The following is a 278452-nucleotide window of genomic DNA, read 5'->3' on the forward strand; positions in this document are numbered from 1 at the left end:
CATCCGGGTTTTTAACTCCTACTACTCCTCTCCAAGTCTCCCAAGCCCTGACGAAGACATGCATTAGGCTTAATTTTGCTGGTATATCGGCTACCTTAGGATTTCCAGCCCCATCGGGGAAATGAGCCTGTTGTAAAGTAACTATATGTGACCTCACTCTGGTCATAGATGTTTAACTGTCTCCATGGCCATGAGCATTGAAGAGCTGTAGAAACCCCATGTACCATTTATGTTTTAAAGGTTTGAAGAAGGCATCTTTTTTTTTAAAAAATGAATTTATTACTTTATTTTAGGAGGTACCGGGGATTGAACCCAGGACCTCATACATGGGAAGCATGTGCTCAACCACTGAGCTACACCCACTCCCCTGTAAAAGGCATCTTTGACACCCATGTCAAAATGTTCCAGTATAGGGGAGCGGATGTGGCTCAAGCAATTGGGCACCCACCTACCACGTAGGAGGTCCTGGGTTTGGTTCCTGGTGCTTCCGAAAGGCAGGAGTTGAGGCAACAAGATGACACAAGGAAGAGGCACAACAAGGAAACACAATGAGAGACATAACAAGCAGGAAGCAGAGGTGGCTTAAACAACCTGCCATGTGGGAGGTCCCAGGTTCTATTTCCAGTGCCTCCTAAAAAGAAGATGAACAAAGAGAGCAGACAATGAATGGATACAGAGAGCAGACAGCACAAACAACAAGCAGGGGGAGAAAAAAATCTAAAAAAAGAGAATGTTCCAATATATAAACTATGTTTGGATAAAAGGCCAATATGTCAAGGGGGAAATATTAAAACAAAATAGAGGGAAGCCAGATGTCAATCTATCAACCTACTGTTTTCAGGATGAACAGGCACGAGGCGTAATTGTAGCTAGATTTAGCAATAGTTCTCTTAGCTCCTTCAGGTGGGTCTGCTGAACGTGAAGCAGCTTTATGCAATTTAACTGCCACAGTTGAGGAACTTGCCAACTCCACTGCTGCTGCACTTGAGGCCATTCGAGTTTCTATGGACTCTTTGGCAAATGTCGCGGACACCTGGATAGCCTTAGACCATCTTTCAGCAGAACAAGGAGGAGTATGCGCTGCAGCAAACATCTCCTGCTGCACTTGGGCAAATACCCCCTGCCAGATTGAGCTAAATATGCAAAAGCTGTGCAGCCAGGCCACTGGGTACATACGACCACTAACCCATCCACACAAACCTTGTGGGAGTCGAGGTATCTTGGCCCTTACCCATTTAAAGTCCAATAACAGCCATAGCAGTGCTTCTTATGCTCAGACCCTTAGTTCTAAACTTTTTTTGCCAAATTTGTATCCCGGAGACCTCTACTCTCAGAGAACAGGGGTATCAGCCTGTGCCTGAACAACCAGGTGCTCCTCTGCCCAGGACCAGGATGCTCCAGCTGCATGCCAAGGTTCTCTGAATTCCAGCCTATTCCCCGAGTCAGCAGGAGGCGGCTAGGGCCATCTTTGCCCCCGATCCGTCAAGATGGAGGAACGTGCCAGCTAAAGAGGGGGGACCGAAACCACCACATACCAGTTGCCTTGAAACCGCCGCTTACTAACCCACTGTTCAAAGTAGCCACTCCCTTACTAGTTTGTAGAAGTTTCTAGAAGTCTCTACTTCCCCATTTTTCAAATGTCCACCTCCTCATGTTTATTCACAGGAGGCTGGGTGTCTCATGAGATAAGTTACTGTGTCTTCTCCCCCTTGTAGCTCCTGCTAAAGCCGGCCCTGACCGGCTCTAGTCACGGAGCCTGCTGGGCCTCCACCTTAAGACCAAGCACACCTTGCGACAGCATGCTCTGGTTAACCCCGCCTTTCCCAAACCCGATTGGCCCAAGTCATCTCACCCATCCTTAGCCACTTCTTCAAGCCCACCTTCCCCAGAGGGTATAAAACCCCAGTGCCCATTTCGTTTGGGGAGACCGACCTGAGGCTTGTCTCCAGTCTCCTTACTGGTCGACTATGCAATAAACTCTCTTTTCTCAAAATCCTGGAGACTCAGTATTGGATTCTGCTTGTATCAGGCAAACGGGCCCTCTTGGTGGTAACAATTTGAATTCAAGTCTCTTAGGTCTACGTGTAGGACTTGCTGGGTGAGGGGCGAGGGGATGGGGCCTCCTGGACCAGGGCAGGGTCCCTAGGAAGGAAAGAAAAGGAGAGGGGTAAGGGGGGCCTAGTGTGCAGGACGGTGATCTCTGGGTACAGAGACTGGCAGACCCAGACAGAGAAGCCCCGGCCCCTGGACACATACCCTGGAGTCTGAGGACCCACCCCCGTCCCTCCCAGTCACCTCCCTGACCACGTCAACCCTACAGTTGTTTGCACGCGGCCTGCACTTTCCACCCTAAATGACCTTCAGCCTGTTCCTGTCCCCAGGGTGGGCAAACATTGCAAGCAGCAAATAGCAAACACCCCAGGGCCCTCCCTGCACGCTGACCCGGGAGCGGGGACAGGGCTCAGGGACCTCTCCTGCTCCCCCTGGCCCACCTGGCCCCTGATCCTGCTCCAACTTTCCTCTTGCCCTCCAGGATTTGGGGAGGGGAGGAGGGGTGGGGTGGAAGTTGTCCTGGCTCAACTGGGGAGTTGGAAAGGACCTGGTTCAAATCCACCACTTGCTGGCTAGGGAGATATGTTAGAAAGTAGCTTCACCACCACACCCGCAGCCTCCGTTTCCTCATCTATAAAATGGGAATGATAAGGATACCCATCTTGTGGGACTGTTGTGACACCGGATGAGTCAACATGGCCCTGCCATGGGGCCTGGGCACAGTGTGTGCTGGAGGCTTCTGCTAAACAAACAGCAGCTGACGTTGACCGAGAGCCCTCGCGTGTCTGGAGCAGCTCAAATGGGGCCACGCTGTTTCCAGAGCAATCCACTGAGGTACGTAGCGTATGACTCCCATTCTTGGATGAAGAAGCAGGCCCCGGGAGGGTAAGCAACTTGTACCAGGTCACACAGCTGGAAAGAGGCAGACCAAGGTTCTGTGTCTCTCAACACCAAACAGGGTGGTTATTTTGCTGATGATTATTAGCACGGGACTGTGGGGAACATTTACAGAGCACACACTGGGGCCAGTGGGGTGGATAAAGTTCTCCTGGAAGCTTCAGGGTCAGAACCATCCTGTATAATTACTTAGGTTGTGGCCAAGGTAGTGTTGCCAGATTTAGCACATAAAATTACAGGATTTCTGGTGATATTTGATTTTCAGATAAGCCATGAATAGTTTTCGGTATCATATCCCAAATATTGCGTGGGACAGACTCAAACTAAAAATATTCTTCCTTGTTTATCTGAAACCCAAAGGCCCCTGGGTATCCTGTATTTTTTCTGGCAACCCTAGACCAGGGAATCCAGCCCATGGGCCCCCGGGCAAGCTGCATGCTTGGGCCCTCAGGGAGAAATGGGGTTGATTTATTTGTCCTGTCTGATACTGATGACCCCCTGCCTCGTGCTTCTGGGCTTCTGGGGCTCTCCCCCTGAGGGCCTCACCTGGCCTCCCCCTGCTAGGCAGGCAATTCTGCACACAGGTTTTAGGGATGGAAATTTTCTGGCTCAGGGAGGAAGTGCCTTGACCTGGTAAGCAGTGCAGGCCTGGGGGATGTGATGGCAGGTGGGGCTGAGGCCGGAGCTGGGGAGGAAAGGGCTGCAAATCAAAACGGAAGGGATCCTTGGGGGTGATCAGGCCTCAGGCTGAAGAAACCGGCTGGAGACGCAAAACCGTGCTGCTCTCCACCTTCTGCCTGGGCTTGCCGCGGCCAAGGGGTCTTAGAGTCAAAACCGATTATGGTGACAAACTGCAACAATCACGCGATCCCTGAAACTCCAGGCGCCACGTTAAGAGATTCCCTGGTATCATGCCATGCATTCAAGGTCCCAAAGGGCGGATCATGGCCCCCACTTTATGGAGGGGGAAACCGAGGTCTGGGGAGAGAGGCCATCACGTGGCTCAGTGATGGAGTCAGGAGAGCCTCGTCTCCCCATCAGGCCAGGGTCTGGGGGTGGGCAGCGGGGGCAGACATGGCCTTTGTCACTGTCACCTGGGTCCCTCTCTGTGAAGTCCCTGCCAAAGGGTGTGAGGAGGCGGCTGGGGGAGGGCCCTGCTCAGGGCACCCTCCCCTCCTCCAGGCGGAGAGCTGAGCGCCCACACCGAGAAACGGAGCCCCCAGCCATGTCGCCCCGGGCCCTGCCCGTCCTCTGCTTCTGCCTTCTGGTCCTGGCCTGCACGGCGGGTGAGGGGGTGGGGGCCGTGGGGGGTCCTAGCGGCGGGTGCGAGCGTGATGGTCCCTAACCCCCACGTTGGTGGAAGTGGAGGGGCCTGCGGGTGGCGCAGGCGTGCGTGTGCTTCTGGGAGTGCAGGTGTCCGGGGCTGTGTGTGAAGCGAGGACGTGGGGTGCGTGTAAGTCTCGGGGTGCCGTGTGTGTGCTTGGGTGTGAAGAAGCAGAAGGGGGATGACTGGTCTGTACTGTGTCTGGCACACACGTGTGCCTGTGAGTGTGTGCCCGTGTGTCTCTAGGGGGTACAGGTACGCGGAAGATTTGAGCGTTTCTGCTTGGTGGACACACATGTGAGGGTGAGTGGGGACACGTGTACATGCCCGTGTCCCGCCTGTGCTTATTTATAATTGTGTTTAACCCTTCTCTACTGCCTGCAACATGCTGAGGGCCTTGTCTGTATCAGCTCTGAATTCTCTCAACAGCCCTAGAGGGCAGATCCTGCTACTATTCCATTCTGCAGAGCAGGAAACTGAGTCTTGGAGAGGGTGGGAGAGGGAGGTTGGGGAGCAAAATCAGGCGGTGAAAGAAGGCAGCAGGAGGTGGCCGGGGGCAGGTTACGGACCAGGGACAAACAATAGGCGGGCAGGGATGACAGGCGCTGGGGGGGGCGGGTTGCCCGATGGCCAAGAAGGGGGCAAGTGGTCCAAGGGAGAGCGGAGGCAAAGGCAGGCGGTGAGAGCTCTGCCAAGGGGTGGTGGGGAGGGAGGCACGGGGGGAGGGGCTCTGAGGCTCTGGCCCACCCCAGTGCACCAGGAAGACGCGCCTGCAGGAACCCGGACCCCGTCAGGGGAGGAGACGAGTCGCTGGAGTTTGGTGCAGAGCAAGGTGAAGGAGCTGGTGCAGCCGCTGGTGACCAGGACCAGAGAGAGGTGGCAAAGTTTCTGGTGGGTGTGCAGCGGTGCATGGGCTGAGGGGGATGGGCAGGGGCCTGGACTCCTGGTCTGAGGGAGGAGGGGCTGGGCCTGGACCTCTGGGTCTGAGGGAGGAGGGGCTCGGCCTGGACTCCTGGTCTGAGGGAGGAGGAGCTGGGGCCTGGACTCCTGGTCTGAGGGAGGAGGAGCTGGGCCTGGACTCCTGGGTCTGAGGGAGGAGGGGCTGGGGCCTGGACTCCTGGTCTGAGGGAGGAGGAGCTGGGCCTGGACCCCTGGTCTGAGGGAGGAGAAGGCTGGGGGCTGGACCCCTGGGTCTGAGGGAGGAGGAGCTGCGGCCTGGACCCCTGTGTCTGAGGGAGGAGGGGCCTGGGGCCTGGACTCCTGGTCTGAGGGAGGGGGCTGGCCTGGACCCCTGGGTCTGAGGGAGGGGTTGGGCCTGGACCCCTGGGTCTGAGGGAGGAGGGGCTGGGCCTGGACTCCAGAGGCTGAGGGAGGGAGGAGTGAAAGGGCAGAACTCTGGGGAGCAGCAGGGGTGTGGACAGGTGGCAGCACCTCCCCCACAGGAGCCCGGGGGCCTTCCGAGGCTTTGTGCAGACCTACTACGATGACCACCTGAGGAACCTGGGCTCCCGCACCCAGGCCTGGCTCCGCACCTCCAAGGACAGTCTCCTGAGCAAGGCGCAGGGCCTGTGCCCCCGGCTCCTCTGCAGGGACCAGGACAGGGACAAGGCTGACTGACCGGACCAGGCTTAATGTGTCCCTGGAAGACCCCTGCCCTCCCCCTCCCGCCTCCCCAGTGTCCACAATAAAGAAACTCGGATCCTAGGTGTCCTTATCTGAATCCCTCCTCCTCTGGCCAGAGATAACCCGGTCCCACCTCCCAATTAGCGAGTTAACGAGTTACCGAGTAGAGAAGTAGCACCCAGCGGGGAGGGCCAGAGGTCAGGGTGGGGATGGCTTCAGGGGGCCAGGAAGGGAGCAACCCCAGTCCTGGGACCTGGCCTTGAGGGCTTGGAGGACTGGGGGCCTTTGTGGTGCCCCACTTTGGGGGAAGGGTGGAGGAGCTGGAGAGCCGGGAGCAGGACGGGGAGCAGGTCCCCACAGCGGCCCCTCCCCCAGGACCCTGCGCCTCGCTTTCCCAGACCCCACGCCTCGTGGGCACCAGCCTCTCCTGCCCATTTCCTCCTGCCTGCCTGCCTCGGGGTGAATCTTGAGTGGGGGCTCCCCGTGGCCTGACCTCAGGGGATGTCACTGCCCTTTCTGCCCCCACCCCGCCCCCGCAGGCTGCCCCGTTGGCCAGGACTTTGGCCTGGGCCGCGAGGAGGGGGCGGCAGCGGGGGAGGTGGGCGGCGAGAGCTATAAAGCCCTTCTGGGCGGCTGGGAGCCCATGAGGACCGCCTGCCGGAGTCGGTAAGAGGCCAGGCCACGGAGGGAGCTGTCAGCGCCAGGGGCAAAGACGGTGAAGGTGGCGGGATGGCAGCCAGGGTGGGAATGACCGAATTCAGAACCGCGGGCCCCCTGCCCCTGGTGGGGCTCGCTGCACCTCTCCGCTGTGGAGGAGCACCCCCTTAGTTCCTGAGGGCGCCTCCCTCAGAGGCTTGGGGTGGGGATCAAGTGCGCTGGTTGAAATGTCACCCTTTCCTGAGACTTTCCCAGGACTTTTCCCAAACACCCTGGCCCTTTGCCCCTGGAGAAGACGCGCCCCGGTGTGAAATGCTCCGCATTTTACCTCTTTTCTATTGTCTTTCTCTTGTCAGCTGCACAGGGTAGTGCCCAGAACTGTGCTTGGCATGCAGTAGGTGCTCAGTAAATGCTTCTGGCATGAATATTGGGATGAAAATCTTTCAGTCAGGAGTAGAATCCCAGAAGGCTAGGAAGTGAGGACCAAGGAGGAGGAAATCCAGAAATCCAGACGGGGTGCCGGATCCCAGGCCCCTCACCCCAAGGTGGGTGGGACCCCGGGAATAGATGCCTCCAGAGAGCATGTGAGGGGAGACAGACACGCCCCCCACCCACCAGCCAGTGTTCCAGGTCTCCCAACGCCATGAGCGCCCGACCCCTCGTTGCTGTGTTTCTTGCCCTCCTGCTGCTGGGATTGGGTGAGTGGGGTCTGCAGGGGGTTGGGGTGGATCTTTGAGGAGGGGGCCGAGCTCCAAGGAGCTTCCCAGCTGGGTCCTAGGCAGACCAGCCCCCACCCTCTGGCCTTCCCGGCTTCACCATGCTGCAAGCCCGTCAGCTCCCCTAATACACGGCACTCCCCCTTGCAGAGGTCCGGGGGATCGAGGAAGAGGAGGCCACCAGCGCCCCCCTGCTCGCCCAGGTGCAGGAATCACTCTACAGTTACTGGGATACAGCCAAGGCGGCCGCCAGGAGCTTGTACGAGAAGACATACCTGCCCAGCATGGATGAGAAACTCAGGTACCACCCACCCGCTCGGGCGCCAGGGGCCCGGCCCCCCGTTCCTAATGCACCCAGGATCCCGGAGGCCTGGCCCCAGGCCCCTCCTCCCTCAGACCCTCTGTCCTTTCTCCCCAGGAGCATGTACAGCCAGGGCTCGGCAGCCATTACCACTTACGCAGGGATCGCCACTGACCAGCTCCTCACCATGCTGAAGGGAGAACACTAACAGCGCACCCCCTGTCGTGGGCAGGGGAGAGCCCAGGCCCCTTGACCTGCCCCGGGTCCCCGACTGCCCCCTACTTCCCAGCAGCTCTCAGCATCCTGCTCCCAACTTTAGCCTGCATTCTTATCAATAATAATAATAATAATAATAATAATAATCCAAGTTTATTCTCGATGTGGTTGCTTTCCTGAGGCCTCAGGATACCCCAGGGTAGGGGTATTGCTTCAGTTCAGCCAACAATAATTGGGCACCTGCTGTATGTATTTAGCCCTACCTTGGTCAGTGGGAATAAGAGATCAATAATAACAGTAAATAACCATAGCAATAATTAAAGCCTGTCCGGTGCTAAGGTGCAGTGTTCTCATCTGTGAAATGACAGACAGCTAACCTGCAGTGGCTTCTGGCAGTGTCCTGTGCCATCTCAGTGAGCTGTCCAACCACCCTGTGACAGAGCAGGGATTGATGTGAGAAGTCACCATTGAGCTTAGCAAGTCAGTGCCGAGGCTGGTTGGCACCCAGGAAGATGGACTACACAGCTGGTGCTCTTTGGCAATTCCTATATATCAACCACCGTGCATTTACTGAGAGCCTGCCAGGTCCTGGGGACACAGTGGTCCGACCCCCAGAGAGCCATGGTCAGGTCCTGGCCCAATTCTGCACAGTTTATTTGATTACAGCTTTGCAGTACGTTTTGTTAGTTGCTCTTCCCCTTGCAAGGGATAATAATAACCTTTCCTGAGCTCCTACTCGGGGTCAGGCGCTCTGTTCTATCCTGAGGCCATGGAACAGAGACCCTTGGCCCTTGGCCCCTGGGAGCTGTGGGGAGAGGCAGAGGATGAGCAAAAGGCCATTGAAATGGAGAAGGCAATTTCAGAGAGAGACAAAGGAAAGAGGAGCAGAGGGCTAGTGCAAGCCCGAGGTCTGGGCACAGCCACCGCCCAAGGCAGTGGGGCTGGGGCCAGGGGAGGGCCAGAGGACAGGGCTGGGGTGGTCAGACAGGGGCCTCGCTGTGCAGCAGCTGCAGTGTGGAGAGCAGGGAGGGGAGGGAGGTGCTCCCCAGGTCTGGAAGGGGTGGTGAGTGGGTGGTGGACAGGATCCGGGAAGGGAAGAATTGTGGGCAAAAAGACCAGAGCGGGGAAGTAGATGTGGCTCAAGCGACTGGGCTCCTGTCTACCATATAGGGGGTCCCGGGTTCTGTTCCCAGGGCCTCCTGGTGAAGGCGGGCTGGTCCGCGCTGTGGCGAGTTGGCCTACCCGCAAGCTAGCGCCACAAGATGACCCGACAGAAGAAAAAAAAAAGACCGGAGTGAATTCAAGGTGGTGGTGGGGGGACATGTAAGAGAATCCTGTATTGGATGCATGACTGTTCTGTAAACCCAAAACTTCTCTAAAAACAAAACCAAAAAAAGACAGAGGGTAAATTAAATAAGTGAAACTTAAAAAAAAAAAAAAAAAGACCAGGGTATGAAATTAAGAGCAGGCGCTCCTCAGTGGGAAGGAGGGCAGTGCTGGTCCCCAGGGGGAGGGAGCTAGGGGTCTGCACTTCCAGGTCCTGGGGGTGGAGGGGGTGGGGGCCTGGACTCCTGAGGGAGTAGAGAGAGGCGCTGGTCTCTCAGGTCCCATGGGGGGGTGGGGGTGGGATATTTCTCCTACTGTGTTTGGCATTCACCTCTGGCCAGTCTTTCTGCCCTCTTGAGGCAATTTTCCCATGTCCTGAGGCTGGGCAGCTGTGAGTCCAGTTGAAAACAGGGGCCCTGGGGAGGGGCTGCGGGCAATGCCCCCAAGTCCCTGGGGCCTGGGAAGAGCTGAGGCTGCCAAACTCAGGGGGTGACAGGGAGGGGGGGGACCCTGGAAGAACAATCCCTGCTCTGTGCACTTGTTCCCCACGGACTCACGCCAAAGCAAACTACTGCCCAGGCCAGTTCTGCTTCCAACCAATCCTGGTGCCCCTCCCAGACTCCTCCTTCCTTTCTCAGACCCCCACCCCAGTCCCAATCCCTTCAGGATCCTGGAGTCCAATCCCCAGTCCCACTCCCTCAGGACCCAGAAGTCTGGGTCTCCAGCCTCTTCCTCCCTTAGACTTGAAATCACAGCCCCTGTTGGTGTTGGGCGCCCCCTAGTGGAAGGAAAGCACGGGTCTGGCCTGTGTTTCACTTGCTTTCATCAGGAATGAAGAGTTTCTAATTGGGTCACTGAACAGACAGAGGAGAGAGGGCTTTGACAGGAGGGAAGGAGGCTCCAAAGGGGTTTCCAAGGGGAACTTACCATGCTCCAAGAGGACAGGACTCTGCAGTAAGAGAGTCTGAGGACAGATTGGACATTTTGCATCTGGAGTCAAGAGCAAAAATGGAGTTAAAGGGAGGCTGGAGAAGCTTACGCTTCAATGCCCCTCACTTGCCTGGACTTTCCTTGGTCCTCTACCTAAATTTGGCACCTGCAATTCTGTATTTTTTTTTTTTTAAGAGAAGCTCAAAACACAGCCCAAACTGCCCCTGTCTGGGGGCTCTTGGTGTTGGCTCACAGAGTTGAGTGAGTCCCTCATCTTGTGCTCAGAGAGCTTCATCCTTTTCTTCAGTAATTCCATTCCCCCTTCCTCACCACTCTCCACTCCACCCTTCACCCCCAGCCTCCCCGCAGTGCTGGAGACAGTAGTGATCATTACAGTGCTGGCTCTGCCGGTTAGTGAGGGACACACCTCTCCCTGAGAGTATGAAGACACGAAGTGGACTGAGATGGGGTGGGGGAGGCCAGGGATCTGGGGGTACTGAGAGGGAACACCTAACCCAGTTGGAGGAGTAGGAAAGGCTTCCTGGAAGAGGGGCTTTCACTATAGAGGTGAGGCCTACAGGAAAGTAAATAAATAAATTAGGATATCCCGATGCAAAGGCTGCTCTCCTTTCCAGGTAATAAATAAAGCCTGTAGTAACAGCTCACCGATCTTGACCACTCACTGAGCAAGAGGCCCTGGGCCAGGTCCTTCACACTCACCCTTTTGCTGGGTCTTCCCAATAACCTTTCGGGGGTAAGAATAGCGGGTACTATTACAATTCCTATTTCACTGAAGGGGAAGAAATTGAAGCTCAAAGAGGCATGTCACTTTTCCAGGATCATTTAGCCGATCACTAGCTTTACCAGGTTTGAACCCAGATCAGACTTCCACCCAATCCACTGGTTAAGCTGTAACAGCCACTGAGCATCTCCTGCCCTCCCTGGGCCTCCATACATCCTCCCCAGGTCAGGGCTTGGAACTGTAGGAAAATACAAAAAAAAAAAAATCATGGAGTTTTCAGAGCCCCTGAAGTCGAGTCCAGGGTTGTGGGGCTCGCAAGAGAGCAGAGATCACTGCGGGGGTCCGCAGGTGCGCTAAATTAGCAGGCCCTAAGGATTCGGGGAGGACCGGACAGGGTCTATATTGGAGGTATAGTGACCGTGAGAACCCTGAAATAGGAACTCTGAATACAGGGAAAGCCTATAACCTAACAGGACCTGTCGGAGGAGAAGTTCGCATTAGGAAGAGGGGTCAAGAGCTGAGGAAACAGGCCAGAAGACTAAATCCGGGGAAGGTGTCCAAAGAAGTTCCTTTAACGCGGAAGGAAGGCCGTGGGCCGAGCGAGGCATTTTGAAGGGTTATGGTGGCCGGTAAAGCTCAAGAAACATGGAACGGAAAGGACTCAAAGAAACGGTGGGATGAAGCGAATAAGATGGTCTGGAAGGCTCATATAACTCGAAAAAGCGATTTACTAGAACAGAACCTGCGAAAAGCGCATTTATTGGCCAACAGAGTCTGGGATTTAGGAGCATGTACTGTATCTATGACTGAAAACATGGGGGCGGGGGAAGGAGTATGGTGGCCGGGTTGGTCCTGTCACACCCGGAAGTAGCTCTCCCTAGAGGCGTGACTGAGGCGCTCTTGAAGGGTACGGTGGCCCGGTGGGTTGGATAAAGTATGAAATCTCGCGCGACCGCTCTGGCGCCTTCGAGGACGGGGAGGGGCTGGCGGCGGGGGCGGGGACCCGGAGCGGGAAGATGGCGGCGGCGCAGGAGGTGGACGGGGCCGGCAGCGCCGTGGTGGCGGCCGGAGGAGGCGGCTCCGGTCAGGTACGGAGGCCGAGAGGGGCCTGAGGGGTTCTTCCCCACCCGGGGGGCCTCCCACGGGGCGTGTCCTACCCCTTTTCGCTTAATCCCGTGCATTGGGGAGGCCTTGCCCAAAGGGACCTTGAATCCTGGGCCCAGGCGGGGTAAGGCGGCCCGGGAGGCCGGACAGTGCTGGGACGGGGCCTTGTTATGCGCCGGGCCCCCTGCACGCTCACGTTGGGTGGCCACCCGGCTCATTGCTCGAGCCGGAGAAAGAGTGGCGCGAAGCGGCGCAGACTTGGACCCAAGCGCCCTGCGTCCTCGACTCCGCGATTCCAGGCTCTAGGACCGTTCCTAGCAGTGATTAACTGGGAGTTTTCTAGCTCTGGGGAAATCAGCTAGTCATAGTGGGTAGAGGCACGGGCCGTGGAGGCCGACAGACCCATTTTACAGATGGGGATCCAAGGGGCAGCGAGACTAAGTCGCTTGCTAGAAGGTCACCCAGGTTAGGGTTGGGGATATGTTCCATGTAGAAATTGACAGTCATGACCCAGTATGGTCAAGACTGGGGCGGGTGTGCTTTTAGCTTATGGGGGAGTTAGTCGGGGTGCTGGTAGTTTTTAATCCATTGCCTCCTCAACTAAACTGAGGCGGCAGAGCATCCCAGTTCAGGCAGCCACTGTTCAGGCATTTGAGGAATCTATGAAGGAGTGACAGCAAGGTGCTGTCGACCCACCCACTGGGAAGTCACTCCATGTGGGATGCAGCACAGGGGGGAGGAAAATGAAGTTGATTCTGTGACCTTGGGCAGGTTCCTTTCCCTCTTTGGGCCTTCATTTCCCCCATTATCGATGGAAGGGTTGGACAGGAGGGCCAGCCTGTGATAGGGGACAAAGATGGCTTCAGTCATGTCCCTGCTGTCAGTGGAATGGGTGTAGGAGACAGATATGTAAAAGCTTATCATCCTGAGTGACTAGGGTGGTGACAAATGTTTGTGCCAGGCACTGAGGGAGCCCAGAGGAGGGGCAAATAATCTCACCTGGGGAGAACACCCGGCTGAGACTTGTGAGATGGAGCCCAGCACACCTATTCTGAGTCTTTTCAGCATTCCCAATCAGGGCCTGGCACAGGGCCCTCAGGAAGTATTTGTTGGGTTAGTGCTGGAGTGAATACTAATTCCCGTCTTCATGGGCTTCCCAGTCTTGCTAAAAGGAGGCCCTTCTCCCTCTGAGTTTCTCTTGACTTTTGGGGTGGGAGGGCTGTCAGAGAGTCGGGCTCAGGTTGCCCTGACTGCCTTGAGCTTCCAGACGCATTTGTCTCCTTCACTACTATTTAAGACCTTCCAAAACCTCTGACTTTGCCTTCAGGATAAAGTACAAATTCTTTAGCTTGGCGCCCCGGGCCTTGTATGATCTGACTTTTTTTCAGAGTGGACCAGGGTTTTTCATGCACAGCAGCTCTGTGATGTTTTGCGTTGGATAACTCTTTGTTGTAGGGACTGTCCTGTGCATGGTAGGGTATTTGGCAGCATCTCTGGACTCTCTACACTAGATGCCAAAAGCACAACCCCCACCCTCAATGGTGACCATCAGGAATGTCTCTTGACACTGCCAAATGTCCCCTTGGGGGCAAAATACCCCTGGGCCAGAGGTTTGGCCACTCTGAACGCTTTCATTTCCACATGTGTACCTTGGTATCTTTTTCCTTGTAGCCTTTGTACATGCTTCTTCCCTCTTTACCTGGCTAATCCTTACTAGTTTGGCCGAGCTCAGGTATCCCCTTCCCCAAGAAGCCCTCCCTGACCCCTCGGTTCCCCTCTATCAGCCCTGCCTACTCTGGGTGGTACCGTCTGGGGACCCCATGCGGGTTGGTGCTGTCTTGGTCACTTCTGTGTCCCGAGCACCAGCCCTAATGTTGGACTTGGCATAGAGTAGGCACTCCTGTTTGTGGAATGAATGAATCTTGAAACAGGTGGAATTTCCTGGTGCCCATAGAGGATCTAGACAGATGTGGCTTCCCCCATCCTTTATGGCCTCAGGTGCTTCCTGGGTTCCTCAGAGGATGTTCCTGGGGATTGTCTGTGAGATGGAACCTGTGCATCCCAGAGCAGGAACTGTGTGTGTTAGTTGCTAGTGTGATCACAGCCACCACGCCCTCTCCCATTCCTAGCACAGAGCGGGTGGGCCCTCAGTCCAGTCTTGGGCCCCAGTCGCCTGCTCCTCCCTTAGCCAGGGGCTCAGGATGGGGCCCACACGGCTGTCATTCCGTCTTTCAGCTATTAGTGGGTTTGGTGCCTCCACTACATGCTAGGCCCTGTGCTACTGCTAGGGTCAGCTGGGAATAAAAGAAAGGCCCTGCCTTCTTGCGGCTCAAGTTTTTGAGGGTGGAGGTGGAGGGCGAAGGACACGGACTGCCAGTGAACAAGGTAAATAAGGAAAATATATAGTGGGTCAGGTGGTGCTAAGTGCCATGGAGAAAAATAAAACTGGGGAGGGGATGGTAGGCTTGCCATTTAAACAGGGTGGTTTGGGAAAGTCTCCCTGAGGAGGCATTGGAACAGAAACCTGAAGGGGATGAGGGAGGGAGCCATGCATACATGTGGAGAAAGAGTGTACCAAGTAAAGGGAATGGCATGTGCAAAGGCCCTGAGGTGGAAGGTGCTTGGTATGATGAAGGCACAGCAAGGAGGCCAGCATGGCTGGAGCAGAGCAGTGAGGGCGGAGAGGTGGCAGGGGCCAGGTCCTGCAGGGTCTTGGGAGCCATGACAGAGTTGCCCCCTTGTCGAGGTATAATTTAGAAATCTTTCACATGTGGTAAGTGTAGAGTCAGTGATTTTTAGTGCACTTATGAGGCTGTGTAGTTTTAACCATCCCCGCAATCCCATTTTTGAACACTTTCATCACCTCACAAAGTTGCCTTGTTCCCTTTGCAGTCAGTCCACTTTCTTTTGCCCTGCCTGAGCCACCACTGTCTGCTTTCTGTCTCTAGTTTTGCCTTTTCTAAAAATTGTGCACAAATAGAATTGCACAGCATGCAGTCTTTTGTGTCTGGCCTAATGGTTTTAGGCTCATCCCTGTCATTACGTGGGTCTGTGGTTGTCCTTTTCATTGCTGAGTAGTAGCCTGTTGCGTGGGTACATCAGTGTGTTCATTCATTCATTCAGTCATTCATTCGCTGAAGGACATTGGGGTTGTTTCTATTTAGGGTCATTATGAGAAATCCTGCTCTGAACATTTGTATACAAGCTTTTGTGTGGATGGGTGTTTTCATTTCTCTTTTATAGATACCTAGGAGTAGCATTGCTGGTTTGTGTGGTAGGTGCTTGCCTAGCATGCAAAGGAACTGTCACGTTTAATGTTCCCACTGGTAGTCGTATAAGGGTTCCGTTTTCCTGTGTTCTCTCCAACACTTATTATTTTCTTTCATTTTTTTATTATGGCCATTCTAGTGCGTGTGAGATGGCATCTCACTGCAGTGTTAAATTGCATTTCCTTGGGAGGGTTCCCAGCCAGACCATTCACCATGATGGGTAAAGAATGGACCTGGGAGTCAGCCAGATGCAGGCTCAGCCCTGGCCTGCCCTCGCACCCACAGCGTGGGCCAGCCAGGACAGGTGACGTCACGGCTCAGCGCTGCTGAATCCCTGATTTGCCCCCGCCTGGCCCCTGCCCACACTCCTTCCTTCTTCCTTGGCTTTCACACAGATGTCTCTGTCCCGGCCTGTGGGTCTCACCTGAATGCCTTTGGGGAGGCTTCCCTGACCCCCCAGCCCATCACTTCCCCGTCCTGGTTGCTTTCGGGGCACCTTTTCCGTTTCCCAGTTTTTTGTTTTTTGTTTTTAAAGATTTATTTATTTATTTAATTTCCCCCCCTCCCCTGGTTGTCTGTTCTTGGTGTCTATTTGCTGCGTCTTGTTTCTTTGTCCGCTTCTGTTGTCGTCAGCGGCACGGGAAGTGTGGGCGGCGCCATTCCTGGGCAGGCTGCTCTTTCTTTTCACGCTGGGCGGCTTTCCTCACGGGCGCACTCCTTGCGCGTGGGGCTCCCCCACGCGGGGGACACCCTTGCGTGGCGCAGCACTCCTTGCGCGCATCAGCGCTGCGCATGGCCAGCTCCACACGGGTCAAGGAGGCCCGGGGTTTGAACCGCGGACCTCCCATATGGTAGACGGACGCCCTAACCACTGGGCCAATGTCCGTTTCCCCGTTTCCCAGTTTTAATGATCTTGTTTGCCTCTTGGATGGGGGATTGATTCCCATCAGACTGTGAGCTCGGGGAGGGCAGGCCCAGAGCTGTGGGGACACCACTATCCCACCACCCGGCACACGGTAGGGGAATAGTCTTTCCAGGACACAAATGAAAGATTTGATGGCCAAAATGTACCAGCCTGGTGACAGCCTGGGCCAGGGGCTATAGGAAAGTGACAAGTCCAAAGTCCCCAGCCAGGAAGCAGGGGCCAGGACCGCAGCAACCTAAGACCGGTGGGCCCCAGACACCCTCCCACTTTACTGCGGTGCTGTCCTGCACTCTGGGAGATGATGAGAAGAGCCTTCTCTTCCTGCTGAAGAGAACAGGAGGAGGCAAGGGACATGCTTTGCTGACAGCGGGCCTCAAGCACGGCAGTCCAGTCTGGCTGCAGAAGCCCCTGTCCCTGCTCCCCGGGGTGTCTGTGGTGTGGTGGGATGGATGGACAGGAGACCTGAAGATGAGTGGGTGGGGTGTGGCAGAGGGTGGATGGGGGCTGCGGGAGCCCTCAGGAGGGGTGTGGTTGGGTGGCCTACGAGATAGAAGCACGTGGTCGCAGAGCAGTGGGTCGCCACTGCTTTTCTCCCTCTGCAGGTGTCGACTGAACCCCTGCCTGGGCCTGTGCTCTGAAAGGCTGAGGGATGAGGGGACAGAAGGTGGAGGAAGGTAGAGGAGGGTGGAGGAAGGTGGGGCCCGGGACGTCAGAGGGCATGGAGAGGGGTGGGAAGAGTTTCCCCACTTCAGATGACGTGAAGGTTGACTCAGAGGTTCTGAGTTCCAGTTCTCCCTCTGGAAGTCTCTGTCTGAACCCCCGGCCTGCCCCCTACCCTGTCGTCCTGCTGCCCTTGTCCTTCCTGAGCCATCCAGGCAGGTGGTCTGCTGCACCTCCGCTTCCTTGCTGCTGAAGGGAGATGTCCCCGGTCCTGGCCTCCTCGGGTGGCGTGTGCTGGGCGCAGCGAGTGCTGCTGCTGGCATCAGGTGGGGTCAGGTGCGGCTCCCAGTGGCATGGCTCAGACCCTGGTTGTCCCTCTGTCAGACTCACCTGCTGGAGCAGGAGCTCTTGAGGGCAGGGTCGCCCCGTGCAGGGCCTGCCTCAGAGGAACTGTTTACCCAGGAAGGACCCTGAGCTGTGCGGAGTCTGGCAGCTGCCCCGAAGCCCCTTCTGCATGGTCCCCAGCAGTTGCCTCCTTCATCTGGGCACCAGCCCCAGGGAGCTGTGGGCAGTTCCTCGAATCGAACTGTTCATCTGTGCCTCTCACCTTCGTTTCTGCACCTGTTATTCCCTCTACCTGGAGTGCTCTGCTCCCCTCACAGCCCCTGGCACTGGCCAACTTGTTATATTTAAATATTTTAGGTCTCAGCACCAATGCCCCCTCCTCCTGGAAGCCCTCCCTGACCCTCGCTCAAGCTGGACCAGCTGCACCTCTGGGCCCCCCATCCCAGCCTGCCTTGGGCTATCACTTTCAGAGATGGGTTTCTGTCCCCTGCTGGACCGTAAACCACAGGAGGAGAGGGCCGGGCTGTCTTGGTCACCTCTGGACCCTAACACAGAAGAGGTGCTCAGGCTGCGCGTCCCCCTCTGAAGAAGGCCTGCTACCCTTCCCAGGTGCCTGTTTCCACCCACTCTCCAGATGCTGCTCAGGCCCTTCCTCGTGCCCGCCGAGCCAGGCCTGCAGGCAGCCATGCCTGCCGCTGCCCCGTGCTGCCGTCGTGTCCTCCTGCCTTACCCCGGCCTCTGTCGCCCACAGGTGACCAGCAATGGCAGCATTGGGGGGGACCCGCCGCCAGAGACCCAGCCCCAGAACCCACCACCCCAGCCAGCACCCAACGCCTGGCAGGTCATCAAGGGCGTGCTCTTCAGGTGAGCAGACGGTGCTTCTGTGTGGCTCCTTAGAAACATCCAGATAAGAAAAGTGCATGGAAGAAAGTGAACGTCCCTGCAGAGTGGATTCCTGGGCCCTTCCTGCATGGTGGGCTGGAGGGCAGGGGTGGGTCCCTGGGCCGGGCTTGGTGCCTGCCTGCTTAGACTTGGTGACAGTCCCCTTCCCTGCTCTGGGCCTTTGTCCATCTGCAAAATGGACACTTTCTTTCTTTTCTTTCCTTTTTGGAGAGTCATTTTAGCAGAGTAGTTGAGAGAGCAGGCCCTGCAGTTAGGCAGGCAGTTCCTCACCTCGTCAGCTATGAGGAAGGGCATGGCAGAGAAGGGCAAAACAGGCACCCCATGGCAGGAGTGTCCTGACATGGCCATCCCCAGCTGCAGGGGAGGCTGGGAAGGGCAGTCTTCATTCTGGGAGACCGAGCACCCTACTGCCAAACAGGGGTTCTCTTTTGAGAAAGAAGGGGGCAGTGGTTTTGAGGAGACAGCTATCCATCTCTTCTGTAATATCTGATTAGATTTTTCCCCTAAACTTGTAAATTACATGTGCTTGTTGTACAAAATGAAATAAACACTGCAGAAGCATATAAAGACCCAGGAAGGCCCGGTGGTACACACCTGTGTAATTGGCTGTAAGCGGGATTAGGTAAAGATGCAAGTGCTCAGAGTGGTTCAGAACAGAGGCACGGGCGAGGCCACCTGCCTGTCGAAAAGATGCATCAGCAAACGCAGATTGGGCAGTGGGTGTCACCAAAAATGGCATGTAGGAACCCAAGACTGCTCTGAAGTCCCTGTCCCGCTGAGCTGTGTGACTTGGGTAGGTGATCGCTCCTCTCCTGCCTCCGTTTCCACCTCAGAGATCCAAATCCTGACGAGCTCACGGGGCCCCTGACAGGATTCCGTGAGCCGTTGGGTCAGCTGTGGGTCACAAGACATGGCACAGGCTCAGCCAGCGTGGGCTGTGATTGTTACTAGACTCCTTTTGCTGTCCAATGGAAAAAACAAAACAACGGTAGAAACAGAAAGAGAAACAACTGCAAAGTAGCCCTCAATCCACAAGTCACTGCTCATCTTCTGATGCAGCCAGTCACCGCCTGCCTTGTTGTGGGAGAGCAGAGCAGCATGCAGGACACTGAGAAGCTGCAAGGAACCCCCTCCCCTCACCCCCGCGTCTCTGTTCAGCCCAGAAGCTCGGGGGTCCTTCCTGACATGTTTACCTCCAGCTCCAGCAGCCCTGGCTCCCCCGTCGCTCCCTGTCCCAGTTCTGCCCCCCTCCCCCACGTCCAATAGCAACTTAGAATTTTCTTATCTATCAGCTCCCTTTTTTTTCATGCTTCAAGCAGCTGTGAATAGAGAAGATTTTTATCCTTCCCTTCACTATTACATAAGAGGGAGTGTATCTTACACACCCTCTGCACCTTGGTTTTTTTCGTGAACAGCGTAGCTTGGAATGCACTCCAGGTTGGTGCCTAAGAGAGCCTCCTGAAGATAGACAGACATGTGATGCAGTCACGACATGGGCTCTTTTCCTTCCTTACAGCAGCCTGTGCCAAACACCGGTGCAGGCGGGTGCTCAGCGAGCATCTTGTCTGGAATTCTTGACATGGGACTTAGGGCTTGTCTCTGGGGGCCCATGGACTCCACGAAGCTGCAAACAGATTGTGCAAGAGTAGCCTATTTGGGGGGGGGGTTGTTGATAGGGAGTGGTGTCCGTGGCTCTCGGGCACATCGTGGTTACCTGGGGTGGGGGGGTGGGCAAGGCGAGAACTGGGCAGATAAGGGATGAGGTGGGAGGGAGAATTTTCATTATATGTCTTTTCATATAGTTTTTAAACTTTGGAGCCTCACAGATGTAGAATATCTGTTCTGGGTGGGGGAAGAATTGCTGTCTGTTTTATTTGCTTACCCCAGTAAGTGGAAAGGCATTAGGTAAAGTCCTGTCCCCGGCAGCCCCAGTGTTCTAGAGCAGGACTCCCTGGTCCGGGCTGTGTGGATGGACAGGAGGGTCCAGGAGCCCCTGAGAGGCCACACAGGTACATGCAGATGTTTTTCAGGGGACTGAGGGGGATCTAGAACCTTAAAAAGCGGATCCAGTCCCCCTTGTTTTACACACGGGGACCCAGACACCCAGAGGGGTGGGACCCCTCTGCCCTCCCCACACTAAGCCGGAGGCAGAGCTGCTCCCAGACTTCCCCTTGGCATATTTACTAAAATGAGAGCCTCTCTTGGAGGTGGAGGGGTCCCCAGAGATTGCTGGTTCCAGACCTTCCCTGCCTGTGCACATGAGGGAGTTCTTGGGGAGGCAGCAGCTGGCTCGGCCAGGCTGTGGCCCCTGAGACACCCCAGGCCTCCAGGGCCCCATGGCTTCTGCAGGCAGAGGCAAGTCCCCATGCCTCGTCCTGCCCACTGGCACAGTTTGGACCTTAGCAGGGAGGCACCCCGTGCACACTAGAATTCCCTCACAGTATTTTTTCTGTTGCTGGGTTTTTTGTATGTCCTTTTCCTTTGACAACCAAACGAGTAGCTAGCACTTCGGAAGCACTTCCTGTATGTGCACCTGGCTGTGTTCTAGGTACTTTACATCTATTGATGCATTTATGCACAGCCCAATGAGTAGGTATTCCTCTTATCCCCTTATCCCCGTTTTAACAGATGAGGAAAGCAGAGCCTGGAGAGGTTAAGACTCTTGCCCATGGTTACACAGTCAGTAAGCAGCAGAGCTGGACTCCGGATCCAGGTAGTAGAGTTGAGAGGCTGGGCTCTTAACATCTCTGCTGTGTTGCTTGTCATACCTATAATTAATAAGTACTTGCATGATCTGTTAATTACACTGCTGTGTGTGTCTGAGAGACCTAAATGAACACATACAAATGTATCTCTCTCTCAGTACCCATCTGATGTAAGCAGACCAGGATCCTGCAATCTTGTGCAATCCATTCTCTTCCTGCTTTTTGTTCTACCATCACTAGGTTGTGCCCCTTTATCCTCACGGCCCTAAATGACTGTTGAAGATCCAGCCAACACATCGACATTCCAGGCAGCAGGAGGGAGGAAGAAATCAAGAAGGGATGCTCCTTCTCATTAAGGATACTTCCCAAAAGCCCACCTAATACTTTTTTTTTTTTTTTTAACATTTCATTAGCCAGAACTTCACATATATCCACTCCAAACTGTAAAAGAGGCTAAAGAATTATAGTCTTTATTTTGGATGGCTAAGGAACCAGCTAAAATTAAGATTTCTTATTGAAGGAGAAGGGGAAGATGGATATTGGGAAACAACTAGCTGTTGCCACAGTTTTGTTTTGGGTATTTTGTTTGCTCCTGGAAGATTTTCAAATAAGGAAAGTGTAAGAAGAAGGGCTGGTGTAGCTCAATAGTTGACATCCTGAGTTTACTCCCTGGTTCCTCCAAAAAAAAAAAAGAAAGACAATACCCAACCCTTTGGGGAGCATGTGTAGCTCAATGGTTGAGCACCTGCCTTCTTCACACCTACGGTATCTACTAAACAGAAAGTGTTAGGAGGAAAGCCAAAACCCCCGGAAGGCAACTTCATTGCCATATTGGTGGTACTCCGTTCATGTGTGTGCGAGCTTAGTGTGCAGGTTTTAATTGCACAATGTTTCTGTTTTGAGTTTGTTCTGCTTACCTCCATTCCTTCCCCTACTCCCCCAACCCAAAGGAATCTGTTTTAAAGTCTGATGTGTACCGTTACATACCCTTCTGTGTTTATGTCTTAATACATACACGTATGCATGTATTATGTAGGTTTGTTCTTTGACATAGCTTATTACACAAAAATGGAATCATACTCTAACACTTCCCTTCATCTTGCCTTTTTTTTTTTTTGTTGAGCCGCAATCCTGACAATATCTCCAGATCAACCATACCTCTAATTTCTGTAATGTTATGTTTATTCAATTCTGTGAACTGAGAAAATGATCCCAAAAGATGGGTTTTACCTAAGATACTGTCAGTTTGCTCCTGTTTGTGCTTTTCCTCTGACATTAGTTTGAGTATGATATTTCTGAAGCTCTCTTGATAAAAAGTGTGAGGTTTTAAAACTCAAATCCTTTAGTGTTCTGTGGTTCTACACTTCTCTGATTTCGGTTCCGGTATCCATTGTTTTAACTGACTCTCACTCATAGCGCCACCTCCGTTTTTGCCGCCAGCCAGGTGCATGTTCAACCCAGGATCTCCTTGTACCACATTCACAGCGTGAGCTCCCTACCCAGAATACCTTATTTGCAGCCCGGGGGGAGGGCTGGTCCTTGGGGGTCCTTGTGCCCTGGATGAGGAACCCTTTGGGGTCTTAGCTTTTGTAGGGTGCTCTCCGGTTACCTTTTACATCCTCTGGCATAATAAGAAGGTTCTGGTGCTCCTTTACCTCTTTGGGTTCCAATTTTCCCTTCATTTTATACCTGGTAAATCTACAGTCTTGTTCATTCTCTTGTGCTTTTAAGAGTATTTATGTATTTATGTATGTGTACATGTGTGCCATACACACGCATACATCCAGAATGTGTGTATTAAGCGTGCATACTGTATATTATGTAACATACACGCAACACACATCTATGCAGACATGACTTTGTACATGTGTGATGTTTCTGTGTCACCTTGATAAAGTTAGATGTAAGAGAGCACATGAGACTGGAGAGCGAGGTATACTCTTAATCAAAATACAAAAGTAGATATAAATAGGGTGTATGGCTGTATCTTAATACATCAGGTAATCTCATCAAGCTTTTCCAGTTGTTTCCAGTGGGAGGGTTGGTCTGAATGGCCTGGCACACTCTTACCAAAAATGGGAACCAGCCTATTGCTCAGCATCTGCTTTCCTGGTTTTTATGTTGCCTTTTTAAAATGTTGCTCTTTCTGAGGTTCTGTGCCTCGAAAGTGCTGGAATTCCATACTCATAGGCTTCTCCTACTTTAAGATTCCAGGGGCCTGGGACTTTTAGGTTCTAGGGTCTGAGGTTTCGAGGGTCTAAGTCCCCCCTGTTCCTGTGGCCACCAGGAGCTCCTGGAGGACTCCATGGAGGGACAGAAAGACTGGGGACTCACTACCTGCCCCACTTTCCCATTCAGGATCTTCATCATCTGGGCCATCAGCAGCTGGTTCCGCCGAGGGCCGGCCCCTCAGGACCAGGCGGGCCCCGGAGGAGCCCCGCGCGTCGCCAGCCGCAACCTGTTCCCCAAAGACACTTTAATGGTAACCGCTGGCCGGGAGGCAGCCTCGAGGGATGGCAGCGGGCGGGCCGGGCGGTCAGCCTAGACCAGGTTCCTGGAACTGTTGGGCCTGTGAACACAGGCTGGGGCTGAGGGCCTCTGGGCCACCCATAACGACAAAGTAAAGTCTCTGAGTTTTGTGACGGTGCTGTCTTTTGGGAAGAGGGACATTGAAGGGTCCATTCAGCTGTTTAAAACTATGTATTCTATTTCAAAAATGTGTTCAAGGGAGCAGCTGTAGCTCAAGTGGTTGAGTGCCTGCTTCCCATGTATAAGGTCTTGGGTTTGATCCCTGGGACCTCCTGAAAACAAACAAAAAAATGAAAAATGCAACTCTCACTGGGGAGCGGATGTAGCTCAGTGATGGAGCCCCAGCTTCCCATGTATGAGGTCCTGGATTTAATCCCTGGTAAAAGTGTGTTCAAGCTTTAAAAAAGTTGCAAAAGGAGGCATGCAGTGGGGGGAGAAGGGAAAGGAGCAGGATGGAGGGAAGAAGGGAGAGGCTGTGACGGCGGGGTGTGAGGGGGAGGAGTGCTGCCACAGCGGGGGCAGTTGTGAGCAGGGTTTCCGGAGCTTCCACAGCCAGTGTTCAGACCAGGTCCAGTAGGCTTCTCCACTGTCGGCGTTTCTCTGCAGCCCTGGGCTCGTGCTTGGCCAGCACCCTGCGCAGTGTGTCAGCACGGGGCCTCTGTGCTACTGTTCTTTCCCGGGGGTCCTGCCAGGCTCTGGACAGACGCCGCTGGGGGGCTGAGGCCGTGCTTCCCACCTCCCCTTCTAAGTAGACGCCTAACGCTCTTTGCAGCTCTCAACTGCGCTACTTTATCGGTCTGCCTGCAGCACTCTGCCCGGGACAGCCATGAGAGGCTGAGAAGGGAGAAGATAATTCAGGAGGTGTTGCTCCTTTCTTCCTCCACATTCTGCCTGGCTAGCTGACCTGGCCTCTGTTGCCCTTTGTGCCTAGACTTCTCAAGACCAGGATGGTCGTGGAAGTTTAAGAAAGGGGAAGCTTTATTCTATCATCTGATATTCTTCTCTCCTTTAACCTCACCCCACCCCCCCAAAAAAAAAAGAAAAGAAAGGAAACAAAGCCCTGTTGACATTAGGGCACTGACCGTAGCCACAGCTCTCCGTCACCTCTTTCCCCGTCATCCTTCAGAGGCTCTTAGGCGCAGCCCTGAGCTCCCCCGTCCCCTCCCGACAGAACCTGCACGTGTACATCTCGGAGCACGAGCACTTTACAGACTTCAACGCCACGTCAGCACTCTTCTGGGAGCAGCACGACCTCGTGTACGGCGACTGGACGAGCGGCGAGAACGCAGACGGCTGCTACGAGCACTTTGCTGAGCTCGACATCCCGCAGGTGGGGCACTGGGGGCCTCTCCTCCAGCCCATTCCCGGGCCTGGGAACCTGGAGTCCAGGCTCCAGGCCACACCGCCCCCTTGAGGGCGACGTGGGTGGGCGTTGGCATTGGCCTGGGGTCCTCCCACCTTTCTTCAAGTTTCTGTAATCCTGGGGTGTAACCCAGAAAGATGAGGCATTGTCTTTGTGGGGGCCAGTCGTCACCAGCTGGTCAGCTGGCTCCATTTCAAGGTAGTTTTAGTTAGTGCTGACAGAGTGCTTACTATGCGCAGAGCCTGCCTGGCTGCTCGGGGACTCCTCTGGTGACCCTGTGATCTAGGAACTGTGGTTATCTCCATTGGACAGGTGAGGAAACAGAGTTACAGAGAGGTTAAGTGACTTACTCAAGGTCACACAGCTGGTGAGCGAGGTGCGCCCACAGTGGCTCTGGCCAGCGGCAGCCCCAGGTTCCAATCCTGGCTCTTCCATGGTCTTTTATGACAGCAGACACGAGCCTTTGTCCCTTCGTCTGTAAAATGGGGGGTTTAGCGGGCTCAGGTGACAGGTGGGGTGAGGGCTGCCATGAGCCCGTGTGGGTGACTGCACCCGGCCCCATGCCGTGCACATGGGGGATAGTGTACAGGTGCGAGCACTCGAGGTCCAGGAGTCAGAGGCCAGGAAGCTCCCTCTCCCCTGGAGAGAGGGAGATCAGGGTGAGATGCCAGTGCTCAGAGGGCTGGGCTGTCACTGGCCTGGAATGGGGTCCCTGGGCCACCCAGACCCCTCCTGGAAGGCAGCTCTGACTCTGCAGGCCCACGGGCCGCAGGGGCGGGTGCCTTTCCCCAGCCTGTCCCTTCAGCTGAGTCAGCCGGGGCTTCCTCCCCAACTGCGCCCTGCAGGTAGGTTGTAAAATCTTAGTGGCTCCTGACCAGTAGTAAAAAATGAAAGAAGCAAAACAGAAAACAGAGTGCATTGTGTGTAGAAGGATTGCGTTGTGAAGCGCTGAACTGTTAGTTCTGTGTGTGTGATCCTGTGGGCAGTGATGGAAAACGGGTTTCCGCCTGTGGCTCTGAGCAAGAGAGCTGGAGCAACTTTGCTCTGGTGGAGCTTCCTCCACCGAGATGCAAGGCAAGGCAAGGCCGGGAGGAAGAGGTCGTCAAGGGGCCTGCCGCAGGCCTGTGACCGCTGTCCTCTGCCTTCAGAGCCGAGCCGCCGCACGGGGTGAGGCAGGAGAGGCCCGGACAGGAGGGCCTGCAGCAGAGCCCAGAGGCGGCTGCTGGGTCTGGGGCCACGCTGGGCATTAGGGACGCTGTGTCGGTGAGGGAGGCCAGCCCCCGCCTTTGGGGGCTTGTAGTTGAGCGCCACCCACCCAGGCCATCCGCACCGCCCCACACCCTGTCCCGCAGGCCGGAGCATTGCTTTCTCTGTCCCCCGCGGTCCCTGATGCCAGGCGGAGGTCAGAGCATGTAAACGGCCCCAGGAGCGCCGAGGGCCAACCTCCAGCTCTGACCTGCCGCCTTCTTGCCGAGTTCCCTGAAGGGCATCTGCTCCCCTTTGGGACCTCAGTCCCATCAGAGAAGTGGCTTGGAACAGAGACCCCTTTCCACCCTAAATGCTACGCCCAGGCCTTCTCCTTGCCTGGCAGCCAGAGGGGTCTTTCTGAAGCCCATGGAAGGTTCTCTCCTGCTGATCCCCCTCCCTGCTCCAAAAGGGACTGTCTTCCCTTCACTGACAGGGACCCTGGGCCCAGATTGGGGAGGGTGCTCACCCCAGAATACAGGCTATGGAGGGGTCAGAAAGAGGATCCTGGCTGAACTTTCTTTCTGAGCTCCTTAAAGGCCCTGGCTCATCTCCCCAGTGTCACTCCTCTAGGTTCCACCTTCCTCCCACCCCAGCCCTCAGCCTCCTCAGAGCTGTTGTGTTCTCTGTTACTGAAATCCTCTTTCACCTGCCCAGCTTCCAGGCTGGGTCAGGTGCCCCTTCTGGGCTCCCCATGCAGCCCGCCCACTCTTGTCTGCCCTGTCTGGGGATGGCTCTGTCTCCCCCACTGGGCTGGGAGTCCCCCAGGGCGGGTCCAGGGCCGTCTCAGTCACTGCTGTGTCCCTAGCACTGCCTGGCTTGTTGAGTGAGTGAACGAGCTGGGCCCAGGGCAGCTGCCCCCCACTCCTTTCTTCCCAGCAGGCCTTCCTCAGCTCCCTCTGGGTGGGTCCTGTCCGCTCTGTCTTGGTCTTGGTCTTGGTCCGTTTGGGTGGCTGGAGGCAGGGCATGAGCACCATCTTTTGGTGGCAGGTGGAATAGCTGTGCTGAGAGGTGACTCTGGCAGAGCCTTTGAGCCCAGGCCCCCACCCTGAGATCCAAGGAACACTGAGGGGCTGGCAAGCGCTGAGGGGCTGGCAAGCCGAGTGGGGAGAGCTGTCCCAAGGGCTTGGGCCTAACCCGCCTCCCAGACTGGGAGCGGGTAGGAGTGGACTTCGGAGGCAGGCAAGTGAGGAGCACACGGTGTGGTGGGGGAGCCAGAGAGGGCGCAGATCTGCTCTTCGCCACCTTTTGTGCCCTCGGGCAAGGCACTGTCCCCCGGGAGCTTCAGTTGCTTTTTCTATATCAGGTGGGAGTGAGAACAGCACCTACCTGCCCGCTGGTCTCTTGCAGAGTGTCCAGCAGAACGGCTCCATCTACATCCACGTCTACTTCACCAAGAGTGGCTTCCACCCAGACCCCCGGCAGAAGGCCCTGTACCGCCGGCTCGCCACCGTCCACATGTCCCGGAGTAAGTACCCCCCACCTGTGCTGCGGATGCTGGGGCTGGCGGACGGGCTCACGCTCACCTGCCTGTCGTGCACTCTGTGGCCGCCATGTGCGCACCCACTGGGTGGTGCACCAGGGGCGCAGCTTGAGACCCTAGAAGGGGCTTGGCAAGAAAGGTGAAGAGGACCTTCAGAAGGGGAGGAGACAGCGCAGAAAAGGGGCTGGGCAGGGCCAGCTTGTGCCCGGTTCAGGGCCTGATCAAAGTAGACGCTCAAAAGCCATTTGCAAAAGACCTGAGGATTGGGGGGACGGATTGAGGGGACCTCCGAGAGGGGGCTGTGGGCTCTGTAACCGCGTCTGGGTGAATCCGGCCCATGTGACCGCACCCTCCCTCGGCATGTGTCCCCCCGGGGTGCCCATGAGCCCCTGTGTTTTGTGGCCTGGGGTTGGCTCCCCGGTGGCCTTTTGAAGGTGTCTCTGTGGCCATGCCGGGATCGTCGGGCCCTGGGGCACACACCCTCTGAGCAGGGTGGTGAGGGCTGTGTAAGGGGCTGAGAATCCCGGTGGGCTGCAGGCAGCCCTGGCACTGGCCGGAGCCCTGCGTCAGGGCTTGTGGGTGGCTTCTGACATAGCATCGTATGGAAAGGTGCCCAGGGCAGCTTGATAAATCTTTTATATTTTTATTACATGTATATGGCTTAAATTTAAATAATTTAAAAAAAATGAAACCCAGCAGTCTCTCGTCTACCTCTTTCCACCCCCAGTTCCTAATCCCCATAAAACAGCCACTTCCAGACTCCCTTAGCTGTTTCCTTACTCAGTGTCTACAGCTCTGAGGAGTGAGGCTGTGCTGCCGCTGCTTGGGCTTTCAGTTTTAGACATTACTTACTGACTTCCTACTCTGGAAGAGGAAATCCCAATACAGAAGTCAAATTTAAATTAAGAAGCAGTGTTTAAATTGAGTACATGAATGGTATTCACATCCAAACCACAAAGTGAGTTTAGTTCTTTTTCTCTTCTCACTCAATTGTTTGTTTTTCCTGAGGTTAACGATTGTCTTCTTTTTGCGAGCTTGGCTTTTAGTGTCTTTTGCCTGGAGACCAGGGCATCCTAATCACTCTCCTTACCTGCTTTTCCGCAGGCCTGGGAAATGGCTCCCCTAGAAAGCCCCCCATTCCCCAAATAGGGATTTTGTATACTCAGATTATTCCAAACAAATCCTGTGGATTTGGTTAAGGTCTGGCTGTGGCGTGTGGCACGGAATCCTCCTCTTGAGCGTCAGGTCCTTCCTGCAGCTTTGGGTGTCAGTATATCCTAGAGGCTGATGACTTGTTTTGTTATCGTCTGCACTGGATGAAACAAAAAGTTGGTGACGGTAGGTTGTGTTTGGAAAGTCAACCTAAGCAGGTCAACCTAAGCCCTGTCCTAGGTGAGTATGTTAGGGCGATTGTGCCCGTAGGCGGATCCTGCCTGGCTGGCTCTGGGTCCCCAGGTGTGCGGAGGTGCTTTCCAGGGAGTGGTGGCCTAGGGGTGGGATCGGCCGGACTGTCCCGGCGAATGTGTGCCTGCTGTGGCATTTATTGGGTTGGTCAATGTGCTGAGTGTGTTGAGTGGATGGTCCTCTCGTTCACTCTGGATCAACATCCGTGTTTGCTGTGGCTTTGCCTTTGGTGAGTGTGGCTCCTGTCACAGGGTGGTGGGGTTGTGGTCAAGGTCAATGCAGCAAAGGTGGGTGTGGCCTCCATGAAGAGAATCTGGAGCCCATGGACCTGAAGAGCCCACTGGGATCATCCAGGCCCCCTTCCCTGGCTGCAAAGCAGGGATCTCTTGCCATGGATACTAGGAGGGGCTCCAGCTTGGCCACCTGCTGACCCCAAGGTGAAGAACAGGCGTGTGGGATTGGAAAAGCTCCCTTTTGCCCCAACATCCTTCCCTCCGCTTTCCAGGACTCCATGCTCTAGCAACAGTGTCATCCTGTAGCAATGTAATGTGAGTCAAAGGAACAACTTTGAATTTTCCAGTAGTCATGTTGTAGCAGTTTGATATAGTTATAAATTCCAAAAATAAATATTGGATTATGTTTGTAATCTGGTCTGTACCTGGGTGTGATTGAGTTGATTGGGGCTTTGATTGGGCCACCTTATTAGGGCGTTGAGTCCCCACCCTTTGGTGGGTGGGGACTCATAGATAAAAGGCATGGCAAAGGACAGAGTTGAAGGTTGGAGTTTTGATGTTGGAGTTTGATGCTGAAGTCTTAAGCTGGAGCCCTGGGGAAAGAGACAGAGCCGTTCAGAGGCAAAGCCTAGGGAGTCTCATAATCAATCACTGACCTTGTGGAGGAAACAGAGGAGCTGAGCCCAGAGGAACCCAGGAAGCCTGAGCCCTTGCAGACGTTGGCAGCCATCTTGCTCCAAATAGACTTTGGTGAGGGAAGTAACTTATGCTTTATGGCCTGGTATCTGTACCCCAAATAAATACCCTTTATAATGGCCAGCAGATTTCTGGTATTTTGCATCAGCCCTTTGACTGACTAAAACACGCATTAAAAAAGAATACAAGGAAATAAATTAATTTTCATACTAGGTTTTGTTGAGTTCAACGTATTACCATTTCAACCTGTAATCATAATAAAAATTATTAGATATTTTACTTTTTTCCCCCCCTGCATTGAGTCTTTGAAACCCACCATGTGCTTTACCTAAACTCCTGGCACATCTCAATTTGGACCACGTGGCTCCAGTGCAACCATGCCCGACGGTGCGGCTCTCGAGGCTTTGACTTTTTCCTCCCCAAGGGAGCCAGATCCTTCTTATATGATAATCCCAGAAAGTTGAGGGCCTGAGCCAAAGCCTTCACCCCTGGCCCTCCCCCTCCACCAGCCCAGCGCTGCCCTCTGGGGCCCCTCTACCAGCTGCTCCTCCCTTCCCTGGGTAGCCCCTCTCAGGAGTGGAGTGGCAGCACAGCCTGTCCCCCTGGAATGTATTCTCCAGGAGGCCCACCCTGGGTCCTCCTCGCTGTCCACAGACTTGGGGACAGGTCTCTAATGAGCTGGTGATGCTAGAAAAGAAGGGGTGCTATTAGTGTTGATGAGAGCAGCAGGCCCGGGGCCAAAGCCGTTCTCCTGGAAACCCAGAGGTGATTCCCAGAAGTGGTTTTGGAAGTGAACTTGTAAACTGACTGACTTTGAGCTAATCATGTAATCCACATGACAATGCCTTGTCAGACTCCAGGAACCTGCAGCCCTACCCAGCTGGTGTGCGGAAGGCTCCATGGAGCCCACTGGGAGTGTCCCCAGCCTCTGCCGCAGTTATTTGACAGAGGCTTCCTTACCTCTGGTGCTGCTTTTGAAAAACGCGGACCAAGAAGTTGCATAGAGGGAAATAACTTAGATTTATTAAGCACATCAAAAAGAAACAAAACAGAACAAGCAAAGCACCACCAGATCCATCTTAGACTAATCCCAAAGGAAGAAGTCTATCCTTTGATTTTAATCTTAGACAGAAATAACTTGCGGCGGCGGACTTGGCCCAGTGATTAGGGCGTCCGTCTACCACATGGGAGGTCTGCGGTTCAAACCCCGGGCCTCCTTGACCCGTGTAGAGCTGGCCCGTGCGCGGTGCTGATGCGTGCAAGGAGTGCCATGCCACGCGGCGGTGTCCCCGTGTCGGGGAGCTCCACGTGCAAGGAACGCACCCCGTAAGGAGAGCTGCCCAGCACGAAAGAAAGTGCAGCCTGCCCAGGAATGGTGCCACACACACGGAGAAGTGACACAACAAGATGACGCAACAAAAACAGATTCCTGTGCTGCTGACAAGAACAGAAGTCGCAAAGAAGAACACGCAGCAAATAGACACAGAGAACAGACAGTCGGGGTGGGGGGAAGGGGAGAGAAATAAATAAATAAATCTTTTAAGAAAAGAAAAGAAAGTGAGCTTGTACCTAGAGTCCAGCAGCCCCCAAGCCTGCCTCTCAGTGGGTGGGATCTCGGCCCACTGGTTTGAGTGAGTGTGGTATGTGCTCTGCCCGGCCAAGTTCTGTGTAGAAGAGAGCCACTTCAGGGCAGTTCCACCGAGAAGGAGTAGAATTTTTATCCCCACCCTCCAGAGGAGGGACTGAGGCTCAGGAAAGTGCTGTCACTTACCTGGTGTCCCTCAGTTCGTAGGAGACAGAGCCAGATCTGAGCCCAGGGCCCCTCAACCTCCCTTCCCACTTCTCCATCTCTCCCTGACTGTCGAGGGCAGGTTGAAGAAGTCCCAGGAGGGAAGCGGATGTGGCTCAAGTGATAGGGCTTCTGCCTACTGTATGGGAAGACCTGGGTTCAATCCCTGGGGCCTCCTGGTGAAAAAGAAGAGAAAGTGCCTGCGGGGCGAGCCAGTGCCTGCACAGCGAGAGTTCCCGTGCGACGAGCCAGTGCCCACACAAGCGAGTCATACAGCAAGATGACGATGCAACAAAAGAGAGTTGAAGGGGAGAGTCAAGGTAAAGCGCAGCAGAAAACAGGAACTGAGGTGGTGCAGCTAACAGGGAACCTCTCTCCACATCAGAGGTCCTCAGGATCGAGTCCTGGTGAATCGTAGAGGAGAAAAAATGAGAAGACCAAAAAGAGAACTAGATACAGAAGATCACACAGTGAATGGATACAGACAGCAAAAACAGAAGGGCAGGGGGCAGGGAAGGGAAGGGGAGAAAATAAAATAAAAAATAAATAAATAGAAAAGAAGTCCCAGGAAAGGCGGGCTGAGTTTGATCTCCACTTAAGGGAGAGCTGGTCTGCAGGCCACAGTGGGGGTGGCGAGATCATAGTGTAAGCAAGCGCAGGCCCCCTTCCTTGGGTGTCTCGCCAAGTTTCAGGGCAGGGCGATGGGGAGCTGGTGGCCAGCCTGGCCCAGGGGTTGACCCAGGCCCGGCCTCTGCAAGAGGAAGTGGGGTTGACTCTTGGCTGGGGATTCACAGCCCTGAAGCACTTGTCACATTAGTGGCTCTCTGCCTCTTCTGGAACTGTCCGCAGTCCACATGCTTAGGTTCATTTAGTCTCTTGTTGTCACTGGGGATACGTCAGTGTCTAAGATGGGCCTGGGCCTTTCCCCAGGGGGCTCGCTATCTGCTTGAGGAGACAGATGGCAAACAAGCAAACCAGTGGACCAGGGAATCTGGGGTAGTGGCGCGCGTCATGAAGAGAGGAGATGACTGGCAACCTTCAGTAGGGTGGTGAGAGGCACCCCGCAGCAGAAGGGCCATTTAATCAGGCATTTGAAGGAGGAGAAAGAGCCACCCTGGAGAGTGTGGGGGGAGCATTCCAGGGAGATGGGCAGCACACCTAAAGGCCCAAGGTTGGCAGATCTGAGGAAGTGAGAGGAGTGAGCTGGAAAAGGTGGTGTGGGGGGTGGAAAGTTGGGGGGCCGCACTGTGTAGGTGTTCCTCTGGGCAGAGGGAACTGCCTGGGGTTCTGAAGCAGACGCTGTGATCGACAGGCAGCCTGTGGATGAGGTCGTAGGGGCAGGAGTGCCTGGGCAGCCTGTGGGGCAGCTGTTGCGGTCATCCACGGGAGAGGCCGTGGTGGAGGGAGCCTCCACGGATTGGGCTGACAGGCTGGACATAGCAGATTTCTCTGCCAGGGTTGGTTTGGTGGATGGTGGAGCCGATGGAAATATGGGGGAACACGGGCAGATCAGATCGGGGAAGGGAAGTCGGACCTTCAGTTGGTGTTACTATCACCTGAGTAGAAGAGGGAAAGCAGGAGACAGAGAGCAGCTGGGGTGAACTGAGGCCTGGTGTGCGGATGCCGCCCATGCCAGCAGGCCTGCCCCTTCCTCTCCTCCCACTCCTGACAGTGATCAACAAATACAAGCGCAGGCGGTTTCAGAAAACCAAGAACCTGTTGACAGGAGAGACGGAGGCCGACCCGGAAATGATCAAGGTAGACATGTGCAGGGCTGGTGGCTGGGGGGCGCCTCCTCGGGTTCCACTGCTGAGCTGGTGTGGGCTGGGCAAGCAGCCTTCTTCCCTGGCCTCGGTCTTCTCGTCTGGGAACCAGGTGTAGAAGTCAGAGATCCCCAGGGAGCAGGGAGGATTCTGAGCGAAGCAGCAGCAGCTGGGGCACAGAGCAGGCGCGTGGTCCCAAGGCTCTAGCAGGAGCGAGAATTACTGTTGCTTCAGTAGCGGGGGTGCTGAGGGGGCCGGGGTGCTGACCTGGGGTGGGCACGCAAGCTTTCCTCCCCCAGAGGCGGGCCTGGGTGGGCTGCGCGGGGCTTGCACCCCAGCAGGAGCTTTCTGCGTCGGAGCCGCACGAGGTGGGGCTGGCTGCCGGGCACGTGCTGGGCCTTGCTCTCCTCTGCGGTTGGGGTGAGCCTCTTGGGCGGCCGGGAGCGTCCAGGGAGGGGGCGTCTGCCCAGGCCTCGGCGTGGGGCGTCACGTGGGCGCGCTGTCGCTGTGGCGCTTGCCGTCTTTGTTGTGGCGGCGGTTCCGTGAGCCCTTGGGGGAGCCGGCAGAGGTCAGCGCCCGCCTGGCATCTCCGCAGGCCCCTGAGGCCCCTGCCCCGTCTCCCTGCAGAGGGCCGAGGACTACGGGCCCGTGGAGGTGATCTCCCACTGGCACCCCAACATCACCATCAACATCGTGGACGACCACACGCCGTGGGTGAAGGGCAGCGTACCCCCTCCCCTGGACCAGTGTAAGCCTCCAGCTCCACGGACCCCCTGGAGGCCCCAGAGCATGCTCGGGGCCTGTGAGCCCCCGGCCTCCTTGGCCTTCTGACAGCCCGTTTCCTTGTCTCCGCCTGTCTCCGTCCCCCTGAGACATCTGACTGGGACCCCTGCCAGGTCCCCCTGCCCTGACCCCACCAAGACTCTCAACGTCTCTTCCCTCCCACACCCTGTGGCGTCCCAGTACTGACTCCCGTGGGCCAGGGCTAGTCTGCAGACACGTGTCATTCAGCCCACAAGCTGTTCTCAAACAGTGTGTGTTGGACTTTTTTTTCTTTAGGGAGGTAGCAGGGATTGAACCTGCGACCTCATATATGCAAAGCAGGTGCTCTTCCACTGAGCACGCCACACTCCCAGTGGACTCCACCAAAATGAAATTGTTCTAATTTTTTTTTTTAGGAGGTACCAGGGATTGAATCCAGGACCTCGTACATGGGAGGCAGGCACCCAACCACAGACCTACACCCACTCCCAGTGGACAACTTTTGAGACGGGCAATATCACTTAATAACCCTGGTTTCTGGCTTCCTTTATACAGCCTGGATACGTGGGAACCCTGCGCCCCCTTCCCACAGGGCAGCCCTGGGCTGGAGCTGAGCCCCTTCCAGTTGGGCTTGCCCGGCGCTTTCTATCTGCGCCCTCCACTGAGCTCAGGGACCCTTCAGCTCCTCACATACGGGCCCAAGAATGGTCCCTCGTCCTCCAGCCCGGCCAGGGGTGGCCGCCAGGTCTCTGTAGATGTCCGAATGTGCCGCTTTTGTTCTCGGGGGCCTGCGGAGCCTCGCACCTAGGCTCAGCAGCGCCCTGTCCCTCCGTGCCTGCAGATGTGAAGTTCGACGCCGTGAGCGGTGACTACTACCCCATCATCTACTTCAACGACTACTGGAACCTGCAGAAGGACTACTACCCCATCAACGAGAGCCTGGCCAGCCTGCCGCTGCGCGTCTCCTTCTGCCCGCTCTCCCTGTGGCGCTGGCAGCTCTATGCCGCCCAGAGCACCAAGTCACCCTGGAACTTCCTGGGTGATGAGCTGTACGAGCAGTCGGATGAGGAGCAGGACTCGGTGAAGGTGAGCGCTGCTCTGGCAGGGCCGGAGGCCGCGGCGCCACAGCCCCTTCCCGGGCTGCCCACGGTTTCACGGCCTTCCTTGCCCTGCCAAGCACACAGGAAAGGGGCACTCAGCCCTCCACCGCGGCTTACTCTGGGCTCCTTTCTCCGAGGCTTCTGTTCTCCTCGCCGCGGCTTTTCTGTCTGCGTGCCCAGTCCCTCCGGGTCAGGCCCTGCCCCTCCCACTCCTGCCCTGCACCGCCTTCCTGACTTTGGCCTCTGCCTTGATGTTCCTGCTCACTCTTGGAGTGTCTTCAGACATCTTCTGGTCTCTGCCTCTCTCTGCCTGTGTCTGTGACATTGTCTTTGGGGCTGGGTTTCTGTTCCTTGTTCCCTTCTGACTGCTGCCCATTGTCCCTTCTCTGTTTCTTCTCCCCCACCTCTGTCTCCGCATCATCTCTCTCCGTCTCCCCCCACCCCCGTCTCCGCATCGTTCCTCTCCATCTCCCCCCGCCTCTGAGTCCGCATCGACCCCACTTCCGTCTCCACATTGTCTCTGTCTCCTCTGTCTCTGCATGCCTCTCTGTCCACCACCCCTCTGTCCCCCTTCTTCCTCTGACGGCTTGCCTCCTGCTGGCACTCCCCCTCTCTGGGCAGCCCTGAGCTCAGGTCTGTGGGCAGTGCCAGCAGGTCCTTCCCTGGGGCCAGCCGATGAAGGTGCTGCCTCATCAGCCCCTGGGCAGGGGCAGATGGGCAGGTGCTGACAGGATGCTCCTCTACCCTCGCCCACCAGGTGGCTCTTCTGGAGACCAACCCCTACCTGTTGGCGCTCACCATCCTCGTGTCCATCGTCCACAGCGTCTTTGAGTTCCTGGCCTTCAAAAACGGTAGGGGCGGGTTCCCGGGGCCTGCAGGATGCCATGGGGGGGCAGGGAACCAAGAGCACCTGGCGGGAGGGTAGGACCTCCCCCCGCTCCTTCCCTCTCACCCTATACATCCTCCCCCTGCCTCTAGAGGCCTCGTGAGCTGGGGAGGGGCCGAGGCCCCAGACTCCCACCCCAGAAACTCCCACCCACAGGAGGGAGAGGCAGGGCCTAGGGCGCACCACCAGGAAGTGGTGCTGGGGAACTCCTGGGCAGGAGCAGGGAAGCCCCAGAGCTGCTCCCGCTGCCCTGCCTGGCAGGCCGCCTGGCAGGGACGCCCCTCGGGGGGGAGCGCCTCGAGCGGGAAGGCGAAGGCCCTGGCCCCAGAAAGCCCCTCGGCTCCAAAGGTCACCAGTACCAGTGGCCAGTTCCTGTGTTAGGCGTGTCTGAGCCCCCCAAGAAGCCTGCTAGCCACGCCCAGAGAGGGGCACTCTGGCACAGGCACAGCTCCGAAGGGGCCAGGCGGGCCTGGGGTTCAGGCGGCCACTCCGGAGCGCCCACCTAGAAGCTGTGGGCCTGTGGGCCATTTCCTGCCCGAGAGTATCCCAGCACGAAGGGGGCCCAGCTGCTATGCTGCCTCAGGAAGTGGCAGTAGGAAGAGTGCCCCCGCCATTGCCGCAGCACCCTCATGACTTAGCGAGCGCCCCCTCTAGGATACAGCCTGAGCTGGCAGCACCTGGCGCATGCCGAGCATGCACTGGGCACGTGCCAGACCCTCCCATTGGTGCCAGGAGGTGGACTTGGCTAGGTCCACTTTGTTCCAGATGAGAAATGAAGGCCCCGGGAGGTGCAGGTCTCTTGTCTAAGGTCCCATGGTGAGGAGACGGGGCTGGAGTGCAAGTTGTGCTGCCTCCCGCTCCGAGGAACTTGTGTCCATCCATCCACCCCACCAGAACTGCAACCCCAGTCCCATTCTTGCCGGTTGGGATTGGGGGCGTTCTGTAGGTGCCCCCTTCAGAGCTCCCCAGGGAGGCGCTGGTCTGACAGACAGGAGTTGTAGCCACTGAGAGTGCCAGAGCCGGCGTGGAGGGCCCGCTTCACATGCTGCGCCCCAGAGCTCGGGCCCTGCCCTGCCGTGGCCACGGGCCCGCCGGCCTGTCAGGCCTCGTGGCTGTGGCCAGCTCTTGGGACTGCCACCAGGAGTTACTCCTGCAACAAATGGTGAAACACCCGGCCCAGCTGGGGTAGAGACAGTAGCTGTGGCTCTGCTTTCCCCATTGGGCAGGCGGGGAAACTAAGGCCTGGTGAGGGGTGTTGCCGGCCTGGGTCCACAGGTGGGGTCCTGGAGTAGCACTGAAGGGAGCCCCACTGGACACCCAAGCCCCGGCCTGTGGCCGCCCCGAGGGCACCTGTCACCTGCGCCACTTCCTTCGTGGTTTGGGGGTGGCCTTCCCGCCCAGGGGAGGCGGGATGGCCTCACTGTGCGCAGGCCAGGTCTGCTGCCGCGCAGCCCTGCCTGCCATCCCGCCCTGCCTGCCCTCAGCCCCTGGTAGGCAGCGGGTGCCCAGTGCATGGCGACAAGCGCCTCCACCACCGCTGTCCATGAAGGGACCCGTTGAATGGGGTCCTCCCTGTGGAAGACCCAGTCCTGCCCTGGGCTCCGAAGAGGCTGCGCAGCCTTGGGGGAGCCCTGAGTGAGCTGCAGGAGGGCCCTTGGGGGCTCCTCACCCCCTGACTCCGCCCCCCCCCCCCACAGATATCCAGTTCTGGAACAGCCGGCAGTCCCTGGAGGGCCTGTCCGTGCGCTCGGTCTTCTTCGGCGTCTTCCAGTCCCTCGTGGTCCTCCTGTACATCCTGGACAACGAGACCAATTTTGTGGTCCAGGTCAGCATCTTCATCGGGGTCCTCATCGACCTCTGGAAGATCACCAAGGTCATGGATGTCCGGGTAAGCTGGGCTGTGGGCGGGTGGGGGGTGTCGGCTGGCCCAGCCTAGACCTGGAGCTGGCCCCTGGGGGTTTCCCAGTGCCTGCCACACTCCCAGGACCGAGGGGATTTTCGCATCAGGGGATTTTTTGGGTCACGTGGGGCAGGGGAACTGGGAACAGTGGGGAAGGGCAGGGGCCGGCACTGGAGTGGGGAGTGGGAGCCGGTGTGGCTGCCGACCGTGGCCTTCCTCCTGTGCAGCTGGACCGGGAGCACAAGGTGGCCGGAGTCTTCCCCCGCCCAACCTTCAAAGACAAGTCCACATACGTCGAGTCCTCGACCAAAGTGTATGACGACGTGAGTGCCCCCCCAGTGAGCCCTGATGGGGGCTGTCTCCAGCCACCCCCACGCTCCCAAGGGGCCGGTGCCCACACCTATGGTCGGTGCCACACCCTCCTGTGGTCCACGCCCGCCATATGCACTTCCTGCCCGAATCCAGAGTTCCCAGGGCCACCTGGAAATTCCCCTGGGCGGGCCTGCTCCACCAGGTGGGGGCGGGCGAGGGTGGGGAGCAGGGGTGCCAGCACGCGGCCCAAGGAGTGCGTCCCAGCCCACCCTGCGGCCCCACAGATGGCGTTCCGGTACCTGTCTTGGATCCTCTTCCCTCTGCTGGGCTGTTACGCTGTCTACAGCCTCCTGTACCTGGAGCACAAGGGCTGGTACTCCTGGGTGCTCAGCATGCTCTACGGCTTCCTGCTGACCTTCGGTGAGCAGCCCTCGCCGCACTCGGTGCCTCTTCGTAGAGGCAGGCCTGGGCCGGCAGTGCCTGATGACGTGGCAGGGACCAAGGGGCCCAGCCCTGCCCGCCCCTGTGACAGAGACAGACCCGTTCCCGGGCAGGGAGGACCCAGATTGGGTGGCCCAGCCCGGGGCTGTGGAGGGCTTCCTGGAGGGGGAGGGGCAGTTCGTCTCAGGTGCTGTCCTGAGGGATGCTTTCCTTCCCGGGGGGACCCCAGAGAGTAAACAAGCAGGAGAGTAAGCAGCCAGGCCGTGATGGGTGCTGTGAGGGCACAAAGGGGAGGGTGCACATTAGGGGGTCTGAGACTCCTCTGAGAAGATGGTGACACAGGCCTGAGAGATGCCAAGGAGGGAGCTCTGCGAGGAGCTGGGACTGCTGGTGCGGCAAGCGCAGAGGCCCTTGGGTGGGCGGTGGGTGACAGGGCGAGGGCCAGCGTAGCTGGTGGGAATGAGGTCCGAGAGGACCAAGCCCTCAGCCGCAGGTGCCGTGGCTCACGTGTCCCCGCCTCCACCGCAGGTTTCATCACAATGACGCCCCAGCTCTTCATCAACTACAAGCTCAAGTCCGTGGCCCACCTGCCCTGGCGCATGCTCACCTACAAGGCCCTGAACACCTTCATTGACGACCTGTTTGCCTTTGTCATCAAGATGCCTGTCATGTACCGCATCGGCTGCTTGCGGGACGGTGAGGCCAGGCGGGTGGGCAGGCGGGCGGGCTGGGGAGCCCCCGGCAGGAGGGCAGGAGCCACCACCAGTGGGGACACAGGCAGGCCTCGGGGCCCTGGTGGGAGGGAGGGGCCGGCAGGTGCGCGGTGGGGGCCAGGCCCAGCAGATGCCCTGTTGGCTCTGCCGCAGCCTGAGGGGGGCCGTCCCTGTCCTTCATCCTGCCCCCCCCACCTCCAGATGTGGTTTTCTTCATTTACCTCTATCAACGGTGGATCTACCGCGTCGACCCCACACGGGTGAATGAGTTTGGCATGAGCGGAGAAGACCCCACGGCACCTGCCCCCGTGGCCGAGGCCCCGACAGCAGCAGGGGCCCTGACACCTGCACCTGCCGCCGCCGCCGCCAGCGCCGCCGCCACCGGGGCAGAGGCCCCCACGCCCCTGCCTGCCAAGCCCACCCAGGGGGCCAGCTGTGCAGACGAGCCCCAAGAAGCCCCTCCAAAGCCAGCAGAGGACAAGAAAAAGGATTAGCTGCTCCTCGTCCTCCTCGTCTGCTCCGGCTCCGGGCGACACCCCCCACCTCCCCTCCCTGTCGCCCTTTCCCTGGACAGATCAGGCCGGGGCGGCAGGAGGCCTTCCTCAGGCCAGGGCCCAGCACTGGGTGTCAGGGGACTGGGCCAGCCGGGGCACGTGGTTCGTGGAGGCGCCGTCTGTCTGTCTGTTCCTCTGTGTTTCTAGCCACCTCTCCCCGCCAGCCCAGCACCATCGAGAATCATGGTGAAGCTGACGCGGCGCTGCCGGGGTGGGGGTGAGCCAGGCAGGGGAGGGTCGGGGCGCCCTCTGGGACACCCGCGACCATCCATCATCTTGCTCCTCGTCCCCTGCCTGCCCCCTCCTCCCAGACCGCCGCCCTTTAACACAGTCTGGATTTAATAAATTCATATGGGTGTTTAACTTAAACTCAGCAACCGCCTCCTCCTTGTGCCTTCCTTTCTCTGCCACTCCAGGAGCAACGCGGCTTCACCTGGGTTGGGGGCCTCGCTCAGGTTTGGGAGGTCCTGTGGGGCACAGGACACAGCAGTGGCAGGGACGTGGCTCTCAGCCTGCATTCTAGGCCAGGACCCTTTCACCCTTGGGACCCTCCCAGCAGCCTTCTGCTGCCCTGGAACTTCTACCCACAGGCCTGCAGGGCAGCAGGTGCTGAGCCGCACATGGGTCTGTGCCATGTCCTGGCCTCAGGTGCCAGGCAGTGACAAACAGAAACCTGCTGGGTAGAGGGAAGCGGATGTGACTCAACTGATAGAGCATCCACCACCATATAGGAGGTCCAGGGTTCAGTACCAAGGGCCCCCTGGCCCATGTGATGAGCTGGCCCACACACAGTGCTGCCGTGCGCAAGGAATGCCATGTCATACAGGGGTGTCCCCCGTGTAGGGATGTCCCATACGCAAGGAGTGCGCCCTGCAAGGAGAGCTTCCCTGTGCGATAAAAGCGTGGCCCGCCCAGGAGTGGTGCGGCACACATGGAGAGCTGATGTAGCAAGGTGACGCAACAAAAAGAGACAGATTCTCGGTGCCACCTGATAAAGATGCAAGTGGACACAAACACAGTGAATGAACACAGAGAGCAGGCAACAAGGGGGAAGGGGAGAGATAAATTTTAAAAATCTTAAAAAAAAATGAGAAGGCAAAGGAACCTCCATATTATTAAAAAAAAAAAAAGAAACCTGCTGGGTAGAGACCACCCAGCGGACCCCAGCCAGGCCCCCATTCAGCCCTGCAGGACCCTGGACATGTGACCTCACTGCTCTGGGCCTGGCTCACCAGCACACACCTCCCGGGGTTGTAGTGGGTACATGGGTGAGTCTTCGCCACTCTCTAAGTTTTGGGGTGTCCTTAGCACCCTGAGGTCTCTGTGCCCTGAGGATCCAGCCACGTTTGGGCATGTCACGTGCACTTCCCAGCAAGCGAAGTGCTGGGCTTGTCGGCCCACTTCACAGGTGAGGAGGCAGGCCTCTGGGCTCCCTGTCCTCCGAGGGCGCGAGCCCCCATGTTTGCAGACTTTTCTGGAGGGGGTTTCTCATCACTGTACCAGAAGAGGAGGCCCCGGGGCTCCGCCTGCTGCAGGCCCCGCAGAGCCCTGTGGAGAGGCCCTGAGGTCCCGGGGAGGCGCCGACACCCTCAGAGCCCCTCGTGCACGCAGACATGGCACCGTGACCTCTGCCTGTCCCTTAGTCTCCAGGTCCCTGCCCTGTCACCTCCTCTGCTCTGCCCCATTGCCCTTGGGAGAAAGCTCAGGTTCCTCTATGGCTCGTCTCCTGGACCCCTGGGGCCTGAGGGAGGGCAGCCAGGGGTCCCCGACACAGTGTGCTCCCTGCCTTTACCCAGAGCCCTCGAGGGGGTGCAGGCTCTCAGGCCAGGGCAGCTGACTGGTCCTTCCAGTACCTCTCAGAAGTCTCCACTTCTTTCCTTCTCAGCACATGGTCCAGTCTCCTCCTTGCCTTCAGCCCCTGCCCCCCGCCCCCAGCATCCTCCCTGCTCAGCTCTCTTCCCCTTCTCCACTTCGCCTTCTTATCCAGCAGCCACACGGAACTTTCCAAAGCACAAACCTGCCCCTGCCCTCCCCTGCTCAGAACCTGCCTCGGCTCCCCCAGTGCCCTTGGGAGAAGAACCAGGCTCTGAGGTGAGTGTGGCCTTGAAGGGCAGGGGGTTTCTTATCCCCCGCAGCCTCCCTTGCTTCAGCCTGCCAGGATCTCTTACGTCTAGGCTCCAGGCCCTGTGCACAGCTGCTCTGCCGGCCTCACTCCCTGCTGCCTCCAGGTTGCCAAGCCAATGTCCCCTCCTCCAGGGACCCCTTCCTGCCCCCCAGCCTGGGTCAGGTGCCACATTTAGTCTCCGTCAGCTCCCTGGGCTCCCCCATATGAGCCCACTTGCTCGGGGTCATCACTGGAGACAAGTCTATCTTCTCTGGACTGAGTTCCTGAGGGCAGTTCCTAAGCCGTTGGGCCCTGCTGTGTCCCCAGCCGTCCGGGAATGTCTGCTGAGGACACACTGAACAGTCCTGAAGGTCACTTGCACAGATTCGTGGGCCCTCATTTAGACAGACCTGTGGAAAGGCTGACGTCACCAAGTGCTCCTGCATCCCTTTCATGGGCCGGCCCTGGGCTGGGGGTTTCTGTGACCACAGCAGCGACTGAGACAGCTCCAGGCCGGCCCTCACGGGCTCCCAGCTCAGCAGAAATCGAGAGGTGAGGATTTCTGACATGCTCTTGCAGTTATTCACTCAACAAACATTGGTGAGGCTCCACATTTGCAAGGGGAGAAGGGGAAATCGGGTGGGCTCCTGGTCCACAACAACAGGAGGCCCTATTCACCAGCCCCCTAGCATGAGCCACGTGCAGTCTAAGGGCACTCAGCCAATTTAATATTACTCACTGTCTAAAAGAGCTGTTTACAGGGTCACCTGTTATTATTGCTGTTCAATCCACACACCCATCCCAGAAAGTGGATAATAGTATTAGACCTATTTGACAGATGAGGAAACTGAGACTCAGGGAGATGAAATCACTCGCCTGAGGTCACAGCTGGGGAGTGGATGATGTGGGAATTGATCCCAGGCAGGCTGATTCTGGACCCTCAAATCACAACCTCTCTTGCAAGCATGTGCAGACTGTAGCCTGCAGGCCAAACGCAGCCCACTCTCTCTTTTTGTATGGTGTTTTACTTTTTTTTTTTTAGGACGTACAGGGGATTGAACCCGTGACTTCATATATGCGAAGCAGACACTGAAACACTGAGCTACACCTGCTCCACTTCATATTTTTAAATGGAAAAAAAAAAATCAACGGACTGTTTCATGGCACATGAAAATGATATGAAAATCAAATTTCAGTAAACTTAAATAATATTTTATCAGAACAAAGCCATGTTCTCCGTTACCTGGTGCCTATAACTGCTTTTGCACTAAGACCGAGCTGAAAGTTGAGACCACCTGGCACTCAAAGCTTCCAGCCTAAAATATTTACTGTCTGCCCTTTACTATATATGCCCTTTGCAGAAAAAGTTTACTGGTCCCCGCTTTTTTTTTTTTTAAGATTTATTTTTTATTTATTTCTCTCCCCTTCCCCCCCCCATTATCTGCTCTGTGTCCATTTGCTGTGTGTTCTTCTGCGTCTGCTTGCATTATCAGGCGGCACCAGGAAACTGTGTCTCTCTTTTTTTGTCATCTTGCTGTGTCAGCTCTCCAAGTGTACGGCACCACTCCTGAGCAGGCTGCGTTTTTTTCACGTGGGGCGGCTCTTCCTTGCGGGGCACACTCCTTGCGCATGGGGCACCCCTACATGGGGGCACCCCTGCGTGGCACAGCACTCCTTGCGCGCATCAGCACTGCACATGGGCCAGCTTACCACACGGGTCAGGAGGCCCTGGGGATTGAACCCTGGACCCTCCATATGGTAGGCGGGCACTCTATCAGTTGAGCCACATCTGCTTCTCTGGTCCCCACTTTATAGCACTGATTCTCCAACTTGAGCCTGCATCACCATCACCTGAAGGGTTGCACATGGGAGAACCACACCCGGAGCCCACCGCCACGAGCAGGTGCCCCACCTGGCTTGGTGAGTGCTGTGCCCTAACAGCCAGTGCAGCCTCTGGCTCCCAGCAGGTGCTCAACAGGCGTATGCGCAGTGACATCGAGACTTTGCGCCTGGGAGAGAAGAGGTCCGTTTCAGTTTTGCACAGGCAGACAGGGGCAAACCTTGGCTGGTGGTCTGAGGGTGCCCCGCATCCAAGTTGGAGCCTAATAGTCACTCCCCCAAGTCGTTCCCAGGGGCAGAGCTGCCTTAGGTATATGATAGGGCCAAACCCCTCTGCTAGTGAGCGATTGAGTCGAAGGGTCTCCGTGCTTTCAGGAAACGAAGGGGCTGTAGGGAAGAACAAAAGTAAAACATTCAGCCTTCATTTCAGAAGCATTCATTGGGCACCTGCTGTATTCCAGGTACTGTTCTTATAGCTGGGGATACAGCCAGCAACAAAACAGAACTCCTGAAGCTGACAGTCTAGTCAATACTTTAAACGTGCATTAAGCATCTGCCCCCTCAATTGGAAGTTGAAGAAACGGAGGCGCAGAGACCGTGGAGAGCTGGTGAAGTTCAGTGTCTTTAGCAGCAGCGGAGCCCTGACGACCTCCCGATCCTGCCGCTTCCCTTCCGGCCCGAGAAGCAGCAGGTTCAAGTGCCCCGCCCCGGGAGACCGGGAGCGGGCGTGGGCTGCTTCCCGGCCGGCTCCGCGGGGAGAGGGGGCGGCACGACGACCCCGGGAGCGAGCCGCCCGCGGCCGCGTCTGCGCCAGCCTCCCCTTCCCGGCCGGCCCCGCCCCTGCGGTCACGTGGCGCGTGGGGGTTTTCCCGTTCCCCCGGCGTGACATCACGGCGCGGCGCGGGCCAATGGGCGCGCAGGCCGCCGGCGCCGGGGAATTCCGCCGCCCCGCCCCCGCCCGCCGCCCGCCCGGTTCGGCCCGGCGCCCCCCGCAGCCCCGGGCGCCGCGCGTCCTGCCGGCCCGCGGCCCCAGCCCCTGCGCCGCTCGCCCGCGCCGCGATCGCCCGCCGGCGCGAGCCGCCTCGCCGCCCCGCGTGCGCGCTCCGGGCCGCGCCGGCCTCCGGGCCGCCCGTCCCCGCCGGCCGGGCCATGCCGAGCCGCCGCGCCGCCAGACCCGCCGCCGCGCCCGAGCTGGGGGCCTTGGGTAAGCGGGAGCGGGGCTCCGGGGAGGCGTCTGGAGTGGGGCCGGGGGTGCGGGGACTCGGGGGCTCCCGGGCTAGAGTCTGGGGGCTTCCTCCAGGAGTCTAGGGGCTCCGCGGGCAAGCGGGAGGGCTCCGGGGGCGCTGCGTTAGCGGGAGGGAAGGGAGGGGGCAGAGGGTGATGGAGAGGGGTCAGGCCCCAGGTGGGAGGGAGGCGTCCCTCGCCGGGGGCGGGGCCTCGGCCGCGGGGGCGGGGCCTCGGCCGCGGGGGCGGGGCCTCGGCCGCGGGGGGGCGGGGCCAGGGTCCGCGGGGAGGGGGCGGGCCGGCTCCGCGAGGGAGAGAAGCGGCGGCCAGACCCCGAGGAGGAGGAGGGGGAACTGCCCCGCTGGGGTCAGGGGCTGGGGCCTGACTCCGCGAGGGAGAGAAGCGGGTGGGACCCCTCCGGCTGGGCTGGGGGCCAGGCCTGGCTCCCGGGAGGAGGGCTGCCTCAGGAGGGGAGCGGCGGGGTCGGGCTCGGAGGGGAGAAGGGGGCGGGCTTGCCCCTGAGCCAGCGAGGGGTCGGGTCGGGCCGTGAGAGAAGGAAGAGGGTTGGGGGGGGTCCTCCAGGCTCGGCCTGCCAGAGCGAAGGAGCGGGGCCCGCGGGTGGCGAGGGGTGGGGTCTGACCCCGACGGAAAGTGGAGGCCAGGCCCGGCCCAAGAGTGAAAGGAGGAAGCAAGGCCCGAGCCTGCGGGGCGGGGCCCGACCAGGGGGCGGGGCCGGGCGAGGGGCGGGGCCTGGGAGGCCACCAGAGGCGGCCGTCGGGGGTCTCCTGAGCCCTGTCTCCCTTCCTGCAGGGCCTGCGGATCTCTCCTCGCTCTCGCTGGCTGTTTCCAGGACCACGGGTGAGCATCCCCCCACGGCCCTGCCCTCCTGCGCACAGGAAAGGGGTGGGCCCTCTGGAGGGGGTGGGCATGCCTCTGTCTAGGGGCGCTCGCCGAGGGCTGTGTCCTTCCCTGCCCTGTGAGATGGGGCCTCAGACACCCCTACCTCTCGGGTGTTTAGGAGCCGGACAGGTAAAACTAACCCCCTGTTCACGTCTAAGAGGAACCCCCTGCCGAGATACACCACGGGGTTTACATGCTGGTGCCACCAGGCCTTCAGTGTCGGCAATCATTTCTCCTCTCCCAGCCTCTGTTTTCCTCATTTGTAAAATGGGCATAGTATCAGTGCCTCCCTTCTGGGGGGGTTGATAGGATTCAATGAGTCGATACAGGTAAACCTTCAAAGCAGTGTCTGGTACTTTGTAAAGACTCAAAGGCTGCTAACTCTTGCTGGTGGTAATGATTAGATAGCTTATAACAATGGTTCTTAACTTTCCCAGGCATCAGAATCAGGCGGATTCTGATGAAACAAGATTGCTGGGCCCCACCCCCAGAGTGGGTTGATATCTGAGAATTTACATTTTCTAGCAAGTTCCCAAGAGATTCTGAGAACCACTGGTTTTTAAGGTCCTTCAGCGTGCTTCTTCCCAAGGAAATGCAGAATCTTGGCTGACTTGCAGTGTCCTTTGTCTTATAGATTTCTTGGGATTGGGGGAGATAGGAAGTGAGCCCCATCACTGAATATTCAGTGGCTCCAAGTTTGCTGGGCCTGAGCCTCTCTCCTGCAGTAGAATCTTTGGATAGATCCCAGGAGTGCTAGCTGGGCATGGAGGAGGCACTGCAGGTTTTCCAATAGGCCTCCTAATTTGGGGAAGCAGATGGCATTGTCTGAGCGCTGGTTCTGGGCAAGAAAAGGTTGAGATTTTTCTTGCCAGAGACCTGGATCTTTGGTCTTGATGTCATCTATTCAGTGAACTTTTTTTTTTTTAAGGAGGCACTGGGGATTGAACCCAGGACCTCGTACATGGGAAGCAGGTGCTCAACCACTGAGCACTTCAATAAACATTAAAAAAAAATTTTTTTTTAAGATTTTTTTTTTTATTTCTCTCCCCTGCCCCCATTGTCTGCTCTCTCTGTCCTTTCGCTGTGTGTTCTCTGTCTGCTTGCATTATCCAGCAGAACTGGAAACCTGCATCTCTTTTTTTTGTTGTATCATCTTGTTTACGTCAGCTCTCTGTGTCTGCGGCGCCACTCCTGGGTGGGCTGCACTTTTTTCACATGGGGTGGCTCTCCTTACAGGGTGCGCCCCTTGTGTGTGGGGCATCCCTACGTGGGGGACACCCCTGCGTGGCACGGCACTCCTTGCACGTGGGCCAGCTCACCACATGGGTCAGGAGGCCCTGGGGATCGAACCCTGGACCTTCCATATGGTAGACGGATGCTCTATCAGTAGAACCACATCTGCTTCCCAATAAACATTTATTGAGCTCCTGTTTTGTGCCCAGCCCTTTGCTGGTCAGTGCTGGGGACACAACTGTGTCCGAGATAGCCGCAGCCCTGACCTCATGGGGTTCCGAGCCAAGACGAGGTCAACAACTAATTCAGGGTGGGATTATATTAGGTGATAAGGGCTAGGAAGGAATCTTAGGGTCACTGATATGGAATAACAGAGTGGGGAGTGGGAGGAACTGAAGTCCTGGTGGAAGAAGGGAGAGTGAAACTGATTATAGAAGGAAGCTTTCATTTTGGTGGGCCCTGGGGATACAGCAGGGATGGGACAGACATGTTCCTTACCCTGTGGTGCTCACAGTCTACAGGAGACAGATATGTCACTGAAGCACAAGGTAGTGTCAAATCCTAATCAAGTGTCAATTATAAAAATATAAAACAAAGACACCTAACTGCCAGTGACTGGGGTGAGGAGCCTGAGGATTGTTTTAGATAAAGTGGTCAGGTAAGACCTCTCAAGGAGGCGACTTTGGAGCAGGGACTTGAGGGGGAAGGGACCATCCAAAGAACTGAGGGAAGAGCATTCAGGCAGAGACCAGCCTGTGCAAAGGCCCTGTGGCAGGAAAGACAAGGCCGGTTCTCTGCCCTCACATCTGCTCACATGTGGCCCATCCTGGTTAGCCCTGAATCATGGCAGACTGTGTGGGAGGTTGAGGGGATGTTATTTGACCTAAACCCCTGAATAAGAAGAGGGAGTTCCCAACATTTCCAGGCTGAAATAGGACGTTAGATCGTAATATTAGCTAAGCTTTGTGGAGGGCCTCACCTGGCCAGACCCTGTGCTTAGCAGTTTACCCATGTGATGCCAAATCTTCACCCTTAACCCTGAGATGGGAGCTATTATCATCCTCATTTTGTAGAGCAGAAAGCTCCGCGAGGTTAAGCCAAGGCCACAGTGAGTGGCAGAGCTGGGATTCAAACCAACATGGGTGGACTCCACAGCCCATGCTCTGGAACCACGCGTCCCAACCTCCCCATTTTACAGTCAGAAACCGAGGCCTAGAGGGAAAGGATTTACCCCAGGCAGTGTCTCACCACCTCATCCAACAGGAGCCAGCATTTATTAGCACCTACTGTATGGCGCAGGCCTAAGTGCTTCCCGTGAATTATTGGCTCGTTTACTCTTCACAACAGGCAGGCACTATTTTCTACTTATCCTGCCCACTTTATGGATGAAGAAACCAAGGCACAAAGACATTAAGCAACAGGCTCAGGGCCACACAGCTAGTGATTTGAATCCATGCTGACCAAAGCTCCAGCCCCTGCTTCCTAGGACTGGGTCTCCCCTGCAACCTGGGGGCACCCCAAGGGCCCAAATGAAGCCTAACTTGTCTTTGGGTCCCCAGGTCACCCAGGAGACACCTAATTGAAATGACTTGAAGTTGGCCCTGCCAGTGACCTAAAGCACATCCCTCCCTCTCTCCCAGCCTCAGTGTCCCCTATCTGCCAAGTGTGGGTATCTTCTCCAGCCTGCTGACTTCACAGATCACAGGAGATAAGGGGTGCAGAAAACAGGGTGCAAAGGTCTGCCTGCCAGGAGCCGCTCCCCGAGAGCAGAGGAGGACAAAAGGTCTGCCAGCAGGCAGGTCAGGGCCAGTGAATCCCCGGCCCGAGGCCCGAGGCCCGAGGCCCGCTTGCTCCCTCTGGGCTGCCCCTGGGCCTGTCTGGGGAATGACAGGAGGTTAGTTCCAGGGCCCCTTCCAGGGCTGCACTTGCCTGAGGACGTGACGAGGGCCACTCTGTGGACCCAGCGTTACTGTCACTCCTCCCTGAGGAGGTAGGGACTTAGCCGGGATGGTGGGTAGGTACTGCCAGGGCCTGGATGCAGAGTGGGCAGCCACCTGGAGGCAGAGGATGGGCCAGTGAGCCCCTGGGGTTTCAGGGCGGACTTCGTGGAAGGAATGCCCCACCTTTTTTTAGAATCTTAAGTGTCCATTTTTTCTCCAAGGAAAAAGCCCTTTGCATCTCCTTCAATTCATAACCCTTGGTCTAAAAGTTTTTGCTTTGGGTGGGGCATTTGGCCCTGGTACCCCAACATAGGGGGCTAGCCCAGGAGGGGGCGGGAGTGGGGTGTCAGAGCCCAGTGTTTCCCAGTGGGGAGAGGGAGCAGGGTGGGGGGGGAGTTACAGGAGGGGATGGGGTTGGTGGATCCGTCTTCAAAGATGAAAAGTTTGGACCAGTTTCTGCACCTCACCTTTCTCTCTTTCTTCCTTCCACAGATGAATTGGGTGAGTATCAAGAGGCAGGTTTGGGGGGAGGCCTGAGGGGTCCAGGTGCTCACAGAGGGGGTCTCGGCCTTCCTAGTTCAGTGGGGGAGGGGAGCCACGGTGTGGGGGGGGCTCCTAATGAAGTCGTGCTGCAGCGTCCTTGGCACAACCCTTAGCAAGCGCTCGGTCAGCGGTAGCTGCCTTCACAGGCACGATTTCTACTGCTGTCGTTCGTTCATCCAGTGACTTTTATTGAGTACCTACTGTGTATCTGGGGATTTGGCCATGGAGAAAACAAAGTTCCTGCCCTCGTGGAGCTGACATTCTAGTAGGGGAGACAGGAGGAGAACAAATAAACGAGCAAGATCATCTTATGGAGCTAAGGACTCTGAAGGGGAAAAAACAGGAAGAGGACGAGATGCCTGGGGAGGTGCGGTAGAGAGAGCCTTTCTGAAGAGGCGACTGGCGCTGAGACCTGAAGGATGGGAGGGGGGGGGGGCGGGGCAGGGGGGAGGAAGAGCACGAACAAGGTCTCCAAGAGGGCCGTGCTTGGCGGGTCCAATCAGCAAGGAAGAGTCCAGAGTGAGGTGGCCGGGGGTGGGGAGGGCCAGCCCTTAGTGGGGGCCAGTCCACGCAAGGCTCTGTGGAGAGTGGGGGCGTGGTTTAAATAGAGAGGGTGTTGGCTTGGACTCCAAGGGAGATGGGAGCCACAGGAGGCTTCGGAGCAGAGCAGCGGTGACCTCTGAGAGAGGCTCTAACCAGAGTCCTCTGGCTGCACCCGAGGGCGGGAAGAGGGGTCAATGAGGAGCCGCTGCGTGGTCCCCGCGGGAGACGGTGGAGCTGGACCAGGGCCACCATCGGAATGCAAATAGGTTTTTCAGACGGAGTCAGAAGGACTTTGTGAATTGGGTATAGCAGATGTGGGTCATGAGCAGTTTAAAAGGATGTCCCTCCCTCCAGCCCGCGCAGGGGGTGGATGGTGGCAGTGTTTCTGGAGACGGGGACGGCTGGGGCAGAACAGGTGTTCTTATTATTTAACAGGGGCAAGATGGAGGCAGGGGGACCAGCTAGTTGACTCTCACCTTCAACCAGGTGAGAGGTGACCAAGTGGGTGGATGTGGGGCGGGGGGGTGCAGGAGAAGGAGGGGCCAGGCTGCGCCCAGGTCGGCAGCACCTGGCGGACGCTGGAGGTGTGTGGAGAACAAGGGCAGGGGCTTTGTTGGGTTTGCAGTGGCCCCGCACACAGTAGGTTCTCAGGAAATGTATCTTGAAGGAATGAATGGGATGGAAGCGTGGCGGGGGTGGGGGAGGCGCGGGTCCTGGGCGGGGTGGGGGCCGCGGAGCCTTGTGATCTCCGCCCAGCGTCACCGCCGCGTTCTGCTTCTCCCGCAGAGATTATCGACGAATACATCAAGGAGAATGGCTTCGGCCTGGAGGGGGCGCAGCCGGGCCCCGGCGAGGGGCTGCCGCGCCTGGTGTCCCGCGGGGCGGCCTCGCTGAGCACCGTCACGCTGGGCCCCCCGCCGCCCGCGCCCGCGCCCGCGCCGCCGCCCTGGGGCTGCGCGCTGGGCCGCCTGGTGGCGCCCGCCCCGGGCCCCGGGCCGCGGCCGCACCTGGTCATCAGCGAGCAGCCCAAGCAGCGCGGCATGCGCTTCCGCTACGAGTGCGAGGGCCGCTCGGCCGGCAGCATCCTGGGCGAGAGCAGCACCGAGGCCAGCAAGACGCTGCCCGCCATCGAGGTGGGGCCCGGGGCGCGGGCTGCGGGCGGGCTGCGGGCCGGGCCGCCTCGCCCGGGATTGCTGCGCGCGCGTCCCTTCGCCTCGCGCGATCGCGGTTGCTCTTGTGGGGCTCGGTAACACCCATCGCCTGGCCCCGAATTCAGAGGGTCAGAGGGTGCTCAGAGGAAGGTCCCCTAACCTGCGGTGGGCAGCAGGTATCAAAATTATTATCCCGAGCCGATGTGCCTCAAGCAGTTGGGTTCCCGCCTCCCACAGGGGAGGTCCCCAGGTTAGTCCTTGTGCCTCCCGAAAAAGCAACTATGAACAACAGGCAAACAAACGGAAAAACCAACACAGGGAAGTCATGTGGCTCAGTGGCTGAGCACCCGCTTCCCACATACGAGGTCCCTGGTTCAATCCCTGCCCCTGCTACATCAAGGAAAAAAAAAAAAAAAAATATATATATATATATATATATATATATATATATATAAAATCAATCGTCTGTAAAGGCAGTGTAGCCTTCTGGTGGGAGGGGAGACCGGTGTTGGAATCCCTGCTGTGCCACCCTCTGGCTGGATAATTTGGGGCAGGTTGTTGGGTCCCTCTGGTCAAAGTTTACTTCTTGACAAAATGGAGATTATAATCACCCACTTTGGGGTTGTTGGGATGATTAACTGGGTTAATTATACACCTTGAGGGCCTTTCATATAGTCAGTGCTCAGGAGATAAGCCACTAAGATTGTCACCACTGGACCTGCAGATACCACTTCTCGGAGCTTCCTTTGCAGGTACACGTATATCTGAGCAAAAAGAGGGATGTCATCTATTGCCACCTCATTTGTATAGCAAAGAATGGGAAAGTTCAGTGTTTATCACAGGGGGATGGTGACATAAGCTACGAATATCTACACATAAGATCTCAACGCAGCTGTAATAAATATATCTGTGTATGCGTGTCGATAAATAGAAATACATGCAAGTCCATGCAGAGAAATTTTAAAATGAAGATGCTAGGTGTGGATGTGGAACTATCTCAAGATATATTAATAAGCCAAAAAAAGTTCAGATGTTACACTACCTTTTGTTTTATAAAAGAGGGACAAATAAGAATATGTATTTGTATTCGCTTGTATGTGCATTTAGAACTCTAAAAGGACCAGCAAAGGCAATTAAAAGACATGACTTTCCTGAGAGTGCTGGGTGGATAAAGTACAGATAAGACTTTTGACTCTATACCTTTTTTTTTTTTTAACTTTTGACTCATGTGATATGGTTCAAAACAAAAAAAATTTTTTTTTAGTTACCGGGGCCAGGGATTGAACCCAGGACCTCGTTTATGTGGGAAGCCGACACTCAACCACTGAGCCATAGAGCTCACCTGAGTTGGTTTTTTTTCATTTGTTTTGCTTGTTTTTTTTTTTTTTTTTTCAGGAAGCACTAGGAACTGAACCCAGGACCTCCTGGGAGGTGGGAGTTCAACTGCCTGAGCCATATCTGCCATCCACGCCCTCAAAACTTTTTAAAAATACGAAAAGGCATGTTAAATTAACAAAGCTGAAGTTAAGTTAAAATTAACAAATGTCCTCCATGTCTACCCCCCTAACCTTCAGGGTCCCTTGCCTGAAGGAACTGTGGATATACCTGTATCTTATTTATCTTTTCAGGTGTACTTTATGCAGGCAAGTTTATACACACATATGTATTACAATCCCCCCTCTTTTTTCTTTTTTTTTTTTTTTACATAAGGAACAGTGTAACATATACTGTTCTGCTGGTTTGCACTTTACTTTTTTTTTCCACTTAAAGATATATCTTGGAGTCCAGCTCACATCATTGTGGCTAGAGCTGCCTCTACTCTTTTTTTTTCAATTTATCTCCCCCTCCCCCCGTTGCCTGCTCTCCACGTCCATTTGCTGTGTATTCTTCTGCGTCTGCCCACATTGTCAGGCAGCACCGGGAAACTGCGTCTCTTTTTTGTTGTGTCATCCTGCTATGTCAGCCCTCCGTGTGTGTGGCGCCACTCCTGGGTGGGCTATGCTTTTTTCACACGAGGCGGCTCTCCTTACGGGGCGCACTCCTTGCATGTGGGGCTCCCCTACGTGGGGGACGCCCCTGCGTGGCACGGCGCTCCTTGCTTGCGCACATTAGCACTGCGTGTGGCCAGCTCACCACACGGGCCGGGAGGTCCTGGGTGTCGAGCCCTGGGCCCTCCACATGGTAGGCAAATGCGCTATCAGTTGAGCCATGTCTGTTTCCCTGCCTCTACTCTTTTCCATTGGATTCCATTGCCTGGACACATGATAATTTATTGTGCGGGTCTCCTCTTGATGGGCACTTAGGTTTTCCCTCGTCCCTTCCTATTACAATGACCCGGTTTATCTATGATTTCCTTCCTTCATGTCTCTCCAGTAGCTTCCAGAAGTGGAATTACAGGTCAAGGGTAGTTTGATGTGTTTTGCCAAATTGCCCTCCACGGTGGCTGTGCAAGTTGCTGTTTGTCCCGGCAGAGTCTGGGAGGCCTGTTTCTTTGTGCCTCCCCAACGCGAGCCTGCAGAAGCTTCTGGCGCTCTGCCCAGATGGTTCTTGAGTTCTGTCCCAATCATTCCATTAATCCCTGGTCCCTGGCCTGGCTCCCTCCCAGTCTTTTTTTTTTTTTTTTTTTTTTAAAGATTTATTTATTTATTTAATTTCCCCCCCTCCCCTGGTTGTCTGTTCTTGGTGTCTGTTTGCTGCGTCTTGTTTCTTTGTCCGCTTCTGTTGTCGTCAGCGGCACGGGAAGTGTGGGCGGCGCCATTCCTGGGCAGGCTGCTCTTTCTTTTCACGCTGGGCGGCTTTCCTCACGGGTGCACTCCTTGCGCGTGGGGCTCCCCCACGCGGGGGACACCCTTGCGTGGCGCGGCACTCCTTGCGCGCATCAGCACTGCGCATGGCCAGTCCCACACGGGTCAAGGAGGTCCGGGTTTTGAACCGCGGACCTCCCATATGGTAGACGGACGCCCTAACCACTGAGCCAAAGTCCGTTTCCCTCCCTCCCAGTCTTTAGCCTCCTCCCCCGTCTCCAGCTTCCAGGCTCCTCCAAATGTCCCTCCACAGGGCTGCCAGAGTGGAGTCTGCTCCTCTCCCTGCCCGGATCCCTTCCATGGCTCCCCAGTGCCCTCAGGAGGGAAGCCCAAAGCCCCTCATCATCTGGCTCCTGCCGCCCTCCCCATCCCCTCCTAACCCCCCTGGCACTGCACCTGACAGGTGTGCTTCCCTTCTGCAGCCTGGGCGCCTCCTTCTCACTTTAGGGTCCCAGCCCACCTCAGGGAGCCTTCCCCAGGTCCCGGCTGCATCCACGGGAGGGCGCGTGGATGCCTCTCCCTCTCCCTCACCACCCCTGGGATTTGTATTCAGGTTTACGTGGGTGATTAGCAGAGCAGCCCTCTGTTCCCCACCCACCCAGGAGGAAGCAGTCAACAGAGTGGCTGTAAGTTTGAGCTTTGGGGTCAGGAAGACTTGGGTTTGAGTAACTGATCGGACACACTGTGTGAACTGGGGCATGTCCAGGGCTTCTCTCACCCTCAGTTTCCTCACCTGTAAAATGGGGATGAAGCTCCTGCCCCCGGCAATGCAGGGAGATGGCAGAGAGGCCGTGCCCAGCCCTGCGCCCAGCCTTGTTCTCCACCCAGGTGGAGGAGGTTATCCTTGTCATTTGATTTGGCTCCAGACCTTGTGGCCCAAAGCAGCATGCAGTCAACAGGGCACAAGTATGATTTGCTTTGAAATGTTTATTCCCAATTACTGATTTTCTTTTTTTTTTTAAGAGTGGAGTAGTTGCGGTACATCAGGGGACAATTCTGTAACCCCTTATTTATCTTTAAGCATTTTGTCTGTTTCTTAAATTCGAGAGAGAAATTTTTCAACTTAGTGTCCCAAACTTTTCTTTCCCTTAAATGGACTTTACTTTTTAGAGCAGTTGTAGGTGTACAGAAAAATTATACAAAAAGTACGGAGTTCCTACATCCCTTCCCACACATATAGTTTTCCCTATTATTACCATTTTGCATCAGTGTGGTACATTTGTTACATTTGATGAACTTATATTATTAGAATTATATTATTATTAATTAAGCCCATAGTTTACATCCAGCTTTTCCTCTTGAATGATTTTTTTTTTAAAGATTTATTTTTTAATTTATTTCTCTCCCCTTCCCTGCCTTCTCTCTCCCCCAGTTGTCTGCTTTCTGTGTCCATTCACTGTGTATTCTGTGTCCGCTTATATTCTTGTCAACAGCACCGGGAATCTATGTCTCTCTCTTTTTTTTTTTTTGTCTTTATTCATTTTTAAAATATTACATTAAAAAAATATGAGGTCCCCATATATCCCCCATCCCCCTCACCCCACTCCTCCCCCCATAGCAACAACCTCCTCCATCATCATGAAGAGACATTCATTGCATTTAATGAATACATCTCTGAGCACCGCTGCACCTCACGGTCAATGGTCCACATCACAGCCCACACTCTCCCACGTTCCATCCAGTGGGCCATGGGAGGACATACAGTGTCTGGTAACGGTCCCTGCAGCACCACCCAGGACAGCTCCAAGTCCCGAAAATGCCTCCACATCTCATCTCTTCCTCCCATTCTCCACACCCAGCAGCCACCATGGCCACTTTCTCCATACCAATGCCACATTTTCTTTGATTACTAATCACAATAGTTCGTGAATAGAATATCAGTAAGTCCACTCTAATCCATATTCTATTCCTCCATCCTGTGGACCCTGGAATGGTTGTGTCCACTCCTCATCTATATCAAGAGGGGGCTTAGATTCCACATGGATGCTGGATGCAATCCTCCTGCTTTCAGTTGCAGGCACTCTTGGCTCCACTATGTCTCTTTTTTGTTGCGTCATCTTGCTGTGTCAGCTCTCCGTGTGTGCGGTGCCACTCCTGGACAGGCTGAACTTTTTTCACACTGGGTGCCTCTCCTTATGGGGCGCACTCCTTTGCATGGGGCTCCCCTCTGTGGGGGACACCCCTGCGTAGCACGGCACTCCTTGTGCACATCAGCTCTGTGCATGGGCCAGCTCACCACACTGGTCAGGAGGCTCTGGGTTTGAACCGCGAACCTCCCATGTGGTAGGTGGACACTCTATGCGTTGAGCCAAATTTACTTCCTTTGAATGATTTTAAACCTACACAAAATTGACAGGAACAGTGCAGTGAATACCCACACACCTTCAATTTTTTTTTTCTTGTTTATTGGAGGAGTTGTGGGTTTATAGAACAACCATATATACAATACAGGATTCCATATACCACCCCACCATCACTGCCACCTTGCATTGGTGTGGAGCAGTTGTAATAATTGATAATAGCACATTTTTATAATTGTACTATTAATTAAAGTCCACGGTTTAACTTAGGGTTCACTGTGTAGTGTAGTTCCATGGATTTAAATTTTTTTATTCTGTTACCTTATATACAATCTAACATTTTCCCTTTAAATCATATTCACATCTGTATTTCCATGCTGTTGAGTTCACAGTGTTGTGCTAACCAATGGTGGTGATGATGGTAGCCTGTACACCTTTTGCCATATCTTTTTTTTCTTTTTAAAGATTTATTTATTTAATTTAATTTATCTCTCTCCCCTTCCCCCCGCCTCAGTTGTCTGCTCTCTGTGTCCATTCACTGTGTGTGTTCTTCTGTGTCCGCTTGTATTCTTCTCGGTGGCACCAGGAATCTGTGTCTCTTTTTGTTGCGTCATCTTGATGTATCAGCTCTCTGGGTGTGTGGCACCATTCCTGGGCAGGCTGTGCTTTTTTTGCATGGGGCGGTTCTCCTTACAGGTGCACTCCTTGCATGTGAGGCTCCCCTATATAGGGGACACCCCTGCGTGGCAGGGCCCTCCTTGCGTGCATCAGCACTGTGCGTGGGCTAGCTCACCACATGGGTCAGGAGGCCCTGGGTTTGAACCCTGGACCTCCTATATGGTATGTGGACGCCCTATCAGTTGAGCCACATCTGCTTCCCTGCCATATCTTCTTTTCAGACTCTCTGTTATATAGACAGCTCTCAAGGGAGACTCGAAAGCAGGGTGGAGTGTCTCTTGAGTACAAGGACATTTTCCTGCAATGCAGGACCAACATAAGCCCAAAACCATTGTCGAGAAACTGAACATTCATCCAAGGATACTGTCTGACATTACGCCTCTGGTTCTAATTACACTAATTGTCCCCCAAATGTCCTTTGTAGCTGTGTTTTGGTGGTGTTGCTACTGTTTCCTTGTTGAATCCCAGTTCCAGGGCATGGGTTGCATTTGGTTGTCTTGTCAGGGCTCTTTCGGTCTCCTTGAACCTCGGTGGATCCTCGGGCTGTCTCTGGGTTTCCCGACATGACGTTTGTGAAGATGTTACGTAGAATGTCCCACATTCTGGCTTTGTCGGCTGCTTGAAGAGTCGGCCAGCTATGCATTTTGGCAGGAAAACCACAGCAGTGAAGCTGGGCCTTCTCAGGGCCTCACGTCCAGGGACACATGACAACAGTCCATCCCAATATGGGTGATGCTGAGTCAGATCCCGTGGTTAAACTGGGAACCACGAGGTCTCTCCGTTTGTAGGGGTGATACTTGGAGACTGTGTGTTTTCCCAACGTTTCATTTCTAAGTATTTACAGGCAGTTATTCTGGCTCGGTGTTGGTTTTGATTCTCAAGAGTTAGGACAGTAAATGTCCAGCAGTAGGAGACGACCTGTCTTCAAATCTGGATTCAGGATTTCTTTCGGTTGAGGAAATGGAGGCTCAGAGAGGCTAAGTGACTTGCTCAGGGGCACACAGCAAGTTTAGTGGAGTAATAACTGCCTTTACTGAGTGTTCTTATGTGCCACGTGCTTCGCATGCTTAATTATACCTATTTTATAGATGAGGCCGGTAAGACCAGAGAGGTTTTCATAGGTGGCCAATGGCAGAAGCTGGATTTGGTACCAGGCCTGGCTGACTTCAAGGCCAAACCTCTAATCCACGATCCCATTGGGCGCCTCACATATCAAAAGTTCTCAGCCCGGGAGTCCAAATAAATCATAAGACTGTTGACTCAGAGCTTTCCAAATTCTCCTGATAATAGAAATGGATGCTGGTTAAATGGATGGTTTTAACCCTGCCTGAGCCCATGGAATTTATAGATGATATTAAAATCAATAATTAAACCATTAAATTAAAATCAATAATGCCCTAACAAAAAGGAGGAATGAAAAGAAATTAATGCATCAGTTAAGCTCATTTCAGTACATAAATGCTTGGGCACAGCCCCATGGTGGGCAACGAAAGAGGGAGCTGCTTGCGACCATCCCTCGTTAGTGGCAGCCTGCCCCAGCCGTGTGAACTGGGTGTTTTAAGTGCCACACGCAGGCTTGCCGTTGGTGATGGAATTTTCCTACATGGTGCACTCCTGGTCCAAGCAAAGTCCAGTCTTCCCTCAGTGAACGTGGTGGTTGCATTCCTTGCAAATTCAGTGCATATTAAAATTATGGAGAAAAATGCTACACAGGGAAAACGGAGCTAGTTCTGGGCTCCGATCATTTTAAGCAGGTTTGTCCCTCGGGACACCCGCGGAACGTCCCCGCCCCCGGCCACCCAAACCAGCCCCCAGTACCTCAAACGCCCCCTAGAGGGCAGTGCTTCCCCACCAGACTCACGGGTTAACTGCCGGGTTTTCCTCCGCCGTGACATACAAATTTTCTAAAAAGAATCTAATAATCTGGAATAACATAATAATTTTTAAGTGTGGAATCTGAAATTTTCCCGACTTTTTAGTGTGAGAAATTTTAGACCTACCGAAGTTAAAAGAATATAGTTCAGTGAGAACTCCTAGCCCCTTCACCTAGATTCACCCTTTGCCGTTTTGCCACATTTGTTTTTTACTCTCTGTATGGACACACAAACACACATCACACAAATACACACATGCCAAAAACACACATCACACACTCAAACATACAAATACATACCTCCTACAAATACACACATCACGCAAATATACACACCAACACACAAACATATGCAAGCACAGAAAAATAAATACATCATGCAGACATACACACACAAATGCAAACTTTTACTTTGCTAAACCATTTGAAAATGAATTGTAGATACCAGGTTACTTTATCCCAAAACACGTCAGCATCCATCTCCTGAAAATAACTCCTACGCAGCTACGGCACTATTATCAGCCCTAAGAACATTAACAATAATCTGGTAATAGCATCTAATAGGTAGTCGATATTTAAATTTCCCAGTTGTCCCCAGAAAGTGTTTTTTCATTGTTTCTTCCCCCTTACTCTAGGACGCAATCAAGGACTGTGGATTGCTTTTGGTTGTCCTCTCTAGTTCTGTCCTTTGACTTTTAAAAATTCACTTATAATTGTATGTAGACAAATGCACGAATCCTGAGTGGACAGCTCGATGAATCTGTACACATGCGTCCCCTGTGTAACCAGCACCCAGATCGAAATCCATCATGTGTTCTCCTTTAATCTGGAACACAGGGCCCATCTTCTTCTAAGTCTCCTGACAGGGTCGAAGGACCCTCAGTGGGGTCTGCCGGATTCTTCCTCACGGCAGGATTCAGGAGATGCGCTTTTGGCGGGAAGGAGGGCCCGCGCCCTTGACCCCGCCCCTGGCCCTCTGCCTTGGATCACTTGGTTAAGGTGGTGTCCACCAGGGCCCCTCACTGCAAAGGTGATGCTTGGAGCCTCCGTGTGCTTCCGAGTTTTTAAAAAGTCTGAGTGGCCAAAGAAAGCACGTCCGGGGGACAGAATGGCTCCCGGGCCACAGGTCAGAAGCCTCCGGAAGAGGCTTAGGACCTCAGAGGGGTCTTGAATGAAGCCCCTTCCATGATGTGGTGGAGGACGGGGGAGAGGGGTGGGTGCCGGCGGCGTCTGCGTGGGGGCCCCAGAAAGCACCTGTCTCCCCGCAGCTCCGGGACTGCGGCGGGCTGCGGGAGGTGGAGGTGACGGCGTGCCTGGTGTGGAAGGACTGGCCTCACCGCGTCCACCCCCACAGCCTCGTGGGCAAAGACTGCACCGACGGCGTCTGCAGGGTGCGCCTGCGGCCCCACGTCAGCCCCCGCCACAGGTACCCGACCCTGGCCCCCGACCCCTGACCCTTGGGCATGGTGGCTCTGAGGGGTCGAGGACCACCCAGGGACACCTCAGGGCAGGCTGTGTGGGGGGGTTCCTGGACGGGGAAACCGAGACCTGGGGTCGGGAGGATCTTACATAGGCTTAGAATCAGGAGCTGCCCGGAGCTGGGAATCCTGCCACACTCACGTTATCCTGGTTCCCATTTGGCAGAGGAGGAAACCGAGGCTCAGAGAGACTGAAGAGCCCAGAGAGCCAGTGGCAGAACTGGGATTTGGCCCCAGATCTGCCTTAACTGCAAAGTCCATCCTCATCCACTCGCTTTAAAATTTATCTATTTTTAATAAATAATACATGCATAGATACAGAAATCAAAAGGTCCAGAAAGCAGGTACAGTAGAAAATAAGATTCCTTCTGCCTCGGGTCCTCCAGCCACCAGGGTCCCTTCCTGGGGGCAACTGGAAATACGCAGTGTTGTGTGTGTGTGTGTGTGTGTTCTCTGCTTATAAATGGGAGCAAAACAGTACACATTTTGCATTTTCTTCTTTCTTTATTTCTTTCTCCCCACCCCCTCATTGTTTGCATTTGCTGTGTGCTGGTTTTTTTTTTTAATTAAAATTATTTATTTTTACAAATTACATTCAAAAAATACAAGGTCCCAATCAACCCCACCGCCCCCAGCCCCCACTCCCCCCACCGCGACACTCCCCCCCACCATCACGGCACATCCATTGCACCCAGTAAGTACATCTCTGAACATCACTGCACCCCGTAGTCAGTGGTCCACATCATAGCCCACACTCTCCCACGTTCCATCCAGTGGGCCCTGGGGGGATCTCCAATGTCCTGTAATTATACGTGAAGCCCCACCCAGGACAACTCCACGTCCCGAAAACGCCTCCACATCTCATCTCTTCCTCCCATTCCCCAAACCCAGCAGCCACCATGGCTACCCTTCCCACACCCATTCCACATTTTCTCTGTGGACATTGGATTGGTTGTGTCCATTGCACACCTATGTCAAGTGGGGGCTTAGATTCCACATGGATACTGGATGCACTCCTCCTGCTTTCAGTTGTAGGCACTCTAGGCTCCATGGTGTGGTGGTTGACATTCTTCAACTCCATGTTAGCTGAGTGGGGTCAGTCCAATAGATCAAAGTAGGAGCTGAAGTCTGTGGGACCTCTGATATGGGAGGGAGGCACCTAATCACCTGCGCCACCTCCGCTCCTTCTGAATCTTCTTTTTACATCAGAGTATATCTGGAGTACGTTTAGAGCTGCCGATCCTTTTTCTTGGCTGGATAGTATTCTAATGCATGGACGTGTACAGCTAATTGAACAAGTCCCCTATCGTTCAGCACCTGCGATGGTTCCAGTTTTTTTGTGGTTTTATTGCTAACTATGCTGCAACGAACAGCTTTACACATATATCGTTCTCCTGTAGGAGAAATCCCTAGAAATGAAACGGCTGGGTCAAAATATATCCATTTGTAATTTGGAGGGGAACACATAAACTCTGTGAGAAGAGGGATTTTGTAGCTTCTGTTCCCGGCTGTATCCCCAGCGCCTAGCACTGTAAGCCCAGCATGCAGTAGGTGCTCAGGGAATATTTGTCGAATGAACAAGTACACATTGTCCTCCAAAGCAGCTGTAGCCATTTCCAGTCCCACCAGCAATGGATGAAAGCGCCTGTTTCTCCACAACTCACGAAAATAGTGTGTTGTCAAAACTTTCTCATCTTTGCAGTTCTGAAGCCTGGGGAAAAAAAAGCATCCTGGTGGTGTTTCAGTTTGTAGGTTATTATTATTACTGTTGTTATGATTATTATTATAAACAAGGCCGGCCAGTGTTTCCTTGTGGTCGTGACAAGGTGCAGTCTCTCTCAGGTTCTCTCAAGACCCCTTGACGCACCGGAGGGGTTTGGGCCCCAGACCTATCCCGATGCTGCGCCCCCGGTGCTGGCTGCACCTGGGTGAGGCATGCGGCCCAGGCCCTCACGAGTGTCCCCCCACCGCCCTGCCCCTCAGCTTTAACAACCTGGGCATCCAGTGTGTGAGGAAGAAGGAGATAGAAGCTGCCATTGAGCGGAAGATTCAGCTGGGCATCGACCCCTACAATGGTGAGCCCCGGGCCTGACCCCGTCCTTCGGAACCCCTCACCCTCTGCCGCCCCCTTGCCCGCTCCAGGCCCCGTCATCTCCTCCAGCCCCATCCCTTCCCTGTACCCCCCACCCCAGGGCCTCTGCACTCCCTCAGCCTTCCTGCCTCTGCTCCCACAGCTGGATCCCTGAAGAACCATCAGGAGGTGGATATGAACGTTGTGAGGATCTGCTTCCAGGCCTCGTATCGGGACCAGCAGGGACAGATGCGCCGGATGGACCCTGTGCTGTCTGAGCCAGTCTATGACAAAAGTGAGTTGAGGGTGCTGTGTCCATTAGGATTGCCTTTGGTGGCCTAAACGAACAGGGGGCTAGTTTTATGTATCTCATGTATTGAGTCTGCCTATGATTTAGCTGCTCAGCAATATCAGGTCACTGGTTCAGCGACTCTGTGATTCTCTTGGTCTTTCCCTCATGGTCGTGAGGTGGCTGCCATAGCTACAGATATCACGCCTGTATTCCAGGCATGAGATGGGCAGGGTCACTCTGTATGGGTTGTGCATGTTTCACACTGCCTATTTCAAGGGATTGGCATTTAATACATAGTTTATGGAAATGGGGCCTCCTAGATGGATATTAATTCAATCAGGGCTTTTATGTGTGCAAGTGACAGAATCCCAACTCAAATGAGCTTGGGGGAAGGGGAGGAATTTATTTGTTCAGTAACTAAAAAAGTCCAGAGGTAGCACAATGCCAGTGATAACATTAGGATGCGTCTCCTTCCTTCTCTCAGCTGCTCTTTTTCCATGTTAAAGTCATTCTTGGGAGGGCGCTGCCATGCAGGGGCAAAATGGTCATGTGCAGCTCTAGGCTTATATCCTTCCAGCTCGGCACCTCCCCTACCCCAGAGGAGCCTCTCTTAGCTTCTCTTATCCAGTATTTTGCCCAGAGTGTCAGGGTCGTCTCTCATTGGCTTGGTTTGAGTCATGTGCTCCTCTCTGACCAATCAGCTGTGGCCAGAGGGCAAGGATGCTCTGATTGGGCCAGGTCTGGGTCATGTGATCTCTGCAGTTGGCTCAGCCCTACCCAAGCTGGGACAAAGTGGGGGCTTGTCCCTCCAAGGCAAATTGGGGTGCTGAGAACAGAAGGACCAGGGCTGTTGGAGGGGCAAAACCTCAGGGGCCCACTCTAGATTTCAGCCGTTAACCCTCCCTCGGGAGCCTTCTCTGACCCCTGACCCTGCTCACTCCCTTTAGGCCCGGCACTCCCCGGACCTCAGCTCGGAGGACTCTTTTTTTCTTTTTTAAGTACTTTATTTATTTCTCTCCCCCACCCCTTTGTTGTTTGCGTTCACTGTCAGCTCTCTGTGTCTGTTTGTTGTCTGCTCGTCTTCTTGTTAGGAGGCACCAGAAACTGAGCCTGGGACCTCCTGTGTGGTAGGTGGGTGCCAACTGCTTGAGCCATATCTGCTTCCCTCGGAGGACTCTTTCTTTTTTTAAGATTTAGTTATTTATCTCCCCCCCCCCCCCATTGTCTCTGTGGTCATCTGCTGTGTGTTCTTCTGTGTCTGCTTGTCTTCTCTGTAGGTGGCACTGGGAACTGATCCTGGGACCTTCCAGAGAGGGAGAGAGGTGATCATTCTCTTGTTCCACCTCAGCTTCTTGATCCTCTGTGTCTCTTCTTGTCTCTCCTCTGTGTCTCTTTTTGTTTTGCCATCTTGCTGTGCCAGCTCTCCTCTCAGGCCATCTTGCCGTGCGGGCCAGCTCGCCTTCACCAGGAGGCCCCGGGAATTGAACCCTGGACCTCCCATATGGTACACGGGAGCGCAATCACTTGAGCCGCATCCGCTTCCTGTGGAGGACTCTTGATTGTCCATCGGCCCCTCCCATCTGAGCCTCCTCTTTCTCCACCTGGACCATGGGCCCCAGGAGAGTCAAGCACGCTGCCTTCTCCATTTCCCACCTCTCCATGACCCGGGGTGGGCACTCCTTGGTTGTCCAGAAATTATTTGAAGAATGAATTCTCAGTTGTTCTTACCTGCGTCTTCCTCTTGCTTCATCCCAGAGTCCACAAACACATCAGAGCTGCGGATTTGCCGAATCAACAAGGAGAGCGGGCCGTGCACAGGCGGCGAGGAGCTTTACCTGCTGTGCGACAAGGTGCAGAAAGGTGAGGGCCAGGGGCGGGGAGCCTGGGTGGCATGGGGTCTGGTGGCGGAGAAGGGTGGCCAGGGTCCGGGAGAACGAGAGCTGGTAAGCTGGGTAGCGGAGAGGACCGAGCCAGCACTCTGGCTTTGGAGCCAGCTGAGTGGCTTGTTCCCTCGCCTGCTCGCTGGTTTGGGGACAGAGATTCTCATGGTGGACACGAAGCCATCCAGGCCGCCACAGAGTCCACTGTCCCGGAGACTCTGCTGTTACCAGCAGAACTGAATAAGTACACACTCAATTAAAAAATATAAAAGCTACGAATGAAGAAAGAGAGGAATGGGGGAAGGGGGTCGTCACTCCTTCACACGGCTGCTCAAATGTCCCTTCTTCAAATAAAGCCCGAAGGAAAGGCCCTTCCCCCTGGGATGCGCAGGCCTGGGAGCCTGCCCTTTACTGTCTGGAGCTTTTTTGCATCCTTAGCATTTTCTGCCACGTGACTATTTTGCAAGTAATATCAGTCACATCTATAATAAAAAGCTAACGTTCTCTCTTGCGCAGCCACGGGGTATCTGGACTATGCCCCAGGGCTGGGAGTGGTCGTGTCCACTCCTCTCTTTAATCCCACCGTAATCAATAAAGGCCAGTTTCTGCGTGTTAAAAAAAAAAAAGCTAACATTTATCTCCCCCTCACTAGGTGCTAGATCTCAATGCAGGCTCTGTTGTAAACCCTTTGCACACATCATTTATCAGAATTGCCTCACACTTCCATGAGATCAGTCCCATTGTTATCCCCATTTCACTGATGAGAAACAAAGGCACAGAAAGGTTAAGTAACTTGTCAGGGTCACACAGCTAGTCAGAGACCAGATCCGAACCCAGGCAACCTGTGATCTTAACCATTCCTCCTGGTGTGGAGAAAAAAGTAAATATAGACTTGAAGAAAAAAATTACACGGGCTGGTGACAAAGTCATATTTGTTTTCAGCCTTGATGTCATTTTTTCTCAAAAGAGGGGAAACCATCCTGAGGCACGGTTGGAAAGAAGCAACTTGCCTGAGCTGTGTTTGCTGATGGCGGTGATAATAAATAGTCCTAGTGAGGACAGGTTCCGCTCACGGAGGGTCACGGGGATTACCTCATTTAATCCCCACCCCCTGCCTTCACGCAGAGAAACGCGCGTGGTCCAGAGCTGGGGCTCTGCTTAGCGGCGAGGGCCGTCTCCTCACGGGGCGCCCTGCTCCCGCCCTCGTCCCCCGCGTCCTGCAGTCCATCCCCCACGTGGCAGAAGGGTTCTTCTTTAGTTCGGCAAGCTACGTTGGCTGCTCGCACATTCTGTGCTGGACCCCGGTCCAGGCACTGGGGACATGGCAAGGAGCAAGACACATGAAGCCCCGGCCCACGGGGCTTGCTTTCTAGTTGGGGAGACCGACGGTAAGCGAGAAGCTCAGGTGAAGTACACGGTACACCCGTTGGTAGCTGGTAAAGTTGAGAAAGGGCCAGAGAGGAATGGCTGGAAATGCTGCTGGATTCGAGGGACACAGTGTCACCTCGGGAGGTCAGGGAGGAACCCTCTCGGGATGACACTGGAGCAGATGCCTGAAGGGTGGGAGTGGTCATCTGGGGGAGTGTTCCAGGTAGACGGAGTGGCAAGTGCAAAGGCCCTGCGGTGGGAACAAGTCTGACTGTTGTGGGAATAGCAGGTCTGATGGGGCAGGAGGGCAGTGGGAGGGAGGGTGGGAGAACCTGCCATAGCCTCGGGGGTACCCCCAGGCCCTTTCTCAGGATGTTTCATTGCAGTTAGGTCTGTCTTCCCAGGGGACTGTGAACATTTTGTTAAACTTTATTTTGTACATTTAATGATTAAAAATAGAAACAAAAAATAAACAGAAAACATAGTTGAATAAAAACATCCATTTCTCAATTAAATGTACTGGATACATATAAATTTTTTTGAATCATACTATGTTACACGATATATTTGGTTCAATAGTAATGTAGTCATACAGTATTTCTCCTTTTGTACCTGGCTTGCTTCACTCAACATAATGTCCTCCAGGTTCATCCATGTTGTCATATGTTTTATGACTTCATTTCTTTTTACAGCTGCATAATATTCCATCATGTGAATACACTACAGTTTCTTTATCCATTCATCATGGGTTGTTTCCAGCTTTTGGCAATTGTGACTATTCCGCTATGAACATCAGTGTGCAGATGTCTGTTCATGTCACTGCTCTCAGTTCTTCTGGGTATATACCCAGTAGTGGTATTGCGGGGTCACGTGGCAAGTCTATATTCAACTTCTTTAGGAATTGCCAAACAGTCCTCCTCAGTGGCTGTACCATTCTGCATTCCTATCAACAGTGAATAAGTGTTCCTATCTCTCCACATCCTCCCCAACACTTGTAGTTCTCTCTCTTTTTTTTTTTTTTTTATTATTATTATTTTTTTATTTTTTAATTATCTCTCTCTTTTTAATAGTGGCCATTCTGACAGGTGTGAAGTGATATCTCATTGTAGTTTTGATTTGCATTTCCCTAAGCATTAGAGATGTTGAGCATTTCTTCATGTGTTTTTTTTTGCCATTTGTATTGAAGATGTTTCCCTATATTCTAATAGTTTTATGGTCCTGGCTTTTATATTTTATATTTTAATATATATATTTATATGTATTTTATATATCTTTGATCCATTTTCAGTTGATTTTTATATAGGAAGTGAGATAGGGGTCCTCTTTCATTCTTTTGGTTATAGATACCCAGTTGTCCGAGCACCATTTGTTGAAGAGACTGTTTTGTCCTGTTACCATTAACTTGGTAGGTTTGTCAAAAACCAGTTGATTGTATAGGTGAAGGTTTATTTCTGGATTCTCAATTCTATTCCCCTTATTGATGTGTCCATCTATATGCCAGTACCATGCTGTTTTGACCTCTGTAGCTTTGTAATATGTTTCAAAGTCATGCAGTGAAATTCCTCCCATGTCACTCTTCTTTTATAGAATGCTTTTGGCTATTCAGGTGCACTTTCCCTTCCAAATGAATTTGGAATTTTCTAATTCAGTAAAGTAAGCTGTTGGGGTTTTGATTAGTACTGCATTGAATCTATAATCAGTTTGAGTAAGACTGACACCTTCATGATACTCATTCTTCCAATCCTTGAACACAGAATATCTTTCCATTTGTTTAGGTCTTTCTAAATTTCTTTTAGCATTGTTTTGTAGTTTTCTGCATATAGATCATGTACTTACTTGGTTAAATTAATTCCTAGGTATTTGAATCTTTTTGTTGCTATTGTAAATAGAACTTTCCCCCTGATTTCTTTCTCTGATTGTTCAGTACTAGTGTACAAAAACATTACTGATTTTTGCATATTGATCTTGATTCCTGCCACTTTGCTGAACTCATTTATTAGCTCAAGTAGCTTTGGTGTGGATACTTCAGAATTCTCTAAGCACAGGATCATGTCACCCAGAAACAGTGAAAGTTTTACTCCCTCTTTTCCTGTTTGGATGCCTTTACTTATTTATTTTTCTGTCTAATTGCCCTAGCTAGAACTTCTAGCACAATACTAAATAACAGTGGTGACAGTGGGCATCCTTGTCTTGGTCCCAATCTTAGAGGGAAAGCTTTCAACCTCTCCCCATTGAGTAAGATGTTGGCTGTGGGTTTTTCATATATGCCTGTTATCATATTAAGGAATTGTCCTCCTCTTCTTGTCTTTTGCAGTGTTTTTATCAAGAAAGGATGCTGGATTTTGTCAAATCCCTTTTCCATGTTGATTGAGATGATCATGTGTTTTTTCCCCTTCAATTTGTTAATGTGGTGTGTTACATTGACTGATTTTCTTATGTTGAACCAGACTTGCATACCAGGAATAAATCCCACTTGGTCATGATGTGTAAGTCTTTTAATATGCTGTTGGATTTAATTTGCAAGTATTTTGTTTAGAATTTTTGCATCTATGTTCCTTAGAGAGATTGGTCTGTAATTTTCTTATGGTATTTTTATCTGGTTTTGGTGATGCTGGCTTCATAAAATGTGTTGGGTAGTTTTCCCTTTTCTTCAGGTTTTTGAAAGAGTTTAAAGAGGATTGATGTTAATTTTTTTTTAAATGCTTGGTAGAATTCACCTGTAAGCCATGTGGTCCTGGACTTTTCTTTGCTGGGAGATTTTAGATGACAGATTCAATTTCTTTAAATGTGATTGGTTTGTTCTTGTATTTCTTTTAGCGTCAGTGTAGGCTGTTTGTGCATTTCTAGGAATTTGTCCATTTCATCTAGGTTGTCTAGTTTGTTGGCACACAGTTTCTCATAATATCCTCATTATTTTTTTTAAAAAGATTTTTATTTATTTATCTCCCCTCCCCCCATTGCTGTTTGCTTGTTGTCTGCTTGTCTCCCTTTGCTGGGTCATTTTGCTGTGCCAGCTCTCCGCGGGCATGGGCTGTCAGCTCTCTGCAGGCATGGGCCAGCTTGCCTTCACAAGGAGGCCCTGGGAAGCAAACCCAGGGCCTCCTATATGGTAGATGGAAGCCCAATTGGTTAAGCCATATCCGCTTACCATAATATCCTCTTATGATTCTTTTTATTTCTGTGGGGTCAGTTGTAACTTCCCCCCTTTCATTTCTGATTATATTTATTTGCATCTTCTCTCTTTTTTTCTTCATTAGTCTAGAAAGGGGTTTGCCAGTTTTATCGATCTTCTCAAAGAACCAGCTTTTGATTTTGTTGATGTTCTCAATTGTTTTTTTGTTTTCAATTTCATTTATTTTTGCTCTAATCTTTATTATTTCTTTCCTTCTGCTTGCTTTGGGATTGGTTTGCTGTTCTTTTTCTAGTTTCTGTAGTTATTCAGTTAAATTTTTGAGTTTAGCTTTCTTCTTTTTTAATATAGGCATTTAGGGCTATAAATTTCCCTCTCAAGACTGCCTTTGCTGTATCCCATATGTTTTGATAAGTTGTATCTCGTTTTCATTTGTCTCAGTATATTTGCTGATTTCACTTGTGATTTCTTCTTTGACTCACTGATTATTTAGGAGTGTGTTGTTTGCCTCCACACATTTGTGAGTTTACTTTTTTCCTGTTATTATATTATTGATTTCCAGTTTCATTCCATTATGATCTCAGAAGGTGCTTTGTATAATTTCAGCCTTTTTTTTTTTTTTTTTTAAAGATTTATTTATTTATTTAATTTTCCCCCCTCCCCTGGTTGTCTGTTCTTGGTGTCTATTTGCTGCGTCTTGTTTCTTTGTCCGCTTCTGTTGTCGTCAGCGGCTCGGGAAGTGTGGGCGGCGCCATTCCTGGGCAGGCTGCACTTTCTTTTCACGCTGGGCGGCTTTCCTCACGGGCGCACTCCTTGCGTGTGGGGCTCCCCCACGCGGGGGACACCCTTGCGTGGCAAGGCACTCCTTGCGTGCATCAGCGCTGCACATGGCCAGCTCCACACGGGTCAAGGAGGCCCGGGGTTTGAACCGCGGACCTCCCATATGGTAGACGGACGCCCTAACCACTGGGCCAAAGTCCGTTTCCCAATTTCAGCCTTTTTATATTTATTGAGAGCTGCATTGCGCCCTAACATGTCTATCCTGGAGAAAGATCCATGGGCACTTGAGAAGAGTGTATAACCCACTGAGTTTGGATACAGCATTTGTGTATGTCTGTTAGGTCTAACTTGTTTATGTATTATTCAAGTTCTCTGTTTCCTTGTTGATCTTTTGTCTAGTTGTTCTCTCTAATGATATGAGTGGGGTGTTGAAGTCTCCAATGGTTACTGTAGAGATGTCTATTTCTCTCTTCAGTATTGCCAGAGTTTGTCTCATGTATTTTGGGGTACCCTAGTTAGATGCATAGATATTTATGACTGTTATATCTTCCTGGCTCATTTTCCCTTTTATTAAAATATAATGGCCTTCTATATCTCTTACAACTTTTTTGCACTTAAAGTCTGTTTTGTCTGATATTATTATAACTACCCCTGCTCTTTTTTGGTTACTATATATGTGTAGAGTATCTTTTCCCAACCTTTCACTTTTAGCCGTTTTGTATCCCTGGGTCACAGGTAAGTTTCTTGTAAGCAGCATATGGATGGTGCATGTTTTTTTATCATTTTGTCAGCCTGTATCCTTTGATTGGGGAGTTTAATTTATTTGCATTCATCAATATACTGTAATGCACTATATACTTCCACCATTTCATTCTTTGGTTTTCATATGTCATATCATATTTTTGTCTGTCTTTTTACTCTTTTGGTTATCCTTTCTACTATTCTTTCTTCTGTACTCTCCTCCAAGTCTTTCTCCGATCTTTTATTTCAGGTTCTGAGTCTTCCTTTAATATTTCCTGCAAAGGTGGATTCTTTTTTGCAAATTCTCTTAGTTTCTGTTTGTGAATATTTTATACTCACCTTCATATTTGAACGACAGTTTTGCTGGATAAAGAATTCTTGGCTGGCAGTTTTTCTTTTTCAATATCCTAATTGTATCATACCACTGTCTTCTCGCCCCCATCGTTTCTGAAGAGAAATCCACACTAAGTCTTATTGGACATCCCTTGTATGTGATAGTTTGCTTATCCCTTGCTGCTCTGAGAATTTTCTCTTTATCTTTGACATTTGACATTCTGCATAGTATGTGTCTTGGAGTAGGTTTACTTAGATTTATTCTGTTTGGGGTACGGTGCAATTCTTGGACATGTAAATTCATTTCTTTCATGAGAGCTGGAAAATTTTCAGCTATTATTTCCTCAAATACTCTTTCTGCCCCCTTTCCCTCTTCTTCTCCTTCTGGAACTCCCATGACATGTATGTTGTTGTGTTTCGTGTTGTCATTCAACTCCCCTGCCAAATTTTTTCCATTCTTTTTTCTCTCTGTTCTTTTCTGTCTTCAATTTCAGCTGTTCTGTCTTCTGTATCTCTTATTTTTTCTTCTGTCTTTTAGTCTATTGTTATATGCCTCTAATGTGTTTTTTTAATTTTTTCAATTAAATTGTCTTTTTAAAAAAAGATACATAAATCACAAAAAATGTTACATTAAAAAATATAAGAGGTTCCCATATACCCCACCCCCCAACCCCACCTCCTCCCACATCAACAACCTCCCTCATCATTGTGGCACATTCATTACACTTGGTGAATACATTTTGGAGCACTGCTGAACTGCATGGATTATAGTTTACATTGTAGTCCATGCCCTCCCCCAGTACATTCAATGGGTTATAGCAGGATATATAATGTCCAGCACCTGTCCCCGCAATATCATTTAGGACAACTCCAAGTCCCGACAATGCCCCCACATCTTATCTGTACTTTCCTCTCCCTGCCCTCAGCAACTACTGTGGCCACTTTGTCCAGATCAATGCGACAGTTTCTTCCATTACTAGTCATAATAGTTCGATAGTAGAATACCAGTAAGTTCACTCTAATCCATATTTTATTCCTCCAGCCTGTGGACTCTGGAATGGTGAGAGGGCCTTAGATCCATGGTGGATGGATGTGATTCTCCTGCTTGCAGTTGTATGCACTCTTGGTTCCCTGGTGTGGTGATTGACCATCTTCACCTCCCTGTTAGCCAATCTGTGCAAGTTCAACAAACTGGAGAGTAGGAGCTGCAACTCTGCTGAGGCTCATGGCCCAGCTGGGACATGGCCAGTCCAGAGATTGAAGTCTCCTGGGTATACACCAATCCCAGCGCCAACCACAGATTCAGTAAAAGTGATAAAAGAGGCATGTGTAGAAAGTTCACATCTGAGTCCAACTCCATCACACTCAGTCTAATGTGTGTTTTTTTTAAATTATAAAATTTAATTTTAATTTTAATTTATTTATCTCCCCTTCCCCCCCCCCCAGTTGTCTGCTCTGTGTGTCCATTCACTGTGTGTTCTGCTGTGTCCACTTGTATTCTTGTCAGCAGCACTGGGGATCTGTGTCTTTTTGTGTGTGTGTCATCTTGCTGCGTCAGCTATGTTTATGCAGCACCACTCCTGGGCAGGCTACATTTTTTTCATGTAGGGCAGTTCTCCTTATGGGGTGCACTCCTTGCATGTGGGGCCTCACTACACGGGGGACACCCCTGCGTGGCATGGCACCCCTTGTGCGCATCAGCACTGAGTGTGAGCCAGTTCACCACACAGGTCAGGAGGCCCTGGGTTTGCAGATGCTCTATCCTTTGAGCCAAATCCTCTTCCCTCTAATGTGTTTTTGATCTCACCTATTGTGTCTTTCATTCCCATGAGCTCTAATACTTTTCTGTTCAGGATTTCAAACTCTTTGTGCTTGCTCAATGTCTTCTTCTTTTTTTTTTAAGATTTATTTATTTTATTTTCTCCCCTTCCTCTCCTCCTGCCCTGCTGTTTTTGCTGTCTGCGTTGTCTTCTCTTCTCATTTTCTCTCCTTTAGGATTCACCAGGATTTGATCCTTGAGACTCCTGATAGGGAGAGAGGTTCCCTATTAATTGTGCCACCTCAGTTCCTGATTTCTGCTGTGCTTCACCTTGACTCTCCCCTTGTCTCTTTTTTTTTTTTTTTAAAAGATTTATTTATTTATTTAATTCCCCCCCGGGGGTCTGTTCTCTGTGTCTATTTGCTGCATCTTGTTTCTTTGTCCGCTTCTGTTGTCGTCAGCGGCATGGGAAGTGTGGGTGGCGCCATTCCTGGGCAGGCTGCTCTTTCTTTTCACGCTGGGCGACCTTCCTCACGGGCGCACTCCTTGCACGTGGGGCTTCCCCACGCGGGGGACACCCTTGCGTGGCACGGATCAGCGCTATGCATGGCCAGCTCCACACGGGTCAAGGAGGCCGGGGGTTTGAACCGCGGACCTCCCATATGGTAGACGGACGCCCTAACCACTGGGCCAAAGTCCGTTTCCCCCTTGTCTCTTTTTTGAGGCATCATCATCTTGCTATGTGACTCGCTTGCGTGTGCACTGGATCACCACACGGGCACTTGCGTGGGCACTGGCTCACCATGCGGGCATGCTTTCTCTTCTTCTTTTTCACCAGGAGGCCCCAGGAATCGAACCTAGGTGTTCCCATATGGTAGGCAGAAGCTCTATCACTTGAGCCACATCCACTTCCCCTCAGTGTCTTCTTGATGTCATTTATCTCTTTAAACATATTGTCTTTCAACTCATTAATTTGATTTTGGAAGTTTGTGTGCATCTCATTGATTAGTTCTCTCAAGTCCTGTGTCTCTTCTGGGCCTTTGATATATTACTTTTTGTCGACCATGTTGTCTATTTTCTTAGTATGGCTTGTAGTTTTTTGCTGATGTCTAGGCATCTGATTAGGATTTAGATTACTCAGATGCTTAATTACTATCTCTTCTGTAGGGATTTTTTTTTTTTTTTTTTTTTTTCTGTAGGGATTTAGTGTCAGGAAGCTTTGGGTTACCACTGCTCTTTGACTCTTGGTTCCACCTGGATTGGTAGGATTATCCCTGCTAGTTGCTCAAAACTGGGCACTGGACCCAGTAATTGGTTGTAGAATTCCTTCCTAGAACCTTGGGGAGGGAAGCTATAGAGACTGGAAAAAAGCCGCTCCTACTTATTTTTAATTTTCTTGCATGCATTTCCTTGTTCTGCCAGCAGATGGCGCTCTTTTGGCAGCTCTCAGTTCAATGTCTTGTAGACAGTACTTGTTGCAACACAAATATGTATGCTAGAGCTTCCTGCCTGAAGACTAAGAACCTTGTTATTCAAACTTTCTCTGAGACAGCTCTCCAGCCCCATCTGGCAGCTGCCTCCTTTTTCCTGTGTAGAAAATATTTCCACTCCCCTCTGAGTCCTCTACAATCAGTCCCAGTTAGTAGAGCAGGAAGATTGGGAGGCTCATATATCTTTAGCCCCTGGTGGGCTCCCAAGGCATACAGTGGTGCAACACCACCCAGCCTGGAAGGGCTCCTGGAACACAGCAGACAAAATTTGAGAGTCAGAAGCAAATCAGCCTTAGGCTGTGTCCCTCTTTCTCCCCTTTCCTGGGGAGGTGTGTCCTCAACAATCAGTACTAGCTAGAAGACAGGGAGATTGTAAGAGTTGGTATTCTCCAGTCCTGTGCCATCTCCCAGACCAAATTTGTGGGTCATTAAGCTGAGTCAGCCTTAAACTGTGTCCCTCTCTCTCCTCTTGCCTGGGTGGTGGATGCCTAGAGCCCCCATTGTCTGTAGGGGCAGCCCCAGGCCTGAGAATTCTAAGTGTCTTTGGTGTGGGGGAGGGTGCCGGCAGCAGGAGCTGCTGTTTTCAGCTCAGAGTTGTGTTGCCGCTGTTTTCCTCCTTTGTCCCTTTCTCCTCTGGGCGGTGTCCAGCCTTTTCCTGATGTCCTAAACACTACAAGATCTTTTTCTAGGCCTTTTCAGCCTGTCCTCTAGCTAATTTCCTGGAGAAGAGAATCCTGTGTCTTTCTAGTTCTCCTTCTTCCCAGAAGTCTGACTGTGAGCATTTTAAGGGCAGAGCCCAGGGTTGTATCCCCAGCATTGCCCAGGGGCCAGGTACACTTGAGGTTATCATAAAAAAATTTTAATTTCTTTTTGCTAGAAGGATATCTCTTTTAAAACCATTTTAACCATTTCAAGGTGTACAACTCAATGGCGTTTACCACATTCACAGTGTTGTGTAACCATCACCACTATCTAGTTCTAGAAAATTTTCATCACCCTAAAAAGCAGCTCTGTACCCATTACCAGTCGTTCCCCTTACCCCCTCTCCCCAGCTGCTGGCAACCGTGAATCTGATTTCTGTCTATGGATTTGCCTATTCTGGACATTTCATATAAATGGAATCATTCACTATGTGGCTTCTCTTTTTTTCTTTTAAGTGTGGTCTTTCTTTTGCTTAGCATAATGCTTTCAAGGTTTATCCAAATTGTAGCATGTATCAGAACTTACTTCCTTTTCATGACCAAATAATATTCCATTGTATGGCTATACTACATTTTGTTTATCCACTCATCTGTTGATGGACATTTGGGTTGTTTCCACCTTTTGGCTGTTGTGCATAATGCTGCTATGAACATTTGTGTACAAGGTTCTGTTTGAACACCTGTTTTCAGTTCATTTGGGTGTGCACCCAGGAGTGAAGTTTACATACAGTTTTTGAAAGATTTATTTACTTCTTCCCCATTCCTTAGTGTGCACTTGCTGTCTGCTCTCTGTGTCTGTTTGTTGTGTGTGCTTATCTTTTTTTTTTTTTTAGGAGGCACTGGGAACCAAACCCAGGACCTCCCATGTGGGAGGGAGACATCCAATGGCTTGAACCACCTCCACTCCCATACAATTTTGTAAAAAAGATTTATTTCTCTCCACCCCCTCATTGTTTTGCATTTGCTGAGTCTGTTTTGTTGTGTGCTGGTTTTCTCTTTTAGGAGGCACTGGGCACCTAACGTGGGATCTCCCATATGGGAGGGAAGTGACTAATTGCTTGGGCTACCTCCATGCCCTGCTTTGTTGTTTCTCATTATGTTTTCCTCCCCATGTCTCTTGTTGCATCATCTTGTGCATCAACTTGCCATGACTGCCAGTTGTGTCAGCTTGCTGTCTTGCTCGTTTTCTTCAGGAGGCACCAGGAACTGAACTTGGGACCTCCCATGTGGTAGGCAGAAGCCCAATTGCCTAAGCACATCCACTTCCCTCCCAATTTTGAATGAATGATTAAATGAATGAGAAAATGATTATTGGGTGACTCCCCTGTGCCAGGTCCTATGCAGATGGTGCGGTGCTGGGGACACATTTTCAGCTGCTCTCAGTTCAGTGGGAGGTGGGGGAAAAGATAAAAATCACAAATGTGATTAATGCTGAGAGGGAAAAAGACAGAATACCAGTATTGAACAGCAGGAAATAGATGTAATCCAGTGCACCTGGGAATGCTTTGCAGAGGAAGTGACATTTGAACTGCAATCTGAGGCTGCCAAGGAGGTTGTCAGGGACTGAGAGGTGGGGCCAGGCAGGGAAACTGATCCAGACATAGGTGATTGACTAAAATGTTCTGTCATTCATTCACTGGCTGATGATCATTCATTCACCTTTGGCAGGTGACGTCACCAACCTGAGCCTCACATTCCTTGTCCCTAAATTGGGCTAATAGGATGAAATGAGATCCCAATTGTCCAGGAACTACACTAGAAAGAGCATTGCCTGAGGGCTTTCCTTGTGCTATATCTGGAGCTTTCACTTTGCATAATGCTAGTAGGAACAATATGCTTAACCTGGACTGAACACCTATTATATGCTAAATCCTCTTCTAAGCCTTTTATTTGGACTGATTCATTGAATCCTCCTAGCAATCCTGTGAAGTAGCATTATCCTTCTGTTAAGGTAAGGAAATGGCCCAGAGGTATCAGGTAAATTCCCCAAGTTCTAGCAAAGCTGGTGGTTAAGAGCCTAGCTTTCCTGGACTCACATCCTGGCTATGCTACTTCCTGACTGTGTGACCTTGGATGGGTGACTTCTCTGTGCCCTACTTTCTTCATTTATAAAATGAGGCTTTTCTTGATACTTTGTTTGCAGGGTTGCTGTTGTGAGGCTTAGAGGCAATCCATGCATGCCAAACACCTGCAAAGCCTCAGTACATGGAGTTAGTGTGATGAGAGGCAATGCAATAAGACAAGAAAAAGAAATAACAGTCAGAGTAGCATGCTGAATACTGACTTTTGCTACCAGCTGTATGAGCTGGGGACAAGTCTTTTAATCCCTTGGCGCCATCTTTAAAATGGGCAGAAGGGAGTTAACATAACAGGCCTGAAGCTGTCCTTTGAAAGGCCAGCTTGGTTGGCATCTGATAGGAGTAGCTTATTGTGCCTACAGTGTTTTGTGCTGAAAACCTGCTTTCCTTTTGGGAGTCAGGAGTGCTGTAACAGACTAAGCAGAGGGTGCCTAAGTGACTAGCTCCCCTAAGGGCTTAGTAGAGGGCATTGGTTCTCTAACAAGCTTCCCAAGTAGATAACATTTCACATTTCGACTTACTGCTGGGGGAACTCCATGGGAAGAGGAGTAGGAGAAGCTTGTGTCTGGTTTCCTCTGGACTTTGTCCCTATGCCTTTTCCCTTTACTGACTGTCCTGGTGACTGTCCTGGTGTCCCTTCACTATAACAAATCTTAGCTATGCGTACAACTATATGTTGAGTCCTGTACGTCCTCTGAGCAAACAAGCAAACCTGATCGTGGTCTTGTGGACCGTGACAAAGTGGGGATACTGATTCTATTTTCCTCTTAGTTTGTGATAAGGATTAAGTATATAAAACACTTAGTGATTGATACACAGTAGGTGCACAACAAAAAGCCACTAGTGTGATTACTTTCATTCTTAGGAATATTTCATATTGATTCTGGGGGAGGCTGAGCATTTTGGGGTGCAGGCTGGTCAGTGGTCCTGGCTCGGCTGATGCCCCCCACTTCCCCACCAGAGGACATATCTGTGGTGTTCAGCACGGCCTCCTGGGAAGGCCGGGCCGACTTCTCCCAGGCCGATGTGCACCGCCAGATTGCCATCGTGTTCAAGACGCCGCCCTACGAGGACCTGGAGATCATCGAGCCTGTGACCGTCAACGTCTTCCTACAGCGGCTCACTGACGGGGTCTGCAGCGAGCCACTGCCCTTCACATACCTGCCTCGGGACCATGGTAACCACGGCAACCCAGGGCCACTCACCATCCCTGAGACTTGGTTTGGGTGACCCAGAGAGAGAGAGAGGGGAAAGGGTAGAAGTTGCAAGCAGCCTTGGAACCAAATAGTCTGGAGTTCAAATCCTGGCTCTGCCCCTTACTGGCTGGGTTGCTTTTGTCCCTCCAAGCCTGCGTTTCTTCCTGTGCACAATGGAAATAATAATAGAACCCATGTCATGGCATTTTGAGAGAACCCGACCATTCATTCCCTCGGCACACCTGCTTATGCCTGGCTCTGTGCTGGGGTCCCAGCAGTGACTGAGAGAGCCCCAGACCTGAGCTTTTGGGGCTCACAGTCCCAATGACAGCCCAGAGAGGGCAGGGCTGGGATGCAGAGGAGCTCAGGGGACTGGGGCAACCCAGATGGGGTACCTGACCAGGCTTAGGGGTCAGCTAGGGCTTCCTGGAGGAGGAGGCACAGCTGAGCCGAGGCCGGGAGGAGTAAATAGTTTGCCAGGGAAGTGGTGGCCATGGAGGAAGAGTGTTTTAAGCAGCTGGAACAGCAAGTGCCCTGAGACAGATAGTGTCTGGGGTGTTCCAGGAACAACCAAGAGGCCGGTGTGGCTGGAATACAGAGAACGAACAGGAAAGGGGTAGGGGCAAGGCGAGGAGGGTAGCAGACAAGTTCTTTAGGGCTCTTTAGGTCTTGGAAGTGAATTTGGGTTTTATTCTGATTGCAATGTGTGGATATCTATTTGCATGGGCTAGCCAAGAACTGGAACAGTTCAACAGTTTGCTAAATGGTCTTGAAAATCAATTATTAATGAATTATTATTGATTATCTCCTACAGACAGCTACGGTGTGGACAAGAAGAGGAAACGAGGGATGCCTGATGTCCTCGGGGAGCTGAACAGTTCTGGTGTGTCTCCCCTGCCCCCTTTCACACCTATTCCCAGATTCCTGCCCCTAACCCACCCCCCTCCCTCATCCTGCCCTAGGCAGGGGAGGGGGCTTTCGGGGTCAAAGGGTCCTCATCTCTGCTTTTCCTCAGACCCCCATGGCATCGAGAGCAAACGGCGTAAGAAAAAGCCAGCCTTCCTGGACCACTTCCTGCCCAGCCACAGCTCAGGTGGGTCCCAGCTCCATACCAGTCCCTGTCCCTCCGCTGGGGTGGGCCGAGGGTGAGCCAGACCCCTGCTTTTCCAACCTGTTCAGGCTCTCTTAGAGCTCCCTCAAGGTCAGCAAGTCACCACTTAGCCAGCAACATAAAGTGGAAAGAACAAGGGCCCCTGGAGACAGTCTGGAGGCTCCCTTCCAGGTTGGGCCATTTGCTTGCTGTGTGACCTTTGCCAAGTTGCTCCCACTCTCAGAACTTCGGGGGCTTGTCTGAAAAGGCTCAGCACACACCTACTTATTGGCTTTTTAAAAATTAATTTGTTCCTTTTCACAGACACTGTAGGGTAAGCCCAGAGTGCTCTGGGTGTGTTTATACATGTCGTCTGCACAGTCACACTATGGCCCAGCGCTAACTCACCCCCGTTTTACAGAGGAAGAAACTGAGGACAAGAGAGGCAAAATTTCTTGCCCGAGGTCACACAGCTAGTCTATGGGGCAGCGGAGATTTGAACCTGGTCGTCTGTATAGATTACTCATCATGCACATGAAGCAGGTAGCAGCCGGGAGTTGGCGTGGACAAAGGAGGGCAATCATTGGAGCTCAGCCCCCTTGAATTCAGAGCCTGTCTCCATCACCACCACCTTCTAGCCTGTCTGTCTATCCCTGCCTTCACCTCAGCCCACCCACTAGCCTCCAGTTTCCTTGAATCCCAACCCTGTCTTGCTGCCATCAGAAGGCACTTCCTCGCCTGCTGACCACTGGCTCTAAGAACTCTGTTACCAGTACTCTCGCTGCCCCAGAGTACCTGGCTCCCAGCCAGCTGCCAACTGCTCAGAGTCTGCCAAACCCTGGACCACTCCCGCCCAATCCTGCCTGGAGGTTTTGGGTACCACGTGCTGTGGGCCCCTGTAACTGGTAACCAATCCCCAGCAGCTCCACCTCTAGCAACCACCAATCCTGGCCCACCCCACGAACCTCCAATCATGCAAACCCCTCATTATCTGCCTCACCTGGCATTCATCTACCTTTGCCCTCACCCCAAGTTCCCACACAAGTCTAAAGCTTCCCTCACCTTGGTGCAAAGGTGACCTGGTATTATAGGATAGAAGTTAGGAAAAAGGTCTCTGGAATCACACTGTCTGGCTTTGAATTCTGTGTGATCTCTATGAGCCTCAGTTTACTTGTCTGTCAGATGTGGACCCTACCTTTTAGGGTCCTTTCTAAAGGAGATCATGTATGGCATACAGTACTAGCACAGTGGCTGTCGCAGTTAGTGCCCAGGAGATGCTAGGAACTTGCCAGAAATCAGGAATGCCTCCTGTATTTTGATCATGTTTAACTGCATTCACAGAAAACCCCAATATAGCAGGGGCTTAAACAGGATAGAACTTTATTTCTCCTCTCACATAGACCTAGTCCAGGGATGATACAGTGGCTGCATGATAATCGAAGATCCAAGCTTCTGCCATCTTCAGTTCAGTTTTCATCTTGTGGTCCAAGATGGCTACTATAGCTCCAGCCATAATAACCACATTCCAGCTAGCAGGAAAGAGAACTTGGACACTGGGTCCCAGAAATCCCAAATAATACATCTACTTATATCCTGTTGGTCAGAGCTCAGTCACATGATCATATCAAGCTGCAAGGGAGGCTGGGAATAAGAGTCCCAGCGGCCACCTGTCCAATCAAAACCCAGAGCAAGAAGGGGAGAAAGGTTATTGGAAGAGAGCTGGCAGTCTCTTCTGCCATCTTTTTTATTCATACCATCACTCATTTGTTTATTTAACAAACATTTATTGAACTACTTACCAGGCTCTGTTCCAGTTGCTGGGGTTATATCTGAGTACAAAAAGGACAGAAATTGATGCTCATGGGGTTTATACTCTAATGGGGAGAGAAAGACAATAAACAAGAAAAATAAATGAGTTATATAGTATATTGGAAGATAGGAAATGCTATGTAGAAAAATAAAGCTGGAAAAGAGGGTGGGGTGGGAAGTTCTATAGTATGAAGGTTCAATTTTAAATAGGAGAGGAGGGAGATAAAAATAATGACATTCAGATGGTCACTGTCAAAGTCCAAATGACATAAAAAAGATCTTTAGAGGTTATTAATTATAGCCACTGCTTTTGATATACCTATAATTTTAAATACTGCTTTTCACCACAATGAACTGTGTATTAACTAAGCTCTTTTCCAAATTTTACATATTGATTTCTGATTGCACTTTGTAATTATGATACAGGTATTAGCCAACATTTACATGTAATATATGGTGGCTGATTATGCATAAAACTCAAAAAGAAAAGAAAAAAAAAGAAAACTCAAAAAGAATGTGTATCTGAGATTGAAATAAAATAAGTTTAACATTGTCTAAAAAAAATAATGGCAATTCCAAGCCCTCGTTAATTAATTTCTTAAGCAGTAAGTAGAAAGTTCCAGGACACCAAACTTCAGAGATAGTTAAGGAGTTTCCCACCATTTATTTTTATTGAGATAATATTAGCATAATCAGATAGTGCTTCTGCTAGTTTATCAAAAGAGGTTTGACTTGTCTCAAAAACAGGTTCTCCCTTAATGACATTTAATTATATATCTTCCAATTTTGGGACTGGTGACTTCCCAACAGTAGTCTGCCCTGGTGTGGAGATTTCACTTCTTGGATTATCTCTATATTTGGGGTCCTTGCCCACTCACTCACTGTTTGGAGCCTTTTCCATCCGCATAATTGGGGGAAACTTTTTTCAACTCAGTTACAAACTTGCCAGTTGTGTGTGACTGAGTTCTTTTGCCTCAGTGCCTCTGCTTGTTTATCAGTGAGCACGATGATAGGTTCTCTCGAAGGTTCTCCGTGGGATTACAGGAGGCCACGCTGATGACTGTTAAGGGACTTAGCATGGTGCCTCTGAGGTGAGGGCCTGGCCAGCCGCTGCCCTGAAGCCCACCTCACTTCTTTCTCCCTTCTCCCTGTAGGCACTTTCCTGCCGCCATCGGCCCTACTGCCGGAAACAGACTTCTTCCCGGGCCACGTGTCCCTGCCGGGCCTGGAGCCCCCTGGCGGGCCGGATCTCCTGGACGAAGGCTTTCCCTATGACGCCACGGCCCCCACGCTCTTCACCATGCTGGACCTGCTGCCCCCCGCGCCGCCTCACGCCAGCGCTGTCGCGGGCAGCGGGGGTGCGGGGGCCGTGGTCCGGGAGCCCTCCGGCCCTGAGCCGCTGACGCTGGACTCGTACCAGGCGCCGGGCCCCGTGGACGGGGGCACCGCCAGCCTCGTGGGCAGCAACATGTTCCCCAATCAGTACCGCGAGGCGGCCTTTGGGGGCGGCCTCCTGTCCCCCGGGCCTGAGGCCACGTAGCCCCCAAGGCGTCGGAAGAGAGGGGCTGGGTGGGGAGGGAGGTGGCGGGGGGCCTGCGGGCCCAATCAGGATGTCCCGCCTGCCCTGGGCTGGCCTTCCAACCCCCTCGTCCTTCTGAAGCGGACATCTTCAGCGTCGCCCACAAGCTCAGTAGCACGGGTTCTACTTGAGCCCATTTTGAAAATGAGAAAACGGAGTCCGGAGAGGAAAGGGGACTTGGCTCCCATCCCACTGGCTTGTTAAAAGCTGCCTCCTCGCCCACAAGTGGGGGCACCTTCTCTCTCCGGATTCTGAAGAGAATGTACCTGTACATACGGGAGGAAGGGCAGAGCCCCGGCGCTCCTCCCCCAGGCCCGGAAGTAGGGACTAGGTTGTTTGTTCGGTCTTCCCAATAAAGATGAGTTTTTGAGCTCTGGGGGTCTCATCTCTTCTCCGCTTGGGAAATAGAGGGCCCCGCAAAGAGGAGAGCTTCCACGCTCCCCTCGGCCCCGCCTTCTCCAAGGCCAGGCCCCGCCCCTCGCGTTGGCGGAAGTGCGCGCCGCCACTCTCCATCCCCCTTCCCTTTGCGCGGCCTCCCTTTTCCGCTTCCGGTGCGGCCGCGCGCGAGCGCAGCGGTGGGAGGCGGCGACGAGCCGGTGAGTGCAGGCTGCCAGCCCCGACCCCTTGGTTTTTCGGTGGGCATCAGCCCATCTTGACCTTTGCCTCGGCCGCCCCCCGGGCCGCTGAGGGCCTCTGGTGGGCGCAGCCCCGAGGACCGCCCGCCCCGCACCCCCTGCGGCTCCATGGGCCTCAGGCCGCGCCCCTGTCCCTACAGTGGGCCCGAACTCGGCGGTGTCGGGACTGGCCCTCCGCCCTGCGGTCTGGCACAGGCCGCTGCTCCTGTCAAAAAACCTCAGTCCAAATCCCAAGGCCCCGACCCCGTCCACAAGCCCTGTCCAAACCCTCAGGCGCCACCCCTATCCACAAGCCCTGCCCCCAAAGTCACCATTCCCTCCGGTCAGCCAGCCCCGCCTCTTTGAGGCTCTACCCCTTTTTACTTGGGTCCCCCATCTCCCAATAGACCTCGTTCCTGCTCTGGTCTCTCCTTTTAGCCCTCCTCCAAGTTCCCCCCTTTCCCCCAGTTCTCATCTTCCATCCACACCCTTCACCTGCCCTCCTCCTGCTCCTACACCGCCCCTCTGCACCTCTGCTCTTTTCCCATAAAGCCTTTCTCCTTGTCCCCCACCCACCTTGATCTTCATCCTGCTACAACCCATTACCAACCCCACAGATGGCACCTGTTGGGGGGGGGGGGAGCACGTTTCTGCTCTTCCCCTTCCCCTGAGTTCCAGCTCCAGCTGTTGAGGCTCATCTCCAGACCTTACTTCAGACACATGATTGTCCCCTTCCAGAACCTTTCTGCACTGACCCAAGCATCTTGAAACCAGGATGCCCCTTTCCCAGGGATGCCCACCCAGAGTCACCTGAGGACTTTACAGAATGCCCAAGCTACTGAATCAGAGTAGTCAGGGATACGCCTGCGAGTCTGTCTTTTTAAGCCTTCCCAGGTGGTTCTGGTGCACAGTTCTGCAGCCTCACTTTCCCTCCCTGAAGCTGGGAGATGTGGTTTTTAGGATCAGCTCTGTCACCATCACCAACTTGTTGGGTGACTTGGATTTTGTCCATATGTTTTTGTTTTTTTTTAAAATCACCCTTCCCCCTCATGGCTCCCTCTTCTCTTTGCTCATTGTTTTTTTGCTCATGGTCTGCTCATTGTCTGATCATTTCTTCTTTAGGAGGTGCTGGGAACTGAACCCAGGACCTGGCTTCCATGTGGGAGGTGGGCCCAACTGCTTGAGCCACACCCACTCCCTGCTCGTTTTGTTTTTGCCTGTTATCTGTCTTAGGAGACACCAGGAACCCAGCCGGGGACCTCTCATGTGGGAAGTGGGTACCCAACTGCCTCAACCACATCTGCTCCCCTCCATATGGTTTTTATGGCCCATCTGACACTGTGTGTGTCCTTCTTCCCCAGGTTGAGCCTGCAGGCTTGGCCTCACCACCATGTGGCACGAAGCTCGGAAGCATGAGCGGAAGCTTCGGGGCATGATGGTCGACTATAAGAAGCGGGCAGAGCGGAGGCGGGAGTACTATGAAAAGATCGTGAGTAACAAGCCTTTAGTCTAGAGGGGACCCAGGACAGGATATCCTGGAGAGTAGGGCCCACCCTGGTCATCCTGGTAAATTTTGGGTATAGGAGTAAGAGAAGAGCCCTGTTTCCTCATGTGAATATTCATTAATCATTTCTTGCTTAGTTGTAAATCATATTCATAATCATTGTTAAAAACTTCTGGGTTCTATTTGGTATAGCAGCCTTCATTGCTGGTATCAGTGCTGATATTAGCAGGAAGGAGGAAAGTCTTTTCTTGGTAACACTCAGAGAGCAACCCAGATGTAAGACACATCACCTCCAGAGTGCTGAGCGCAGTCATTCTTGAGGTTTGGCTTGGCACACAGTAGGAGTGCATCAGTATTCATGAAGCGACATCTGACTGTGTTCTTTCCTGTTAAAACCCTTTGATGCTTCAGTTGCTTTTGGGGTATAGACACCACACTCCATCCCATGCCCTAAAAATCTCTTGTGGTCTAGCTTCTGCCAACCTTGAAACTTCATCCTTGGGTAGCTCTTTGCCACCACATGGCTTTGTGCCTGTAACGTGCCTCCCCCTCATCCATTTAACTCCTTGTCCTGAATATCCTAGCTTGAAATGGCACTTGCTGACTAGGTTTAGTTCTCCTGTTAGTCATGGGTTTTATATAGATATTCCCATTTACTCCTACATAGCTGCATCATTTCCGCAGCCTCCACCCTGGTCTGCCAGGACTCTTGTCCCTTCTTGTGCTCAGAACTCCTCCAGAGCTTCCTAGCTCCCTTGGGAGAAAGCCCGCACGCCCCTTACCGTAGCCTTCAAAGCTCTGGATGGTCAGGCCTTTGCCCCTCCTGATGCACACCTCCCTGCTCTCTGCCTGCTCCTTTGCTCAAGTCGTGCTAGCCTCCTTGCTGTTCCTCCATTGCCCCAAAACTAGAAGTGGCTCTTCCCACACTCCTGTTCATCTCTCAGATCTCAGGCCTTGGAGAGGCCTTCCCTTGTCCTCTGTACTAACTTAAGATCCCCCTGTAAATGCTGTCATCACTCTCTTTTGTTCTTCCTGGTGGAACAGCACATTCGTTGTATATATATGCATACATCAAATTATCTGTTGGTGATTTTCCTCCAGCTCTGAGACTGGGGTCTAGGTATACCTGGTTCACATTTGCATTTCAGTGTTTGCCTGACAAATACCATTTGAAAAAATAAATGAACAAAACAATAGTAATGAGAGCAGCTACCATTTTATTGATCCTGCTCAGGCACCAGGCTGTGTAAGAAGGGCTTTAAGTGCATGATTTCTTTGGATCTCCACAGTGACCCGTGAGACAAGCTGCTAGGTCTACCCTACTCCTCAGACATCCTGGATGCCTTCTGACATCCAGGGAGGACCCACTGGGCTGGAGGGAGAGCCTGTCTCTGGTGGCATCAGCATAACTATAACTTGACCATGAGGCCAAGGACTGGGTCCACTTTGGTCATAGTTGAGGGCCCAGCAGTGGACCAGGAGTAGAGTGAATGCTCAGGAGCGAGTAGCTGCTGTTTATTGAAGGCCTGTGAGGTGCCAGACCCAGTATCCACTATTTTGGTACATTCTTTGTAGACCTTTCAGCAGGCCTAAGAGGTAGGTACTGATGATCCCTGTGGTAAAGGTGATGTTAATAGCAGCTAGTGTCTCCGCTTCATCAAATCCTTACCCCAGCCTAGGGGGTGGTTCCTCTTGTATCTATTTGTAGATAAACAGGCTCCAAGTCACTGCCTACAGTCACATAGTTAGAAGGCAGGGCTGGAGTTCTAACCCAGACTCTGACACTTACCCTTTCTTAGCTCTTTACCTGGGCCTTCTACTGCAGAATTAAAGGTTCAGAAAGGTGAAAAAACTTGCCCAAGGTGAGACTTTAGGTGTGTGACCATCCCTTGAGCTTAGTTTCTTCCGTGTATGAAATGATATATTGTTTAGAATTAGGTTTGGTTGTAACCGAGTCCTACAATGTCAGATGCTTCAAAAAGGTGCATTTGTTTCCTTTTTGTATAAAAGTCCAGAGGCAGGCAGTTCTGCTCAGGGCCTTAAACTGGCTCATTTTGTTATTTTGCTGCACACAGCTTCTCTTCCTATTGTCTCAACGCCTAAGAGGGCTGCTCAAGCTCCAGCCTCGTGTCTCCATTCCATCCAGCAGAAAGGAGAAAGGGAGGGAAAGGGGGCAGAATTGCTCATGCCAGTTGTTGGCAGGTTTCTAGATGTTTTCACATGACATTTTCACTCACATCCCACTGGCCAGAAAATAGTCACATGATCACATACAGCTGCAAAGAAGGCTGAGAGATGTCAACTTTATTCTAGGTGACTTTGTACTCGGGTATATTAGTAGCTCTGTAACTACTGAAGAAGGGGGCATGGATATTCGGTAGCAATTAGTGATCTGCTACAAATGGTGGAGCACACAGAGCGCTTAACATAGACCTCTCCAGGATAACTGTTATTCACTAAGTGTTTTTGTTATTGAAATTATTGTTACTGGGCAGAGCTGGAATTTGTACCCAGGTTGATATGAATGGTGTAGTGGAAAGAAGGCTAGATTTGGGTCACTTAGAAGGCCTGGGATTCCAGACTCTCCTCCTTGTTAGTGGGGGTGCTCCCTGAGCTTCACTTCCCCCCACTGGACAGGGTGGTAACCAAGCCTTTTCATCAGATGATGGGCAAGAGCTTAAAAAACAAGTGCCCATGGGTGCGTTGTGGTGCAGGCCTGTACAAGCGGCCTTTGTCCCTGTCTGTGAACGTGATCAGCATTCGGATCCGAGTGGCCGTGCTGTGAGAGGTGGCCAGGCTGTGGCTGGTGCCTGCTCTGAGGACGGGATAGGGCTGCTGCAGCAGTTCTCTCCCTCATTTCCCGGGACCAAGAGAGGAGGCTGTGCGGCGAGTGTTGAAGCTATGGTAACTCGTGCCAGGTTGAATGACCGGCGTGGACTGGTTTCTCGGTTCCTGTTTTGTCCTCCGTCTTGCTCTCTCTCCCTGTCTTCACACCTAACTGACTCTGGTTCTGTCATTGCTTCTCCCTTGTCAACTTTCTTTTTTACTCAGTGGCTCGGATAAAGAAACAGAATCCCCGGTTGAGATGACAGTGGGGAATAAACAGATCTCAGCTCAAAGTCTCCTGCTCCAGGAAGTCCTTCCTGATCTCCCAGGCTCGGTCAGGCGCCCCCTGCCCTCTTCCCATCCCACATCCCAGCTCTAGGTCATTACTGTGTGGGGCCTGTGAGTCCCATGAGAACAGGGTCCTCAGTCACTGCCCTGTTCCCAGCACAAGGCCTAGCATGCAGTAGGTGCCTGCGTATCAGGGGAGTGAATGAGAGAGTGACTTCGTGAATTCCTCTGACCCCATCTAATCCTGGCCTCCCACCCAGGGTAGTTCACACCCAGATGTGTTACGCTCATTTTTGTTCAAATCCTAGTTCTGCTTAGTACTGGTGATCTCAGGCAAGTAGACCTCACTTTCTGAGCACGTTTCCTCATCTGGAATGTGGGGATAAGAATAATCCCTTGCTCCTATGATTGGAAAATTGAAGTGAGCAAAGGTACTTAAAGCTCTTAGCTCAGTGCTTGGCTCTTAATAAAGGCCTAGAAGATGGAAGCTGTTCCATTTGCCTTTACTTTTGAGATGTGAAAACCGAGGCTGGGGGGGTTTGTTGACATTTCCAGAATCTCTCAACAGAGCCAGCCCCTGGACTGAGGAACTTTAACCCCAGCCCTATGCTTTTCCCCCCTGCGCTGCTGACACTGCCCTTGGCATCCCCTTACCTGCCAAGGTCAGGGCTACAAACAGTGGCCCTCAAGCCTCTGCTGTGAGAACTGGCACCTGTCCTGCAGCAGTCTGGCTGATGGGTTCTTGACCTTGGACTTGGCTGGGGCCTGTCATGGGACTGAGGAAGCTGATGTGCTCTGAGGCCTGAAACAAGTGGAGGGAGGTGAGGGCGGTGCAGGGTGATGTGGAATCTAGCTGCGCCACCCCGGCCGGACCCTGTGGCCCTGGGCACGTCTCCTCCTCCATTTCTCCAGGTGTGGAATGAGAATGGTGACAGCGCAATGTCTGGCCTGCAGTAAGTGTGCGACAGATGTTAGCCATGATCATTAGTGACACGTCCTTCTCCAGCTCCTTGCGTTGATCCTGCTGGCTGGGGCTGGGGTTGGGAGAGGGAAACGCAGAGCCAGGAAGGGCAGGATCTCAGGAACCCGGAGCTGACCCTTTCTTCCCTGAAGAGACTCTTGTCTCCTCATCTGGTAGAGGGGCTTTGCTCCCTCTTTCCTTCATTCAGTGCTGCTGTGTCCCTGCTGTGTGCTGGGCCCTGTCATATTCACCGGGGATACTGAGTGAACAAAACAGAGATCAGGGCCTTGTGAATTTGCATTCTAGGGTGAGAGACAGACGATGCGTGCATCTAGAGTAGTCTGTCAGGTGGTGATGGGTGCTCTGAAGAAAACAGAAGTGGGGCTAGGACACAAAGTCAGTGAAGGGGTGGGGGAACTGTTTAGCTGGGTCGGCGAGGAAAGCCTCCAGAAAGAAATCTGAAGTAAGGGAGCAGCTGAGCGCAAGAACGTTCCGGGTGGAGGGACCAGCAAGTGTGGAGGGCCCAAGGGGCAGCAGGGGCATGCCTGGCCTTTCAGGGAGCCCAGGAGCAGGGTGCAGAGTGGGGTTGGGGTGTAGAAGTCAGAGAAGGGGTGGACCAGAGCTGGACTTTCTTCAGGGAGACGGGCTCTGAGCAGAGGAGGGTCATGGCCTAATATGTCTTAGCAGAGTCCCTCTGGCTGCTGCGTGGAAATGGACTAGAGAGGGCAAGGGCAGGGAGCGCAGGGAGAAGACCCCTGCGTGGTCCTGGGAGCCGAGATGCTGGTTGGCGGGGAAGGGTGGCTGGGGGGCTAGCGGGAGGTGGCTGGACTCTGCCAGCTGATGCTCCTGGGGGCTTCTCTGCGATGGCACATGGATGGATCCTGGTGCTCAGGCAGCTCAGCGGGAGTAACCCTTTTGTGGTACTGGTGTGGCACCTGGGCTTGCCATCCCCATCAGGGCCTCAGGCCTGAGGGCCATCGGTCAAGAACATGTTCCCTGCTCTGCCTCTTTTTTTTTTTTTTTCTTTTAACAACTTTATTGAGATATAACTAATGTGCCATACATTTCACCCATTTAAAGTTTTTAGAGTTGTGCAGCCATCATTACAATCAATTTTAGAATATTTTTATTGCACCCAAGAGAAATCCTGTACCCATTAGCAGTCACTCCCCATTTCCCCAACTACCACTCGACTCTCTGGCTCTGCCTATTCTGAACATTTGTCTGTTTTTTGGCTTCTTTCATTTAGCATGTTCTCAAGGTTCATCCATGTTGTAGTATGTATCAGTACTCCACTCCTCACACCTCCCATCCTTCTCCACATTAACATCTTCTTCCATCCATTTTTACGGCTAAATGATACTCTGTTGTGTGGATAGACCAGGTTCTGTTAGCTATTCATCCATTGATAGACATTTGGATTGTTTCCCCTTTTTTGACTGTTATGAATAATGCTGCTGTGAACATTTGTATATATTCTCCTTTCTCTCTTGGGTACACACCTAGCAGTGGAATTGCTGAGTCCTGTGGTAACTCAAACTGTTTTTTTTAAAGATTTATTTTTTATTTATTTCTCTCCTCTTCCCCCTCTCCCCATTGTCTCTCTCTCTGTCCATTTACTGTGTGTTCTTCTACGTCCACTTGCATTCTTGTCAGCAGTACCAGGAAACTGCGCCGCCTTTTTTTTGTTGCGTCACCTTGCTGCGTCAGCTCTCTGTGTGTGTGGCCCCACTCCTGGGCAGGCTGCACTTTTCTTTCGCGCTGGGCGGCTCTCCTTATGGGGCTCACTCCTTGCGCGTTGGGCTCCCCTACGCGGGGGACACCCGTGTGTGGCAGGGCACTCCTTGTGCGCATCAGCACTGCTCATGGGCCAGCTCCACATGGTTCAGGAGGCCCTGGGTTTGAACCCTGCACCTGCCATGTGGTAGGCGGATGTTCTATCAGATGAGCCAAATCCACTTCCCATCTTAACTTTTTGAGGAACTGCCTGTTTTTCGAAGTGGCTGCACCATTTAAAATTCTTTCGGCATTGTGTGAAAGTTCTGGTTTCTCCACATCCTCACAAACACTTGTTACCGTCTGTCCTTCCCATTATAGCCCTCCTTCAGGCCTCCCCATGGGCGTGACGTGGTTCCCAGTCGGGCTTTGATTTGCAATTCTCTGGTGGCTACTAACAGCAAGCTCTCTCCTGTGATTGATTAGCCAGTGCTGGTATCTTAGAGGCTGGTCCAGGGCAAAGTGCTCATGCCTGCCTTTGAAGGGGTGGCCCTGGGATGTGGGCAGTGATGAACCTGGGGTGATACTATAGGTTTGGTAGTAGGGTGATGCTGGCTTCAGGGAGTGAGTCTGGAGGGGTTCTCTTCAATTTTATGGCTGACTTTGAGCAGTATGAGAGTTAATTCTTGGAATGTTGGTAAAATTGCCCTGTAATGCCATCTGGTCCTGGGCTTTTCTTTTTTGAGAGGTTTTTGATGACGGTTTCAAATCTCTTTACTTGTTATTGGTCTGTTACTAGTTATTGAGATCTATTTCATCCTTGCATGAGCCTTTTAATTTCTGTGGGCTTGGTAATGTCCCCCATTTCTTTTTTTTTAAAGATTTATTTTATTTATTTCTCTCCCCTTCCCCCCCCCCCCCCCGTTGTCTACTCTCTGTGTCCATTTGCTGTGTGTTCTTTTGCGTCCGCTTGCTTTGTCAGGTGGCATTGGGAAACTGCATCTCTTTGTAGTTGTGTTATCTTACTGCGTCAGCTCTCCATGTGTGTGGCACCACTCCTGGGCTGGCTGCACTTTTTTCACACAGGCTCTCCTTGTGGGGCTCACAACTTGCACGTGGGGCTCCCCTACGTGAGGGTGCCCCTGCATGGCGTGGTACTTCTTGCACGTGGCAGTGCTGTTCGTGGGCCGGCTTACCACATGGGTCAGGAAGCCCTGGGGATCAAACCCTGGACCCTCTATATGGTAGCGAGATACTGTATCAGTTAAGCCACTTCTGCTTCCTTCCCCGTTTCATTTCTAATAGCTATTTGTGCCCTCTCTTTTTCTCCGTCAGTCAGTCTAGCTAAGGTTTTTAGTCTATTCAGAGAACCAACTTTGTATTTTGTTGATTCGTTCTATTGGGTTTTTAAAAATTATTATTCTCTAATTCATTTATTTCTGCTCAAATCTTTGTTCTTTCTTCCGCTTGCTTTGGGTTTAGTTTACATTTCTTTTTCTAGCCTCCAGGTGTTTGATTAGGGCTCTGAACTGAGCTCTTCTTTATCAATAGAAGCATATTGGTCTGTATTTTCCATCTGAGAATTACCTTCACTGTGTCTCATAAGTTTTTTTTTCTTACTTTTTAATTCCACCTCTATAAATTTTTTGATATTTACAATTTAAATAAATGGAGTCAAATAATAGGCAGTACTTTATGTATGGTTTCTTTTTTTTAAAATTAAAAATTTTTTTTTATTTATTTCTCTCCCCTTTCCCTCCACAGTTGTCTGGTCTCTGTGTCTATTTGCTGCGTGTTCTTCTTTGTCCGCTTCTGTTGTTGTCAGCGGCAGGGGAATCTGTGTCTCTTTTTGTTGCGTCATCTTGCTGCGTCAGCTCTCTGTGTGTGCGGCGCCATTCCTGGGCAGGCTGCACTTTCTTTAGCGCTGGGCGGCTCTCCTTACGGGGCGCACTCCTTGCGCATGGGGCTCCGCTACGCGGGGACACCCTGTGTGGCATGGTGCTCCCTATGCGCATCAGCACTGCGCGTGAGCCAGCTCCACACGGGTCAAGGAGGCCCGGGTTTTGAACCGCGGACCTCCCATGTGGTAGATGGACGCCCTATCTGTTGGGCCAAGTCCATTTCCCTATGTATGGTTTCTGTCACTTAGGATCCAATGACTTTTTTTTTTTTAAAACAAATGAATTGTATCGATATATATATTAATAAAGCATACAATCCATCCAAAGTGTATAATCAATGGTATTTGGTATAATCACATAATTGTGTGTTCATCACTACAATCATTATTAGAGGATTTTCATTATTTCAATAATAATAATAAATAAAATAAACAAAAAAACTCAGTTGACCAGTGGAGCTGGTGTAACTCAGTGGTTGAGCATGTACTTCATATCTACGAGGTCCCAGGTTCAATCCCTGATGCCTCCTTAAAAAAAAAAAATTCCATAAATTTTGATATGTTGTGTTCTCATATTCATTTGTCTCAAGTTATTTCTTGATTTCCATTGTGATTAAAATTTTTTAAAATATTCCTTTTATTTTAATCCTTAAAATATCTTTCTTTTTATTTTTCTTATGAGGAAAGTTGTAGTTTACAGAAAAATCATGTTGAACATGCCCCCATTTTCCCCATATACCTGCCCCCATGTTTAACATTTTGTGTTGTTGTGGTACCTTTGTTACAACTGAGAGAATATTATAATTGTACTATTAACTGTAGCTCATAGTTTACGTTAAGGGTCACTATGTTGTACAGTCCTATGGTTTTTAAAAATTTTTTATTTTTATTTTTTGTTATAGCAACATATATACCACCTAAAATTTCCCCTTTTAACCACATTCAGGTATATAATTCAATCATGTTAATTACATTCGCATTATTGTGTTGCTATCACCATTATACTTTACCAAACCATTTCCATCATCCCAAATAGATACTTTGCACCAATTAAGAATTAACTCCTGGGGAGTGGATGTAGCTTAAGTGGTTGAGCACCTGCTTCCCATGTGTGAGGTCCCAGGTTCAGTCCCTTAAAAAAAAAAAAAAAGGAATTAACTCCCCATTCCCTGCCCTCCAGCCTGTGGTGACCTGTAGTTTAGTTTCTGACTTGATGAGTTTGCATATTTTAATTATTTCATGTCAACAAGATCATGTAATAGTTGTCCTTTCATGTCTGGCTTATTTCACTCAAGATGATTGATGTCTTCAGAGTTCTTCCATGTTGTTGTTTGTGGCTGCATACTATTCTGTTGTATGGACATACCACATCTTGTTTATCCATTTATCTGTTGATAGACACTTGGGTAGCTTCCATCTTTTGGCAATTGTGAATATTACCACTAGGAACATTGGTGTGCAAATATCTCTCTAAGTCCTTGTTTTTAGTTCTTTTGAGTATATACCTAAAAGGGAGTTTGTCAGGTCATATAGTAGTTTTTGTTTGTTTGTTTTTTAATCTGGCTGTGTCATTGTCTTTTTGGTGTGTCACTTTACCATGTGGGGGCCTGCACCTGTCCACGCTATGCAGGTCTGGGACGCCTGTTTTCTTTTTTTACCAGGAAGTCCTGGGGATCGAACCTGGGTCCTCTATGTGATAAACAGGAGCTCAATTGCTTTAGCCACAGATATTTCCCCATATAGTAGTTTTATACTTAACTTTCTGATGAACTGCAAACCGTTTTCCATGGTGGCTGTACTATTTTACATTCCCACCAATAATGAACAAGTATTCCTATTTCTCCACATACTTTCCAACTTGAATTTTTCATTTTAAAAATAGTAACCATTCTAGTGAAATGGTATCATATTGTGGATTTGATTTGCATTTCCCTAGTGGGTAATGATGTTGAGCATCTTTTGATGTGCTTTTTGGCCATTGTGTGTTTTCTTTGGAGAAATGTTTATTCAAGTCTTGCCCCTTCTTTAATTGTCTTTTAGTTGTTGAGTTGTAGGATTTCTTTCTAAATTCTGGATATTAAACCCTTATCAGATAATGTGGTTTCCAAATATTTGCTTCCTTTCTGTAACTTATCTTTTTATTTTCATGTTGAAGGCCTTCGATGCACTAAGGTTTTAAAATTTTGATATGATCCATTTATCTACTTTTTCTTTTATTGCTCGTGCCTTGGGTGTAAAGCTTAAGAAACTATTGCCAGGAAGCGGATGTGGCTCAACTGATAGAGTTCGATCCCTGGGGCCTTCTGACCCATGTGGTGAACTGGCTCACACACAGTGCTGCCATGCACAAGGAGTGCCCTGCCATGCAGGGACACCCCCTGCATAGGAGTGCCCCACGTGCAAGAAGTGCACCCTGTAAGGAGAGCCGCTCCGTGTGAAAAAAGCGCAGCCAGCCCAGGAGTGGCATCACACGCGCAGAGAGCTGACTCAGCAAGATGACACAGCAAAAAAGAGATGCTGCTTCCCAGTGCCGCCGGATAATGCAGGCAGACACATGGCAAATGGACACTGAGAGCAGACAATGGTGGGGTGGGGGGAGGGAGAAATAAATAAAATAAATTAAAAAAAAAAAAAAAGAAACTATTGCCTAACAAAAGGCCCTGCAGATGCTTCCCTACATTTTCTTCTAGGAATTTGATAGTCCTGGTTCTTATATTTAGGTCTTTGATCATTTTGAGTTAATTTTTGTATGTGGTCTATGTTTCTTTTACATATGGATGGGCATCCAGTTTTCCCAGCTCCATTTGTTGAAGGAACTGTTTTTTCCTCAATTGAGTAAACTTGGCAACCTTGTCAAAAATCATAGATATGAGGCCTAAATAATGTAAGGACATTGCATGTTCATGTATTAGAAGACTAACTATTGTTTCTTTTTTTTTTTTTTAAAGATTTATATATCTATTTATTTAATTTCCCCCCCTCCCCTGGTTGTCTGTTCTTGGTGTCCATTTGCTGCATCTTGTTTCTTTGTCCGCTTCTGTTGTCGTCAGCGGCACGGGAAGTGTGGGCGGCGCCATTCCTCGGCAGGCTGCTCCCTCCTTCGTGCTGGGCGGCTCTTCTTACGGGGCGCACTCCTTGCGCGTGGGGCTCCCCTATGCGGGGGACACTCCTGTGTGGCAGGGCACTCCTTGCGCGCATCAGCACTGCGCATGGGCCAGCTCCACACGGGTCAAGGAGGCCCGGGGTTTGAACCGCGGACCTCCCATGTGGTAGACGAACTCCCTAACCACTGGGCCAAGTCCGTTTTCCCCTAACTATTGTTAAGATATCAATTCTACCCAAAGCAATTTACAGAATCAGTGCAATCCCAATCAAAATTCCAACAGCCTTCTTTGTAGAAATGGAAAAGCCAAGCATCAAATTTATATGAAAGAGTAAAGGGCTCCAAATAGCCAAAACTGTCAAGGATGAAGTTGGAGGACTCCCACTTCTCGATTTTAAAACTTACTACAAAGCTACATTGGTCAAAGCAACATGGTACTGAAACAAGGACAGACTAAGAGAGTAATGGAATCTAAGTGAGAGTTTAGAAGTAGATAGGTCTTCTTTTAGCAATGTTTTGTAGTGTTCTGTGTGTAAGTCCTTTATATCCTTGGTTAAATTTTTTCCTAGATATTAGATTCTTTTAGTGACTACTGTAAATGGAATTTTTTTTTTTTTAAAGATTTATTTATTTATTTAATTTCCCCCCCCCTCCCCTGGTTGTCTGTTCTTGGTGTCTATTTGCTGCGTCTTGTTTCTTTGTCCGCTGACGACGCTTCTGTTGTCGTCAGCGGCACGGGAAGTGTGGGCGGCGCCATTCCTGGGCAGGCTGCACTTTCTTTTCATGCTGGGCGGCTCTCCTCACGGGCGCACTCCTTGCGCGTGGGGCTCCCCCACGTGGGGGACACCCTTTGCGTGGCACGGCACTCCTTGCGTGCATCAGCATTGCGCATGGCCAGCTCCACACGGGTCAAGGAGGCCCGGGGTTTGAACCGCGGACCTCCCATATGGTAGACGGACGCCCTAACCACTGGGCCAAAGTCCGTTTCCCTGTAAATGGAATTTTGTTCTTAATTTCCTTTTCAGATTGTTCCTTACTAGTTAGTGTATAGGAACAATACTGATTTTTGCATGTTGATCTCATGCCTGCAATGTTGCTGAATTCATTTATTAGCTCTAGTAGCATTGCTGTAGATTTTTCAAGTTTTTCTATATGTAGGGGTCATTTTTGCAGCTAGGGAAAGTTTTTTATTCCTTTCCAATTTGGATGCCTTTTATTTTTTATTTTATTTTATTTTTTGCCTAATTGCTCTGACTAGAACTTCAGTACATTGTTGAATAACAGTCATGATGACAGTGAGCATCCTTGTCTTGTTTCCATTCTTAGAAGGGAAAGTTTTCAGTCTTTTGCCATTGAATATGATGTTAGCTATGGTTTTTCAAATATGCTCTTTATCATGTTGGGGAAGTTTCCTTTTATTTCTAATTTTCTAAGTGTTTTAAGACAGAGTGCTAGATTTTGTCATATTTCTTTTTTGCGTCAGTTGAGATGATCATGTGTTTTTTCCTCCTTTCTTCTGTTTATGTGGTGGTATATTGTGTTAAAGTATTTTAACCATCCTTGTAAGCTGGAATAAGTTGTGTTGGATTTAGTTTTGTTGAGGATTTCATGTCTATTCATTAGGGATATGGCCTGTAATTTTTTTTTCTTATGGTATCATTATCTGATTTTGGTATTAAGGTGATGCTGGCCCTATAGAGTGAGTTGGGAATGTTCCCTCCTCTTCAGTTTTTTTTAAGAGTTTGAGCAGTATTGATGTTAATTTTTCTTGAAATATTTGGGAAAATTCACCAGTGACTCCATCTGGTCTTGGGCTTTTTTTTTTTTTAACCAATTTTATTGATACATATTAATAAAGCATTCAATTCATCCAAAGTGTACAATCAGTGGTATTTGGTATAATCATGTAGTTGTGTGTTTAACAGTTCAATCATTATTAGAGTATTTTCATTATTTCTATAGTAATAATAAATAGAAAACAAAGAAGAAAATTCCTTACCTCTCAATCTCTGTTTCCCTTGTTATATACATAGTTGCTATTTCTAGCTATTCTTGCAAATTTGTTTACTAAACAGTATATTCATATACCATATGATCTATCCAAAGTGTATAATCAGTGGCTTTTAGTAATCACAGTATTGTACATTGATCATCTCAGAAATTTTAGAACCATTTCATTACTCCATAAAGAAAGACTCCACACAACTTATCCTTCCTTCCTTGTAGGAGGTTTTTGACGAGTGTTTCAGTTTCCTTACTTGTTATTGGTCTGTTGAGATCTGTTTCTTCTAGAATCAGTGTAGGTAGTTTGTGTGCTTCTAGGAATTTGTCTGTTTTATCTGTGTTATCTAATTTGTTGGCATACAGTTGTTCATAGTGTCCTCTTGTAATCCTTTTTTTTTAACATATATTTTATTTATTTAGCCCTCTTCCCCTCCCCCCCCCTACTATTTTTGCTGTCTGTGTCCATTTGCTGTGTGATCTTCTGTATCTATTTCTCTTTTTGTCTTGTCTTCTCATATTTTCTTCTCTAGGATTCACTGGGATTTGATCCTGGGGACCTCTGATGTTAGAGAGAGGTTCCCTGTTAATTGTGCCACTTCAGTTCCTGGTCTCTGCTGTGCTTGCTTCACCTTGACTCTACCCTTTATCTCTCTTTTGTTGCGTCATCATCTTGCTGTGTGACTCACTTGAGTGGGCACGCATGGGCACTGGCTCACCATGCAGGCACTGGCCCACTACGCGGGCACACTTCCTCTTATTTTTTTTCACCAGAAGGCCCCAGGGATCGAACCTGAGTCTTCCTGTATGGTAGCTGGAAGCCCTATCACTTGAGCACTCAACTTCGCTTCTAATACTTTTTATTTTTTGTGGGATCAGTAGTAATGTCTCTCTTCATTTCTGGTTTTAGTTATTTGTGTCCCTTCTCCTTTGTTCTTTTTCTGTTTACCTAAGAGTTTGTCTATTTTATTGATCTTTCCAAAGAACCAAATTTTGGTTTTGTCGATTCTATTGGTTATTTTTGTTCTCCATCTTATTTATCTCTAAGCTTTTTTTTTTTTTTTTCCTTTTTTGCTTTGGGTTTAGTTTGCTCTTTTTCTGGATCCTCCAGTTGTGAGGTTAAGTCTCTGATTCAAGTTCTTTCTTCTTTGTTAATGTTTGCATATAGAGCTATAAATTTCCCTTTCAGCTCTGTCTTTGCTGCATCCCATAAATTCTGATATGCTCTATTTTCGTTTTCATTTGCCTCGAGATATTTCCTAATTTCCCATATGATTTCTTCTTTGACCCATTTGTTGTTTGAGTGTGCTGTTGAATTTACATGTATTTGTGAATTTTCCATTTTCATTTCTCCCTCTGTTATTTATTTATTTATTTTTTAAAGATTTAGATTTATTTATTTAATTAAACCCCCCCCCCCCCGTTGTCTGTTCTCTGTGTCTATTTGCTGCGTCTTGTTTCTTTGTCAACTTCTGTTGTCGGTCAGCGGCATGGGAAGTGTGGGCGGCGCCATTCCTGGGCAGGCTGCACTTTCTTTCGCGCTGGGCGGCTCTCCTTACGGGGCGCACTTCGTGCGCGTGGGGCTCCCCTACGCAGGGGACACCCCTGTGTGGCAGGGCACTCCTTGCGCGCATCAGCACTGCGCGTGGGCCAGCTCCACACAGGTCAAGGAGGCCCGGGGTTTGAACCGTGGACCTCCCATGTGGTAGACGGACGCCCTAACCACTGGGCCAAGTCCGTTTCCCTCCCTCTGTTATTGATTTCTAGCTTCATTCCGTTGTGGTTAGAGAAGATGCTTTGTGTAATTTCAATCTTATAAAGTTTATTGAGACTTGTTGTGACCCAACATATGGTCTATCCTGGAGAATGGCCCATGTGTACTTGAGAAGACTGTGTATTCTACTGTTTTGGGATGCAGTGTTCTATATGTGTCTGTGGGTTTAGTAATTGTTATAATAGTGTCAGATTCTCCATCTCCTTACCGATCTTCTGTATAGATGTTCTAACCATTGATGAAAATAGTGTATTGAAGTCTCTAACTATTATAATAGAGGAGTCTCTTTCTCCCTTCAGTTTTGTTAATGTTGCCTCATGTATTTTAGGGCACTGTGGTTAGGTGCTTAACTACTTATCATTGTTATTTCTTCTTTGTGGATTGATTTTATATATATATAGTGTCCTTTGTCTCCTGTAACAGGTTTTTTTTTTAGTGGTACCAGGGCGGCTGGGGATTGAACTTGGGACCTCATATGTGGGAAGCCAGTGCTCAACCACTGAGCTACACCAGTAGTCCCTTAGTTTTTGCTTAAAGTTTATTTTGTCTGATATTAGTATAACTACTTTAGCTCTCTTTTTTTTTTTTTAATTTCTCTCCCCTGCTCCCATGGTTTGCACCCTGTGTCCATTCGCTGTGTGTCCTGTGTATGCTTGCATTCTCGGCAGCACGGGGAATGTGTTTCTTTTTGTTGCGTCATCTTGCTGTGTCAGCTCTCCGTGTGTGTGGCGCCATTCCTGGGCAGGCTGCACTTTCTTTTGTGCTGGGCGGCTCTCCTTACGGGGCGCACTCCTTGCACGTGGGGCCCTCCTATGCGGGGGACACCCCTGTGTGGCATGGCACTCCTTGCGCGCATCAGCACTGCGCATGGGCCAGCTCCACACGGGTCAAGGAGGCTGGGGGTTTGAACCGCGGACCTCCCGTGTGGCAGGCGGAAGCCCTATCCTTTGGGTCAAGTCCGCTTCCCTCTAATGTATTTTTAATCTCTATTATTGTAACTTTCATCCCCATAAGTTCTATAAGGTTCCTTTTTAAACTTTCTAATTCTTTTTTTTTGTTCACATATTGTCTTCTTTAAATATCCTTTAGCTCTACGTCCATATTTAGTTTATTTCTATCTATATTTTCCTTAAGCTCCTTGAATTCGTTTAGAAGATTTGATTGTACATCTTCGATTAGTTGTTTCCTCTGAAGTTTTAGTTTGTTCCCTTGAATGATCCATTTCTTCCTGTTTCTTTTGTATGGCTTATGCTCTTGCTGATTAGGAGTGATGTCATGGGGGTACCGTTATAGGGAGGTCTCTGTACTGCTAGTACAGAATATGGGGTCCAAATTCAGAGCCTTCGGCTACTGTCTTGAGGAAATGATTCCCTTGTCCTCAGATGTTAGGCAGCCCCAGTTCTGCCACCCCTGATGTATGTGCAGGTTAACTCTGAGGCGTGGCCCTCCATGTCAGAGGTGAGCTTGCTGCTAAGCTTGGCTGTGTGGGTTGGTAGGTTGGAGCTCTGTCGAGGGGTGACCTCCATTCTGTGTGTCCCTGCAGAAAAAGGACCCGGCCCAGTTCCTGCAGGTACATGGCAGAGCTTGCAAGGTGCACCTGGATTCTGCAGTCGCCCTGGCCGCCGAGAGCCCTGTTAACATGTAAGCCTACATTTGGGAGGTGGAGGGGCAGAGTAGTGGCTGTGGTTGAAGGGTGGAGCTCAGGGAGGGCCAGGGCGTGTGCAGATTTAGAGCAGAAATCCTGGGGGTATGGGTAGACCTTCAGGGACTTGCATGTGAAGGAGACTATCCCAGAGGCTGAGGAGAGCAGCCAGGGTTGGGATGGAGACCCAGGGGTAGCAGTGGAAGACTTAGAGGGCAGTGGGTGGTGGGACCAGGACTACTAGCCCGGAGAAAGCAAGGAGTAGCATCCCAAGGGGGATGCTTCAGGGTGGCCAGGGACTCAGCCAGTGGCCCCTAGGACTTGGTCTTAGTTCCTCACAGCTAGTACCTCTGAGAAATGGGGCCCCAGCTTCTTCAGGGCCAGCCTGATGGCCGGTCTGTTCTAGGTCTCAGGAGCCTGAATGTGAATTCGGGGGTTTGAGGCACAAAGGACTGAGAGCTGGGGTGGGGTGAGGGTCGGGGTCAAGGCATGGGGATTGCAGGGGCTGAGTGTCAGGCTCCCTGCCCTGTGGTGGCAGGAAACGGGCTTGTCCTGGGAAATGAGGACCCTAAGCTCCTTGCTTCCTGGCCCTCCTCCTGCCCTCCTTCAGGATGCCCTGGCAGGGGGACACCAACAACATGATTGACCGCTTCGACGTCCGTGCCCACCTGGACCACATCCCTGATTACACGCCCCCACTGCTCACCACCATGTAAGCTTTCTTCTCCAAAGGAGCTGCCAGGCAGCCTGTCTGACCCAGCAATGCCTTTTCTGTCCCAAGCCCCTACCTGCGTGTCACCTTCCTGGGAAGAAGATGTGACAGAGGGGAGGAGTCCACTCCTTTGGGAAGCCGAGGCTCAAAGAGTCATTCCACCCTCCCTGGGGGGGACCTGAGTCAGGCCCCTTGTTCCTCCTCCTGCTGGCTTGGGGTGGGGTCTCCCCCTTCTCTCTGGTCTCAAGATCTTGACAACTCCCCCTTCCCAAAGCTCCCCAGAACAGGAGTCGGACGAGCGGAAATGTAACTATGAACGCTACCGAGGCCTGGTGCAGAACGACTTTGCCGGCAGTGAGTGTGATCTGGGGGCAGCAAGGGGCAGTGGGGCTTGGGGATCCCTGCAGTCTAGAAGGACTAATTTGGGAAGAAGATTTTTATCCAAGTGCTTCCCACTCAAGGGCTTTGTGTTCTGCTCCCCGCCGTCATGGATTTGTTCTGTCACAGTCTTTTCCCTTTTGGCACCTCATTTCTACGTCAGTACAGGAACTGTCCTGCCAAGATCCTTTCCACCTTCTGTGCCCTCTGGCTCTGTGGTCTTTTTTCCTTAAAAACTGGGAGATGAGCAGGAACTCATTATCTTTCCCTCTGTGCTTTTCTCCCCACCTGCTAGAATGTCAGCTCTGAAGAGGATTTTTTTTTATGTTTTAAACTAATATTTAGACAGTGTTTTTCGTTTTGCCAGTATTTTTCACCAAGCCCAGTTTTATCATCATTGCCGTTTCGTAATTGAGAAAATGGAGGCTCAGAGAGATTTCTTCCATCTCCAGGCTTGCTCAGGGAGGTTTGGGCTCTGGCTGGCCTGGGCTCCTTTGTCTTCATTACCTCCCTACATCTCTGCAACAAGCCAGCGAGGAGGGATGATGCTCCGTGTTACAGCCGGGCAGGTCAAGGCTCAGAAGTCATGGGGAACCCAACCCCCTTGCCCAAGGAGCTGGGATTCTCACCCACTTCTGAGCCCCGACCATGTCTTTAACCACCAGCACCCCCTGACGGAAAGCTCCTAACTAACCTGCTGAGAAGGGCTGGAGACTCCCCTTCCCGGGGTTTCTCTGTGGAGTTAAGGGAAGGAGGGGATTCTCTGCTGTGCTTACACATGAGTCTCAGCCTGGTGGACTCGGCATTCCTCTCGGAGAAGGTGGCTTATAATGGTTTCTGCTCTACGGGTGGTTAGGAGGGTTTGGTGAGGTCAGAGTTGTGTAAAGGCCCAGCACCGAGCCTGACATACAGCCAGCCCTTCCCACTTACCTGGTTTCTTAAATACACACTTTTGTGTCTCTGAAATCAGAGATCGCCCAAATGTCTGGCAGTCCTTTAGCTCTTTGAATCAGGAAAGTTTATCCATCATTGATCCTGTTGATTTCGCCATTGCCTAAGGCCACACAGATCCTTAGAAATGGAGCCAGGGTTTCCTGTAGTTCTATCTGACTCGACATTCATTCCTTTCCACAATTACTGAGCACCTTTGGTATGTCATGGAGCTGTTCTGGGATCAGGGGTCTTGTAGGGGAGAGGGCAGCAGCTCCATAATCAAGTAAATAGGTGGTAATTACAAGATGGCATTATCACAGGGAGTGGGCTGTTCTTGAGAAAAATAGGACAGAGGTGCTTGGCTGAGACTGCGCTTGGAGAAGGGTGAAGAAGAGCTCCCTGGGTAAGGCGAGAGTGAGGGGCAGATTCCAGGCAGAGAGAACAGCTGAGGCCTGTGTGGGGAGGAGCTGCCTCCCTGGCAGAGCAGGGAGAAGGCCTGTGTGGCTGCAGCAGGCAGAGCTCGGGTGAGACAGGGCCGGTGTGGCCAGCTCCTGGGCTTTGTGGACCCCAGGGCGGGATTGGGACGCCCCCTCGGGCTTGCCCAGCCCATCCACTCACCTCACAGAGGGCAAAGCTGGGGCCCGCAGTGGGTCAGGCTGGCCTGGTGGCTTGCTGTAGGGGAGATCACAAAAGGCTCCTCTGCATTGCTGATTTCCCTGAGAGGGCTGTTGTGGGTGGAGGAGGTCCCAGAGTGCCCCAAACCATGTGTCATTTAAACTGAACCACAGTGCAGCACACAGCAGAGTGGCCGGTGGGCAGGTTTGTTGTACGAAGGCCCCAGCCAGAGACCTTCATAACCATGGAGAGAGTGGCAGTGCCCAGGTACTGAGCTTGTGCTCTGCCAGGCCTTGTACTGCAACAGCAGCCCCATTTCACAGAAAAGGAAACCGAGGCACAGAGAGGTTATATCACTTGTTCATGGTCACAAAGTGAGTAAGCAGCCAGGACTGTACTGCAGTTGTCTGGCTCCTTACTGGGCGCGGGTTGTGCTTATCTGGAAATTGGCAATCCTTTCCCAGCTGCCCTTGGGTTATATCCACTCTCTTACCTCCCACTGCATTCTTGTGTTTCCCCCACCCCCTGGATTCCCTATTCCCCCTGTTCCCAGCTCACTCTGACCTGCTGCCTCTTGCCTTGCTGCAGTCTCAGAGGAGCAGTGCCTGTACCAGATCTACATTGACGAGTTGTATGGAGGCCTTCAGAGACCCAGTGAGGATGAGAAGAAGAAGTGAGTCGGGGTCTGCGGTGTGATGGGCCTGGGGAGGCAGGGCTGTGGGCCCCACCAGGGCACGGTCTCACCCGTCCTGTCCACCATTGTCTCCCCAGAGTCGAGGACATGGTGGGTCCACGGTAGGTGCTCAATTTAGAATGTTTAGAGGAGGAAGCAGCGACTAGAGGGCAAGGGTTGGCTGGAGGTTGTGCGATGTTACAGTTTTCAGCTTGTGGGGTGCTGGGACATGCAGTTGCAAGAGCAGGCCCTGTGGTGCGGCATCGGGATTGAATCCTGACGGTGAGGCCTGGGGGAGGACTTCCCTCTCTGAGCCTTGGTGTCCCCCTCTGTAAAATGGGCCCAGCAAGGGTCTCCACTGCCCGGAGTCTTGAGCACTGTGAGAGACTGAGCTTGTAAAGCTCTTGTCCTGGTGCCTGGTGTGTCGTGAGCGTGCAGTCAGCAGTAGTGCCTGTCACTATGGAGAGGGCCTTCGAGGCCTGTCCCTTGAGGCATTACTGGAGGCCCACGGGGCCTTACCCTGGAGCAGCTTCCAGGGCAGGGACATCCCCAACCTGCCATCAGCAAGGGCAGCCCCTCTGCTGTACCCCAGGCTGGCTGTGCCTCTCTCTCCTCTGCCAGGCCTCGCCTGCCCTCTTCCAGGGAAGCCATTTCAGTGGCCCTGACTTGGCGCCTGGGTGCCTTCCTCAGGGACTCCCCAAGGCCGCAGTGGCTTCCTCCTTGATGACTGTAAGCCCATGCTTTTATCTCCTTCTGAAGATTTTTCACATGACTTGATGGAGCTTCTTGAAGGTGCTGGTCCTTGTCCATGACCCCAGTTTCCAGGATGAGGCCTGGCCCTGGGGAGACCTCAAGGAATGTTGACTGAATTGATTCAGCAGCTGACTTTCCCTGGGCCCCTCCTGTGTTCTGAGCAAAGCTGGGGCACCTTGTTGCCCAGGCGGGCCCTGGGCCCTACCCTCCCAGACTTCCTAGTCCAGCGGGGGAGACAGCTGGTCCCCAGAGTCATGACCTTGAGTGGGCGGGGCTGGGGGAGCTCAGGGATGTGCTTGACCTGGACTGAGGTGTCAAAAAGGACTTCCTGGGGGAGGAGCTGGCACGGTGGAAGTGGGACTACTCCGGACAGACGCAGATGGGAGGGTGTGCTGGGCCCAGAGGCAAGAAGGCCTGTGCTTCCCTGGCAGCCGGGAGGCAAGGGGCTGGATGGAGCTCAGCACACGGGGCCTGGGAAGGAGGGGCAGCGAGTCCCCAGGGTGAGTGCTGGGCCTGCGTCCTGTCCACGGCCTTCTCCGCTGGCACTGCCCTGGCTGACAGACCCCTTTCCCCCCCCCCCCCCCCCGGTCCCAGGCTGGCAGAGAAGAAGGCTTCCATTGGCTACACCTATGAGGACAGCACAGTGGCCGAGGTGGAGAAGGTGGCAGAGAAGCCAGAGGAGGAGGAGTCACCAGCAGAGGAGGAGAGCAACTCGGACGAAGATGAGGTCATCCCCGACATCGGTGGGGTCCCCTCTCTGCCCTCCCCACCCCCAGTCCCAGGGCATCGTTTCTGTGTCCCGTCCCTCCCCCTCTGTGGGGCGCGCCGTGACCCCGCGAGCCTGTCTCTCGTCCCCTGCTTCCAGGCGCACCAGCTTCCTGCCTCCCTCCCTCTTCACCCCTGCCCTCCCTTTTCCCTGCCTGGGTTTCTAGCCTCTGTCTTTTTCTCATTTTCAGGATGTGATTTTTGTGATATTTTCCCCACCAAGATTCTGGCCCTGTTTTCTTCTGCTTAGGTGGCCCTCCCTCTGTCTCTCCTGCTCTTCTCTCTCTTCTGGAAAGCAAACATCCGTCTACTTAGAGCCATCATCTAGTCCTTCCCCTCTGCCATTCACCCCTGCCTACACATTCACCGATTAGACTGTCCGTCTGTCTTTCCATCCCATCTCTCAGTGTGGCTCTCGCTCAGCCGCAAGTCTCCTTGCTCACGCTCTGCAGGGCTGTGCTTGTGTTTGTCCAGCCCTCCTTCCACTTAGGTACCCGCATCCGGCTCCTGGGCACAGTGCACTGCCCTGCCTCCTCCCTCCTGAATCTTCGGCTCCCTCCCCACCGCCCCCACCCCCTCCTCCCTCTCCACATCTGCACCTCACCTTCCCACAGTTCATTGGTTCCCTCGCTCTGCCACTTGCTCACCCCTGACTGTCCCCTCAGTGTCCTCTGCCCCCCCTTCCCCCCTACCCCCGGTCCACCAGCCATTGTGCTTTCTCTCCTCTGGGCCAAGCCCTGTGCCGGCCTGGGGACACCAAGGTGAGCCAGACCTGATGTAGTGCCTCCCTGAAGATGCCTCCAGCTGGGGATCCGCCTGCCCCCTCTTGAGCCCCGCCTTCACCCCACCTTCTGGGGCTCTGCCCCCTCTCCCCTGACCTTGCACCTGGGCTTTGGCCCCTGACGGCCTTTTTCTTGGTGCAGACGTGGAGGTGGACGTGGATGAATTGAACCAAGAGCAGGTGGCAGATCTCAACAAACAGGCAACTACCTATGGCATGGCTGACGGCGACTTTGTCAGGTAAGAGCCTCCCCACAGACACCCCTTTTCACCCTGTGCTCCATCCCTGCTGCTGGTTCGCGTTGCTCCTAACAGCCACCCTGGTCCTGGGCTGTCAGGTGGCTGGTCCTGCACCAAAGACCTCACATGCAGGCTTGAACCCAGGGTGTGGGCACCTGTGGCCACATTTCACCTGTGCAGGAACCTGTGGCCCCATCTCACCTGTGCAGAAACCAAGGCTGCACCCAAAATTACTCAACCTGCTCAACTCAGCGTGACGGCCCAAGGCTTCCAGTTCCTGGGCCTGGTGGACAGTGACCTCTAGGGGAGGCTTTGTTCACTCCATCCCTCACTCAGCCACTGCTATGCAAGCCGGCCCAGCGCCACCCGGTGCTGAGCTGTTTACTCACAGGCTCCCAGGGAAGGAAGGGGTGCGGCTAACCCCAGTCAGAGCACGGCACCCCTCTCCTGAGAACCTCCCACAGCTCCCAGCATGCTCAGGAACCTGTGTCCCCCCCAAGGTGCACAGGCTCTGTCCTCCCTGTCTGACCCTGCCCCCTTGCTGCCCGCCCTGACCAGCCCAGGGCCTCCTCGCTCCTCAGGTGCCTGCTGTTCTCTGCCTGCTTGCTCTGTTGCCTCCACTGCCTCCTCAGGTGCCCCTTTATCTTTGTGGCTTCCTCACTCACCCTGTTTGAAACTGCAGCCTCTGTCTGTTTCTAGCACATCTGCCCTCCCTCCATGCCTTGTTTTTCTCATTCATGGTATCACCATCTAACATACTAGGCATTTTTTTTGGCTTTGTTTATTGTCTCCTCCTAGCATATAATAAGCCCATGAGGGCAAGTTTTTTTTTTCTCGCAATGCTGAATCCCAGCACAGAGTAGGTGCTTAATAAGGTGGGGGATCCCCTTACCTCCTTTGATGACTCTGCCTTTCCCCGATGAACCCTCCTCCACCGTGACCTTCATCCCTCCCCAGAATGCTCCGGAAAGATAAGGAGGAGGCAGAAGCCATCAAACATGCCAAGGCCCTTGAGGAGGAGAAGGCCATGTACTCGGTGAGGCGGGGCCATGGTCTCAGGGGGTGGTGGCAGGGGTGCGCCTCGGAGAGCACAGCCGTCAACAGCCTGGCACTCCTCATCCCCAGGGCCGTCGCTCCCGGCGCCAGCGGAGGGAGTTCCGGGAGAAGCGGCTGAGGGGCCGCAAGATCAGCCCGCCCAGGTAGGGCTTCTCCCATGCACCCCCACGCTGCTAGCGGGCTCTGAGGTTTCCAAAGAGGCTGGGGGGTGGGGGCAGGGCCTTGGGGCTGGTCAGACTCCTTAGAGGCCTCCTGGTGAGACAGTGGTTGGCGCAAGGGAAGTTTGAGGGAGGAGTGGCTTTCTGGAGCATGTGGACACCCTTCCTTGTGAGCCACTGCCCTCACCCTACCAAGTGTGGGGCCCTTCCTGTGCTCCTCCTGGATCCAGTGGGGAGGCTGGGTGGGCTGTGGCCAGGGAGGAGTCGAGGGGCCTGGGCCTGGCCCAGGACTCTGACCCGGATCTTCAGCTCCGCTGTTTCCTTCTTTCAGAGTTTGGGCAAGTGACTCGCCCTCTCTGAAATCAGTGTCTGCCTTGGGGAAATGGGGCACCATCACCTGCCAGAAGTGGGTTTCCTGGCCCCCTAGGAGGGCACTGGGCCAGTCCCCACCTCGAGGTCTTGGAGCAGGTTTGGTTGAGGTCTTGGAGCAGGTTTGGTTGAGGCAGTGTGGCCTGAGGGGAGAGCCCAGCCTGGCCGGGAGGCCTCAGGGCAAACCCCTTTTTGCCTCATCCATTCTGTTGAAGGAGAGTAGAAGAGTAAGGGCCTGCTGATGTGGCGTGGGTGCAGGATCTGGAGAACGTTCGGTGAAGGGCATCACTCTTCTCACTGATGCACAGGCACACGGGGACGCAGTGTGGGAGGCACAGGCCCTGGGACTGGGCTGCCTGGTCTCCTTTGTTTATGAGCTCTGGGACCCTGGGCTTGATGTCTTTGGGCCTCAGTTTCCTCAGCTGTGATGTGCAGATACTCCTGGCTCCCACATCAGAGAGTTGTTGTGAAGAGTCATTGAGTTAGTAAATTCAGCACTCAGCACCTGGCACGATGTTATCTGTTTCAGTTTTCTCCTCATCCTCATTGTCTGCAATAAGCCAGTACCGTTATGCTTCAAGGGTCAGGCGGGCAGGCCGAACCGAGGCTGTGGCAGAAGTCCTTGCTGCTGTGTGTCAGGGTGGGCCTGGGCCATTGTTTATGGAATGGGGCTAAGATTTGGGCTTTGGGCAGATCTTAAGCAGGGTCAGCCAAGGAGTTGAGGCAGGCGCCACCGCTGTGCCTGGTGCCAAGCCTTGGAGCCCCAGGCTGGAGCCTGGACCCAGTTCCATGTCTGCCCAGACTCCAAGTCCCACTTGTCTCCACCCTGTTCTTCTCTCCATAGCTATGCCCGCCGAGACAGCCCCACCTACGACCCCTATAAGCGGTGAGTCCCTGGAGCCCAGGGCGAGGTGGGCGGGAGGCGCCTGCTCGGTCGCTTTGAGATGTTACGCTGGGTGGTGTGCTGTTCCGGCTGTCTCAGCACTTGGTGTTAGCTCTGGGCCTGGATCATTTCTCTGGTTTATCAGCTTGTTGCCTATTTTCAGAATTCTGTTTCTTTTTTTCAAATTTGAATGTCCTTTTGCTGATTTTAAATGTAATAGTCTTATGGTAAACATGGTCAGACATGGCAGAAATAAGAAATCCCTCATGATCTCGACTCCCAGAGATAACCAGGTGGAAACAGCAGACCCAGAGTGGTCCACCTCCCTGCCCCACATCGTGTTTCCTGGGTGCTGGCGTGGGCGGATGGGCAGGGCTGCTCACTGATGGTGCCCAGACCTCTGTCTGACCCCAGTCTGAACTCTGGGATCGCAGGAGGGGGCCTGGGCCTCTGAACCCCAATTCCCTCTTCAGAGTGGAGGTGCAGATGGTGCTTGCCCCAAGGGGCTGTTCTGAGCTTAGGCGAGATAAAGTCTTTAGAAGTTTGGGTAAAATGTTTGGCACAGACGAGTGCTCAGCGCATGGGAGCTGCTAGTATAGCAAATGATTTTCTTTTGCAAAAATGGGATTTTACCCCATTCAGTAACTAATTTGCTTTTGATCCCAGTTGATGCAGTGAGGAAAGCCTTCCATGTTAAATCTGTAGATTTGTTCATCTCATTTTTTATTTGTAATACAGATTTGTTGAACTCTTAACTCACATATATCATTCCTCATCCATTTTTAATAGCCACGTAAAACCCATACAGTATTCTGTCATTTCTTTTCCTGCGTATTTTGTGAAGGCGCCATCGTCCTGAGTCAGATCCTCGTGTCTGGGCGGGTCTCTCGCCCTCCAGGTCTTGCTGTTCCCCCCTGCTGCTCTGGCTGCACTGTTCCCACGGGTGTTGCTCTGCCGTGTGCTTGGTGGTCTGGGACCAGATAGGGGGTCGGGGATTGACCTGCCTCCTCCCCGCTCTGCAGGTCGCCCTCAGAAACCAGTTCCGAGTCCCGTTCCCGTTCCCGCTCCCCGACCCCTGGCCGTGAGGAGAAGATCACATTCATTACCAGCTTTGGGGGCAGCGATGAGGAGGCAGCTGCAGCGGCAGCGGCAGCAGCCGCATCAGGGGCCGCCACAGGGAAGCCCCCCGCACCTCCCCAGGCTGGCGGCCCCGCACCGGGACGTAATACCGGCGCCCGGTCGGTAACGCTCACGCTGCCCGCCCTACGCCCCGGCCACCGCGGGGGGGACACGGGGCAGTGGGGGGCTACGGCCCAGGCCCGTGCTGACCGGCCCCCTGTGCCCCGCCTGCAGCCGCCGCTCCTCCTCCTCCTCTTCCTCCTCCTCCTCTGCCTCGAGGACCTCCAGCTCCCGCTCCAGCTCCCGCTCCCGCTCCAGCTCCCGCTCCCGCCGTGGCGGGGGCTACTACCGTTCTGGCCGCCACGCACGTTCCCGCTCTCGGTCCTGGTCCCGCTCCCGCTCCCGTTCCCGTCGCTACTCACGGTCTCGCAGCCGCGGCCGGCGCCACTCGGGTGGGGGCTCCCGTGACGGACACCGCTACTCCCGCTCTCCGGCCCGGCGCGGTGGCTACGGGCCCCGGCGCAGAAGCAGGTGCGTGCGGGTGGGGTGGGCTGGTCTCAGGGGGGGTCACACTGAAGGAGGAGATGGGGCCACCATGCACAAAGAACACCCAGTCTGAGGGAAGGGGTGGGCACTGCCCTTTCTCCAGAAGCTTCTGGTCTGAGGGGAGGGGTTCCCATCCACCCAGGGAGCCTGCCAGTGGGGGACTGGGGAGTTGGGAGGGGAGCTGGGCATCCCTTCTTTTGGGGCTTGTGCTCTGATGGGGTGGCTCGGGCTCTGCGGTCAGGGTGTTCTGTAGATGCCGGACGGGCCCACACCTTTGGAGCTGGTGGACGCGGTGGGAGGTGCTGTGAACATGCATGAGGGGTGGGAAAGCAGGAGCAAAGCCAAGGGCACTCTTTGTTGGGGAGGCGAGCACTGCCAACCCGGAGGAAAGAGCGTCCTTGGGGGCTGGACTGCCCCCTTCCCATGGCCTTGCATGGTGGGCTGGGGTTGGAGCCGGGTGGGTGGATGAGAGCCCAGACAGTGGAGCAGACTGCCTGGGCTTAGGCTCTGGCTTTGCTGGTGAGCTCCAAATGCCCGGTGCCTCCACATGTGAAGTGGAGATGACCCGGTACCTGCCATAGAGCTGTGAGGGCGCAGCGGGCGGATCCTGCAAAGTCCTTGGTACAGGGCCCTGCACCTGTTCAGCACTGCTACTGGCATGACTGTCCGTGCTGCCAGGCTCGGGGCTCACACTGTTGGCAGCTGATGGTTCGGGTGGGTTCGGCAGAGGGGCCGGGTGGGCACTGGGCAACTGGGAACACACATCCCATCGTGGAGTCATTAGCTGCTCAGCAGCAGGCCCAGCGTTTCCCCGCCTTCCAGTTTCTTGAGAAGTTGAGAGCCTGGATTTTTAAAGGACAACTCTTGTTTTCTCAGTATTGACAGCAAACTTGAATTATATAAAAACCCAAGACAACCCAAACAGAATCAGTGCGTGGCCTGGGTTTAGCTTCTGGGTCACTCCCCTGTGGTCTGACCCAGGGTAACGACAGGAGAAAGCTGGGGGAGGGAGGTGGGGCCTCGTCCCATCTCGAATGCCAGTCTGTGAGTGAGCCTTGACGGAGAACCAGGCGTGATGTATAAAGGCGGGCACAGACCAGCCAGGTGCCACCTTCCCAGAGCTCATCTCCCAGAGCAGTCAGCAAGTGGGTGTCGGTTGAGGGAGGAGTGAAGCTGGGTTGGGGATGATGGACGGAATGAGGAGCTCTTTTCAGACGGGCCTTCTATGGACCCTCTTGCCCTGTCTGCCAGCTGCTGACACTGTGCTCCATGAGCCAGCCACGGCTTTTTCAGGGCTGTAGGAGAGGGTGGTCTTGGGTCAGCAGCCTGAGGGAGGTGAGGGGGCAAGCTCTGGGGATTCCTGAGGGAGAGCAGCAGGAGGGAGGTGGAGAGTCACACCTGGACTGCACAAGACCTTGCAGGCCATCAGGAAAACTGGCAGGTGGGGGCCAGGGGACAGGTACGCGTCAGGTCCCTGGAGCCTCATGGCCCTTCCCCTGCCCCCCTGCTGCACCCCCAGGAGTCGCTCGCGCTCCGGGGACCGGTATAGGCGGGGCGGCCGGGGCCTCCGGCACCACAGTAGTAGCCGCAGCCGCAGCAGCTGGTCCCTCAGCCCGTCACGCAGTCGCAGCCTGACTCGGAGCCACAGCCGGAGTCACAGCCACAGCCGGAGCCATAGCTGCAGCCGCAGCCATAGCCAGAGTCACTCGCCATCGCCCCCAAGGGAGAAGCTGACCAGGCCGGCGGCATCCCCTGCTGTGGGCGAGAAGCTGAAAAAGTGAGCAGGGAGGGCAGGTCTCTGGAGGAGGGTTGTCAGCCTCAGGGGGGCCCTGTGGCCCCAGATGACTTGGTAAATCTGCCACATATTTTTTTTGAGGGGACATGGTCCTAACCCTGGGGCTCTGAGGGGCCATGGCCTTATATATCTGGTCTGGGGGCAATGCCGAGGTGTGGGGTTGGAGGTGGCAGCTACCCTTTCCTTCCCTCAACCATGTCCTCTCCCCCTCTCCCCACGCAGGACTGAACCTGCTGCTGGTAAAGAGACAGGAGCTGCCAAAGTCAGTAAGAATTTGGAACTCGCCCGTCTAACTCCCGCCAGCAGCAGTGCCCGAGAGCTGGGCCCGGTGGGCCTGCAGGGCGGCCCGGGTGGGCCGGGAGAGCTAGCCCCAGGGGTTAAGTGGGGCTGGGAGGGCTCTGCTCCCATGAGAACCCTGTCCCCTTTCCTCCTGCATACTGGGACGTCAACTGTCCTGAGTGTCCAGACTGTTGTGGCAGGGTCCACAACTGCCCCTCCTCCCCACGTTTCCCCCACAAGTCCTGAGCTCTTGGCTGAGGTGGGTGGTTGAAGCTCCAGAAACCCACCCTCTCTCCTGCCTCTTCTCCCCCTTCCCCAGCCCAAGCTGACGCCGCAGGAGAAGCTGAAGCTGAGGATGCAGAAGGCACTGAACAGGCAGTGTATGTCCCACCGTCTGTCCCTCTCGCTTTTCCCAGCTCCTCTTCCTCTGTCAGTGGGAGCAAGGAGCAGACCCAGCCTGGCCTTAGGGGCCCTGTCCTTTCATAGAGGATGCCAGCAGTAGGGGAGGAGTTGGTTTGCATCCACATCTGCTGCCCCCATGCCAAGGGCCTTGGCAGTCAGGTTGACCTGAGCTCAGCTGCTCTACCTGGGAAGCAGGCCTCTCAAAGGCACCCTCTCAGCCAGTGTCCCTTCTTCCCTCCAGTCAAGGCGGATAAGAAGGCAGCTCAGGAGAAGATGATCCAGCAGGAGCATGAGCGGCAGGTAAGGGTGGGTGTGAGGGGGTGGCAGTCAGGTGTGGGGGGGTGCTGGACCAGGCCACGTCCTCACAGCCATCTCTGCTACAGGAGCGGGAAGACGAGCTTCGTGCCATGGCCCGCAAGATCCGCATGAAGTAAGATAGTCCCCACCTCCTGTGTTATGGCCACCGCCTCTCCCTGCTCACCCTACCCAAGCCCTCACCTGGCCTTCAGGTTGTGCCTGGCCTCCTTTCTAGCCGCCTCCATCCCCAACCACCACCACCTCCCAGTTCCTTTAGCCTCCAGACTCACTCTGCCTTACGAGCTCTTCCCCAGAAACCTGCCTACCTCCCTCCCTCACTTTACTTGGGCGTGTCCTCCCTGGCTGTCCTGTTAGAGTAAAACCCCCAAACCCTCCATTCTCCAGCCCTGCTTTATTTTTCTTCATCGTGCTAATCTCCCCCTGATCATGTGTTTCCTGTTCGCTCACTTGCTGTTTGTGCCCTCACTAAAATGTCAGCATCTGGCTATTGCGTTCCTGCTGGGTCCACAGCACCTAGAACGCTTACTTAGTTGGCGCTAAGTTTGTGCTGAACGACTGGACTCAAGCCAGTCCTGGGGCAGGTTATGGGCCCATGCTGGGGAGGTGGGAGCTTTCTCCTTGCCCTTCTGCTTTCTCTTCATCTTGCCTCTGTCGCCTGCAGTGTAATGTGGTGGTCAGGGGTGCAGGGCCTAGAGGCAGACAGACTTGGGGTCCAGTCCCAACCCTGCCTCTGACTAGGTGGCCCTGGGTGGGTCCTCGCCCTCTGGGAGCCTCACTACTCTGTGAAGTGGGGATAGTTCTCAGTGTGACTTCAAGGGTAGCCTGGGGACGGGATCATGGGCAACACTGGAGGTTGTAGCGCTCAGTGTTGGCGAGGAGGCTACTTAAGAGAGTGTGGAGGCTTGGCTGTGCAGCTTGCTGGTCGCTTCTGGTTCCACGTCACAGTTGCTGCGAGTCCTTGGACAAACAACTTACCCTCTCCTTCCTCTGGAGGCCACTTGCATTGAGGCTTCATGGACTCCTGCTGTACAGCTCTCGGCCTGGCATATGGGAAGGCTTGATGCCTAGAAGCTGCCATTGTTACAAGTTGTCTTTGTCATTTTTGGTGTGCTCATTGCATGTCAGGCATCAGGAAACAGCATGTTTCCATCAGGATGTGGAGGAGCAGAGGGCCATGGGCCTGGTGGCATGGGCAGCCAGACCCAGCATCTTATCCTGGCTCTGCTGCCCTCTAGCTAGGGGACTTTGCTCTTGTTTGAGCCTCAGTTTACTCATCTACTAAATGGGGGTGGAAGAGCTTTCCTACTTCATAGGCTGGGAGGATTCAGCAAGATCAGGGCCTAGCACGGAAAAGGCCCCTCAATAATCGTAGCCACTGGGACAGCCACTGGGCCAATTCATCATTTAGCATGTGCTCCGGGACTGGACCCCGATCTGTGACAGTATGACAGAAGCTTTCCTCCCTCCCTGTTAAGTCTGCTCAGTGAAGCCCTCTGGGATTCAGGCCTGGTTTCTGCCAGGGGGTCCTTATTTCCAACAGGGAGGGGAGCATCACACTTCCGCCTGGACTGGCATGTACTGAGCAATAGCCCGGGCAGGCAGGACTATCCGCCTGGAGTTCAGGGTCCCTGGTGGACGCTCATCCTTCCTTGTGGGGGCCTCCCTTCTTCCCCCCGCAGGGAACGGGAACGCCGAGAGAAGGAGAGAGAAGAATGGGAACGGCAGTACAGCCGGCAGAGCCGCTCGCCCTCACCCCGTTACAGTGAGTGTCTCCACAGCCCCTCGGCCAGGAGAGCCTGGCTACTTCTGGGGCATTAAAAAAAGAAATGCCGAAACAGTGCCCAAAGACCGTGGGGTGTTTTTCCATTTTGGCCTTCCATAAAGACACATGCTTGTGCTGTGATCGCGTCAGTCACAAGGTAACTATGGCAACTCTACCACGTGCTCATCGCCAGCGTGGGCTGGGAGGGCCCAGCTTGCAGTTGCCTGTGCTCTCTTCCCTCCATCCTGTCAGTGGACTCTGGAAGCAGAGGCGTAGCCTTAATCAGAGAGAACGGCAGAAATCCAACCTCGAAGGGCCCACTCTGGGTCAGGGAAGAGCCCCTGGCCCCTGGCCCCTGCTGGGCACTTGTTTTGTCCTCACCTGCCCTCCTTTTCTTTCCAGGCCGAGAGTACAGCTCTTCCCGGAGGTAGGAGGCCCTCCCTTTCCTGGGAAACCAGGGTTGTCCTTTGGGGGGCGGCCCTAGCCCTGATTCCTCCAGATCCCCCCTGCATCCCTGCCCTTGGGAAGCATCCCCACCCTCCCACTGCAGCCAGATTCTGATGGCTGAAGCCCCAGTGGCACCCAAGCCTGTTGGGTGGGGGTGGGAGCAGAGCTCCCGGCTTCCTGACCCCCCTCATGGGCCCTTTTCCCTTGCTCTCCAGGCGCTCAAGGTCCCGCTCCCGAAGCCCCCATTACCGCCATTAGGCAGAAGAGGGGGCTGGGGGGTGCGGTGGGGGCGGGGGTCAAGCTGTGATGCTGCTGGTTTTCTCTCTGGTAAAATAAAGTCAAATGTTATTTAATTCCCTTCACCTGGCCTCCGTGTTGTCTGTGTGGCCAGTGCCGGGCTCAAGCCCTAGTGCCCCCAGCCAAGTGAGGTGAGCTGGGCAGGGTATGTCAAGGGCATGGGGCAGGTTCCCAGGCTGCCATCCCAAGGGAACTAGATGTCTGGGCGTTCAGATGGCAGCTGCTTGTCATTCAGGACCTGCAGCTGTTTCCCGAGGCCTGCTTAGGTGGCAGCAGCAGAGTTTGGGGGGAAGAGGGTCTTGACCTGCCTGCAGGTGTGGACAGGGGTACTGGCCCAGTGCCCAGTGTTTGGAGGATGGGCAGGGACTCTTTGCCCAGGGGCTTCTGGCGACAGGTCCAGGCCTCTCCCCGCCCTCGCCCTGGCCCTGGCCTCACCCACTCTGGGAACCGGGAGCGCGGCTTTCCGTGCCAGTCCTGCTGGGCCCCAGGCATGGGGGCTGGCCTTTCCCCTCACCCCCTCATTCCAAACCGGTCTGTCCAGCCGTCCATCCTGAGGAGGGGAAGCCTCCTGCCCCACCTCAAACGCCCCAAGAAAGCAGAGTCCACACTCAAGTGTGTAACAAAGGAGAGAGAGTTTACTTGCACAAGTGGGGAGGACACGCAGGTCAGCTGGAGTGGGGACAGTGGTACATGGGCAGCAGGAGAGGTTGTGCCTGGAGTTCAGGCGCCCCCGCCCGCCTCAGGGTGTTTCTGCCGCAGGTGCTTGTCCAGGGTGGCACGTAGGCCAAAGGGCACATGGCAGTGGGGACACTGGAAGCGGATGCCATCGGGCCCCAGGCCGTGCATGCGGCGGTGGCGGTTGAGCTTGCTGCTCTGGGCGCAGGCATAGGGGCAGAGCTCACAGGCGTAAGGCCGCTCTCCGGTGTGCGAGCGCCGGTGCACGGTCAGGTTGCTGCTGTTGGTGAAATGCTTCCCGCAGAACTCGCACCTGCCCCCGGGCCCACGGCTCTTACCCGCTGGCTTCTGCGTCTTCTTGGGTAAGGTCTTCTGGCCCTTGGCAGGGTCGGTTCTCTGTTCCGTGGTGACCCCCCAATCTTCCCCGTTGGGGCCTGCCTGAGCCCCACTGCCAGGCGCCTCAGGCTCCTGGACCCCTGCTGTGGCAGCAGCTCCAGTTCTTTCCCCACTGCTGTGCGGAAGGGTGCTGGCCGGGGCGGCAGCATGGGAGGCTGGCTCTGGAGGGGCCGCCGAGGCCTGTTCCCGGCTGGCGTCTGCGGTGCAGAGGCTCTGGGGCTGCACGTGTCGGTGGGTCTTCTTGTGGCGGTTGAGCTTGCTGCTCTGGGCACAGGCATAGGGACACTGGTCGCAGGCGTAGGGCCGCTCGCCCGTGTGCGAGCGCATATGCACCTTGAGGTTGCTGAAGGAACTGAGCGTCTTCTTGCACACAGGGCAGGTTGGGCTCCGCCGGGTGCTTGCCCGGGGGCCCTGGGCCTCGGCCACTGGCCCCACCATGGTGGACATGGCTGCAGCCACCTCTGCCAGGCCCAGCAGCGGGGCCTCTGGGGCCTCCACCTCCGTCTGGTAGATAGACAGCCCATGGTCCCCCTGGGCATGGCACAGCAGCCTCCAGGGCTCGGTGAACTCTCTGCCGCAGTGAAGGCAGCTCAGGGCTTTCAGGTCCTCCCGTTCTAGAGAGAAGAGAAAGAAGCAGGGTAGTCAGTGGAGAGTGTGCGTGCTCACGGGGTAGCGAGTGCTCTTGGTCATTCGACTGCTGCCCACTGGACTCCTTCCTTGGGAAATGGGAAAGGTTTTGTTTCAGGGGCCATAAGACGCCAACCCCCATGCCCTCCCGAAGCATGTGTTGAGAGGAGGAGGGGCAGGCAAGAACGAAGGAAGGTCTTTGGAGTGGGTGATGAGTACCCAGGGATTCATTCGATTTTGCTGCTTGAAACTCTTCAAAGGGCAACGTTGGAAACAGAGGACCGGGGAGGAGTGCTTTTACACAGGTGGTCAAAGAGGCCCAGCCTGCCAGCTCAATGAGCACTTCCCATCTGCCAGGGTCCATGTGGCGCCTCAGTTCTCACTATCACCAAGACCCAGATGGGGAAAATGAGGCACCAAGAGGGGCTTCTCCAGGATCACACAACTTGGAAGTAGTGGAGCTGGGATCTCAGCCCAGAAACGTAGAAAGTGGGGGAGGGGCAATGGCAGGTTTTTCAATAAAGATTTTGGATTTAAAAAGAGTAACAAGCTCTACCTTGTCAGGTGGGCTTTTCCCTGCCAAGCCCTGCTTGGGTGTTGCATAAACAGACTTGAGCACATAGCAGGGAGCCAAGGCCCAGATGGAGAGAAGCCCCTCTGCATCGACCCTATTCAAGAGCCCCCATATTTGATGTTTTCTCTGGAGGGTACTCACACTCCCAGCCTTTCACTTGCCTACAGAATTTTCACCCTTGGATGGGGTAGCTTTTGGGATGCAACACCAGGGTCAAGAGCACAGTTTGGGGCTGGGGAGGGTCAGCCTGGCCTGGGTCCCAACTCTCTGGCTCCCAAGTTGTGTGACTTTGGGCAAAACATAACCCTCTCTGAGCCTCAGTTTCCTCGATGCCTAGAATATGGGGATCCTAGGGACCCCCCTCCCCTCCCTTTAGGGTGGCCATGACCTCAAACGGAGTGGTTAAGACTTGGTCCCTAGAAGCCCTCAGTTAACACCTGCTAAACCCTTGGCACCAGGCGCCCACAATTCACAGCATCTCTGATTGTTTTATCCTGATGAGTCCATCACAGCCCCTCCGGCTCCCCAGGGTGCAGATCTAAAATGATTCAATTAGCTCCTCCTCCCTTTTCCCACCAGGAGACTTCCCTGATCCAGCCCTGAATTTAATTCCACCAAAAATCCCAGAAGACCTGGGCCAGGGCCAGAATTTGTGGGTTTAGATGAGCCTCACAGCCTAAAATGACCAAAAGCTCACCACGGGCCCATCCCCATGGTAAGGGTTTTAATTCCCTCCCGAGAGAAGGAACCCAGATGCCCAGACAAGGGGGGCCTGGTGCAAACCAGGGGCTTCCCAGCACACACAGCTGGGAGATTCCTTCCATCAGGGTGGAGGCCCAGAAGCCCCTTCCCCAGCTCTGTGCAAATACACGAGCACCTGGATCAGAAGTGATAGAGAGATGGGAGGAGGTGGCAATCCCCTTGCCCACCCTGAAGCCTTGCAGCTGGCCTCGGCTCCCCCTCCCCCAGGCCACTGCCCTCCCCAGAGGTCCCCTCTACTGCCACCCTGGTCCAGCCACCTGCCCAGTTATTTATGGCCAAGGGGAAGGAGAAGTGAAACCAGATTGGGGGGTGTGTGTGTGGCAAATCCCCACGCCAGTCTTCTGGGGCTGGCCACACCCTGTGGGCGTCCCTCCTTCCCTGCCCAGCCCCCATCCCACGCATCCCAGCCCAGGACGGGGCAGGCCCGGGGCAGGCCCTGGCCACGCCTAAGCTGCACCCGATGGAGAGTGAGAAAGGGGAAGTGGCGCTCACTGCCCTGCCTGTCCAGCTCTGCCCCCTCTGCAGCAGGAAGCCCGGCCCTTGAACCTGAGAGGGAGCCTGCAGTCTCGGTTCTACTCACCTGACCCCTGCCTGGGGCCAGGGCCTCTGAAGAGCTGACAGCCCAGCTTCTTGTGGTCCATGAAGGCAGTGATGGCCTCCAACGGGAAGGTTTGTAAGCAGCGGCCACAGGTCAACAGATCTGGGCGTTTGTCGGTCCAGGGCTGGCGGTCTGCAGGGAGGAAGCAGGCGGTGAGTGTGCGGTGGGGCCAGGATGGGGGCCGGGGGTTCCGAAGGAGAGGGGAAACCCAAGGGCCAGAAACGGGGCTGGGGGCCAGAGCAGGGCGGGCAACATAGGGTAGAGCCAGAAAGGGGCCCGTGCCCAGAGGAGGGGGTCCCACCGAGAGTCAAAGGGGAGGGAGGCTGGGCTCCGGGCCCCGGGCCCCGGGGCGCTCACCGAGAGGGTTCGGGATCAGCGGCGTCCACGGGGCCCACTGGCTCCGGGCGCCAATGGCGTGGAGGGCGGCCCCGGCGGGCGTGGAGCCGGGGAAGTGGCGGGACTCGTCCCCGAACCGCCCGGGCGCGGGCCGCTCCTTCGGCGAGCAGGGCTCCAGCTCTGGGGCCTGTAGGGGCCGCGCGTCTGGGTCGGGCTTCACTTCGATGACGAGGTCGGGCATCTCCATCTCGTCGTCGGCGCAGGCGGCGGGCGCGAGGTCTACTCGGCGGGGTGTGCTGCCGGCCTTGCGGCGGGACATGGGTCGCGGGGCCGGGGGGGCGAGCGGGCGGAGGACGCGCGGGCGGAGGAGGACGCGCAGGCGGTGTGCTCGGCCGAGGCGCTCAGGTGAGTGACTGCGGCTGCGACCCGCCGCGAACTCTTACACGTGCTGGCTGAGCCGTGGCTCCGCCCCCGGGGGCGGGGCCTGACGGGAGGGGACGGGGCGGCCCGCAGGGGCCCTGCGGGCAGTCAAACTCCATCAGGGCTGAGCCCAAGCGGCTGGCAGTGGACAGCCCTAATCACCCCGAGTTCACGCGATGCGGCCTCCAGCCTGCCCTTCCTGGTGCCATTTTAGGGCTGGTGAAACTGAGGCCCAGGGAACCTACACCCGCAGCGAGAAAATGGTCGAGGCCAGGTTTCCAAGTAGGCGCCTAACAGTCACCTGAACTAAACGCATTAGGAAATTCGCTTAGCAAGCATTTATTGCGCGCCTCCTGAGTGTCCGACCCTGTCCAGGCACTGGGGATACAGCAGTAAACAAAACAGTTCAAATCCCTGCCCTTGTGGAGCACACACTCCAGCGGGAGAGGCTTACAATGAACAAGATGGACACGTATCACACAGGTATCACACAGCCTGCTTTCCAGGATGATAAGTACCCTGCGGAAAAAAGAAAACTAGGGAGGGGGGCAGGGTTCCAGGGCGGGAAAGGCACGATGGATGGAGAGAGGATAGAGGCAGGGAGGAAGCCAGCCAGCTGCCTGGGTATTCTGGCACAAGAGAGGAGGGGGCAGAGGGAGCGGGTGTCTGAGGTCAGCGAGGAAAGGGGGTCAGAACCAAGAGGGTCTTGGACGGGTTTCAGGTCTTTGGGTTTTCTAAGAACAGACCCTCTGGGAGTGCTTGAAGCAGAGGAGCATAGTGACCCCATACATGAACTCTGCTCCTAGGCTTGAACTTGCAATTCAAACTCAAGGGCCAACTCTCCACCTCGCTCCTTGAACTCCCCCCACCCCCACGCTGCCCTCCCCCATTACTGCTTGAAGTGGCATTGCCACGCTGCCTGGCCCTCCAGCCCTTAGGGGCTTTATTTTCTTCACCGCCAGACTATGTCATAAGACAAAACTGTTGACTGTTCTCTCCTCACCCCCACCCCCACCCCAAGGCCCCTGAGGTCAAGGCCAGGGTCTGTCCTGCCCCAGGTGTCCCCAGGGAAGGACTGAGTGAATTTGGCATTTCACATGCTGATCTCCTGGAGCACTGCTCCAGGCAGGCCGGTTCCGCATATTGTTATTCAGGCCTCAGTTCAATTGTCCTCCTGGAGCAGAGGGCCCTCCTGACCACCTGTATCTAAAGTAGCCCCACCCTGCCCAAGGCCTCGCAATTTACACTCAATGACCTCTGTCTCCACTTCCCTCCTGAGCCTCAGTTTCTCTTTCTGTCGAGAGGAGTTTGGGATGGTTGGAACGGAGGAGGCTATTTGTCTTTCAGTGCCACCTCCTCTGACCACCCAAAAACAGACACTTCCCCAACCCTGCCAACCCTTTATCCCATGGCCCTTATTTTATTTTATTTTATTTTATTTTTACATCAGTTGTACCTGAAAAATCATCTTTATGCATTTGTTCATTTATTTCGTGTTGTGCCCCCAACCCCCACCTTTATCCCCTACTCCCCACCCCACCCTCAGAATGTAGGTCCAGAGAGGGCAGGATCCCGCTCTGACTTGTTCATCAATATATCCAGTCATCAGTTCGGTCAACAAATGCACATTAAGTTCCTACTGCGTGACTGGCCTGGTATGCTTTCAGCAGGTATTTGCATTCGGCCTAATTGTGCCAAGCATTGGGGGCAGGGGGGGCCTTGGTGGGAAGCAGAGGCCCCTGTGGCCCTTCCCTTGTGAAACGCCCTGTGAAGGAAGTTAATTCTGTCAGCGCCCAGAGCAGTGAGGTCCCACAGCACCTCAGGCCAGACAATCCCTCTCCGGGAGCTTCTTTCCCCCTTTGTATAAAATAAGATTGCAGGGAAGGCTGGAGGGCAAAATGGTGGGTCCATTCCAGCTGCTGTACTCCAAAGCTCTTTTCCTGGCATGTGGCTGTTGGGAAGAACATCTCGGTTTCAGGTAGTCCTGCCTGGAGGTGAGGGGTTGGGAGGTGCGTGAATGTCCGTGAACATGGGGATACACAGCCCTGAGATCTGGAGGTTCCAGAGACCAAGCTCTGCCTTTAAGCAGGCAGGGAGGAAACCACCTCCTTTCTGAGCCTCAGTTTCTTTCTCCGTAAAATGGGCATCCTGGATGCCCCCACCTCGTAGGCCGGCGGATGACACCCGGGCGAGCGCCCAGCAAAGCCCGCGGGGTGGTGAGCCAGCCTGCGGGCCTGCCCTTGGCCACGTGGGGCGGCGGTGGCGGCGCGGGTGGCGGCGCGGGCGGAACTCAGGCTCGGAGGCTCGCGGCCCGCCCGGGCCTCTGCCAAGGGGGCGCCGGCGGAAGTGGGGGCCCCAGCGGCTGCGGACCTCGGTGAGTGCGGGACGGCGGGCGGGAGCGGGGGAGGGGAGCGCCGTGAACGGAGCCCTGGACGCCCACCCGCGGGCCAGGCCGGGAAGTGGCGGGAAGAGGCAGGTCCGCGGCGGGAACGTCGGCAGCGGGGACGCTCTGGTCTTCTGGTCTTCGGCCGCAGGCGGTGGAATGTCCCTGCGCCCGGGGTGGGGGGAGTAGAGAAGGGTGGAAAATGCGCCCCCTCTGAAAAATAATAACGGCTACGGTCATCACGCTCCCACCTTTCCCCGAGGTGTACTAGCTTCTTTATCGGAGCTGGGATCTGAGAATCACTTCCAAACCAAGCGTCCAGGGCGGGGTGGGGAGTGGACGCCTGGGGGCCCAGAGGACCTACTTAGTATAAGAAAAAGAAAGCGATGGGTGGCCAGGGCGGAATTGAAAGAACACTGACCGGCCCCGGGGGCAGAGAGGAGGGGAGGGAGTCTTTGGTTGGGATTCTGACCTTCCCTGGAAGCTCCATCGACTCATGTGCATCAAGACGAGGCAGCCTGGGAGATGTGTGTGGACCTGTCAGCATCTTGGTTAATTGGGGTCTGTGGGCCTCCCTTTTAATCTGGTACCTGCTGGTTCCCCCCCCTTGGCACCAGCGAAGCTCTGGCAGAGTGTTTCCACTAGCTGATCCATTCTCGGTTTTTGAAAGGGGGAGCTGAGGAAGGAGGGAGATCTGTGAAACTCTTCCTGCCCCTGCCATTGAGCTGATTGAGGGGCGCTGGCGTTAAACTGAGCTGTTTTGGAAGGTGGGGAAGGGTTCAGAAAATTTTCCTGAAACTATCTGCAGTTAATCCTTGGCTGAAAGATTGAAAGGATAAAGGATAAAGGACAGGTCACCGGGGAGAATGGATAATACCTGCCTTAGCCTTGGGCAGACCCTGCTTGACCTTTTCCCAGCCAATTTCTTATCTGGTCACACCTTGGGTCCAAAACCTTCCCCCCCCCCCCTTCCTTGCTGATGGAAGAAAGTGTGCCTGCTGTGTGTGCTCTCCTGCGGAGGGCAGGGTTGAGGGACTGGGCTTCTTTGTCAATCCAGTCTGGGTTTTCCTCCTTTTCCTGCTTGAACCCAGCAAATGATTTTACGTCTCTCAGTTTCAGTTTCCTCTTCTGGATAATGGGGACTCCAGAGGTCTAGCCAAATATTTATTTATTTTTCCTCATGGAAAAAACAAGACCTGACTTTGGGCCTTCTCTTCAGTTGTTGTTTTTGCTTTTTTTTTAAATCCAGAGATTTAACAATTTTTTGGTCACTTGCTTAAGTCCAGATCTTGAGTGTTTCTCTTAATTCAAATGGTAATCTTGATTAAGGGAATGCCCTGGGGACAGGTAACTATTATCTAAACTTGGTGTCAGTGGTGAAATAAAGAGAAACACATCTCTTAATCCCCATTCACTGTGGTCTCCTCCATCAGGCAAAAACTTTGTAGTCCCCCTTGACTCCGTTTATTCCCTTAACCCACACATGCAGTCCACCAAATCCTGGAGGCTCGCAACCTTCAAACTGTATCCTTATTCCAATTTGTCCTTTCCCCCTACCCCACCCTCCTGATGGGGCTCCCTGCTTCTTCCTTTGTCCCCCACAGTCTTTTTTCTGTGTAAGCAGGCAGAGGGATCCTGTGAAATCTAAACCACATCCTGGACCTCCTCTGCTCACTCCCTGCCTAGGGCTCCAGTCTCTATACATTCTTTCAACCGGATTTACTGAGTTCCCCCACCTCCTTGTGTTTGCCAGGCCCTGTTAAGTGGGGTTGGAGCTGGAGTTGGGAAAAAACTGGCCATGTGCTTTCTGTCAAAGGTTTATATTTCTATGGTGAAATAACAGTACACAAGGAAACTAGTAAATCCATATTGTCAGGAGGTGATGAGTGTTATAAAGGAAAGATAAAGCAGGGTGAAGGGGCGACTTGTTTTCTCCCTATAAAGGTGGTATTTGAGCAGTGACCTGCCTGAGTGAAGTGAGGGAAGGAAGGGGAGAGTGAACTGTGTATCTGGGGGAAGGAGGCTCTATGCAGGTAGAACAAGAAGTACAAAGGCACTGAGGTGGGTACGTGCCTGGCACAGTAAGCAGAGGACACCGGTGGGAGATGAGGTCCAGAGGCAGGGTCTTGTCACCATTGTAAGGACTTTGGTATTGTTTTTTTGTTTTTTTGAGATTTATTTATTTATTTCTCTCCCCTTTCCCTCCCCCACCCTCATCTGTTCTCTGTGTGCTGCTCTGTCTTCTTTGTCCACTTTTGTTGTCAGCGGCACGGGAATCTGTGTTTCTTTTTGTTGCGTCATCTTACTGTGTCAGCTCTCCGTATGTCCAGCGCCATTCCTGGGCAGGCTGCACTTTCTTTCGTGCTGGGCGGCTCTCTTTATGGGGCGCACTCCTTGCGCGTGGGGCTCCCCTACGTGGGGCGGGGGGAGGAACCCCTGCGTGGTGCTGCACTCCTTGCGCGCATCAGCACTGCACGTGGGCCAGCTCCACACGGGTCAAGGAGGCCCGGGGTTTGAACCGCAGACCTCCCATGTGGTAGGTGGACGCCCTAACCACTGGGCCAAGCGTCAGCTTCCCTTGTTTTTTTGTTTTTTTTTTTTTTAAAGATTTGTTTGTATTTATTTCTCTCCCCTCTCTCTCTGTTATCTGCTCTGTATGCTTTTTTGTGTCCGCTTGCCTTCTTGTCAGTGGCACCAGGAATCTGTCTCTTTGTTGTGTCATCTTGCTGTGTCAGCTCTCCATGTGTGTGGCACCATTCCTGGGCAGGCTGCACTTTCTTTCGCGCTGGGCGGCTCTCCTTACGGGGCGCACTCCTTGTGCGTGGGGCTCCCCTACACGGGGACACCCCTGCGTGGCAGGGCACTCCTTGCGCGCATCAGCACTGCGTGTGGGCCAGCTCCACATGGGTCAGGAGGCCCTGGGTTTGAACCCTGGACTTCCCATGTGGTAGGTGGACGCTCTATCTGTTGAGCCAAGTCCGCTTCCCAGGACTTTGGTTTTTTTACTCTGGGTGAGGCCTGAGCCATGGGAGGGCTCTGAGAAAAGGAGAGATTGTCTCTGACTTAGTTCTCACAGGTGCCTCTGACAACCGTGTGGGTGACTGAGTGGGGGGTGACAGTGAGAGGAACCTGCAGTAGTCCAGGGGGAGGTGACAGTGGCTGGACAGAGCCCAGGGCAGAATAGGAGTGGTGAGAAGCTGCTGTGTTTTGGATACATTTTACTGGTTGGATGTCGGTGGGGCAGAGAGAGGGAAGGGGTCCAGGCTGCACTCTGGGCCAGGCTCTCTGATTTCCTTTGCCTGATGACACAACCCCCCACCCCCAGGTTCTCTCAACAACCTTAGGAGGTATCTTTCTCTGCTTCTTTTCACAGGAAAGAGAGAGGAGGCTGCTCATAAGAGTTTCAGTGACCTCTGATCCCCTGTGGTAAGCCTGGGGCTCGGCCAACTCCCTTGGGTCCCAGCTGTTCATGTATGGCATGCAAGCCAAGTAAGAGTGGTTTGTACATTTTTAGGTGGCAGAAAAAAATTTTTTAAAAGATTTTGTGACATAATGAAAATGATATAAAATTCAAATATCAGTGTCCATAAATAAAGTCTCGTTGAAGTCCAGCAGGCCATTCGTTTATGTATTATCTATGGCTGCTTTCGTGCTACGAGGTAGAGTCGTCGTCGTACCTGAGCCGATGTGGCCTGTGAAGCCTTAGCATTTATCTGGCCCTTTATAGACAAAGTTTGCCCCCCTGCTCTGGGTTCTGCTAGGAAGGATTCTACTTGGGCCACCTATGGGGCTTGGCAGCTCGTTACACAAAGTGCTGCGAAAGGTCTGAGGAGGGCACAGAATGAGTTTTGGGGAGTGGGTGCCTGTAAGCATCCAACACCGGTAACTTCCGGAGGGGATTCAGATTCCTGAGTGGGAAGCCCTTTCTAACATCTTTAAAGGGACATGATGTGTGACAGTTTGCCCCACCCCCCTTTAATACTATTTTTTCCCTTTAATATGTTTAATTTTGAAATAATTTAAGACTTACAGGAAAGTTGCAAAAATAATACAAAAACAATTGAGAAAACTCCAGTATATCCGCTACCCAAATACCCAGATTTACCAACTTTTAACATTTTCCTGCAATTATGTCATTCTTTATTTTCTAAACATTTGAGAGTATGTTGCACACATCATGCTCCTTGAACACTTAATACTTCCTTGTGTATTTCCTAATTTCCTAAAAACAAGGATATTCACTTATGTCATCACATTAAGTACAAGTTCAAGAAATTTCACATTGATATAAGGCATATAGTCTACAGTCTAATTTTTTCGATTGTCCTAATAATGACCTTTTGATACTTCTTTTTTTAAATGAAAAATTTAAAAAGATTACTTTAAAAGAGCTTAAGAGTATGTGGAACAAAATTCAGATGGTCCAACAAGGTAAACAGCTAAAAGTCTGTCCTGTGGCCCATCCTCCCAGTTAGAAACGCTGTGTGGAAATGACAGCTGTTGCAGTTTTCGGGGCTACCTCTCTGAGGCCATCCTGGTTTATAGCCGGACAAGGAATCTGGATGTCTCTTTCTCCACAGCTTCACTAATACATGCCTCACTGACATTTCTGATCCTTCATATTCTGAGAGCAGCCCCATCCTAAGCATTGGAGCTTTAATTTGCATTTCTCGGGTTTTCAGTGAGGTTGTGAATATTTTCAGTAGCCACCTTTATTTCCTTTTTTTCTCCATTCGTGACCTGTTTACTTTAGTGGTTCTAAACCTGGGGAGATTTTTGCTCCCCGGGGGACATTTGAAAATGTCTGGAGGTTTTTTTTTTTTCTTTTTCTAACAGCTTTAGTGCTATGTAATTCACATTCCCTGCTCTTCACCAGTGGAGACATTTTTGGTTGTCACAGCTGGGGTCGGGTGGGGAGGTGTGTACTGCTGGCCTCTAGTGGGATGCTGCTAAAATCCTTCTCCTATGCATGGGACAGCCCCCCAAAATAAAGACTGTCCAACCCCAAATGTCAGTAGTGCTGAGATAAGAAACCCCGGTCTACATCCTTGGCCCATTTTTCCTCAGGGTCCTTTCTTGCAAGGAGCTCAGTTGAACTTAAGAAAGCTCAGGAGGAGCTTAAGAAGAAGAGGGACCATTTAGTAACCTCCGTTTTGGGCCTGGCCCCGGCCCACTGGGTGCCCAGCACAGGTCAGTCACCTCAGTCACCTTGCTCACCTTTCCACGGAAAGCCTCTCCCCTCTCCACCCTCCCTGCCCCAAGGCCAGCATTGCTTTGTATGCAATCAGCATCACAGTAGCACTTAAAGATGCGCCTGGTGGGTGCTAAACATTGTATATTACTTAGGGTTTATAATCCCCACGACTTTGTGAGGTCAGTCATCTTCTCATCCCCACTTTACAGACAACTGAGGCACAGAGTGGTTAAACAGCTCACTCCAGGTTACACAGCAATAATAATCTTAGCAGCTACTAACTTTTAGTGCCAGGTCCGGTCCTGCATGAGCCCATTGAATCCTAAGGGCAATTGGGGCTATTTCTTTATACAGTGGAAGAGAAAACAGTCTTATGCTTGAGGTCACACAGCTAAGCAGGGCCTGGGATCTTAATATCCCCTCCATTCTTTTTCTTTTTTTCTTTCTTCTACCTGGTTGCGTCGCCGTCTTTTTGGTGTGTTGCTTTGCCATGCGGGGGCCTGTGCCTCTCCTTGCAGGTTTGGGACACCTTTTTTCTTTTTCTTTTTTTTACCAGGAGGTCCTGGGGATTGAACCCAGGTCCTCCATATGGGAAACGGGAACTCAGTTGCTTTAGCCATAGTTGCTTCCCCATTCATTCATTTTTGCAGTCTCCCCTTGATTAATTCATTTGAGCAGTATTTACCAAGCCTGGTCTGTGTGCCAGGCAACTGTTCCAGGAACTGGGGCTCCAGCATGGAGGCAGCCTGTAGAGGTCTCATGGGGCAGACAGACCATAAACAGAACAATAAATATACAGTATTGGGTCAAGGATTGGTTTGATGAAGCCTGATTGGGATGGAGTGAGATGTGGGGTAGATCTTTTAAGAAAGGATTGTCAGAGAAGGGAAAAAGATACAGGCAGAGGGGACAGCAAGCCAAAGGGGCCCTGAGAAGGGAGTGTCCCAGGGATGTCAGGATCAGCAAGGAGGCCAGTGTGGCTGGAGAGGAGTGTGCAAGCAGGGCATGCCAAGGGCAGGGAGAAGCTAGAAGGGAGCACACAGGTGAGGACTTTGCTTTGACTTTGAGTGAGATGAAAGCCCTGGGAAGGCTCTGAGCAGAGGGTAGGGAGTAAGCTGTCTCGGGCACAGAATGCTCTGCTTGTTAACTGTGGATGGGGAAGGTAAAAGCCTAGAGTGCAGGCAGGAAGTGATGGTGGCTAGACCAGGGAATTGGCAGTGAAGGGGATGAGAATGTTAGGTTGTGAATATATATATATATATAATTTTTTTCCCCCTCACACTTTCTTTGTCTTTTATGACCTTGATGTGTCATCTTGTGTCAGCTCTCCGTGTGTGTGGCACCATTCCTGGGCAGGCTGCACTTTCTTTCACGCTGGGCGGCTCTCCTTACGGGGCGCACTCCTTGTGCGTGGGGCTCCCCTATGCGGGGGACACCCCTGCGTGGCAGGGCACTCCTTGCGCACATCAGCACTGCGCATAGGCAGCTCCACATGGGTCAAGCAGGCCTGGGGTTTGAACCACGGACCTCCCATGTGGTAGACGGACGCCCTAACCACTGGGTCAAGTCTGCTTCCCCATTATTCTTTTTACAGTTAGTTGACGTTCTACTGTGAGGAAGAACTTTTCCTCCCCCCCCCCTTTCTTCTTTCCTTCCTTTCTATCAGTATGGACTCATGGATTTCTGTCTCATTCAGTGGGTTACAGTTGGTGATTGTCATCATTTAAATGCTCAAATTGTTCCAGATTTGGCCAGTGGAAGCCCTTTCAAGCTGGCTTCTGTGTGGTGGTGAATATATTGGTTAGCTAGGATTTCCTGATGGATTGGATGGGCTGTGAGAGAGAAAGAGGAGGCTAGGTTTCCCTCTTTCAGCAAATACTTGTTGTTTACACTGTGCCAGGAACTGGGGATAACGCCGTGATAAAAGCAGGCAAACATCCCTGTCCTCATGGAGCTCATATTCTTGTGTGTGTGACACCTTGTTCCTGACCCAAGTCACCAGGTGAATGGTTTTGCCATGTCCTGAGAAGGAAGCGACTGGGGGAGGGGCAGTGCAGATTTTAGGAGGAGGAGTCAGGAGCTGGGTGTTGGACAGGCCCAGTGTGAGATGCCTGGCAGATGTGCCTTTGCACTCAGTCCTTCTTTCTCCATCCTTCAGTCCCCACACTCCCCATCTGATGGCTTCCTGCATTTTTCTCTCCACCCTACAGCCAGGGCAATGCAGACTTCACTGACCATTCCTGTGCCTGTGCTCCGGCTCCCCCGGGGTCCTGATGGCTCAAGCCGTGGCTTTGCCCCTGATGGACGCAGGGTCCCGCTGAAGTCATTGGTTCCTGAAGCCCTGGAGTCTCCTGAAATTCAAGCATCTCTAGAATTCCAGGAACAGCGGGCCCGAGCCACCCTTCGGGAGCGCTACCTCCGCAGCCTGCTAGCCATGGTGGGCCGCCAGGTGAGCTTCACCTTGCACGAGGGTGTGCATGTGACCGCCCACTTCGGAGCCACTGACCTGGACGTGGCCAACTTCTACGTGTCACAGCTGCAGACTCCGATAGGTATGCAGGCTGAGGCGCTGCTCCGATGTAGTGACATTATTGGGTACACCTTCAAGCTGTAAAGATGTTATTGTGTTCACTTTTCTGCCTTAGGCTTAGCCACTCTATCTCCCAGGCCTCCAATGTTTCTGAGTCTAGAACTCTGGGCTTCACCTTGGCATTTTGAGCCAAGCTCCAAGCGATTCTGGCTTCTTGGGGCCTCCAAAGCCTATTCAGTAAAATTCTGCAACCAAAGGAGTTTTAGAATCTGTTGAAAGGAATGCTCTACCTCCAAGAACTCTGAACTCCACAGAAATATGGTGCTCATGGCAGTGCTCCAAGACTGGGAGAATAAAGGAAGGTAGATTGCAGGGCAGGAAATTGTTTATTGAAGGGGTTGCAAAGTTCAGCCATCCTGAAGATACTCCCCTGTGTCCTCCTGCAAAAGAATATATTATTGCAAGAAAATTTGACTCCTGTTTTTTTTTAAGTGTACCCCACGGGGCTCCAGCCAGATTTAGGGGATGATAAGAATGGAAGAGGGAAGCTATCCAAGGGCTGAATCACATCCAAATGATGGGAGGAACTCATATGAAGGCGCAAGTATTGGACCATCACTGGTCTCGGGGATGGCTGCGGAGGTCTGACTGCGGGTTTTGAAAAGTTTGGATGTGACCTTAATTTTGAGGTGGCGGGGTTAGGCACCGACGAGAGAGGCGGGGCCCTCGCGGGGTCACGTGGTCGCGTGCAAGCACCCCTCCTACAGCCCCACCTCTCAGTGGTGTGGACTGCGCGCGAGGGACAGTCGGGTCCTCTGCGGTGGCGCTACCGAGAAAAAGCTGAGGATGCGTGCTTAGGGTGGGGCCGGGGTGAGAAAGCTTTGCCCTTTCTCCATTTCGCTCTAGCTGGGTCGCTTGTTCACCTACTCGCTTCACGTAGCCTGTCATTAGTAGCCTTTTAACACTCTTGTTAAAACAAGTGTTTTCTGAGCCCTTTTGTACTCTCCTGAAGTCCAGAATGTATGTGAAAAATTACATGAAAATATAGATGAAGTTTGTTTTGTTTGTCCTATCGCCAAAGTCCGACGGCCGATGACGCTGAAAGGGGTAAAACCTACAGAATCAGTTCCCAGCGGTTCATTCACTGCGCCTGCTCGGCCGAGGCCCAGGCCTAGCTCGAGTTGCTATGGCAACGACGTTTCCCCGCCCCCTCCCGTCCAGGGTTTTTTAGCCCCGCCCTCCGCGGACTTGCGGGACCGACTGGGAAAGCATGGCGAAAGTGCAGAGGCGAATGTTAAGGGACTGAGTTGAGTCGAAGGGGGCGTGGCCTGAGGTGGTACAGATTTGCTTTTGGCCTGAGTTGTACCTGCTTCAAAACCCGCTATTTTGGTTAGCAGATTCGTCTCTCTTCCTTGTCTCGGTTAAAGGAAACGAGAGATATTACACCCCTCACAGGCCCATGTTTATTTTAGTATTATAGTTTAAGCAACACGATCCCAGTACAGAGAGCTGCTGAGGAAACGAGCTTAGGCTTCGTCCTAGGCAGAGAACCACCCATCGGCAGCCTACACTTGTGTTCATGTATTCACAGTTTTTCTCGCCTTTCGAGTTTTCAAGTTCTCCGTCCTTTTACCTCCCTCTTATCAGTTTGCTTAACCCTGCCAAGCAGATGCTTTTATTTCTATCTGCTCCACTTCGTCACCAGGACTTGTGACGAAAGTGCGCGAGTCCGAACATAAGCGCTCTAGCTTGGGAGCGAAGGGGTGGCTGGAGATCGCGCTTGCGCGCTGCTCTGGGAGACGGCGTCCACCTCGCTCCGCCCCTCATAGTCTGCAGTTCTGGCTCGGCAGATTCTCTCCTCACGTTTCTTTTCTCCTTGGCTCTTTCTGTCCTTTGTTCTCGCCTCCATGTCGTCCGGGAGACAATTCTGCCTGCAAATAGTTTAAATTGATTTTTCTGCCTTTTGTAGTACGCGGCGGTCTCGTCGGCATTTAGCGAAAGTGCGGCTGCGGACGAGCAGGCGCTCGCGGGGCTCGGCGGAGGTACGCTCAGACTCCCGGCGGCGATGACTACGACGACGAGAAGAGTGGACGGAGGCGGTGCCTGAAGCAGCAGCGGAGCCCATGCCCCGGGACGGCGGGCGGACCCGGAGAGACAGGTCCGGGGCCCGGGGCATGTCCCCGGGGCCCCCGTGAGGAGGCGGCGGAGATGGAGCTCCCGCCGCAGGAGGCTCCGCCCGGGTCGGGCGCGAACGGAGACGCCGAGGAGGCCGCCGAGGAGGCCCCCGCCGAGGCCCGACCTCCCAGCCCCGCTTCGCCTGCGGTCGACGGGCGCCTCAAGGCTGCAGCCAAGCGCGTCACTTTCCCGTCCGACGAGGACATCGTGTCCGGAGCGGTGGAGCCCAAAGACCCTTGGAGACACGGTAGTGCGGTGGGGGCGCGGGGGTGGTCGGGAGGGATCGATGCGGCGCATCGCGCCGTGGTGGCGCTCATAAGTTGTGCCCGACGATTTAAGAAGACATTTGGAGCTGGACGGGATTAGAGAAGTGTTGACTATAGAGATGGGAAGGTGAAAAAAGGCTGGCTTATGCCCCTTTTCCCCCTCTCCCCCCGGGAAAAGGGACGCTAAAGGTGATCGTCTCCGGAATTAAAACGATGGGCAATAAAACAAAGTTTGATCGTTTTTAAGATTGGGAGGGGGGGCAGTCTTTGAGTTTAAACTTCCCCCAGAGGAGGACAGAGAGCAGTCAAGGGAGGAAGAGTGGGTCAATATTGGCGCTGAAAGGGCAGTCCGAGTCGTCTGATGGGCTCATGGGGGTGGAAAGAGGATAAGTGACTGGTCTGCAAGCCCTCCAGGCAAGGGGCAGGAATGTTGGTCACTGTCTTGGCTGAAGGGAGGAAGAGGAATAACCCTTGACTGTGGTTGGTAAATCCTGGGGAAAAGGAGTCAAGATAAACTCCCAGGAAAGGAGCAGAGTTTGTGGTCAAAGTGGGGGTGGGTGAAATAGAGGTGTTAGGTCTTTGGCTTCAGAAGAAACTTGGCAACCCTCCTTCCCCCCCCCCCCCCCCAATAAAAATAGGGAAGGAGTAGCTCAGTGGTCATTCAGGGGGAGAGGTATTTTGGGGCCTGACTATAGAAATTTGACCTTTTTATTCTGAGAAAGTTTGGAAATATTTATCAGGTCAGGAATTGAGTTCCTGGTCACTAGAAGGTGAGAGCATTGAAGAAGTTTGGCGAATTGAGGTGTGTGTGTGTGTGGGGGGGGGCAAGTCTATAGAGTATAGGCCCCTGGAGGAGGTAGTTAGGGGTTAGAAGGTCAGGTGGGTGAGTGTTGGAGCTGGAGGGAGTGTATTGGGCCCATGGGACTGGCCAGGTGGAAAGCAGCAGGTGTCTGGGAACGGGGAGATGGGCAGCAGTGTTGAGTCCATTTCTGTGCTGGAGAGGCCTGACAGTCTTGCTGGGGTGAGTGAGGCCTGGGGAGACAGAGGGTTCAGACCAGCCTGGGCTCTATAGAAGTTGGTCTGCTGGTCCCCCTGGACAGGGGTAAGGACTGTTGCCAGTCTGGGCAGTGGAGGAGTTGGTGGCTTTGATCTGAGGGTGGGGATAAGGGTGGGAAACAGGGCAATTAGAAGCTGAACACTCAAGAAGCCCACCACAAATGCCAGAATGGCTAGTTCTTATTAAATAGAAGGTAGTTAATTTAAGACTCTTGGCATTGGGAGCCGGACATGTCGTTAGGTGCAAGGCCCCGGGGTTGGTGGTCAGTTTGGGGTTGGAGGACTTGTGGGACCCGGGCTGAGGATGGGAAGAGTCAAAGTGGGCTCTAGCATGGTATCCAGTCCAGGGGGTTCAGAGCAGGAAGGGGAGAGACCTGGAGAGGCAGAGAAGGGTGGTGGTCAGACGCAGAGGCTCCAGGTCAGACCCTGTCTCTGCCGTTTTCCTACTTTGTGACCTTAGACTCGTTACTTCTGAGCCTCAGTTTCCCCATCTGCAAAGTGGGTGATAGTACCCATACCATAGAGTTTAAGAGAGGACTAAATGAGGTCGTGTATGAAAAGTGACTGGCTAGAGTGAGCCTTCAGGAATTTGCAGTTATTGTTAGAAAGGTGATGTTCGTTATTTTAGGGGCCCGTGTTGAGGAACTGGTTCATGGGTTGGGCCTGGTTCTTTCTGGCTCTGAAGCTTCTGGGAGAGAGGCAAAGGTAGTGGTCAGTTTGTGGGCTGAGGGAGGAGACAACCAAATGGGTTGGCCCACAGGGTAAGTCAGGAGACCATCAGCCTTGGGAGAGGGGAAGACCATCAGCTGGGGGTGTGCGGAAGGATCAGAAGGGAGAGGAGCAGGAACCTGACCAGGGCTTGGCTGCAGAGAGGTTTGTAATTTGAAGTGTGTGTAGCACCCTGGGAGAGGGGAAGAGGAGATGGTCAGCTTGTGGGCTGGAAGGTCAGTGGAATGGGACAATTGGAGAGTTGGGCACTGGTTAGGGATCAGGGGGAGCTGTTTCTGGTCAGCATCTTCCCAGGAGAAGAGCAGCTGTTTGTAGCCAGCTGTTTGGTTTTGAGAAGCTGGTTTTCCTGTCTTAGCCTCCAGTCTCTCTCTCTCTCTGGAAATGGAGGTACTAATTTTTACTGTGGGGTAGTTGTGAAGATTAAACAAGACAGTCCTTTTAAGTTCCTGCCACATACTAAGACCTACATAAATTGTAGCTGCTGTTATTCCAGCAGATTTGCTGTTTTGTTTTGTTTTGTTTTGCTTTGCTTTGCTTTGCTTTGTTTTGTTTGGTCTTCATGGGCTGAATATTTCGACTGTGTTGGGAACTGAAAAAGCTTGAGGGGAGGGAGGACTGTTCCTCAGTAAAGAGGGCAGGCTGGAGTGGGTCTGGGAGGAGTTATGAGGGGGGTTGTTGACTCACCTGCCCTGGTGGAGGAGGTGAGAGCTTGGAGGCTGGGGAGTCTTCTTCCTGTAGCTCTAGAGAGGAGCAGCAAGACTGGTCAGACCTCCCACCACGAGAAGCCAGTGGGTCTGGGTTGGAGAAATCTGTCCACCTGTGAGGACTAGAAGAGTTCCTCTCTGGCTAGCTGGGGAGAGGGGCTGTGGAGCTGGCCTGGCAGGGAAGGAGCTGGGTGCTCTTAGGCCTGGGCCTGGGAGGGTTGTTGGCAAAGTGGAGAGTTTGGACAACGGGATTTACAGCACAGAAAAATAGAAGGGCTGTCAACATGAAGGAGCAGGTGGCTGAGCCTTTGTGCCTGGGGAGGACAAGGGAGTCGTTGACTGACCTTTGGACTGAGGGGGTGGAGGGTTTGCCAGGCTGTGGAAGGGAAAATGTGGTAGAGAGAGTTGGCCCAAGGGGCTACCACAGGGTCTTTGGTTGGGGAGGAGGACTGGGACTAGGCCTGGAGAGGCAGCTCAGCCCGAGGGGTGGAGGGGTGGAGTGCGAGCCCCATCAGGCCTCCCAGCAGCCAGGGGAGGGGGCATTCTTGGAGGTGAGAGCTGGGGAGGAGGTTGTGAGGAGGGTCTCAGCCTGTGGAGGCTGTCTGAGTCATTGCAGACTTGTTTGCTCGCTCCCCCACTGGAATGGAAGGGCAGACCCTGTGTCTGTCCTGTTTTCCACCATCTCCCTGGCACCTCGAGGAACTCACAGGGATAGTTGTTGGAAGCGCACCAGTGGGAATGTGTGTGGCCGTTCTGCAAAGGGTGAGGCCAGGCCATATCTGGGCTCCACCTACCCAGAGAGTGGCCCCAGGGAACTGAGCAGTCTGGGAGCTGCCCTGGCAACAGAATGTGCTATGTGACCTGGACGGCTGAGAGGAGGGGGCAGGGCCTCCATGGCGGGCTGCTGGGTGCCCTACTGGACCAGCCAGGTGTAGCCAGGTATGTGTGGAAGGGGCAGTGAAGCTTGGGGAGGAAGAGGCAGGGGGTGGGGGCTGTGAGGGCAAAAGCCTGGTCCAGCAATGCCAGGCTGGGCAGGGGTCTGCGGTTCTCCCCAGGGTGGTCACCCCACCCCACAATGGCGGGCCTTGGGGTGCCAGCTTTTCTGAAGGCCAAGACCCACCTTGTGCCTAGCACCTTTCCAGACTAAATGGCAAGAAGGAGCTGAGGCTCGTCTTCCTAGTCCCAGCTAAGCTCTGTGTGGGGAGGAGACAGTTTGCAAGAAAGCCTTGTGAGAGGAACTTGTGATGAGAGCACATGACACCGGCCACAGTCTGGGAGATGGTACCCGCCCCCCTCGTGGCTGGTGACTCATCCCCTATCCTCTGACCTCCAGCTGGGAGAGTCCTTCTTGGAGTGGGAGAGAGGGGGATCTTTGCCCACCAGGAAATTCCTCCCTAGAAGTGAGGGTGTCTGCAGGGTGAAGGGACCCCAAGATGTTCTGTCTCTGGCCACTGAAGCTGCAGGGGCATGGGTGGGGTGGGGACAGTGGCCCTGGTGTTCTGAAATGGAGAACTAAGAGAGTGAAAATGCCAGACCGTTCATTCTCGTTGAAGCCTGTGTTGAAATTTAGTACTTGAAACTGGTTTTACAGGTAGAAATGCTCCTGTCAGTGGTAGAAATGAGGCTTTAGGTTAAAAGAGTTTTTTAACCTAAGTGTGGTGAGGCTGGGGTCAGGGAATGGGGTTTTGGGGTGGCTTTGAGGGAGTTGCAACTTTGCATCCTGCTGCCCAGGTTTGCCCGTAGACCCTGCCGCTGAGCAGCAGTGTGCTCTGGGCAGGGGTGCTGTGCCTCGGGTTTTCTCCCTAAAATGCAGGTGACGGTAGTAGATCCTTGTAGGGTTACTGGGAGGGTGGAGTGAGGCAGCATAGTGCCTGATCCACAGTCGGTGCACAGCATGATTCCCTCTTCATTGATGCCCTCACCAGGCCTCTGTCCCCATCTACAGCCCCGAACCCTTAGTTTTCCTCTCATCGTTCCCTCAGTATCCCTTCTGTTCCCCAGAGGTGCAGCTGAAGGTTCCCCTCCAAGGTAAGCGCCCTGTGGTCCCTGACCAGGTGTGTCAGGCCTGCTCCCATCTGTTACAGGCTGGGTGGCTATGGACAAGTGGCCCAGCCTCTCTGAGCTAAAGCAAAATAGCCTATCTTGGCTCACCAACATGAGAGGCTGCCTGGCTTGGCAGCAAGGGTACCAAGATTCCAAATTGGAACTTTTAGCTCCAGCTGATGATGCTGGACAAGTTGCAGCTCCTGCCTGAACCTGGGTCTCCTGAGCTCTCCTGAGCTCTCCTCAGGTCCTGTCTCCTCGTCCCCTCTGTCCCACTGTCATGTGGTCATCAAGTTGTAGTGTATTGTTGTGGAGTGCCCCCTCTCTGCCAGGTAGGCCCTTTGCACACTCAGACGGGGTTCACCGGCAGCTCTTGGTGCTCACACACTTATGGGGGTGCCCCAATTCTCTCCAACTCCACCTTCTCTTCAGGGCAGAGACCATGTGGGAGTGACCTTGGTGACCCCTCCTGGCACACAAGGGAAGTCAGACCCAGGGCAGTTTTGGGGAGAACATTGCTTTTTCTCAGATTTGATACTCTGTGCTAGTATTAGGAGAAACTTTTTTGGGGGGTGTGCGGGGTTAGTTAATCCAGCGGTTGCCAGAACAGATGCTCTTAGCCAGATGTCCACAGACAGGCTTTGGTATCCATCTGCAAGACCCCAGAAAGAGCACACAAAGCTGGCACACAGTAGGCATTCAGTAAATGGTCATCGCCCGAAGCAGCCAAAGGGCACGTGTCTGTGCTTCTGGGGGCAAGGTATCAGGTATCTTGTGAGTTCTTGGCAGGGATTCGGTTTGAAGAGTATTAAGATTCATGGAGCCAGATGCCCTGGGCTGGGCTGGCTGCAGCTGAAGCAGTCTCAGGAACGGGCACCAGGAATCTGTATTTTGACAGAGGTTTCCCTGACATTTCTGACAGCTGGGTTTGGCTGTCCTTGTTCAGCTCAGGCATTCGATCCCAGGAATGCCTTCTGGACTTCCGTTCACTTCTGGACTTCATTGACAGCATTTGGGATTGACCTGAAAGACTGGTTTTGGAGCGAACTGATAAAAATGAGCATTGCAAATCTAACTTACTGTCATAGCTGAGGTTCGAGTTGGAGAGGCAGCTGTGGCAGCACCTGGGTGGCCTGGGTTTAAGTCTCTGCTCTGGATGGTCATAATAGTCACCAGGGATTGTCTTCCCTGTGCCAGGCAATGTTCCAAGTGCTTTACATCTTTTACTGCAGTTAAACCTCACAGCTGCCCTGGGATGTAAGTGTCGCTACTCCCATTTTGTAGGTGAGAGGCACAAAGAAGTGAAGTAACACACCGGAGGGCACACAGCCAGAAAGTGGCCACTATGGGATTCAAATTCAGGCAATGTAGCTGTAGAGCCTGCATTCTTAACTGTTATGCACTAGCTCCATGTGCTCAGACAAGTTGCCACCTTCAGTTCTGCATACCGTGTAGGGTTCACTTATAACCCAGAGCCCTCTATAAAATGGAGACGGTAATTCCAGCCTGGCAGGGTGAGAAACAGGCCGAGTCAAAGGTCTGGCCCAGTAGGCACTGAGGAGGTAGAAGGCACTGTGGTTCTTGGACAGTTCCAGAGTCCCTGGAGGTCTGGGCTGCTCCTCTATCTTCAGTGTCGCCGCCTCGTTCTGACCCTGGCACCCTTCCTGCACGGCTGTGGAAGGTCCTCAGTACGTGCTGGCTGGCTGAGTGAGCAGGAAATGCCATGACCACTCATGCATTCAGCAGGGTTTGGCTGCTTAGCATAGGCCTTGGTGTGCGGGATCCAAGGGGAGAAGACAGGCCCAGCCCCGTCCTCTGTGGGGGCCAGAGTTGAGTGCGGGAGACACAGGAAACAGTTCTCATTAAAACAGGGTGCTCTGATTAGGGAGTGTACCTGGGCAGGAGGGCAGGGCGAAGGTGGCAACCTGGGGGGAGGGACACCTGAGGCCTGAAGAAATGACAGGTGTTAGCCAGGTGGGGAGCTGGAGGAAGGGGTTTCAGGCAGTGGGAACAGAATGTGCAAAGGACTGGAGGTGAGAGAAGACAGGTGGCCAAGGATCTGAACTAAAGCCAGCCTTGTGGGTGTTGGGAGCCTGGATCTGGGGGTAGGGAGGACAAGAGGCGAGGCGGAAGAAGGCCTTGGAGGCCGTGTTGGCCTGAGGGTGGAGGGAAGCTGTAAGATGGGGCTTGATTTGTGTGTTTTTATTGTGGTTTAAATGATGTGTTTTTAACAGAATTCTCCGTTGGGGTGGAGAGTGATTCTGAGGGGGTGAGACTGAGATGGGGCAACCAGGGAGGTAGCAGGGGCCAGGAACATGTAGGCTCTAGGCTTCCTGCGGCCCTGAATTGGCTAAGGGCTGATTAATTCTTCAGTACGTGGATTCCTCCTCTCCCTTCCTTGGAAGGTTTTTGTCCTTGCCCACATTTTCTGTAACACTTCAGAGGTGGCAGTTTTCTCTCCATCCATTCTCTCCTTTGCCCTCTGAGCCCCCTCCCAGTCAGTTAATTCAGTCTTGGTGTTTGAGCTCAGCTCCATGGCCCCAGAACCTTTTTGGTGCCTGGCTCTCTGCAGGTTTCCCTACCAGTTGGGTGGGTGGGTGCGTGAATGGATGGTAGATGGAGCTACACAGCAGGCTCTCCAAAGTCAGTTCCCACCCTTCCCTTACTCCGGGCAGCTGTCTGGAGCGGGTCCCTCGAGCTGGGGTTGAGGTTTGGGTGTCTGCTGGCAGATGCCCGACTCTGACACATGACTCCTGACGCCCTTCCCCCTTTCCGGCCGAGCCCTGCAGTCTAATGCTCCATGCCGAGCCCAGTAGGGTCCTAATGGGCATGTCCTCCCTGCATGGGTGGGTGTGTCTGTCTTGGAAGCTGGCGCTTGGGACCCATTGGGGTCAGATTCGTGTGTCACCTTCACACCCACCTTCCATCTCTCAACAGCTTTAGAGTCTGTGCCAGCTGCTCTCAGTGGCGTCATTAGAGAACTGCTCGTGTTTCGCCCTCCTCTTTTTGCGAAGCAAAGCAAAGCCCCTTCACAGCTGAAGGTTCTCGCTTTGTTCCCCAGAGCAACAGAGTCGGGGAAGGGGGAGCAGGACTGCTAGTCACTGACCGGGAACACCAGGAAAATGACCCTGGAGGGGTCGTGCTTCCCAGTGCTGGGCACGGTGACTGTGGGGATATCGATGGAGCTCTCACCAGGTGTAAGCTCTGTACTTGCATTTACTCATTTAATCTTCACAGTAGCCAGGAGGGGAAAACAGGCTGGCAGAATACCAGCAAAGGCGGTGGGGGGCGGGGGGGCTGGCCTCAACGCATAGGTCGGCTCCTGAGCAGGAGTGGTCTGGCCCTCTGCTCAGTTTCCCCAAGCCTCTGAGGGCTCCTTGCTAACCACAGGATGACGTCCACGCCCCTGAGCCAATCCCCAAATGGATGCCTGTCAGCTTGCCCACACCTTTGCTCTCTGGCCCACTTTTCCCTGCATTCCTGCCAGTTGTGAGCCCCAGGCTTCCGATGTCACCTCCTCGCGACGCCCCATCCCATCCCCAGGCAGAGTGCTGCCTGCTCTCTGGGTTCCCATGGCTTCCCTCATGCTGTTGTTATTTGTTTGGGTCCATCTCCCCCCACAGGGCCCAGAGGCTCCACAAGGGACTGCGTCCTATCCACCTGGCTCCCAGAAGGTGCCAAACCAGCAGACACTCCAGGAACCCTCAGGAGTGGGGAGCGGGCCATGGAGCCCCCCTAACCCTGTCACTGGGGCCTCGGAACAGCCGAGGGCTTGAAGGAGGGGGCGGCTTTCGTTCCTTGGGTTATTTTTCATTCATCCATTCCATCCACTCCTTGCCAGTGAGCACTTCTGGTGCCCCCGCTGGCTCTCCCGTGTACTGGGTAGAAGAGTCTCCTGGCTGTCCCCCTGCTCTCTCAGCTCCTTTTCTGCATAGTCACCCAGCAATCAACACAGTTTGAAAACAAAGGTCTTAGTACTCTCCTCTTTCACTCCTGGCTTTGTGACCCCCCTGCCTTTCAGCCTAATCCGTGGTCCCCAGGGCAGCTTTGGAGGCCTGCGTAACTGGCCCCTGCTGCCCTTGCCCAGGATCGCCCTTGCCCTGCACTCACTAGGGTCAAGCCACAGTGGCTTCTTCCTTTTGGTTCCTAGAACACACGAGGAGCATCCCACCCCCCACCTTCTGGAATGCAGGTACCACTCACACAGCTGGCTCTTGCTGTCTTTCCTCTTCCGAGTATCAGTACGACCTCTCCCCATCCTCTGGACAGGCTTCCCCATCAGGTGGCCTGCCGATGTGCTCTCTTGCGCCCTAGGCTGGAAGCATGATGAGGGCAGGGCTGTGTTTGTGGTGCCTTCGTCTACCCCAGTGCCCATGCCACGTGTCACCGTGCTGGGCACTGAGCAGGAGCTTGCTTTGTAGGTGGAGGGGGAAGCAAGTGTGATGCTGGGCCTCAGCTACCAGCCCAGGCAGGATAGTCCGTCCCTGCCCCCGTGCAGCCTGGGGTCCGGCTTTGTGAAGAAAAGGAATTGTGGGTAGGAGAGGGGGAGCTGCAGAGAGTGGGGTTCCACACCTGCTTCTAGTGCCCCCTATGCCAGACCTGGCAGTCCCCTGAGCTGGCAGGACTGGGGCACAGGCCCATCCTTGCTGTTGCCTTGCTGTGGGTCGCCAGCCAAGCACTTGCCCCCTCTGGGCAACAGGACGGTGCCTGGTGTCCTGCACTGCATGTCTGCTTCCCCATCGCTCTGCTCAGGTCACCCCACCATTTCAGGAAGTGAGTGGTTCCCGGGACCTCCTTCCTGTTGTGGGGCAGGAGCTGAGAGAGCTAAGGTTCTGGAAACATCTGCTTTTCTACCTGTGTGGGAGGTGACCCTGTTTCCTGTCCCCCTCATAAAACAAGTTGTCTCACAGGAGGAGGTAGAGGTTGTTGGTGGGGGGGGGGGTTCAGCGCCAGCCTCTGTCTTCCTTTCTCACCCCTTGTTCTGTAACCATCTTTTTTCCTTGGTTCTGGATCCTTCCTAGGAAGCGCAGTTCTCCCTCCTTTGATCAAAATGACCAGAATGTTTTCAGTTGCCCTGGGGACCTCCCTCTTCCTTGCCAGGCTTGGGTGTTTGTAGTGTGAGCTTTTCCTAGCCCTCTGCACTCTGGGTCACCCCTCTCTGGGGGTGGGTCTGTCTCTCACATGAGGCTCAGTCCCCCCAAGACAGGGCCAGCTCTGTGGGTAACTGCTGTGTCTTGGCGAGAGTTGTGGTGAAAGGACGGCATGGGGGTGGCTTTTGTGGAGCCCCTGGAACTGTGCTTGGAGCCTGGCCTGCCTGTCCCTGGGAGACACCTGCAGCTGAAGATCCCCGGGTTGGGGCAAGAGGTGTCTGAAGACAGGGCCTCGGACTTACTGTGCCTCCTCCTCCTGTTGGAGCCAAATGCTTTTGTTTGCTGACCGCTTGGCCAAGAGAATCCAGGGCTGGCCTGTGGGTCCCGGCCTATATTCAGCATCCTTTTGTTATTGGGGGTAGGCGTTTGACCTCCTTGTTCCCCAAATGAGGCAGCAGGCCCTAGAGGGAAAGCACTTAATGGGGGGTGGGCGTGGGGGGTTGGCAGGCAGGACCGAGTAAGGGGCTGTGTGTCTGTGCTGCAGACATGGACTTGGCGGAGGGCAGCTGAAGAAGAGACCTGCCTGGTTGTGCACCAGCCCCCATCCCCTTGTCCTGTCAGCTCTGGGGAAGCTGCTTCCATCTCCAGCCTCAGCACAGAGCGGAGTGACCTTGGACCGGGTGGTCTCCTCCTCACCCCCTCACAGAGCCGGAGAGAGGCCCTGGCGGAGGTTGGGGTGTGATCCCCTGGAAGCTGGAACCATTATTGGTAGTGGGAAAGGCACTTGGACCTTGGCAGTGTGCTTTGATTCTTTTCTGATCTTCAAAGTAAGGTTTGTTCCCTTGTGGGGAAAAAAAAAGCTAGAAAGTCTAAAGAAGAAAATAAATTTTGTTTGTTAATCTCACCATCTGGAATGTTTTTTTTTAAAACAGCTTTATTGAGATTTAATTCACAAGTGCAGTTTACCCATTTAAAGTGCAGTTCATTGGTTTTCATTATATTCACAGTTTTGTGTCCATCATCATAGTCAATTTCAGAACAATTTCCTATCCGGTAAAGAAGCCCTGTACACCTCAACCTTCACCCCTTCCCTCTGCCCAATGCCTCCATCTCCCCACCCTAGATTTAGGCTTCTAAGGTTTCCCTTCTGCCTGTCTGGCTTTGCCTGCTTTGGACATTTCATTGCATTGTAAATGGAATCATACACGGTGTGGTCTTTGTGTCTGGCTTCTTGAGCTTGGCATCATCCTTTTAAGGTTCATCTATCTTGTGGCATGTATCTGCACTTCATTCCTTTTTATGGCAGAATAATCCATTAAATGGAAGTGCCACATTTTATTTATCTGTTCATCAGTTGATGGACATTTGGTTTGTTTCCCCTTTTTGGATACTATGAATAATGCCTCTGTGAATGTTTGTCTACCAGTTTTGTGTGGCCATGTTTTCATTTCTCTTGGGTGTCTAGGAGTGCAATTGCTGGGTCATGTGGTGAATCTGTTTAACAGCTGGAGGAACTTCCAGGCTGTTTTCCAAAGTGACTGCCCCATTTTACATTTCCATCGGCGGTATCTGAGGGTTCCAGTTTCTTTTAATTTTATTGTGGTAACACACACACGCACAACATAAAATTTCCGATTTTAATCACTGTTAAGTGTACAATTCAATGGCATTAATTATACATTCACAATATTGGGCTACCTACCATCACTACCATTCATTGTGGTTTTGATTTGCATCTTTTCATGCATTTTTTTGGGCATTTGTGTATCTTCTTTGGAGAAATGGCTATTCAGATCATTTCCCATTTTTAAACTGGGTTTATTTTTATTATCCAGTTGTAAGAGTTCTCTATAAATTCTAAATACAAAAAGACCCTTATCAGACCTATGATTTGTACCACCTGGAATGTCGTCATTGTTAGAATGCTGGTGCTTTTCCTTCCTGTTTCTCTTCTATGGATAGATACACAGCCACAGAAATATGAAAATAAAATTGGGACCATGCTGTATAGACAGTTGAGTATCCTGTTTTTTCTACTTCATTTTCATTTCATTTCACTTTCTGTTTTTTTATAAGAAGGATTTAAAAGGTGTCGATGAGCTGTTGTAATTGGTTTTAGCATTTCCACACTGCTGAACATTTAGATCCTTTCCAGTTTTCAGTTGCATAAATAATGCAGTGATGTTCATTCTTGTCCTTAAAGCTTCCTCAGAAGAAATTCTTAGAATGTAGTTGGCCAGGTCGAGGGGTAGGAACATTTTGAAGCTTTGGCTTCATCCGTGACTGGACTGTAAGCCTTGAAGGGCAGGGCTTTGTGTTTTTTCAATGAATGGATAATATTTGCAGTTCGGATGTTTTGATGCCAAGGTGTCTTGCTTTAGTTAGCATTCAAGTGACTAGTAGTTACTTGTTTATTGTAATGTGTAATATATTTTTGGGAATTGCTTCTTTGTTCTCTTTGCCCATTTTTGTTTGGGGACCTTTTGTAAAGATTCCTTATCTGATGGAGATATATAACTCTTTGGAATTTTATTTTCCAGATATTTTTGTCCTCCTTTGTCATTTGTCTATTGTCCTCCCAGCCCAGGTTGTTTGGTAAATAATGAATGAAGAAATGTGTCCTTTTGTTTTTAGACAGACCTCAAGAGGGTGGATGGTGCACCCGTTGTTGTAGATGAGGAAAGTGAGGTTGGGCCGTCAGAAGTGTCAGGCCCTTTCCATCACCAGAACCTTACTGGACCAGTAAACAGCTCACATTTGTGTGACTCTCAGATTCTAAACTGAGACTTCCCCAGAAACTCTCATGTCCGGCCGGCCATCTGGTACCCCTGACTAGAAGCCTGAGGCGGGTGGCCTGAAATAGCCCTCATGGTCCTGCCAGGACCAGTTGTCGCCTGGTGGGCATTAACTTTCCTTAGAGGCTCCCATCATAAAGCCTGGCCCTGTGGCCTTCCTGGGACTTGGATGGGTGGTAGTGCTGGGAGGCGGGGAGCCACTGAGAGGCTTGGCAGACCTTTTACAAGCAGCTCGGTGCTTGCCTACAGCTCTTGGCACTTTAGTTCCCCAAAGGCGCCCTGCCCTGTCTGCCTTCTCCTCAGCGTTTGTACAAAGTATTCCCTCTGCTGCAACATTCTTCTCCCTCCCTTCTGTTTTCTTAAATTATAGTCATTAAATTTTTTTCTTGGTAAGTAATATGTATGTAATACATACTAAATTAAAGTGTAATATAATGAGAACCTGTGCACTTACCTCCTAATTTAAGACTGAGAACATAGCCATCAGCTCACTTCTACCTCTGGGCAGGTGTGGGGAGTGCATGGTGCCGTAATTGCTTTCCTGAATGTTGTGGTTGTCATTCCCTTTTTTGTTGTTTTCAATTAATTTTATTTAAAAATTTCCAGCCTTTACAAATAGTCTGTACACCCACCAAGCAACAACTTCCCCTTCCCCCTATCCCCCCTCCTCTGTAACCTTTACTTTCTATCTCTACAAATTGGCTGTTTCTAGCTATTTCATAAAAGTGAAATCATAAGTATTTGTCCGTATGTCCCTTGCCTATTTCACTCAGTGTCATGTTTTTAGGGTTCATCCATGTTACAGCATGCCTCAGAACTTCATTCTGTTGTACAGCCAAATCCCATTCCATTGTGTGGGTAGATCACATTTTGCTTATCCATTCATCTGTTGATGGACATTTAGGTTGTTTCTGCCTTTTGGCTATTGGGAATAGTGCTGCTGTGAAATCGGTGTAGAGTATTTGTTTCAGTTCATATTTTCAATGTCTTTGGCTATGTACCTAGGAGTTGAATTGCCTGGTCATATGGTAGTTCTATATTTCTCTTTTTGAAGTTTACCGTATTGCTTTCCACAGCGACGACTGGACCATTTTACATTTTCACCAACAATGCATGAAGGTTCCAGGCTCCACACCCTCTCCAACACCTATTTTCCATGTCTTCTTTTTTAAATAGCCATCCTCATGGATGCGAAGTATATTATTGTGGTTTTAATTTGCGTTTCCCTAATGGCTAATGATGTTGAACATCATTTCATGTGCTTATTGGCCATTTGTATGTCATCTGGAAAAATGTGTTCAAGTTCTTTACCCCTTTTAAGTGGATTCTTTGTCTTTTTGTTGTTGCGTTGTAGGAGTTCTTGATATATTCTGGGTACTAAGTCCTTATATAATATATGATTTCTACCTAATTTCTCCCATTCTATAGGTTGCCTGTTCACTTACTTAATAATACCTTTTAATACACAAAAGTTCTAATTTTAACAAAGCTGAATTTGTCTATTGTTTGTTGCTTATGCTTTTTGTGTCATCTCTTTTCTCTCTCCACCCTCAAGATGGCTACCTTGTCTTGTTGTTTTTTTTTCTCGATGTTTGCGTTTGTTGTCTGCTCATTGTTTTGTTTTGTTTTTAATGATTTGTTTATTTATCTACCCCCACCCCCTCATTGCTTTTGCGCTTGCTGTGGCTGTTTGTTGTGTGCCCGTCTTCTTTTTTTTACCTTTGGTGAACATATTTTGGAGCATTCCTGCGCCACGTGGATAATAGTTTATCCTGTAGTTAAGACTCTCCCCCTGTACATTCAGTGGGTTATGACAGGATATATGAAGTCCATCGTCTGGCCCTGCAGTATCATTTAAGACAACTCAGAGTCCCAAAAACGCCCCCACATCATATCTCTTCTTGCCTCTTCCTGCCCTCAGCAACTTACTGTGGCCACTTTCTCCTCCTCAATGTTACACTTTCTTCTATTACTAGTCACAATAGTTTTATAGTAGAATATCAGTAAGTCCACTCTAATCCATATTTTATCCTTCCATTCTGTGGACCCTGGGATGGTGATGTCCATTCCACCTCTATATCAAGAGGGGGTTTTGATTCCACGTGGATGATGGATGCATTCCTTCTGCTTGCAGTTGTAGGCACTCTTGGTTCCCTGGTGTGGTGGTTGACCATCTTCACCTCCCTGTTAACTGACCTGGGTAAATCCAACGAACCACAGAGTAGGAGTTGCAACTCTGCTGAGGCTCAGGGCTCAGCTGGTACATGGGCAGTCCAGAGATTCAAGTCCCCTGAATATACACCACCCCTAGCACCAAACACAGGTTCAGTAAAACCTTTTTTAAGAGGCAGCAGAACCAAACTTGGGACCTGCCATGTGGGAAGGAGGTGCCCAATTGCTTGAGCCACCTCTGTTCCCTGCTTTTGTTTCTCTCATTGTGTATTCCTCCTTGTGTCTCTTTGCTGCATCATCTTGCTGTGCCAGCCTGTCATGTCAGCTTGCTGTCTTGTTTGTCTTTTTTTTTTTAAAGATTTATTTTTTATTTATTTCTCTCCCCTTTCCTGCCCCCCCCCCCAATTGCCTACTCTCTGTGTTCATTTGCTGCCTGTTCTTCTGTGTTCGCCTCTATCCTTATCAGCAGCACCCAGAATCTGTGTCTTGTTTTGTTGCGTCATCTTGCTGTGTCAGCTCTCCGTGTGTGCGGCGCCATTCTTGGGCAGGCTGCACTTTGTTTGCGCTGGGCGGCTCTCCTTACGGGGCGCACTCCTTGCGCATGGGGCTCCCCTACGCAGGGGACACCCCTGCGTGGCAGGGCACTCCTTGCGCGCATCAGCACTGCGTGTGGGCCAGCTCTACACAGGTCAAGGAGGCCTGGGGTTTGAACCACAGACTTCCCATGTGGTAGGCAGACGCCCTATCCTTTGGGCCAAGTCTGCTTCCCATCTTGCTTGTCTTCTTTAGGAGGCACCGGGAACCAAACCTGGGACCTTCCATGTGGCAGGTGGAAGCTCATTCGCTTGAACCGTGTCTGCTTCTCTGCTTGTTGTTTTTTTTTTTCCCTTTAGGAGGCGTGTGGGAGGCAGGCGCTCAACTCCTTGAGTCACATCCACTCCCCATCTCTCTCTTTTTTTAAGTTTTATCCACCTATGGATGGATGCTAGAAAATAGTGTTTAATTTTATATTTGAGCTTTATAAACATGGTATCATGTTGTGAGTAGGCTCTTAGGTCCTGCTTTTTCTCTCCACATTATGTTTTCCAGTTTCATCTGTGCAAATGCTCTATAGTATTCTGTTGTATTCTTATGCCTTAGCTTGTCCATTGTACTGTTTGTGGACATTTGGGCTCTTTTCCATTTTCAGTATTACAAACTTGTGCTACAGTGAACATTCTGATATACATCACCTGGGGTATAAGCAAGAATTTCCCTGATGTGTATACCTAGAAGCAAAATTGCTGAGTTGTCAGTGTCTGGGGAGGGGTCTCTCTCCCACTATACTGGTGGAGGGGACCCAGGGCTGTCTTGGTTAACTCTGTGTCTCCTGCACCAAACCCACATGGTATGTAAGAGGCATCAAGCAGGTGCTCAGGAAAGGGCCTGTTGAGTTACTGCTGAAACGCTCCCCCTCCAGCTGGGTGGTGGTAGGAAGAAATGGATTCCACTGTCCAGTACTTGTTGAATTTAGACCTGGACCCCTGGGCTAGGCTCTGGGCAGATGGAGGGGCCTGGCCCTGCCATTGGCAGCTTAGAGTAGTCCTTGCCTGGTTGCTTACTTGTCTCTGACAGCGTGCAGGGCTGGCCAAGTAGGACAGCAGGGAGTGCTGCATAGAGAAGCATGAGGTCCAGGTTCCGGCCCTCTGGAGCTGGAGGGTTGGATCAGGTGTTGTTTTGAAGAGGGTGAGGCTAGGGGGCTGTCAGCTGCAAATCCTTATAAAAAGTGAAGCAAGAGTCCTAGAATCTCAGAGGGGCCGTTGGGACTTGGGTGAGGCCCCTGTGGGCTGGAGACCTACTGCACAGTAATTCAGATGGCTGGCATTTGCCGAGCCCTGCCCTGTGCCGACACAATGTTGGGCACTCCATGTGCCTCAGTTCATTAGTCTGCTGCAGTCCTGTGAGCTGGGTGGGATTGTTACCCCATTTCACAGAGGGCCCTGAGACCCAGCTCACCTGGCCAGTCAGTGGTAAATGTGGAATTCAGAGTTAGGCTGGGACTTTCTACTCTACCCACAGACCGCGGCTGGGGGACCCTGCCCTACAGAGCCTGAAGAGGGGCTGGTATCCCCACATGCAGATGGGTAGACAGGACAGACGTTATGTGGCCCTCAGTGCCACATCTGAGCTGGGGAGGCTGAGTCAGCCCTGCGCTATGGCTGCTGCTTTTCCCTGAGCCTGGATTTACCCATCCCCCACGTGAGCTCCGGAGTCTTCACTTCTACACCCTCTGGTGCCCAGCCCTAGATAAATATTTGTCCAACGGCAAACAGGAGTGTTTGTGATTGGTATTTCCAAGCTGGGTGGCAGGTAGAGGCAGCTGGTTGGGGAGCAGATGTTTGGGGAGCCTCTGGCTGGAGCTGGTGGCTTTGTTTGCTCTTTGACTCATCCAGCACCTGCTCTTTGAGGGTTTGCCGAGTTGTCCGGCCCCAGACTAAGGTTGACAGTGGCTGCTGTTTACTAAGCACCAGCCCATACTGGATGCTGTAGAAGCCTCTGTGTTCACACAAGTGTGTGTCTCTCATTGGCCCATTTTCCAGATGAGAAGACTCGTTTTCCATGAGGAGAACAGGGCTGGGCAATGCCTCCTGGAATCTGTTCAGGATCAGGGTCAGAATCCCCCTAGGGCAGTCTGGGGTCAATGAGGATGACCACTGGAAGGACACAGGGTCTTTGCCATGTGTACCCTTGTTTGTGTCGTTCCCCCCCGGAGAACCTTTCCTCCTGCTCAGCTGGCCATGAGCCATACTGGCCTGGTCATCCTGGATGGGACCTCACAATCCAAGACCCTGTCACCAGCAGCTCATGCAGGCCCAGCTAAGATCCTGCGTCTTCCCCATCACATGAGACCAGGCAGGGCAAGTTCACCCTTGTGGGGACTGGGGAGACAGTTCTCAGAGAAGGGGTCCTGGCCTCTGTAGATGTCCCAGATAGATGCCACCAGACATGCATGAAGCCCCTGCTGTCAGGCACTGTGCTGCTCCTGTGTGTGTGTTTTCTATCTGGTAGTGTCATTGTCTTTTTTGGTAATTGCTTTGCTGCATGGGGGCCTGCCTCTCTCTGCACTGTGCAAGTCTGGGACACCTTTTTGCTTCTTTTTTTTTTACCAGGAGGTCCCAGGGATCGAACCTGGGTCCTCCATATGCTAAATAGGAGCTCAATTGCTTGAGCCACAGCTGCTTCCTCTCTTCTGTGTTTTGAGAATGTGGTTGCTCATTGCAAGGCAGGTGGGACCAGTATCCTCCAATGTACATGTCTGTTTGGGGGAACCCTTCTAGCTGAGGACTCTGGAGGCCACAAAGGAGGTCCCTCCCACCCAGCAGGAAGCCCTTAGTCAATGGAGTGGTCTTGGGGGCTTGTGTTCTGTGGGGGTCATTGTCTCCACTCAGCACAGAATCAGCTGGTTTTTCTAGTGGTACAGTCAGTCAGTCACCCAGATCTGATCTCTGGGCCCATTCCTGTGCAGGGGACACCTGGACCTGCCCTCCTGGCTCACCGTCCACATGGGAGGTGAGAGAAACAAGTTGCTAGCTAACACCCAGGCCCTCAGCAGCTGAGGGGCTTTGAAGGGAAGGAGCCACCGGCTGGGTAGAGAAGGAGGTGGCAAGGCTGGCGGCTGGTGCCTGGCTTAGGTGAGCCTGTCGGGCACTGCTCCAAGAGGCAGCCCTCCTCAGCCCCAGGAAGTGGACTTTGAAGTCAGGCCTGCTAACACTCCTAGCTGCGTGTCCTTGGCAAGCACCTCACCACCCTGAGCCTTGGTTTCCTCATCTGGAAAGGGAGAGGGAGTGGGTAACTGAAACCCAGACAGTGATTGTGAACAGAAAGATTAATATCCAGGGCGGTGGAGCCAGGCTTCTTGGAGTTGAGTCCCAGCCCTTCCCTTTGTTAACTCTGTCCTTGGGCAGATTCTTTAGTTTCTTTGTATCTCAATTTCCCCACATGAAGAATAGGATAATAAACTCTGCCTGACAGGGTTGTTGGAAGGATTAAATGAGATAATAGATATACAGTACTATGTAAGTGTTTCTGATTGCTAGTAATAGGATAATTTATAATTAGGGAAGCCGATTTGCCTCAATTGATAGGGCATCGGTCTACCACATGACCCGTGTGGAGCTGGCCCCACACAGTGCTGATGCGCTCAAGGAGTGCCCTGCCATGCAGAGGTGTCCCCTGTGTAGGGGAGCCCCATGAGTAAGGAGTGCGCCCCGTGAGGAAAGTCACCCTGCGTGAAGGAAGTGCAGCTTGCCCAGAAGTGACTCCGCATTCACGGAGAACTGACGCAGCAAGATGACGCAACAAAGAGAGACACAGATTCCTGGTGCTGCTGACAAGAATGCAAGCAGACACAGAGAACATACAGCAAATGGGCACAGAGAGCAGACAGCTGGGGGGAGAGGAAGAGGAGAAAGAAAAAATTAAAAAATTTATAATTAAAAGATGCTTGCCACATAGCAGGAACTCAGGTGCTTAGCAAGTACTGTGACTGGATCTAGGGTACTTCCTCTAGGAGTGCCATTGACTTTGTTTAGCACCCAATGTGTGGGCTCCGTGGCAGGCAGCTAAGTCATACATGACCTGTTCATCCTTCTGTCCAAGAGACTCGGAAAGCCTTAGGCACCTTCTGGTGCGTGGGCTTCTGTAGCAGGACATTCAGACCAGGCTGCTGGGAGGGTCAGGATGCAGGAGGGGGTGGGCAGGGAGGCCCTGTCGCCTGCCATCTGCATCCTTCGCTGGAGCACTCTTCGGTGGAGTCAGCAAGGCCTTCCCACACCCATGCCGGGACCCCTGGGCATTATGGGAGCCCACCCCCCTGCAGCTGTCTGTCCTGCGTGTGCTGGCTCCAGTTCCCTGAGTCATGATGCCCCTCCCAGGAGGGAGGAGGGGAGAGTAGCTCTTCTCACCAAGGAAGCTGCAGAAGTTGGAGCCTGTCTCCTGGCCAAGGAGGAGCAGCTGGGTCATGGTAGCCTCTCCTGAGGGGCAGTCCTTTTCAGGGTGCAGTGTGGCTTCCCTTCCTGTGATTCTCTGGCCTCCAAGGAGGGAACAGTGGGCACTGTCTTTGTTTCACAGAGCAAGTCGGCTCATTCATTCCCAGGTGCTTGAGATTCTGCAATGACATCTCTAGACGTGGACCCCTGGGTCTAGGACTGCGAGTGACCAAGTGGACAGATACTTGCAGGTCCAGGTTTGTGCTGTGACAGATACAGGGTGTGGTGTGGGGAATGGGGGTGCTGCTTGGAAAAAGGGGTCAGGGCAGGCTTCTTGGAGGCGACATTTGAGCCAAGATCGTCAGAGACAGGAGAAGCCGTGGATGGGTCAGGGAGCCTCCTGAGCCAAGGGAATAGCAGTTGCAGAGGCAGGAACAAGCAGGGAAGGCATGGGAAGGCGACAGTGGCTGGAGAGGCAGATGCAAGGGGAAGGAGAGGGAGGCTGGCACTCGGGAAGGGCTGGGGCTTCATTCTCGGTGCGGGGGACACAGTGGAGAATGAAACTCAGTGGCAGAGCTGGCCTGTCACATGACTTGGCCATCACAAACCTCAGTGTATGTCTGTGGCTTTTCTCTTGGTGGGGAGGGCTCTGCACAGCGTCACTGTCACCAGGTTTCCTGTGTGCCCCACCCTGGGTGTGCATTTCTGGAGCAGTGACTGGAGGCGGAAGCTGCAGCAGTGGCTGGACAGAGGGCTACCCAAGCAAAGGCCCGGAGGGACTCGTGGAGCAGGCTGGCTGAGGGGAGGGAGGGACAAGCTCCTTGCCTTAGAGGGGCGCTGGCCCTGGAGCAGCCCCTGGCAGGCTGTGGGGCTCAGCACACCTCATGCTCTGCACTGCCGCTGTGGATGGGCTGGGCTGCTGGCGAAGAGGCTGTTCCCGAGCCCTGCACAGCTCCTAGCCCCCGGCGTGATGGTGTGATCTGCCCTCCCCCTGGGACCCTCTGTCCCTCTGAGTTACTGAAAGGTCTTTGGGGGTGGAGGCAGCTGAGTGATGGTTCGTTGGGAAGAGTAACTCACAAGCAGAGTTGTTCCCAGGGAGTCACAGGCAGAGATTTTCCGGAAACAGACTAGACATCCCGCCTGGGCCTCCATCCCATTGCAGAGGCGCCTGCTTCCCTCTTTGTCTGGGCCTACCTACCTCTCCCACTTTAGGTCCAGGCCTTCCGCCTCCCAGTGCTGCCCTCCAGAGCAGCCTGTGGGCATACATGGAGCGCTGGCCATGGCAGGTCCCTGGGTGAGCTCCCGACAAGGTCGGAGAGAGGTCCTGCAGGGGGCAGGGGCAGGTGGGAAGCCGGGTGCTAGGGCGAGAGTGTGTGAGGAACCCTGTTCCTGAGAGGTGACCAGATGCAGGCATCCCAGGGCAGCTGAGAGGCAGATTAGGGCGGCGGAGGTGGCCTAGCAGGGAAAGACGAGGCTGTCTGGACTGTGTGGCCTGGCCAGGCAGCACCACCTTTTGGACTGTGTCCCCTTTGTCTTAGGTGGGGGGCTCCAGTCACACCCTCCTCCAGGGTGTTGTCAGGTGCAGTGAGCTCATTCCTGTGAGGGGGCTGCCTGAGGTGACACCCCTTGGTGAATGTTGTCGTCTGTCAGCGGCTCCCCTGGGTCCAGCCTTGTTCCTGCCACCCTCACCATGGGCTATGATGTCCTCTTTTTTTTTTTTTTAATGTTTTTTCCCTAAGAGTTATTTATTTATTTATTTCTCTCCTCTTCCCCCCCACCCCATTTGTCTGTTCTCTGTGTCTATTTGCTGCGTCTTCTTTGTCCACTTCTGTTGTCATCAGTGGCACGGAAATCTGTGTTTCTTTTCATTGTGTCATCTTGCTGTGTCAGCTCTCCATGTGTGTGGCTCCAATCCTGGGCAGGCTGCACTTTCTTTTGCACTGGGCGGCTCTCCTTACGGGGCACACTCCTTGGGTGTGGGGCTCCCGCGACACCCCTGCGTGGCACGGCACTCCTTGCGCGCATCAGCACTGCACGTGGACCAGCTCCACACGGGTCAAGGAGGCCCGGGGTTTGAACCGTGGACCTCCCATGTGGTAGACGGACGCCCTAACCACTGGGCCAAGTCCGCCACACACGATGTCCTCTTTTGACCACCCTCTGTCTAGCCACGCCCTCCTTCCGGGCCATACGTGCAGCCTGAGGCCACATCCCTTCCTTCACTTAGGTACCCAGTGGCCAAGAGCCGCCTTGGTAGTTAAGGCTGTTGGTGAATGGCCAGCCCCGGCACACCTCACATGCTCCGTATGGACCCCTGTGGGCCACCTGCTCTGAGCGGCTTCTTTTTTCCTCTATTTAACTTTTATGGCCATTTTCAAACATAAACAAAAGGAAGTGTATAATGAACCTGAGATTCCTGCTTTCCGGCTCCAGTTATTATCAGTATGTAGCCAGGCTGTCTCCCTCATGCTGTCCCCCTCCATTGTTTTGCACCATATATTCTAGATATCTCACATTTTTTACTTTCTTCTGAAACCATGGAGTTCATCAGCCCAAACCAGCCACTTCTGTCCTCTGCTGTCATCCTCCATGCCTCCCCAATCCCAGGGTGAAACCACAGAGGTGGTCAAGTTGGGGTCATGTTCTGGGTGCTGCACACTGTGGGTGGCTGTGTGTGGTGCTCCAAGAGCAAGCCTCCCCCCACCCCTGCATGGCCTCCCACTCGAAGGATGCCACCCCCTAGAAGGGGCTTTGAGGGCTGTCAGACAGCTTGCTGAAGGGGCTGGGGGCCTTCGCTCCTGGGTTGCCAAGCTGCTTCACTTGCGGCTCCTTCTCTCAGTGTTAGTTTGCTTTTTAACAATGAATACAGATTTTTACTTCCGCTTTATTTCATAAGAGGTGGCATTCACACAGTTCTGTACCTTGCTTTTTCATTCACTATATCTTGGGGATTGTTCCCTCTTGGCTCATAGAGAACTTCCTCACTCGCCATGGCTACAAAGAGTTCCATTGCAAGGCTGAATTCTGATTTATGGATTGGTCCACTGTTGACGTTGCAGTCTTGCAATTAAACAGTGCTGCAATGAATAACCTTAATTTGTATGATTTTTTTAAAAAATGTATTTATTTTTAACTGTATAAAATAGATGTAACATAAAAATATTAACTGTTTTAAGGGGACAATTCTTTGACAGTAAGTACATTGACATTACTGGGTCACTTTCACCACAATTTCTAGACAACTTTCATCACCCAAACCAAAACTCATACTTGTTTAACAATAACTTCCCATTCCCCTCTCCCCCCACCCCTGGTAACCACTATTCTGCTCTCTGTCTCTCTAAATTTGCTTACTTCAAGTATTTCCTTGATGAGAAGTCATATATGATTTGTCCTTTTGTGTCTGGCTTATTTCACTCAACATGATGTCTTTAAGGTTTATCCATGTTGTAGCATGTACCAGCACTTCACTTCTTTTTTGCAACTGAATCATCTTCTGTTGTGTGAATAAACCACATTTTCTTTATCCATTCATCTGTTGATGAACACTTGGGTTGCTTTGACCTTTTGGCTATTGTGAATAATGTCTCTGAACATTGGTATAAAAATGTCTGCCTGAGACCCTGCTTTCAATTCTTTTGTGTTATTATTCTATGAGTAGAATTCTGGGTCATATGGTAATTCTGTGTTTAACTTTCTGAGGAACCGCCAAACTGTTTTCCACAACAGCTGCAACATTTTACATTCCCACCAATGTATGAGGGTTGCTATTTCTCTGCATCCTTGACAGCACTCCTTCTTAGAAAAAATAATAGCCATCCTAGTGGGTGTAAAGTGGTATTTTGTAGGTCTTTTTTTTTTAATAAAAATGATTTGCAGGAGGGATGCCACTCAAACAGTTGTGCGCCTGCCTCTCACATGGAAGGTCCCAGTGTCGGTTCCCGGTGCCTCCTAAAGAAGACAAACAAACGACGATCAGACATTGAGCAAAAACAATGAGCAGACAAGAAAAAGCAATGCAGACAATAAGCAAAAACAGCAAGCAAGACAATGAGTAAAAACAAAACAAAAAAATGAGGGAGCGGATGTGGCTCAAGCAGTTGAGCGCCCACCTCCCGCATGGGAAGTCCCAAGTTTGGTTCCTGGTGCCTCCTAAAGGAGAAAAAACAAAACAGGAAATGAGCAGACAATGAGGAAAAAAGATGATTTGCATTTTTAAACCTAAAACTGCACTGGCATTAGGACTTCATTGCTCCCTGCTCCATGTCTCAGATGCCACTGCACAACTGATTCCCCAGGACTCTGTGGTCCGTGTCAGGCATGGCCTCAAATCCTTGTGGCAGTTATAGTGGCTGGATTCTGGCCAACGTTTCGCCACTTTCAGTTTTGCATTCACAGAAGGAATATTCTTGTGAACTTGAGGAATAGTGCCTTTTCTATTTATGTGGCTTTTCTTAATCCAAGCATGTTATTTTACCTTTTTCCCAATATGGACGTCTTTTCGTACTTTTTTTTTTTTTTTTAAAAAGATTTATTTATTTATTTAATTTCTCCCCCTCCCCTGGTTGTCTGTTCTTGGTGTCTATTTGCTGCGTCTTGTTTCTTTGTCCGCTTCTGTTGTCGTCAGCGGCACGGGAAGTGTGGGCGGCGCCATTCCTGGGCAGGCTGCTCTTTCTTTTCACGCTGGGCGGCTCTCCTTACGGGGCGCACTCCTTGCGCGTGGGGCTCCCCCACGAGGGGGACACCCTGCGTGGCAGGGCACTCCTTGCACTCATCAGCACTGCGCATGGCCAGCTCCACACGGGTCAAGGAGGCCCGGGGTTTGAACCGCAGACCTCCCATGTGGTAGACGGATGCCCTAACCACTGGGCCAAAGTCCGTTTCCCTTTTCGTACTTTTTATTGTCTTAACATGAAGTTCATGAGGGTGTTGTGGATCCCCACCATATTTTTCATGATTTTCATGTGAAAGACGGAACACCTGCTGCTCCTGCTGGTGCTCACAGCCTCGTGCTGGCTTATGTGGACTTGGGCAGGCAAAAACGCCTAGTCATTCTGTCTACCTTTCTATCTACCAGTTTTTTTTTCTGAACATTTGGGAGCAGGTTGCACATATCAAACTCATTTATTTATTTATTTTTGTTTCTTGCCTTTTTTTCCATCTTTATAAATTGATTTATATTTATATTTTATATAAATGGAGTCATAAAATATAGTACTTTGTATCTGGTTTCTTTCACTTAGCATATTTTTTGTCTGATATTAACATCTTATTACTTATTTTATTTTTCACATACAGTCTATATTCCACTTGTTTCTTATGTCCCAGTAATGTCCTTTTGAGCCTTTTCTCCTCCATTCTTAGATTCTATCCAGGATTGGGTATTGCATTTAATTGTCATTATTCCTTTAGCTTCTCTTCTTTTTTTCAATTGCGGAAACCTATTTAAAACATAAGTCTTCCCATTCCATTCCCACCTAAGCGTACCAGTCAATGGGATGAATCATGTTCTCATAGTGTTGCAGTGCCCTTTCACCCTTCATCCATTACCAGAACTTTCCTTTTACTCCAGACAGAAAACCTAACATTCATTTTGCATTGATTCCCCAGTGCTCCTGCTCCCACTCCTGGTAACTTCTGCTTTCTGCCTCTATGAGTTTACATATTCTCTGTTATTTCCTTTATGGCTACCATGGGGCTCAAAATTTTTTTTTTTAATTAATTTTTTTATTTCTCTCCCCTCCCCCCCACATTGTCTGCTCTCTGTGTTCATTCGCTGTGTGTTCTTCTGTGTCCGCTTCTATTCTTGACAATGGCCGGGAACCTTTGTCTCTTTCTTTGTTGTTGTTGTCGTGTCATCTTGTTGCAACAGCTCTCCGTGTGTGCAGTGCCACTCCTGGGCAGGCTGGACTTTCTTTCACGCTGGGCGGCTCTTCTTACGGGGTGCACTCCTTGCACGTGGGGCTCCCCTATGCGGGGGACACCCCTGCATGGCAGGGCACTCCTTGCGCTCATCAGCACTGTATGTGGGCCCGCTCCACACGGGTCAGGAGGCCCTGGGTTTGAACCGTGGACCTCCCACGTGGTAGGCGGACGCTCTATTCGTTGAGCCAAGTCCACTTCCCAGGCTCAAATTTAACATCCTAAATCTTTAACAGTCTCATTTGCTTCAATAGCATTCACAGACTTCAATAGCATACACAAACTGTTCCTTTATCCCACAGTTCCACCACCTTTAGGTAGTTCTTGTCACAGATTACACATTGATACATTATGGGTCCAAAACAATTGACTTACCTTACCTAATATTTATGTATTTGCCTTTGAGATCTTATTGGAAGCAAAAAGTGGAGTTACAAATCAAAAATATATTAATACTGATGTTTATATTTACTCATGATATCTTTATTAGAGATCTTTATTTATTTGTGTGGCTTTGGTCAGTTGTCTGGTGTTCTTTCCTTTCACTCTGTAGAGCTCTCTAACATTTCTTATAGGGCTGGTCTAAGGGTGACAAAGTCTCTCATTTTTTGTTTATTTGGGAAGGTTTTAATTAAATAATTAAATTCCCATGATTTTGAAAGACAGTCTTGCCAGATACAGAATTGTTGGTTGGTAATTAAAAAAAAAAAAATCCCCCCTCCCCCCCTCCCCCCCGTTGTCTGCTCTCTGTGTCCATTTCCTGTATGTTCTTCTGTGTCTGCTTATATTCTTATCAGTGGCACTGGGATATATCTCTTTTTGCTGCATCATCTTGCTGCATCAGCGCGCTTTGTGTGTGGCGCCACTCCTGGGCAGGCTGTGCTTTTTTCATGCGGGGCAGCTCTCCTTGTGGGGCATACTCCTTGTGCATGGGGCTCCCCTATGTGGGGGACACCCCTGCATAGCATGGCACCTCTTGCACACATCAGCACTGCACATGGGCCAGCTCCACATGGGTCAGGAGACCCTGGGTTTGAACCCTGGACCTCCTATATAGTAGGTGGACACTCTATCAATTGAGCCAAATTGCTTCCCTTGTTGGCAATTTTTTGCTCCCAGCTTTTTAATTCTTCCCATTGCTTTTTTGCCTCCATAGTTTTTCCTTTGAGAAATCAGCACTTAATCTTATCAAGACTCCCTTGTATGTGACAAGTTGCTTCTCTCTTGGGGCTTTCAGAGTTCTCTGTTTTTGACAGTGTGATAATAACATGGGGCAGTGTGGGTCTCTTTGGGTTTATCCTGTTTGGAGTTTGTTGAGCATGTTGGATGTACATATTCATGTCTTTCCTTCTGTCTGTGAAGTTTTCAGCCATTATTTCTTTGAATATTCTCCCTGCCTCTTTCTCCCTTTCTTCTCCTTCTGGGACTCCTACAGTGTGTATATAGGTATGATTGATGGGGTCCCACAGGTTCCTCAGGCTCTGTATATGTTTCTCCATTCTTTCCCCTTCCTGCTTCTCAGACTGAATGATTTCAGTTGTCTTCTCTTCCAGTTCACTGATTTTTTTTTTTCTTTTGCTGGTTCCAATCTGCTGTTGAACCCTTCTAGGGAATTTTTTCTTTTTAAGATTTATTATTTCTGTCACCCCCCCCCCCCAATTGTTTGCACTTGCTATCTACTCCTCTCTTGTTTCTGTTCATTGTGTGCTTGTTTTCTTTTTAGGAGGCACTGGAAACAGAAGCTGGGACCTCCCGTGTGGGAGGGAGGTACCCAATGACTTGAGCCACCTCTGCTCCCACTTGTTATGCTTTTTACTGCCTTGTTGTAGCTCTTTGTTGCTTCATCTTGTTGCATCATCTTGTGTCAGCTTGCCATGCCAGCCCATTATATCAGCTTGCTGTCTTGCTTGTGTTCTTAGGAGACACTGGGAACCAAAGCCAAGACCTCCCATGTGGTAGGCAGATGCCCAACTGCTTGAGCCACATCTACTTCCCATCAAGGGAATTTTTAATTTCTGTTACTGTGGTCTTCAGCTCTGTTTCTTTTTCATAACTTCCATCTCTCTTTTGGTATTTTCTTGGTGTTCATCTTTTGTTTTCCTGATTTTCTGTAGTAGTTCTCTGTCCGTGTTTTCTTTTAGCTGTTTGAGTATATTTAGAACTGTGTCTTAAAAGTATTTGTCTGTAATGTCCCAGGTCTGATCCTCCTCACTGATGGTTTCTAATGTTTTAATCTTCTTTTTTGCTTGGGCTGTCTCTTCCTTTTTCCTTGTATGTCTTATAATCCTTTGTTGAAACCTGGACATTTTGATTTCTTAGTGTGTTATTGCTGGAACTTAGATTGAGGTGTCTGTTCCTTAATCTTTTCTCCAGCTAGTGTTTTCAGTCTTTGCAGATTGACCTGAGTGAGTGCTGTCCTTCAGGGCTTGTCCATGCAGTGAGTTTGGAGAAGAGCTCCAAGCCACAGCATAGAGGCCTCCCTGATCCTTTCTGTGCATATGTCTTGTCTTGGGTATGTGCGTGTGGCCCTCAGGATCTCTCCATTTACACAGATACAAATGTCCCCCCTTCCCTGGGAAACAGTTTGCTAATGCTTCTGGGCACTGTACTGTATGTCCTAGGCCAGTGGCCCCTCACCCAAGGAAGCTCAACTTGCCTGCTTTCCCATGGCGTTCTGTGGGAGAGCTCAGTGAAACTGCCTTCTATCCTCGGGGCGAGTTCTGGGACAGTGGTCCCTCAGGCTACCACCAGACAGTTGAGCCAGACATCCATGTTTCCAGTATGTGCACGAGGGTTCCTTCTGGAACCAGGACCAGGGCTCTGCACTGAGAACTCTTGGGCTGTTAAGCCTGGCAGTGGTGAGCAGCCCAGGTGCCCCATGATCCTACCGCTTGTGTGTGTGTGTCTGTGTGTAGGTACCAGGGATTGAACCCAGGACCTCGTACATGGGAAGCAGGTGCTCAACCACTTGAGCTACATTCGCTCTCTTCCTACCACTTTAATTTTTATTTTTAAATAATTATTTTTATTTATCACCCCCCCACCCCACCCCTGTTGTCTGCTCTCTGTGTCCATCTGTGTGTGCTGCTGTGTCTGCTTGCATTCTTGTCAGTGGCACTGCGGATCTGTGTCTCTTTTTGTTGCATCATTTTGCTGCGTCAGCTCTGTGTGTGTGCGGTGCCACTCCTAGGCAGGCTGTACTTTTCCTTGCTCTGGGCAGCTCTCCTTGCGGGGCACACTCCTTGCGCGTGGGGCTCCCCTACACGGGGAACACCCGTGTGGCACGGCACTCCTTGTGCGCATCAGCACCTCATGTGGGCCAGCTCAGTGCACACAGGTCAGGAGGCCCTGGGTCTGAACCCTGGACCTCCCATGTGGTAGGTATATACTCTATCCGTTGAGCCAAATCCACTTCGCTTTTTTTTTTTTTAAGATTTATTTATTTATTTAATTCCCCACCTCCCCCGGTTGTCTGTTCTCTGTGTCTATTTGCTGCGTCTTGTGTCTTTGTCTGCTTCTGTTGTCGTCAGCAGCAGGGGAAGTGTGGGCGACGCCATTCCTGGGCAGGCTGCACTTTCTTTCGTGCTGGGCGGCTCTCCTTACGGGCGCACTCCTTGCGCGTGGGGCTCCCCTACGCTGCATGGCACTCCTCGCGTGCATCAGCACTGCGCATGGGCCAGCTCCACACGGGTCAAGGAGGCCCGGGGTTTGAACCGCGGACCTCCCATGTGGTAGACGGACGCCCTAACCACTGGGCCAAGTCCGTTTCCCCTCCCTCTACCACTTCTAAGTGGCCTTTTCTTTTTGATTCGGTGCTCACCCTGTTATTGCAGTCCATTAATTTTTTTGGAGCTTTTAGGAAGATATTTCTAATTGTTCAAAGCTTCTATGGGGTGACATATCCCCGGGGCATCACTCCACTATCTTGATCTGGGCAAGGTCTTGTAGTTGTTTTTGTTTTTCATTTTTTAATATTATCTTTTTTTTTTTTTTTAAGATAAATAGATCACACAAAACGTTACATTAAAAAACATGAGGTTCCCGTATACCCTACTCCCCACCCCCCACTCCACATTAAGGCACATTCATTGCATTCATTGCATTTGGTAGGTCTTGTAGTTTTAATTTGCATTTCTCTAATGGCTAATGATGTTGAGCATCTTTTCATGCATAATTGGCCATTTGAATATCTTCTTTGGAGAAATGCCTACTCAAATCCTTGGTGCACTTTTTAATTGGGTTTTCTTTTTATTGTTCATTTGTAGGAACAGGTACAATTTTGTATCTTTGCAAGTATATCTGTAGGATGAATCCCCAGGAGTGGAATTGCTGGATGAAAAAGTATATGCATTTGTACTTTTGATTGGTACTGCCAAATTGCTCGCAAAAGAGGTTGTATGGGTTTGTGTGGCCACCAGTCATGTGGGATTGCCAGCTTCCCCCATCCTCACTAGCTCTCTTCAGTCTCACCAGTAGCATGTGTGCCTTTGGGTTTTATCTTTCTGGTTAGTGAGAAATGGTGTAATTTAGTTTAATTTGTATTTCTTTCATTCAAATTAAGAATCATGGGAAACGGACTTTGGCCCAGTGGTTAGGGCGTCCGTCTACCACATGGGAGGTCCGCGGTTCAAACCCCGGGCCTCCTTGACCTGTGTGGAGCTGGCCCATGCGCAGTGCTGATGCGCGCAAGGAGTGCCGTGCCACGCAAGGGTGTCCCCTGCGTGGGGGAGCCCCACGCGCAAGGAGTGCGCCCGTGAGGAAAGCCGCCCAGCGTGAAAAGAAAGTGCAGCCTGCCCAGAAATGGCGCCACCCACACTTCCCATGCCGCTGACGACAACAGAAGCGGACAAAGAAACAAGATGCAGCAAATAGACACCAAGAACAGACAACCAGGGGAAGGGGGGAAATTAAATAAATAAATAAATCTTTAAAAAAAAAAAAAAAAAAGAATCATAACCTCAGTTTCCTGCTTTGGGAAATACCCTTGAAGAGACCCTCCTAGAAGGCTGGGATGCAGAATTAAATGAGCTAACATGGGGAGGTGGCCCTCACCACACTAGGAGTCACACCTGCATAGTGGTTAAGAATCCAGGATTTGAAATATGGAATCAAGACAAATCCTGCCTCTGCTTTCGAGTGGAAACAAGTCCTTGGGCAGGCTGTTCTTCATCTCTGAGCCTCACCCACTTTTCAGGGTGTTAGGAGTTATCAGTGAGATTAGGTTCAAAGTGGTGGCCAGGAAAGAGTTGTCCCTTCCCTCCCTGCTGAGTATTACCAAGTATCCCAGGGCAGTGGGAAGTGGTAGACTAAGCCCTGCTGGAAGTGTGGGACAGTGGCTACTTGGGGTGAGGTCAGAAGCACAGACCTGCGTTCAAACCCCTACTTCCTTCTTGGGGTCTCTGACTCTTCCCATACAAGGCAGCAGTGTGGCAGCCCTGGCTCTTGGTTACAGGCCTAGAAACGGATCCTGCGGGATTTGCAGGGTGTGCAGCAAAGGAATGCATGGGGAGTGTTACAGGGTAGGTGGAGGACTGGGCCCTAGAATGGGTAGGGTGGGGCCACTGATCCCTAAGGCGGGGAATTCTCCATATAGGAAGGGGGTTAGGTGCTAGAGCTACCTGTCCCTCCACCCTGAAGAACAGCTGCCCACACAGTGAATAATGACTCCTGCCTGCCCAGGCTGTCATAATGAAAAGCTGAGAGAACTATGGTGTCCTGAGGTGAAGGGGCTGGCATGGCCCCTGACCTTCCCTGGCCTTGTGGAGCTTCCGCATGTCACTGCAGATGCCGGTGCTTCCATGGCCATCACTCTGGCTGCTCACCGGGTTGAACTTTGGAATCTGGTTTTGTGTTCATGCTCGGCCCTTGGGTCCCCTTCAGTAAAGACACTCCCATCAGTGTCTGTGCCTTTTCACACAACTGGTCCCATATGGTCTCTGAGGGCCATGGGATGATGGCAAACAGTAGGATGCTGTGCCCAGGAAGACACAGACTCCAGAGGCTTGGAGGCGGGAATGAAAAGGGACCACCCACAGGTGGCATGAGACTCCTCTGTCTGCAGGGACGGGACTGCAGAGTGGCCTGTCTCCTGAGGGGTTGAGGCCCTTCAGCTTACGTGGCTCCCTAGGGGAACTTTGTAGGTGCTCTTCTCCGAGCTCCTTATTTGAGGCTGTGCCAGGGTGCATGCCGTATTTTGGGGGGGAGTAAGGTACCAGGTTCTGATGAAGCTGCGAGAGGCCATCCACTCTGCTGAGCACGCTGTCCATGACCTTGTCACATTCTCACTCTCACTGCCAGAGTGCAGGGCACTCATGACCTTGCTGTCCAGAGCAGGTGCCCGAGGCTGAGGGAGCACTGTCCCTAAGTCCAGCCGGCTGGCATGCGGTGGAGCTGGGGACACAGGCCCTGTCCTTCTGGCTCCAGAGACTACACTCCCAGTCCCACTCTTCATTTTCATTCATTCTCTCAACAAATAGTTATTGAACTCCTACTGTGTGCCATGACTACCCACACTCTCTCCCATGGCTTTCAGTCCCGTGGGAGAGACAGACCTGTGTCTAGACAGTGATGACCCAGGTTGGCAAGGCTGGGATGGGGGAGACCAGGGGTGCAAGGGAGCCTCTGGGCAGCTAACCCAGCCTAGGGGACAGGGAGGAGGGGACATATGAGCTAGGACTTGAAAGAGAAGGCAGAAAGATGAGAGTGTGATCTGTAAAAGAGGAGGGACAGTGGGAGGTGCAATGAAACACTGGGCAGTTCTGTAAAAGGGGAAAGCACAGGGGGCAGGTGGGAGGGGAGGGGGGACTGGAGGAGTGTGTGGCTGTTAAGGCATGAATGAGGTGGGGGAGGGCCAGGCTCCTTGACCAGGTTTCAAGGGGCCTCAGACCTGGCTCCCACCTGACAGCCTTGTCTGAGCTCTGCCCAGGAGCCGTCACAGGTCCCTCCTAGGGCCTTCTCAGCATCATCTGCGTTCTCCTCCCCCCACTCCCAGACAAGAGACTCTGGGGCCAGGGACCAAGTCACAGCCCTTCCTGTCTCCTCAGTGCCAGTGCAGAACTTGGCACTGGCACTGAGGCATCTGGAAAGGTTTACTGAATGAATAACAAGATGGTAGCTGAGTTGGGATTCTCTTGGGTTCCAAGTGGCAGAAGCCTAACTCAGAGTGGCTTAAGCGAAAGGGGGTGTTTGTTGGCTTGTGGGACTGAGAAGTCCTGAATAGTTTGGCCTCAGGCCTGGCTGGACCCAGGTCTCAAACAATGTCATCAGGACTCCGTCTCCCCTTACCTCTGAGCTTAGCTTTCCTCCTCTTGGAGGATTCCAGGATAGCTGCCAGCAGCTCTGGAAATGGAGGCCACCTTAGTTACCCCTGAGAGAAGAGAGCTCCTTTTCCTGACATTTCCAACATAGGCCTGGCATTGCTGTGTCTGGCTCTGTAAGAGTCACCCTCCTGTCCCCAACCCAGTCACTCTCTTAGGGGCTACAGGGCAGGGTGGAGCCTTTGGGGAAAGACAGTTGTCAGTAACATAGACCATTCTGTCCAGAGTCCTGGGATGGCACTGGAAGGGTGGGGGATAGCCAGAGCTGATCTAGTCAGGGACCCTGTGGGTGGGGGCAGGAGGAGGAATGAACATTCAGCTCGGCCTGGTGGGTACTCGCAGACCTGGTGGCCAAGGCAGTGCTCGCAGCAGGGATGGGCTGTGCATGTGAAACGAAATCTCTCTCTGTGAGGCTGCTGTGGGGCTGGCACAGGGGAGGCTCTCCAGCTTCCCTGCGCCTGTCCTTGAAGTCAGGCCCGCCCCCTCATCCCAGCCTTCTGTGAGTCGTGAGAGCTGCTTCTTGCAACCGAGTCTGAGGTGGGCTGCCTTGTTCTGAGCACACCACAGGACAGGGCTGAGAGCCCATGTGCCCTGGTCACCTGCCTGCCGGAGACGGCCATTCACTGTCCTGCCCTCACCCTGGGGTCTTTATCTGTACACAGGGCAGTATGGCTGTGAGCAGGGAAAGGGCAAGCAGTCACCAGGGCTTCCTGAGCACCGGGCACAGCCCTCAGTGTCCTACACAGATCACCCCGCAAGGCCTCATGGGGGCAGCTGAGACTATGTGGCCGGGAAGGAGCAGAGGTGGGTTAGAACCCAGGCCCGTGAGGCTGGAGTTGGTTGTGAACAAGAGCACAGACCTGGCTTCTACTTGTGGCTTTGCCGCACCCTTGCCTTGCTTCACAGGGCTTGATGATTGTGGAAAATACCACAATGTGTGTTTGCTTTCTTTTTAAAAATTCCATGAATAACACTGGCACACATTATCTCTGTAAGAAGCTCCATCTCTGTACAGTTCACCCCAGGATCTGTCCACATTCATTTGCACTGGTGTTTTTTGATCAGTGGCCTCCTGGTGCTCTGGGTTGAAACGAGATTCTTGGTCACCTTTCTCCCCACTTCTCCCCACCCCACTGCCCAGCCCACCAATCCTCATTGGTACCAAGTCCTGTTGATTTTACCTACCTGAGTCATCTGGAATCCGAGCCTCTGAGACAGGACTGTCATGTATGGAGTTCTTGAGTAGGGAATACCTGCACGTGTCTTGGTATTCCAAAGATTTTTAAAGGGGAAGTGGGTGTAGCTCAGTGGTTTAGCACCTGTTCCCATGCACAAGGTCCTGGGTTCATTCCCTGGTGTCTTTTTAAGATTTATTTATTATTCCACTGCCCCTTGCTGTTCACGCTTGCTGCCTGCTCTCTGTGTCCGTTTGCTGTACATTCTCCTGTGTCTGCTTGTCTTCTCTTTTCAACTTCTCTTTAGGAGGCACTGGGAACTGATCCTGGGACCTGATGTAGTAGAGAGACACTCAGTCACTTGAGCCCACCTCAGCTCCCTGGTTTGTTATGTCTTGTTGTCTTTTCCTCTGTGTCTCTTTTTTGTTGCGCCATCTTGTTGCAACAGTTCACCATGCAGGCCAGCTTGCTTTCACTAGGAGGCCCTGGGAACCAAATCCAGGACCTCCCTTATAGTAGATGGGAGTCTAGTCGCTTGAGCCACATCTGCTTCCCCCTGGTACCTTCTTTTAAAAAAAAAAATTAGAAAGGGTTATAGAGAAAGGTAAATTTCTCTCCCCTGCTCCCCTCTGCTCAGCTTCCTAAGAGCAACTGCCCGGTTTCCTGAATGTCCTTCCAGAAATGGTCTATGGCAGAACTTGGCAAACTACAGATTAGACCGGCCACCTGCTTTTATGAGTAAAGTTTTATTTGAACACGCCCACACTCATTCATTTACATACTGTCTGTGGCTGCTCTGGTGCCATGGTGGCAGAGCTGAGTAGTTGAGACAGAGACCTTCCCTCCTGCAAAAAGCAGGTACTCCTTGGTCTTTAAGAAAAATTTTTGCAACCTCCATGTGACTCTCAAACTGCATTTGTGGTTTAAGGTCAAGCTAGACCTGGGGTGTTTTTTTGTTTTTTTTTTAAGATTTATTATTTTTTTATTTATCCCCCCCCCCCTTGCCGCTTGCTTGCTGTCTGCTCTCTGTGTCCATTCGCTGCGTATTCTTGTCTGCTTGTCTCCTTTGTTGCGTCATCTTGCTGCATCAGCTAGCTCTCCATGGGCACGGGCCAGCATGCCTTCACCAGGAGGCCCTGGGATGCAAACCCAGAGCCTCCCACATGGTATATGGGAACCCAATTGGTTGAGCCACAGCCGCTTCCCCAAGACCTGGGTTTTTAAGTCTGCTCCTTCCACCTCTGTGAGCCTCAATCCTCAGGAGGCTAATGGTATTTGTTGGCATTGTTGGGGGGCTTCGGTGGGGTCCTGCCAACATGGTCCTAGCAAGCAGGGTGCCAGGCAGGAGGAGGTCTGTGCCCAAAGCTGTGGTGGAATCCACTGTTCCCCACAGCCCGGGCTCAGCTTTTTGCCTGCTGGCTGGGCCTCCCACTGCCAGCCTCACCTGTCCTGCCCTTGGGTGCCCATTATCTGCCCAAAATGAGGGTCAGGTTGTCACTGTCCAAGATGGAAATGAACTCACACAGCGCTTTACTCATCGCCTCTTGCATGGCTGCCCCAAAGGCCTCCCTGTTAGGGGCCACGATGGGTTCCCCTCGTAGGACAAGGAGCCAGGCTGGGCCCTCACACCACAGTTCTGATCCCCTTTTGCTGAGCTCTGTGCTGCCCATCCCCCACCCCCCAATCTCCAGGAGACCCCATTCTGACAGAATTCAATCCTGTCACTGCTCTGTCTCCCTCAGAGAGCCAAGTACTCCCCAGGGCTGCAGTCTCCCGTCCTGCACTCTCCCCTTCACTCGTCACCCCCTCCCAGGGGCTGCTGCCTGCTGCTCCCTGGGTGTTGTCCATGCCCCCACTAGGCATTTAGGCCCCAGCAGCCCAGGACTGCCTGCTCTTGCCCTGCCAGGCTCTGCCTGGAGCATGATGTGGTGTGTGCGGGAGGACCACGCGTGTCTTGGGAATGAGGACACAGAACGGAGTGGGCTTGGTGGGGCCCCCCTTTGCCAGGCACCTCTGGTGCTGTGCACTAGCTCTGAAATAACAGGGCTGCATACCCGAGCTGCCAGAGTATGATGGTTCTGAGCTTGGATGTTAGCAGAATCAGCTGGGGTCCCCTTAGAAGTCAGTCCCCTGCACCTCACCTGAGACCTCCCAAGCCGGGTCTTCAGAGGCAGGGAGCGGTGGCCTCCCTGTCTTACGGAAGGTTGACTGGCCTGAGGGCAGGCAGCGTGGCTGTGGGGTGGGCGGTCTAGAGAGTCTTGGCTCTGGGTTGTCTCAGCACCTGCCGGCCCTATCCAAGGCACAGCCTTGGCCTCCTCTGAGAGCCTGTCCCATCCCCCAGGTTCCGAGCACAATGCCGCCTCCTGCTTCTTCGACTCCCACTTGGATGCCTCTGGTCCCTCTCCCCCACCAGCTCCAGGCTGGCAGGGGTGGCCTGAGTCATCGTTGCTCCCTGGTGCCCCACGTGTCCTTGTATCTCATGGGTGCCAGTGCACCCGTGTGCCAACAGAGACAGACAAGGCTGGGCTCTCTGCCTGTCACCTGATGCCCAGTATTGGCTTTCTCTCTGGCCCTTTGTGAGGGCCAAGGTGGGTGGGAGGGGGAAGCCGGCCCTGAGGGCTAAGAAGATGGCTGTGCTCCAGCCCCACAGGCCTCCCTGCAGCGAGAACCTGCCCACCTGCTGCCCCATGCCTTCTCCTTGGCCTCGTCCAGAGTCCAGGGGAATCCCATGGGCCTACCTCTGCCCTGATCCCTTCCGCCACTTCAGGGCAGTGTGAGAATTAAGCTAGGCTCCAGTTTCAGAGGAAGGCAAGCCTAGGTGTGTGTTCCAGTCCTGCCACTTCCTGGCTCCTTCACTTTGGGGAGATGACTCTCCCTCTGAGCTTTGTTCCCCACGTTTATAAAATCATGATATAATTGTGTCAGTCTCATGGGTCTGAGATGGTTTAAGGAATCTGAACGTGAAAGGGCTTAGCACCTGCCTTCCACAGAAAGTCCTCAAAACCTGGACACAGTGCTCGTCACCACCATCCTCCTCAGCCTCTTTTTCTCTATTTAACTCCTGCGGATTCAGGTCTAGTGCTCTGATGTCGTGCCAGCCAGCTTACTTCACTGGTGCCCTTGTGTCCCTCCTCTCCTGAGACCCTACAGATGTCCTTTCAGAGACAGAAAGAGGCGACTGGGATCATTTATCACAGCCTCAGCAGGACGAGGTTTAGAGGGCAGGTCTGCTCATTCCAAGCCATTAACTCTGCACATCCCACTTCCAGCACACGCTTGCTTGTGAACACACATGCACACACACACGGCCTCTCACAAACCCCCTCCCCCTCCTCTGTCGACCACTGGAATTCCAGCCCCTGTTTAAGCAGGCTTACTGAGTGCTGGCCTTGGGAGTTGGGTGACCTTCAATGCCCTCTCAAGTGTATTCCTCACGTTTGCTGAGGGCTGACTCTGCCCGGCCTCACTGAGCATGCACTCGCCCAACACACTTTTGTGTGCCCGTGAGACACTGGCCGCTATTCTAGAACACGGCAGGGAACTAGAGCAGCCTGGGTCTTGCCCTTGGCGGCAGATGTCACTGCTGATGTTTGGTGAGGGCTCATCATGTGCTTGGCGCTGACTCGGAGATGTGCTCACACTAACTCACCACAGTAACCCTGTGAGGTGGTAACACTTCTCCCTTTTTCACAGATAAGGCACCTAAGGCACAGAGGTTAAATTTTTTTACTCAAAATCACAGAGTTTGAGTTGGGAGCCAGGATTCAAATCCAGGTGGTCTGGCTTCACAGTCTGTGTTCTTTACCACTTTGCAAGAACCACAGGTCTCAGGCGGGGATCTCGAGATGGCACACATGTGGGCCTGGCCTCTGCCCAGGCCGCACAGTGCTGAGGAGGCGGTGCGGATTTGCACCCTGGCACAGTGAGGTCAGGTGGCAGCCATAGGTCATGAGGAGGTTTCCAGGCTGGAAGGGTCCCAGAAACAAAGGCCCACTGCCATTGTGTCTGGGCACCAGGAGGGGAGCCACCCTTGATGCCCAGGTCAGCTCTGGGCCCGTGTCCTTGCCCCAGCCCAGCCAGCAGCCAGAATAATCTGTGACTTTGGCGATGGCCGTGGCGGGGGCGAGGTTTTCTCATGTGAATGATTGAAGTTCATCTGCCCCTCACCCTGAATCCCCACAGAGACTTGAGGAAACCGAAGCTGCAGCGTTGAGGGAACTGCCCGGCGCTGCTGAGCCCAGGCTGGGGCGTCAGTTCTGGGCGCGGGGCTGCTCTGCGGGCTGGGGCGGGGAGCGCTTGGCGTGGCCAGCGATTTGCGTTGTTACTTTGCTTCTGATGGTTTCCCAGTATTGCATTTCCTTTTTAATTTTCAGTTAAATTTTTTAAAATTAAAGTTTTAAAGATCTCTACAGAATTTTAAGTTTTCATGTGGTCAAATCTGTTGGTTTTTTTGTTTCCTTGGTGATTTCTGTCTTCGGTGACTCCCACACTTGGTCTTTTATCATCTCATTGGTGATCATCGGGGTGTTCTTCCATAAAGAAACTTTGTTTTCTTTCTTTTTTAATTGAACTATTTAATCCATTGAAATATATCTTGAAACATGATGTGACAAAGGGACTGAATTTTGTGTTCCCCCGGATTAACTCTAGTTGCCCTAACATAGCAGTTTATTGAATAATCTTTCCTTCTTGAGATAATCTACCCACTTAACTTGATGTTTAAATTCCCATATAAACTTGTCTCTGTATTTGGACACAACTTGCTGTTCTTTGACCAGCCTCTCTGCCCTCTTCTGTTACCACCCTGTTTTCTTTACTGTAGCTCTTTAAAATCTGATAAGACAAGGCCTCCCGCCCCCATCATTTCTTACTTCAGATTACCTTGGCAGTTCTTGTGGATCTTGTTTTCCAGATGAATTTAGACCATAATCAGGTCAGGTTTATTCACCTGTTCCTTTTCCTCCTCCTTACACCGCAAAAATTGGGATTTTGTTGGAAAAAGCGAATTTTCCAGAACTCAGAAGTGCTGAATATTCTTCCGATCTCTGCTCCTGGCCATTCCCAGCTACGCTCACACTCACAGGTGCTGACCACCATGAGCTGCGGGGATCATTATAGTTTCCATTTGCAGCTGGGTAGACTAAGGTCCGGAGGGTGGGAGAGCTGTGCTGGGGCCACACCCCATCCCCTTCTCCAAGTCTAGTGCCTCCAGACTGCTGGGCTGCTGGGGCTCCCCTGCAGCCTCTGAGGAACCTCTGACCCTGGGAACCTCCCCTGAAACCACATGTGGATGGCACTGGCCTGTCCCTTCTGCAGGGCTGAGAGGGTGTCCCGTGGGTTCTCAGGGTGCTGCCCCACGGTGGCCTGCAGGTGTAACTGGGCAGGATTGCACTGCTCTTTGGGTTTTCCAAGGGGTCTGAGACCCTCAAAAGACTAAGGCTGCCTGAAGTCCTGTGCCTCAGATGGAGTTGTTGGGTTTTGTTTCTATTTAAAAACCAGTCTTTTAAAATAAGCAGTTGAGCAGAGCAGGTGTAGCTCAGTGGTTGAGTGCCTCCTTCCCATGTATGAGGTCCTGGGTTCAATTTCCTGTACCTCCTGAAAAATAAGCAGTTGAAAGAGCAGAGGCTCTGGCCCTGGGCACCGTCGGTGGCTTCCCAGGGGACGAGGATGCCCTGCAGTTGTGTGCAGAGGCCATGGTGGTCTTGAGCGACCCCCCCCCCCAAGCTTCTTGCTGATAAAGAAGGTCCTGAATGAGTCAGGAACACACCTCCCGGCCTGCTCCCACTGCTGGGGAGGGTGTGGGTGCCAGGGGCCCTTGTTCTGGGGAGAGCACCTGAACCTCCTTCCTTCCCCAAGTGCCAGTTGGCTATTCCCTGCCGCAAGGAGGTGGTGACAGCACCCACCTTCCAGAGTGAAGGACCAGCCTGGGCAGGGCCCGAGGTGAGTCCCAGACCACAGAGGTGACTGCTTAACGCCCTCGGGTGGCAGGGGAGGCGCTGGCCTGTAGTGCCTTTCTCTGCCCTCCCGTGCCTGCCAGGGCTGGGAAGCTCCTTGACTTCCCAGTGCCCTCCAGAAAGAGCCTGCCCCCTTGGGCCTAAGAAGCAGGCCTCAGCGGCTGAGGGCACCAACTCCAGCCTCAGGGAAACCAATTCTGTTCCAGCTCTCCCCAGTTCTTCCACTCACAGTCACTTGTGGTCAGAAAGACCTCGAGCTTCAGCTTCCTCCTAAAACGGAGCGAGTCACACCTACCATGCCAGGAGGAGTGAGGCCCCAGCAAGGCACCAAGTTCTCGGTGTCCCAGGCCAGAAGTAGCTCTCCCTGACTCTGTTTCCCCCTCAACCTTCTCTTCTACGTCATCGCGCTGGCCAGCGCTCACACCTGTGAACTCTGTACGGACCCTCCAAAGCCGGGCTCCTGAGCAGCTGTAGCTGGACGCACGCCCTTCCCTTCGCAAATTCCACCCTGTCCCACCTGTAATGCCAGTTCCTTACCTGTGGGAATTCCCTCCACTTCTCACCTCCCCACCTGGCTTCCCCCTTCTCATCTGTGCAAGCCTCAGACACGTTCACTGCTCCAGAGCAGGCTCCTGCAGCTCTGCCTGCGGTCCCGGGCCCGTGTGATGCTAGGGCTCCTTCCAGGCCCAGCTTGGAGGTTCATGTGGAAGCTCATCTTTCTGTCCATCCATTCATGCAACAAGTGTGCTTTATTACCTACTTGTGTTACCCTGTTTGGGGTGATACTGGGCCTGGGGACAGAACAGTGACCGAGACAACCCAGAGTCTGCCCTCGGGCTCTGCCCAATGGGGAAGACTGACCAGTCCCCAGACAGTGACAGCCCAGAGAGTTGGCAGATCTGGAAGAGAAGGGGGGAACCTGGGGAGCTCCAGGAGCCAGAGTCACCTGCCCCACCTGGACGATCAGAGAGCAAAGGGACATGGCCCTAAAAGACCTGCAGGACCTACAGGGGTTTGAGTAGTTGATTATGAGTCTCTGGTTCCCTGTAGACTGCCCAGAACACTGAGACTCTCACGTGTCACATCCATCTTTCATCCTTACTGAGGGTGGCCAGGTCTGTTTGGACCGGGCTTGGGGTCCTTTGTTGAAGTGTGTGCCTAGGGCAGACAGAGGCTTGTATTTGGCTGTCCTCTCAGGCAAAAAATAAAAGGATCAGTTACCAAGGATACCAGCTGAAATATACTTAAACATTTTAAAATTGTACTTAGTACTCTTGTCCTTCCTCTTGGCAAGTAAAACAACAAAGTGGCAGGCCTAATGACTGCTGTTTTCAAGTTAAGGGTGAACATTTAAAATCCGCAGTAACTTCTGGGTGATATGAAATCATCTGTTGATTCTGTTAATGACAAAGTTATAGGTTCTCTGAATACATTTGTTTTCTTTCTTCTTTTCTTACCTATGTTAATAAGAAGGAAATACTGAATTTTAGTTCAGGTAGTGAAAATAAAGAGGTAATTTCCCTACTCAAGTCAATGGGCTCTGCTGGACTCGCTGAGGCAGCTGCGCCAGCCCCTGCCGGCAGCCTTCCCAGGCAGGGCCCGCTCGGGCTCTAGGCGCCCGGGCCGTTGGGAGAGCTCCCCCTGGCGGTGCGCAGGAGGAGCAGCAGACCTGAGGAGGCAGCCCATCACCCCGCACTCCTCCAGCTCCTCGCAGCCCCCGGCCAACCCTGCAACCCTGCGTAGTAGAGAGTTCTGGAGCTGACCCACCGTGTGGCCCCAGAAGGTGGCTTTCTTCCCTGGGCTTCAGTTTCCAACCCCGGAAAACGGTAGTGTTCACTGGAGCGGGTGCAGGCTGAGATCAAGGGCCGGGGCACCTGGCTTGGAGCGATGGCCGGGTGAGTTTGCCCAGGTGTGTTACAGAAGCTCCCGCTGGAGTCTCCCGCTGGCCCCCCAGGGCAGGAGTGAGAAGGTGACAGGGTGGGGTAGGCTGAGAACGGCTACCAGCACCATCCTCCTGGCCCAGGCTGCTGGCAGAGGCTCCTGCACCTGCACCCATCCTCCCTGCCATCTCCTTGCCTGCTCTACTCTTTGACCCCCGCAGTGGTCCCAAGAAGATCTTCCTAACATCACCTGGGCCCCTGCCCCTCTCCTGCTCATAGCCCTTCCTTCCCGCACTCCTGGTCGTCCTGGTTTGTTGAAATCCAAGCTCTGAGAGCCCCAAACTGACAATAGTACAAATGTCTATCAACTGGTGGATGGGTAAACAAAATGGGGCCTGTCATACAATTACTATTGAGCACTGTAGAAGATCCGAACTTCAGAAACGTGATTCAATGAAAGACGCCAGCTTTTCACAGTGTGCTGTGAAGGCAGCACACTGACTCCACTTACATGAAATGTCCAGAATATACACCTCTACGGAGATCAGAAGCCCAGCCTTCCCTCTGCCTGGCAATTGTCTATATGTCTGTCCCCACCGGGCTGCTGGATTCCCAAGGACAGCGGTGGAGCCTGGCCCGCCTCGGGCTGTGCAGCTGTCGGGTTTGGCTGCATCCCGTTGTTGGTTCTCCCGGCCCCTCAGCCTCTCTCCTCTGACTCCTCTGTGCTCTGGTCCAGACCTGGCCCTGAGAGCCTCAGAATGTTGAGCTTTTGAGGGGGTAGAGTCCAAGGACGGACTACTGCTGAGAGCAGAGCTCCCCCCCTCACTGCTGTGTGACCCGGGGCAGGTGCTCTGTCCTCTGAGCCATTTGTTCACAGGCTTAAAGGGAGGGTTCATTCGTTCATCCCAAGCCTATGTATGTAGGAAGCCCCTGCTCTAGGTCTGGCCCCCTGCTGGGCGGTCCTGGGGACAGAGCAGTGACCAAGGCAGCCCCAAATGCCCTCCTGGCTCTCCCAGTCCAGTGGGGGAGCAGCTAACAGGTAGAAGAGTGTGTGGTATTTACTCATTGTGTGGTACTGTATGAAGTGCTCAGGGAGTTGTGAGGGTATGGTACTGTGGGGGGGCTGACTTGGTCTGGGGTGCCCAGGGGGGCACTCCCCAGGGCAGCAGTGACCAGGGACGGAGCTCAATTGATCTGTTTTTGAGGGGAGCATAGTGACATGGGGGCAGGGGGAAGCAGGGTGTGGGTAGAGGCCTGTGAGGGGCCCGGGCTGTGTAGAGTTGGGGACCTGGGGAAGTGGGGTGTGGGTGGAGGGGCCCGGGCTGTGGAGAGTCGGGGGCCTGGGGAAGCGGGGTGTGTGTGAGAGGGGCCCTGGCTGTGGAGAGTCAGGGGCCTGGGGAAGCGGGGTGTGGGTGGAGGCCTATGAGGGGCCCTGGCTGTGGAGAGTCGGGGGCCTGGGGAAGCGGGGTGTGGGTGGAGGCCTATGAGGGGCCCGGGCTGTGGAGAGTCGGGGGCCTGGGGAAGCGGGGTGTGGGTGGAGGGGCCCGGGCTGTGGAGAGTCGGGGGCCTGGGGAAGCAGGGTGTGGGTGGAGGAGCCCGGGCTGTGGAGAGTCAGGGGCCTGGGGAAACGGGGTGTGGGTGGAGGGGCCCGGGCTGTGGAGAGTGGGGGGCCTGGGGAAGTGGGGTGTGGGTGGAGGGGCCTGGGCTGTGGGGAGTCAGGGGCCTGAGGAAGCAGGGTGTGGGTGGAGGGGCCCGAGCTGTGGAGAGTCGGGGGCTTGGGGAAGCAGGGTGTGGGTGGAGGGACCCGGGCTGTGGAGAGTCAGGGGCCTGCGTCCTCTGTGCCTGCAGCCCGGGATGTGACCGTGGATGAGGTCATTGGTGCCTACAAGCAGGCCTGCCAGAAGCTGAACTGCAGACAGATTCCCAAGCTCCTCCGGCAGCTCCAGGTATGGTCGGGGCAGGGGCAGGGCACATGCAGAGTTGGGGTGGACAGTCCCTGGGGGGAGGCTCCCTACCCCACCCCCAGCCTGATCTCTGGATGAGGGGCGAGGGTGAGCTCTTTCAGCTGTACAAGAAACCAGTTATATAAAGTAAGAAATTAAAGAATGGGCAACTCCCAAAAGAAATTCTACTCCCTAGATGGAAAAGCTATGTATATGATGTTTATTCTTAGAATTCCTAATTGCAAAAGTAAGATATTCTCTGATGTTTAAAAAATTAAAATGGTACAGATATAAAGAGCCCAGTTTACTTCTTACCTTCTGCCAGACATTCCCTCCTAGAAGTGCCCATTGTTAAGAGCGTGGCGTTTGGTCCCTCCTCGGTGTGCATTTATGAGCTAGCAGGCCTGTAATCAAAGGTACACAGGCACCGCACAGTGTTCCATTCCTCCACAGGTCAGGCTTACTTTCCCTGCAGTGGGCCCTACACACCCCCAGCAGTCTCTCACGGGCGCCCAGCTGGTAGCACAGCCTTAGCGCCTTCTGCTCGGGATGAGTTATTCCAGAATGTTCCACAGTTGTTTCCCCTCAGTGTTGCTGGGAGCAGCCATGCTTGCCCATCTCTGCGTACCTGGATTCTGTAGGGGGTCCAGGAAGGAAGGCCTGATGGCAGCCTGGGGTGAGGGCCCAGGAGCCCCCAGCCAGGGACAGAGCAAGCCTGCAGCTTGCAGGGGAGAAGGGACTCCAAGGGGCAGGAAAGGCACCCATGGGTGCCCTCACTCCTGCTAAGCTCTCGCTGTGTGCCCAGCCTGTGCCTTCCCCGTCTGCCCATCAGCCTTGCTAGCCTCGGCACCTGCTGGGTCCTCTGTCCAGAGGACCCCACACTCTATCCAGGGGGTGCAGGGACGGGTGGGCCCAGCTCGGCCTGGGCGGCAGCACAGCGTCAGGAAGAATGCACCCTGTTCTGCCCCCTCCCTCTGGGCCCTGCACTTGGGGGTCCAGCTGTGGAGCTCCCTCTGGGCTTTTTTCAGGGTCCCCCAACCTCATGCCACCCACAGGGCAGGCTCCCCAGCCAGACCCTTCAGGCGCCCTCCTGCCTCCCCACCACCTACTCTTCTTTTCAGGAGTTCACGGACCTCGGGCACCGCATTGACTGTCTGGACCTAAAAGGTGTGTGTCTTGATGAGGCGGCCAGGTAGTAGGGGGCGCTGGGAGCCTCCCTGAATGTGGGGCCCAAGGGCAAGTGTGAGCAGGTAGGTGGAGCTGAGAGCAGTGGATGAGTGCATGAGCCTGTAGGAACCAAGGGACCATCCTTACCCCTGCGGCCTGGAGCTCCCCCCCCCCCCACATCCGTGTGCACTCAGAAGTGCAGTCCCCAACGTGAGCACGCACCACTCCTCCTCATCCCAGGCGAGAAGCTGGATTACAAGACCTGCGAGGCCCTGGAGGAGATCTTCAAGAGGCTGCAGTTCAAGGTCGTGGATCTGGAGCAGACGAACCTCGATGAAGATGTGAGCAGCCCCCGCCCACTTCCTGCGTTTCTGGTCCCTGTAGAGGTTGGGGTAGGGAAAGGACATGGCAACAGGAGGGATCCCGCTCACACTAAGATAGGGCTTCTGGAAGGGCACGTCGGGAGGGCAGGCATCCAGTGTGACCAGAGTGGGCGGGGAGGATCGGGCCCAGAGGCTGGGCCTGCAAGGTGGGGGCATCTGTCAGCAGGGCAGAGGCCTGGGAGCTGGGTCCCCAGCCTGGGGGAAGCAGCCTGCCCGCTTGGGCCGCAGTGTCCTTACCTCCCAGCATGGAAGCCACTGGGAAGCCAGGGCCTTTGGCTTGAGTTTTGAGAAAAACAGGAGTCCTAGGGGTTGAGATTGTCCAGGCCTCAGGGGAGGTCCAGGGATGCCCATGGCCTGTCTTGGGCAGGACTACTCTGAGTGGCAGTGACAGGAAACAGACTGGCTTCAGCTGAAAAGGGAAATAGTTGGTGTCCAGAACCCAGAGGCAAGACTGCACCTTGCTACAGATGCGACTGGATTCTGGAGCGTGGGTGTCATCAGGATACCCCTACCTTGCGGCTGTTTGGCCCTACCTCCTGGCTGGCCTCAGCCTTCTCTCCCGTCATGCCCTCTCCCTACCCAGAACACCTGTGCTGGACCATTCTCCGTAGGACCCTGTGTCAGGGCATACATGCCACCCCTTGAGCAGCTTCGGCCCGAGGCTGAGCCCCCTACTGTCTGTCCACAGGGTGCCTCTGCCCTCTTTGACATGATTGAGTACTACGAGTCGGCCACCCACCTCAACATCTCCTTCAACAAGCACATCGGCACCCGTGGCTGGCAGGCTGCCGCCCACATGATGCGCAAGGTGGGCAGCTCCTGCCCTTGACCTCCAAGCCGGACGCAGTGCAGGCAGAGGGACCAAGGCATCTTCTGGGCACCCACCTGCACCCCGGTTCCATGGGCCCTTGTAGTGTGAGCTCTGCAGGGGGTTTCTCCCTCCTTCATGTCACTGATTGCCACCCCCAATCCACAAGGTCCAGGGAAGGAAGGGCTACATTTGGAGGTACTTGCCACCTCACCCCAGGACTCCCACCAGCCCTGCTTCTCTCATCCCCCGTGCCCAGGCCAGGGCTGTCCTCTCAGCAGCCACAGTTTTCCCAGCTGTGAAACTAAATGACAGCTGTGGCTCTGCTGCTTGCTGGGTGCTGGTGGCAGCTCCCCCAGAGCAGGCAGGGCTTGACCCAGCCCCCTCCCCCCAGACGAGCTGCCTGCAGTACCTGGATGCTCGCAACACGCCCCTGCTGGACCACTCGGCGCCCTTCGTGGCCCGCGCCCTGCGCATCCGCAGCAGCTTGACCGTGCTGCACCTGGAGAATGCCAGCCTGTCTGGGAGGCCCCTCATGCTCCTTGGTGAGCCCAGGCCCCCGAGGAAGGGATGAGCCGATGAGGTGCAGCCTACTGGTGGGATGGGGGCTGCCAGCTGGGTCCTGGGGCTGCGCCTGCCCAGGGGTGGCCTGGCCCATTGGTGGTGTTCCTGTCATCCCCAGCCACGGCCTTGAAGATGAACATGAATCTCCGGGAGCTGTACCTGGCCGACAACAAGCTTAATGGCCTGCAGGACTCAGCCCAGCTGGGCAACCTGCTCAAGTTCAACTGCTCCCTGCAGATCCTGGACCTCCGGAACAATCATGTGCTGGACTCCGGTGCGTGCAGGTGCTGGGGAGCCTGTCCCCCCAGGCACCTTTTCGTTCAGTGGGGAAGACAGACCTGTCCCAGAGTATGACAACGCAGCCTGGGGTCAGGGAGGGCTTTGTGGAGGAGGAGGCAGCTCAGCTGAGACCTGGGAGATGAGGTGAGGTAGTGAACAAAAAATTAAAGTAGTTACAGTCTGTAAAGAGTAGAAAGGAAACAGCATTGCTGGGAGAAAGGACTTAGGATGGTGCAGGGACGGAAGAGAGCCACAGTGGAGGGACATCTGGGCATGGGAGGAGGCCCCTGGCCTTAGTGTAAAGACAGGACCGGAGGGGGCAGAGGAGGGACAAAGGCCAGTTTCCCCCAGGGTGGCCAGGGCCCTGAAGCCACCTGTGTTCACTCACGAAGAAACAGATGTTTACCAAGCTGGGCCTAGCCCTGGGGGAGGCCGAGATCGCGCCCTCCATGAGCTTGTACTCTAGTGGGGAGGCACGAAGATGAGAAACGGAGAAGTGCCAAGTCTTTCAGGTGGTGACATGTGCTATGGAGGAAAATAAAGCTGGGACGCTGCCTGGGTGGACTGCGCTGGCCTGAGGGATAAGCTTGGGTGTGGGGGGCCGTCACCCCGGTGCTTCAGGGATGAGTGTTACAGCCCAGGGACAGGGAGGTGAGGATAGCGCCAGCCGCTGAGGGGACTGCGTAGTGCCACCTGGCTCTTTGGGTGGTCATGGCCCCCAGGCCACGGAGTGCCAGCCCAGGTGGGGCCTGACCACAGGCCTCCTCCAGGTCTGGCCTACATCTGCGAGGGCCTCAAGGAGCAGAGGAAGGGGCTGGCGACCCTGGTGCTCTGGAACAACCAGCTCTCACACACGGGCATGGCCTTCCTGGGCATGACACTGGTGAGTCGCGGCGGGGGAGGGAGGCTCCTGGGCCACTCCCGCCCCCATCCTGAAAGACCTGTCCGGTCTTTCCCTCGGCGTCCACACCCCAGTTTCCCTGAGGAAAACCACAGTCTTCATTTGTCTTTTTGCATCCACTGCTCTAGCCTAGTACAGTGCTTAGAATAGTTAGTATTTTTGGAAGCCTCCTGGGAGTTTTCAATCCTTTTATCATGAGATGTTTTAAGCAAGCTGGCAGGGCACATTGACTCCCACGGCAAGCACCCGTGGAAGCCTCCAGGGAAGGACCCTGGGGTGCAGGCCCCGCCCAGAGCTGTGGGGAGTGGACAGGAGACCTGGCGCTTTGGAGGAAACCTTTAAGAGCCTAGAGGGCCAGACCTTTCTAGATCCACTGAGGGGCAGGAACCAGCCGAACCCCTGTGCTCGGCTCCTTCTCCTGGGCCTGCCCTCCACTGACGTCCCCTCACTTGCACGCGCCCCTGCAGCCGCACACACAGAGCCTGGAGACGCTGAACCTGGGCCACAACCCCATCGGGAACGAGGGTGTGCGGAACCTCAAGAACGGGCTCATCGGCAACCGCAGCGTGCTGCGCCTCGGCCTGGCCTCCACCAAGCTCACGTGCGAGGGTGAGTGTGCGGGCGGGGCCGAGGCAGGGGGCTGGCTGGGCTCGGGTTGGCCGGCGGCATGGGGCCCATGGCCAGCCCCTGCGGTCCCCCTCCCAGGCGCGGTGGCAGTGGCAGAGTTCATCGCTGAGAGCCCCCGCCTCCTGAGACTGGACCTCCGGGAGAACGAGATCAAGACAGGCGGGCTCATGGCTCTGTCCTTGGCCCTCAAGGTGAACCACTCTCTGCTGCGTCTGGACCTTGACCGTGAGCCCAAGAAGGAGGCGGTGAGCCGGGCTCCTCCCTGAGGCCTTGATGGGGGTGTGGCGGGTCTGCGGGGCCAGCTGAGGCTGCTGGGAGGCAGGAGGTGTGGCCGGGGGCTGGTGGGGGGAGGCTGGCCGAGACCCCTAGCCAGGCCGCTCATCCTGCAGGTGAAGAGCTTCATCGAGACTCAGAAGGCGCTGCTCGCCGAGATCCAGAATGGCTGCAAGCGCAACTTCGTGCTGGCCCGGGAGCAGGAGGAGAAGGAGCAGCGGCTGCAGCTGTCGGCCTCCATGCCTGAGATCACCGTCACTGAGCCCCAGCCCGATGAGGAGCCCGGGGACGAGCCTGCCGCCGAGGCGCAAGAGAACGGGGCCCAGCAGCCTGGGCCGGACTCAGACTCAGACTCGGAAGGGGAGGGCGAGGAGGATGAGGATGGGGAGAGAGACATGGCAGACAGCGGCCAGAGTTCCTCAGCTCCCTGCCCTGCCCTCGTGCCCCCCACGGACTCCCTGGGCCCTGGGGACAGGACCCCCCCAGGCAGCCCCTCCTCCCCCACCGAGCAACGCATTTCTGTGTCCAGCCCAGGCCGGGGCCACAAGGTGTTTGTGGTGACCCGGGTGGAGAGCCCACCAGAGAGGTCAGGGCCCCCTGCCCCGCCCTCCCCAACTGCCTTGCCCTCACTGCCCCCCTCATCCGCCCTGCCGCCAGCTGAGGCCATCAGCACCCAGGACACAGGGTTGGCTGAGCCTCAGCCACAGCCGGAGCTGCCCCAGTCAGGGCCACCGCTGCCCAACGGCCTGAAGCCCGAGTTTGCCCTCGCACTGCCCCCAGGGCCCGAGGCCAAGGGGGGCAGCTGCAGCCTGGAACACGGTGAGAGGAGCTTCTGGGGCAGGGTGAGGAGGGGCTCCTGACCTGGCAGAGGGGCTTGCCTGGGCACTGGGGAGATCTGAAATAAGCACTTGCCTCCAGTGGGCCTCAGTTTCTCCCCTGAACAAATGGCCCCAAGTGAGACTGAAACCTCGGTACCCATTGTGCCTCCCAGAGGGTCCCAGGGAGCACTTCCTGGAGGGGTGTGTGGGGGCTGTTGACTGGCCCGGGTGGGTCTGGCATGGAAGGGGTTGGCATCTCCTGCTGCCACCCTCGCTGCCTGACTGGAACTGCCACCTGCTCTTCCCACAGAACTGAGCTGCTCCAAGAACGAGAAGGAGCTCGAGGAGCTGCTCCTGGAAGCCAGTCAGGAATCCGGGCAGGAGACACTGTGACACTTTAGGTGAGGTGAGGGGAGAGGCATGGGGGAGAGGGGCTGCTAGGCCACCGTGCTGACGTTCCCCTCCCCCAATCTCTTTGCTCCAAGTTCCCCTTTTTTTCCGGCCAGTCTTCGATGAGCTGAGGCCAGAGCCATTGTGAACCTGTTCACCCAAGGCCCAGGACGCCAGGGGTGGGGGGGCCATTCCGGGGCCTCCTCCCCCCCCTGCAGCACTACCAGGGGTGCAGGAGCTCTGGGGGGGTGATGGCGGCCCTCCCCCGCCCTAAGCACCTCGATTTACACGTCCAGGGCCTGAGGACTCTGGGCCGGGGGGTGGGGGGTGGACAACGAGGAGGAGGGAGGGGCCAGGCATTGGCCTGGAGGCCGGGCTCCAGTTCTCCACCAGGCTGGCCCTGTTTAGGGCAGGAGGCCTCCGTGGGGGTGAGATAATCCCCCTGGCAGCCCGGGACCAGGCAGGTGTGGCTTGGGAGGGGCGGGAGTGGTGGCGGTGGTGGAAGTGGGTAGAGCAGAGCCCCAGACAGGGTGAGGGCTGGGGCGGGGGGTGGGAGAGTTGGGGGCAGAGTTGCAGAGCTTTCTTTTTCTTAAGTGCAATAACTCTATCAGGGAGCTGGGGCGGGGAGCAGCCAGGGCTCTGGGGACCCTGCTTTCCAGGCCACTTGAGGCTGTGCCCCTGACAGGCACTACAACACGGGGGTGGGCAAGCGGAGTGGGTGTGGGGCAAGGGAGGGTGGAGGGCTGGGGGCTGCTCCTGTGGTGCAATGCTGTTCACACCTTTTCTAATAAACCAGAGCTGGGTTCACCCTTGGTCTGCTGCTTGCTGTGTTCTGAGCCTGGGTGCCCCGGGACCATTGGGTCCCTAAAGAAAACCAGGAGGTCCGACGCTAAGAGCCCCAGCATCCCACTGCATCCTGCCCTGGGGTGGGCTCATGCGCCACATGACTTCTCTGCATACATCAGCTGCCGCACGCACACCCACTGTTTCTTGAGAGGGAAACCACCCCATGTTTCTTCCAGCTCAGGTCTGGGTTCCCAGGTGGCGCAGAGGACGCAGCACCTGGGCTCAGTGGCAGCAGGTACCAGCCTTTTCCCACCAGCCTTGACAGAGATGGGCCAGCCCCACGGGGTGCCCCGTCACCCAGCGCCCCGCTCCCCTTTGCTGGCATGTACCTGGAGTGCAACAGGAGGGCTCTTGACCCTCTCTGGGAGAGGCTTTCACCCTCCCCAGGAGGACAGGCCACACGAGGGGAGGCGGAGCCGCAGCCCCAAGCTCTGGTACTCTGCCCCCTCCTGGCATCTGTCACCTTTTCTGTTTAGGCCACTGCCGGCCCTTCTGTCACCTGCTGCTACAAGCGTCCTAACAGCTCTTAGACCACCACAGTGAAGACCCCTGTTTGGGTGAGGGGTTGGAACCAGGCGCAATCGCTACCATTGCCGCACACCTCATGCCCCACTCTGGGGACGCTGGCACCCCGTGACCATCTGTGAGGTGGTGTTGGGAGGGGCCTGTCGGTGTGCTGGGTTAGTGGCCCCCTCTTGCCGAGGCGGTGTGAGGTGCTGGGAACCTCTCCTTTGCCGGGTCAAGGTCTTTTGGTACAGCACCCTGTGGGTCGCGGTGGGCCTTGGTCAGTTCCAGCCTTGCCCATGAGCCTAGGCCCGAGGGGTGGTTGTTCACAGCTGCCCTCTACCCTCACTTCCGGACAGAGCGAGTGAAGGTGCGGGGGCGGGAGTGGCAAGGAGGGGGCTTGGCGAGGTGCTTGTGATCCAGAATTCTCCGGTTCCAACCCGCTGCCCAGTCTCCCCACCTCTGCTTGGACTAGGGCAGCTTGGGGCCGGGAGGCAGGCCTCGGTCGTCCAGGGGCGCTGGCGAGTTTCTTCCTTCCTGGAGTCCTGGATTGCGGGCTGGAGGCAGGGGAATCCCCTTGGCCAAGTGTGTGTGTTCTTCCCTTTGCCTTGGGCCACCTAAGCATTGCCCCAAGCTTGTCATTGTTGGTATCTTTTGTGAAGGCTCAAGGAGCCCATTTTATTTTGCGGCTTGACACTGAATCAAACCTTGGTAACCTCACTGCCTAGCCCAGAAGTTTATTTTCACACTCACAGATATGGGAGTTGGCAGGCAGTTGACCTCCAGCAAGACTTCCCTCCCATGGCTCTGCCATTTCCGAAGGGCCCCAGGGTGCACACAGCCAGTGGGCAGGGGGAGGGGCAGAAAGAAGGCAGACCTGCTTCTGACCCTGTGATCGTGGCCTCAGAGCGACTGGCAGGCACGTCTGCTCCCTGTGGTTGGTGAGGACTAGTACCCTGGTGAGAGCCCCGCGCCTCAGAATGCATGAGTGCTGAGGAAGGACAGGGCGCCACTGTGGCCACAGCAAGCCACTCGTAGGCCCTGGTTTAGCTCAGCTTTTTTTTTTTTTTTCCCACAAAGTCCCCAAAACTCAGCTTTACGTGGTGGCAACGTGACCAGTGCCGTGTGCCACCTCCTAGGGGCCACAGCTTCGTATAGGCCTGGTGCTGCCTCAGTCCTGTACCCAACTCCTGGTACCAGTTTATTTTCAGCTTGAACTCTGGGTGGTAAAAAATCCAACTCCAACCAGCTTCAGGGCTGCAGAAGGAGTCTGCAGGCACGCTGGTCTCACAGCGTCCCGGAGGCGCCCACTCCCTCTCTAAGGTCAGCTCCTCTGGGCTGGCTTCCTTCTGGGGCAGGCTACAAAACCTGTAAGATCTCCCAGCAGGTCCAGGAGTATCCGTCTCACTCCCCCACTTACTCACCAGGACTGGAAACAGCATCGTCCAAAGGGCAGCTGTGAGGATCCCGGGGCTGGCGCCCACTAACCCACCTTGGACCCCGTGCCCACCTGTGGCCAGGCAGGCTGAGGAACATGAGGTCAGCACCCCCACCTGAGTGCTTGGCCACAGGATGAGTGTCTGTGCAGGGCCTGGAGCACACAGATCTTGGCTCCCTGGGGACTGTCCCCTTGGCCTGGCTCTGAAGCCACGGCCTTTCTATACCCCTGAGCATGTTCACTGTTGCTTCCCATCCCCGGGGAACTGACCTGCAGGTGGGGCTACTGGACCAAGAAGGACTCTGGCTGCCCCTTGGAGCTGGCTCCAGCTGTTGGCAAGGGCCAGGTGTGGGAACTGCTGAAAGAGCCCACCCAGCCCCAGGGTGAGCCTCCCACCTGCCCCCAACTCTATGTCCTATGAGTGTCCCCATTTCTGCTCAACTTCTCTGGCCCCAACTCCCCATCAGGGGCTGATCAGGGGGCTTTCATGTCAAACCCTTGGGTGGCCCCAGATTGACCCATAAAACAGGCAGTATTGGACAGTTACTTCTCTGGGGGAAGCAGCACCACCCATTCCAGCTGGCTGAGGTGCCAGTGAGGGCTAATTAATCCATTATGCTGCAGGTGGAGTCACCTGGAAGTGGGGCAGCCTGCTGAGGTCACCGGGGACACCACCCCTGGAAATGCCAGCTATGATCCTGCCTGCAGAGTATGTGGGGCCAGAGACCTGGGGTACCCCGAGGTCTGGGCGCTCTCCATTGCCTGCGTCAGCCTGGCCTTGATCTCCTGACTGCCCTGATTCTGCAGCCTCACACACCAGTCCCTCACGCCCTCTGCCACCAGAGATGCCAGCTGTGCCAGAGAACAGCTTGCTGTGTGGCCATGAGGACAAGGCAGGACTAGACCTCGACTTCACTGAGCCGGGGGGACATGGCATAAAGACCAATCAGGGACTTTCCACACCTTCATTTATTGCACTTGAATCCTGAGTTCCTCCCTGGTCCTGCACCTGCTCTCAGACCTTGGCACTGACACTCCACCCCACTCCCGGGGAGGCTGCAGCCAAAGGCTCTGACTGGCTCACAGATTCACTGGGGGGAATGTGGCCCCCACAGGCCTCACTCCAAACACTGGACAACTGACCCTGGGCCCAGTAGGGCCCTTACGCCCTTCTTTGGGCAGCCGGAGGAGCTGTTGTTTCCTGCAGTGGACAGATAACCCCAGAGAGAAGGGAGCTCAGGCCATGGGTCTAGGCTTGATCCCGTGTGCCCAGCCCCCAGGGTGGGGGGCTCTGCTGACGGGCCCAGGGCCATGCGCCATGGAGTGTCCTGACACAGGCTCCCGGGAGGTGCTTTTGGCTCCCCTGGCTGAGTGGGGGGCATTGTGGGCGGGGGACTTGGGTGGGCTGGGCGGCTTGAGCGTGCTGACCGCACGGAGGAGGCCCATGCGGCGGCGGATGGAGTGGTCCAGGTTGACAGTGCAGCGCAGGAGGCTCTGTGCCTCGGTCACCGTGAAGGGGAAGTCGGAGCCCAGGAAGCGCTCGAAAAGCTCGGGGTCACCATCCAGGTCGAGCACGTTCTGCAAGGCCTTGGTCATGGTGTGCAGCTCTTGGCAGTTGCCGCAGAACACATCCCAGAGGCGGGCGCGGCCCTCAGGCCCGCTCCCGGTCTGCTGCCGGTCCTCCAGGCACTGCAGCGCCCAGCTGAGGCGACAGGGCCACTGGTTGGCGAGTACGACCCAAGCCACAGCCTGGCGCGGCGTGAGGCCCCCGAAGTCGCCCTGCTGCTGCTGCTGCAGCAGGCGCACAGTGATGGGCACGGTGTTGACGATGCGCCGCATGGACACCACGTTGTCGGGCACGTACTCGTAGAGGCAGTCGCGCTCGTCGTGCAGGCACAGCAGCGCCTCCTGGATGCGGCGCGCCGCCACGGCATCGATGCGGCTTTGCGTGCGCTCGGCCCCCGCCTGCGCTTCCACGCCCAGCAGCTTCGCGTCCTCGCCCCCGCCGCCCGCGCCCCCGCCGCCCAGAGGCCGCAGCTTGCGCGTGATCTCGCGGTAGAGCAGGTCGTCGCGGCTCTGCACGGCGTCCTGCAGAAACTGCAGCTTGGTGCGGCGACCCATGACCGGCACGGAGAAGGGCAGCGTGACAATGCGGTTGAGGAAGTGGTAGCCGTTGTCGGCCGTGCCCTTCATGGAGCCGGCGCTCTCGAGGCACGCGGCCAGGATGCTGGGGTCCACGACCAGGATGAAGACGAAGGGCGCGTGGCTGTCGGACAGCAGCGTGTTGATGGCGTTGAGCACGCCCACCACGCGATCCGGGCAGCACGTGTCCAGCCCGGTGACCTCGAGCACGATGCGCAGCCGGCGCCGCTGGTAGATCTCCAGAAAGCAGAGGAAGTCGGTGAGCAGCTCCACCTCCTTCTTCACCTCGCACATGAAGCCCAGCTGGTTGCCGAACTTCTCGCGCGACACCAGCCGCTCGATCTTCTTGCGCTGGCTCACGAACAGGTGCTTGCCCACCGAGAACACGGTCATGAGCAGCCCGGAGCCCGACAGCGTGGTGGCCGCGCCGCCGAACGCCCGCAGCAGGCTGCCGCTCGCGCCGCCGTGGCCCGGCGCCCGGCCGCCCAGCGACAGGTAGAGCAGGCCCACGCCGAGCCCGAGCGCCGCCAGCAGCGCCACCAGCGCCAGGCACACGCGGCCGCGGAAGTGCCACTCCTGCTGGCGGTAGCTCGGCGTGGTGGCCGGCTTGTTGCCCAGCACCGAGTACATGCTGAAGGGCAGCGCGCCGTAGTGGTGGCGGATGCCCTCGCACAGCGTGGTCACCAGGCCGGCCCACAGCTTGTCGGTGCCTGCGTAGTGCCAGGCGCTGAAGCGGATGAAGAGGAACTGCACGTTCTTGCGCCGCAGGTGCAGCTCGGTGATGATGGGCTGCAGGAACACCAGGAACCACAGCAGCCGCGGGTAGCCCCAGCCGCGCACCGCCCGCGGCCGCCCGCGCACGCGCTGCAGCTCCTCCGCCTCGCGCTGCACCGCCTCCTGCTGCATCAACGCTGCAGGGGTGGGGGGAGCGGGGACACGACGTGAGCGGCGAGCCACGCCCCACTCTGCGGAGCCTGTGGGGGCGGCGACCGGCCGAAGAGTACCGGGAACAGAAGGGACGGCAGGGCGAGGGACACGAGGAAGAGCCTGGGCGGGGCCCCGAGGGCCCGAGGAATGAAAGAACGAATGAAACTGCTCGGGCAGGGGAAGGCTCGGCAGCAGAGAAAAAGCCCAGGGATGGCGGGCTTACTGCTCCTCCTCCTTCAGGAAGCCCTCCCTGACCCCCAGGTGGGTGGTCACCGTCTGGGAATGGGTCTGCCTCTCAGGATGGACTGGAAGTCCCAGGAAGGCAGGGCCTTGGCTGTCTCAGTCACTGCGGTGTCACCTCAGCACCCACAAGCGCTAGGGGTAGGGGCGTTTGCTCAGCAGATTGCTAAAGGCGCTAGGTAGGGCCTGTGTGCCCCCAGGTCAGTGAATTAAAGAGCTGAAAGGTATCGAAGTCGTCCCACACGCAGCAGGAGTTGCATGAGGTCTCTTTTGACCTCAGATGCTAATCTTTGTTCTCTTCTCTACAGAGACCCTGCGGACTTCTGCCGTTTGCTCCTCAGATAGGACCCTGGGGCTGGGTGTGGACTTGTTCTGTAGGTGCTCACTGAAAAGTGAACGCATGAATGGGTGAAAGGCCAGCAGGCCTGCAGCAGGGCTGGGGGTGCCTCCTGCGTGACTCTCTGGCCAGGATTCAGGCTGGGCTCTGAGCACAGGCAGGGTATGAACCAGGTCAGAGCTGCCGTGGAACCTGGCCAGGCAGCAGCTCATCTATTTGAGTGATATATGTAATGTCAGGGGTCTTGGGGGGCCAGGCCCTGGTTCAGGACTGAGGAAACAGGGATGGGTCTGGGGGGCACAGAGGCTGGTAGGGGCTGGGTAGAAACCTGCAGCCACAGTGAGGAACCTGGGTTTTCTCCCTCAGTCACTGGGGAGCCATGGAAGGCTTTTGAGCAAGGGAGGGACAGAGCCACATCTGTTTTTGAAGAGGTTCCTTGGTGTTGATTGGCAGGCATGAGACTAAAGGCTAGGGAGGAGGCTGGGGCAGTACCCGGGGGGAAGAGGCTGTGGACATGGGGAGGCACCCGGCTAAGGCTGAGTTATGAGGCCCCCTGGGGCAGGCTAGCTTCGGGCACCAGTGGATCCGGGGAAACCGGGAGTTGGGACCAGAGACACTGTTTCCCACCCCCAGACCCTCATCCTCACCAGTGATCTTGTCCAGCATCATGTGCAGGCGGCAGCCAAAGGGGGCATAGAAACCCACGGTGACCGGGACAGGCACGTGGCACAGGGTCTTGGCCAGGCAGTTGCAGTAGACATCATCCTCTGTCAGGATGTCTAGGGGCCAGGGGGGTGAGTGGGGTGGGGGGAGGGGAAACTGAGTGGGTGAGGCTGGCCGGCCCCACCCTCCTCCCGTCTGCCCTCCCTGCAGTAGCATCCCCCTCCCAGACTTCCTGGGGTGACTCGGGTCAAACCCTCCCATCCACGCCAGGGAGCACGGATGCCACAGGGTCTGGCCAGGGGTGGCCCTTGGTAAACGCCGTGGCCTTGAGGGGCTGTGAAAGGCGTGGATTCGGGTTTCCACCTGGCTTTGTGGACCAGTGTCTGCTTCGCCCATGGTGCCTTGCCTGCCTTGTCCCCCAGTGAATGTTATTTCTTGGACCTGGCATTGGGGTGCCCAGAGATTCACTGCATGGGGTGTGGGGCCAGCCCACCCACTTTTACAATAATCTAGTGGGCCAGAGGATCCAGGACAGGTGGCACAGCCTGAGGACACCCGGGGTGGTGGGCCGGGTGGATGCAGTCCCGGCTCTGCCCAATCACTGCTGACCTCACCCCACTGAGCCTCTATTTCCCCGTGTGAGAAATGGGCGTCTTGGCCTGGAAGCTCCAGTGCCCAGCTCAGGCCCCAGGAGACTGGCAGGGTGCTGGCACCCGAGTCCTGCCAGGGTCACTGCCCAGCTGTACCACCCCTTTCAAAACAGAAACCGGCCATGTCTCTCCACCTCCCCTGCCAGCACCAGAATGGGCTATTTTCACCTCTTGCCTGGACTCCTGTGGCCACTTCCCTGCTGGGTGATCTGCTCCCACCCTGTCCTGTGAGCTCCTCCTGCTTCAGCTCACCCCTTCCTTGGCTCCGAGCTTCCTGTGGCTCCCACCTCACTTGTGGTGAAAGTGGGGTCCTCGCTGCGGCCCCAAGGCCCTGGCTGCTGCCTCATGCCCTCCAGCTTCACCCCCATGCCCCTGCCCCCCCCCCCCATCTACTCCACCACATGGGCCTCCTTGCTGTCCCTCCAACAACCCACGCTACACCATGCCTGCTCCACCTCGGAGTCTGCGCTGGCTGACCACCTGCCAGTGCACTTACTCCAGACAGCTGCATTATTTCTGCTGGAACGTTCCCTTCCCGAGGCCTTGCCTGATGGCCGGACTGAATCAGCAAACCCTGACGCTCCCAAGCTCCATGTATTGCTTTATTTCTCCCAGTGCACCTGTCACCAGGTGAAACTTTCTCAACTTGCCTTTCTTATCTCATTTCCTGCACCCGCTCCTCCCGAGGCTCACATCCTGTCTGTCCTGCTCCTTCCCGCATCCCAGGGCGAGCCTGGATGGCTCAGGTGGCCGACATGTAGTTGTGAAGAGAATGAGTGAGTCCCACCCGCTGCTGCTTGCGCTCTCCAGCCCCCAGCCCACTTCCTACCTCTTGCTGCTGCTTCACACCTGACCTGTCTCCAAGCTGGCGCCCGTCACCGCCTGCCCCATGTCCCCCATGGCCTGCTGGGCTGAGGGAGGGGAGGCTGTGAAGGCAGGAAGCAGAGCAGGGGTGTGGGTAGCAGCGCATGGGCTGCTCCGCCGGCGGCCTACGCAGAAGCCTGGGACCCTGACTGGCGAAGCAGAGGAGTGCGTGGCTGGCCAGGACAGGGCCTGTGGCCCCAGAGCGGGGTCAGGGGGGTAGGCCCCGGGAGCCAGCCAGGGAGCAGGAGGCCCAGGCGGAAGCAGGGTGGCAGGAGGCCGGGGTGAGCACCGGAGCTGTAGGAGGTGAAGGGGCCGCAGGCCGCGGGGTTGCGCAGGGGCTGGGCATTGCTGGGCTGTAGTCGGGTGCCGGCTGCGGAGGCCAGAGCTGGGCCTCTGCTGGCTGCAGTGGGTGCAGGGGGCAGCTGCAGGGCGCTGGCCAGTCCTATGGGGGCGGTGGGTGGCCCCTTCTGGGCCCCGTGAACGGAGCAGTGCCGCTGCCTCAGGGGGCTGGGATGGGAGGGCTGGGGTGGTGGCGGCTGCAGGACGAGAGGCCGGGGTCCCTGGCACCAGCCGCCACTGCCAACCCCCCAGGGGCCGTGGTAGGCCAGCAGCCAGTATGGCTGGGGGGGCGGCCAACAGGGCCTGTGGGTGCGAGGGGTTGCTGGGTCCCGGTGCCACTGGTGACAGCATCCTGGAAGGAAGGAAGTGGGAGGTGACTGGGCCTGGGTCCCTGACCCCTGGGGGGCATTGGCATGAACCTGGCTGTTGCCGGGGAGTCTTTGGAACTCCTGAAGCTTGGAAGGAGCCAGATGGAAAAGGAGGAGGGGCCGGGGACTGTGCTCTCCCCACGGGGAGATGGGGAGAAAGGTGCAGGGGCTGGGGCTTCACAGGCAAAGGGCTGGAGAGGGTGACTGTGGTTTGAGCAGACCCCAGGGGGCGGCCAGGCCCTTCCGCCCCTGCCACCGAATTCCTGGGTCCCTGGGGGGATCTCCCAATGGGGGGGGGGGCGGCTGAAAGGAATCCATTGGGGGGTGCCCTGGTTGGTCCAGAGGGGACAGGAGTGACAGGAGGGGGCTGTGGAGAGGACGGGGACGAGGCAGGTACTGGGAGGGGAAGGGTGCTGGTGGGGATGTGCAGACACCCCAGCCCTGAGGACTGAATCAGCCCTAATGGGAGGTAATTGCCCCCCACCTCCAAGCAGGAGCACCTGCTGTCACCATCGGAAGCTGAGCCCCTCCTCACTCAGCCCTCTCCCACCCTGCTGCACCCCCCAGGCTGGAGGGCTGTCCCCACAGACCCATGGCCGGCCCAGGCCCCTGCTTTGGCCCCTTCACCCAGGCGAGCCCCCCTCCCCACGGCACGTGTGGAGGTCTCCGTGGGAGCGAGAGGCTTTTCACTCCTGGGACCTGGCTCCTCCTTCCACTCCTCCCTCCACTCAGCAGCCCCCCTCACAGGCCTGCATCGTGCCACGAGCCCCCCCGTGACCCTTACCTTTTTGGAGCCCCAACTCTGAGTCCAAGAAGTAGCGCTCATCGGGGATCTGGGGGCGCAGGGCACCCTCAACGAAGTGGACGCTGTAGTGCTTGTGCATGGCGGCCTGTTCCTGAGCGGGAGGGGGAGGATGGGGTCAGCACCCAGGGCTCGGGGTCCCTGCCCCGCTCCCGGCAGCTCCGGGAGGCTGTGGACAGTTGAGGGACCCCATGGGCTCCTGGGTTCTGGGGTCCCTGGCTCAGACAGAGATGCTCTTCATAATAAAGGTCAGAAACCGGGGGTGGGGTGGGGGTGCGTGGGGGAGCAGCTGCGGAGGGCCGGGGCTCGCTTGGGGGAACTTCCCAGGGCTTGGTGACGGGGTGTTTGGGAGCCCCCAGAGGCCAGGGCCAGGGGTGCAGAGCAGCAGATTTGGCCTGGGATTGTGGGGGCTGGTGCAGAGGCCGAGGAAAATGTGGGGGGATCTCAGGCCTTGGGCAGAGGTTTGTGGGAGACCGAGGGTCGAGAGAGCGAGGCTGATGGGGCTTAAAATGACAAGAACCGGCGTGGTGAGAACTGGGACCAGCTGAGCAAGTCAGGGCGACTACAGCCTCAGAGATGGGCCCATCTGGGGGACTGGTTGAGGTTGGGGGGATGGAAAAGGGGCGGTCCAGTTTTGGGGAGAGCCTCGGCAGCCTTAGGATGAGATGGGGTGTCCTGGGAAGACGGTGGGAAGCAGGAAAGGGGTCGGAAGGAAGGACGCGGTGGGGTGGGCAGGGACAGGTGAGGCAGCGGGGCCCGAGGACGAGGAGACCGGGGCGGAGAGTTGGGGCCCCGTGAGGGTTTGGGGCCGGGCGTGAGGCTCCTGCCCGCCTGCCCCCCAGCCCCCAGCCCCGGGTCCCCCATACCTGACGGCGGCCCCAGCTCCCTGCCAGCCCCGGCGGCCGCCAGCGCAGGCCCAGCGCGGCCCCAGCAGAGCTGCCAGACCGGTTGGCTGGCCCCGCCCCCTCCCGCAGCCCGCCCACCCGGCGCTCGACTCCGTGCGGGGCAGTGGCGCCCAGGTGAGGGCTGGAGACCGGCCCCTGGCACGGAAAAGGCAGGCAAGGCCTGAAGCCAGGACCCGCGGGGGCTCCTCGTCCCACCAGGGGGCCTGTGGGGCAGCGGGCGGCAGACCCACTCCCACTTCACTGCCAGTTCCGCCACAGCCTAGCTGTGTGACCCTGGGCAAGTGACTTCACCTCTCTGAGCCTTGGCTTCCTCATTGCTGAGTGGGCGGGAGTGGGCACCCCCTCCTCCCGGCTGGCAGCAAGTCGGGTGGAGGAGCTCCCAGGGCACTGGGCCTGGCCCTCGGCCCTGGGGATCCACTTAGCGGGCTCTGCCCAAACACTTTACCCCTAACCCCACCGCACTCGCAAGGCACTTCTTTCCTCCTCCCCACACAGGCTGGCGTGATGCCCACTTGCCGGATGTGGAGACTGAGGCCATGGGGTGGAGTCCGGCCCCCGTGGAAGCAGCAGTGGCTCGTGCCCCGGGAGCTCCGCTCCTGCGTGCTGGGGCAGCGCCTGGGGGTGCCCCTCGCGACGCTCAGCAAGGAGGGCCTGCTGGGTTAGCGAGAGGTGCTGAACATGCTGTGGGGCCCCTCGGCTCCCCAGGCCTGCCTCCGTCTTCCTGGAGCTGCTGGTCTGAAGGGAGGGCTCAGGAGAGGCAGATGGCAGCAGCCCGCTGCCCTTTCAGAGACCACCTGGCCCCACGGGCACCCCCTCCCATGCTTAGGCCGTGTGAACAGAACTGTCCCCCCAACCCTCCATTCCCTGCGATGGCTTGTCCTCTGTTCCTTATTCACCATCCTCAGGCCTGTGTGTCTGGGCTTGGGGGAGGCCTGCGGACCACCTCCATTGCTGGGCCACTTGTCGTGAGACCAGGGCCGGCCACTCCCCCACTCCCTGGTCTATGTGGCATGGACAATTCAGCGGATAGCTGCGACTCACTGGGGAGACAGCTGCAGGGTTTCCGGTGCCCGGCTCCTGAGGTGTCCTCCTCCAGAAAGATTTACAGCTGCAGGAGCAAGGGGGGGTGGGGGGAGACTGACGCCCCCAGGAGCATCAGCAGACGGCCGGGGGGGCTGCTGCTGGGTACTGCAGAGACCGGGAGTGTGCGGAGCTGGACAGAGGACTCCACAGAGGCTAAGGAGAGACCCTGGGGTGCCTGAAGCAAGGGGGCCTTTCTCTGTCCCATCTGGGTGTCGTGCCCGACCCCCCGTCCAGCTTGTAGGGGTGAAGGCCCCACACGAAGCCCCCGTGTTGCCCGGGTCCCGAGAGGATCACAGGCAGCCTGCTGGCTGCGTGTGAGGCGTACCTGCGCGTGCCAGGAGGGCGTGGGGGAGGCCGGCACCCCGTCCTTGGCTTGTGCAGCCCCCACCCGCACTCCGGGTGCCCTAGGGAGGCTCCATCCGTGCTAGGCAGAGAGCAGCCCGACTTGTCGACAGCCAGCCCACCCTCCAGTGTGTGTGTGTGTGTGGGGAGGGGGCAGGCTCGGGGCTCAGGCCCGGGAGTAGGGGGAAGGCGACGAGGGGGTCTGAGGAGGGAGGCTGAGGGGGCACTACCCCCCTCCCCTGCAGACGCCCAACCTTCCTCCTCTTGGTCTGATCCCACGCCTTTATTGAGTATCTGTGCTCGGTGGCCTGGCGGGGCCCAGGTGCCCCCCCACCAGCACCACCGTGCCTCCCACGCAGCCCGCCCCCTGGACACCTGCTCCCCGAGCACGTGATGCTCTGAAGCAGACTGATCCATCTTTGTCATCCACATGCGGGAGTCCCCAGCATAGCCCAGGGACCACCCTGACGACAGAGGCCCGGCCTGCCAGTGGCCCAGGCCCACCTGAGGCAGGTGAGGGAGGAGCAGCCGTGACGCTGCACTGGGGCGAGGGGCCTGGGTGCCTCAGGATTTCTGGATCACCACCTGGAACTTACCTGGAAGAGAAGGACTGGAGTTAGCCTGCGCTGGGACCTGGTGAAGAGGTGGGGAGCACTGAGCAGCCCCGAGAGGCCACCCCAACCTTGTGCTGCCGCCTGGGTGGCCCCTGGGCCGGGCCTCAGTTTCCTGCATCCCAGGCTGTGTGGGTGAGGAGGGGCACAGAGGACAGGCATGTAGGCCAAAGGGAGGGGCCCGGCACAGGTTTCTGAGGCATGTGTCACCCGGGTCCTGCCCACAGAACCCGAGGCATCCCCAGTGAGCAGCCCTGGGGCAGCCAGCAGAGAGAATCCCCGGGGGTGGGGGACCAGCTGCAGGTTTTGGGGCAGGCTGACCCCAGGTGGGAACGGGACGCCAACTTGTCCTCTGGACAGACAGCTTGGCCAGTGGGCCGGGGGGTGGTAGCACCTTTCTTCGGGCACCCCCTCGGGGTATCACCCAGGTTGGCTTGCATCGTGCCCCCTGCTTCCCCGACACCAGCCCCTCATCGCCGGTTCCCCATCAGGAGCATGGCAGGGAATCGGGCTGAGGGCAATCGTGGGGCCCGGGACTCAGCTCTGAGCCTCAAATCCCCCACCCGTGAAAAGGGGGCTGGGCAGCCGGGCCCGCCACCTGCACAGCCCCCGCAAGACTCACAGGTGGGCAGGGCTGCCACGGAGGCGGTGACCGAGCTCTTGAGGCCCAGGGTACTGAGGGCGCCGCGCAGGAGGCCGCAGGTGAACGCCAGGAACTGGGGGAGGGGCAGAGGTCACTGCGGGCAGCCACGCCGGCTTTGGGCTTCATGTTGGGGGCGAGGGGCAACACCTTCTCGGGGCCCGGGCCTGGGGCCGCCCGCTCGGCTTGGGGAGAGGCATAAGGGGGTGGGGATGGGTAAGCGGGCAAGTGAAGCGTGCTGTCCCAGCACCCCCGTACCTTGGGGGCCTCTTCCAGGTACTGCAGGCCCGAGGCCATCCGGACGAGGAGGGGGAAGCTGTTGTCCTGCAGGACGTAGGTGCCCTGGAGCAAAGGGTGCCAGTGCTGCTGAGGGCTGGCTGGGGTGGGGGGTGCAGGGGTCTGGAAGGGCCTGGGGACTTCTCAACTTGGGCGTGGTGGGGGACCAGCAATGGGCTGGGCTGGCCCCCGGGAAAGTCCCTGTGCCCCAGGGTGTGGCATGAGCTGGGCTGGGCGCAGCAGGGGTGTGTAATGGGGACTTGGGTCTGGGGGAGACGAACACCCCGCTGGGGTTCATGCTGGGGGGCCCCTGGGAGGCCCGGAAATTGCCACGAGGCCCTGCTGCAGCCTCCTGGCTTCCCGGCTGCAGCACCCACCTGGGGATGGGTGGGAAACCCGGGCTCCTGCCCTCGGGCTCTGGGCAGGCTGCTGCCACCATCCTGCGCGGGCCTCCCCTCCTGGCTCAAGCCCGGCTCGCTCTTCCCAGTTGCGGCTTCAGCCTCCAGGAAGGAAGCAGCAGGGCTGGGGCCGGGCCGGGGGCACGGGCAGGGACGCACCTGGTGGTTGGTGCGGAGGCCATCGATCTGCTTCTGGAAGACAGCCGCCCACAGGTCCTTGCACAGGAACTTGAGGGCATCCAGCTCCTCCCTGAAGGCCAAGGTCTCCCGGGGCAGCCTGGGGGGAGGCGGGGGTGGACACAGGGCCAGGCTGACGCTGTGAGAGCGCCGGCCGGGTTCCTGCACAGAGGTGCCACCTTCTGGCCCAGGCCCGGACAGGGACCCAGCCAGGTGGCGAGGCATGGGTGGGGCCGGCGCTCACCTCTCACCCAGGGCCTGGCCCACGCGGAAGCCCATGCTCTCCAGGACAGACAGGCTCGTCTTCTGTCCCTAGAAGGCCAGGGAGGAGAGTCTCAGAGGGCTGTCACCGCCTCCAACAGGCACCCGTGAAAGCAGCTGCAAGGCCCCAAGACCACCCTGCCTGGCCCTGCAGGTCTGGGGTGAGAAAGCCTGGGGGGGCGGCTGCCCCGGGCCCAAGGGGTCATCCAGGCAGGCCGTGCCCCTCCACCGTGACGCCCCGCGTCTTCCCTCACCTGTGCAGCCCCGCAAGCCGCGCCCAGTCCCCACGCTCCCACCCCGCGGCCCGGCTTGTCAGCTCTTCACAAGACTCCATTGCTGACCCTGAGAGCGCCAAGCATGAGTCCTTACAATGTCCCTCTGGGGAGGCACCGCGATGGCCCCAGAGGCTCCAGGTGACTCGCCCAAGGGCTCACCTGACGAGCAGGTTTGCCAGGGGCCAGCCCTTCACTGGGCCACAGGGAGGGGGTCACAGGCCTGGGCCCCAGCACTCTAGCCTAGCCTGCGGGGGGCAGGGGGAGGCGGGGATGAGTTAGTGTCAGCCAGGAACCCTGGGTGGGGCCCTGCCAGGGGCCACAGGAGGGCTGCACCACGCCTGTCGCCCCGTGTGCTCATGTGCGTGGGGCGTGCCTGATGGGGAAAAAGAGACATTTGCGTATTTCTTTATTGTGGTAAGCAGGAGAGGACAAGGGGAGGGAGGTCTGGACTGGGGGCGCCAAGGCTGTCCTGGTGGCCCGTGGCGTCAGGAGCCGCTTTCTAGCACATGCCCTGCATGCGGAGGGAGGAGATGGAGGAGGCATGCAGACCAGGGGAGGGAGCGCAGGGGGGCCCTCTGTCCCCACGGCGCTTCCATGTGGAGCACTTCTGGTCTCCCTCCGGCTGGTGCGCAGTCAGGAGAGTGGCCACCAGCCCCTGCTCCAGCACCCGGAGCCCTCCTGCCACCACCATCTGCCCTGCTCCTCCGATGCACTCACTTCCCTTGGCCCAGGCCGTGGCTTGACCTTTTCATTCACTGTTCTTCTAGCCCAGGTGGGGTCCGCCAGCTCGGTCCTGGCCGCCCAGCAGTCACCGAGGGTAGAGCCCCGGGCAGCCCAGTGACCGCCAACCCTCCACAGCCGGCATGCATAATAAACGGATGCTGAACAAAGCGGAGAATCAGGATTTGAACACTGTGTGCCAGGTGCACTGTATAAACCTTCTCTGATCTTAATGGTCCCATAACGTAAGTTGTATTTCACACCTGGAAACCAGGGCTCCGAGGGGTGAAAACCTGCCTGGGAAACACTCAGCAAGGGCTATCTTACCTGGGCAGGTCCGGCTCCCAAACCCAGATTCCTTCTACTACGCTGTGATATCCTGGATGGCCTGTGGGAGGGTGGGGAGCACAGTGCCCACTGCTGCCTTGGGCAGGGAGAAGGCCACGGGGCCCGGCATTTCAAAGCAAGGTACCCCTCTTCTCTGCCAGGCACCTGGCACCCAGGCCCTCGCCCGCTTCCACCACGCCCAGCGTTTCCTGCAGAACTACATGGTGCTCGCTCTGGTGGCACCGGTTGTTTCCTCTGGGTCCCTAGAGCCCAGCAGGGCTGCCCACACTGCAAAATGAGATGGGGGCATGGCTGGAGCGGGGGGGGGGGGGGGGAGCTCTGAGGGTGACGGAGGGAAGGGGGAGGCAGCCCACCTCCCGTCTGTCACTCACGGTGGCGCTGTGTGGGGGCTGAGTGCGGGGGCCTCAAGCCACCCTTCTTGGTCCAGACCCACCCCTGCCACTGACTAGCTGTGGGACCCAGGGCAGCAGCTTACTACCTGGTGCCTCAGTTTCCCCATCTGTTAAAAGGATAATACTGCTAGGAGTCATTTCTTAGGGTCCTTCTGAGGTTACAGGGGCTGGTGGCTAAGCAGAGAGCTCAGGTGAGTGCCAGCACCATTAATGCTTGTGGCCTCTCTAAGCCTCAGCGTCAAACAGGAACGCACCCTCCTGGCTGATGGGACAGAAATGAAACTGGCTGCAGGGGATCCCCCACAAACGGTGGGGCTCTGTCTGCTCGGGGGCTGATGCATCACAGCACCGAGAATAACCCCCAGCCTCCGGTGAGTCTATGCTACCGGGGCTGCTGGGCTGCAGCTTCTGTCCTTTCTCTTTCTGAAGGGCGCTCGGGGCAGGGGCTCCAGTGTGACCAGGTACATCGTGTCCCTGCTCTGCAGGATTCCTGGTGTGATGGCGAGAACCCAGGACATGCTCGTTCATTCCACAAGTGATTCCTGGTGTCTCCCAGCAGCTCAGCCACTATGCCTAGTGGGGTGACAGATGACCAGGTGACAAGGACAACTGAGAGGTATGGATGGAGAAGAGGTGTGCAAGGAGTACCTGGAGGCACAGCGCAGGGCCAAGCCAACTCCAGCAGGAGGGACCTGGGAGGAGGCCGGAAAGGAAGGGAACTCCAGGCAGAGGGTGTGGGCAGGGGCAGAGAGAAGGGCGCCAGTGGGAGGGTAGCTGCGGCCACGGTGGGAAGAGGAGGTGAGTGGACAGGCTGAGGAGCACGCCTCTTGTCCTGCAGGCAAGTGCAGCAACTCACTCGTCCATTTCCCAAACGCTGATGGTCTGCCTTTCAGTCCTAGATTCGGGACAGGGTACACGGCGGGGGACAACGTAGACAGTCCCTGCTCTGATAGAGCCAATATTCTACTGAGGAGGGGGCAAGAACGAATGGTGCAATTAATGACCTAATTACAATTGTGGTGATTGCCAAGAGGGAGAAATGCCACCCTGTGGGAGTGCTCCCTGAGACTTCCAGGAAGGGGGAATACTGTGCTGTGAGAGTGCTCCCCAGGACTTCCAGGAAGGGGAACGCTGAGCTGTGGGAGTGCTCCCCGGGACTTCCAGGAAGGGGGAATGCTGTGCTGTGGGAATGCTCCCCGGGTCTTCCAGGAAGGGGGAACGCTGAGCTGTGAGTGTGCTCCCCGGGACTTCCAGGAAGGAGGAATGCTGTGCTGTGGGAGTGCTCCCTGGGACTTCCAGGAAGGGGGAAGGCTGTGCTGTGGGAGTGCTCCCCGGGTCTTCCAGGAAGGGGGAACGCTGTGCTGTGGGAGTGCTCCCTGGGGACGTGCTCTGCATGGGTGTGTGTGCTCGTCAGGGGAAGTGACATGTACACTGAATCCAAAGGGAGAGGAGGAGTTCAGCAGGTGGAGGGAGCAGGATGGAAAGATACTTCAGGCAGAGAGAGAAGGAAGGAGCAGGACCTGCTGACAGAAGGGAGGTCAGGCTGGGAGGGGCCAGAGAGTTAGCAGGGCCCAAAGGTCAGGCAGGAGAGCTTAGAGGGAAGTCTAGAACTAGAGTTTCCAGAAAATACAAGTTTTCCTTTGGCGAGCCTCAGGCTGCCTGGGTTTGAATCTTGCCTACAACACTAGGTGCATGGCCTTGAGCAAGTTATCTAAGCCCTGTGCCTCAGTCTCCCAGTGTGTTTAAAGGAGCTAATGGCGGTACCTACTTCCCAGTGGTGGTGTGAGGACTAAATCTGCCTGAAGTCTTTTAGGAGGGCCCAGCCTATCGTGGCAGCGCCACACACAGCAGCTGTTACTGCTGGAGACCACTGGCCCTGACAGGGACCCGACATTTACTCCACTGAAGGACGGTGGAGTGGGGGATGGGAGCAGTGACCAAAGGGGAGGAAGGGAAGGAGCAGAGGAAGAAGGGGAGAAGGGAGGGCAGCTTGGCCTGCCCCAGCCACCTCCCGGGGTTCTGTGGTCCTGTCCCTGCAAAGCTTTCCAGGGATCAGGGGTTATGGTCCTTCCGGAAGGCAGGACCTGGTCCCGTGATCCTCCCGGGCTTCCAAGCCTGCCTCTACGGTTTCCCTTACACCACAGAGAGGAAAGGAGATGATGTAGTGAAGAGTGGCCCGCAGAGGCGCTAATGGCACCCACAAAACACATCACAAGGAGGACGGGGCACTTGGAGACCAGGGAAAGCTCTTGGGAATGAGAAACGTGGTGGCCCAGAAGAATGTATTTTAATATGGGAGCTGAACGACAGGCAATCTATAAGCTAGGTACAGCTTCTAGACTGTCAGGAAAAAATACGAGGTAGGAAAAAAAATGAGAGAAAAGCTAGGAGTCACATGGAAGAACCCAGAGAGTCTAATACTCATCCAAGAACTAAAAGGACACATGTGGGGAAAAGGATTTGGCTCAACTGACAGAGCGTTCACCTACCACATGGGAGGTCCAGGGTTCAAACCCAGGGCCTCCTGACCTGTGTGGAGCTGGCCCACAGGCAGTGCTGCTGCGTGCAAGGAGTGCCATGCCACGCAGGGGTGTCCCCTGCAATAGGGGAGCCCCACGCGGTAAGGAGTGTGCCCTGTAAGGAGAGCCGCCCCATGGGTAAAAAAGTGCAGCGTGCCCAGGAGTGGCGCCACACACACACAGAGCTGATGCAGCAGGATGATGCAACAAAAAGAGACACAGATTCCCAGTGCTGCTGACAAGAATACAAGTGGACACAGAAGAACACACAGCGAATGGACACAGAGAGCAGAAAACTGCGGAGAGGAGATTGGGGTGGGGTGGGGAGGGGAATAAATAAATAAATCTTAAAAAAAAAAAAAAGGGCACGTGTGGAATAATGTAGGAAAAGAAGTAACTGTAAGAGAAAAACGTCCTAGGGTAAAGAAAGAGTCAAGGGCTCACGCTGCAGAGGTCCACATAGCTCCAAGCCCAGGCTGAATGAAGAGCAAGCAAACCACACCTGCCACCCCCCCCACACACACACACATCCTGGGCAACTTCAGGAGAAAGAGAACATTCTGGACTGAGGAGGAGGTGGGTGTGCTCGGCTCCTCCCCTGCTCCTGGGCCTATTCAGGAGCAGGGGCTGCTCTCCTTGGCAGAGGGCCACCCTGTTCAACGTCCACCTGCAGAGCCCCGCTGCTGGGCCTGGGGCCTAGGGAGGGGGCAGCCCTGGTTCCCCTTGAGAGGGAGTCAGAGAGGAGACAGGTTCTCAGTTTCCCTAAAGTAAAGGGCACCAGAAGACCCAAACAGTGTTTGGATGAGATGGATGAGAGAGGATAAAGCCACCCAAGTCCCACCCGTTGCCCTCGACACCTCTCCCTCATCCACCAAGGCAGTCCTAAAGGACCCCCAATGCCGTCTCCTATCCCCCTACTCTCTGGTGCAGGCTGGGGTGAAGGTCTGGCCCGCAGGGCTGTTCTTGGTCACTTTAAAGCTTCCTCTGAGCTTCTGGCTCCTCTGGCTGGCAGTCCATTCAACAGTCTAACCTCCAGCTAGGGGCCTAGCAAGCTTACCAAGTCTCCCTTCAACAACCAGGAAGGCAGGATACGGAAAACACAAAAGTTATGAACATTGACTGTGGCTCCCCAGCACCGGTGCTGTGGGGACAGAGAATGAGCCACCCTCCCTGTCCTTGGGGAGCTTGGAAGCTGGTGGAGGGGCATCCCCGAGGCAGGCAGCTGAGTTCTGGCTTAGCCTCAGGAAAAGCACTTCCTTCCTCTCCAGAGCCTCAGCTCTTCTTTTATCAAATGGAGACAACAGCATCTACCTCAGAAGGTTTTTCTGAGCACTAAGTCAGGTAGAATACTGTTCTGGGTTCACGGTAAATACCCAAGAAACATAAGGCCTACATCTGGTGCACAGCAAAACTAGCTGGATCAGAGACAGGAAGAGGGGCCAGAGGTGAGAAAGACAGGTCAGAGAAAATGGAGCAGTTTCCCACGATGTGTCACCTGCATAACGGGGATCCCCAGGTCAAAGGAGGGTGAGGAGACTGCCCCAGGTCTCACACCTGGCTCCTTTAAGCCCAAGGCCCAGGCTACATCCCAGTGCAGCTTCTGTCGGAATCTCTGGCGTGGGACCTGAGAATTGGAATTCCAGTAGCAGCCGGAAGAGAACAGCTGCCCAAGGTATGTTCTGAACAGCTCTGTGGTGAGCAAACCGAAGCAACCCAGTGTTTCCCATACCTCCTTGACCACAGAAACCTATTCAAAGCCTTCTGGAGAGCGTCAGGCAAAATACACTGTGGGAAATACAAACAAGTTTACGGCACCAGCCTTGGAAGTAGGAGACCTAGTTAAATTTCTGACTCTGCCACATGAGAGTAAGGAGTCCTGTCCATCAATGCCTCCATCTATAAACTGGGAATGAGCATGCCAGACTCTCTTGGCTGTTAGAAGCATCAAATGAAATCAGGAGTCTAGCACCTATGTGATGCTAGGTGCTATTACTAGTTATAATATTAAATGTATCCCAGTGCCCCTCCCCTGGCACTGCATTCAACTTCTTCAACTAATCCATGCTAGGGACCTACTATGTGACAGGGAATACAGAGGTGATCAACACAGACCTGGTCCCAGCCCACACAAGCTCAGCTGGGCAGAGGATACTGAAAGGAATCAAGAGATGACAAAGACACATAATTCTGATAAACATACATAATTCTGAATGTGATGAGGGCTACCAAGGAGAATGTGGGAAGGGGGAGCTGTGAAAACAGAAAGGAAACCCAAACTCAGTGGGGTCTTGGAAAGTAGCATTTGAGCCAAGATTTAAAGGAGTAATCGGAATGAACTCCGTGAAGATGTGATGAGTAAGAAAAGCAAAGAAATGAGGAAGGAGGCTGGATCAAGGGTGGAGAGGAGGAAGCCTGGCCTAGGGCGGGGAGGGAACAGATTAGGAAACATATTTAGACAGCAGAATGGGGTACCGCCTGGAGGTGAGGCCCAAACTGGAGGTAGGAAGAGGAAGCAGATGTCAGAAGACTCCAAGGATTCCAGTTTGAAAGTCAGGATGGATGGGGTGCTGAAACACGCAACACCCCTCCCAACACGCACCCCGATGCACACTCCCTCTCCCACGCTTTGTCTTTTTCACAGCGTTTATGTGATGTACCATATCTTCTACTCATTTATCTTATTTGCCTGTCTCCCCCACCAGAACATAAGCTCCAGGAAGACAAGGGTTCTTGTATGGTTTACTGAGAAATCCCAAGCCCACAGCAGGGCCTGGCACGTGCTGCTGACTGAACGAATGAACACGTGGAAGAAATGAAGTTCAGAGGATAACAAACAACACCCTTATTGGGGCGCCCCACCTAGGAAGCAGGCCTAAGCCGGTCAAAATGTCTTGCGTATAGCTAATGATGATAATCACAGTGAGATAATAAAAGAAAATGACCACAGCCCCTATTTATTAAGCACCTACTCTCTGTGAGGGCCCCCACCCTTTTCTTGGTATGGGATTTTATAACAAAAATCTTTAAGGACTGTGTCAGGGACTGCACTAAGTGCTTAAAAACTTCTGTTTATTTAATCTATCAGGTCCAACTTCCAAAAGACAAGCATGCTCCTACCTCAGGGCTTTTGCGCCTGCTGTTTCCTCTTCCTGGAATGCTCTTCCCCCTTACCGACGGGTTTGTTCCCGTCCTTCACCTTATAAAAGCTTTCCCTGAGTATCCACCACTCCAACCCTCTTCTTTCCCTGACGCTAAGGTTTTCTTTTTGTTATTTTTAACAGAATTTCTCACTAGCTTATGGTATATCTTACTGTTTAAGAACAATGCCTAGAATACAAAAGGCGATCAAGAGACGTTTGTGGAATGACTAAACGTTCCACCCTGAGACTTACTGTTAGGATGCCCATTTTACACAAGAGGAAACGGAAGCACACAAGATTACGTCATTGCTTCGCACACCCAGTGAGGGGCGGGGACGGGAGTCAACCCAGGCAGAATGCCCTCAGTAAACCTCCAACAATAATTATTATAATTGCTAGTCGCTTACTCTGTGCCAGACCTTGAGGTAAGTGCTTTACCCTGGGTTATCTCGCCCAATTCTAACAGGAGCTCACGAGGCGGGCACTTGCAGCTCCCGCTTCACCCAGGAGTAAACGGCCCAAGGTTTCCCAACAAGGCAGAGGCGGGGTCGGAGCGTGAACCCGGGCTGCTAACGCTCCCTCCGCGCTCCTGAGGGCCTCGATCCGGCCTCCCCGCTGCGGCCCGCTACTATTCCCCCCGGAACCCGGCGCTCACCCCGGGGCCGGGGTCGTACGCCCACAGCTCCGCCACCATCTCCATATGCAGAAACTCGAACAGGACCGCGTCCGCCATGACAGCCGAGAGCGTCCTGCTCTGATTGGCTGGCCGGGCAAACCCCGCCTCCTGCATATCTTCCATTGGTCTCTCACACTAGCCCCGCCTCCCAGGCCCCGGGCTCACGTGGTACGCGGGTGCGTCAGAAGGAGCGGGGAGGGCCTACGCCGCCTTTCATTGGCCACACGGACCGCACGTGATACCTCTTCAGCCCTTGCGCTCCGTCCTGCCTCTGTTTCTGGGTCCCCTGGCATTCCCATTGGTCGGGTCACTGGCTACGCGTGACGTAACTCGCTTCTTAAACTCCGCGGTCTACTGCTGCTTAATAACACCATCCGGAAGCGCCAGGCCAGCTGCTTCCCTATTGGCCATACCTCCATCCACGTGACTCTTCTGCACACACGCGCTGAAGACCGGCTCCGAGCGCTTGCTTCCTGGTTGGTAGCCAAGCGGCCCACGTGACTTGGTCGCCAGCACCGCGGTGAGGACGCCGAGTTTGGGCTGGGTAGCGGATACCACCGGCTCGGAGCTTCGGTGGCCCGGTACGGTCTTCAGCGATAGCTCCGCCCCCATTAGTGTACCCTCCCCAGAGTCCAGCTGGACTGTCACCCTTTCGGTGACCCTGGCCCTGGCCCCTGGGCAGTTCAGGACCCCGCCTGCTTCCGGGTCTGAGACGGGCCTGGAGGACGGTGTGGCGCTTGTGGCCCCTGCCAGGAGGCAAATTCAGAAAGAGCTCAGCCCCGGAGCCGTGATCGAGCTGGTTCTCGGTTTCCCCGTCAGTAGAACTGAAGAGGCTGGGGCCCATCAGCCCCGGCTTATAGAAGGGGAAACTGAGGGCCGCACAGGGCAAGCAGGTGGCCCCCCGTCAGCGGAGGGGCAGGGAGTCCAGGACTTGCGCCTTTTGGCTACCGCGGGGCGCCCGCCTCTCATGCTGTCGCTCCGCTCCTCTCCCCTAGCTCCGGGCCATGGCCTCCCGCGGCCGTCGGCGGAGGCCGCCACAGAGGCCGGAGAGGGTAGTGCCGGGGGAGGCGGCTGAGACAGACTCGGAGCTCTCGGCGTCCTCGTCGGAGGAGGAGGAGCTGTACCTGGGCCCCTCGGGCCCGACGCGTGGCCGCCCCACGGGACTGCGGGTGGCCGGAGAGGCCGCGGAGACCGACTCAGACGCGGAGCCCGAGCCGACGGCCGCGCCGGGGGGCCTGCCTCCGCTGGTGGTGCAGCGGGAGCCGGCGGAGGAAGCCTGGGGCGCGGAGGAGACCCCTGCGCCCGCCCCCGCGCGCTCGCTGCTGCAGCTCCGGCTGGCCGAGAGCCAGGAGCGGCTGGACCACGACGTGGCGGCCGCCGTGAGCGGCGTATATCGCCGCGCGGGTCGCGACGTAGCCGCCCTGGCAGCTCGGCTGGCGGCCGCCCAGGCGGCGGGACTGGCGGCCGCCCACAGCGTGCGCCTGGTGCGGGGCGACCTCTGCGCGCTGGCCGAGCGCCTAGACATCGTGGCCAGTTGCCGCCTGCTGCCGGACATCCGCGGCGTGCCAGGGACCGAACCGGAGCAGGACCCGGGGCCGCGGGCCTAGGCCTGAAACCCTTCCCCCACCGGACTCTGTCCTACAGGAGTAGGCCCTCCTGCCCCTGGGACAGGACCTCGTCCCCCGGCTAACTCCCCCCCCCCCCCCCCATCTTGCTGTCATCCTCATGCCTAACCCTATATCCCCTGCCTGATGCTCAGTGCCTGGAGTATGGCCCACCCCTTGCTGTGCAGCCAGGCCCTGCCCCTTCCCTGGCTCTGAAGCTTTTCTCTGCCCTGGTGTTCTGCTTCTCCTTGATCTCTTTGCGCCCCAGGGTTCGCAGCGCCCCACCTTGTCCTCTGATTTTGATTCCTCTCCCAGGTTTTTTCCTCCTACGCGGGGCCCTTTTTCTGCTCTCCAGGCTGTGTCATGTCCACACCCACCCAAACTCCTAGTTCTAGTCCTGGCTCCTCAGCTTTGTCCTGCTTTGACTTAGCTCCACCGCCACAGTCTGATCCTGGGTCCTAGGTTCAGCTGTACCTCTAAGATTGGCTTTGCTTCTTTTCCATTTTCCCAGCCTGCTTATACGACCTACCTTGTCATGGGCCCTGAAAACCCCAGGGGTCTCCTTCATCAGGACAAGGGAAGGGCCCAAGAGGGTGCCCCTTTCCATTCTCCAAGCCAAGGTGACGGTCCTGCTCAATTCTCTAGGCCAAAAGGGCACCCTCTGCCCACTTGCCAGATACAAGAGGGCACCCCCTTGGACTCTGCAGGCTGAAAGTGGCACCCTTCAGGCACTCAGGGCCCATGCACCCCCTTGGCGCTTTTGGCACAACATGACACCGCTTTGCAGATAAGGACCACCTTTATGGTATCTGCTGCGGGGACCCCTGGATGTTAACAGGGCTTGGAGTTCTTTGTCCTCTCATGAGCTGGGGATAGTAACCTCTGCTCCTGCTATTCTCCCTCTCCTGGTCCCAGCTCTAGCCTCTCAGCTCTCTCCAGTCTTATACACCCCCTCTTTGATCCCAACCTGAAGCTGAGGTCTGAGCCCCACCTTGGTGACAGGGGGAAGAGTGTTCCTTGAAAAAGACATTAAAACTCAGAACTTTCACTGATGTGCTCCTTTCCTCTGGTGTTCCCCACCCACGCTGGGGGTGGGTTGGTGGGTGATTTCTCAGGAAATGGGGGTCCTGAGAGAGGGATCCTCTTTGCCTAGCCTTTTAAAGACAAGGCGCCATACAGCTGTGAAATCAGCACCCCTTTTTTTTTTGCCCAGGCTCTGCATGCGTTTGCATTTCATTAATTCAGCACACACTTGTTGACACCTGTTCTATGCGTGCCCTGTGCTGGGGACAGCCAGTCCCTGCCCTTCCAGACCTCACCATCCAGGGCAGGAGATGGAAGTCATAAAACACTATCCTATAAATGCATAGTTAGAATTATAATTTATTGTTTAGGTAGAATCTCTCTGGCACTGTGATTAGCCTGAGAACTTCATGAGGGTGCCACGGGGACCAGTCTGACTGTAGTTTGGGAGTCCATGCCCCACAGCTCCCCTGAGGCTGTGGGGCATGAGCTTGAGTTGAGCCCTGAAGGGGTTAAGTAGGTGAAATTGGAGTGAGATGGAGGAGAGTTCTAGGTGGGGCAACAGCGTATGCCTGGAGTCAGAAGGGAGCACGTTGCTTTTCCTCTCTACCTCAGGGGTTGGGTACTGGTTGAGCCATCGGTGAGAAGGTGTGCATTTGGTGAAGATGGCTCTGAGAGTGGGGGCCTCTGAAAACTACCTAGGAAGGCCAACATGCTTTTTTTTAAAAATTTTTAAGTACCAGGGCTGAGGGTTGAACCTAGAACCTTGTACATGGGAAGCCAGCATGCAACCACTGAGCCACATCTGCTCCCCTGAGGTTTTTTTTTTTTCATTTACTTGTCCATTTTTTTTGTTTTTAGGAGGCACCAGGGACTGAACCCCGGACCTCCCATGTGGGAAGCAGGTGCTCACAGGTGCTCAACTGCTTGAGCCACATCCACTCCCCCAAACATCCTTTAAATGTATGGTTGAGCTCAGAAGAGAGCATGAGAAAACCCCTGGGCCAAAATCATGTAGGTAGCTATTTTGTTTAGTACCAATATTGCCTGGCATATGTGCCAGATACAGTTCTAAGGGCGTTGCAAATAATCTGTAGAATTTATAATTTATAAACCCATAATTTATAAACATACCTTATAAGTTTATAATTTAAAAATTTATATAATTTATCCTTATAGGTAGGTATTATTATTCTTTATTTCACATGGGGAAGTGGAAGGAGATTGTAAGGCCACAAGCTCACTTAACATGATGTCAGGAGGGTGGGTAGATCCAGGGCAGGCCCAGCTGCTCAGTACATTATCTAGGACCTCATTTCTGCTCATCTCTCTACCCTGCTATTTTTTGTGTATCAGCCATGTTTCCCCTCATGGTCACAAGATGGCTGCCACATCATGTATTCACACCATAGTATCCCAATCGGGAAGGGTGAGGTGCAGGGCATTAGGTTTGAACAGCTGCCAGCCCTTGGGCCAGGCTGCTTAGAGAGAGGTAGAAGCCTCAGCGTAAAAGTTGGTTCTTTGAAGAACTACACCTGCAATTAAAGACAGATGGAAAAATTCTATCTGCCGACATTGAGGCACATCTTGAAATTGTCCAGCTCAGATTGGGTTCCGGGCAGGGTAAACATTTTCCCTAGAGAATCCATAACTACTGGCCTTCCTTCAGGCCTGACTGGTGGTTTGGCTTTCCCTTGCGGAGTGGTCCAGAAATGGAGTAGAAGACATTAATAGACATCAACAACACCGAAGACAAAGAAAAGATCTAGAAAGGAGCTGAGGGTGGATAGAAGCAACAATGGAAGTCAGAAGACAGTGGAACAAATTCTTCAACCTTCCAAAAAAAAAAAAAAAAATGTCAACCTACAATTCCATACTCAGAAGAAATATAGTTTAAGAATAAAAAATGAAATAAAGTTAACTTATTCAACTTTGGTATTCAAAGTTGGAGAGAATTTGATACCAAGTCTCTCACAATTTCCTTAGAGAAGTTTAAAGAATATTCTTTAGGCAGAAGAATTTGGAAATTTGGAAAGTCCAAGATGCAAGAAAGAATGAAGTGGGGAGTGGGTGCAGCTCAGTGGTTGAGCACCTGCTTCCCATGTACCAGGTCCGAGGTTCAATCCCTGGTACCAAAAAAAAAAAAGAAAAAGGAGAACCAAGTGCTGACACCAGCTCAGCAATAGGTCTGCACGAAGGGAAGATGACACAGAACTTAAGAAATACAAGGACAGAAAGAAAGACACGAGAGAAAATAAAGATGGGACCAGGGGACTCACAGCTTCTGAAACTGAGAGCCTCGACCCTAGTTTCCACATTGTGTTTATTAGAAATTACAAAGCAGTAGTTATTTATGTTTACTTTCGAGGCTGTTTGTTATTTAAACTGCAATATTTACAATAATAGGGAACAGGCCATACAAAGTTCAAATGCCTCCTCATGCAAACAATTTTCATGCTGACAAGACAGTTCTCGGTCTGATGAAGGCCCGGTGTTCCTAAGCCCACACTTCTTATCTGCATTATGGAAACATTTTAACTTCAAGCCAGGCTCTCACATCCAGGTACGAGCTATTTTCCCACAACTAAGGACGCAAGAACGTGGTAGAAAATTTAAATGTTGACCAAATAAAACAATGTCTTGTGGGGTTGAAAACAAACAGGATTAGGGCCATGTGGCAGGAAAAGTGCCCTCGTCCTCACTAAGATCCTTTACCTCCTAAACCAAGGGGAGCATCAGGGTATCACCAAAGTGACCAAAGCCTTCTCTGCCAAGACCAGGCTCTTTCCGTACACAAGTCCCACCGTCTGTTGAATGTACTGCTCGACCATCAAGGCGATGTCCTGCGTCATAGAGAATGTCATTGTCACCAGCAGTTTGACAAAAGACATGGCTAGGTGAGAAGACCACTACCAGGGCCCTCTGCCAGATGGCTGCCAGCATGAGGCTGCAGGCTATTGAGCACTAGAGGAAATGGGCCACTGTGGACAAGTGTCCAGTGTCTCCAGCTCTGCCCTGGTGCCATCCCTGCACCTGCTAAAGTGCAGCTTCAACGTGGTCCAGCACTGGGTGAATGAGGTGGCTTCCAGCAATAACATCATGGTCCAGTGTCATGACCTTGGGCTCCTGTATCACATGTGGCCCATAAGAAGATGAGATGAGCAAGTTCACCTGGCACAGCCCGAAGTCCCCCTGTGTCTCTTGCAGGAAGATCCAGGTGGTCAGCAAGCAGCTGGAGGAGGAGGCTGGCAGCGTGACAGCCTGCCAATGGACTCGATCAAGAGCTGCTTTGGCAACAAGCACGAGATGGTGGTATATGAAGCCACCTTGGCTGTTTTCAGTGGCCGGGCTGCTGTGCCAAAGAGTTAGCTGCAGCTCACCCAAAGCCACTGTCCACACGCTGCCCACACGCTAGGAAGCAAAGACAGCCCGCCGTGGGGACCTGGAGAACCACATCCCTCAAGACGGGCAGCGAGAGCAGCACCCGCTGCTTCCTGACACAGCAGAAGTCTTACAAAGCAGCTCTCCTTTGTGTTGGAGCTCTCTGGGGAATCCAAGGTGGTGGTATTCCAGGCCAGCCGTGCCCTGCATCACCATCCTCCTGAATTGTGTCTCTGAGCTCAAGTGCACCACCACAGGCCATATAGCCGGCACTGCTGGGGTGACCTCAGCCAGCCAGGAGCCAGGCTGTCACACCTGAGCGAGTTCATCCAGCACTGTGCATTCACTGCTTGGGCCACACATCCTGCACCTCCTGGGGCCCAAGACCCACAACCCCTCCAAATCCATTCACTTCATCTATCAAGTTAGGGGGCATGAGGAGGTCTGAGCAGGTGCTGGGAATTCTCTGGCCAAGTTTGCTCGGTGCCCACAAGGAAAAAAATGTGGCCTGGTTCCTTGATGTTGCTGAAAAGATATATGATGGATGATGACCGCCAAGTTAGGGGGTCAAGCAACCTTCTAGCTCAATATCCTGGAGCAGAAGCAGATGGCCCTCAGTACAGGCGACTTTCTGAATGGACTGAGTCTCTCCCTGGCCTCAGGGGGCTCTGCTGCAGTACATTCCAGAACCATCAGAAAATCTTCTGACCTCAAGTCTTTGCCATTGGCCGCCATGCCCATTGCAGAACAGGGAACAGAAAGCACCGTCCTCCAGCAGTCAAGCAGCCTGAGAAAGTGGCAGCTTCCTGGCCAGAGACTTCCAGCAGCTGAGTTCCTGGGGCTGGGCCCTCACCAGTCACAAATGGAGCAGGTCTTCTGTTGTATCAAACACGCCCTCGCTGACCGTTTGCTGTTTCAAGCTGACCGCACGAAAGCACTCAATGACCAGGCCTTGGAGAAGGTCATGGTGCAGATGGAGCCCATGGAGCCCCAAGAGGCACCCTGCTCCATGGTTGCCATGACTCTGCACTTCCCCCAGCCTGGCCCCTGCTCCACGCAGTTGGAGCAGCCCCAGGAGACCCCACAGCTGTGGCCTGTGCATGGTGCTGCACGGTGGAGTTCACGGTCAAGGTCTGCAACGTTGCTAGTGGGGAGACTGAGGACCACACATGTGGGAAGACCCGGAAGTCCCTGCAGCTGATGGCATCAAACGAGGCCCTGAGGCTGGACTTAAGAGCAGCCCAGATGAGGCATGGGGTGAGGTGGAGAAGGAGGAAACTTTCATCTGGCCTACCACCTAGATGCCTGAAGAGGCTGGGGGCAGTACTGTGAGGATTATGGGAGCACACCTTGTCAGAGGTCAGGCAGCAGCCTGCTAAGAGCACCACACCTTGCCCTGGCTGCGGTGGTGTGACGTCCTGCTGTGCCCTGCTGCTGCTTCTGGACTCAGTGACAGTGCAGGTGATGGCCAGATGCTTGGAGCAGCTGCCAGGGATGCCACCTTGTCATCTGTGGGCCAAGGATGCTAAAAGACCAGCCTGGACAGGCTCTTCTGCTACCCCTGTCCCCCAACACTTCCCAGGAGCCACGCCTGTCTCCTGAACTCAGAGCCTTAGCCAGGCTCTGAATTAAAAACAATTAGGAGGGAAGCAGACTTGGCCCAATGGATAGGGCATCTGTCTACCACATGGGAGGTCTGCGGTTCAAACCCCGGGCCTCCTTGACCCGTGTGGAGCTGGCCCATGCGCAGTGCTGATGCGTGCAAGGAGTGCCGTCCCATGCAGGGGTGTGCCCATGTAGGGGAGCCCCACGCACAAGGAGTGCACTCTGTAAGGAGAGACACCCAGCGTGAAAGGAAGTGCAGCCTGCCCAGGAATGGCACCGCACACATGGAGAGCTGACACAACAAGATAACACAACAAAAAGAAACACAGATTCCCATACTACTGACAACAGGAGCGGACGAAGAAGAACACGCAGCAAATGGACACAGAGAACAGACAGTGGGGGTTGGGGGAGGGAAGGGGAGAAATAAAAAAAAAACACAACCAAAAAAAAACCAGGAATCATGGAGGCTTTCATTTTTCAAGATGCCCCTACCCCAGGACAGCAAGGGTGTCATTTTTTCTTTCCTCTTAATGCTCTGAGGTCCCAGCTTCTTCTGATCTCACCTGCAGGCCGGATAAAGTCTTGTGTCTCTCCCGGGTCTCATTTCTCTCCAGCTCAGCTGCAGCTGTAGGCTGCTGAGATTCTCTCAGTGATAGGTTGACTCGAAGAGAAAGCGATGCAGAACTTACAGAAATAAAGGACAGAGAGGAAGACACAAGAGAGGAAATAAAGATGGGACCGGGGGACTCACAGCTTCTGGAACTGAAAGCCTCGACCCTACTTTCCACATCATATTTATTTGAAACTACCAAGCAGCTGTTTGCTATCAGAACTGCAACATCGTCTATAATAATAGGGAACAACTGCAACATCTACAGTAAGGAACAGGTCATACAAAGTTCAAATACAATTTAAACTCTTTTTTCTCACATTTCCCCCTTTTTGTTTTTGCACATAGGGGGTCACACAAAAACTAGATATATTCCAATAACAATACTCATTAAATTTTTTCTCCACATAGTCAGTCCCAGGATTGTTCAGACTTAAGCAAGAGATTTACATATACTTCAACAAGGTACATTTTATATCACTTACAGTTCATCAAATCACTTAAGTACACAATATGTTTCATTATTAAAGTTCTGATTAGTATTCAAGCATTTTATACATAATCCGTAACTGCAGTAGATTATACAGCAACAAACCATAAGACTTCCTACTAGCAGACATTTAATGAATAGACTTTCATTTCTCATGGGCTTTATATTCCCTATCAGCAAGGTTATATAGACCAGTACTCGATCAAAAACGATCTCAGTTTCCCCAGTTTGTATAGTGCTCTTAGCGTCTTCACTGGACCTGGGGCCACATCCAATTCACAGGCTAAGTCAATATCCACCTTCTCCCTCTTTTTTTATTTTTTAAAGGAGCCTGCTGAAGGTCCTCCTACTCCTATGAAGGACCTTTCCTAATTAACACATCTCAGTGAGGGATAAAAGATTTTTAGTATTCCAACAATATTATAAATTCCATTAACATGAGAAAGCATTGTACTTTATCAATTACAGCAGATGATATAGGTTTCTTACCCAATCAAACAACATTTAAGAATTTGATAGAGTAGCAGGGACCTTGCAGCTTGTCCCGATGGTTTGCTTATTCCATTGTCTCTGATGTTTCTTAGTAGGGTCATGGCCAAAGTTTCTTCTATGCAGCCAGACTCATTGCCATCAGGCCAGGGCAGAGAGCCTGAAACTGCAAAGTCCATTGTTGGCCTTTTCACACAGTTTTTACACTTTTTGTATTCATTCAGGTTTGTTTTACTTTTACAAAACACAGTATCTCACTGAATGCTACCACAATATCTTTACAACTTGCTGTATGCATACTAGTTCTGTCCTGCATATCTCCATTTGAATTTTATAAAATGAACCATTTTATTTTAGGACAAAATACACCTTATTAAATTTCGGTTAGCATTCCCACAAACTTTTTACCTTTTTCAATATTTGCTTAACTTTTACATCTTTCATTTTATCCTATGAAGAAAAATAAATTATTCATTTCAATTTAAACAAGAACTATTTTTTAATGAAGAGACTTATAGTAATTCTATTAATCAAGACTTACAATTTTTATTATAGAGATCTCATTAACATTTTAATGTTAGGAAATAATATAAGTGCTTATTTAATTTTTGACCATTTGAATAGAGCTCTTTCAGAACCTTTTATTTATCAAATTTTATCACCATCTTGAGGTATCAAAATATACACTGACAATTCTTTTTCTTTTTTCCTTCCTTTCTCTTCCTTTCTCTCTTTCTCTTTCTCCCTTCCTTTTTCTATCTCCCTTCCTTTTTCTATCTCCCTTCCTTTTTCTATCTCCCTTCATTTTCTTTCTATCTCTTCCTTTTCTTTGTATCTCTCTTCCTTTTCTTTCTTTTTCTTTTTTCTTCCTTTTTCTGAAACAATTATAGCACACACACTGACAATTAACAGGCGCAAAAGCAGTTCCAAATCTATTAATCTATAATTTCTTCATTGCTTCCCTATTTATTTATTTATTTCTTCCCCCCACCACCAGTTGTCTATTCTCTGTGTCTATTTGCTGTGTGTTCTTCTTTGTCCACTTCTGTTGTTGTCAGCAGCATGGGAATCTGTTTTTGTTGTTGTTGTTGCGTCATCTTGTTGTGTCAGCTCTCCATGTGTGTGGCACCATTCCTGGGCAGGCTGCACTTTTTTTCACACTGGGTGGCTCTCCTTACGGGGTGCACTCCTTGTGCATGGGGCTCCCTTATATGGGGGACACCCCTGCGTGGCAGGGCACTCCTTGTGCGCATCAGCACTGCGCATGGGCCAGCTCCACACGGGTCAAGGAGGCCCGGGGTTTGAACCACAGACCTCCCATGTGGTAGACAGATGCTCTAACCACTGGGCCAAGTCCGTTTCCCTCAATTTCCTTCTTAATCTCTTTCTGTCCGCAAGCCATACTTGCTTTATGATGCCATGCTTGAACAAGTTCTGTAGTTTAGGTACTTTGATGTAAAGCCATTCTAGTGTTTGGAACGAGACCCAGCCATGCTGTTTCCAACGTCCATCTCTCCATCTGCATGACCGGAGGTTCTGGGTTCACAGGAACTTTCATCGTCTCTGGTGTTCATGGTATGGCTTTATCCAATGAGCTGGTACCCACACGGGATGTTCTCCATCTCCTGGGGAAATACAAGCAAACCCTCAAGGACTTCAAAGGCTTTCCAAACCACTCAGGTCTCTGTGCCGTTACACCAACTTTAGTTTTGCTCGAGGTGATCCTTCTTCCCTTTGGGTCCCTGTTCAGGTGCCAGTTGCTGAATTTCCCTTCACGCTCCATGTTGGGCACCAGTTGCTGCAATCAGTTCAGCAATAGGTTGGCTTGAAGGGAAGGTGATGCAGATCTTAGAGAAATAAAGGACAGAGAGAAACACACAAGAGAGGAGATAAAGATGGACCAGGGACTCCCAGCTTCTGGAATTGAGAGCCTTGACTCTAGTTTCCACATCGTATTTATTCTAAAGTACTAAGCAGCTGTTTGCTATCAGAACTGCAACATCATCTACAATAATAGAGAACAACTGCAATGTCCACAATAAGGAACAGATCATACAAAGTTCAAATACCATTTAAACTCTTTTTCCCACAGTAGGCTATCAGGCTCAATGTCCTCCTGGGGTCTCTGCTGTGTCTACAGAGCTGTCTCTATTCCCCTGTGTTTTTCTCCTGTGGATTTACTTCCTGAGGCTCTAGCATCAAAATTCCAACTCTCTTTTCTGCAGTGTCATATTCTCTGTGAGTCCCCACTCACCAAAGGGTGGGGACACAATGTCCTACTAATGTGGCAGAATCAAAGTGTTAATCATAATTTAATCATGTAAAAGTGAAACCTCTGAATCTAATACAGTCAAATATGCCCAGGGCAACAGTCCAGTTTACGAACATAATCCAGTATCTATTTTTGGAATTCATAAATAATATCAAACAGTGACAGGTGGTTATAAAGGTGGCCAGTGCCTGGCATGCATTAGGTTGTCATTAATTTTATTCAATGATCTCCATGTTAAGGATTTCACAGGCAGTAGGGCAGCTCCCTGAACCCTGGTGGCTGAAAACAACCACAATTCTTCCTTATCTGTCAGGGTTCTGACAGGCTCAGCTGGGGGCTTCTTCTGTCCCACGTGGTGTCTGCAGGGCTGGGCCAGGTCATCCATCAAGACTCCCTCCCGAGACCTTCACCAGGGATTTCTCTAAGCGGCAGCCAGGCCATGGGAGGGAGTGACCCAAGTGCCTGAAAGCGGGTGGTGCAGGGCGTTGGAAGCCAGCCTTGGAAGGGGCAGTGTCCTTCCACCTCATCTATTGGGCAAAGCAAGTCCAGGGTCGAGGCCAGATTCTACAAGGGATAGGACTCCCCGAGCATCTGAGTCCTGCAGAGGAGTCCATGGGCGCATCTTGGAGACCTGCTCCACACTGGAACAAGGCTGGGTTCAGAGGAGCTCACGTTCCAGCTTGGGGCTTTTTCAATTTTGTGTTTTGTTTGTTTTCCAATGATTAAAAATTTTTAAAAAATATTGAAATATTTTCAATGTTAGAGTACAGTTACCAAAATAATACAAGGGAGCAGATGTTGCTCAAGTGGTTTTGTGCCTGCTTCCCATATGTGAGGTCCCAGGTTCAATCCCCAGGACCTCCTAAAGAGAAGACAAACAAACAAACAATAACTCTCTCATGGGAGAGGATGTAGCTCAGTGACTGAGTGCTTGATTCCATTGTATGAGTATTGGGTTCAATCCCTGCTACCTCCTAATGCAAAATAATAACAATAATAATAATAGAAATCCCATCCCGAGGGCCCCACACTACCCCCATCCCTCCTGATACCCTGATCCAGCTTTATTAACATTTGCCACATTGGCTGTATTGTTCCATCTATCCTCAATCCATCAATCCATCTGTCCATCTGTATATCACTCTGCCTCGTATTCATCAATCCACTTTTTGAACACTGAGTGTAGATTGCATGCATCATGTTTCTTGAACACTTAAAACTGCCATGTGCATTTCTAGGGAACATCTTAATTGTACTTTTCAAGTTCCAGAAATTCAACTTTGATACAAAGCTTACAGTCTAGTTTCTACTCTTTTTGTATGTCCTAATCATGTGCTTTGAGCCTTTTCTCCCTATCCCTACACTGGCCTATGTAAACCTGATTCTAGCTTCTGACTGTATGAATTTTCTTATTCTAGTTATTCCCTAGCAGTGAGATCATACAAAATTTTTCCTTTACTGTCTGGCTTATTTCCCTAATGGGATGACAAGTTATCCATTTTGACAAATGCATAATGTCACTTCCCCACTAGTCAGGTAGTTTTTAATAATTTTTTTTGTTTTTCTTTTGAAACAATTTTAGACTTAGAGAAAATTTGTAATAGTTGTATAGAGGCACACGTTATAAAGTTTCAGCCTTCCCTAAGATTAGGATCCTACAGGATATATATATATATATATTTTAAATTATTCCCCAGGGCTTTTTAATTTTATTCTCCCCCATCCCACCCCTTGTTTTCACTTGCTGTCTGCTCTCTGTGTCCATTCACTGTGTGTTCTTCCATGTCTGCTTGTCTTGTCTTCTCATTGTTCTCTTTATAAGGCACCAGGATCCAAACCTGGGACCACTGGGTGGGAGTGAGGTACTCAATTGAGCCACCTCCACTCCATGGTCAACTGCGTCTCTATCTCTCCCCTGTGACTTCCTTTGTTGCATCATCTTGCTGCACCAGCTCTCCACAGTGCGGGCCAACTCACCTTCACCAGGAGGCCCCAGGATTTGAACACTCATGGTAGACGGGAGCCCAATCACTCCAGCCAAATCCTCTTCCCCCTGCAGGATATGAACATGAGCTCCACACCACAAACTACAGACTTTTTTTTTTATCTCATCAGTTTCCCCATGAATGTCTGTTTTCTGATCCAGGATCCAACCCAGGACACAACCCTGAATTTAAGTGTTTTGTCTCCTTAGTCTCCCCCAACCTGTGACAGTTCCTAGACTTACTTTGTCTTCTATGATATTGACACTTTTTCAAGAATATTGATCAGTTATTTACTTACTTATTTTTAAAGATTTATTTTTTATTAATTTTTCTCCCCTTTCCCCCTGTTGTCTGCTCTCTGTGTCCTTTTGCTGTGTGTGTTCTTCTGTGTCTGCTTGGATTCTTGTCAGCAGCACTGGGAATCTGTGTCTCTTTTTGTTGTGTCATCTGCTGCATCAGCTCTCCATGTGTGTTGTGCCACCCTGGGCAGGTTGCACTTTTTTCACACTGGGTGACTCTCCTTACAGGGTGCACTTCTTGTGCATGGGGCTACCCTACGTGGGGGACACCCCTGCATGGCACAGCACTGTTTGTGCACATCAGCACTGTGCATGGGCCAGCTCACCACATGGGTCAGGAGGCCCTGGACTTGAACCTTGAGCCTCCCTGGTGGTAGGCAGACACTCTATCAGTTGAGCCAAATCCACTTCCCCAGCCCAAGCTTTTAATTGAGACCCTGAAGATCTATAATCCAGGAGTTATGGTAAATGTGAATAAACTAGGCTTCTTGGGAAAACTAATGTCCATTTTCAAATGATCTTAATCCCTATTTGTGTTAAGGTGATCTGTTCTTCAGGAACTTAAATGCAAATATCCTGAGCAAAATAATTAGTTATCTGAGCTCCATGATATAGAGAAAGAATTATACATGACAACACAGTAAGCCTTAATCCAGCTTTGCAAGGATGGTTTGACACTGTAGCAGTCAGCCAAAGGGCTGCTGATGCAAAATACCAGAAATCTGTTGGCTTTTATAAAGGGTATTTATTTGGGGTAGAAGCTTACAGTTGCTAGGCCATAAAATATAAATTAATTCCCTCACCAAAGTCTTTTGCCACATGTTAGAGCAAGGTGACTGCCCACATCTGCCAGGGTTAAGGTTTCTGGGATCCTCTCTTCCGGGCTTTTTTCTCTTCTGGCTCAGCTGCTCTGCTTTCTTCACATGTCAGCTCTAGACTTTCAGGCAAACAGCGTGTCTTTCTTCTTGGGGCCACTGCTGAGTCTAATCAAGCCTTCTCTCTGCTCCTCTGTGGGTTTACTTCCAGGGCTCCAGCATTAAGAAACTCTGTTCTCTGCCATGCCTTTTCTCTGTAAGTCCCTGCCCACCAAGGGGGTGGGGATACAACATCTTACTGGCAGAGGTCCAATCAAAGCCTTAATCATTATTTAATCAAGTAAAAGTGAAACCTCTGAATCTGTTATAATTGAATATGGCTGGGGGAACAGACCAGTTTACCAACATAATACAATATCTATTTTTGGAATTCATAAACAATATCAAACTGCCACAGGCACTTGAAAATCAGTCTGTATAATTCACCATATTAACACAATATCCACATGATCATCTGTATAGATGCAGAATATATATTTGCTAAGATTTTTAAAAAACAACACCTAGCAATAGAATGGAGGATGTTGCCCTAACCTGCCAAATAATCTACAACTACTCCTATCATACATGAGGGTGAAATGTTTGTGGACTGCTTTACTACGAGGTTGAGAACAAGACCAGTTACACTCCTTTGACGTTGTCTCTTCAACTCTGTACAAAAGGTCCACGCCTGTGGAATAAAGGGAAAAAAAAGACAACCAGTTTTAAGTCTAGGAAAGGAAGAATACAGTTGTCACTATTTGCAAGATGTCAATGCTGTATATCTAGAAAATCCAGAAGAATTTATTAATCAGTTCAGTGAATTTAATAACCTGTATATCAGGAAGTAGATGTATAGGTATAGGGCTTCGGAGCTCATGTCACTTGTTCAGTTCCCGAGCCTCCTAAAGAAGATGAGCAAGACAGTGAGATGACACAATGGGCTCACTCATCATCAAGAAAAAGGCACAGCAAGATGACTCAATGAAGAGGTGAAGCAGAGACACAACAAGCAGGGAGTGGAGGTGGCTCAAGTGATTCGGTGCCTCCCTCCCACATGGGAGGTTCCATGTTTGGTTCCCACTGCCTCTTAAAAAGAAGATGAGCAGACAGCTAGGCAAATAAGAAGGGGAGGGGGTGAAATAAATAAAATAAATCTTAAAAAAAAACTGCTATATATCAGAGAAAATCATTATGTAATTTATTAAAAAGATAATAGATACGGTATCAGTAAGAAACATCAGATACCTAGGAATAAATCTGAAAGAAGACATGCAAGTCCTCCTTTCTTTACAGGAAATAATATTAATAAGTCATTATCAATACAACATTTAAAGCACCAAAATTAAAGGCAGGATATGTAGTGTATATCATGTGTATACCATGTATACCTTTTGACAGAAACAATATTGTAAATGCTTCAGTTCTCACCAAATTCAATGCAATCTGAAACCAAATCCAAACAGCCCCTCCTGTGTAACTTGGCAAGCTAATTGTAAAATTTATATGGAAACATACATGGCTAAGGAAGGTGAAGGATGTCTTGAAGAAGAGCTCTATCAGTTTTTCTGTCCTACAGATGTCAAGAACCTCTTATATATATGTATTTTAAATTAACTTATTGAAGTATATCACTCATACATAAACATACATAAACAGTAAGTGTATAATAATAGTTGTGAACTTACAAAACAAACATATATAACATCATACAGGACTCTCATAACTCACCCTACCACCAATGACTTACATTGTTGTTAAACCTTTCTAATTAATGATTAAAGAGCATTGTCAAAACATTACTATTGTGACGTGGATGTGGCTCAACTGACAGAGAATCCATATGGAGGGTCAAGGGTTCAATATCCAGGGCCTCCTGACCCATGTGGTAAGCTGGCCCATGCATAGTGCACCATGGGCAAGGAGTGCCAAGCCATGCAGGGGTGCCCCATGTAGGGGTGCCCCATGCACAAGGAGTGCATCCTATAAGGAGAGCCACCAGTGTGAAAAAAGTGCAGGCTGCCCAGGAGTGGTGCCGCACATGCAGAGAGCTGACACAGCATGATGATGCAACAAAAAAAGAGATGCAGTTTCCCAGTGCCGCCGGATAATGCAAATGGATGCATAACACACAGTGAATAGACACAGAGAGCAGACAAGGGGAAGGGGAGAGAAATAAATTTAAAAAATCTTTAAAAAGCAGAAACAAAAAACATTACTATTAACCAAAGTATTTTCCCCAATCAACCCTATTATCTTTATATCATTTATATATGAACATACATTAACAATTAAGTGTATTGTAAAAGTTGTGAACTTAAAAATCAAACATGCATAACATCATATATGGATCCCATACATCAACCCTCCACCAACACCTTGCATTGTCATGAGATGTTTGTTACAAACTATGAAAGAATATTGTCAAAATCTTACTCCTAATCATAGTCCTTATCTCACCCTATTATTTTCCCCCAACCCCCTATTATTATTTTTTAAATAATTTTTTAGTGACAGAAGTAGTAAACTTATAAAACAATCATGCACATGTGAAGAATTCCCAAACAACACCCCTCCATCAACACTCCACACTGTGGTGGAACATTTGCTACAGATAAGATAATATCGTCTGGTTGTTACCATGTCCATAGTGTACATTTGGCTCACATTTTCCATACTGCCTCATTATCAACACAGTACATCTTTCACATAGATGCAAGAGTATTATATTATTACTACCACCACAGTCCATAGGTCACTCCAGATGTATTTTTCCCATGCTTTTTCCAACACCCTGCAGAAGTGGTGTACTTTTGCTCTAGCTCACAAAGGACCCTCTTGCATCTGTACCATCAACCACAATTCTCATCCACCTCTTGGTTTACTGTGCTATTCAGTTCCTAGATTATTCTCTAGCATTCTGTCAATTGGCATTTACATAACTAGACTACCATTTTCAGTCACATCCCCATTTATAAACTAGCTGTTACTCACTGTGTGTTACCATCTACTCTATACATTTCCACAATTTTACAGTAAAGCTAATTAAAACTTTTACATACATTAAACATCAGTAGTCCATCTCAGTCCTCCTGTTATCTCCTTTAAGAATCCACCACCTACCACTAGGCCATGATGATATTTTCCTACAATTTCTTCTAGAAGTTTTATGGTTCTTGCTTTTATTTTCAGGTTTTTGATCCATTTTGAGTTAATTTTTGGATAAGGTGTGAGATAGGTGTCCTCTTTCCTTCCTTTGGCTATGGATATCCAATTCTTTCAGCACCATTTTTTGTATGGATTGTTCAGCTTGAGCTGTGTGGGTTTGACAGGGTAATCAAAAATCACTTGACCATACATGTAAGGGTCTGTTTCTGAATGATAAATTTGGTTCCATTGTTCTATGTGTCTGTCTTTAGGCCAGTACCATGCTGTTTTTTTACCACTATAGTTAGGTAATATGATTTAAAGTCTGAAGATGAGGGTTCACTTTTCCTTTTTATGATGTTTCTGGCTATTCAGGACCCCTTATCCTTCCAAATAAATTTGATGATCATGTTTTCAATTTTTTTTTTAATGCTGCTGGAATTTTTATCGGGATTGCATTGAATCTATATATTAATTTGACTAGAATTGACATCTCAATGATATTTAGTTTTCCAATCCATGAGCATGGAATGTTCTTCCAGTTATTCAGGCATTTAATTAATTAATTAATTAATTTCTCTCCCCTTCCCTCCCCACCCCAGTTGTCTGTTCTCTGTGTCTATTTGCTGCATGTTCTTCTTTGTCTGCTTCTGTTGTTGTCGGTAGCACAGGAATCTGTGTTTCTTTTTGTTGTGTCATCTTGTTGTGTCAGCTCTCCGTGTGTGCAGCTCCATTCCTGGGCAGGCTGCACTTTCTTTCACACTGGGCGGCTCTCCTTGCGGGGCACATTCCTTGTGCGTGGGGCTCCACTATGCAGGGGACACCCCTGCGTGGCATGGCACTCCTTACGTGCATCAGCGCTGTGTGTGGGTCAGCTCCACACGGGTCAAGGAGCCCTGGGGTTTGAATTGTGGACCTCCCATGTGGTAGGCAGACACCCTAACAACTGGGCCAAGTCTGCTTCCCTATTCAGGCATTTTTAAAATTTATTTTAACACTGAGTTGCAGTTTTCTGAATACAAGTGCCTTACATCATTGGTTAAGTTTATTCCTGACTATTTGAGTTTTATCTGTTATATTTTATTTTCACCACTCTTTTAACACTTTTCTTTACTTTTGTTGATATAATCTTCATTTCTAGGCTCTCTTCCAGGCCTCTCTCTCCTGTCTTTTCTTTTCAGGCTCTAGCACACCCTTTAGTATTTCCTGAAAATCAAATCTGGTCTCTTGCTTAGAAATTCTCTCAGTTTCTGTTTATCTGTGAATATTCTAATCTTGCTCTCATGTTTGAAAGACATTCTTGCTGGATATAAGATTCTTGGCTGGAAGTTTTTCTCTCATAGTATCTTAAATATATCAGACCACTGTCTCCTTGCCTCCATGGTTTCTGGTGAGAAATCAGCACTTAATCTTATTGGATATCTCTTATATATTAAGCATTGCTTTTCTCTTGCTGCTCTCAGAATTCTCTCTTTGTCTTTGACATTTGACATTCTGATGAATATGTGTCTCAGAGTTGGTCTATTCAGATTTTTTTCAGTGGGAGTACATTGTCCTTCTTGGGCATGGATGTTTATGTCCTTAATAGGGTTGGGAAATTTTCTACCATTGTTTCTTCAAATATTCCTTCTGCCCCTTTTCCCTTCTCTTCTTCTGGGACACTCATGACTCACATGTTTGCATGCCTTTTGCTGTTATTTAGTTCCCTGAGATTTTGTTCAATTTTTTCCATTCTTTTATTCATCTGTTCTTTTGTATGTTCACTTTCAGAGGCCATTTCTTCAAGCTCTCCAATTCTTTTTTCTGCCTTCTCAAGCCTGCTATTGTATGATTCCAGTATTTTAAAATTTTCATTTATTGTACCTTTCATTCCCATAAGATCTGTTTTTCTATGTGTGCTTTCAAATTCTTCTTTGTGCTCATCCAGTGTCTTCTTAATATCCTTAATATCTTTAACCATCTCATTGAATTTATTAAGGAGATTTGTTTGAACACCTATGATTAGTTGTCTCAACTCCTTTAGGTCATCTGAAGGCTTATCTTGTTCCTTTAACTGGGCCATAGTTTCCTGTTTCTTGGTGTGGATTGTAATTTTTGGTTGGTGTCTTGGTATCTGGCTTACTAGAGTATTTATTCTGGGTTCAGTTTTTCTCTTTAGTTTAGGGTTTCCTGCCCTTTCTCCCTTGCTGGTTATGCAGTAGGAGCCAAGCACATAGGTGGTGCTGTAAGCCATGGAGGCTCAAGCTGCCCTCATTGCACCAGAGACCAATGACACTTCTTCCAGCTTTTCCTTTGCAAGGGGTAGAGGCAGAGTCACAGCTGTGTGGAATAATCCAATTCATGCAGGCCTAAACTGTAGTTGCCCAGACAGACTAATGAAGCTTCATGCCCTTTTCTCCCCCGCCTGGGGTGGGGATGGAGCTGCAGTTATGGGCAGCAATCTATGCTGTGCAGGTCCAAGATGAGCACACTTGCCCCAGTAGACTTCTGATTTTCAATCTGTGCCAGTCAATGTTACCTCCAGTTACCTGATAGGCTGGTGAAGGACCCACCAGCCTCCTCCCTGCCAGAGGCAGGGCTGAAGCTCAATCTAGGGCTGCAGGCCCATCTAGGTGAGAGAAACCAGTTCCTACCATCACTGTGATTTTTGGTCAGCCAGGCTTCCCCTCAGGCTGGAGGCAGAGTCAAAATGGTGGCCACCAACCTCTTTTCATCTAGGGCTGATTCACACCACAGCTGGGTAAGGACTATATCTTAGCCAGCCAAGTCTACCAATCAGTAGCTGAAATCAGCAGCCAACCATCTCCTCCTCCCTGTTTTTGGGAAATGGAGCTTCCAATTCCAGCCACAGAACAGCTCCTGGGGTGGCTAGTGCCACCCAAGTAGGATTATTACTGGCCTCCATGGTTTGGCTGGTAATTTCCCAGAGAGGCTAGCGCAGGTCCCTGCAGCTTCCTCCCTGCTGGAGGTGGCCCTGGGGCCTAGGTTAGAGCTGCCATCTGATCTGGATGAAAAGAAACCAGTCCCCGCCAGCACTGGGATTCTCAGCCTGCCCTGCTTCCCCTCATGCCAAGTGTGGAGTTCAAATGGCAGCTCCCAGCCTCTTTCTGACTTGGACAGGCTTAAACTTTAGCTGTTCTCAGGATTATACTGTAGCCCACTGAATTTACTAATCAGTAGCTGAAATTGGTGCCCAACCATCTCTTCCTCCCCCATATTTAGGAAGTGGAGCTTTCAATTCCAGCCATGGAACAGCTCCTGGGGCTGCTTGTGCCTCCAGTAGAGTATGGGCACCAGCCTCCACAGCGTGGGGCTCTCTACTCATGAGACTTCTCTGCAGATGGGCAGTCTCCCCCTTCCGTCCCTTCAAGGATGTTGCAGGATGCTCTTCTGGTCTCCTGGAGCCCCTAAACAGGTGCTTCAGCTAGCTCCAGAGAGCTCTGGGTGATTACTAACTGCCCTGTGGCAGGAGCTGACTCTAGGAGCTCCTTATTCTGCCACCATCTTGCTGGTTCTTCCAAGAACCTCTTATATTTTTTAATGTAACATTTTTTGTGATCTATGTATCTTTAAAAAATAAGACAATTTAATAAAAAAAAGTAAGTTTAAATATTTATACAGAAAAAAAAAAAAGAATCATTGTAAAGCTACAGTCAGTAAGATGATGTGATCCTGGTACACTGAGAAGGGAACAGACCAAGCAGAATAGAACCGGGTTCAGGAACACCTCACACAGGCATGGACAGTGGACTTATGATGATGACTGTCTACAGAGTAGTGGGCAAAAAAAGATCAACTTTGAATAAGTCAGCTGGATACCCAAACGGGAAACAAATGAAATGTGTCCTCTACCTCAAACCCTACACAACATTCCTTTCCCCCTGCATTGTAGATCTAAATCTGAAATCCGTGGAACTTCTAGGTGATGGGTAAGAATGTTTTCATAATCATGGAATAGAGGAAGGATTCTTATACAGGAGACAAAGAAGTATAAGCCATGCAGAGGAAGAGATCATCAAGAAGAGGAGAATATCCATAACCTGGATGTTATGAAAATTAAGAACTCTTATTCCTTCAAAGACACAGGAGAGAGTGAAAGTGTCAGTCAAGAGGGAGAAGATATTTCCACACAGGTAACCAACAAAGGGCTTATTTTTAGAACACAGAAAGAACTCTAACCCCCAAAATGCAAGTCCAGCCAATTGAAAAAATGGGAAACAGATTTGAAGAGACATTCTATAAAGATGATCTCCAAATACCAATTAACATAAGAAATTTTATTCAACCTCACTCTTCATTAGGGAAATGCAAACGGAAGCCAGCATTAGATATAACTAGACAGCTCTAAAATGACTAACATTGAAAATAGTGACACAATTGAGAAATGTATGTTTTCATTACTGTGTTTTCTTTTCAGTTTTTAATTGTTTATATTTTCAATTATTAAATGTACAAAATAAAGGTAAAAAAAGAAACCCTAAAAAAAAAAGGTACTGATGAGTTGATTTTTGCTGATTATAAAATGGACAAAAGATAAATAGACATCTGTCCAAAGAAAAAATACCCTTTGTGTGATCTATATATTTGAAAAAAAAAAAAGATAAAAGATTTTTAAAAAGAAATATAAATGGTGAAAACACACATGAAAAAATGTTCAACAATAGGCTGTGTGGTGATGGAGTCCTACAGGAGCATGCTGATTTGGGAACCTGCAGGGTGGAAGGTGTCTGGACATTGATCTGGCAAGACTGAAGCAGAAGTGGTGTTTGCTCAGGTAGAACTGTGGGTTTCTAACACTGAACTTGGAAGCTGTGGGAAGGCACATCCCTTCCCTTTAGGGCTAAGAGCTGTGGCGTTAACTGAGAACAGCCGGTCAGGGGGTGGAGTTTCTAAGCCCCGTGTTTCCCAAATGCATGAACCCTAAACCTGTGTCCCATGAACCCCCACAGCCCATGTTTCACAGACCTACATACCCCGAGTTCACATTCTCCCAGGCCTCTGTTTCCTGAGCTCAGCATTCCTGGAAATCCAGCATTGCCTTACCCCTGTGATCATGGACTAACTCTGGGAGTGGCAGAGTTTAGGTGGGAGGTGCAGAGGGGCCCAAGGAGTGCAGGTTCAATTTTCTGGTCCCCCCTTTTTTGAGTTTGGAGGAGCATACCAGCTGACTTGGGGAGAGTCTAGGAAGAGAGGAGAGGTGAATCAGGTGAGAGCCAAATTTACCTAAACGTCCTGGGATAGGAAACTTGGTCTGGGAGAAGGTGGAGTCAGAAAATTAACTAGCCTCCTTGTGGCATACCTAAGGAAGAGGGACAGTAGGACGTGCTTTACAGGCTTCCAATAGCATATTTAGGGTTCCTGGCAAGGGGTGGGTGCTCTCTCAAGAAATTAAGAGTCATTATTTTCTCAGGTGAGTTGGTTCACTAGGGACTCATTTGAATTTCCTACAGGAGCCCTTATGCAACCTTCCCACTGCCTTGGGAGAGAGGGAAGTGAGGAAAGGAAAAAGGGGGAAGGTCAGACTCCTCAGCCATTTATTCAATTGCAAAGAGAATTCTTTGCCTGAGGCCTTGTTTGGTCTTTTTGTTTGTTTGTTTTCTTGTTTTTTCTTCCTCTTTATCCCCACCACCACCATTTTTTTTCTTTTTTTTTCGCCCTTCTCTTTTTCTTGCTCTGCTTTTCCCCCCTCTTCTTTCTTTTTCCTTTTTTTCCCTTTTTTTCTCTTTTTTCTATATTAGTGCTGTAGGCAACATTTCTTATTTGCTGTGTTTCCTCATCCTCAATTTTCTCTTTTCTCTGTGTACTGATTTTGGCTACCAATGCTATCCCCTTTCCTTTACATCATTCTCTCCTCCATCATTTATTGTTTCTCTTACATTCCACCTCTCTCTGTTTAGCCCCCAATATTCCTGACTTTTTATCTCTAATACCTCTAATCTGTTTTCTATCATTTATTCACTTTATATTATTATCCTCTCTTGTCTTTTTCTCTCTCTCCTGACCACATTGACCTTTTAATTCATAGTATATTCCTCCCCATATTCAGTTTAATATCTCATTATAGGTACTCCACTTTCTTACAGTTATAACCATACACAGTTTCCATTAGTTCTATATCCATTCTCTGAGATCTCACATGGTTCTTCTGTTAACATTCACTATGAATATTACTATTATATTTTTCTTTTCTTACCCCTTTTGCTTTCTCTGGGCCTAATATTTTTCTTCAAGGGAACTTAGCCAACAACAAGGAAATAGAATAAGAAGAAAAAAGTGACAAAGAAAAGACAACACACACACAAAAACAACTAATTAAACCCCAAGACTAGAATAAGAAGATAATCACAGAATAAACCCAACAAGATAAAATGATGACCAGACAGCAACAAAAAACTACAGACCATACCAATAATCAGGAAAACATGGCCCAAGCCAATGAACAAACTAAAAACTATGAAGAGAAGTGGAACATCGAACAAGTAATTAAAACTCTCAAAACATGCATCATGGACCAATTCAATGAAGTGAAGGAAGAGATTAAGCATATTAAGAAAACACTTGGAGAGCATACAGAAGAAATTGTAATCATGCACAAAAAGATCATGGAGATGATGGGGATCAATAACACAATCCAAGAAATCAAAAATACACTCTCAGAAAATAACAGCAGATTTGAAGAGGCAGAGGAAAGAATTAGTGATGTGGAAGACAGTACCTCTGAAATAAACAGATAATAGAATTAATTGATAAAAAGGAAAAATCAATCAGGGACATAGGGACCTGAATGACAACACAAAATGCACAAACATATGCATTATAGGCATCACAGAAGGAGAAGAGAAGGGAAAGGGAACAGAAGGGGTGTTGGAGGAAATAATGGCTGAAAACTTCTTAAACCTATGAGGGAGATCCATGTACATGTCCAGGAAGCACAAAGCACCCTGAACAGCATAAATTCCAACAGGTCTACTCCAAGACATATACTTGTCAAGTTATTCAATGTGCAAGAAAAAGAGAAAATACTAAAAGCAGCAAGAGATAAGAGAACCATCATATACTAGGGAGGCTCCATAAGATTAAGTGCTGGTCTCTCATCTGAAACCATGGAGGCAAGAAAGCCATGGTATGACATAGTCAAGGTACTAAAAGAAAAGAATTTCCAACCAAGAATACTCTATCCAGCAAAGCTAGCATTCAAAAATTGTGGAGAGTTCAAAATATTCACAGATAAACAGAAACTAAGAGAGTATGCCAACAAGAAACCTTCCCTTCAAGAAAACTAAAGCGAGTTCTGCAAAGGAAAGGAAAAAACAGGAGAGACAGAGTTGGAGGAGAGTGTAAGAACAACTAAAACTACAAAAAGAGAAAAAATCAAAGAACCAAAGACAAACAAAAATCCAAAGAAAATATGGCTAATATAAGTAATTCCTTGAAAGTAATAACACTAAATGTCAATGGATTAAACTCACCTGTTAAGAGACACAGATTGGAAGATTGGATAAGGAAATATGACCCATCTATATATTGTCTACAAGAAACTCATCTTATATTCAGGGATTCAAAGAGATTGAAAGTGAATGGCTGGAAAACAACCTTACAGGCAAACAATAAAGAAAAAAGGGCAGGTGTAGCTATATTAATATCAGACAAAATAGACTTTAAAAGCAAAACAATTGTGAGAGACAAAGATGGACACTACATATTAGTGAAAGGGATCATCTTTCGAGAAGAAAGAACAATCATAAACATTTATGCCCCTAACAAGGGTGCCTCCAAAAATGTGAGGCAAACACTGGAGAAACTAAGTGAAGGAATAGATGCCTCTACAGTTATAGTGGGGGACTTTAACACACCACAATCACCATTGGACAGAACATCTCAAAAGAGAATCAATAAAGAAACAGACTTTGAACAATATATTAGAGTATCTGGACCTAATAGATATACACAGAACATTATACCCAAATACAGCAGGATATACTTTTTTCTCAAGTGCACATGTGTCATTCTCCAAGATAGACCACATGCTAGGCCACAAAGAAAGTCTCAATGAATTCAGAAAGATCAAAATCATACAAAATAATTTCTCTGACCACAGTGGAGTGAAGCTGGAAATCTGCAAGGGCCAGAGACCCAGATTTGGCACCAAGATATGGAAGTTAAACAACACACTCTTAGAAAAACAGTGGGTCAAGGAGGAAATCTCAACAGAAATCAATAATTATCTTGAAACTAATGAAAATGATAACACAACATATCAAAACTTGTGGGATGCAGCAAAAGTTGTACTGAGAGGGAAATTTATAGCCATAAATTCATACATCAAAAAAGAAGAAAGAGCTAAAATTGAAGAACTAAGTGAACAATTGGAGGAATTAGTAAAAAAAAACAACAAACTAACCCCAAAGAAAGAAGAAAGAAAGAAATAACAAAGATCAGAGCAGACCTAAATGAAATAGAAAATAGGAAAACACTCGAAAAATAAAACCAAGAGCTGGTTCTTTGAGAAGATCAATAAAATTGACAAACTCTTAGCTAGACTAACAAAGAAAAAAAGAGAAAAGATGCAAATACACAAAATAAGAAATGAGAATGGTGATATCACCACTGACCCCATTGAAATAAAGATACTTTGAAAAACTGTATTCCAATAAGAAAGACAATTCAGAGGAAATGGACAAATTCCTAGAAACACATAAGCTGCCTACACTGACAAAAGAAGAAATTGATGATCTCAACAAACCAATCACAAGTAAAGAGATAGAGTCAGTCATTAAAAACCTCCCAACTAAGAAGAGCCCTGGGCCAGATGGCTTCACAGGTTAATTCTACCAAACATTCCAGAAAGAAACAACACCAATTTTGCTTAAACTCTTCCAAAAAATTGAAATAGAAGGAATATTGTGTAATTCATTTTATGATGCCAACATTACCCTAATACCAAAGCCAAACAAAGACACTACAAGAAAGCAAAATTACAGACCAATCTCTCTAGTGAACCTAGATGAAAAAATCCTCAATTAAATACTTACTAATCATATTCAACAACACATTAAACAAATTATACACCATGACCAAGTGGGTTTCATTCCTGGTATGCAAGGGTGGTTCAACATAAGAAAATAAATTAATGTAATACACCACATAAACAGATTGAAGGAAAAAAAAAAACACACATGATCATATCTACAGATGCAGAAAAAGCATTTGACAAAATACAGCACCCTTTCTTGATAAATACACTTCACTGCAAAAAATAGGAATAGAAGGAAACTTTCTGAACATAATAAAGGGCATATATGAGAAACCCACAGCTAACATCATTTACAATGGTGAAATCCTAAAATCTTTCCCTCTGAGATCAGGAACAAGACAAGGATGCCCACTATCACCCCTTCTATTTAACATTGTGTTAGAAGTACTTGCTCAAGCACTGAGGCAAGACCCAGATATAGAAGGAATCCAAATAGGAAAGGAAGAAGTCAAAATTTCACTACTTGCAGATGACATGATCCTATACATAGAAAGTCCTGAGAAGTCTACAACAAAGCTTCTAGACCTTATAAATGAGTTCAGTAAAGTTGCAGGGTCTAAGATCAATGCACAAAAATCAGTAGCATTTCTGTACACTGATGATGAGCAATCTGAGGGGGGAAATCATGAAACAAATACTGTTTACAATAATAAAAAAATCAAATACCTAGGAATAAATTTAACCAAAGATATAAAAGACTTATACACAGAAAACTACACAAAATTGTTCAAGGAAATCAAAGAAGACCTAAACAAATGGGAGACTACTCCCTGTTCATGGATAGGAAGACTAAATATTAAGATGTCTATCTTACCAAAACTGATCTACAGATTCAAAGCAATCCCAATAAAAATCAACACCACATTTTAAAATGAGCTAGAAAAACTAACTCTGAAATTTATTTGGAAAGGAAAGAAGCCCCAAATAGCCAAAGACATATTGAAAAAGAAAAATGAAACTGGAGGAATCACACTACCAGACTTCAAAACATACTACAAAGCTACTGTAGTGAAAATAGCATGGTATTGGCACAAGGATAGACACACTGACCAATGGAACTGAATTAAGAGTTCTGATATAGATCCTCATATATACAGTCATCTGGTATTTGACAAGGCCACCAAGCCCATTCAACTGGGAGAGAATGGCCTCTTCAACAAATGGTGTCTAGAGAATTGGGTATCAATATGCAAAAGAAGGAAAGAGGATTACCATCTCACACCTGATACAAAAACCAACTCAAGATGGATCAAAGACCTAAATGTAAGAGCCAAGACCATGAAGACCTTGGAAAACCATGTAGGGAAGCATCTACAGGGCCTTATAATAGGAAATGGCTTTATGAACTTCACACCCAAAGCATGAGCAGCAAAAGAACAAATAGATAGATGGGACTTCCTCAAAATTAAAGCCTTTTGCACCTCAAAGGAGTTTGTCATGAAAGCAAAAAGAGAGCCTACACTATGGGAGAAAATATTTGCTAACCATGTATCTGATAGAAGATTTATATCCTGCATATAAAAAGAACTCCTATATCTTGAAAATAAAAAGACAAACAACCCATTTAAAAAATGGGAAAAAGATTTGAACAAATGCTTCTCCAAAGAAGAAATACAAATGGCTAAAAAGCACATGAAAAAATGCTCAAAATCACTAGCTATTAGGGAAATGTAAATCAAAACTACAATGAGATACCATCTTACTCCCATAGGACAGCTATCAAAAAAACAGAAGACTATAAGTGCTGGAGAGGATGTGGAGGAATGGGAACACTCATCCACTGCTGGTGGGAATGTAGAAGGATCCAGCCATTCTGGAGGACTGTTTGGTGGTTTCTCAAAAAGTTAGCTATAGATTTGCCATATGACCCAGCAATTCCACAGCTGGGTGTATACCCAGAAGATCTGAAAATAAGGACACAAACCGATATATGCACACCAATGTTCATAGCAGCATTATACACGATTGCCAAATGATGGAATCAACCCAAATGCCCATCAATGGATGAATGGATAAGTAAAATGTGGTATGTACACACAATGGAATACTACTCAGCTATAAGAAAGAACACTAAAAAAACCCAAAAAACAAAAAACAAAAAACATTTAGGGGTCAACCAATAAAATATTTTATGACACACACACACACACACACAAAAAAAAAAAGAAGGAACACTGTGCAAACACATGTGATAACATGATAACATGGATGAATACTGAGGACCTTATATTGAGTGAAGCAAGCCAGGCATTGAAGGACAAATACTGCATGACCTCTCTGATATGAAACAAGCAAACTGAGCTGTGTCATAGAGCTAAAGTCTGGAAGATAGGCTTAAAGGAATCTGGGGGGATGAGGAAGGTTGTGAGCTGACACCTACATGGGTGAAATCTATGACAAGCTGGAGGTATGTATTTGTACAGGGAAAGAATAAGATGGGGGCATAGAGATACCTTTGGGTGGGGCTTTGTGGGCTTGAGGGAGGCTAGGGTTGTGAGGATGGGTCAGATGACCCAAGGAATTGGGGGGAGGGCTGAGGGGAACCATTGAATATGGGACAATGTCAGGTATATGGTTGAAACTAGCGTTGAGAAAACTCTTTAGAAAATATAATAAGGAAGGATCACATGTTTAATAAGGGGGGCATCTGGTACAAGGGCAAGCTTCTAGGCAATATGTGAGTGATCATTTTGTCACAGTGTGTTATATCATTGGGTGGAGACCCATACAATGAGTGTGAAGGTGGACCCACATCCTGGGGAGTTCTGATGTTCCCAAAGAGAGGAAATTGTGTCTCTTGAGAGGATTTCTGGCTCCCAGTTAGTTAGGGCAGGCAACTATGTCAAGCCCTCAGCATTGTTGCAGTATCTATAAATCTAATTCCCCAAGTAGTGAAGCTTGAGTGTCATGGTGTGCCCTGAGGGGAGGGGATAGAGGTATAGCATGGATGGAAGCAGGGAACTGGGGGGCAATGGAAGTGCTCCACAAGATCATGCAATGATGAAAACATCAACTTACATCTAAAGTGTATAAAAGTCTATAAACTAAAATGTAAACTATAATGTAAAACATAAGGAAACTAAAAATTTAGAAATTTGTACAGTCTAAAATATAAACAATAATGTAAACCAAAATGGAACCATATTTGATAGCTATGTTTCTAAATTTGTACATCACCTGCAGCAAGTATAACATGAACATGTAAAGAGATCATTGTTGGGGAAAGGGGAAAAGGGTTTGATGTTGGATATCTGGGAGTCCTCTATTTTGTGTATGTGAATTACTGTGATCTAAAACTTTTTTGAAGACAATATTAAAAATTAGGAAAAAAAAGAGAAAGGATGTAGACACTGAGGAAGAAATGAAAATGTCTTGCCACAGTACATACAGGGCAATGCCTATTACAGTGATGAAAGGCAAAATGTTAGAAACAAAGCTTTATAATATTTTTCATTTTATTAATACACCAATTTATTTTTACTTTATTTTAGTATTTCTAAATTACTATGTATTCTATTTCTAAACTTTAAACTCATCACTGTATTTCAATTTCCTCTTAATTGAATTTGGCAATATATTAGGATTCATTGTTGAAGAAGTTTTGGACCACAGAGAGGTTCAACTCTGGCAGGGGAGGAACTCTGGTGTGGGGTGTTATTGATGGGGGGCACATGGGTGGGCATGTATATAGGGAACATAAATATGTTAGGATATATGTTGGGTATTTTTATAGTAGTTACAGCTACAAACATCAACTGAGGGACTACTGAGTTCCCACCCAGCGAGCTCTGTCACATTCCTCAATGGAACAACAATAATCCCCCAAGTGCAATGGCAAGGATCAAAAGGAAGAATGGACCAATAATGAGCCCTTGATACTGATGACTATGCCCCTGGAGCCTGTGTGCCTGAAATATGAACTAGGCCTAGAGCTGTAGGGTGCCTAAGAGTTACCTCCTGAGAGCCTTCATGTTGCTCAAATGTGGCCACTCTCTAAGCCAAACTCTATATGTAAATGCATTACCTTCCCCCCAACATGGGACATGACTCCTGGGGATGAACCTCCCTGATGCCAAGGGATTACTACCAATCACTAACTGGAGAAACAACTAGAAAGAGACCTTGAATAAAAGGGTCAACTCAGACCAGCAGAATATCTCAGCCTACATGTTGGATCAAGTGTTAAAAACTGCTCTTTGACCTTGAATGAAAGGGGGAAATGGCAAAGACAAATGAGCTGATGTGGTTAAGAGTCTTCCAAAAAGAGTTGGGAGGTCATCAGAGGGGTCGCACTTACGCACACCTCAGCAGGACCCCAGAAAAAGCCAAAATAGATACAACCCTAGGTACTGGTTCTCCTGAAGGCTATGGAGATCCACAGGGCATATAATCATGGCAGATGGATTTGGAGCTCTGTGCCATGTCAGAGGGCCCTACTTTGGAATTTGTGCTCCTGAGAGTGATGGAGCTGGACTCAGATGTGACTTTTCTACACATGTGTCTTCTCTCACTTTTACTGAACCTGTGATTGGCACTAGGGATGGTCCATACTCAGCAGACTTGAATCTCTGGACTGCCCATGTGCCAGCTGGACCCTGAGCCTCAGCAGAGTGGCAACTCCTACTCTCTGATTCGTTGGTGTTACCCAGGTCAGCTAACAGGGAGGTGAAGATGGTCAACCCCCACACCAGGGAATCAAGAGTGCCTACAACTGTAAGCAAGAATTGCATCCATCATCCACATGGAATCTAAGCCCCTTCTTGATCTAGAGGTGGAGGGGACATCGCCATCCCAGGGTTCACAGAATGGAGGAATAAAATATGGACTAGAGTGGACTTACTGATATCCTACTATAAAACTATTGTGATGAGTAATAGAAGAAATTTTAGCATCGAGGTGGAGAAAGTGGCCACAGTAGTTACTGACCACAGGGAGAGGGTAGAAGAGATGTGATGTGGGGGCATTTTTAGGATTTTGAATTGCCTTAATGATATTGCAGGGTCAGATGCTGGACTTTATATATCCTGCCATAACCCACTGAATGTACTGGGGGAGAGTGCAAACTACAGGGTAAACTATTATCTGTGTAGTGTAGCAGTGCCCCAAAATGTGTTCACTGAGTGCGATGAGGGTGCCGCAATGTTGAGGGAGGTTGTTGGTGTGGGAGGAGTGGGGTGAGGGGTGGGGGGTATACAGGAACCTCACGTTCTTTAGTGTAACAGTTTTTTTGTGATGTATTTATCTTAAAAAAATACAATTTATAAAAATGATGTGGTGGGGAGTTGGGAGTGGGTTATATGGGAACCTCTTATGTTTTTTGTTTTTTTTTAATGTTTTTTTAATGTAACGTTCCTTGTGATCTATTAATTTAAAAAAATTTAAAAAAATAAAAAATATGTAGTATATGAAAAGACAGACAAAAAATGTTCAACAATAGTAGTGATTAGGGCAATGCAAATCAAAGCTACAATCAGATATCATTTCACACCTATTGGAATGGCAACTATTTAAAAGACAGAGAACTACAAGTGTTGGAGAGGATGTGGAGAGATAGGAACACTTATTCACTGTTGGTGGGAATGCAGAATGGTACAGCCACTGTGGAGGATTGTTGGGCAGTTCCTAAGGAAATTGTACTTTGATGTTTTCAATCCTGGACCTCGTACATATGAAGCAGGTGCACCACCACTGAGATACAGCAGTTCCCCTAGAACATTTTTTTGCAAGTTTGATACAGACTTGCCCTGTGACCCGGCAATACTACTGCTAGGTATATTCCCAGAGGAACTAAGAACAGTGACGTGAACAGATCAACACAGCAACGTTCATAGGGGCGTCCTTCACAACTGCCAAAAGATGGAAACAACCCAGGTGTCCATCAACTGATGAGTGGATAAACAAACTGTGGTGTATATACAGGATGGAATATGATGCTTCTGTAAGAAGAAACGAAGTCATGAAGCATATGACAAAGTGGGTGAACCTGAAGGACATTATCTTGAGTGAAATAAGCCAGACACAAAGGGGGGGCGGGGCTCGTGGGCCCCACGGGGTTAGAGCCTGAAGCCTCCGCAGATCAGTCCTGCTGGGGGCGGGGTCTGGGAGACCAAGTGGGGGTGCCCCAGGTGGGGCTTCGGGGTGGGCCGGGGGCTCGGTGGGGGCTGTTCTTTACCTGTCTCCTTCCCGCAGACTGTGAGCCCCTTATTAGTCTCCACCAACATGACCAAGCACCTGCACCTCGGGCTGCTGGTGAAGGACCCCCGAGACCTCGCTCGGGAGGCCCTGGACTCCCTGGGCCTCTCCTCGCACACCTCTGGGTGCCTGAGCCACGCTGTGCAGGTGCCTCTGGGGGCAAAGGCAGAGGCTGATGGGGCGTTCCGTGGTGAAGGCCACTGGGCCCCAGAAGGGGGAGACGCCCCGAGGAGGGGAGGTCCCTGCCCTGGGCTGGGGACAGGGTGGGGGGTGGAGAGGGCGGAGGGCCAAGAGTGGGCCTGATCCCCACGTGGCTCCTTCCAGCACTTCCTGCTGCATTTCTTCCTTCTCAGTTGGCTTCCTGTCAGTTGGTGCGGAGACAGCTTTCTATCGCTGTAGTCTGGACCAAAGGAGGGTGTGGTCGACGGCACCACGTGTCCGTCTCCTCAGATATTTCCTAACCTTCGCCTAATGCTGGAAAACACAGGCTTCACCGACCCCTCCCCTGACGGTTTCCACTCCAGAAATACGGAGCCACTAAAACATTGTCCTTTCCAATCCCTCTTTTGCATATGGCAAACCAGTGAGCCCGTTGCAATTTACAAGCCCTAAGGTACCTGGAGGGGAACGAAGGGGGAGCCCAGGCTTAATAAAGCAGACCCCCCCCCCCCTCCCCCAGAGGGCAGGGCTCCTGCAGCAACTCCAGCACGAGCACTCCGGGCTTGAGCGCTCTATCACTTTACCGTAAATTCTGCTGCTGCTGTATGACTAGTCCTTGAATTCTTTCTCACTACTGTGTCAAAACCATCCCACCTGGGGGAGGTCCTTCTCCAAGACCTCTCGGCACGTCTCCGACATCAATAAGGGTGGCGCCTCAGAGCTCTGGTGGAAGGATGGGGTTTTACTGTGTGGGTCTGAGACAACTGTAGAGCCCCTGGTGGAAAAGCAAAAAATTATGAAAAGTATAAAATTACAAAGGTGATGACTACACAGGTTTCTGAATATAGAAAATCCACTGAATCATACACTTCAAACAAGTGGTATGCCAAGTATATCTTTTTTAAAAAAGAATTTACTGAAGTATATCATTCATATATGAATACATGTAAATACTAAGTGTATAGTAAAAGATGTGAGCTTACAAAACTAACCTGCATACCATCATACACGGCTCCCATACAACACCCCACGAGCAATACCTTGCATTGTTGTGGAACATTTGTTACAAATTATAAAAGAGCATCATCAAAATATTACTACTACCTATAGACCGTATCTTACATTTGGTGTATTTTCCCCCGTTACCATATTTTTTTATTCATAAACTGTCCAATATATCTAAAGCATACAATCAATGGCATTTAATATAATCAACGAGTTGCACATTTATCACTTCAATCAATATTAGAGCATTTTATTACTCTAAAAAAAACCCAAAATCAATGAAAATAAACCACTATCACACCCATATTTTAGTGCTACTAATTATAAATCCTCTGATGTGCTTTCACCATTTCTATTCATTTCCAAACATTTACAAGCAACATTTAAACATAATTTTAGTAATTATGCCCCAATGCAATAATAGGACACTATCATCCACATAAGTTCATACATTTGCATTGCATGTTTGAAAAGTCACTAAAATATAAAATTTAGCTAATTTTATTTGTTTGTTTTGGTATGCCTGAATAACATCGAAATGAAGAGAAAAATTGAAATAAAAAGCCAATTTTTAAAAGTAATAAAATTGGATTGAACAGATTTTTTTAATGAAATAGTTATGTTTTAGTCTAGGATAAAGAGAAAATAACTGACTTAATAGTAAGTTAATAGTAACACAATGCATGGTAATCCCTTGAATTTAAATACATACATACATATATACATATACACATATTTTAGCTTGCTTTTGATATATTTTTGCCTGATATTAACAACTGGTAACATTAACATACATTTGTTCAGTTTCCAAAAAATGTCTCATATATGCAATATTGCCCATATTGATATTTCACATAAGGTTTTGCTCTGCTATACAATCCTATGTTACATTTTTTAGCTTTCCTTTTTTTTCACTCATTTTCCATTTATTTTCAGAAGTATTACAATTTCCATGCACCTGCTATGTGGATTTCCAACCTCCCCTTCCCTCTCCCCAAACAATGTGGCTGAGGAAAGATTCTTGAAAGTGGGAAAGGCTGGTCTCTTGAGTAGTAACAGTAAAAGCAACTTCGTTTTTTCTCTTACTATCCCTGTAGAAGGGTGTTTGGGGATTTTCCTTCCCTCTGGATGAAAACGAAGATTGTCTCTGAGACTTTTCTCAAAAAGTTACAGGTTTTTTCGGTCATCACCAGCCCACAGAACTTAGGTCGGTGAAGGGGTAGTGGTGGCCAGCTCCTCTCAGTGGACACCTCCTCTCTCTGAGAGTTGAAGCAGGAAGAGAGGCAACGGAGTGGAGGACTCTCATTTGGCTGATGGTGGAATATTTTCACCCCATGAGCTCTGGACCTGGGTTTTGAAGCTGGTTACCTCTTGCAGGTACACTGTGAGTGCTCTGGGGGCGTCCCTGCTAGGCCTGTCCAACTTAGCTTTCCTTGTAGTAAGGAAAAGTTTACTTGATACATTTTGATTATGGCTTTGATTTGGCCACCTCAAGAGGACCTTGAGTCCATGACCCTTGGTAGGCAGGGACTCACAGAGAAAACAATGTGGGAGAGGAGAGAGTTGGAATTTTGATGCTGACACCCCAGGAAGCATATGCACAGGAGAAGAAAACAGCTCCATAGGCACAGCAGTGGAAGAGAATGAACCTGATGACCTACAGCTGCCGCTGAGCCTAGAGAGAAACGAGCCCAGAAGGGAGCAGTTGATATTGGAAGGAGCTGGGACCATGGAGCCTTAAGAGGAAGAGGAAGACTGGACTCTCACAGAGACTGGCAGCCATCTTGCTCTAACGCATGGCCACAGACTTTGGTGAGGGAGGCAAGCTTCTACTCCAAATAAATACCCTTTATAAATGCCAACAGATTTTTGGTACTTTGCATCAGAACCCCTTTGGCTGGCTAATAAGCTTCAGCTGTTTCTATCTTTTGGCAATCATGAACAATGCCACTATGAACATTGGTGTGCAGATGTCTATTTGTGTCACTGCTCTCCGTTCTTCTGGGTATACACCCAGTAGGGGTATTGCAAGATCATGTGGAAACTCTATATTCAATTCCTTTAGGAACTGCCAAACAGTCCCCCACAGTGGCTGTACCATTCTGCATTCCCACACATCTTCATATCTCTCTACATCCTCTTCAACAATTGTAGTTCTCTGTCTTTTTAATAGTGGCCATACTGACAGGTGTGAAATGATAGCTCATTATGGTTTTGATTCATATTTCATTAATCATTAATGATGTTGAACATTTTTTCACGTGTTTCCTTGCCTTTGTTTTTTCCCTTTGGACAAATGTCTATTCAAGTGTTTTGCCCATTTTTAAATTGGGTTGTTTATCTTTTTGTGTTGACCTGTAGCAGCTCTTTATATATCCTAGATATTAAATGCTTACTGGATATGTGGTTTCCAAATATTTTTCCCATTGAGTCGTCTGCCTTTTAAACCTTTTGAGAAATTTCTTTGAGTTACAAAAGCAATTAATTTTCAGGAGATACCATTTATCTATTTTTTTCTTTCATTGTGTATGCTTTGGGTGTAAGATCCAAGAAACCACCACTTAACACAAGATCTTGAAGATTTATCCCTACATTATCTTCTAGTAGTTTTATGGACCTGGATTTATATTTAGGTCTTTGATCAATTTTGAGTTGATTCTTGCATAGGGAGTGAGATGGGGTTCACTTTCATTCTTTTGGTTATGCATATCGAGTTCTCCCAGCACCATTTGTTGAAAAGCCTATTCTGTCCCGGTAACGTGGTCTTGATAGATTTGTCAAAAATCAGAAGCTGTCTGGTGGGGGTTTATTTCTGAACTTTCACTTCTATTCCACTGATCAATGTGTCTATCTTTCTGCTGTTCTGACCATTGTAAATTTGTAGTATGTTTCAAAGTAAGGCAATGAAATTCCTCCAACTTTGCTTTTCTTTTTTAGGATGCTTTTGGCTATTCAAGTGCATTTTCACTCCCATATAAATTTGGTAATTGCCTTTTCTAATTCTGTAAAGAAGGCTGTTGGAATGTTGATGGGTATTGCATTGAATCTGTAAATCAGTTTGGGTGGGTTGACATCTTCACAATATTTATTCTTCCAATCCATGAACACAGAATGTCTTTCCACTTGTGTAGGTATTTTTTTTTCCCTTTCCTATTTGGGTGCCTTTTATTTCTTCTTTAAAAATTACTTTATTATTATTATTATTTTAAGTTTCTCTAAATTATTATGTTTTTATTTTATTTTATTTTTTCCAAATTTTACTCAATTTATTCATTTTTTTAAAAAAATTACATTAAAAAAAATAAGGTCCCCATTCACCCCCACCACCCACACCCCACTACTCCTCCCACAGTAACACTCTCCCCCATCATCATGACACATCCATTGCATCTAGTGAGTGCATCTCTGGGCATCGCTGCACCCCATGGCCTGTGGTCCACACCATAGCCCACACTCACCCACGATCCATCCAGTGGGCCATGGGAGGACATACAATGTCCCTGGAGCACCAGCCAGGACAACTCCAAGTCCCGAAAATGTCTCCACATCTCATCCCTTCCTCCCATTCCACGCACCCAGCAGCCTCCATGGCCACTTTTTCCACACCAATGCCACATTTTCTCGATTATTAACCACAATAGTTCATGAATAGAATATCATTAAGTCCACTCTCATCCTTACTGTATTCCTCCTTACTGTGGACCTTGGATTGGTTGTGTCCATTCCACATCTATGCCAAGAGGGGGCTTAGATTCCACATGGATATTGGATGCAATCCTCCTGCTTTCAGTTGTAGGCACTCTAGGTTCCATGGTGTGGTGGTTGATATTCTTCAACTCCATGTTAGCTGAGTGGGGTAAGTCCAATAAATCAGAGTGTAGGAGCTGTAGTCTGTTGAGGCTCAGGGCCTGGCTATCATATTGTCAGTCCAGAGATTCAAATCCCCTAGATATATCTTAAGCCCCAGCACCAACTACAATTCCAGTAAAGTAGCATGAAAGGCTTGTGAAAAGAGATCCCATCTGAGTCCAGCTCCATCACGCAGAAACACCACCTCCAAAGAAGGGCCAATTGACATGGCAGTTGCGGTCACCCCTTGGGCTGAAGTGTGGTTTGCTGGCCTGGCGGGGGAGCAGCTGCGGCAGGCCAAGCCGCTGCCCCCATAATAGGGTGGCTGGTCGGACTCACTGCCACCCCTGAAGGGAGCTCGGCATGGGCGCAGAGTGCCCTCGGGTCTCCCCTTCTCGGCAGCCATGCTTCCGCGGCCGCCCCTCCTCCCGGATGGTGCCACACGATGCTTGTGGGGCGGCACCCTTCTTCTTCTTTCTCCCTGCGCAGGCGCAGGGCGGAAAAATCCAGTCTGCCCTTTTCCCTCCCCCCGACAGCAGCAACAGCCAGGCGTGGGTGGGAAACTCAAGTCTGCCCTCTACCCCAGCAACAGCAGCCACCAATCACTAAGCCCTGCCACATCCCCCAGCAACAGCAACAGCCAATCCCTAATCACCACCCCTCCCCCGTCCAGTACCTCCCACTGACCTTTCCCCGGCAACCAATCAGAACAGGGCGTGGCTTCGACCAATCAGCCTTCCCCAGCCCCTATAAAACTGTTGCCTCTCCCTCAATAAAGTGGACTTGTGTGTTTACCTTGTCTCCGCGGTAGTTCTTCTGCCATGTGCCCTCCAGTCCTGAGAGCCCCCGACAAGGGCCTGGCCTCCCTTGTCCCCAGTTCGTCGCCTGCTTCTCCGGGCGACCCCTTCGTCGCTGGCTTCGCCAGGCGACCCCATCAGCCGAACCGCGCAACCCCTGTGAGACCGACCCCTCGTCTGCTGCCGGACCGACCCCTCGTCCCAAGTGGGACTGACCCCTTGTCCCAAGTGGGACCGACCCCTCGTCCTAAGTTGGACCGACCCCTCGTCCGCAACCAGACCCCACCTCTACCGACCGAGCAAGCCGCCGCAGGCAGTGAACCCCATCTGTCATGACCATAGAACCTGAGGGTCTCTTTAGCCTTCAAAAGGACCAATACCTGGGGTTGTATCTACCTTATCTGTCTCTGAGACTCTGCTCAGGTGTGCATAAGGGCAATCCTTCTGACAACCTCCAGACTCTTTTTTAGAGACTCATAGCCATATAAACTCATTTGTCCTTTCCATTTCCCCCTTACTTTAGGTCAAACAGCATTTTTAACTCCTGTTATTATATGTAGACAGGGATATTCTGCTGGTCCGCGTTGAATCTTTAATTCAAGGTCATTTTCTAGTTACGTCATCAGCTGGTACTTGGTAGTGATCCCTCAGTGCCAGGGAGGCTCATCCCCGAGTGTCATGTCCCACACTGGGGGGAATGCATTGCATTTACATGCTGAGTTTGGCCTCGAGACTGGCCACATTTGAGTAACATGAGGCTGTCAGGAGGAAACTCCTAGGCACAGTGCTGCTCTAGGCCTTGTTCTTATTTCAGGTGTATAGGCTCACAAGCATAGTCATTAGTATCAGGGGCTCACTGTTGGACCCTCATTTCTTCCTGGTCCTTACCGTTGCACCTGGGGGACTGCTGCTGCTCCCCTAGGGACCACGACAGAGCCCCCCTCCAGCCAGGAACCCAGTACCCCCCCCCCCGGCTGTTGTTTTTAATTGTTTCCACTATGAGTATATCCAAACATTTCCATGTACCCTGGACACATGCCCTGTATAACTCCCTATCAATCATATATCACCTGTCAACATCCCATACCAGTATTCCTCCACTGCCATTGTTGAACCACTCTGTGATCCAAAACTTCCTGAAACGTGAAGCCCAATATAATGTCAGGTTCCCTTACTAGTAAAATGGAATATAGCAATGAGTTTAATGGTTAGATATAGAATAAATATTGATTTGGAAAAATTCTACATCCTATCTTTTTCTTTTCTTTTTTCCTAATTATTGAGCTCCTCTTCACAAGAGCCTTAGATCACAGTAATTCATATATACAATATACAGTACTCCCACATATCCATTATAAAAACTTTTCACTTCCACAGCAATAATCTTTTAACTTATTCATATCATATTTACTGAAACTGATGTACAGATATTGAGACAATAGCTATCAAACAAGGTAACATTTGCATTTACATTGTGGTTTATACTTTAGGCTATACAGTTTTCTAAATTTTTTAGTTATCCTATGTTTTACATTATGGTTTACATTATTAGTCTGTCGTCCCCTATATGTTTTTGGTGTAATATTACATGTTTTATATCCAACCTTGTGTACTCTTGCGAAACACTTCTTTTGCCCTCACATTTACTTTGGTTCCATCTATTCAATATCTATTTCCCCTCCCCTTGGGGCCCACAGTGACAGTCAATCTTCCTTTCTTGAGGAGCCATGTTCAGAGATACTTGCAACAGTGTTGAGGGCTTGACTTGCTCAACTGCCCTAATGCCCTGGGAGCCACCCTTTCTCTTGAGAGATACAGTTCCCTCTATTTGATGGCATTAGTCCTCCCCAGGATGGGGGTCCACCTTCACTCTCATTATATGGGTCTCTACCCAATGGTATAACCCACTCTGACAAAATGAGCATTCAGATATTCCCTAGGAGTCTGTCCTGCATCAGATTATCCCCTTTGACTATCTTAAACAGGTAACTTTCCTAATTATATTTTGAAAAGGTTTTCTCAGCGTTATACTCTCAACCAACACCTGACAATCTCCTATGTTCGTATGTTGCCCCACCCTACCCCCAATTTCTTGGGCAATATTACCCATCCGCCCATCCCTAGCCCCCCTCAAACCCGCAATGCCCCACCCAAAGGTAACCCTATGCCCCCATTTTATCTCTTCCTTGTGCACATACTTACCTCCAGCTTATCATATATTTCACCCATGTAGATGTCAGCTTACATCCTTCCTCTACCCCCCTGATTTCCTGTAAGCCTATCTTCCAGTCTCTAGCTCTCTGAGGCAGCTTGCTTATTTCATATCATTGAGGTCATATAGTATTTGTCCTTGAATGCCTGGGTTGCTTCACTCAACATAAGGTTCTCAAGATTCATCCATGTTATCACGTGTGTTTGTAGTGTATTTGTTCTTAAAGCCGAGTAGTATTCCATTGTAAGTGTATACCACGTTTTATTGATCCACTCATCTGTTGATGGCATTTGGGTTGATTCCAACTTTTGGCGATAGTGAACAATGCTGCTATGAACATGGGTGTGCATATATCTGTTTGTGTCCTTGTTTTCAGTTCTGCTGGGTATATTCCCAGCAGTGGTATTGCTGGGTCATATGGCAAATCTATGGTTAGTTTTTTGAGAAAGCGCCAAACTGTTCTCCAGAATGGTTGGATCCTTCTGCGTTCCCACCAGCAGTGGATGAGTGTTCCCATTTCTTCACATCCTCTCCAGCATTTGTATTCTTCTGTTTTTTTTTCATAGCTGCCAATCTTATGGGAGTAAGATGGTATCTCATTGTAGTTTTGATTTGGATTTCCCTGATAGCTAAAGATTTGGAGCATTTTTTCATGTGCTTTTTAGCCATTTGTATTTCTTCTTTGGAGAAGTGTCTGTTTAAATCTTTTTCGCATTTTTTAAATGGTTGTTTGTCTTTTTATTTTCAAGATATAGGAGTTCTTTATATATGCAAGTTATAAGTCTCTTATCAGATATATGGTTGCCAAATATTTTCTCCCATTGTGTGGGTTCCCTTTTTACTTTCTTGACAAACTCCTTTGAGGTGCAGAAGGTTTTAATTTTGAGGAAGTCCCATTTATCTATTTGTTCTTTTGCTGCTCGTGCTTTTGGTGTGATGTTCATGAGGCCATTTCCTATAACAAGGTCTTGTAGATGTTTCCCTACATTGCTTTCCATGGTCTTTATGGTCTTGGCTCTTATATTTAGGTCTTTGATCCATCTTGAGTTGATCTTTGTATAAGGTGTGAGATGGTAATCCTCTTTCATTCTTCTATATATGGAGAGCCAGTTCTCCAGGCACCATTTGTTGAACAGGCCATTCTCTCCCAGTTGAGAGGGTTTGGTGGCTTTATCAAATATTATATGGCTATATATATGACGTTCTATATCCAAACTTTCACTTTGATTCCATTGGTCTGTGTGTCTCTCCTTATGCCAATACCATGCTGTTTTCACTACTGTAGCTTTGTAGTATGTTTTGAAGTCAGGTAGTGTGATTCCTCCAATTTCGTTTTTCTTTTTCAATATGTCTTTGGCTATTCAGGGCCTCTTTCCTTTCCAAATAAATTTCATAGTTAGTTTTTCTAGTTCCTTAAAGAAGGCTGTGTTGATTTTTATTGAGATTGCATTGAATGTGTAGATCAGCTTTGGTAGGATAGACATCTTAATAATATTTAGTCTTCCTATCCATGAACAGGGAATATTCTTCCATTTATTTAGGTCTTTGATTTCCTTGAACGTCTTGTATAGTTCTTGGTGTATAAGTTTTTTACATCTTTAGTTAAATTTATTCCTAAATATTTGATTTTTTTATTTACTATTGTGAATGGTATTTGTTTCTTGATTTCCTCCTGATCTTGCTCATTATTGGTGTACAGAAATGCTACTGATTTTTGCGCATTGATCTTATAACCTGCAACTTTACTAAACTCATTTATGAGTTCTAGAAGCTTTGTTGTATACCTCTCAGGGTTTTCTATGTATAGGATCATGTCATCTGCAAATAATGAAATTTTGACTTCTTCCTTTCCAATCTGAATGCTTTTTATATCTGGTTCTTGCCTCAGTGCTCGAGCAAGTACTTCTAAGACAATGTTAAATAGAAGGAGAGACAGTGGGCATCCTTCTCTTGTTCCTGACTTTAGAGGGAAGGATTTAAGGATTTCTCCATTGTAAATGATGTTGGCTATGGGTTTTTCATATATACTCTTTATCATGCTCAAAAAATTTCCTTGTATTCCGATCTTTTGGAGTGTTTTTATCAAGAAAGGGTGCTGTATTTTGTCAATTACTTTTTCTGCATCTATAGATATAATCATGTGATTTTTTTCCTTCAATCTGTTTATGTGGTGTATTACATTGATTGATTTTCTTATGTTAAACCATCCTTGCATACCTGGAATGAATCCCACTTGGTCGTGGTGTATAATTCGTTTAATGTGTTGTTGAATACGATTAGCAAGTATTTTGTTAAGTATTTTTGCGTCTAGGTTCATTAGAGAAATTGGTCCATAATTTTCCTTTCTTGTGGTGTCTTTGTTTGGCTTTGGTAGTAGGGTAATGTTGGCATCATAGAATGAGTTAGGCAATGTTCCTTCTGTTTTGATTTTTTGGAATAGTTTCAGCAGGATTGGTGTTAGTTCTTTCTGGAATGTTTTGTAGAATTCACCTGTGAAGCTGTCTGGCCCTGGGCTCTTCTTAGTTGGGAGGTTTTTAATGACTGATTCTATCTCTTTACTTGTGATTGGTTTGTTGAGATTATCAATTTCTTCTTTCGTCAATATAGGCTGCTTATGTGTTTCTAGGAATTTGTCCATTTCCTCTGAATTGTCATTTTTGCTGGAATATAGTTTTTCAAACTATCCTCTTATGATAGTCTTTATTTCTGTGGGGTATAGTGGTGATATCTCCTTTCTCATTTCTTATTTTGTGTATTTGCATCTTCTCTCTTTTTTTCTTTGTTAGTCTCGGTAAAGGTATGTCAATTTTATTGATCTTCTCAAAAAACCAGCTCTTGGTCTTGTTTATCTTTTCAAGTGCTTTCTTTCTTTTTTTTTTTTTTTAGATTTATTTTTATTTATTTAATTCCTCTCCCCTCCCCCGGTTGTCTGTTTTCTGTGTCTTTTGCTGCGTCTTGTTTCTTTGTCCGCTTCTGTTGTCGTCAGCGGCATGGGAAGTGTGGGCGGCGCCATTCCTCGGCAGGCTGCTCCCTCCTTCGCGCTGGGCGGCTCTCCTTATGGGTGCACTCCTTGTGCGTGGGGCTCCCCTACGCGGGGGACACCCCTTGTAGCACGGCACTCCTTGCGCGCATCAGCGCTGTGCATGGCCAGCTCCACACTGGTCAAGGAGGCCCGGGGCTTGAACCGGGGACCTCCCATGTGGTAGACGGACGCCCTAACCACTGGGCCAAAGTCCATTTCCCTTCAAGTGCTTTCTTATTTTTTATTTCATTTAGTTCTGCTCTTATCTTTGTTATTTCCTTCCTTCTTCTTCCTGTTGGATTACTTTGTTGTTTTTTTTCCTAATTCCTCCAAATGTGCAGTTAGTTCTTCAATTTTTGCTCTTTCTTCTTTTTTGATGTATGAATTTATGGCTGTAAATTTCCCTCTCAGTACTGCTTTTGCTGCATCCCATAAATTTTGGTATGTTGTGTTATCATTATCATTTGTTTCAAGGTAGTCATTGATTTCTTTTGAGATTTCCTCTTTGACCCACTGTTTTTCTAAGAGTGTGCTGTTTAATTTCCATATCTTGGTGTGAAATCTGGGCCTCTGGCCCTTGCAGATTTCCAGTTTCACTCTACTGTGGTCAGAGATATTATTTTGTATGATTTTGATCTTTCTGAATTCATTAAGCCTTTCTTTGTGGCCTAGCATATGGTCTATCTTGGAGAATGATCCATGTGCACTTGAGAAAAATGTATATCCTGCTGTGTTTGGGTGTAATGATCTGTATATATCTATTAGATCCAGCTCCTCTAATATACTGTTCAAATATTTTGTTTCTTTAGTGATTCTCTTTTGAGATGTTCTGTCCAGAGTTGATAGTGGTGTATTAAAATCCCCCACTATAATTGTAGATGCATCTATTCTTTCACTTAGTTTTTCCAGTGTTTGCCTCTTGTATTTAGAGGCGCCCTTGTTAGGAGCATAAATATTTATGATTGTTCATTCTTCTTGACAGATTGTCCCTTTCACTAATATGTAGTATCCTTCTTTGTCTTTCACAATTGTTTTGCATTTAAAGTCTATTTTGTCTGATATTAATATAGCTACTCGTGCCTTTTTTTGGTTATTGTTTGCTTGTAAGATTGTTTTCCAACCATTCACTTTCAGCCTCTATGAATCTCTGGTTCTAAGATGTGTCTCTTGTAGACAGCATATAGATGGGTCATATTTCCTTATCCAATGTCCCTTGTGAATCTTTTGATAGGTGAGTTTAATCTGTTGACATTCAGTGTTATTACTTTCAAGGAATTATTTATGTTAGCCACATTTTGATTGGACTTGTGTTTGTCATATTTTGTTTGTTTGTTTTTCTTCTCTTTTTGTCTTTTTTGTTGCTCTTACACTCTCCTCCAACTCTGCCTGTCCTGTTTTTTCCTTTCTTCCTGCAGAACTCCCTTTTGAATTTCTTGAAGGGGAGGTTTCTTGTTGGCATACTCTTTCAATTTCTGTTTATCTGTGAATATTTCGAACTCTCCATCATTTTTTTTTTTAAATTTTTTTATTTTTTATTGACTTTGTAATAATATTACATTAAAAATATATATGTGAGGTCCCATTCAACCCCACCCCCCCACCCCCCCTCTCCCCCCCCCCAACAACACTCGTTCCCATCATCATGACACATCCATTCTCCATCATTTTTGAATGCTTGTTTAGCTGGATAGAGTATTCTTGGTTGGAAATTTTTTCTTTTAGTACCTTGACTATATCATACCACTGCCTTCTTGCCTCCATGGTTTCAGATTAGAAATCAGCACTTAATCTTATGGAGCTTCCCTTGTATGTGATGGTTTTCTTTTCTCTTGCTGCTTTTAGAATTTTCTCTTTGTCTTGAGCATTGAATAATTTGACAAGTATATGTCTTGGGGTGGGCCTGTTGGGGTTTATGATGTTTGGGGTGCGCTGTGCTTCTTGGATATGTACATCTGTCTCTTTCAGTAGATTTGGGAAGTTTTCAGCCGTTATTTCCTCCAACACTCCTTCTGACCCCTTTCCCTTCTCTTCTCCTTCTGGGATGCCTATAATACATATGTTTGTGCATTTTGCATGGTCATTCAGGTCCCTAAGTCCTAGCTGGATTTTTTCTATCTTTTTATCGAATAATTCTACTATCTGTTTGATTTCTGATGTACTGTCTTCCACATCACTAATTCTCTGCTCTGCCTCTTCTAATTTGCTGTTACTTGCTGTGAGTGTATTTTGATTTCTTGAACTGTGGTGTTCATTCCCATGATATCTGTTATCTTTTTGTGTATGTCTGCAATTTCCCCTCCAAGTGTTGTCTTCATATTGTTAACCTCTTCCTTTACTTTATTAAATTTGCCTATGATATATGTTCTGAGATCTTTAATTACTTGTGCGAAGTTCTGCTCCCCTTCCTGTTTTTTAGTTTGTTCATTGGATTCAGCCATGTTTTCCTGATTACTGGTTTGGTTTGTAGATTTTTGTTGCTGTCTGGTCATCATTTTATCTTGACGGGTTTAATCAGTTCCTTAGCTTCTTTGTCTAGTCTTGGGGATTAATTAGCTTTTGTTTTTGCGTAAGTGTTCTATCTTCTCTTTGTCACTTTGTTCTTCTTATTCTAATTTCTTATTGCTGGCTGAGATCACTTTGAAGGAAATTATTAGGGCCAGAGAAAGGCAATTGTGTAAGAAAGGAAAATGTGTAAAGTAGTATTGGTAATAAATGTTAACAGAGCAACAATATGAGATCTGGGAGGATGGATATTAGATTCATGTAAGTTGTGTAGAGTTATAGCAGTAAGTAGAGTACCTATAATGAGGAGTTGACTGAATATGGGAGGAAGATGTGGGGGAAAGGGGATAGTGTAGGTAGCCAAAATCAATTCACACAGAAATGAGGCAATGAAGGATGAGGAAACCCAGCAAATGTGAGGTGTTCCCTGCAGCACCTATTGTATAATTAAGATAAAATAAAATAGGAAGAAAATGAGGGATGAGAGAATAAAAAAGAGAGAAGAAAGAAAGAAAGAAAAAGGGGGGTGGGTAAAGGGAGGGGAACAAGTAAGGAAAAGAAAAAAAGATATAGAACAACCACAATAGCAAGAACAAAAAACCCCCCTAAATAACAAAAACAAACAAACAAACAAAAAAACTTTGGAGGATACCATGGGAGAAAAGACTAGGAGATAATGCAATGTTAGCAATCAGGACAATAAAAAATAAAAAATAAAAAACCAAACCAAAACAAAACAAAAAAGAACAAAGCAAAAAAGAAAAAAACACAAATGTTGAGGGCTAGGACATTCAAGGACCTCAGATGGACCTCAGGGTGTGGTGGATTCAGGAATGGAAAGTCTGTGATATTGCAGACTCAAGAGATGTGAGTCTCTTGGGTGTGGGCCACCAGGGTTTAGGGGACACAGACCTGGCAACCTCAAATCTGGTTAACAGGGAGCCTGGGAGCACTGCAGTGCAACACAGCCCTCAGGAATCCCTGCAGCTGCATGCCAGCCCTATGGGGGAGGTCACATCCTCAAACTCTGACCTATGTGTCAGAAACCCGCAATTCACCCTCTCACTAGGGTTTCTTCTGTGGCTATATCACCAATTTGACTTCAGGACACCTCCTGCCCTGTAAGCCCCCGAAACAGCCACTTGGGGACTTCTCTACACTGCAGCCAATTTAATGATGCTGCAGATCAGTAGCCAGGCCCAGGGGGTGGGGCTCCAGCCAGAAGCACTGATATCAGTGTCTGAAACCAAAATTCCCACGCTTCACAAAATATTCCCCTAATCGGCTTCCAGACGTCTCCCACCCTGCCAGCCCCTGAAACAGCCTCCTGGTGACGTCTCTTTATTGCAAGCGATTTAAGGCCACTGCAGATCGGCAGCTGGCCTTGAGGGCGGGGCTCTGGCCGGAAGCACTATTATTTGTGTCTGCAATAAAAAATTCCCTGCCTTGCAATAAAACTCCCATCTGTCTCCCCAAATCAGTCTGCGAAGGCCTCCTGCCCTGTTAGCCCCCCAATAGCCCACTCAGGGCTTATGAATTCCCCAGTACTGCAGAGGCTCCAGGAATCGCCACCGTGGTGCCAGTGCCACGGCTCCGCCCACCCCAGGAGGGAGTGTCCGGTGCGCAGCCCCCACCTCCGTGTAATAGAGCCTCAATTTTATCTTATACACAAATTTTCTGTTACCTTCCCACCAAATCAATGTCCAGACACCTCCTGCCCTGCAAAATCCTGAAACAGCCTGGTCCTGAAGAATTTCCAATGCTGCCCAGCTGCTTCTTTGCAGGAGAGATTATCAGGTGCGCTCACTCAACCACCATCTTGCCCCGCCCCCACTTTATTTTTATGATGTTTTAGATTACATAAAAGTTACATAAATAAAATTGGGGATTCCCATATGCCCCGGCCCCTCCCCTTCCAATACTTTCCCACATTAACAACCCCTTTCTTTAGTGTGGTACATTTGTTAAAATTGATGAACACATATTGAAGCATTGCTACTAACTGTAGACTACAGTTCACATTATAGTTTGCACTCTGCCCTGCACAATTCTATAGATTATAACTAAATGTATAATGGCCTGAATCTGTCATTGCAGTGTCAGGACAATTCCAACCTCCCCAAAATGCCCCCATGTTACACCTATACTTTCCTCTCCCTCCCCTCAGAATCTCTGGTCACTGCCTTTATGTCAATGATAAAAGTTCTCTTCCATTGCTAGAGTAATACTTCTATAATAGAATAATAATGTCTACCTTAGTCCATTGTTTATTCCCCAATCTTGAGATTTGGGGATAGTGATGCCTATTCTGTTTCTTTCCTTTTTTTTTTTTTTAACAGTAACATTTTTTTATTGTCCCTTTTTAAAAAAGGATACATAGTTCACACAAAATGTTACATTAAAAAATATAAGAGGTCCCCATACAGCCCACTCCCCACCTCACCCCCACTCCTCCCATATCAACATCCTCTTTCATTAGTGGGGCAAATTCATTGCATTTGATGAGTACATTTTCTTTTTCTTTTTTTTAAATTATTTATTTATTTTTTTAAATTACATTATGAAAAATATGAGGTCCCATTCAACCCCACCGCCCCCGCCCCCCACTCCCCCCACAGCAACACTCTCTCCCATCATCATGACACATCCATTGCACCTGGTAAGTTCATCTCTGAGCATCACTGCACCCCATAGTCAATGGTCCACATCATAGCCCAGACTCTCTCACGTTCCATCCAGTGGGCCCTGGGGGGATCTATAATGTCCCATAATTGTCCGTGAAGCACTATCCAGGACAACTCCACGTCCTGAAAACGCCTCCACATCTCATCTCTTCCTCCCATTCTCCACACCCAGCAGCCACCATGGCTACCGTTCCCACACCCATTCCACATTTTCTCTGTGGACATTGGATTGGTTGTGTCCATTGCACATGTATGTCAAGTGAGGGCTTAGATTCCATATGGGTATTGGATGCACTCCTCCCGCTTCCAGTTGTAGACACTCTAGGCTCCATGTTGTGGTTGATGAGTACATTTTCAAGCACTTCTGTACTGCATGGACTATAGTTTACATTGTGGTTTACACTCTCCTGCAGTCCATTCAATGGGTTATGGCAGGATATATAATGTTCTGCACCTGTCCCTGCAATATCATTCAGGACAACTCCAAGTCCCCAAAATGACCCCATATCACACCTCTTCTTCCATCTTCTTGCCCTCAGCAACTCCCGTGGCCACCGTGTCAACATCAGTGATACCATTTCTTCCATTGCTAGAGTCACTATAGTTCTATAATAGAATACCAGTAAGTCCACTCTAATCCATAATTTATTTCTCCATCCTCAGACCCTGGGATGGCGATGTCCACTCCACCTCTAAATTGAGAGGGGCTTAGATCACACATGGCTGATGGATGTGACTCTCCTACTTGCAGTGTAGACTCTCTCCACTCCTTGGTGTGGTGGTAGACCATCCTCTTCTCCCTATTTGCCTACCTGGGTAAGTCCAATGGACTGGAGAGTAGATGTTGCAACTCTGCTGAGGCTCAGGGCCCAGCTGGTACATGGACAGTCCAGAGTTTCAAGTCTCCTGAGCATACACCAACCGCAGCACCAACCACAGGTTTAGTAAAAGTGACAGAAGAGGCATGTGTAGAAGAGGTCACTTCTGAGTTCAACTCCATCACACTCAGGAGCACAAATTCCAAAGTAGGACCCACTGGCAAGACATTGAACTCCAGAGCCATCTGCCATGACCATAGAACATGTGTGTCTCTGTAGCCCTCAGGTGCACCACTACCTGGGGTTGTGTTTACTTTGGCTGACTCTGGGATCCTGCTGAGACATGTGTAAGCACGACCCTTCTGTTGACCTCCCAATTAATTTTGATGTCTCTTAGCCATATAAACTCATTTGTCTTGACCATTTCCCTCTTTTATTCAAGGACTTTTTCTAGTTCCATCGACATCTGGTGATTGATAGTAATCCCTTGGTGCCAGGGAGGCTCATCCCAGGGAGTCATGTCTCATGCTGGGGGGAAGGTAATGCATTTACATGCTGAGTTTGGCTTAGAGAGTGGCCACATTTGAGCAACATGGAGGCCCTCAGGAGATAACTCTTAGGCATCCTGCAGCTCTAGGCCTAACTGAAATTTCCAACACACAGGCTCATAAGCATAGTTATGAGTATCAAGGGCCCATAATTGGACTGTCCTTCTTCACTGGTTTGCCCTGGCACTTGGGATATTGTTGATGTTTCATTGGGGAATGTGACAGAACTCTCCTGGATGGGAACTCAGCATTTCCTCAATTGTTGTTGTGTAACTCTACCTACTATGACAATACCCAAAGAAATCTGAACATATTTATATGCCCTATATGCATGACCTGGAGAACTCCCTCCTGCCCATGCATCCCACATCAATGACACCCTACATCAGTGCTCCCCCCTTGCCATAGTTGAACCCCCCTGTGATCCAAAACATCTTCTAAAATGAAGCCTTATATATTGCCAAATTCAATTAGTAGTAAAATGAAATAGTAATGCTAGGTTTAAAGATTAGAAATAGAATACATAATAATTTAGAAAAACTAAAATAAAGTACAAATAAATTGAGGTATTAAAAAATGAAAAATATCATAAAACTTTTTTTGATGTTTTGTCTTTCATCATTGTAATAGGTGTTGCCCTCTATGTACAATGGCAAGCTATGTCTTCCATTTCTTCCTTATTATCCACATCCTTGTTATTTTTACAAAATTTTTTATTTTTTCTTAAAACATTTTTAGATCACAGTAAAGTCATATATAAAATATAGTGGCCTCCCATATACCCAATATCACATTCTTTCCCCCTTCCCCAGCAATGAACTTTTTGCATGTGGATGTTATATTTGCTATAGTTGATATACAGATATTGAAACATAGCTACTAACCATGGTTCCATTACGGTTTACATTTTGGTTTATACTTCAGATTGTACAGTTTTATAAATTTTTGGTTACATTATGCTTTACATTATGGTTTATATTTTAGACAATATCATTTTATGAATTGTTGGTGAAATTTAACATGGCTTATATCCAGCATTGCACAAACTTGTGTAACATTTCCATTGTCCCCCAGTTACACCTTCTTCCATCTATTCTATTCCTCTCTCCCCATCCCCTCATGGCCCACAGTGAAAACCAAGCTTCATAGCTTGAAGGATAAGATTCATAGATACTTGCAACAATGCTGAGGGCTTGACACACTAGTCTGTCCTCCCCCATTGGGAGCCACCCATGCTCTTGAGAGACACTCTCTGTTTGAGAACATCAGGCCTCCCCAGGATCTCCACCCACTGATATAACACACTCCTTAGCAGCCTTCCCCAGGTGCACCCTCTGCCAGATGCCCCCCAACAAACACCTTAAACCAGTAACCCTTCCTTATTATATTTTCTAAAGTGCTTTCTCAATGTTATAGTTTCAATCACATTCCTGACAATCTCCTGTGTTCACGTGTTCCTTTCCCAAACCACCCCACAATTCCGTGGACCATCTGACCCATCTACCCAACTGTAGCCCCCCTCAAGCCTGCAAAGCCCCACCCAATACTATCCTTATGCCCCCATCTTATGTCTTCACTACACAACCGCTTACCTCCAATTTATCATAGATGTTGCCCATGTGGGTTTCAGCTCACAGCCTTCTACCCTGTATTTCCTGTAAGCCTAGGTTCCAGTCTCTAGCTCTCTGAGACAGCTTGACTTGCTTAATTCATATCAGAGAGGTCATGTAATATTTCTCCTTCAATACTTGGCTTGGTTCACTCAACATAAGGTCCTCAAGATTCATCCATGTTATCCCATGTGCTAGTATTGTATGCCTTCTTACAGCTGAGTAGTATTCCATTGTATGTATATACCACATTTTGTTTATCCATTCATCTTTTGATGGGCATTTGGGTTGATTCCAACTTTTGATGTAGTGAATAATGCCGCTATGAACATTGGTGTGCATATATCGGTTCGTGTCCTTGTTTTCAGTTCTTCTGGGTATATACCCAGCAGTGGAATTGCTAGGTCATATGGAAAATCTATAGCTAGTTTTTTGAGGAACCATCAAACTGTCTTCCAAAATGGCTGGATCCTTCTACATATGAAAAGCCCACAGCTAACATGATTTACAATGATGAAATCCTAAAATCTTTCCCTCTAAGATCAGGAACAAGACAAGGATGCCCACTATCACCCTTCCTCACCCTTCCTATGTAAGATTTTTTTTTGAAGTACTTGCTCAAGCACTGAGGGAAGAAGCAGATATAAAAGGCATCCAAATTGGACAGGAAGGAGTCAAAATGTCACTATTTGCAGATGACATGGTCCTATACATAGAAAGCCCTGAGAGATCTACAATAAAGCCTGTAGAACATATAAATGAGTTCAGTAAAGTCACAAGTTATAAGATCAATGTGCAAAAATCAGTAGCATTTCTTTTTTTTTTCTTTATAAAGAAAGGATGTAGACACTGAGGAACACTAGCATTTCTGTACCCCATTAGTGAGCAATCTGAGGAGGAATACAAGAAAAAATATCATTTACAATAGTAAATTAAAAAATCACATACCTATGAATAAATTTAACTAGAGATGTAAAAGACTTATATACAGAAAACTACACAACACTGTTAAAGAAAAACAAAGAAGACTTAAATAAATGTAAGAAGCGGCAGTTCCCCAGGTGCAATGGTAAGGATCAGGAAGGAACGAGGGTCCAGCAGTGAGCCCCCGATACTAATGTCTATGCTTGTGAGCCTATATGCCAGAAATAAGAACAAGGCCTAGAGCAGCACTGTGCCTAGGAGTTCCCTCCTGACAGCCTCCGTGTTACTCAAATGTGGCCAGTCTCGAAAACTCAGCATGTAACTCAGCATGTAAATGCACTGCCTTCCCTGCATGGTGGGACATGACACCCAGGGAAGAGCCTCCCTGGCACCGAGGGATCACTACCAAGTACCAGCTGATGACATAACTAGAAAATGACCTTGAATTAAAGATTCAATGTGGACCAGCAGAATATCCCTGTCTACATATAATAACAGGAGTTAAAAATGCTGTTTCACCTAAATTAAGGGGGAAATGGAAAGGACAAATGAGTTTATATGGCTATGAGTCTCTAAAAAAGAGTCTGGAGGTTGTCAGAAGGATTGCCCTTATGCACACCTGAGCAGAGTCTCAGAGACAGATAAGGTAGATACAACCCCAGGTATTGGTCCTTTTGAGGGCTAAAGAGACCCACAGGTTCTATGGCCATGGCAGATGGGGTTCATTGCCATGTCAGTTGGCCCTTCTTTGGAGGTGGTGTTTCTGCGTGATGGAGCTGGACTCAGATGGGATCTCTTTTCACAAGCCTTTCATGCTACTTTACTGGAGTTGTAGTTGGTGCTGGGGTTTAAGATATATCTAGGGGATTTGAATCTCTGGACTGACAATATAATAGCCAGGCCCTGACCTCAACAGACTACAGCTCCTACACTCTGATTTATTGGACTTACTCCACTCAGCTAACATAAAGTTGAAGAATGTCAACTACCACACCATGGAGCCTAGAGTGCCTACAACTGAAAGCAGGAGGATTGCATCCAATATCCATGTGGAATCTAAACCCCCTCTTGACATAGATGTGGAATGGACACAACCAAACCAAGGTCCACAGGAAGGAGGAATACAGTAAGGATGAGAGTGGACTTAATGATATTCTATTCATGAACTATTGTGGTTAATAATCGAGAAAATGTGGCATTGATGTGGAAAAAGTGGCCATGGTGGCTGCTGGGTGCAGGAAAGGGGAGGAAGAGAAGAGATGTGGAGGCATTCTCGGGACTTGGAGTTGTCCTGGATGGTGCCCCAGGGACAATTGCCTATGTTGTATGTCCTCCCATGGCCCACTGGATGGAATGTGTGAAAGTGTGGGCTATGGTGTGGAACACGGGACATGGGATGCAGCAATGTCCGGAGATGTACTCACCAGATGCAATGGATGTGACATGATGATGGGGGAGAGTGTTATTGGGGGGGGGGGAGTGGTGGGGTGGGGGTGGTGGGGGTGGTGGGGGCGAATGGGGACCTCATATTTTTTTAATGTAATATCTTTTTAAAAAATGAATAAATTGAGTAGAATTTGAAAAAAAAAAGTAAGAATATTCCCTGTTCATGGGTAGGAAGATTAAATATCATCAACATGTCTATACTACCCAAACTGACCTACAGATTTAAAGCAACCCCATAAAAATCAACAGGATTTTTTTAATGAACTGGAAAAACTAACTATGGAAATTTATTTGGAAGGTAAAGAAGCCCCCAAAAGCCAAAGACATACTGAAAAAGAAAAATGAAATTGGAGGAATCACAGTACCTGATTTTAAAACATACTACAAAGCTGTAGTGTTTAAAATGGCATGGTATTGGCTCAAGGATAGACATACAGACCAATGGACTAAATTGAGAGTTCTGATATGGACCCTCGCATATACAGTCATCAGATATATGACAAGGCCACCAAGCCCACTCAATTGGGAGAAAATGGTCTCTTAAACAAATGCTTCTTGGAGAATTGGATATCCATATGTAAAAGAATGAGAGAGGATTACTATCTTACATCTTAAACAAAAATCAACTCAGGATGGATCAAAGATTTGAACTAAATAGAAGAGCCAAGACCATAAGGACCTTGGAAAACAATGTAGGGAAGCATCTACAGGACCTTGTAATAGGAAATGGCTTTGTAAACTTCACACCCAAAGCATGAAACAGTGAAAAAAAAAATAGATAAATGGGGCCTCCTCACAATTAAAGCCTTTTGCACCTTAAAGGAGTTTATTAAGAAAGTGAAAAGACAGCCTACGAAATGTGAGAAAGTATTTGGTAACCATATATCTGACAAGAACCTAATATCCAGCATATATAAAGAAATCCTGTATCTCAAAAATAAAAAGGCAAACAACCTGTATTAGTCAGTGTTCTCTAGAGGAACAGAATCAACAAGAGAGATCCATCAATAGTATATGATTCTATAAGAGTCTCTCATGTAGCCATGGAGATGCACAGATCCAGGTTCCACAGGCAGACCACAACCAGGGACTGCACTGAAAGTCCAATGAAGGTTCTTGATGAGTTCTGGGAAATGTTGGGTGGAAAATTCTCTCTCAATGCTGGAATCACTTCCCCTTTTAAGGGATTCAACTGAATGGGTTAAGCATCATTCATTGCTGATGGCAATCTTCCTGACTGATGTAATTATAACCAGCTATCTCTGATTTACCATTGCAGTAAATTCAATGGTGACTAAAGTCCATAAATGCCTTTGTATTACAGTTAGCCCAGTGCTTGCTTGACCACAATTGGCACAATCACCTGGTTGAGTTGACATAATAGCCTAACCATCACAGTCCAGCCCTTGTCAGTTCAGCAACCATACACATTACCTGAAGTGATTCTTAGTTTCTACATAAAAACAGACATGCACACACATATATACATATTTCCATCTAACAATGCTCACCTCTCCTGTGTACAACCAGAAACACATGAATTCCATACAGAATAGGGTGCAGGTTCTTGGGTAATATTCACTCTCAAACTTGACATCCTCAAATATTATGACATGAAATGGATACAAATTTTTATATGATAAGGGGAAAGTTTGGGGAAGAAGACAAATTAGTTTTGTGTACATATACAATCATGATTATAATGAAACAAGGAAGAAAGATTCATGACCATTATAGTCCTCATTTCTGTAACTGGTCATGTGGTCAAAGTTCATATTTATCACTATTTCTTCCATTACCCATTCCACATTTCCATTACCCTCAGCAAGAACTTCAGCTGGCTGTGGTTCTTTGCCTGGTGGGGTGACCCAAACTTTCATTCTTAAAGATTCTGGGCCATTGTTAGTCCTGCTTGAATTGGGTTGTTGTAATTTTCCATTGACTTTAATCGTAGGACATGGTAGTACTAGGAGAAGCCCTAGAGGATCTCCTGTATTCCAGGCAAACTCTTCTTTACCCCCATTATGTAGATGCAGTCCTATTTCCCCTTGATAGTCAGGATCAATCACCCCAGCCAGTATAATAATTCCGTTCTTTAACTGTTGATTCAGAGGTAAGAGGAGCCCAAAGTGGCCAGGTGGCAGTTTTAACCTCCAGTTCAGTGGAATCATTGTTATGTTCACTTGTGACAGCATTTGCGATCACCCCTCGGACTGAAGTGTGGTTTGCTGGCCTGGCAGGGGAGCGGCCGCGGTAGGCCTAATTCCGCTGCCCCCATAATAGGGTGGTTGGTCGGGCCCACCGCCACCCCTGAAGGAAGCTCGGCATGGGTGCAGAGTGCCCTCGGGTCTCCCCTTCTCGGCAGCCATGCTTCCGCGGCCGCCCCTCCTCCCAGATGGCGCCACCCAATGCCTTGTGGGGCGGCACCCTTCTTCTTCCTTCTCCCTGTGCAGGTGCAGGGCAGAAAATTCCAGTCTGCCCTTTTCCCCTCCCCCGACAGCAGCAACAGCCAGGCGTGGGCGGAGAAATCCAGTCTGCCCTTTTCCCCTCCTCCGACAGCAGCAACAGCCAGGTGTGGGCGGAAAAATCCAGCCCACCCTTTTCCCTTCCCCCTACAGCAGCAACAGCCAGGCGTGGGCGGGAAACGCAAGTCTGCCCTCCACCCCAGCAACAGCAGCCACCAATCCCTAAACCCTGCCCCTTCCCCCAGCAACAGCGACAGCCAATCCCTAACCACCACCCCTCCCCCGTCCAGTACCGCCCACTGACCTTTCGCCGGCAACCAATCAGAACAGGGCGTGGCTTTGACCAATCAGCCTTCCCCAGCCCCTATAAAACTGTTGCCTCTCCCTCAGTAAAGTGGACTTGCGTGTTTACCTTGTCTCCGCGGTAGTTCTTCTGCCATGCGCCCTCCAGTCCTGAGAGCCCCCGACAAGGGCCTTGCCTCCCTTGTCCCCAGTTCGTCGCCTGCTTCTCCGGGCGACTCCTTCGTCGCCTGCTTCTCCGGGCGACCCCTTCGTCGCCGGCTTCGCCGGGTGACCCCGTCAGCCGAACCGCGCAACCCCTGTGAGACCGATCCCTCGTCTGCTGCCGGACCGACCCCTCGTCCCAAGTGGGACCGACCCCTCGTCCCGAGCGGGACCGACCCCTCATCCAGAGCTGGACCGACCCCTTGTCCAGAGCTGGACCGACCCCTCGTCCGCAGCCAGACCCCATCTCTACCGACCGAGCAAGCCGCCGCAAGCATTCTTTCTTTTGGGACTAAAACCCATAGGCCAGCAGTTTGACATAGCAGGGACAGGAAGCAAAAATTTTCCTAGTGGGTCACTAGGGATAATAGTGAGTGGTGACATTTCCATTTCCACCCCTTCACTCCTGGACCTATGGATCCTGGTTACAGGAGAAAGAGCACCTTAGAGTGGATGCTGATTTAGAGCATACACAGCCTCCTGGAGAACATTGCCCCAGCCCTGCAAAGTATTGCCACCTAGTTGGCACTGTACTTGAGTCTTCAAAAGGCCATACCACCATTCTATCAATCCAGCTGCTTCAGGGTGATGGGGAACATGGTAAGACCAGTGAATTCCATGGAAATATGCCCATTTCCATATATTATTTGTTGTGAATTGGGTTCCTTGATCAGAAGAAAAGTTGTGCGGGATGCCATGGCAGTAGATAAGACATTCAATACATCCACAGATGGTAGTTTTGGAAGAAGCATTGTATGCAGGAAATGCAAACCCATATCCAGAGTATGTGTCTACTCCAGTTAAAACAAATTGCTGCCCCTTCCATGTTAGAAGTGATCCAAAGTATTCAACCTGCCACCTGGTAGCAGGCTGGTCACATTGAGGAGGGGCTGAGTGTGGGTCTCTGCTACAGGCCAATTGGGCACTCAGTGGTGGCTGTAGCCAAGTCAGCCTTGGTAAGGGGGAGTCCATGTTGCTGAGCCCATGCATAACCTCCATCCCTACCTCCATGGACACTTTGTTCATGTGCCCCTTGGACAATGACAGGAGTGACTAGGAAAAGAGGCTGAGCATTAGCCACAGAGCTGGTCTTCTTATTCACTTGATTATTAAAGTCTTCCTCTGGTGAAGGTATCCCCTGGTGAGCACTCATGTGGGACACAAAAGTTTTTATGTTTTTTGCCCACTCGGAAAGGTCAATCCATATAAATCTTCCCCAGACCTCTGTCACCAACTTTTCAATCATGTTCCTTCCAAGTACCTGACTACCTAGCCAAAACATTGGCAACAGCCCATGAATCAGTGTGCAAATGCACCTCTGGTCATTTCTTCTCCAAGCAAAATGAACAACCAGGTGCACTGCTTGAAGTTCTGCCCCACTGGGAGGATTTGCCCTCACCACTGTCCTTTGGGGATGTCCCAGAAAGGGGCTGCAGTCCTGCAACTGCCCATGTTTGGGTGGTACCTGCATATCATGCAGAACCATCTGTAAACCAGGCCCGAGTTTTCTCTTCCACAGTCAACTGATTGTAAGGGACTCCCTAAAAGGCCAAAGCTGTGGGCTGGGGAAGAAAAGGAAACATGGAAGGGATGGTGACCATGTGTATTTGGGCTACTTTCTCATGTAACTTACTCATGCCTTCAGGACCCACTCGAGGCCTGTCTCCTATATACCACTTCCACTTTATGATGGGGTGCCACTGTGTATGCCCAACTTTATGGTTTTGTGGATCAGACAATACCCAGCTCATGATAGGCAACTCAGGTCTTATGATAACTTGATGGCCCATGGTTAAGTGGTCATTCTCTACTAAGGCCAAAAGCTGTTTCTCAAAAGGGGAGTAGTTATCTGCAGAGGATAGCAGAGCTTTGCTCAAAAATTCTAAGGGTCTGCGTTGTGATTCTCCTATAGAAGCCTTCCAGAGGCTCCAGACAGTATCTCTATTTGCCATGGAAACTTCCAGCACCATCGGATCTGCTGGATCATAAGGCCACAGTGGTAGTGCAGCTTGCACAGCAGCCTGGACCTGACACAGAGACTCTTCTTGTTCTGGTCCCCAATCAAAACTAGCAGCTTTTCTGGTCACCCAGTAAATGGGCCAGAGTAGCACACCCAAATGAGGAATATGTTGTCTCCAAAATCCAAAGAGACCAACTAAGCATTGTGCCTCTTTTTTGGTCATAGAAGAAACCAGATGCAACAGCTTATCCTTCATTTTATTTTTTAAAGGACTTATTTATTTATTTATTTATTTATTTATTTCTCTCCCCTCCCCCCCCACCTTGGTTGTCAGTTCTCTGTGTCTATTTGCTGCATCTTCTTTGTCAGCTTCTGTTGCTGTCAGCAGCACAGGAATCTGTGTTTCTTTTGTTGTGTCATCTTGTTGTGTCGGCTCTCCGTGTGTGTGGCACCATTCCTGGGCAGGCTGCACTTTCTTTCATGCTGGGCAGTTCTCCTTACAGGACACACTCCTTGCACGTGGGGTTCCCCTACATGGGAGACACCCCTGCATGGCATGGCACTCCTTGCACGCATCAGCACTGCGCATGGGCCAGCTCCACACTGGTCAAGGAGGCCCAGGCTTTGAACCATGGACCTCCCATGTGGTAGATGGATGCCCTAACCACTGGGCCAACTCTGCTGCCTTATCCTTCACTTTAGAAGGGGTATCTCATCATGCCCCACACCACTGGACATCTAGAAATTTCACTGAGGTGTAAGGACCTTGTATTTTAGTTGGATTTATCTCCCATCCTCTCTCACACAATGCCTTACTAATAAGTCTGGAGTCTTTGCCAGTTCTTGCTCACTAGGTCCTATCAACATGATATCATCGATATAATGGACCAGGGTGATGTCTTGTGGGAGGCAACAATGATGAAGATCCCTGCAGACAATATTATGATATAGGTCTGGAGAGGTGATATACCCCTGAGGCAGGACCGTGAAGGTATACTGCTGACCTTGCCAGCTGAAAGCAAACTCTTTCTGGTGGTCCTTACTAATAGCAATTGAGAAAAAAGCATTTGCCAATTCAACAGCTGCATACTAGGGACAGGGGACTTGTTGATTTGCTCAAGCAATGATACCATATCTGGGATAGCAGCTGTAATTGGAATCACCACCTGGGTAAGTTTATGATAATCTACTGTCATCCTCCAAGATCCATCTGTTTTCTGTATAGGCCAAGTAGGAGAGTTGAATGGGGATGTGGTGGGAATCACTAGCCCAGCATCCTTCAAATACTTGATGGTGGCACTAATTTTTGTAATCTCTCCAGGAATCCGGTGTTGCCTTTTTAAAAAAACTAGCATTGATATTTTATTCCATGAACTTTTATCTTTTCAAACTCAGTAAGGTAGATTGAATAAAAATCTATAAATTTTATTTCAAAAAATGTAGTTTCATTTTTATATGCAATGGGGAAACAATAGTGATGGACAGGAAATTAAAATTAAGAAAATACTGTTGACAATTTTGAAAATATAAACTTGTTGAGATTGAGGTTTTGATAAGATGGAATGAATTATAAATGTTTTTTCCTTCTTTATTTTTTTTGTGAATGTTACATTAAAAAAATAGGAGGCCCCCATATACCCCCCACCCCTCACCCCACTCCTCCCACATTAACAACCTCTTTCATCATCGTGGCACATTCATTGCATTTGGTGAATACATTTCGGAGCACTGCTGCACCACATGGATAGTGGTTTACATTGTAGTTTACACTGTCCCCCAGTCCACCCAGTGGGCCATGGCAAGACATACAGTGTCCAGCATCTGTCCCTGAGTACCACCCAGGACAACTCCAAGTCCTGAAAATGCCCCCACATCATATCTCTTCTTCCCTCTCCCTACCCTCAGCAGCTACTGTGGCCACTTTCTCCACATTAATGCTACAATTTCTTCATTAATAATCACAATAGTTCCATAGTAGAATATCAGTAAGTCTACTCTGATCCATACTCTATTCCTCCAGCCTGTGGACCCTGGGATGGTTATGTCCACTCCTCTTCTATATCAAGAGGTGGCTTAGATTCCACATGGATGATGGATGCAATTCTGCTTGCAGTTGTATGCAATCTTGTCTCCCTCATGTGGTGGTTAACCTTCCTCACCTCCGTGTTAGCTGGCCAGGGTAAGTCCAATAAACCAGATTGTAGGAGTTACAAGTCTGCTGAGGCTCAGGGCCTGACTGTCACATGGACAGTTCAGAGATTCAGGTTTCCTGAGTATACACCAACCCCAGAGCCAACCACAAGTCTGGTAAAAGTAGCAGAAGAGGCATGTGTAGAAAGGTCACATCTGAGTCCAACTCCATCACACTCAGAAACACAAACTCCAAAGTAGGACCAACTGACATGGCACTGAACTCCAGAGCCATCTGCCATGATTGTAGAACCTGTGGGTCTCTGTAGTCCTCAGAAGAACCAGTACCTAGGCTTCTATATACTTTGGCTGTCTCTGGGACCCTGCTGAGGCATGCATAAGCATTACCCTTCTGATGACCTCCTGACTCTTTTTTGGAGACTCATAGACATATAAACTCATTTGTCCTTTCCATTTCCCACTTTTATCCAAAGTCATAAAGCGGTTTTTAACACCTGATATTACATGTAGGCTGAGATATTCTGCTGGTCTGAGTTGACCCTTTTATTCAAGGTCTATTTCTAGTTACATCATCAGCTGGTGCTTGGTAGTAATCCTTGGCACCAGGGAGGCTCATCGTGGAGAGTCATGTCCCATGTGGAGGGGAAGGTAATGCATTTACATGCTGAGTTTGGCTTAGAGAGTGGCCACATTTGAACAACGTGGAGGTCCTCAGGACCCTACAGCTCTAGGCCTAGTTCATATTTCAGGTGCACAGGCTCATAATCATAGCCATCAGTATCAAGGGCTCATTGTTGGACCATCTGTCTTTATTGGTCTTTTCCATTGCACTTGAGGGATTGTTGCTGTTCCATTGCGGAATGTGATAGAGCTCCCCTGGCTAGGAAATTAGCACTCCCTCGCTTGTCGTTTTTAACTGAAACCACTATGAAAATATCCAAACATTTTTATGTACCCTGTATACATGCCCTGGAGAACTTCCTCCCAACTATGTGCCCCCTATCAATAACGCCCCACACCAGTGTTCCTCCCCTGCCATAGTTGAACTTCTCTGTGGTCTGAAATGTCTTTAAAAAATGAAGCCTAATATATTACCAGGTTCTATTAATAGTAAAATGGAATATAGTGATGGGTTTAAAGGTTAGACATAGAATACATTCTAATTTAGAAAAATTAAATAAATTAAAAATAAATTGGGGTATCAAAAAATGAAAAAATGAAAAAGCTTTGTGTTTGACATTTTACCTTTCATCACTTCTATAGGTGTTGCCCTGCATGTACAGTGGCAAGGCAATTTCTTCCATTTATTCCAGTGTCTAAATCCTTTGGCTTACTATTTTGTTAGGTAGGAGCAGTTCTAGTCACTTCCACTTGGCCTTTCCAACCATAATAGCCCTCACTCCACAAGTCAGGGATCCAATGTGGGGATTCTTCCAGTTACTGAGTATGTCTAACCCAATTATGCATTCTGGGGAAATAACCACAGAATGGATTCAGGGACACACTCGACCAACTGTGAGACAGACCTGAGCTAAAACTACATAATCACCTGAGCTCTATGAGCTGCTACTCTGCTGCACCACGGTGACATTTTGGGTGTCCTGGAGTTAATGTCACTTCTGAGCCAGTGTCTAACAATGCCCCAAATGTCTGATCATTTCCTATTCCCCAATGCACCGTTACTCTGGTAAAGGCCATAGGACTCCTTGGGGAAAGGTGGGAGAAAGATTAACAGTATAAATTTTGGGCAGTTTAACAGGATCCTTCCCCAAGGAGACCTGGCCTCCTCCTCATTCAAGGGGCTCTGGGTCTGTAAACTGTCTCAAGTCTGGGAATTGATTAAGGGGTCATGATTCTCTGCATCTGTAATTTGAGTTAGGGTTTTGTTTACTCGACCCAGAACTCTTCTGTTTATACAGATGCCAAAGAAATTTAGTAGAGTGCCCATCTATTTCACTGCTAGGTACCCCATGATGTATTAGTCAATGCCATAGCTCTACACAATACAGACTATTTTGAGTGCTTTTTTGAATCTGCCTTTCACTGTGGTAGCCATGCCCACATTGAGTTTGGCAATTAACTGCTGATACTTCACTTTCACAAGACCGACATCTAATCATCCCCATAATGTTTCAGGATTCTAATTCCATCACAGCCCTCCCTACAGTAATATCTGGACTACAGAGAAGAGCAACCACAGAGCTCTTCATGGAAGATGGAGTTAGTCATACAAATTTACAACTCATAGTCCTGCTTAAAGGTGTGTCCCATGGACATTCCTGGGGTAGTTGGGCAACTCTCAAATGGTAAATCCATTCTAACATTCCAATCTCCTTAAGCCTTTGAATTCCTTCTACTGTGTACCAGGACAAATTGGGCATCTCAACCTCAGACATGCTAGATCATCTTTTGGCCCATGTTTCAATCAGCCACCCAAAGAAACTGTTAGAGCCCTTTCTAACCCCTTGAGCTACAGCACTGAATCCAGAATTTCTTAGTGGGCCCATATCAATAAATTCAGCCTGATCCACTTTATATTCCTTCCACCATTATCCGATACCCTGAGTAACCATTCCCATGCTTACTTCCCTGATCGCTGTCTATATAAGTTGGAAAAAACTCATGCAGTTTTTTCTGAGTATACCTTACTTCCTCATGGGTCACACTTTGTATTTCAACTTTGGGGGCTTATTGTGATTTTAGTCTAATAATAGGTCTCTAAGACAAGAGAGGTGATGGTGGTGGGAAGGAAGGATTAGAAATGCCTTGCAAGCTACTGAAGTCAGGGCATTCCCTTGCATTTTCCTTTTGTGAGGCAGAATTAATCTCTTCAGGCAGGGATTGGAAGGCAATTTCCTCAGGGTAGACTGGAGGCTCAGCAGTGCATGCTAGAGGTGGGCTTGTATGTGCTCAGGATTGGGAGGAGATCCAGATTCCTTGGGGCAGGCTGGAGGCTGGGCAGGGTAGGCTTCAGTTTGTTTGGTACCAACCTCAGGGCTGGAATTTGTTTCATACTCTCTGGGGCAGGCCAGAGGCTGGATGATACAAGGTTGACAAGGTGTGGTCTAGACAGGGCAGGCCATAGAAGGCTTATCTGGTAAAGTGTCAACAGAATTCAGGATTTCAATGTCTCCATCAATATCATCATCATCCAATGTCTCCATTCCAATTCTCTGGATTCTACTCTTTTCTTATCAATGCCTTCACTTTAACTGCAGAAACCCTGCGGGGTTGAGATTTTAGTTTCCTTTGTAAATCTGCTACTCATACAATGAGAGTCTGCATTTAGTTCTTGGATATTTTGGGCCTATGGCTACAGGAGACAAGATTTTCTTTCAGAGCACTCATAGAAACTTTCTCATCATCCATTCAGTGTTTAAGTTTCATATTTGAAGGCTTTAACTCATCTCTTTCTTTTGTAACAGTGTCCAGAGTATCTAGGAGGAGCCAGTCAACATCATCATATTGACTCCACAAAACGCTGTAAGGTGTTGAAAAACACTCTCACCCAGATCCTTGCTTTTTGTTAAGTGTGGAAGTAGGGGAATCTAGTGATGTTATTTTGTGTATCTTCATTGCCAAAAAGCGCCATGAACTTTTAGCAGCCTCTTATTATTGGAAAGGGAGTCGTCAGTACCCATGAGCCCAATTAGGGTAGAAGACAATTACAAAACTCCCAGAACCACCTTGGACACCCCATGTTTAAGACTCTGCTCCTCAAGAACCACTCCTGGTACCAAGCTGCATTAAAAGTGTTCTCTAGAGAAAGAATCAACAAGGGATATCTGTCAATAGTATGCAATTCTGTAACAGTTTCTCACACAGCCATAGGGATGGATGTACAAGTCCAGGTTCCACAGGCAGGCCACAACCAAGGGCTGTAATGAAGGTCCAATGAAAGTTCTTCACGAGTTCTGGAAGATGTTGGCTGTCCAAAGACAAGCTGGAAATTCTCTCTCAATGCTGGAATCACTTCCCCTTTTAATGGATTCAATTGATTGGGTTAAGCATCACTCTTTGCTGATGGCAATGTTCCTGATTGATGTAATTATAACCAGTTATCTATGATTTACCACTGCAGTGAGGTCAATGGTGACTAAAGTCCATAAATGCCCTAATATTAAAGTTAGCCCAGTGTTTGCTTGACCAAGCAACTGGGCACAACTACCTGGCCGAGTTGACACAATAGTCTAACAATCATGCAACCCATTAAAAAATGGGCAAGAGACTTACAGAGATGTTTCTCCAAAGCAGAAATAAAAATGGTTAAAAATCAAAGGAAAAGATGCTCAATATCACTAGCTATTAGGGAAATGCAAATCAAAACTACAATGAGATACCATCTTACACCCATTAGACTGGTGGCTATTAAAAACAGGACTATAAGTATTGGAAAGAATGTGAAGGAATGAGAACACTCTTCCACTGCTGGTGGGAATTTTTAAAAATTTCTTTTAGCATTGTTTCATAGTTTTCTGAATATAGGTCCTGTACTTCTTTGGTTAAATTGATTCCTAAGTATTTAAATCTTTTTGTCACTATTTTAAATTGTATTTTTCCCCTGATTTCCTCCTCAGATTGTTCAATACTAGTGTACAGAAATATTACTGATTTTTTATCCTGACACTTTGCTGAACTTGTTTATTAGTTCACATAGCTTTGTCATAGACATTTCAGAATTTTCTAAACATGGATCATGTCATCTATGAATTATGATAGTTGTACTTCATCTTTTCCTATTTGGATGTGTTTTTTCCCCTATCTAATTTCCCCTATCTTGGATGATGTGAAAGTTTCTTCTTGCAAGAATTCGTGTATTTCTCACCAGAACTTATAACACAATATTGAATAACAGTGGTTGTTGTAGCAGTTTGTGAGAGATTCAATTATTTGCGTATAGAAAGGCCAGGACTCAGGAATGATTTTGAGAAGGAAAAATGGTTTACTGATGGCTGGCCAGACTCAGGAGCTTTCTGTTTTAAACCTGAGACTCGAACAAGATTTTCAAGTTCCTTTTATACAGGGTGGGGAGTCAAATGGTGCTTTTGTCAAATAAAACTACTTTCTTTGTTAGTTAAGTCTTTGTTTGAGTACCAGATAGGTTTTGAATTAACATCGTCCACATCTCAGGTGAGCTTGAATTAGCATCTTGCCCACATTCCCTTTGGATGCAACTTTGAATACACATTTAGTTTTACATCCTTTCTGAACATTCAAAGCCCATATCACTTAACAGGATTTCTAGAGACTAGGCACACTTGGAGACAGAATTAGATGATTTTGAATTTATGCACAGGCTATATTATATTTCCCATTCCAGGCCAAGTTCAAGTTCCCTTAAGTTTCGGCATCACTACCATCAGAGTTTCCCTGGACTGAATGGTATGTATATAGAGTTTGCATTGCTAAATGGCCTCCTGGGACTGGAGTCGTTGCCATGGTCACCAAGGGCAGGACTGCAGCCTCTTACCATCCCACATCCACAAGTCACAGACAGCTTAGGTGATCTCTTAAGAGACAAAGAGCCTCCCACCCATAGCCCACATCAAGGTGACTATTGGCATCCTTGTCTTGTTCCCAGTCTTAGAGGGAAAGCTTTCAATCTTTCTGCATTGAGTACAATATTGACTGTGGGTTTTTCATATTGGCCCTTTACTGTATTGAGGAATATTTCTTCTGTTCCTGACTTCTGAGTGTTTTTATCAAGAAAGATGCTGGATTTTATTGAGTGTGTTTTCTGCATTGATCTAGATGATCATTCCTTTTTTTTTTTCTGTATCAATTTGTTAATGTGGTGCATTACATTAAATGATCTTTTTGTGTGGAACCACCCTTGCATACTGGGAATAAATCCCACTTGCTTGAGGTGCATAATCTTTTAATTTTCAGTTTGTATTTGTTAGCCAAATGGGTGCTTGCCGCAGTGTGGGCTCGCCCGGAGGGCCGCTGCAGGGGCGGTGTGGGCTCGGGCGGAGGGCTGCAACACACGGAGGGGCCTTCCAAGAAGGCGCTCCAGGGCCGGCAAGGTGCGGAGGATGCGCGGTAGGAAGAAGACTACCGAGGAGACCAGGATCTGTGCGCAAGTCTGATTTATTCAGGAAGTACAGCGGTTAATATAGGGTGAAGATGGGGGAGGGGCAGGGGGCGTGGCCGGGGGCGGCAGACGGCTGATAGGTTCGTGCAGGGGTGCATCACTGGTTGCGGGCAGAAGACGGGGTAGCCAGGGTTCTCGGTGGCAGCGAGGCGGGGCTGTCATGGCGTGGCGGTGGCCCTCGGGGGAGAGGCGGGGTTAGGCCACCGAGGGGGAAGCAGGTGCAGCTGGGCAGAGGGGCAGGCAGTACGCCCGAACCCCAAGCGGAGGGCCTTAACGCCCGTTCCTGCCACCCGGGTCCGACTTGCACCGGCGCCTGGAGACGAGCCGACCCTTGCTGTTGCCGCGCTCCCACACGGTGCCACACTACAGGTGCTCATGCAAAATACTAGTAATCTGCTGTCCATTATGAAGGGTATTTATTCGGGATAGGAGCTTAGAGATACCAGGCCATAAAGCATAAATTACTTCCCTCAGCAAAGTTTATTTTTATGTGTTGGAGCAAGATGGCTGCTGACATCTGTGAGTGGTCAGTCTTCTGGGTTCTTTTCTTTCAGGGTCTTGCTTCTCTCTGGGTTCAGGGTTCCTTTCTTCCCAGGGCTTGCTTCTTCCTGGGCTCAGGGTTCCTCTTTTCCTGGGACTTGCTTCTCTTTCCTCTGTGTGCTTACTTCCCAGGGCACCAATTAAGTCTTCAGAATCAAACTCCAACATCAAAAAACCCTCAACTCTCCTTTGCCAAACCTTTTATCTGTGAGTCCCCACCCACCAAGGGATGGAGACTTAACACCCTAATGATGAGGCCCAATGAAAGCCCTAATCATAACTTCATCATGCCCAGGTGTAGACCAGATTACAAACATAATCCAATATCTACCTTTGGAATTCATACCCATATCAAACTGCTACATAGTTTGTTGTAGAGAAGTCAGGGTGTGCGTGGTATTGAAGGCCAGGATGTGAGAACTCTGAGAAGGAAGTTGGTTTATTTTGACCAGCAGGACTCGGCGGACTCTTGTCCTAATAAAAACCAAGTGTGGAATAACATTTCTCAGTCCCTTTTATACAGAGGTTTAAGATTAGGAAGACAAAGGGTGATGGTGTTGTGGTGCCATCCAGTGGCTCCGCTCCCGAAGAGGTAAGGATGAACAGAGCAAGACAACACACAGTAACCACTCTGGAGATGCAGGCTGGTGGTACAGGTCTGATTTACTGAGGAAGTGTAGTAGCTTTTATAGACTGTGAGGCAATGGGCAAGCAGCTTACTGGCTATGCTAATTTAGTGAGGCTGATTGGTTCATGCACTCTAGTTGCTGGGGGGAAGGCAGATTTCTGAGGGACATGCCCGGGCATGTCCGCCGCATGCCTCCATGCCATCTTTTGGGTGGAACCCCAAAGGCCTTATAGTTAGAGAAGTTTTCCTACGTCTAACAAGGCATCGGTGGCTTGCCCACAATTCCCCCTTTTTTCTTTTATTAGAGGCAAGGTGAAGTGCTGGTGTTGTTTTGTTTTTTTGTTTTTTTTTTGGAATTCTTTTTTTTTTTTATTGACTTTGTAATAATATTACATTGAAAATATATATGTGAGGTCCCATTCAACCCCACCCCCTCACCCCCCTCTCCCCCCCCCCCAACAACACTCGTTCCCATCATCATGACACATCCATTGGATTTGGTAAGTACATCTTTGGGCACCTCTGCACCTCATAGACAATGGTTCACATCATGGCCCATACTCTCCTCCATTCCATCCAGTGGGCCCACCATCTCGTCTTAAATTCCACCCCTGCAGACATCGGTTCATATCCTTCCTCCACCCTCTGATTTCCTGTAAGCCTATCGTTCAGTCTCTTGCTATCTAGGGCAGCTTGTTTATTTCATATCATTGAGGTCATGTAGTATTTGTCCTTCAATGTCTGGGTTGCTTCACTCAACATAAGGTTCTCAAGATTCATCCATGTTATCACATGTGTTTGTAGTGTGTTTGTTCTTACAGCCGAGTAGTATTCCATTGTGTGTATATACCACATTTTATTGATCCACTCATCTGTTGATGGGCATTTGGGTTGATTCCAACTTTTGGCAATAGTGAACAATGCTGCTATGAACATTGGTGTACATATATCGGTTTGTGTCCTTGTTTTCAGTTCTGCTGGGTATATACCCAGCAGTGGTATTGCTGGGTCATATGGCAAATCTATGGCTAGTTTTTTGAGAAACTGCCATACTGTCCTCCAGAACGGTTGGATCCTTCTGCATTCCCACCAGCAGTGGATGAGTGTTCCCCTTCCTTCACATCCTCTCCAGCACTTGTATTCTTCTGTTTTTTTCATAGCTGCCAATCTTATGGGTGTAAGATGGTATCTCATTGTAGTTTTGATTTGCATTTCCCTGATAGCTAGAGATTTGGAACATTTTTTCATGTGCTTTCTTGCCATTTGTATTTCTTCTTTGGAGAAGTGTCTGTTTAAGTCTTTTTCCCATTTTTTAAATGGGTTGTTTATCTTTTTATTTTCAAGATATAGGAGTTCTTTATATATGCAAGTTATAAGTTTCTTATCAGATATATGATTGCCAAATATTTTCTCCCACTGTGTGGGCTCCCTTTTTACTTTCTTGACAAACTCCTTTGAGGTGCAGAAGGCTTTAATTTTGAGGAAGTCCCATTTATCTATTAGTTCTTTTGCTGCTCGTGCTTTTGGTGAGATATTCATAAATCCATTTCCTATTACAAGGTCCTGTAGATGTTTCCCTACACTGCTTTCTAAGGTTTTTATGGTCTTGGCTCTTATATTTAGGTCTTTGATCCATCTTGAGTTGATCTTTGTATACGGTGTGAGATGGTAATCCTCTTTCATTCTTCTACATATGGCTATCCAGTTCTCCAGACACCATTTGTTGAATAGGCCACTCTCTCCCAGTTGAGAGGGTTTGGTGGCTTTATCAAATATTATGTGGTTGTATATGTGAGGTTCTATATCAGAGCTTTCAATTCGATTCCATTGGTCTATGTGTCTCTCCTTATGCCAATACCATGCTGTTTTCACCACCGTAGCTTTATAGTATGTTTTGAAGTCAGGTAGTGTGATTCCTCCAATTTCGTTTTTCCTTTTCAGTATGTCTTTGGCTATTTGGGGTCTCTTTCCTTTCCAAATAAATTTCATAGTTAGTTTTTCTAGTTCCTTAAAGAAGGCTGTGTTGATTTTTATTGGGATTGCATTGAATGTGTAGATCAGTTTTGGTAGGATAGACATCTTAATAATGTTCAGTCTTCCTATCCATGAACAAGGAATAGTCTTCCATTTATTTAGGTCTTCTTTGATTTCCTTGAACAATCTTGTATAGTTCTCGGTGTATAAGTTCTTTACCTCTTTAGTTAAATTTATTCCTAAGTATTTGATTTTTTAATTTACTATTGTGAATGGTATTTGTTTCTTGATTTCCTCCTGATCTTGCTCATTATTGGTGTACAGAAATGCTACTGATTTTTGCGCATTGATCTTATAACCTGCGACTTTACTAAACTCATTTATGAGTTCTAGAATCTTCGTTGTAGATCTCTCAGGGTTTTCTATGTATAGGATCATGTCATCTGCAAATAATGACATTTTGACTTCTTCCTTTCCAATTTGAATGCCTTTTATTTCTGGTTCTTGCCTCAGTGCTCGAGCAAGTACTTCTAAGACAATGTTAAATAGGAGCGGAGACAGTGGGCATCCTTGTCTTGTTCCTGAGTTTAGAGGGAAGGAGTCTAGGATTTCTCCATTGTAAACAATATTGGCTTTAGGTTTTTCATATATACTCTTTATCATGTTCAAAAAATTCCCTTGTATTCCAATCTTTTGGAGTGTTTTTATCAAGAAAGGGTGCTGTATTTTGTCAAATGCTTTTTCTGCATCAATAGATATAATCATGTGGTTTTTTTCCTTCAATCTGTTTATATGGTGTATTACGTTGATTGATTTTCTTATGTTGAACCATCCTTGCATACCTGGGATGAATCCCACTTGGTCGTGGTGTATAATACGTTTAATGTGTTGTTGAATACGATTATCAAGTATTTTGTTAAGTATTTTTGCGTCTAGGTTCATTAGAGAAATTGGTCTGTAATTTTCCTTTCTTGTGATGTCTTTGTTTGGCTTTGGTACTAGGGTAATGTTGGCATCATAGAAGGAGTTGGGTAATGTTCTTTCTGTTTCGATGTTTTGGAATAGTTTCAGCAGGATTGGTGTCAGTTCTTTCCAGAATGTTTTGTAGAATTCACCTGTGAAGCCATCTGGCCCTGGGCTCTTCTTAGTTGGGAGATTTTTAATAACTGATTCTATTTCTCTGCTTGTGATTGGTTTGTTAAGATCATCAATTTCTTCTTTTGTCAATATGGGCTGCTTATGTGTTTCTAGGAATTTGTCCATTTCCTCTAGATTGTCATTTTTGTTGGAATATAGTTTTTCAAAATATCCTCTTATGATAGTCTTTATTTCTGTGGGGTCAGTGGTGATATCGCCTTTCTCATTTCTTATTTTGTGTATTTGCATCTTCTCTCTTTTTTTCTTTGTTAGTGT

At 51.2% G+C, this 278452-nt stretch overlaps 10 protein-coding genes, 1 non-coding gene and 1 pseudogene across 30 annotated transcripts; 8 read left to right on the top strand and 4 right to left on the bottom strand.

Annotated features, from left to right (window-relative positions):
• Positions 1-291: 291 nt before the first annotated feature.
• On the bottom strand, positions 292-366 carry TRNAG-CCC (transfer RNA glycine (anticodon CCC)). The gene has a single exon. It is a non-coding gene; the product is annotated as a tRNA-Gly (tRNA).
• Positions 367-2743: 2377 nt separating this feature from the next.
• Positions 2744-7942, top strand: APOC2 (apolipoprotein C2). 3 transcript variants are annotated; one of them, XM_058280408.2, is made up of 6 exons: positions 2744-2886; positions 4132-4235; positions 5026-5164; positions 7172-7251; positions 7420-7570; positions 7688-7942. In XM_058280408.2, exons 1-6 carry the CDS (start codon positions 2759-2761, stop codon positions 7776-7778), a joined length of 693 nt encoding a protein of 230 aa, XP_058136391.1. In that variant the 5' UTR covers positions 2744-2758; the 3' UTR covers positions 7779-7942. The 3 variants fall into 3 exon arrangements, with proteins under 3 accessions (XP_058136391.1, XP_058136390.1, XP_004484100.3); XM_058280407.2 differs by lacking the exon at positions 2744-2886 and adding an exon at positions 2891-2937 and having other exon boundaries at positions 7184-7251; XM_004484043.5 differs by lacking the exon at positions 2744-2886 and adding an exon at positions 2895-2937.
• A 3800-nt stretch (positions 7943-11742) lies between these two features.
• CLPTM1 (CLPTM1 regulator of GABA type A receptor forward trafficking) lies at positions 11743-40241 on the top strand. Its single transcript, XM_058280409.2, has 14 exons — positions 11743-11872; positions 17839-17951; positions 23054-23177; positions 24396-24554; positions 27183-27300; positions 33110-33195; positions 33828-33948; positions 34804-35048; positions 35820-35913; positions 37646-37836; positions 38076-38171; positions 38445-38580; positions 39130-39297; positions 39516-40241. Exons 1-14 carry the CDS (start codon positions 11801-11803, stop codon positions 39806-39808), a joined length of 2016 nt encoding a protein of 671 aa, XP_058136392.1. The 5' UTR covers positions 11743-11800; the 3' UTR covers positions 39809-40241.
• A 3713-nt stretch (positions 40242-43954) lies between these two features.
• On the top strand, positions 43955-83145 carry RELB (RELB proto-oncogene, NF-kB subunit). The gene is made up of 13 exons (XM_058279131.1): positions 43955-43995; positions 44807-45015; positions 45846-45893; positions 49601-49609; positions 50981-51327; positions 60269-60426; positions 62462-62553; positions 62713-62844; positions 64597-64701; positions 78063-78278; positions 79112-79180; positions 79313-79390; positions 82351-83145. The coding sequence occupies exons 1-13, from the start codon at positions 43955-43957 to the stop codon at positions 82734-82736; spliced, it is 1890 nt and encodes a 629-aa protein (XP_058135114.1). The 3' UTR covers positions 82737-83145.
• A 165-nt stretch (positions 83146-83310) lies between these two features.
• Positions 83311-116449, top strand: CLASRP (CLK4 associating serine/arginine rich protein). 2 transcript variants are annotated; one of them, XR_009181619.2, is made up of 21 exons: positions 83311-83371; positions 84751-84878; positions 101006-101103; positions 101715-101816; positions 102091-102170; positions 104331-104415; positions 105763-105911; positions 106857-106953; positions 107911-107989; positions 108079-108152; positions 109381-109422; positions 110442-110657; positions 110773-111069; positions 112604-112861; positions 113102-113145; positions 113478-113538; positions 113802-113860; positions 113944-113990; positions 115558-115640; positions 116043-116067; positions 116303-116449. XR_009181619.2 is itself a non-coding variant. In XM_058280411.1 (21 exons), the coding sequence occupies exons 2-21, from the start codon at positions 84780-84782 to the stop codon at positions 116343-116345; spliced, it is 2034 nt and encodes a 677-aa protein (XP_058136394.1). In that variant the 5' UTR covers positions 83311-83371; positions 84751-84779; the 3' UTR covers positions 116346-116449. The 2 variants fall into 2 exon arrangements, 1 of the variants encoding a protein (XP_058136394.1); XM_058280411.1 differs by having other exon boundaries at positions 113102-113141.
• Positions 116450-117003: 554 nt separating this feature from the next.
• ZNF296 (zinc finger protein 296) lies at positions 117004-120750 on the bottom strand. Its single transcript, XM_004484055.4, has 3 exons — positions 120374-120750; positions 119999-120148; positions 117004-118069 (listed from the first exon to the last, which is right to left on the bottom strand). The coding sequence occupies exons 1-3, from the start codon at positions 120669-120671 to the stop codon at positions 117105-117107; spliced, it is 1413 nt and encodes a 470-aa protein (XP_004484112.1). The 5' UTR covers positions 120672-120750; the 3' UTR covers positions 117004-117104.
• Positions 119989-131348, top strand: GEMIN7 (gem nuclear organelle associated protein 7). Of its 9 annotated transcripts, none has more exons than XM_071209325.1 (4): positions 123057-123146; positions 126529-126581; positions 128223-128345; positions 130560-131348. In XM_071209325.1, exon 4 carries the CDS (start codon positions 130568-130570, stop codon positions 130961-130963), a length of 396 nt encoding a protein of 131 aa, XP_071065426.1. In that variant the 5' UTR covers positions 123057-123146; positions 126529-126581; positions 128223-128345; positions 130560-130567; the 3' UTR covers positions 130964-131348. The 9 variants fall into 9 exon arrangements, with proteins under 9 accessions (XP_004484111.1, XP_004484108.1, XP_004484105.1 ...); XM_071209326.1 differs by lacking the exon at positions 123057-123146 and adding an exon at positions 123155-123248; XM_004484048.5 differs by lacking the exons at positions 123057-123146; positions 128223-128345 and adding an exon at positions 120147-120168.
• Positions 131349-132899: 1551 nt separating this feature from the next.
• On the top strand, positions 132900-183522 carry PPP1R37 (protein phosphatase 1 regulatory subunit 37). Of its 2 annotated transcripts, none has more exons than XM_058280413.2 (13): positions 132900-133301; positions 176972-177069; positions 178188-178233; positions 178474-178574; positions 179305-179424; positions 179819-179969; positions 180107-180262; positions 181038-181150; positions 181636-181777; positions 181874-182040; positions 182185-182887; positions 183197-183287; positions 183372-183509. In XM_058280413.2, the coding sequence occupies exons 1-12, from the start codon at positions 133088-133090 to the stop codon at positions 183277-183279; spliced, it is 2094 nt and encodes a 697-aa protein (XP_058136396.1). In that variant the 5' UTR covers positions 132900-133087; the 3' UTR covers positions 183280-183287; positions 183372-183509. The 2 variants fall into 2 exon arrangements, with proteins under 2 accessions (XP_058136396.1, XP_023441991.2); XM_023586223.3 differs by having other exon boundaries at positions 132948-133301; positions 183393-183522.
• Positions 183523-187015: 3493 nt separating this feature from the next.
• Positions 187016-196948, bottom strand: NKPD1 (NTPase KAP family P-loop domain containing 1). Of its 7 annotated transcripts, none has more exons than XM_071209327.1 (7): positions 196323-196948; positions 195343-195409; positions 194818-194952; positions 193379-193490; positions 192177-192578; positions 190358-190489; positions 187016-189117 (listed from the first exon to the last, which is right to left on the bottom strand). In XM_071209327.1, exons 4-7 carry the CDS (start codon positions 193476-193478, stop codon positions 187301-187303), a joined length of 2451 nt encoding a protein of 816 aa, XP_071065428.1. In that variant the 5' UTR covers positions 193479-193490; positions 194818-194952; positions 195343-195409; positions 196323-196948; the 3' UTR covers positions 187016-187300. The 7 variants fall into 7 exon arrangements, with proteins under 7 accessions (XP_071065428.1, XP_058136397.1, XP_071065430.1 ...); XM_058280414.2 differs by having other exon boundaries at positions 194818-194955; XM_071209329.1 differs by lacking the exon at positions 192177-192578 and having other exon boundaries at positions 196323-196946.
• TRAPPC6A (trafficking protein particle complex subunit 6A) lies at positions 195995-206261 on the bottom strand. Of its 2 annotated transcripts, none has more exons than XM_012521814.4 (6): positions 206139-206261; positions 198073-198140; positions 197811-197928; positions 197236-197319; positions 196960-197053; positions 195995-196322 (listed from the first exon to the last, which is right to left on the bottom strand). In XM_012521814.4, the coding sequence occupies exons 1-6, from the start codon at positions 206214-206216 to the stop codon at positions 196291-196293; spliced, it is 474 nt and encodes a 157-aa protein (XP_012377268.1). In that variant the 5' UTR covers positions 206217-206261; the 3' UTR covers positions 195995-196290. The 2 variants fall into 2 exon arrangements, with proteins under 2 accessions (XP_012377268.1, XP_058136399.1); XM_058280416.2 differs by having other exon boundaries at positions 197631-197928.
• Positions 206262-206539: 278 nt separating this feature from the next.
• BLOC1S3 (biogenesis of lysosomal organelles complex 1 subunit 3) lies at positions 206540-208811 on the top strand. Its single transcript, XM_004484061.5, has 2 exons — positions 206540-206740; positions 207155-208811. The coding sequence occupies exon 2, from the start codon at positions 207164-207166 to the stop codon at positions 207764-207766; it is 603 nt and encodes a 200-aa protein (XP_004484118.1). The 5' UTR covers positions 206540-206740; positions 207155-207163; the 3' UTR covers positions 207767-208811.
• A 511-nt stretch (positions 208812-209322) lies between these two features.
• LOC139436835 (coatomer subunit gamma-1-like) lies at positions 209323-239895 on the top strand (annotated as a pseudogene).
• The last annotated feature ends 38557 nt before the right edge of the window (positions 239896-278452 follow it).

Source organism: Dasypus novemcinctus, chromosome 18 (genome assembly GCF_030445035.2).
Source record: "Dasypus novemcinctus isolate mDasNov1 chromosome 18, mDasNov1.1.hap2, whole genome shotgun sequence".
In the NCBI taxonomy this organism is placed as follows: Eukaryota; Metazoa; Chordata; class Mammalia; order Cingulata; family Dasypodidae; genus Dasypus; species Dasypus novemcinctus.

Bases quoted from the DNA above. Each gene is read 5' to 3' on its own strand.
- APOC2 (XM_058280408.2), top strand. From the start codon at position 2,759: ATGGGGCCTGGGCACAGTGTGTGCTGGAGGCTTCTGCTAAACAAACAG. The intron at 4,236-5,025 runs GTGAGGGGGTGG...GGCCCACCCCAG, and splicing joins GGTCCTGGCCTGCACGGCGG to TGCACCAGGAAGACGCGCCT. The intron at 7,252-7,419 runs GTGAGTGGGGTC...TCCCCCTTGCAG, and splicing joins CCTCCTGCTGCTGGGATTGG to AGGTCCGGGGGATCGAGGAA.
- CLPTM1 (XM_058280409.2), top strand. From the start codon at position 11,801: ATGGCGGCGGCGCAGGAGGTGGACGGGGCCGGCAGCGCCGTGGTGGCG. The intron at 17,952-23,053 runs GTGAGCAGACGG...TTTCCCATTCAG, and splicing joins ATCAAGGGCGTGCTCTTCAG to GATCTTCATCATCTGGGCCA. The intron at 24,555-27,182 runs GTGGGGCACTGG...GGTCTCTTGCAG, and splicing joins CTGAGCTCGACATCCCGCAG to AGTGTCCAGCAGAACGGCTC.
- RELB (XM_058279131.1), top strand. From the start codon at position 43,955: ATGCGCAGTGACATCGAGACTTTGCGCCTGGGAGAGAAGAG. The intron at 60,427-62,461 runs GTACCCGACCCT...CCTGCCCCTCAG, and splicing joins CACGTCAGCCCCCGCCACAG to CTTTAACAACCTGGGCATCC. The intron at 62,845-64,596 runs GTGAGTTGAGGG...GCTTCATCCCAG, and splicing joins TGAGCCAGTCTATGACAAAA to AGTCCACAAACACATCAGAG.
- CLASRP (XM_058280411.1), top strand. From the start codon at position 84,780: ATGTGGCACGAAGCTCGGAAGCATGAGCGGAAGCTTCGGGGCATGATG. The intron at 84,879-101,005 runs GTGAGTAACAAG...GTGTCCCTGCAG, and splicing joins GGGAGTACTATGAAAAGATC to AAAAAGGACCCGGCCCAGTT. The intron at 101,817-102,090 runs GTAAGCTTTCTT...CCCTTCCCAAAG, and splicing joins CCCCCACTGCTCACCACCAT to CTCCCCAGAACAGGAGTCGG.
- ZNF296 (XM_004484055.4), bottom strand. From the start codon at position 120,671: ATGTCCCGCCGCAAGGCCGGCAGCACACCCCGCCGAGTAGACCTCGCG. The intron at 120,149-120,373 runs GTGAGCGCCCCG...TCCTCCCTGCAG, and splicing joins GCTGATCCCGAACCCTCTCG to ACCGCCAGCCCTGGACCGAC. The intron at 118,070-119,998 runs GTGAGTAGAACC...TCTTCTCTCTAG, and splicing joins TGGCCCCAGGCAGGGGTCAG to AACGGGAGGACCTGAAAGCC.
- GEMIN7 (XM_004484054.4), top strand. From the start codon at position 130,568: ATGCAGACTTCACTGACCATTCCTGTGCCTGTGCTCCGGCTCCCCCGG.
- PPP1R37 (XM_058280413.2), top strand. From the start codon at position 133,088: ATGGAGCTCCCGCCGCAGGAGGCTCCGCCCGGGTCGGGCGCGAACGGA. The intron at 177,070-178,187 runs GTATGGTCGGGG...TCTTCTTTTCAG, and splicing joins AGCTCCTCCGGCAGCTCCAG to GAGTTCACGGACCTCGGGCA. The intron at 182,041-182,184 runs GTGAGCCGGGCT...CTCATCCTGCAG, and splicing joins GTGAGCCCAAGAAGGAGGCG to GTGAAGAGCTTCATCGAGAC.
- NKPD1 (XM_071209327.1), bottom strand. From the start codon at position 193,478: ATGCACAAGCACTACAGCGTCCACTTCGTTGAGGGTGCCCTGCGCCCC. The intron at 192,579-193,378 runs GTAAGGGTCACG...CCTTCCTTCCAG, and splicing joins AGAGTTGGGGCTCCAAAAAG to GATGCTGTCACCAGTGGCAC. The intron at 189,118-190,357 runs GTGAGGATGAGG...CCACCCCTGCAG, and splicing joins GATGCTGGACAAGATCACTG to CGTTGATGCAGCAGGAGGCG.
- TRAPPC6A (XM_058280416.2), bottom strand. From the start codon at position 206,216: ATGGCGGACGCGGTCCTGTTCGAGTTTCTGCATATGGAGATGGTGGCG. The intron at 197,054-197,235 runs GTACGGGGGTGC...CCCCTCCCCCAG, and splicing joins ACCTGGAAGAGGCCCCCAAG to TTCCTGGCGTTCACCTGCGG. The intron at 196,323-196,959 runs GTGAGTCTTGCG...CTTCTCTTCCAG, and splicing joins CGTGGCAGCCCTGCCCACCT to GTAAGTTCCAGGTGGTGATC.
- BLOC1S3 (XM_004484061.5), top strand. From the start codon at position 207,164: ATGGCCTCCCGCGGCCGTCGGCGGAGGCCGCCACAGAGGCCGGAGAGG.